Raw genomic sequence first — 285,043 nt, forward strand, 5'->3', positions numbered from 1 at the left:
GATGCCTGACAAAGGGATACTCAAGAAATAATGGCTGAAATGTACCAGGCACTCCTCAACTATCTGTTTGATGTCAAGCACATAAGGCTTCTCTATCTATGGAGCAAAGCTATGAGGGAGGCTGAGGAGCAGGCAGGCTTGGAGATGTATATTGTGACACCTGGGATGATATAACTTCAACATGAGTTTGTGGGATCAGAGCAGAACCTGAGGCCCAGCAAGAATGAGTGACTGGGGACAAGATCCTGACTGAGGCTGAGTCCCCAGAGGAACCGGGGGGATCCAAAGGGAGTAGGGAATTCAGACAGGGTTTAGAAAAGTAGAGGTAGCTGGAGCAAGGAAGAGATGCAGTCCGGCTGGTGGATCATGGCGGCAGGAGCCCAGGGGCCAGGCCAGACCTGCTGCACTGGCAGCTCCTCACTTTCTAGAAAAGAGGAACCACGGGGGGATGCAGTGCTGGGAAGCAGGATGGGCATTGTTTTAAGTGTGTCAAACACCTGTCTGGCATGTATCTGGCTTTATGTTTAGATGTTTATTTTGGGGTGACTTTAGGGGATGTTGATGAGATTAAGATCATGCTGCTTCCTCCTCACCCAAGTGACTCCTCCCTGTTGACCAACAGACATCAGTTTCAGAATTCCAGGTAATTGTCTGCCCTCTCTGGGGCCAGCTGGTGGCTTGGATATGGTAAAAAGATTCTTTTTTTTTTTTTTTCTGAGAGTGAGTTTTGCTCTTGTTTTGCCCAGGCTGGAGTGCAGTGGCATGATCTCGGCTCACTACAACCTCCGCCTCCCGGGTTCAAGCGATTCTCCTGCCTCAGCCTCCCGAGTAGCTGGGATTACAGGTGCGTGCCACCATGCTCAGCTAATTTTTTGTATTTTTAGTAGAGATGGTGTTTCGCCATGTTGGCCAGGCTGGTCTCAAACTTCTGATTCAGGTGATCCACCCGCCCTGGCCTCCCAAAGTGCTGGGATTACAGGCGTGAGCCACCATGCCTGGCCAGATTCTTTTTTCTGAGTGAAGGAGCTCATTAGAGCTAAGCTCCACATGCATTGACCCCAGCCTTCCCCTCCAACCTCCTCCCTTTCCATAACCTTATTTCTATGGAAACTTCAGCCATACAGCTTCTTGCAATCCTTCCAGTCACTCAGGCTTTGCATGTGCGCTGTCTTCACCTTGGCACGCCCCACCCTTCCCCACCCTTCCCCATATGCTGAATTGCTTCTTAGACTTTAAGATTTAAGTCAGAGGCCGGGCACAATGACTCACATTTGTATTTCCAGCAGTTGGGATGCCGAGGTGGGTGGATCACTTGAGCTCAGGAGTTCGAGACAAGCCTGGGTAACATGGTGAAACCCCCTCTCTACATAAAAGACAAAAAGTAGCCGGGCATGGTGGTGTGTGCTTGTGGTTCCAGCTATTTGGGAGGCTGAGGTGGGAGGATCACTTGCGCCCGGGAGGCAGAGGTTGCAGTGAGCAGAGACTGTGCACTCCAGCCTGGGTGAAAGTAAGACCCTGTCTCCAAAAAAGAAAAAAGAAAAAAAAAGATATAAGTCAGAGACTAGGCGTGGTGGCTCATGCCTGTAATCCTAGCACTTTGGGAGGCCGAGGACAGTGAATTACTTGAGCTCAAGAGTTCAGAATCAGCCCGGGCAACATGCCAAAACCCTGTCTCTACAAAAAGTACAAAATTTAGCTGAGTGTGCTGGTGCACGCCAGTAGTCCCAGCTACTTGGGAGGCTGAGATGGGAGGATCTCTTGAGCCTTGGAGTTTGAGGCTGCAGTGAACTGTGATTGTGCCACTGCACTCCAGTCCGGATGACAGAGCAAAACCCTGTCTCTAAAAAGATTTAAGTCAGAGTCAAGGTTTTCTGAGAAATGTTCCCCAACCAAGCCCCTCCTCGCACAATTAGCAGTTTTTCAGTGAGTCCAAAAGACTGTGTCAATTCCCCTATGGAAACACTTGACATCACGAAGGGAGTGAAGTTTTCCCTGTGCCTAGCACAGTGCCTGACACATATTAGGTGCTCAAAAAAATGTCTGTGGAATGGAAGGGCATCATGATCTCAGCCAAACAGGCTGAACTTGAGAAGTGGGTGCTTGGAAGCATCTCAGGCAGTGAAAGGAATTCCAGGCTCCACAAAATAATGTGGCTGAGGACACTGACACACATCCTGAGACGGAGGGTGCAGGTAGGAGGTCTCAGCAGCTAGGCAGGGGTGGACAGTGTGTGTGTGAGTTGCGGGGGCACTCCGTGGAGCAGTGGCTTCATCAGAAATGGGGACTGTTTCCCTTCAACCATCATGGACCCTTCCCTGTTTCCTCTTGTCAGCCAGAGGAGGGAAGCTGCTGACAGCTCATCTCCAATATGCCCCCCAGGACCCTCGAGCCACCCCTCTCCACCAGCGACTTTGGCACTTGCACTCACCATCAGAGATGTTCCCAAGCCCCGAGGCCCTGCCCTGACATGCATCGTGACTCTCGGCTTCCCTGGGCCAGATGGCCAGATAGCTCCCAGTTTCTTGCAGCGGCTGAAAGAGTTGAAAGGCCTGGGAGTCAGGAGGCCCTGGTTCAAGTGCGGGCCAATAACCAGTCATGTGACCTTGGGCCAGCATCTCTCCCTCTTTGGGCCTCAGTTTCCCCAGCTATAAGTTGAAGAAATGGGATGGCTGGTCTTGGGGAGTCCCCTCCGCATGCTCATTCTGTGGACCCTGCAGTTCCTTGGATCCACATGCTCTCCTTATCTGTCTGTTCCTCAAATCAAAATCTTAGTGTTGACAGGGAATTTGTAAAAATCTTCTTCATATAGATGAGGAATCTGAGGCCCAGGGAGGGGAAGGGGTGTGATCAGGAAGATGTACTAAGGGCAGATGCAGAATTCCAGCCGGAGTCTGTGCTCCCAGACATGATCTGACTTTGGTTTTAACGACTGCTTTGAATGGAAGAATTATTTGCGTCAAAGCTGCCCATGTGCCTAGCATAGGTTCACATAGGGTATGGCTGGTGCCTCTTCAGCCTTCTGTGGGCAATCAGTTCAGGGTCCATACCTTTCCATCCTGTAGCAGGAGCCAACCTAGACCAAGTCCTGGTGGGGAGACCTGAGCTCTGGCCTTCTCTGTGTAACTGACTAGCTGTGTGACCCTGGGCAAGTCACTCCACCTCTCTGGCTTTATTGCTTTGTGGTTATATGAGCTCCATTGGGCTCTAAGCTCTAGGGAACATGGACTTGCCTGTTCTATTTTAATCCCGGGACTTGGCTTTCGAAGTAAAGCTTCTTAGTTGAAATTTCAGAGAGAATCTCATTTGTGCAGCAGCCAATGATGTCTGTATTTAATCAGCCCGCAGAAGTCTTAGGTCACTGACTGGCCAGTGAAAGGGCTGCCCGTGGGCCAGGTGCTCATCTTTGGTTCAGTCCATTGTGGCCTGGAGTGTTATGTCACTGATAAGTACAGTTGCTTTTTCTAGGCATTGTTTAGAAAGGTATCTATTGGATCTCTGTTTTCTTGGTGAGGAAACTGGCTCAATGAGTCACTTAGCCCAGGCCACAAAACTGGTAAATGATGGTGCTGAGGTTAGAACCACAAAGCTCCGTGTTCTTCCCACTACTCTAGGACCCATAGCTATGGACTAGTCATGCAGAGCACAGGGCAGTACATTGAGGGCTATGGGGATTTGGTGGAAGCAGCAAACTTTCCAGATGGAGGGAGGTGCCCAGGAAGTCTTCATGGAAGAGGCGGCCTTTAAAATGGGAGTTTAAACAAACAGGCAGGGCTGGTGAAGAACATTCCAGATCAAGGAAATAATGTTAGCCAAGGTGTTTGGGTGAGGGGATGGGTGAGAGGAAACTGGGCGGGATTCTGAGAGGGTGAGACTGTGTGGAGCGTCAGCATACATGGCTGGGAGGGTTATGAGACAAGCTTGTGTATCAAACCCAATAAGAAGTTTGGGATTGATTTGTGAAGTAGTGGAGATCCATTGAAGGTTGTTGAGCAGGTGAGTGACTTGATCAGAATTGGGCTGCCAGAAAGTGTATGGTTAGTTCCCTGTAAATCTTTTCCACCTGGGAGGCACAGGCTGTTTCACCTTTGCTGTTGTCTTCAGTCAGAGATGGGGAGGAACGGAGCAGAGCTGAGGAGATACTGCTGGCACCACCACCGTTAGGTGGAGGACCAGAGTGGGAGTAAGAAGAGAGTGGGCAGGGCCAGGCCTTCACAGCAGGTCGTGGTGGGTGAAGAGGAGGAGGAGGAGCTGGAGACGACTTTCCTTCCTCCCTTGGCCATCAGCCTCCTCTGGCCTGAGGTCTGGTCTGGTGAGGCAGAGTACAGAGCATGCCTGCGCTGTCTGTGTGAGTTCCTGAGGAGTGAGATCTTTAATTTTTGTCTGCTGAGCCCCGATGGGCGAGAGGCCAGCCTGTGTTACAACCTCCTGGGGGCCCCTGGGCCAAGGCACTCAGTCCACAGTGGACGGAAACAAGGAATGAGTCATTCAGACTAGGACTAGCCGGGGCCCACTGGGATCTGCCGCACCTCGCCTGCCCTTCAGCCTGGTGTCTGTGCCCTTTCCTGGGGATTTGCCAGGTCCGGGTCTGTTCCTGAGGGACTGGGGCCCTAGAGAGGGTATTGGGGGCACCAGGGCAAACCTCATGGAGCCCCCACTCTCCACGGATGATCCAGGGAAAATCGACTCAGGGGATGATGGCAGAAGGCATCGTCTTCCTCTCTTTGCCTTGACGATGGAGAGTGAGAGGGAGCTGGCTTGCAGGCCTCCCTGGGGAGAGCTTGTTTTAGGAAAGACCCTACTGGAGACTTTCCTCTCTGCCCCTGCAACTCTCATCCCTCAGGGTGTGAGGACTGTTACTATGACCCAGCTCAAAGCCAAGGTGGGCACAGATTGGAAGACCCCAGCGACAGCCAAGGGAAGCTGCTTCTTGTCCTTTTTTGTCCTCCAATACCTGCACAGCCATTCTAGAAGCCTAGATAGGCCTGCACAATCCCCCAGCCCACAGGATTTTCTTCCTGGGAATTTGGAAAGAATAATCCAGGTACATGAGCTCTGCCCATCTGGGTAACTCTCTCCACCTCCAGCAGAGTATATGAAGTCCCCTTGGTCTCACTGGGAGGAATTACAGGGAGGAGGTCTTCCAGCTGCTCATGCTGTTGTCCTGCTCAGGTCTTCAGAGACTCTGCTTGAGGAGAAGTTATGCTTCAGGCCCCCCCGGGGGTTTAGAAGATTCCTCCACCTTTCCACCCCCAGCCTGGGACTGAAGGAATTTATGCAGGTAAATAGGAAATGATGTCTCGGCTTACAGTGAAAGGCACGGAGCTTTCAGATCAGCTCACCCGTGCACTAGAGACTGGAAAGGAAGGGAAGCGAAGTGAACTAAATGATATGGAAGAGCTGCCCATTTCCCATCATTGCAGGACACCCTTGCGTGACTGGAGTGTGCTGCAGGGGAAACTGCATGGACTTTGAAATTGTTCTGACTTTTTAGTTGAATCCTGGCTCAACTCCTAGCTGTGTGACCTTGAGCAAGCAACTTTACCCCTCTGGGCTTATGAAATGGGAATGGCAACACCTCTACCACACAGCGTAGACTTTATATGTATGTCATTTTTCTTTCCCAAAGAGAAAAGCTACGAGTTGAGATGAGCTCTATTCAGCAATTGCAGACTACTTGATGGAGGTCGGGTGAGCGTGGCTGTGACTTCCTTCCTTCTCCTTTGTGGGTGCGAGTCAGATTCACCGCCCTGACTCAGAGGGGACCCCTAGCTGGTAAACAGGCCTGAGGAGAATGGGGGATGCTTAGTGGGGGCTGACCTGTGACCGCAGTCCCATGCAGCCATTATCACCCCCACCACACCACAAACAGCTGTGCATGCTTCCAGCTCTGAGAAAAATGCAGCTGTAGGTGGTCTCCCCTCCCCTGGAACCTGGCATTGGTTTAGCATCTGGGACCAGACAAACCAGGAGTGAATCCCAGCACACCCACCTACTTGCTTGTGACTGTGGATGAGTCATTCACCTCCCCGAGCCTTCATTTCCTCATCTGCTATGTGGAGAAATAATAGCACTTCTTCATCAATAGCGCTTCTCATTAAATGACAAAGTGACTATAAGATGACTTCGCACAGTGCCTGGTACCTTTTGAGTGATCAAGAAATATCCAGGCTGGACATGGTGGCTGTTGCCTGTAATCCCAGCACTTTAGGAGGCCGAGATGGGCAGATCACTTGAGTCCAGGAGTTCAAGACCAGCCTGGGCAACATGGCGAAACCCCGTCTCTACAAAAAGTACAAATTAGCCAGGCGTGGTGGCGTGCACCTGTAGTCCCAGCTACTTGGCGGGCTGAAGCTGGAAGATTGCTTGAACCCAGGAGGTGGAGCCGAGATTGTGCCACTGTACTCCAGCCTGCGTGACAGAGTGAGACCCTGTCTCAAACAAACAAGCAAACAAACAAGCAAACAATGAAATATCAGTTGGTAAATGGAGTAGTAGTAATTGACACCTGCCCCTGGCCCCATGACAGGGTAAATAGGGCTGGCTAGCTAGTTTGTCCTGAAGAGGAAATGGCAAGACAAGAGCATCATTATCTCAACTTTCAGATAAGAAAGTAGAAGCCAAGTGAAGCTCAGTACTGTGCTCCATTCACAGAAGACAGAAATGTTCCCACATGGTTGTGGGAGGCCCTTTCCAGCATACTGTGAAATACAGGCCAGCTCACCTTACCTTTGCAGGAGCATCCATACCATGGCCACCACCACCAGCCAGCATGTCATGCCCACTCGGAGGAGACAGGCACCGGCAGACCAGGGCAGGGTGGTTTTGAATTCTTGAAGGGATGCCAGGTCATGGCATATAAGGTGGAATGGTTCTGGCAGCCTTTGCAGGCCTTAACAACCTCACACAGGAGGGAGTCGGCGCCTCTCTGTACGGCCTCCACCTTCCAAACTGGAGGCCGAGGCTGCATAGTGCAGAGGTCCCAGCTGCCCAGTGTCTGCAGCAGAACATCCAAGCCCATGAGCGGCTCCCATCTGGAAGGCTGGGGGCCCAATCAAACCTTCCTTCAGTGATTCTTCCCTCTGATTAACCAGGAAATGTGTTATTTGTTCTGAGCAGGGGAACGAGCTCTCCTAGGGAGAGGAATTCAGGGCTGGAGGTCCAGTTACTTCCAAGGAAGAAAAATCCCTGGAATTCTGTCAGGAGTCTGGGTCTCAGCAACGGAGGCCGAAATGCGGCCCTTATTTACCAAATTAGTTCAGGTTCTGATAGACCTCTGGCTGCCAACATTATTCCAGTGAGACATGGAAAAGCAGTGAGTTTGCCCTGGGAGTCCAGGAGACTGCTGTCCCTTGCATGGGGTATGTGTCTGGGCAAACCTTCTCCCTGCTGGAGTCTTTTTATCAACCCTTTACACTCCCTCTGCAGAGTTTTCCAGAGATGATTTTCCTCCCCAGACCCAAGAGATGGGTGAGTAGGCTTAGCAGCATTCTCATGAGGGAAAAAGCTTTGATCAGGGGGTGGGAAAGTGACACACGGCGAGTCGGGGCCGTGCTGAAAACAGCTTCCCTTCTTTCACTGGGCCAAGAGGATTGAGGGGGGCAGAAAGTTCTGATAACCCCACATCTCCAGGGAATTACACAGTGGGCTGGCAGGCAGGGAAGAGGGCATTTGGGGATATGCCCTAGAGCTCCTTTGGTGGTGATAGTGGTGGGGTGGTTGGAAAGGTCATGATTCAATTGTGAAGAGGGCTCCAGGCATACAAGCCCGGGGTGGAGGCAAGGCAGTGTAACCTTAAAAGCTTGGGCATGGGTGGAACATGATCCAGGTTTGAATCCTGCCTCTGCTGTTTATCAGCTGTGCCATCTTGGGCAAACCAGTAGCCATTGTCAGCCTCAGTTTCCTCCTTTGTATGTGTGGAAATCATAATGCCTCCTTTGGTGGTGTTTGGGCTACAGTAGGCTCTATCAGTTCTGGCAGGTTAAAAAAAAAAAAAAAAAAGCCAAACTCAAGTGTTTGTGGGATTGGAGATTCTGAAGAGCTGCAACCAGTCCCGGCAATTAGAGGGTAAGGGAGATTTGGGCAGTAAGTAGGTGGCTGGACAGAGTGTGGCGCTGGGATGGGGTAGAAGATGCCAGTCTTTGGAGTAGATGAACCGGGTTGTGGTCCCTCCGGCGAACAGGGTGGGAATGTCCAAGGACCACTTGTACTTACTGAGGAGTGGAAGGGACGCCTGATGGTGAGAGAATGTGTCTGCATGAGGGTTTTGGCGGAGGCGAAGGGTGAGGGATGAATGGGCGGCAGACTTCCAGAAATGCAGACGGAGGAGATGGAGCAGTAATAATGACTTGGACACACAGGAGGAAAAAATAGCTCAGGGACGAAGATGACGCCAAGGTTTCTGGCTTTGGGAGGCCCACGGGGAACTGAGGTGGGTCTTGAGGGATCTAGAGGGGAGTTCCTGAAGGAACTGGGTGGGTTCGGGGGAGAGGAAGGGAGCCCAGAACTACAGAGGTGGGTGGATATCTGGGCAAGGAGAGGTAAGTGTGGACCTGGGGCTTCCACAGCTGTGAAGGAGCAGCGTCCCAGGAACAGAACTCAGTATTCTGGGAACTAAGGGGCATTCATGGTCAAATGCAAGGGGTAGGGTTCCAGGAGACCTTTAGAGCCAGCCCCAAAGGCAGCAAGCACATGAACCTGGATCAGAAGCTGCCACCCAGAACTCAGTTCCACTCTCTCTTAAAATGGGTCTAATGATACCAGCCCTCCCCATTTGATGGGATTACTGTGTCCTTCAGTTAGCCATCCATTTCACACATGTTTCTTGGCTGTTCTAGGTTCTGTAGAAACAGTGGTGAGCAATGCAGACAAGATATCTATTGCTTTAGAGCTATCATTGTGGTTTGGGAAGTCAGACAAGAAATGATTTTATAGGTTGTTGAACAGGACTTTTCCTCTGCTCTTGGAATATCTGCTGAAGCCACAAAGAACAATGAGGGCTAAATATTCTTGCATTCTGAAGAGAAGTACTAGGCACCTTACTAAAGGCAGAACAGGTTCAACAACAATCAAACCACATCCCTCAATTCCAGTCTACAAATGAAAGGGATGAAGAAAGTCACTGAAGCATAACACTGTTGCATTTGTGGGCAGGGCTGAGATTTCCCCTGAGGGCACTCCCCAACGCAAACCAAATGAAGGGAGATCCCAGAGAGAACCAGTCATCTGCAAGAAGAGGAGGCTGTGTCCCTATAACTGTCCCCCAACTGATGCTGACTATGTTGCTGGATGTTGCAGGCAACTTGGTGCATTAAACTACAGCAAGATAGTTCATGGGAGAACCCAACATATGTCTTTAGGAATTGAGGACATACATAAATGAAGAGACTTGTGTGCATTTCCTGTCTGGAGAATTCTGATCTTGGAGCCTGGCTGGAGTGGCCTGTGTGGCAAGGTAAGAAGGGGGCAGGGTGAGGAGCAGCCAACCAACCCACCATTGTTTTGCCTGGCATAGGTGGGACAGTCCTATGAGAGACAGAGGATGCAAGGGTCTGCGAGAGGTTGACCAGAGAGTGCTTTGCTATGGCAACTCAGGGTGGAGGTCCTGTAGAGAATCTCCCAAGAACCCACATATGTACCCATGAAAAAGCCAGTGCTTGGCACCTGCCAACCAAGGGTACCTGTCACATAAGGCTTTGCTACTTTTCCTCTAACACCTCTCCCCAAACCTTGACAAAGAGGAGCCATAGCAGAAAAGGAAGGTCAGGAAAACAGACCACACCCCACTCTTGCCACTGCAGGATCTCTAGCAAAGGGACAGGGGAGAGGAGGACTATTAAATGGGATGCGATATTGATTAACTTGGATGAGGTTTTGATCTAGACAGGAGCAGACATTTTGTGCCTGAAAATGGGTCTTAATTATAGAAATAGAACAGTTCTCATGTCTGGTAGGGATGACCTCTCAAGCCAAGGACTCTGCCTGAGATGTCATTAAGGGTGGGAAAGGGAAATTTACCATAATATGGTTGGAGGTAGTAGTGGAATAGTTTCCAGTTAGTCCTCTTTAGGTTCAGCCCATTAAAAAACTCAGTTACATGAGCAAACAAATCAATAACAAGATGATGTCAACTGTTTTATGAAGATGAAACAGGGTAGTGTGTTAGAGAGTGATGACTGGGCTGCTCTAGATGGGGGTCAGGGATGGCTACTCCAGGAGCCGATATTTAATCTGAGAGGAGCAGTGATGAGGAACTATCCTCTAACATCTTGGAGAGGAACCTTCCAGTAGAGGGAAGGGGGCATTCACTTGGCTTGTTCAAGGAGAGAGAGAGGGCCAAGGTGGTGGAGTGTGGTGGGTAAGGGAGAGCAAGAGGTCAGATGAGATCAGAGCGGGGGCAGCCAGTTAGGGCTTTGTAGGCCAATATCAGGGGTCGAGGTTTTATTCCAACAGTAGGTATTACCTGGGCCCGTCCTTTGTGTGGTGTGGGAGGTTGTGAACTGGTGCCTGCCTGCCAGCTCCTTCACTCTGCCTCTCTGGGAAATAGGCTGTACAAATGTGCCAGGGGCAGCCCTGTTGATCCAAGCCTTTAGGCTATAGGGAGGGGGCATGAGTGAGAATGGTGTGCTGATTACTGGGGACACGCAAACGGTGGCGATCAGCATTTCCACACCCCTGCCCACCTCACTGCCAACACAAGAAGATGTGAGTGCACATACAGGGATCACCGAATTCCCCTCTGAGTAATTTCTGAGTGAGGGGCTGGGGTGGGATTCCAGGAACGGACTCAACCAGAGGCGGGAGGCCTGGATTCCACTCCCCTCTTTCACACGCGCTGTCTCCTTGAGTGGCTTACTCAAGAGGCTCCTTGTCTTTGCCTCTGTGAAAAAGAGGACCCCTTGGCCGGGCGAAGTGACTCATGCCTGTAATCCCAGCACTTTGGGAGGCCGAGGCGGGCGGATCACCTGAGGTTGATCGGGAGTTCGAGACCCACCTGACCAAGATGGGGAAACTCCGTCTGTACTTAAAAAATAATAATAATACAAAATTAGTCGGGCTTGGTGGCGCATGCCTGTAATCCCAGCTACTTGGGAGGCTGAGGCAGGAGAATTGCTTGAATCCGGGAGGCAGAGGTTGTGGGGAGCCGCGATCGCACCATTGCACTCCAGCCTGGGCAACAAGAGCGAAACTCCATCTCAAAAAAAAAGAAAGAAAGAAAAGAAAAAGAAAAAGAAAAAGAAAAAGAGGACCCCTCTTCTAGCGGCAGCCATCACCACGCCAGGCCTAGGCGTGACCCTCGTGCCACTGGAGGGGATTGAGATCCAGAGCGAAGGCGGCGGCAGCGCCAGGGCTCTGCAGCCACAGAGCGCCGGGACCGCCAGCTCCGCCAGGGGGCGCGCCCGGGACCTCCCTGCGCCCCGAGCGCCGCGCCCCGCGCCACCCCCGCTCTGTCCGGCCCTGCGGAGGGCGCCCCCAGCGGCCAGGGCGCAAGCGGAGGGGCCGGCGGCCCTGTTCCATTACGCGGACCTCGGCGCCCCTCCCGGCCTCCTTCAGATCTGCGAGGCTGCAGCCTGGGTCACCCGATCCAAAGACGGTCCCTGAGGCGAGGCGCGGGAGAACGATTCGGGGCAGATCGGCAGTTCGAACTTGCCCAGGGCTGAAGAAAGGCGGCCCGGTGTCCCGGTCGTGGCAGGCGCCATCTGCCCGACCAGCGCCCGGGTCAGCCCCGCGCCGCCCCCTGCTCCGCACGGGTTAATCCCCCTCGCCGCCCGCTCGCCGCCCGCTCGCTTCCCGGTGCCAAAGTGGGTGTTGCTGGAATTCCTCGCTCCCTCTCCCGTAATGAGGGGGCTGAGCTGTCCCTCCGAGGAGGGGGCCTGGTGTGGATAAAAGAGACGAAAAAGCCGGGGGAGGTTTCCAAAAATAAAACCGTCCGGGTCCCCTTCAGACGGCTGCAGGCACGGGGAGGAGGCGCGAAGGTGCGGCAGCAGTGAGAGCCCAGCTGGAGAAGGAGCGCTGACTCGAGGCTTGGGGCGCGCAGCCCTCGCTCCGCGGAGAACCGGGCCCCCAGTCGGCCGCTTCAGGGCCCCCTAGACTCAGAGAAGCCGGCCGCCGGGCGGGGCCCGGAGAACAGCCCACGGGCGTCCAGCGCGCCGACCACAAAGCTCTTCGTGGTGCCCGCGCGCTCCACTCTCCAGCCGCCCCCGCGCCATGAGGCCGCGGACCAAAGCCCGCAGCCCGGGACGCGCCCCGTGGAACCCCTGGAGAGGCTTCTTGCCGCTCACCCTGGCTTTCTTCGTGGGCGCGGGTCATGCCCAAAGGGACCCCGTAGGGAGATACGAGCCGGCTGGCGGAGACGCGAATCGACTGCGGCGTCCTGGGGGCAGCTACCCGGCAGCGGCTGCAGCCAAAGTGTACAGTCTGTTCCGGGAGCAGGACGCGTCTGTCGCGGACTTGCCGCCGGTGGAGCGGGCCCAGCTGGGCTGGGGAATCCCCAGGCGGCCCACCGAGACTGAGGCCAGGAGGCCGTCCCGCGCGCAGCAGTCGCGGCGTGTCCAACCACCTGCGCAGACCCGGAGAAGCACTCCCCTGGGCCAGCAGCAGCCGGCACCCCGGGCCCGGGCCGCGCCGGCTCTCCCACGCCTGGGGATCCCACGGCGATCCGGGGCTGCGCCCCCAACCCCGCCGCGAGGGCGGCTCACGGGGTGAGCACGGGAAAGGGAAGTTTGGAGGGTGCAGAGGGGAGCCAGGGCTCATTTGTGGAGGGGCGTGCAGGCGAGAGGAGAGGGCGCCGGACTCATGCCCTCGTCCCTCTGTCTTTACTACTTCGGGAAACAGCCCCGAGGTTCCAAAGTCGGGACTGGAAGATTTGATCCGCTTTCCAAGAGTTTAAGGCAAAGATAGATCCTCATCCTAATCCTTTCTTAGCAACTCGCTCGGAGCCCCGACGTTAAATCCTTTCGCAAGGCGCCTCTCCACTCGCCCGCGCTCCTCCTGCCTGCAACTAACGAGCTCTTCTAGACGCTTGCAGCGCTGCCGGGATCCGAGAGGCAGCGGGGAGAGGGCAGTGGGGTGGGCGCTCCAGGCTCTTGAGGCCCAGGGAGGTTGAGCCGGCTCAGGGCGCGGGTGGGCGGAGGTGTCGGGGGCCCCATGGCGAGAAGGTAGATGCATCTCCGGGAAGGGAGCTGGCAGCGAAGCTGGTGCGTCGGGACAAGTGTGTGGATTGGGGCGTGGGTCGGCCTGCGCAGGCTGAGGGCTGGATGCGGGCGTGGGCGTGAGCTCTGGGCACTGGGCGCATGGAGAATTGGATCAGTGTGCTCTCGTGCCTCTAGGTGTAAGCACAATTTGCGCGCGTTGCAGGGCTGAGCCACCCCACAACACTGCAATTTACTTTTTTGCTCCCCCTGGGCTGGGCACCACCCCCGGCCCGCTGCGGGCGCCGTCGCAGAGTGAGAAGATGCCCCAGCAATCCCCATCCCCAATCGGATTATCATGGCTGCGGGCGCTCTCCACCTTGCTGGGGGTATGACAGGTGCCTCTGGAATGGAGGGCACTGAGCCCTGGACAGTGAGGGGCTGGGCGGGGCCACCATCGAGAAGTATGGGAAGGGCTTTGGCAGCCTCTCTTTGCCTGGGCCCGATTTGCCAGTTGGGTTTAGCCCTGGGGAACAGCATGAAAGATGCTTGTACCCCGAGTCCTATTCCAAGGACCTTGGGCTTCACACCCTTGGCGCTGTTTTCCTTGGCTGGAGCGCTCTTCTCATATTTCAGCAGGATCCATGCTCTGTCTCTTTCAGATTTATGCTCAGAGTGGCCTTTGGCCACGCTTGCCCCATCCTCTTTCTTCCTTCACCCTGCTGTATGTTTTTTCATAGTACTTATTCTATCTGATATATTCTATTCCTATTTATGTGTTTATGGCCTGGCCTCCTAGCCCACACTAATGCAAGCTCTATGCAAACAGGGACTCCATTGTGTCCATTTCTGTGTCTCTTGTGCCCAGAATAGTGCCTGCACTAGTTGGTATTCTCTAGGTATCTGTTGAATGAGTGGATGAACTCCCTGCCGCCCGTGGAAGGCCCAGCTTCAAGCAGGCGGAGAGTAGATCCATGCACTGCCAAGTCGCTTACACATAGGATCATTCAACAAGTATTAGTGGAAAGCACCTGCTGTGTTTCAGCGTTTTCCTTTCCTGATCTGTGCAAGTGAATGCATGCTTCTAAGGATCCTGCATGTAGAGCATGGGAAAGGGGATGGAGGTCCAGAGTCCAAGGCATTGTTCCTGCTGAGAGAGCAACCCAATTACTTAATATCACGTTGAAGAAATGAACAGATGCTTTCTAGTACTGGAAGGTTCCTGTTAAGTGCAAAGGAGTGGGGCAGCTGTAGCTGAAGAACTGAGTAGATGGGACCTGTGACCTGAGGTCCCTGGGACTCTGTGGGCAGCATGTGGGGAAGCAGAGGGGAGGTGGCAGGAGGGAGGCCTGAAGGTGAGGGTGGCATGCAGGTGTAGCACTGCCCAAGGACAAGGGCTTTTTACTGTTGGCACTGGCCCAGGGGTAGCACTGCAGCTCTGGTGTACGGGAACCCAGAGACATAGCTTGGGCTGGAGCAGGGAGGAGCTTGTACTGCAGGCATTCAGGTGCAGGTGAGGTGCGGGGGAAGGTGGGGAAGTGGAGCGTGGGGACTGGAGGGTGCACTATTAGAAGTCATGAAATGATGTGGTGATGAGCAAAGCAAATTGTCACCACAACAAGCCTGGTGCATGTGAACAGGCATGTGAAGACGTGGGCTGGGTGCCACCTGCTGTACACAGGTGCACACATCACATGACACACTGATCAGGCTCCTCCCCCAGATTGTCTTCTTCAGCTTTAATAGAGAGTGGGTTCCCTGACACTCCAGTCAGCCACTCCATGTCAGCTGGGGAGGACCTGAGTGGTCATCTTGTTTATTCTCTTCCTCCACCCTGGTCCATTCTGGTTAACGGCTTCTAGTCAGGCTGATCAGGCTGGCCATTCATTGCCGTGTGAGCTGCAGACAGCCAGGGACCAAGTGCCACCTGCTGGTAAATCTTGGAACTGCACAACTACTACTGGAGCTTCTTCATTTATTCAACAAATATTTTGGAAGGCCATCTATACCCAGGCCCTATACTGGATCCTGAGGATATAGCAGTGACCAAGACAGGCAGACTCTGTCCTCATGGAACTTTCAATGTAGTGAGGATTTATTGCACATAATAAAGATTTATTAAGTTTGTGCCAGGCTTGATGCTAGGTATCTAGGATACAGCAGTGACCAGAGTGGACACCATCCCTACACTAATGAAATTTACAGTCTACAGGGTTTCTTTTTCTTTTCTTTTCTTTCTTTTTTTTTTTTTTTTTTTTGAGATGGAGTCTCTTGCCCTGTCACCCAGGCTGGAGTGCAATGGCATGATTTTGGTTCACTGCAACCTCCATGCCCGAGGCTCAAGTGATTCTCGTGCCTCACCTTCCCGAGTAACTGGGATTATGGGCATGTGCCACCACACCTGGCTAATTTTTTTGTATTTTTAGTAGAGATGGGGTTTCGCCATGTTGGCCAGGCTAGTCTCAAACTCCTGACCTTAAGCACTACATCCACCTTGGCCTCCCAAAGTGCTGGGATTACAGGTGTGAGCCACCACCCTGGCCTCTACAGGGTTTCTTGAACCAACCTCACAGTATACCACCTGTATAATATTTTTCTCTACCTTTCCCTCTTGTTCTGTTATTATTTTTCTTTAACTTTATATTCTGTTAAATGACAGGATTTTGTGTTTTATCTATTTTAAAGTATATTATGAAGTTTTACAAATGCACTAAAAGGTATTGAAAATAATATAACTTATAGTCTAGTTTTATCAAACCTTAATATTTTGGCATATTTTGATTCCAGTTTTTTAGTTGAAATTTCCTCTATAAATTTGCCTCCTTCCCTCCCCAGAGTTAACCACTACCCTGAATTTAATTAATTCCAATAGATGTTTCTACAATATTACTATAGATACATGTATCCACAAAATATACAATGTTGGCCGGGCGCGGTGGCTCAAGCCTGTAATCCCAGCACTCTGGGAGGCCGAGACAGGTGGATCACGAGGTCAGGAGATCAAGACCATCCTGGCTAACATGGTGAAACCCCGTCTCTACTAAAAAATAACAAAAAACTAGCCGGGCGATGTGGCGGACGCCTGTAGTCCCAGCTACTCGGGAGGCTGAGGCAGGAGAATGGCGTGAACCCGGGAGGCGGAGCTTGCAGTGAGCTGAGATCCGGCCACTGCACTCCAGCCTGGGCAACAAAGCAAGACTCCGTCTCAAAAAAAAAAAAAAAAAAGAAGAAGAAAAAAAATATATACAATGTTGTTTTGCATATTTTAAACTTAGATAAGTGATACCATATTTCATTATTCTTCTGCAATTTGTTTTCCCCTCCTCATTAGATTTTTGAGATGTAACCATATTAATATAATTAGCCCAAGTTTATTCATTTTTACTGCTGTATATTATTCCTTTGTCTGAATATTACCACAGTTTATTCATCCTCCTGTTTTTGGACATTTAGTTGAATTACATTTTTTTGCTATTACAGACAGTGCTTGACTCATTTTTCTCCGTAAATAAATTCATAACTGAAAGGAAACTTTGTATCATTATCATAAGTTGAAAGCAGTACCACTTGTTATAAAGAGAAGGTAATTGTAGGAAAATTGAAATGAAAACAAAATGTTCTTAAGTTCTAGTCAGACATCATTCATTATCTTAGGAAGCTCAACTCTGTGGCAAGTTCTCTCTGTTGGAAAGGGGGACTAGCATGTGTTGAGGGGAGGACCTGGCCTTTTTCACTGACATAATTAGGTTAGAAGGATCACTGAAAAGAGAATCACTTTCTCACCATGTAACTCATTGTCGAATGTTGTGATCTGTAAACCTAAAATGCCTTTCCTACCCTCAGTGTGGCTCATCCCACTTTTTGTAAAACTCCAGATTAAATGAAGCAAAGAAGTATCAATTGTATACCACGTGTTGGGTACCGTGTTAGACTCTAGAGGCACTAGGAGAAATAAGAAAGAAACCTCGGCCAGGCGCGGTGGCTCAAGCCTGTAATCCCAGCACTTTGGGAGGCCGAGATGGGCGGATCACGAGGTCAGGAGATGGAGACCATCCTGGCTAACACAGTGAAACCTCGTCTCTGCTAAAAAAATAAAAAAACCTAGCTGGGCAAGGTGGCAGGCGCCTGTAGTCCCAGCTACTCGGGAGGCTGAGGCAGGAGAATGGCGTAAACCCGGGAGGCGGAGCTTGCAGTGAGCTGAGATCCGGCCACTGCACTCCAGCCTGGGTGACAGAGCGAGACTCTGTCTCAAAAAAAAAAAAAAAAAAAGAAAGAAACCTTGAGATACCCAAGACGGAGATACAACCAATGACCTGAAACAGGCAGTACTAAATGATCCTAGCAGATGCAGATGGAGAATGAGGGAAGGCTGGGTACATGATGTCAGAGGAGGTGGGTTTTTTTGTTTGTTTGTTTGTTTTGTGAGTTTTTTGAGACAGAGTCTTGCTCTGTGGCCAAACTGTAGTGCAGTGGCACAATCTCAGCTCACTGCAACCTCCTCCTCCTGGGTTCAAGCGATTCTTCTGCCTCAGCCTCCTGAGTAGCTGGGACTACAGGTGTGCGCCATCGCACCCAGCTAATTTTTGGTAGACACAGGGTTTCACCATGTTGGCCAGGATGGTCTCGATTTCCTGACCTCATGGTCCACCTGCCTCAGACTCCTAAAGTGCTGGGATTACAGGTGTGAGCCACCTTGCCTGGCCCAGGGGAGGTTTTATACAAAGAAGGTAGTATCTGATCTGGAAGTCTTGGAGTATGCAAAGGATTTCCATCAGTAGATCAGAGAGGGAAGGCATTCTAGGCAGAGAGAGCAGCCCAGGCAAAGGCGTGAAAGTGAAATCCGTCAGGCAACTGGGGAGCAACAAACCTTGCATCCTTGGAAGAGCAAAGCCTTGGCTGTGGATGGTTGTGGATACAAGGTGGGGGTGATGGGGGCAATTAGACTGCACAGGCAAGTAGGCACATGGGTGCCAGGTGACCTTGTAGAGGCTGGTGGAGAGCTGTGGGAGGTTTTTAACAAAGGGCTAGTGTGATCAGATTTGGCCCAGGTGGAATAGCAGCTCTCCCAGACTGCTAGCCAGATGTGTCCTCTACAGTGATGCTGGATACTGGACTAATGTGTGCTGAGTGGTGTCAACTGGAAGACTGAACTCAGATGATCTCTGAGAGGTACCTTCTAGGGAGCCAGAGTGATTGAATTGTATATCCCAGCTGTTCAGGCTCATTTGCTCTCTCTGCTAGCCAGAGCCCACTGAACTGACAATTCCCAGCTGGTCACCTCCCTGGGCCTGCACCCAAGACTTTAATATTGGCCTGTAGGGATCCTCAGAGTCTCTCCTTGGGGACCTGAATCTCTCCTGAGTGCCCTTCCAGCCCCAGCCTGGCTTCTCTGCCTGGCAGCCTTTGATTCTGGCCAATCCTCCCTGTGGCCGTATATCCCTTAGAGCCTACTCTGCAGGCAAAGCAGGGCTGGCCCCTGCACTCCCACAGTCAGCTGCAAAGCCATCCTGAGGGCAGCTGGGGTGACGGCTGGCTCAGCGGGCCTCCTTGGGCTGGGCTCCATGCCATGACCTCCCAGCCAGGCAGGCTCCTGCGTCCGTGCTGTCTGGGTTCCCACAGGCCCTAGTTCTTAGAAAATTCCCAGAGCACAGTATCTGTTTCCTCTCAGAGCCCTCCTAGCCCCACGAGAGGTCTTGTCACCACCACAAGGGGTAGTGACATACAAGTGGGTATGTAGCTTCCCCTTCCACTGGGGCACACCCCCAGAAGCTCTGGGTCTGACAAGCAGCCCTTTCTCTGATCCCAGTGACATAGGCCCTGATGCAGCCAGGAAGCTGCTAAAGGTGGTCGCCCAGAGAGGATTTGAGGTGGCCCGAGTGGCACAACTCTTGGCTGGCGGGACATTCTGGGAGCTCCCTGGGAGGGAGGCAGTGCCCCACAACTTTGGGCCAAAGGGCCGGGAATGGGCCTCTGCTTTTTCAAGCTGCAGGAATTTATTTTGAATTCTTCATAAGACTCCAAAAACCACATAAGCTTTGGGGTCCACTCAAATGTCAAACAAACTCCTAAGTGGGACCAGATGTCGCCATGCTGGCCGCAGAGATCACAGGAGCGGCCGCCCTGCTCCGTCCTTCGCCTGTCCAGCCTCTGTACTTCTCCCTCCCCTCTCACCCTCCAGTTCCAGCGCCCAGTGACAATTTCTGGTGATAAGGATGGAAGCCAGAGCCAGGCCCAGCCTGCCAAGGAGTCGCTCCCTAGAAGGGCTTCAGGAGAAGCCCTTCTAGGGAGTCGCCCTGGTCTAGGCATGTGGGTCTTTAGCTGCAGAGTCAGGGCCGGGTGGAAACTGCTGGTGCTGCTGGAGTGCACCAAACACCTGGAAGCAAAGTTTGGGGAACTGAGTGAGTGCCCCAGCACTGTACATCAGTGTCTCATGCGGGTCCCTCAGAGCCAACATCAAGGAGTAGCTGAAGGGCTGGGCACAGTAACTCACACCTATAATCCCAGCACTTTGGGAGGCTGAGGTGGGTGGATCACCTGAGGTCAGGAGTTTGAGACCACCCTGGCCGACATGGTGAAACTCTGTCTCTATTAAACGTAATTTTAAAATTAGCATGGTGGCAGGACCAAGGTTGCCATGAACCGAGATTGTGACATTGCACTCCAGCCTGGGCCATATAGAGAGACTCAAAAAAAAAAAAAAAAAAAAAAAAAGGAGTAGCTAAGGGAAGAACTCTATTTCCCTATAGAGTAATTCCTGTTTGCCTCTGAAATAAAAATTGTGCAGAGGCAGCTTAACCCACATCCCCAGCCCCATCCTCCTACCAGCTTCCCACCTCGTAAGCCCCTCTTAAGCAGGAATCCTAGAGCCCCTTCCTTCAGTGTCCACTCAGGGCTCAGCCTTCCCATGCACCAGACTGCTGGGGGCTGAGACTCCTCAGTGTGCATTTGTTGGCAGGTGACACCTCATATGACCTTAAGACTGCTTTATGTGTGTCTTCCAGCTTCCCTTGGATTGTCAGCATTTGTAGGGCAAGGACCTTGGTGTTTTGTTTGTTTGTTTGTTTTGTGAGAGGCAATGTAGAGTTGGAGCGTGGCTTAGAGTTGGGCCAACCCAGGTTTGAATCAGGCTCGGGCACTTACCTGCTGTGTGGAATTGGCAAGTCACTGAACCTCTCTAAACTGGCTTGTTTATTAGCTTTAGGATCACTGTCATTGTTGCCCCAGTGGACTGCCTTCTTTCTGTCAGATGTTAAACATTCTCACCTCATTTAACCATCGTAAAAACCCAATTAAGCAGCTATTGTTATCTCCATTGTACAGATGGAGAGAGTGAGGTTTCCCAGGGACATGCAGAGAATGGCAGAGTCAGGATTCAATCTTAGATTTGCACGTAGAATGGGGACAGCCTTCCCAGCCTCTCCGTGTTCCCCCAGGCCTTTCCTGTAGAAGGTGGAACTGTGGGAAGGGCTGTGAATAGTCCCCAGCTCTGAGCATCCTTTTGTTGACTCTGTTTTGGTGACCCCACAGGAGGAACGTCTGCGGGGGACAGTGCTGCCCAGGATGGACAACAGCAAACAGCACCAACCACTGTATCAAACGTGAGTGCCTCCACCAGTAGCAGACACTCCGCTGTATCAGACATGGAGTGCCATTCCCCATGCTACTCCCGGGGCAGGTCAAGCTTAGGGACTCCAGAACCTGGAGCAGAAGCGTCTTTCCTAGTCTGCGTCCTGGAGATGCAGCCCCTCTTTAAAGTGGAGGCAATATCCAGTGGAAGGGAGGAGGTTTAAAAATGCCTCCAGCTGGGCTGGGAGTGGTGGCTCACGCCTGTAATCCCAGTGTGGGAGGCCGAGGTGGGTGGATCACTTGAGGTTGAGAGTTGAAGACCAGCCTGGTCAAGATGGTGAAACCCTGTCTCTTCTGAAAATACAAAATTAGCCGTGCGTGGTGTTGGGCGCCTGTAATCCCAACTACTTGGGAGGCTGATGCAGGAGAATCGCTTGAACCTGGGAGGCAGAGGTTGTGGTGAGCCAAGATCATGCCACTGCACTCCAGTCTGGGTGACACAGTGAGTCTCCTTTCCAAAAAAAAAAAAAAAAAAAAAATGCCTCCAGCTGGACACAGCTTCTCAAATGAAATCACTTATATTTTCAAAGCTTCCTGCATTCCCTCCTGCTGCCCTACTGTGTTGGCCCCACTCACACTGCCGGCAGGGTCTCAGGAGCCCGTCCACACCTGTGTTCTGCAGAACATGGTTGGCCCAGAGTGTCTGCATCCCACATTTCCAAGGGCACCATTTCCAAGGGCAGGGATGAGAATCCACCTCTGCCCTGGCCCCTGGCCCGATGACCCTGGCTCTGATCAGTACTCTCAGGACGGTCAGATGACACTCTCTGACCCATGCCTGGAGCCGTCTCCCCTTGGACTGCTCTGATGTCTGGCAGTCTGGCTCGAAGCAGAGAAAAGCCATCTTATTTTGTAGAAACGGAGGAGTGAGTTGGGAAGAGCCAGAGCCTCCATGCCCGAGCCTCTTCCACTGATGGTATCAAGGGCATTAACAACAACAGGAGCCAGTACCTTCACAGCACTCACTTGGTGCAGGGTGCACTTTAAACATCCTCTGTGGCGGGTGGATGAGGAACGCGAAGCACAGTTGGGTAACTTGTCCAAGGTCACGTGGTCAGGAAGTGCAGAGCTAGGATTTGAATCCAGACAACCTGACTCCAGGGTCCTTCTTCTTAATACCTGTACCCTGCTGCCAGGTATCTCACCTTCATTTCTGGGCCTCACTTTCTGCATCTGTGAACTAGAGGTGATGGTACTATTGCTGTCACTGCTACTGCTACTGCTACTATTAGCTAACAACTGAGTACGTACTACTGCCCAACACTGCGCTAAGCTCTTCACATGCATTATCTTAGTTTGACCTGTCAGTCATCTTACGAAGTAGGTGTATGCTTATCATCGTGGCTTACAGATGAGGAAGCTGAGGCTCGGGTTGCTTGGGAAAGACGGCCAAGCTCCGCTGCTGCAAGTGCTGAGCTCGGGCTGGGCCTTGGCAGACTGACTCCAGAACTCCGGGCTCCGATCTCCTGGGCTTCATTCCCTCCCAACACCAGAGGGGGCTGGGCATTCCAGAGTGTGGAATCCCCACAGACCATAGCAGATATGGGAGTTTGAGGGATCGCCTTGGATCTTTCTCCTTCCTCCCACAGGCCCCTCTTGGGTCCACATCAGCTCCCCAGGAACTCTGCCTGACTGTCCTTCAGGTGGCTGCCCCTGCCTCTGCCGGTCCCAAGCCTGGCTGCAAAGCCTCAGTCTCAACAGCTCCCTTCCTTCAAGGACCAGCCCCAGGCCCTTCTCAGTAGGAGGGCTTCACAGTTAATAGTCCAGGTGTGTGACAAAACATATGATGTTCCCAGCACGATGGATGCCCTCGTCTGGGAACGTCATATTTGGTTCTATGACAACGTAGGATAACGTGGTTATCCTGACACCCTACTTGACGGGATGCAGGATGCAATGGGGTTGCTCCCATTTCCACGAGGCTGGACATGCGGGTTTACCAAGCTCTTGGCTTCTGCCTCAGGCCTCATGGCCCTGACCCTCTCTGCTTGTCTGAAGATGCAGCTCAGGCAGAATCTTCGGTCCCTTCTAGGACCTCCAGATAACAGAACCAGAGCCAAAAACTCAAAAACAAACAACAAAGCAGATCTGCTTGAACACCCTTTCCTTTTCCAGGAACCTGGACGCGTGGGGGCTCTCAGAGGTCAGGCCCTCTGTGGCCAGGGGCACCGGTGGGGGAGAAACCCTTGTCCCTCACCATTTTATTTTTACTTTTAAATTTTTAAATTTATTTTTTGAAACAGAGTCTCACTCTGTTGCCCAGGCTGGAGTGGAGTGGCACAATCTCGGCTCACTGCAACCTCCGCCTCCCAGGTTCAAGTGATTCTCCTGCCTCAGCCTCCTAAGTAGCTCGTATTACAGGCACCTACCACCATGCCTGGCTAATTTTTGTGGGTTTTGTTTTTTGTTTTGTTTTGTTTGTAAAGACAAGGTTTTACCACGTTGGCTATGCTGGTCTCAGATTCCTGGCCTCAAGTGATCCTCCCACCTCAGCCTCCCAAAGTGCTGGGCTTACAGGTGTGAGCCACCACGCCCAGCCCCTCATAATTTTAAAGAAGAAGAAAGTGAGCCTCAGAGAGGTGGTGACTTGCTCAAGGCCACACAGCTCATTGGAAAAGAACCTGAGACTCAAAATCAGCTCTGAGCAACTCCTCTGGGTAGGGAAGCCAGGGATGTGGGTGGCCAGGTGGCTTTATGCTGAGCAGAAGCGCTGGGACTGGGGTCTGGCACTGTTATTTTTTAAACAGCATCCCAGGTGATTCTAGGTGTGGCTAAAAATCACTGAGGAGAGTTGGGGGTCAGTCATAGGGAGATCTGCCTTGGGGGCCCTCCTCAAACTTGAATGTTCCCCCAGTCCTCTGGGAATCACATCAAAGAGAAGATTCTGGTTCAGCAGATCTGGGTGGGGGGCAGACATTCTGTGTTTCTAACCAGCTCCCAGGAACGCTGATGCTGCTGGCCCAGGGACCACACTTTGAGTAGCAGGGCCTTTCAGGACTCAGGAGGCCTGGGCAGGAGAGATTGGGACTTGGAAGTGGGGAAGAGGGTTGGTATGTTCGAGAGAGCGTAGCCTTTGCTGGGAGGCAGCACTGGCTGATGGAGAGTGTTGCTGAGGTTTGAGCTGAAGCTGCAGCGGGTGGCTTCATAGGGGGTGGGCTTCTCCCCAGCTGCCTGAGGGGTCTGGGCATAGGTCTCACTTAGGCCCTCCAACCCTGGAAGTTCTCGTTTCCTAACTTGCTAGTGATGTTCCAGCGTTATTCTCTGCCAAACTGGAGTTTCAACCCTAGAAACTCAAGGTTGAGTGAGTTTGCATACTGTTACAGTACCAGCGCATGTGTGTGGGGGTATCCTTGTGCCCCAGCGGGTGCTGCGCCAGGATGCTGAGGCAGGATGCTGCCAGTACCTTCTCCCCTGGTATTTCTCTCCCTGTCCCTCTCACCCTGCTGCCCCCTGGTCACCCACCCCGACCCAGGCACAGAGGCCAGCAGCTCTCCTGGAGGGGGTTGCCAGTGGGTAACAGCTTCTCCTGCTTGAAGTTGGCTCACCCGCAGCAGGGCTGTGTGCTCATTAACTGGTCCCTGTGCTGTTTGCTTGTTGCTATTTGGCTGCTAATAAGCCTAATGAGAACCACGCAGGCGGGCGGTGGGATGTTGGCACTGGATGGCTTCGTCCAGAGCTCCGCAGAAGGGGGAGCTCTTGGCTCCACACCCCGTCAGCTGGCTCTCCCCCACCCCTGTGGCTCTGCACCTCCCTCTCCTCTCCCAACAGCTGCCCTCCTGGCTGGGGCAGAGACTGCCAATGTCGGGGAATGTTCATGATTCTGTTCTAGCAGTTTCACACATGAAGGGATGCTTTCCTGGGCCGGTGAGAGATGGGGGCCGACATCCGCCACTGCCAAGGGTAAAGTCTAGTGCCAGAACCACGGGGAGACTCAGTCTCTCCCGGATATCTGCGGGCCCAACCCACTGCCCATGCACAGGGAGTGCTGGCTCCTGCTCAGTTGCCCTCTCTTCCCTCTAGCAGAATCCATCCCAGGTCACTGTCACACACTAGTCCGTCTCCCAGGCCTGCCCTCCTTCTGCCCTGTTCTGCAGGTGCCCATTGCTGGAAGCCCAGCCCATCCTTCCACCTTGGCGGGGGCTAAAGCTGGGCCGCCGAATCCTCCTCCAGTCTTGGTATCTGCCTTTCCTTCTGTGGCTTTGCCAGCTCTCTCTCTTGGGATTTATGTGTTTATGTATTTGTGGAGGCAGCTGACTGCGGCCTGCCGGGCCCTGCCCAGCAGAGGGGAAGAACTGGAGGGTGTGGAGTGACAGCGTCCTGTTTATAGTTGCAGCTTTTGGAAGACTGTCCATTCTTCCCAGACTGGCTCCTGCCCAACCCCACCCCAACTGGGGAAGGGGATTTGAATACTCCCTAGACTTCTCATTTTATCTCAGCCTGGACGCACAGGGGCTGGGGCTGCTTTGGGGAGGACAGAAGAGAATCCCTGCAGCTGTCGAGGAGAGGGCAGGCAAGTTACTCTCTCACGCCTGCCCCCAGCAGCAAGGCTCGATATTAAGAGCATGTACTTTGGATTCTGGCACCAGATCCCTGGAGACATGTTTGAGTCCCAGCTCTGTGTCCTGGGGCAAGTGACTGGCCCTTTTCTAGCCACAGGGCCTCATCCATAAAATGGGTATAACAATCTATATAGAATTGGTTTTGGGGATGAATGATATGAACTCGATAGCTCTTACTGTGCGCCAGGTATGATTCTAAGTACTTCATATTGTTAATTTTTAATCCTCACAACAACCCTATAAGCTACTTTGGATTTTTATCCCCATTTATAAATGAGGTTGGCTTTCTGTCCGAGTTATGCTACTGAGACTCAGCAGAGCCCAGACATGAATCCAGGTAGCCTGGCTCCAGAGCGCAAGGGCTTAGCTCTGTGCTTTCTGATAAATGAGTAAATGTGTGTAGACAGCCTGGCGCAAGCTAAGTTTAGCTGGTATTTTAATGCTAGATCAGGAGACCATGCTGGACTGCCTGGATTTAAATGTCAGCTCTCGGCTCCACCACGTGGCTGAGGGGCTATGGGCAGGCTGCTTAAAGTCTTTGTGTCTTGGTTTCCTCTTCCGTAAACCGGGATCAACACTGGGCCCTGTCTCCCAGAGTTGTAAGGAACAAATGAGGTCACTTAGGTCAGATGTTTAGTTCAAGGCCCGGCATGTGTGATGCACTGTATACATGTTTGGCCTTGATTTTGAGGGCAGGGACTGCATCTCACCACCCCCAGCAGGCAGTATGCTGGGTACAAGGTGAAGGGTCCATAAGTGTATACTGAATAATACATGGCCTCCCCCAGCCCTGTGCTGAGATAGCCCTTTCTGCTGCCCAAGTTCTATCGACCTTTCCAGAAACTCCCCACAGTGTTCAGGGGATCCTGGGGATGGAGACGCTGGAGTGGGTCTGAGGATTTTTCTGCGTGTATCACATGGGCAATGGAATGGCATTTCCCCAAGTCCCCATCTCAGTCCTACAAGAACCCTGTCTCTCCTGATCTGAGCTCCTCCTTGGCTTCCCTGAGAGAGCCTGTTTGCCCCGTTCATGCCAACCACATCCCAAAGTGGAAGACTGTGGCAAGGTGGCTAAGAGCCCCAGCTTCAGAGTCAGACTCCCTGAGTTCAAACCCTTGCTCCATAACTTACTAGCACGGTGATCTTGGGCAAGTTGTTGATGGTTCTGCCTCAGTTTCGCCATATGTCAGATGGGGACAAGAGTAGTACCTAGTGTAGTTATAAGAATGAGATGTTTACGTGAGGTAATAATACGTGTAAAGCGGTGAGCCCAGCACCTTGCTATGGGAAATGCTTAACAAGCCTTAGGAAAAGGGGTCAGGGCAAAGGAGGGATTTTCATCTTCACTAACTGGTTAGCACCTTCCAGAAGCCAGGAAAGTCTCATCTCCAGATGAACCATCCAGTGGGGACTCCGAAGTTGGCAGGGAGTGGTGGAGAGGAAGGTGGGAGATGGCGAAGGGGAATAATTATATGACCTCAGTGGAACCCAGCTGATATGTAGGGTGCAGTCTCATCAAGAGACCCTGTCCATTTCTTACGCCTGCATGGGGGTACCCTTCTTGGGGAGATCTTCCTGGGGAGCAGGTTACCCTGAGGCTCTTTGTCCAACGAGGTGATTAGGAGATGTCCTTGACTGGGAGCTTCCTGAAGCCAGGTGCTGTGTCCTGCTGACACTAGTGGAGTGCCTGGCCCTCTCTCCACACCTGTGTCCTTTGTACGTGCTTGGGGCCTGTTTATCAAAGAGCCGAGTGGGCAAATGATGGCATGGGTGACTGGCAGCTTCCTCCCTCCATCCCCAGCTGCCTCTTCTCAGTCTCCTTTGCTGGCTTCTCCCTCTCTACCTGACGTCTTAATGTTGGGCTTCCCCAGGACTTTCCCCAGACCTTCCAAGTCCCTCACCCCAAAGAGGGGGGCCATAGGAGCCAAGCGGAGCATGAACCGCCCCTGGGTATTGAGTGCCGGCAGGCACTGTGCCTGACAATTGACATGCAATACTTACAGTAATGCCCGGGGCTCACTCTGCCTGGATGTGCCAAACGCTGCCATCTTCCTTCAAACCCTCATGGTGTTCTCTGTCCTGGTCCCCTCCTGTGTCCCTGGCTGCTGCTTCTCCTCTGCTCACTACTAAACTGTGGGTTTCCCAGGACTTAGTCTGGGGTCTTCTTCTTTTCTTTGTCTTTGCATTGCTCCCGGAACGATCTGCTGCCTCCTCAGGGATGTAAACATCGTCTCTGGGCCGATGACGCCCAGATTCACATGAATCCTCTGCCAGGCCTCTCGTCTGACCAGTCTTCCGCGTCTGCTGCCTGCTCAACATCTGCGCTTGATGCCTCCCAGACATCCTCATCCCAACTTGTCTAAAATGAACTCGTGACTTCCCTTCCTCTGAGCTAACTCCCCCGTGCAGGTCTTACCCACTCTGTTAACTGGCACCCCCATCGACCTGACTGCTCGAGCGAGACACCCAGGGGCTACTGGGACACCTTCCTCTCACTCAGGCTTTGACATCAACCCATTATCAAGCCCTGTTTGTTTTACTTCCTCAGTCCCTCATGGACCTGCCTGCTTCCCTGCTGCCTCTCTGGGCCAGGGCCCTGTCACAGCTCTCCTGGATGACACTGCAGCCTGCTGCCCGCTCTCCCTGCCGTCCTCAACACATCCCACCTGAACCTTCCTGCTGCGGTGTCTCTGCACTCACCCAGCTCCCCGAGTGCAGCCCGGGCCACTGGTCTCTAGGCCGGTGGACACGCTGCTGCCTCTGTTTCTGCTCCCCCTCATCTCTCTGTGCGGCTGGCCCTTGTCATCTACCCCGTCTCTGTTTTGAGGTGTCCCCCTCAGAAGGGCTGCCCTGGCCACTCTGGCTTGAGTGGCCCCCACTGGCCTTGTTCTTCTGGATCTTGGGCCCTCGACTGTCTCTTCCATCCCTCACATACCAAGTTCTGCTCCACTTCTTTGTTTTTATTTTTATTTATTTATTTATTTTTGAAACAGAGTCCGGCTCTGTTAACCCAGGCTGGAGTGCAATGGCATCATCTCGGCTCACTGTAACCTCCACCTCCCAGCTTCAAGCAGTTCTCCCTCAGCCTCTCAAGTAGCTGGGATTACAGGTGTGTGCTATCACGCCTAACTAATTTTTTTATTTTTGTAGAGATGTTTCGACTAATGTTTGTATTTTTGTAGAGAGGTGTCATCATGTTGGCCAGACTGGTCTTGAACTCCTGACCTCAGGTGATCCACCCGCATCGGCCTCCCAAAGTGCCGGGATTACAGGCATGAGCCATCACGTCCATCCTGCTCCACTTCTTTGTTTACCTATTGAGTGACAGTCCCTCTGACTAAATTGGAAGCCCCTAAAGGACAGTCTCTCTTGTTTACCATCCTGGCAAGTCATGCATTTGAATGCCTTACTATTTTCCAGAGAAGAACACTGAGGCCCACAGAGGTGAGGAAACTGGCCCCAGGTGAGGTCCCGCAGTCAGAACTCAAACACGGGTCTCTGACTGCAGGGCCACACTGTCCTTCATGCCCCTGCCCTGGCCTCTCTGAGTTGTCAGTATTTGGAGTGGTGTGCTCATCCTTCCCGACCATCCCGGGCCTGGGTGTGGGGCTGGTGCTGCCGTGGGAGGGTGGCTGGATCCACTCCAGCCTAGAACTGTCTCCCCTGGAAGCTGCTTCTCTAGAAAAGACTCATCCCCAGGGACCCCTCCCAGCCCGTCCTGGGGCCCCTCTGGCACTGAGGCTTCCTCCCAGACAAGCCTTGGGACTGTGGGGATGGTTAGGCAACTCTTCTCTGCTTTGGGGCAGCAGCTGGAGAGGAGCCTAGGCCTCTCAGCCCTGAACTGGGCCCAGAGTCTTCCTCCTCATGCCTGCTGGAGCCAGTGGGATTGGGGCTGCTCTCTGCCCCAGCCCCTGGCCCCGCGGCTCCCCGGCCCCCACCTGGCCCAGCCTTGCAGCATTTGTTAATGCAATTAACAGGGCGGTCCATGCTGAAGGGCTGGGGGCCAAGGTCTGACTCACACCTCCCCTTCCTCCCCTCCAGCCGCCAAACGGTAGAGGCCCGCTTGGCCTGCCAGACAGCGTCTGCAGAGAGCAAGTGAGGGGCCAAGAACGGCATCTTTCTCTCATTAGGAGCTTTTATGTGAACACAACTGCTATTTTGGAGCTGGGCACTTGGCCGGCCCCGGAGCCCCAGTGCGGTTTCCAGCCGTCCTGAGCCGTGGCCCCGGCACAGCTGTATGGGAGCTGGGTAGCCCCTGAGGCCCTGACTTCTCCCACAGCCTAGGGGCTTGGGCCCTCAGTCAGGGCCTGGGAGACACAGCCCCTGGGCAGAGCTTGAGAGTGGAGAGAGCGATTCTGAGGTGGATTCCGAGGGTGGATTCCGAGGGTGCGTGTGAGCCAGACAGGGATTCCCTGGGCTAGGGGATCTCTGACATCAGGGTCCCTCCCCTGGAAACCAAAAGTCAAGGTTGTGGAGAAACAGCTCAGGGCCACAGGTGGACCCCCCAGTAAGCAGATTCCAGGAGCAAACTGAGGTCTCCAGGTGGGGGTCCAAGTCGGGTGCCCAGGGAGGTCTGAGGTAAATCCTATGGATGAGGTGCAAACTGTTCCATCTGCGAAGGCCTCTAGCTGTGAAAGGGGGCAGGGCGCCGACCTGAGGAGGGCATTGAGTGGCTCAGTGGATAGGGTCTTAGCATCCCACTGGCACAGATTTTAGGGAAAATGGAGGTTTAACCTGGGAAGCAGCTGAGCTTCAGGAGTGGAAGAGCTGGGCCCAGAGTCTGGAGTTGAAGTTCCTCCCCCAGACCAGAGTGGGTGGCACTGGAAGCCACTGAAGAGGGAGAGGCTGGAGGGGCCCACCCTGAAGTCTCTGCCTCCTCTATCTAACGGTCATAGATGAGAAGGTGTCTCTGGGGCCCAGGAAAGAGAGCTGATGACAAACGCCTTGCCTGGGGGTAGGGTGGGGGTGGGGAGGGGCCTGGCTATATTTGACACCTGGAAAGCAGTCCCCACCCAGCCCCACAGCCCTTGGTTGTTCATCTCTGTAACCAGGGCCTGATCCCTGGAGACGTGTTTGAGTCTCAGCTCTGTGTCCTGGGGCAAGTGACTGGACCTTTTCTAGCCACAGGGCCTCGTCCATAAAATGGGTATAACAATCTATATAGAGTTGGTTTTGGGGATGAATGATATGAACTCGGTAGCTCTTACTGTGTGCCAGGTACGATTCTAAGCACTTCATATTGTTAATTTTTAATCCTCACAACAACCCTATAAACTAGATTAGATTTTTATCCTAAGGGCCTGAGTTGACATTGCCCTTTCCTGGGGAAAGGGTCATAGCTGAGAAGCTCAGAGGCCCTCTTGCTTCTGGGGGAGTGATTTGTTTTGCTGTTGTTTTAAGCTTTGCTGTGGTGGCCAGTGGAACTTCCTGTGATGATGGAAATGTTCTGTATCTTGCTGTCCATTGTGGTAGCCGTGAGCCACATGTGGGTGTCAAGCACTTGAAATATGGCTTGTGAGACTGAAAGAACTGAATTTTAAATTTTATTTAATCTGTATCCATTTAAATTTAAATAACCACATACAGTTCCTGGCTACAGTGTGAGACTCTCTTGAACAGCACAGCTTTAGAGAGAACAAAGTACGCCCACGTCCAGGTGCTCAGCTGAGACTCACAACAGCTCTTTGAAGCAGGAATTATCAGCCCCATATCGTGGACGAGGCCACTGACACACTGGTGGAGACATCTCAGCGAGATGACATGTGTCCAGGGTCATGCAGCTGAGATGTAGCAGAGCTGGGGTCAAACCAAACCAATCCTCCTGCCCCCCACCCCGTGTTCTTGCTACTACCCAGTAGCTAATCAGCAGGGGCTCCGAGCAAATGGTAGGAGCAGCCTGCATGGGGTGGTCGGGAGGGCTGTTTCTAGAATCTCTCCCAGGCCTGCCCATTCTGAGTTTGGTCCCTTGCCAAAAGTAGGGGTTTTGTGTGGAAAATCTGAGCAAACCTTTGTTGACTGTTCTGGGGTAGAGTGAGGGGAGAAGGGGCTCAACTAGGAACATGGGGGGATTAGGGGAACAATGCCTTTTATTTCTTGCTTTTAAAGCAATTTCAGGAGTTTTCTTTTATTCCCCTCGCCTTTTGGCGTCCTGCTGCCTCCACAGAGCCGAACACCCAAAGCTGGGACTTTCCACCCCTCTAATGCTCAGTGAAGAGCGGGCGAGGGGGTACGGAAAAGAAAGGATCCCGGAGGAGCCCAAATTATGAATGGCTAAAGACCGACATTGGCAAGCGAGCGTGAGGAGGCTACGTGACAGTGTAGTCTTCCGGTTGTCTGAGGGTACTGTCCCAGGGGCGGGGGGGTATTCCGTCTTCTGCAGATCAACTCCCGGAGGCTAAATGTGGACATCACGGTATCATGCTCGATAAATGGACCAATAATCAAGTGGAGATTCATTAGAGCCACATAACCCATACTGGGTTGATTTCTCAAGTATAAGGCATGATCTTTACTCATTTAAATTTTCACTTATTTATATATATTTTTAGAGACAGGGTCTTGCTCTGTTGCCCAGGCTGGAGTGCACTGGCGCCATCATGGCTCACTACAGCCTCAAACTCCTGAGTCCAAGTGATTCCTCCCACCTTAGCCTCACAAGTAGCTAAGACTAGAGGTGGGCACCATCATACCCAGCTAACTTTTAAGATTTTTTTCTGTAGAGATGGGATCCCACTATGTTGCCCAGGCTGGGCAACTCTTGGACTGAGGCAGTCCTCCAGCCTCAGCCTCCTAAAGTGCTGGGATTACAGGCATGAGCCATTGCACCCACCTCTAGGATCTCTACTGTTGAGGAAAAATTGGAGGCATGAAACTCGCTGGCCCACCATGGATGGAGGTTTTCTCTCTTAAAATTCCCACAGCACTGCATGGAACTGCCTCTTCTGGGACCTCAGCATTTCCTTTTTTTGTTTTAAGCAATAGCCTCTGCCACTGGAGGTTCTGAGACGGCTGATTTCCTTTTGGATATTTAAGTTTTGAAATCGTGCTCATTTGGAATAGGAATGTTTCACTTCAGCCTCCTTTAAACAAAAGGACACATGACCACGATTGCCCCTCCCTCCCAAAGGGTCACTGGACTTCATGCACCAGTAATGTTTCCAAAAATATCTTAAGTACCAACCTACAGTGGCCAGCTTTTCATTTTTCCAAGTGAAGCCATTAGGAAAAAAACAAGAAACAAAGCTAATTACCACTTGCCATCACCTTTAATTAAAAAGAACATTTTAACTCCAAAAATATAGAAAAGACATCATCGCAAAAGACACTCTTTAGATGGGAAAAATACAGCCTATGAAAAAGAAACAACCCAGGAAAGGGTTTCTTTTCCTGACTTTATGGCAGACCAGTAAAAACTGTCAGAACAGTCCCATTCATAGACAGGCACTGGAAGCCACCATCATGGACCATTTAGGGGTGACTTTCGGGGGAGTGGAGAGAGAGGACAGGAGTCTACATACTCCAGTTCCGTAACGCAAACACTCAGCTCAAAACACAATGCTTACATTTCCGTGAGGAAGCCCGGTCGGCATCTTGCTGAGACTTGTGAAAACAAGAGGGGATGCGAGTGTGAGTGAAGCCAGCGAGAGCTGGTTCTAAACCTCCAAAAACCTGAAACTTGTTGGAGGCTGTGCCTCAGCAGATCGGGCCTCTGCACAGCATCCTACATGGTTGATTCAGAAGGGTTACCTTCCTGAGGGGGTTTTTCCCACCAACACGTCTGGCTGGTTTGGAAGCCTTTTAGAACTTGATTTACTAGGCTATTGTATATTAAATGCCATTTCCGCAGTTACCCCCTAACCACTCATTTCCCATGAGCTGTTTGTTCATTGTACCAACCAAAGTTTGCCAGCCCTAACCCTCACTGAGGACCTAATTCCCTGCTTGGAAAATGGATTCTAGGAGTGTGGGAACCCCCACTAGCCAGGGCTTCCCCCTATGCAGGGCTCAGTCTTGTTCACCTTTCTGCCTTCGGCACCCAGTCTGATCAAAATCAGGTGCTCACTAAATGTTTTCGGAATGCATTATTAGCAAGTGAGGCAGAACCAGAGCTAAGTGAGTCATGGCGAGCCACAGGGGCTTGGCTCACAGGGTTTGGGATCTTGGATTTCTAGACAGTGAAAGGTATTTTTTATATATATATGTGTGTGTGTGTGTATATATATATATGTTTCAATAGCTTTTGGAGAACAAATGGTTTTTGGTTACATGGATAAATTGTTTAGTGGTGAAGTCTAAGATTTTAGTGCACCCATCACCTGAGTAGTGTACATTTTACCCAATATGTAGTTTTTAATTCCACACCCCTTCCCACTCTTTCCCTTCTGAGTCTCCAAAGTCCATTATATCACTCTGTATGCCTTTTCATACCCATAGCTTAGCTCCCACTTGTAAATGATGACATGTATTTGGTTTTCCATTCCTGAGCTACTTCACTTAGAATAATGGCCTCCAGCTCCAACCAAGTTGCGGCAAAAAGTCATTATTTCATTCTTTTCAATAGCTGAGTAATATTCCATGGTGAATATATATCACATTTTCTTTTATTTATGTATGTATGTATTTATTTATTTATTTATTTATTTTGAGGTGGAGTCTCACTCTGTCGCCCAGGCTGGAGTGCAGTAGCACAATCTTGGCTCACTCCTGGGTTCAGGTGATTCTCTGCCTCAGTCTCCTGAGTAGCTGGGATTACAGGCGCCCACCACCACACCTGGTTAATTTTTTGCATTTTCAGTAGAGACAGGGTTTCACCACATTTTCTTTATTCACTCATTGGTTGATGGGCACTTTAGTTGGTACCATATCTTTGCAATCGTGAATTGTGCTGCAATAAACATACACCCGCAGGTGTCTTTTTGATAGTATGATTTCTTCACCTTTACTCAGTAGTGAGATTGCTGGATTGAATAGTTGACCTATTTGGTTCTTTGAGAAATCTCCATACTGTTTTCCATAGGGGCGGCACTAATTTACATTCCCACCAGCAGTGTATAAGTGTTCCCTTTTCCCCATGTCTGTGCCAACATCAATTGTTTTGTGACTTTTTAGTAATGAGCATTCTGGCTGGGATAAGATGGTATCTCACTGTGGTTTTAATTTGCATTTCCCTGATGATGAGTAATGTTGAACATTTTTTCGTATATTTGTTGGCCATTTGTATGAAGGATCTTATTGTTAATGTGAAGGATGGGCTGTTCTCAGGGCTCAGGAGGGGAAGGATGGAAGCTAGACTGTTTTCCAAAGGCCATCCTCGGGGCAAGGACCACACACTCAGAGGTGGAAGCTGCATGACCTTCCTCTCACCCATGCCAGCCTTTGGGTCTCTGTGGCAGAGAGGTGTGGGTCTATGTGGGAAATCACTCAGGCCTTCCCATTCTATTCCCTCCCTAAAAAATCCCCAAGGCCGAGACCTGCCCTGGGCACATCTGCTTCCTCCACGTTCACTAGCACTGACGTGGCTGCTGGGCTGGCCCCAGCTAACCATGTTTCCTGTGGTGGTGGTGACAGGGGCCTGGCAGGTGGTCAGGTGAGGACAAAGTGTGCTTGGGCAGATAGAGGGGTGGCCAGGCCAAAATCCTGCCATGGTGGCAGTTTGTGTTTGGGGAAGTGCTCTGGGTTGCAATTCTGACATGGTTCTACCTAGAGGCCTGGAGCCTGCCTGGAAGTGGTGCCTGGGCACGAGGAAAAATGCTCTGGCCTCCCAGCCCAACTTGTGGTTGGAATGCTATTAAAACCTGTTATTTCCCACACTCTCTGCTGATAGACTGGTCTTGAGTGCCCTTGGTGCACAATGTCCAATTTTTCATCCTTTGTGTCTCTGGTCAGCATCACCTCCTCCAAGAAGCCTTCCCTGACTTTCCCTACTGCCTGCCTCAGCCTGGGTTAGAGGGTCCAGCTGGCGTAGCACTTGTCCTATAACCTGTGTGTTCTACTTTCCATGTCAGACAGTGTACTAGAGACAGTATCACAAGCTTCACACCCAGTGAGTGCTCTACGAATGCTCACTGGGTAAACCCATGAGCTGACATACATCCTCCATCATTATTTAAAAATTCTGTGTGGGCTTTGGAAGGGTGTGGGGTCCTGGGGTCTCCACTGTCAGGGCCAATTGGGATGTGCAGTTTCTCAAGGCAGAATTCCCAAGGGTGCATTTGGTGGCTGACTTGAAGCCAACAGATCCCCTTTGTTTCCTTATCAGCTCTGGGCCAAGGCTCAGAGATAGTAGAGAGGAAGAGGAAGAACCATGCCCACCCTTCAGGGAGTCAGTGGGGTGGAAAGAGCCTGGGCTTCTCAGTCACACAGAACTGGATTTGAATCCTGGCTCCACTATTAACTAGCTGGGTGACCTCAGGCAAGTCTCTTAACCTCTCTGAGCTTCAGCAGCATTATCTGTAAAATGGGAATCATAGTCACACCTGCTGCATAGGATTGTTGAGAAGCTTCAGTGAGAGCGTGTATGCAGAGCATGGTGCCAGGGCTATTGTCAGCACTCATCAGAGAGTAGCCGCCATAATAAAAATAATAATAATGGTGTTATTGTTAGGCATATGTTAGGAGCTAAAGATACAACGAGGTGTAAGAGATAGTCACTACACTTCAAGGAGCTGACTGTATGAGTCAGGAAATTGAGACATGTGCATAAAAAAAGCTAATGGCAGTGGCCTCGCGCGGTGGCTCATGCCTGTAATCCCAGCACTTTGGGAGGCCAAGGCAGGCAGATCACCTGAGGTTGGGAGTTTGAGACCAGCCTGACCAACATGGAGAAACCCCATCTCTACTAAAAATACAAAATTAGTGGGGTGTGGTGGCGCATGCCTGTAATCCCAGCTACTCGGGAGACTGAGACAGGAGAATCATCCTGAACCCGGGAGGCGGAGGTTGCAGTGAGCTGAGATGGCGCCATTGCACGCCAGCATGGGCAACAAGAGTGAAACTCCGTCTCAAAAACAAAAACCAAAAAACAAAAACCAAACAACAAAAACAATAACAACAACAAAAACTAATGGCACTATGCGGGACATGCCCAGTGAATGGCGAACACAAGTATTTTTCCTGTTAATCAGAGGAGGCAGCAGCTGCTGAGAGGCAGGTGTCCAGCATGGGGAAGTTGGTCTTGAGGGAACAGTAGGAGCCAGGTAAATGGAGAGCAAGTGGGAAACAAGAGAGGACATAGCACATGCAAAGACAGAGAGAAGACAGAGCAGAGGCTACCTGGGGCCACAGCCAGCAGGCCAGCTCGACTGGAGCAGGTTGGCTTAGAGGAATGTTAGAGTGGATGAGACCAGGACGGTCTTCAGTGCTCGTCTATGGACTTGAATACTGAAGACACCAGGGAACCACTGAAGGTCTCTGTGACATGGGCCAGGTGGAAGTTTGGAGATGTTTATCCTGGCCAGCCCTCGGTTTGGATTCTGGTGCTCTTCTCGGAAAGGAGAGTTCAGCTCACAAAACCCAGGCATCTGGTCTGGGTAGCCATGCCTGCTAGTTTCACAGTTGCACTTAGGATTCCTGAGATGACAAGGTCTGTGTATCTGCCTCCTCTTCCTCACTGACCTTGCCTACGCCCCCTCCGCCAGCAGACCCTCGTTTCCCTGGGTCTCTGGCGACTCCTCGAGTACACCACATTCCTTCCAGCCTCCAGAGCCCGGTCTTTGCCTTGCCCTCTGCCTGGGAGACTGCCCGGGTCTTTGGGGGTTCACTTCCTTTGCACGCTCCCATCTCTCTCTTCAGAGAGGTGCCCTGGCCGCCCCATCTGAGTCTCCTGGTTGGGCCTGAACCCCTGCATCACCCGGGTTAATTGTCTTCACAGCCCTTGAAACTGCCTGAGGCCACATCATGCTATTGTTTTCTTGCTTCCTGTTAGTGTCCTTTACTCTACCACAAGCCCCAGGCAGACAAGAACTTTGTCCCAGTGCCTGGCACTCACTAGGGCTCAGCAGCTATTTGTTGAATGAATGAATGAATGAATGAATGAATGAGGCGTTGGGTTTCGAGGGTGCAGTGTGAGCCAGACATGCTTCCCGGGCTCACACATGTTCCCCAGTGGAAGTCCTGGTGGGGGAGGGGCAGGACTCCGTATCCCAGTGTGTGCCTCTGCATGGGATGTTCCCTTGGCCAGTAATCACTGGATGTGACTCTGGAATTTGCAAGGGGATGAAGGATAGTGAAGAGAGGAGTCAGCCTGGGGAGCTGGTGGCTAATGCTGCACGGGGCTAACCGGGAGAAAGGCCTGGTTTCAGCTCCACCTTGCCCCTGGCTGGACCCACAGCCCAGGAGGCAGAATCCAGAGACAGCCTGAGCCCTGAACGGAGGCCCCACAGAGGAGAGGACTTACCTGGCCGGCAGTGGCTGTGATGCCGGCAGCTGTGTTCTGGCCACCGTGCTTTCTCTGGCGCAGTCGGGAGTTCTGCCTTGCTAAGGAGATGGAGAACAACGGGAAGGAGAGGAGAGACTGTCAAGCTGAATATGCCTTTGAAGGACGCATAGGGTCCTCTAACCTCCTTAGTTCACCCCTCCTGTGATTTAGGAGCAAACAGAGGCTCAGTGAATTCAAGACCACACAGTTCATGAGTTCATGAGTGACAGGAAAATCCCAGCAACTCAAACCGCTTGAATTTCAGGCCAGTGTTGGGCCCTTTCCCACCAAAGAGACTCATTCATTCATTCATTTGCTCCATATTTACTGAGAATCTACTCTGTGGCAGTCCCTATTCTAAGTTCCAGGGCCACTGTCTGTCCTCAGGGGACTTCCAGTCTGGTGGGAGTGAACATTTTAGTATAGACACAGTGTCAGGCAGTGCACTTCCTCTTCAGGGTGCTCTGTGGGACGTGGTGGTGTGAGCCACTCTGCAGCTGGCCACGCAGTCTTTGGTTGTCCAAAGATCAGAGGTGAATGCGTCCTGGGGGTCTGTGGATAGAGGTGGGAGAAGCATGGGTTAGGGAGCCCTCTGAGGCCAGGAGAGTGGCTTCCTGCTTGAGCGATGGGGTTGGCAGCACTCAGGAGGGTACTTCTGACAGGACGGAGTGGGCAGCTGTGGTCTCAGCGCCCCATGGCCACTGCTGTCACCTCTCTCCCTGTGTCCTCAGCCGTGTGCCAGCCGCCGTGCCAGAACCGGGGCTCCTGCAGCCGCCCTCAGCTCTGCGTCTGCCGCTCCGGTTTCCGTGGAGCCCGCTGCGAGGAGGTCATTCCCGATGAGGAGTTTGACCCCCAGAACTCCAGGGTGGCACCTCGACGCTGGGCCGAGCGTTCACCCAACCTGCGCAGGAGCAGTGCGGCCGGAGACGGCACCTTGGCCAGAGCACAACCGCCAGCACCACAGTTGCCGTCCGCACCACAATCGCCGCCCGTACCACAGTCGCCGCCAGCTGGGTAAGACCCCTTCTCCATGGGGCTCGGGATCTGGGGCTCAGTCTCTTTCTGGAGGGGCTTCTTCCTTCGGACCATTTGGTGAAGGCTGGTGGAGAAGACCACAGTCTTCCCTTCCCTCCTCCCCACCCTCCTTGGCTTTCCCTGGCACGGCCAGAGATATGAGCAGGAGAGTAGGTGTTGGGGCTGACTTGGGCTTTGCCAGGCTGGGGTGGAAAGAGGAGGGAAGTGAAGTCTTTGCCCTCAGGTGCCTGAAATAAAGCTGAGGAGGGCATGTACCTGGGACCACGGCCTCCTGGTTCACAGTCTGGCTTTGCCATTTCCCAGGTGGGCAACCCCAGGTAAGTCACTTACCTCTCTGTGCCTCGGATTCTGTATCAGTAAGGTGGGACAATGATAATACCTGTGTTATGAATTGTCATAAAGATTAAATTAGTCAACATGAGGGAAGTGCTTAGAACAGTGACTGGCACACATGGAAGTTCTTTATACACGTTCTCCCACACCCCATCCCGACCTCCTCCTCCTCTGCCTGTGGTCCCTGTGTCCCTCCAGTTTCCTCAGCACCCAGCTTCAGCCACTCTCCTTAGAGGGGAGAAGAAGAAGCATGTGGGAGAAGGGAGTAGAAAGGAAAGTGAACAAGGAGAGTGTTCATGGGCAGGATTCCCTGGCCTGCTTGCCAGCCAATCTGGCTAGACTTTTTCTAGCTCAGGACAGGAAATCTGAACTTTATAAATGAGTCCATTTCTAGGGGACTGTGTTTTCCTTTTAGTTTTTCAGGTTAGTTTTTCCATTCGCTTCCTACTTAAGAAGTTCTTTCTGAAATGTTGCAACCCTGCCTTGCTGAACTAAAGGGAAAGAGGATTTGCCCTTTCAGAGCCCAGGAGAACCAGGCAGAGGAGGCTGACCTTGAGGTTAGGTTCCAGCAGGAAAGGTCTGGAGAGAGTGGCTGAGTTGCAGGAGGAGCAAAGAAAGGAGGTTAAGGGTGTCCAGGGACTCTGAGAGCAGGTGAGGTCAGGCAGACCAGGCTCTTGGTGAGCTGGGTTCCGGGGCCCTGGGCACCCAAGTAGATGTTTTCCAAGGGCAGCTAGGAGGAGGAAGAAAGAAAGGATGGACTCAGGTCAAGGGCCTAGGGAACTCCAAGGTCAAGAGCAGAAGAGCCAAACCCTGCAGCCAAGGCCCAAAGGTCCTGCGGCAGAAACAAGGAGCAGAGCTAAGGGGCCCCAGGTAGATAACAATGAGGGCCTGGGATTGGCAGTGAGCAGGTGGGCAGTGCGGGTACCTTGTTCTGATCGGTCCCAGCTGAGGGTCCCAGGTGGTAAGCCTGGTGTAAGGCACCTGGAGGAATACTAGAGGTGCCAACTCAAGGGCCAACCAGGGCCAGGGTGGGCACGAAGTCCTTCCAGCGGAGCTTCGCCCATCTCTGTTGGCTTGTGGGATTCATTTATTTATGATGCACTGATCCCATGAGGGTGTGTGCTGGGAGCGGGGGTTGCTGGGCAGGGTGTGTCCTGGGAGCGGGGATTGCTGGGCAGGGTGTGTGCTGGGAGCAGGGGTTGCTGGGCACGTCACTCTGTCTCTCACACTCTTGAGTCGGAGTCATTTGAAGTCCCCCGTCACATCTTGCTGCCCATCTGACTCCTCCCCATTCTTCAAGGTGAATCACATTCACTAGGCTCTCTGGCCCCCGCAGCACTTACTCTCTGGCACACATCCTGTGCATCTGTGCCCTGCACCTGCAGCCGCTTGTCGACCCAGTGGCCTGTGCTTTGGATTTCTCTACAGCTCCCCCAACAGTGCCTGGCCCATCAAAACTGCTCAGTCCATATTTGCTCTGACACTGGGTCCAAAATACAGAGTTAGCCTAACAAAAGGGCCCACTTGGCACTGGACCCTCAGCCCGTACCTGCAGCCAAGGGCACCACCCCATGTGTTGCTCAGAGGGCAGGAGGAGGTGAGGCCCCTGCCAGTTCCCACAGTGGGTGCTCCATCTTTCCCTAGCGCAGCACTTTTCACCCTGCCTTTAGATGGTCTGTCCATTTGCTCACTGGACCGGGAGCTACCTGGGAACTCACAGGGACTGTGTCCTGCTCATTCACCAATGTGTCCCTGGTACCTAACACCATGCCTGGTACACTTCTGTGCTCAATCAGTGTAAGTTAAATGGATAAATGAATCAGGCTAGGTGATGGGGAGAAGGGAGGCTGCGAGGCCAGGAGGATGGGCAATGTGAGCCTTCCATCCCCCAGTGAAGGTTTCCTGTGTGTGACGGGCAGTGGAGGGCAGAGGTCCTGGGTGACGTCTCTGGCCCACAGCAGGGCTGTCCTCTTTGATTTTCACAGGCTCCCTGGCCAGGGGCTACTGTGATGTTCTTAATGAGCTGCAGCCTCCAAGCCAGCCTAGTCTCTCTGTGCCCTGGGGCCTCAATGCCATGAAATCTGGGAGCGCCCTGCTATTGGCCCAGCTGCTGGCCCAGCTGTGTTTTGCTTTAGGAGGCCAAATCCTGCTTGCCTGGTGGTGTCAGACATTTCCTGTGACCTTGGCCAGGTTTCCCAAGCAGTTGCTGGCCTGTCTCCTGATAGCAACTTGGACAGGCCCTGTGTGTCCAGATAGAGGTGGTGACATGATGCAGGGGGCATTCTAGGAGTTGGGGAGGCAAATGTCTGGGGAGGGGAACACTGCAGGAATTGGTGATGGCCAGAGGCCCCCTTTAGGAGGGCAGGCAGAGACCGAGAGACTTGTGTCCCGGAGGAAGACCAGAGGGAGAAGCCAGGAGTGTCTCAGGCAGCAGGCAGGGTGCCCTACAGAGGGCCAGACGTGGACTGATGCTGTCCAGCTGTTGTCTGGGCTGGCTGGAGGGGTCTGGAGACTCCCTTGAGCCTCATGTCCTGGCTTCTTTCCCAAGGCTGGGCAGAGTGCCTGCCTTACCTGGAGAGCAAAAGCCAGGCGCTGGGAAGGGCCTTGAGAGATGGGGAGAGGGCTGGTTACCAGAATCTAAAACCAGCAGGCTTTGGAAAGCAGTGGTTTAGACTAGCGCTTCTCAAAATGAAACCAGTAGGTGAGTCACCTGGGAACTTGTCAACATGCAGGTTCTGATTCGGCAGGTCTGGGATAAGCAACTCTAATGTGGTCCCACAGGATGCTGATGCTACTGGACCATATTTTGAGTAATGAGGGTTAGAGCCCAGGCTTTGGTGTGTTCTAATTCTGGATTTACCACTCACCAGCTGTGTGTCAATAGGCACTCACCCTAACCTCTCTGAGCCAATAGTGTCCACCTGATAGGATGACAGGAAAGATTAAATGAGACCATGTGAGTAGAACGCTTAGCGTGGTACCTGATATGAGTTAGTGTTCAATACATGATTCCTGTCACTGGGCAGGATCTCTTTGCTGTGAGGACTTGGTTGGATGGGAGGAGATGGCAAAGAGCAGAGGAAACTGGAGTGTGTGTGTGTGTGCGTGTGCGTGTGTGTGTGTATGCAATGTACACAGAACAGGTGTAGACCTGTTATGGGAAGAAATCAGAGTCCAGACTCAGCCTCAGGGGTCAGCAGGTCCAGTAGTGGCTTTGGCTGGCTTGGGATACAGTCATTCCACCAGGACCATTGTCACCAGCCCTAGGGGAGAGGAGGTTAAGGGGAGGTGTCAAGAATGGGAGGGACCTCCGCTGGGTTTGCTCCTTGTGCAGACCTGAGGACCTAGAGGCTGAGCCCTGGAGACATCCTACACAGGCTCGAGGAGAATCACTTGAACCTCGGAGGTGGAGGTTGCAGTGAGCTGAGATCGCACCATTGCACTCCAGCCAGGGTGACAAGAGTGAAACTCTGTCTCAAAAAAAAAAAAAAAAAAAAGCCTAAGCAGGCTTGGTCACAACATGGGCAACAAGGGGCCTGAAGGGCAGTGCTGAGCCCTGAGTAGGGTGGCTGGGGTGTGTCTGGGGGGCTGTGACCCCGTGATGGTGGCTCCCAGCAGGCTGCTCCTGCCTGGTCGCTCCCTCTCCTCTGGATCGCCTTCTCTCTGCACACCCCACCTCTTTATCCACTGTGTTCATTTTCTATGGCTGCCATGACGCACAATCACAAAATTAGCAGGTTCAAACGACACACATTTATTTCTCTACAGCTGTAGAGGTCACACATCTGAAACGGGTCTCACCAGGCTGAAATCAAGGTGTCAGCAGGCTCCTGGGGCTCTAAGGGGGCTCGGTTTTCTTGCTCATTCAGGTTATCTGCAGAATTCAGTCCCTTGCAGTTGTAGGACTGAGGCCCCATTTCCTTGCTGGCTGTCACTCGAGGGCCGTATCAGGAGCTGCCCTCATTCCTTGGCTTGAGGCCACCTTCCTCCATCTTCAAAGCCAGCAGCAGCAGGTGGACTCTGTGTTTGGGTCTCCCCTCTGCCTGCCTCTTTGGCTGTCTCTCTCCATGACTCACTCCCTTGCCTCCCTCTTCTACTTTTAGGGGCCCATGTCATGACCCTGGGCCCACCAGGTAATCCAGTACCATCTCTCTATTTTAAGGTCAACTGATTGGCAACCTTAATTCCATCGGAAACCCTAATTTCCTTTTGCCATTTAACATAACATATTCAAAGGTATAACCCCAGGGACGGAGATCATGGGGGCCAACCACACCCACTCACTACAGCACATTCCAGCTGGGACCCTTGTCCAAAGTGGAAAAGCTCCCTCTTTATCAAGGGCTTGCCACAAGGGTGGCCCTACATGATCTGGCCCCACAGTCTTTCTGACATCCCCACTGTCCACCCTCACCACTCACAGCCCATGTTCATCCTGCTTCTGCTCTGCCAGCTGACTGTATCTTCCTCAAACATGCTGGAGATGCTCCCACCTCAGGGCCTTGGCACTTGCTATCCCCCTCCCTGGAGCCCTGGAATTTTTTTTTTTTTTTTTTTGAGACAGGGTCTCATGCTGTCACCCAGGCTGGAGTGTAATGTCACAGCTCACTGCAACCTCGACCTCCTGGGCTCAAGCGATCCTCCCATCTCAGCCTCCCAAATAGCTGAGACTACAGGTGTGCACCGCCACACCCGGCTAATTTTTGTGTTTTTTTATAGATGTGGTTTCACCATGTTGCCCAGGCTGGTCTCTAACTCCTGGGTTCAAGCAATCCTCCTGGCTTGGCCTAAGTGCTGGGATTACAGGCATGAGGCACTGCACCTGGCCCCTGTGTTAGTTTTCTAAGGCTTCCATAACAAACTGAGTGGTTTAAAACAGCAGAAATTTATGCTCTTACAGCTCAGGAGCTGGAAATCCAAAAATCAAGGTGGCAGGATTGGTTCCCTCTGAGAATCTGAGGGAGAAGGTTCTATGCCTCTCTGCTAGCATATCTGGTGCAATCCTTGGCCTTCCTTGGCTTGTAGCTGCATGACCTTGACCCCGCCTCAGTCATCACATGGCCTTCTTCCTTGTGTGTATCTGTGTGTCCTGTGTTGTCTTCTTCTCATAAGAGTGCAGTCATTGGATTTAGGGTCCTCCCTAATCCAGTGTGACCTCATCTAAACCTAACTAATTACATCTACAAAGACTCTATTTCCAAATAAGGTCACATTCATAGGTCCGGGGTTAGGACTCATGTCTTTCCGCGGGGACACAATTCAACCCGCATCAAAACACTCTTCCCCCTACACTCCTGCGGCTGCTTCTCTCCCCTTTCCTTTGTGGTGGAGCCCTCTCTGTCCACCACATCTAAAACCACACCCTCCACACCCTCCCCACCTCCCACCTGGCTATTTTTCTCGGCAACACTAATGTCTTTGGTATTTTACCTATTTATTTTAATTATTCTTCTTCTTACCCCAAGAAAGTGTCAGATGTGGGAGGACAGGGATTTTTCTCTCTTTTCTTGGTTGATCTCTCTCCAGCACCTGGAGCATGACTCAGCCCATTGTAGCATTGAGTAAATACATGCCCAGAGTAGGGTTGAGTCAATTAGCTGTCTACACCCATTTGGTTTTACGTCTACAATTGACTGTCTACACCTATTTTGCTTTACGTCTACAATTGGCTATCTACACCCATTTTACTTAACGTCTACAATTGGCTGTCTACACTCATTTTGTTTTACATCTCACAACTCCCTGCAACAGGTGGCCAGTGTTGCCATTCTGTTGGTGAGGAGAGGCTCATAGAGGGGAGGGAGGCTGTCCCTACCCTTTCCCCGCCTGGTATCTCCAGCACCTGTCCTCTGCCTGCACTAATCTCTCTGAGTTTTTGTCTGTCGGGAGACAGGGAAGGGCCAGAGCACCAGGGCAGTTCTCGTTGGAGGTCCAACCTCAGGTGGTGAGTGCCAGGACTGCTGGGCACGTGTGGCAGCATGTGCCTGCATGTGGGTTGGTCACCCAGGCAGAGGCTCCCTACCTCAGAGCAGAACCCCGCCTTGCCTCGGCCTCCACGACTCCACAGGGTCCCTGTTGGCACTTTTTGGCATGATCTTTAACCTATTACTGCTGAGAGTGAGCCCGCAGGTTTACCGTGGCAGTGCTGCCCGCCTCCACCCAAGACCTTGACTAACTTTCCTGTTGGGAGCACAGGGACTCTGCTTCCAAGTGGGTGGTCTCTCTAAGTCTGAGGGAATGGAGGGAACTATCAAAAGATTGCTGCCCCAGAGCCACTTCCGGGGAGACCCACGCATCCCTTCCTGGGGGCAAAGGTGTGGGGAAGGTAGCACCCCCTGTTGACAGAATGGCAAGGGGTTTTCTCTGGGACGAGGCAGACTCAGAAACTAGGTGCTGGGGCCGGGTGCAGTGGCTCATGCCTGTAATCCCAGCACTTTGGGAGGCAGAGGTGGGTGGATCACCTGAGATCAGGAGTTCAAGACCAGCCTGGCCAACATGGTGAAACCCCGTCTCTACTAAAAATACAAAAAATTAGCCAGGCGTGGTGGCGGGCGCCTGTAATCCCAGCTACTTGGGAGGCTGAGGCAGGAGAATCGTTTGAACCTGGGAGGCGGAGGTTGCAGCGAGCTAAGATCACGACGTTGCACTCCAGCCTGGGCAACAAGAACAAAACTCTGTCTCAAAACACACACACACACACACACAAAACCTAGGTGCTGGGAACAGGACGGCTGGGAACAGACACCCAGCATGGGGACCTCAGTGTGGCAGCTTGTAAATTGTGTCTCCTTCCCCCAGTGGCAGCAGCAAAGGGCTGGGGGTCAGGGAGGACACAGGACAAGGCTCCCTGCAGGGCTGCTGTGGATGGACCTCCTGATGACCCATCTCATGAACTAGGGTCTCATGAACTTAGAGGCGAGTTCAGGCTTGGCTGGCAGGAAGGAGGCTGTGTGGTACTGTGATGGGGGAGTGCAGAGTGGTTCCTGGCTGGGGCAGCGCTGGGTGCCCTGAGGATTAGAGTCTGGTGGCTGGAGGAGGGGACATGAGGAGGGTGCCTGGTGGCCCAGTGTGTGTGTCAGGGGAGCCCGGGGCAAGGGGGTTAAATTTGATGTTAGGCAGAATGTAAATCCTGATGCCCTCACAAACTTTGCAAGCTCCTTTACTTCCCTGAAACTCAATTCCTTTGACCTTGATGTGGGAAAATGAATGCCCATCTCCTAGGATGGTTGGGAGAATTTACTGAAATAATGTAGCATGATTCGCGGGGTGTCTGCCACACAGTCAGTCCAATAAACCTGAAATCTCTTGGCCTACCTGCCTACTCCATGTGCTTATGAAAAATCAGTGTGGAACACCTCATTTGCCAGGATGAGTTTTTCTGCACCCCACTGTCTGGGCTTATAGCTGGGGAAACTGAGGGAGGATGCAGGTTGGCCACTAGGTTGTGGGCCGGCCTGAAGGCCTGCCCTGGCCTTCTGAGCCTGCCTCCTGCTCCAGCCCCTCCCACTGCTGCCACCCTCCCCTCTGGGCTTCTGTGTGCTGTGGTGGGCCTTCTGCTTGTTCCTTTGGGCTACGTGGCCCTGTTTGTCTTTTTTCCTTCTCATTCAAGAGCCTTGGACCCAAGGTGGTTCTCTGATTCAGCTGGGACGTGCCAGGAGACCAACGGGTGCTCGGAGACCTTGGGAAAATCCTCTGCCCTTCCTGGGCTTGTTCCCGCATTTGTAAATCAGAGGGCTAGCGTGGATCTCCTCTAAGCTCAAGAGCTAATGGTCGGCCGGGCGTGGTGGCTCATGCCTGGAATCCCAGCACTTTGGGAGGCTGAGGCAGGCGGATCACTGGAGGTCAGGAGTGCAAGACCAGCCTGACCAACATGGAAACCCCGTTTCTACTAAAGATACAAAAATTAGCTGGGCTTGGTGGTGCGCATCTGTAATCCCAGCTACTTGGGAGGCTGAGGCAGGAGAATGACTTGAACCTAGGAGGTAGAGGTTGCAGTGAGCTGAGATCACGCCACTGTACTCCAGCATGGGCAACAGAGTGAGACTCTGTTTCAAGAAAAAAAAAAAAAACAAAAAAACTAATGGTCTAGAATTCCAGCCAGCCTGGCCATTTTCCATCCCTGATGGTGAAATGTGCTCATTCTCCCCTTTGCCTGTTTCCAAGGTTGTGACAAGAACATGTGAGCCTCTCACCAGGGCAGACCTTTGCTGTCCCTGACACCTTGGCAAGCTTGCAGAGGGCTGAGCAGCCTGCATCTTCTGTGCTGTGTCACCCACTTCCTCATGGCCACTGAGTGCTGTTTCTCTGCGGGGTTAACTCAACCCTACAAATTTTTGGTGGCCTCTGAGGGTTGAGCCCTTCTCTCTCTTTCTTTCTTTTTTTCTTTCTTTTTTTTTTTTTTTAGCCTTTTCTCTTTCTTTTCCCTGACCTGTTTGTATAACTCTGATTCCCAAAATTGCTCCTTGGGTTTTTCTGGAATTCCCCCAATACTTAGGACCTTGAAAACTATTTTGAATAGACTCGGAATCAGTAAACCCAGTTTTGGTCTCTTAGTTACTAACTGGCCTTGTGACCTTGAACAAGCCACTTAGCATCACTAGGCATTAATGTCCCTATATCTGTAAAGCGAGAGGGTTAATTCTCCCCTCACTGGGATGTTGAGAAAATTAACTAAGGCATGTGGGAAAGATTGCTTTGTGGGTTCTAACGTGCCTCACAAATGCTTGTTATTACTTCTTAGCTGTCCTGACACTGGGCTGGGCCTTCGCTCATGCCCGGTTACATGTACAGAAGCCACTTTTAGGAAGAAGCTCCTCAATGAGGCCCTTGAGGAAATATTTTAAAGGAAATCTTTTAATTTTAAGCTTAGGGAAGTACATCCCCTGTTGTGTCCAGCTTAACACAACAACAGGGAATGTCCTTCCATCCTATCATACTCTCTGTGACAAGTACCCCAAGAGTTGTACAGTGTACAGCCTGTGCAGCTGCATGTGGTGACCCCAGACCTGGCTTCTTCCCAAGAGGGAGATGTCTCCCATTTTTCCAACATTTAATATTTCCAGCCCTCAACTTGAGAGTCCTTTCATCTGGCTCATTTTATTTCCACAGTACTTTCTATTTTCCACTTTCTAACATAGCATATAATTTACTTATTTAGTACATTTGTATATAATCCATTTTTCCCAGTTATCCTGTTCCTCAAGAGCAGAGATCTTTGTTTTGTTCACTGATACATCTCAAGCTCCTAGAATGGTGCCCAGCATATAGCAGGCCCTCACTAACTAAATATCCACTGAATGGACATCCCTGTCCTAATGTGTCTTCTATTGCTTCCTAGAGCAAAGAGATGGTCTCAGGGCCATTTCCTTCTGATCTGATGCTCAGGCCATCCCCTAGCATGTCACAGACATGGAGGGGCTCTCCTAGCCCTCCCAACGGGTGGTGCTTCCTCACCCTGTGCCCCTTGGCCCTGGGAGTCTGAAGCCAGGCAAACTGAGGGCAATGCCTCTCCCCCAAGGGCAGCGAGAGTGGGCTTGACAGACCCTCAGGAGTGCTGAGAGTCTGGACAGGGGGTTGTGGGCAGCTGTAAAGGAGTCTTCTCCTGGTTTCTTCCATCTCTTGGGCCTTAGAAGAGCCCCCAGGACTCCCCTTCCCTGGGACTGTGGGTTTGGAAGAAGGAGGGCTCGGAGGGGCTAGGAAGAAAGGAATGCTCACTGTAGGCCTCCAGCCAGATCCAATGGAAGAGATTTTATTTTCCCAAGTCTGAGGGTGCGGAAGCCCTGCTTGTGCTTTTTGAGGAGAATGGGAAGAGACCTTTGTCTCAGCCAAGAACTTCCTTCACCACCCACGCCCCGTCTCCCTGCTGTTGCAGAGGGTAAGTTCTAGAAATGTGGATGGGCCACACTAAGGTTTGTGGAGGGTCCCTTGGTACTTAACCTCTGCCAGCCCCAGTGCATCCCTGCCCAGCAGAGACTACTTGGAGTGGCCAGATGGGTCTGAAGCACTGTGTTCCAGCCAGGCAGAGGAGGGAGGCCTGCTGTTCTGCATTGGACCTTTCAGCTGTTGGACACAACACCAAGGGTTGTCCTTCACATTACAGTCTCTGTGACAGGTAACCCAAGAGTTGTGCAGTGCACAGCCTGTGCAGCTATATGTGGTGATACTAGACCTGGCTTCTTTCTGGGAAGGAGAGAGATGTCTCCTATTTCCCTTACACAGCGTGTTGCTTCAAGGCAGTCCTTTCCAGCTGGGTTTGGCTGTTGAGGTCCCTTCTAGGTTCCCCTGAAAGGGAGATGGATCTCTGGGGCTTTGTAGTGTTAACATGCATCTCTCCAACCCACACAAATACCTGAGACCCATGGAGGTCAGGCCCTGAGCAGGCCATGGCTGGCCACATTTCTATTTCATGATAAAAAGACTCTGGTTCTGGGCAGATGTAGCCCAGGGCACATGGTCTTGCTATGCTTTGATCCAGAGCCTAGAAGTCCCAGGAGAGGTTGTGAGGAAGGTGGGGACCAGTGTGCCTTCCTTATTCTGAGTGGTAAAGCCAGTAACCTCTTCCTTTTCTCATGCTGGGCATAGAGCAGACATCTCTTGGTTGTTGAGGATGCCCAGCTCAGGCCTCTGAGTGCTCAGGGGAGGAGGCCCCTCCCGCTCCCTTCATGGGGCACTGGGTAGATTCAAGGGAAATGGTGTCTGCTTTCTACACACTTCCTCCTACCTTCCCCCTTCTCCCATTTGAGCCTGAAGGCAGACATCTGGCCCAAGAAAGCTCAAACTCTCTGATGACAACCTAATGACTCCCTTTTTTAGTATTCTCCCAGAGCTGAGGAATATATGGACTGCATCCTGGGTTTGGTTTCAGGAGAGGACTCCTCCCAGCCCAGCCCCAGGTCCAGCCCTTAACAAATCTCTGAGATATGAGCTATTCACCTTCTGTCCTCCCAGAGCCTGCAGCTCGGTGATGGGAAAAGCTGCCTCTTCCAGTTCATCATCATCATCTTCATCATCACCATCTTCATCATCTGTAGGATTTAGTGCACCCTGTTACGTTTCAGGCATTGTGCTAGATTCCTACCCTTTTCTTTTCCTCCTTGCTGTCCCCACTTTAGAGTCACCAGCTCAGTGACATGCAGGACATGGATGTTGCACAAATGTCTTTTGGTCAATTGTGTTGTGTCCAAATAGTGGAGTATAAATGGCATAGCACAGGGACCAGCACCCAGGAGCAGAGGGGCGCAGAGGGTCCCCAGAGCTCATCATGGCCTTAGTGGTGTGCTTAGAATTATGGTTACCATGGTGGAAGTTTGGGTTAAGATTGACTAGCACTAAGGTTGTGGTTAGGGTGACATTCTATTTAACAGTACGGTGGTGGTTAGGGTAAGATTAGAGGAATAACTTTAGTAGTGCAGCATTAGGGTGCGGTTTTAATCTTAGGGTTGTGGTCAGGATTGGGTTAGGGTTATGCTAGAGTAACATTTAGGACTGTGGGTGTTTTCGATTGTATGTGTGGTTATTGTTCTAACCCACCATTGATGGAGCCTTATTGAATAAGCTGGCAGTTTGCAGGCACCACCTAATTTAATACTGGGGACAGCTCGGCACAGTGGCTAAGAGCATGGGCCATGAGTCAGACAGACCCCGGTTCCACTTGACTCGGTTACTCCCCAGCCGTGCTATCAAATGTGTTCTTTCACTTCCCGGAGTCTCAGTGTGAAAGGCTGATGATACCAACACTGGCTACGCAAGGCTGTGGTCAGAATAACACAAGGGAAAGTGGATAAAGTGCCGGGTCAGTAGGTAAGAACTCAGTACTCGATAGCAAATACTTTGTCTTGTCTGGGTCAGTTAGAGTTCCAGCAGGAAAGAGATGGCACACTCGATGTATTTACAAAAGCATCGGCAGGGTCGAGAGAAAACAAGGAAGAGTGGTGGAGTATCCCAGGGTAGCTACGTAGGCAAGCCCTTACCCTCCAGGCCTAAAGGGGCAAGGGACCAGCAGTCATAAGAACCCAGGGTAGCTCAGGCTATAGGAGAGGGCCGTGGACAGGGCTGTGGCCTTTGGTGTAGGAATGTAGCCACTGCTCACCTGCAGTACCTGTCACGAGGGAGTTGGGAGGATCTGCACCTCCACTCACCCTTCTCCTGCCCTCTGACCTCCTGCCAGAGTTCCCCACTGACTGAATTGGACCAGAAGGCAGAGGGCAAAGGAACCTCCCAGGACCCAGAGTGGGATAGAGAGGGATCCAGGGGCGAGTGGAAGATCTTCAGCACATTTGCCAGTCCTTGCCATGACCCTGTGAGGAGGGTATTCCCATGACTCCCACTTTGCAACGAGGACACCGAGGATAAGGGCGATTCCAGCCTAGCTCTGCTCGACTTTAGAACTTGTGATTATAGTCACTGTGTGAACCAGTCTCCAGGGCATGTGAGCATAGGCAAGTGCGGTAACATCCAGCTTGGCTTGGAAACTTCAGAGTACTGGGTTAGGCAAGGTATCCAGTGTCTTTTCAGAAAACTACAGAAGTCGGTGAGAGCCTGGAGCAGCATTCAGCCTCATTAAAATGCTAATGTATGCAGTTTCCAACCCCGACTTAAAAAAGTAGTGAGAATAACATTTCAAGCTTGTAGCTATGCTCATAGCATCTAGCCGTCTTAAATCCTGTAGGATTTTTGTTTGAAAGGAAGAGGCTGGGAGCAATGAAGCAAGAAAAGAGAGGAAAGACTGGCAAAGCTGTTTTTCAGATGGTCCAGGGAAGGTTCGCCCCATCCAGCTGCTTTTTACAGAACTGGCCGCTCGCTCAGGGAGGGTCACCTTCTGGGTGTGTGTGTGTGTATATGTGTGTGTGTGGCGGGGCGTGGGTGGAAGCTGTGGAGAGAACATGCCTCAAAAGTCATAATGGAGATATTTTCAGGCTCCGTGAATTCTCCTTTTGAGCTCAAGATTTTCAAATATGTATCAGGTTTCTCCTCTTGTCCAGGATATAAAGGAAGTTTCTGATTTATGGGTCCAGTAGTTTTTCCAGTTACTCCATCTTTAAATCTGCCATCAGTTAATTAATTTGCCATTGTCAGAAAAGGCACTGTGAGCTTCCCAGGTGAAAATAACTTTAGCAAAGTATGATCACAGTTCAAAAAAGGGAGGGACTCTGAAACATACACTTGTTTCCACTTGTGAAATTAACTGAATCAGTGTCTCCACACTCCTTCTCCCTCTGTCATGGCGCATGCACACTCACACACTCTCATGCACACTCACACAAACACACACTCTCACACTCTTACACACACACACCCCACCTCTGCAGAAGAGCTGAAGGGGAAGATTTAAACCTGGCAGGATAATTTCCCAGAAAAGGATTAGAAGGGGAAAATGGATTCACTGCAAAGTCATCTGATGACTGTGTTGTACAAGGCTGCTTGGGACCCAGAGGGGTGTGTCCGTCTGTCTGTGTCTATCTGTCTGCAGATGACACAGGGAAGATTGCTAAATGATTCCCAATAATGAAATGTGAAAACACATAGTTCCTTTGCTAGCCACATAGCTGTGGTTTTGTGTCTGTGATTCATGGTGGAAGTGAGTAGCTGCGACGGGCATTCTGTGGGTTTTTTTTTCTCCTTATTTCTCCTAAAAAAATATTTGTGAAAGGTCTAAAAGGAAGTGGAGTACTTTTTGAAGAGAAAAAAAATCCCCATTTCTTGCAAAACAAAGATTACAGATGAAAACTTCTGGAGCTACCACATTTCTGCTTCCAGATGTCGCCTACGCTGCATTTTCCTTCTGGAGCCTCAGCCCTGCCCACGATGTGACATGTCCACCCGCGAGTGCCCGCAGCAGAGGCCGCGTCAGGGAGTCTGCATCTGCAGGGGGCTGGCGGTATCCTCCCAAGACCCCAGCCAGGCCACGCCCTTCCAGGGGAGAACATTAATTCCACATTTCTTTCCTTTTTAATGTTTTTGGGGCAAGGTCAGAGGCTCCGCAAAATGCAGTAGCGCATGAGGGCAGAATTGTGAGATAATTTATGTCTTAAATAAACCTGGGTTTGAATCTCAGCTCCACCACTTAGCTGTGCAGCCTAGAGCGAGTGATTTAATCTTGTGAGCCTCAGTGTTCTCATCTGTAGGCTGGGGATTATCATCACCACCTTATGGAATTGTCAGAAGGATTGACTAATCCACATAAGTGCATCTGGCACCTTTTTGGTCCTCTGTAAATGACACCGCTCTTTTGGCAGGGAGGGGGATGGAGTCTCGCTCTGTCATCCAGGTTGGAGTGCCGTGGCATGACCTCGGCTCACTGCAACCTCTGCCTCCCAGGTTCAAACAATTCTCCCGCCTCAGCCTCCCAAGTAACTGGAATTACAAGTGCGTACCACGATGCCCAGCTAATTTTTGTATTTTTAGTAGAGACGAGGTTTCGCCATGTTGGCCAGGCTGGTATTGAACTCCTGACCTCAAGTGGTCCGCCCACCTCGGCCTCCCAAAGTGCTGGGATTACAGGCATGAGCCACTGTGCCCAGTCGACACCTACTCTTACTTGTCCCCTGCCTCGGGGGTTATCTGAGCCTTTCGGAAACGCAGCAGTGGTCATCAGAAACTTTGAGAGTTTGCCCAGAGCACTTGAAGGTGTTTCCAGACCTGGCGAGGTTTCTGGTCACAGCCAAGGGTGAGCAGCAGGGTGGGGAAGGGAATCTCATCCCCCAGAGGCAGACGGAGCTCAGCCTGCATACCCTGGCCCAGCGCTTCCCTGCTGGGGATGACCCCGGGCAGGTTACCAGGCTCCCTGTGCTTCAGTTTTCTCTTCTGTAAAATGGGGACACTGGTTCCTGCATCGTAGGGTTGCTGTACTAATCAAGTAAATAAAAAAATAAAATGCCTTAGCAGAGGTCTGGCACATCATAGGTTGACAGGTTTGGGCTGCTAGATTGCTGAAGGAAAGCTTCCCAGGTTGGGGCCCTAGTTCCCATAGAAATCTCCTTTTGTTTATGGCCTCGGGGTAAATTTCCAGCCCCATGAGAGCGGAAAGGGCAGGCTGGGACTTCGGCCAGCTCCTGAAAGTGTATATTTGACCCAGGTCCCCAGCTGCCTTAGTCTACAATGGGCTTGTGGGGGCAGGCCCACGAGTGGGGTAAACACATCTGGAGTCAGGCCTGTGTTTGCTGTTTAATAAGCCAGACCTGCTAAGCTTGTGCATGTGCATGTGTGGGGGTGCATCATGGAGGGTGGAAGGGTCCCAAAGGCCATGAGCTGGGAACTCAAGGGTTTGGGAGGTGAGCATCTCATAGCCAAGTTAGTGGTGGCGAGATGTCTGTATACCAGGTTTGCTGTGGCTTTGGGAAAGGGTCCTAGCTCAATCCCCTCAGTCTAGATGTCTCTCCTCCCCTTCCTCCAGCCCCTCCTCCAGTCTCCTGTAGCACTTGCCAGGTCCTTAGGCCCTGCCTTGCATTTTCATTCCCTTTTCACGGCGGCAGCTCTCCAGCCACTTCTGGTTTTCATACACTTCTTTGTAGATCATGCAGTATCACCATGGCAGCTTGTGGAGGGAGTTTGGCTGCAGTGATGGGAGGGGTGAGATGAGCTTTAGAACCTGGCAGTCCTGAGCTTTAGGATTGTGGGTTTTGCCATTCATGAGATACATGAGATTGGGCCAGCTACCTTCCTCCTCCATGCCGCAAATTTCTCATAGGTAATAATAGGGCAGAGACACCTATGTCTTAGGTTCTCATTAGGGGACCTTTATAAGGTCATGTGTGTTTGGTGCCTAGTGCTCAGACCGTGTTTAGTAAGTATAGCAATTATTTCATCAAGGCAGATTGTGTGGGGAGGACTCTGACCCCCAGCAGATACCCAAAGGAGGAGACACCAGTGGACAAATCTCATTACAGTCTGATCTCTGCCCCTCAGCACAGCTGGCTTCTGTCGTTGGACCTGGGAGGAGTAACCCCCTTTTGGCACGAGCAGATGCCCTGTTCTAATAGCCAGGGGAGACCCAGGCCTTGATCTGGACTCCAGCAGTACGTCTGTACAAAACTTCAGTCTTTTGGTTCAACATTCCCGGTGTCTGCCCACCCAAGGAACCTGTGCTAAGAGGGGGTCTCCTGCAATTAGATCCCATAACACATTCCAAGTAGTAAGTCAGGAATAAATAACCTTCTCCTGTGTGAATCTCATACTCCCTATTAATTGTTCTTCCATTCATTCTATGTGTCCTGGATGGATTTTTCAGGCCAGTTGGAAGAAAGGATGCTCAAGAGAGGGATATTCTCTGAGTCAAGCAACTGACAAGGATTTTGTTCAGACTCAGCTGGCCTTCCTTCCTTCTCTCCTTCTCTCCTTCTCTCTTTCCCTCTATCTCTATCTTCATTCCAAGCACAAGGAGTACTAGATGACTTGGACCCGTGCCTTGCCTCTAAGAGCTCACATCCAGCAGTTTGACATGCTCAAGCAGCTAAAGCACACCCAGCCCCTGGGAAGGCTTTTGCTAGTGCTCTAGGAGACAGGGAGGGGAGCATCCCTGGGCAGTGTAGGTAATAGGGGTAGGTAGGGGGCCTCCAGGGGGAGTTTTTGATGACCATTTTTAACCTTGTTACTTTCTGGTGAAAACATTTTTTTCAAGGCTTCCTTTTCATGCGTGAGGTTCATAGGATGAGGCCCAGACTGTTGGACTTCTATACTCAGTCCCAAAGTACAGTACTCAAGCAGCGATATGGTGCAGAGGTTTGTGGTATAGGCTCTGGAACTAGAATATCTGCAGAATGCCTGTGTTTGATTCCTAGTCATTGACTATGTGACCTTAGGTAAGTTACCTAGCTTCTTTATGCTTCATCTGGAAAAAGGGGATAATAATAATACCTACTTCCTAATTGTAATGGTGGTTAACTGAATTAATAGATATAAAGTGCTTAGCACAGTGCCTGGCATGTGATTAGCACTATGTAACTTTGGCTATTATTCTTCTCACCCTTGACTCTTCCTATTTCTCTTTAATCAGACAGGCCTGGTTATCCCCAAACACCATGCCAGCACATTCCTGAATATGTCCCTTTATGCTTGTGGCTCTCTCTGCGCTCCCCACCCCTTCCTCTGGCTCATGTCTCCCGCCCTCTGGAAAGCCTTCCCCAGTATGCCAGCCCCACGGCCGTGCTAGAACATGCTGGCTGGACAGCTTACCTGGCCATAAGACTCGTGGCTCCTGCCCATCTCCTCCTTCTCTGCTCTTGGATTGTTATGAAATGATCACGTGTAGGGGCTTGGCCCGGGGCTACTGCATATAGTGTGCCTGCTGTGTCCTGCACAAGGGTGCCAGCCAGGAGATGAACCCTGCTGCCAAAATCTAGCCTGTGTTCTGCTCACCCAGCACCGGGACCATGCAACATCAGCCTGAAGGAAGTAGGGCAACTTCTGTAAACTGGCTGCCCAGAGAGGCCTCTTGTGATTTGTACGAAGGCACCAGGTATGCTAGGCCTCTCCCTACCCCCTGCCTCCCAGTCTGGGTGATAAGCTCTTGGTGGGCAGGATGCCCTTTGCATAGTGCCTGATGGGACTGTGCACCTTGGCAGTGGTTGAACGACGAATTCATGAAATCCAGGTTCACTGTGTGCTGACAAGCCTTCCCGAGGGAACTCGGAGCCAGAGGCCTCAGACTGCCTGCTGGCCCTGGCTGGCTGAGGAATGGGGCCCAGCTAGGGCTGGGGAGATGGTTCCAGTGAGGCAGGAGGACTGGGAGAAGCCATGGAGAAGTCTGAAGTTGAGTGTGACAAATATTTTCAGGGCAGCAGCTGTGTGCCCAGAGCTGTGACTCCATGGAAGATATGAAGAGGGTAAGGCCCAGTCCCTTCCCTCCTGGGGGTCTGTGTCCCCCGCCGAGCTGCAACCCTTTGGGTGGTCCAGCTGGGCCCAGAAGGAGGCAGGGAAGCACTTAGAGGGGCTCTTTTTCCTGGTGGGAAAAAGATGGCTATTGCCCCAGCAGCTGGACGCATGGGCAAGCTAGAGACAAAATGAGGGGCATTTCCTGGAGCTCTGAGAACCCCTTGGGGCCACCCACACCCCACCTCTGCCCCTGAGGTGGCCCGGGTGTGAGCCCATTGCCCAGGCAGCCTGCTCTGGCTCTCTTGCCCGGCTCCCTTACCCTGCCAGGAGGGAACAAAGGCCACACAGGATCTCGAGGGGCCAGGGCCTGGCAGCCTAAAGGCTGGCTGCTCCATGGACAAGGGTTCACAGCGGGACCAACACATGAGGGGCTGGAGGGTGGAGGGTGGGGTGTGGCTCTAGGAGTCTCTGGACCCTTTAGAAACTGAGGTGGCACCTACTTCAGGGCTGCCCTTGATGGGGGGACAGGCCGCAGGCAAGGGCTGGGTGCCCCTCCCTGACATTCCGCCGGACACGCAGAGCTCACACCTCCCTCCGTCTCCCTACCTGAAACAGGAATGCTGTGTTCCCTTGAGCTGGCTGGGAAGCAGGGCAAGGTGCAGTCTGGGCAGGAGAGACTGCCCCAGGGCTCTACCTCCTCTCCATCCACAGCCTGGCAGGGGCATCCCCTGGAGTCTATGTGCTGGGGGATCCAGTCCTTTCAGACCTAGGTGTGGCTGTAGGAAGAGCTAGAGGCCCAGAGCCTCAGAGCAGTGGGGATGTGACTCATGGCAGCCAGGTGGGGTGAGTGGGGTGCCTGAAGCTGACTGGTGAGGGCAAAGAGGTTGGGTGGGTGGGCCCAGCAGACACAGCAGCAGGAGTGATCTTGAGACACCTCAGGGACACCGGGGAAAGGGCTGGCTCTCGACCCTTTAGAATAGGCACCAGGGAATGTTGACGATGTTCTATCAGCGTGCCAGGCAACAGGAAGGTACAGATTCCCATCTAGGCACTGGGCCTGTTGAACGTGCTGTCCCTACTTGTCTCTCTATCTTAGGTCCCTGGGGGTTCGGCAGCCAAGGGCCTGCCTGGCCAGCCAGGAGGAGAAAGGAGCAGAGCTCTGCAAGGTCTTTCCCCTGCCTTGCCAGCACCCAAATCCTCAGGGGAGACCGAGCCACCAGGGAAACACAGCACATGTTAAGCTGCAGTGAGCTGCACCTGCAGCCGCAGGAAGGAGCAGCCTCTGTGCTTTGGCTGGCAGCAGAAAGAGTTCTGGGAACGCCTTCCTCTCTTGGAGATTTCTCCTCCATCCTTCCTCTTCCTCTGGCTGCTCCAGATGCCTTCAGAGCCTCTCCCTCCATCTGCCCCTAAAGCGTTGGTGTTCCCTAGGTTCCCTCTGCCCTTCTTTGTTCTCTCTTTCCTCTTACATTTCTCAAACTGTTTAGGTGTCAGAACACCTGGAAGTCATAAGGAATACCACGAAATATCAATACACTTAATTCCATGATTAGAGCTGGGAACAGTTTTATTAGCAGAAACTATGACGATCGTCTATGTATGGAAAAAAAAAAAAACAAAACCCCGCTATAGGCACACACATGTGTCCGTGAAAAGAGCAAACTGTGGGATGAAGTATGATAAGCTGTTGCCACATTTTTCCGTTAATATTAATTTACGGCTTGTTCGTTTGTTTAATCGTTTGCTAGCAGACAAGTGGTAGCAGGCGCCAGAGGTTGGAGAAGAATTTATGGGAGCAAGACTTAGAACTGAGACCATTCTGTTCACGAATACATTTTTCCCTTTTAAATTGGAAAACGTTGGCAGAGCTAACGCCCCAGTCAGGCAGTGGCACTCTGAAGCATGGTTTGTTCTGCCTGCTTTCCTCGAATATCATCCTTCCCTCTTAACTCTACAGCCACCACCTCTACTCTTACAACCGCCTCCCAGCCCCAACTGTGTCTACAGCCCCAGAACTCTCTCCCAAGTTCTGCTTCCTGGGTGTTTCCATCTCGAGATCCATCTCGAGGTACCAAGCACTCATTATATCCAAAACGGAGGCCATCATTCACTTCTTGGATTTCTCATGTTGAGAGCTTGGCTCTTGGAACTCCCTCCACCCATTTGTCCAAGCCATAGGTGGGAATTATCTGTCTCTATATCTGAAATAGCCCTTGCATCCATGCCTTCTTCTTGGTTCTTTCCTCGGCCACTGATAGTCTAGACCACAGCCAAAGCCTTCCAGCTGGCCTCCAGCCCTCCTCTCTTTAGTCCATTCTCTACCGGGTGGTCTTTCACCGCAATAACCATCATTTAAAAATGCCCATCTCAACATGTCCTAGGCCTGCTTGAAGACCATGAGTGACTTGAGGCTAACATGTGGCTTCTCCTGTGCCCCCTCACTTTTGCTAGGGTGCTAAAGACTTCACCCAAGGTTGGAGTCTTTGCCATCCCTGGGGTCAGTGCATGGCCTGTAACAGGCACTCAGTACTTGCCCTTTGAGTGAGTGAAAAAGTGTAGCTGTTCTTTGGACCAGGTCATTTCCCTGCTTCAAAATCTCAGGGCACTCCCCTTCACCCACTCAGTGCAGCCCAGACACCTCCCCCAATATTTCAAGACCTCCACCATAAGGGCACAGACCTATTCTTTAATCCCTCAAAGCCTCAATGTCCTCATTTGTAAAATGGCGATAAAGAAACGATTAATGGTGGGTGGATTTAGGGTGAAGTTACTTGGTTTGGTAACCTGGCCTCAGCACTTAGGAGTTCAGCCACTTTCTGCAAGGCATAGAACCCCCATAGCTTCTGTTTTCTTGACGATAAAATGGGGATAATGAGTATCTAACTCTTGGGTTATGGAGAGGCCTATGTGAGAGGGTGCACGTGATGGGCATTATTGCCACGTTCTGTGCCAATTATTGGCAGAGAAAGTGTCATTAAATTATAGCACCAGTTGGCCGGGCCTGGTGGCTCACACCTGTAATCTCAGCACTTTGGGAGGCCGAGGTGGGCGGATCACGAGGTCAGGAGTTCGAGACCAGCCTGGCCAATATGGTGAAACCCTTCTCTACTAAAAATACCAAAAAAAAAAAAAAATTAGCCGGGCATGGTATTGAGTGCCTGTAGTCCCAGCTACTCAGGAGGCTGAGGCAGAAGAATTGCTTGAACCTGGGAGGCGGAGGTTGCAGTGAGCTGAGACTGCATCACTGCACTCCAGCCTGGGCAACAGAGTGAGACAACTCCAGATGGGTAACTCCAGCCTGGGCAACCGTCTCAAAAAATATATATATATATATATGTATATATATAGCACCAGTTTATTCCCTACCCACCCACTTCCCACTCCCTGCTCTCCACCCTGCCACATACATAGGTAACCACTGTTATTAATATTCCAGGATATCCTTCCAATGTTGCTTTATGAATATGCAAATAACTGCAACATATATCCTTATTTTCTGTATGTTACACAGAAGTTCACATGCCCTACACCAGGAGCCAGTACACTTCCATAAATGGCCAGACAGTAAATATTTTAGATTTTCTATGACATATGGTTTCTGCAACTACTCAGCGGTGCCACTGGAGAGCAAAACCAGTCACAGACAAGGAGGGCAGCTGTGTTCCAGTAAAACTTTACAGATGCTTAAATTTGAATTTCATATCGTTTTCTCATGTCTTGAGGTATTATTCTTCTTTTGATTTTTTTCAGCCATTGAAACATGTGAAAACCATTGTTAGGTCATAGTCTGTCATAGTCTGTACAAAAACAGTTGGTGGTGGGATTGGGCTGTTGTGTTTTAACTTTTCAGTATACCTTGGAAAGCTTAACTTATTGATGTAAAGGAGTTGCCGCTGTGTTTCCAGGGCCTATTACCCCATTCTGCCGGCAGATCCTTGTTTGTTTAACCAGTCTCCTACTGAAGGACACTTAAGTTGTTTTGATTCTGTACAAACTATTTTGCTATTACAAAATAGTGCTTCTATAAATAGTCTTGTTCATATATCATTTTGGGCATTTACAAGTGTCTTAGGTCGGGTCCCCTAGAGGTGGGATTCGGGTGTGTGTGATTTTGTCGGGTGGGGGAGGGAGGGAGATGAGAAAGGAGAGAAGAAAGCAGTGTGGGAAAGGGGAGAGAGCCAAGTAAAGATGTGGTCCCAGGTAAATCAAGCTTTGGCCTGATTGAGGATAGAGCTTACAAAGTTGTTTCTCCTTAAGGCCTGGTGGCCCAGGCTTTTGAACTTCCCTTTCAGGCAGTCATTGGCTGTGTGGTCCTGGTGGTGGGAGGAGCTTCTCAGGTGGTTCCCATCAGCCAAGAGCATGACTCAGAAGAAATCACAGGTGTAAGCCTTTAGCCACTACACTTGCAGATACACGAGCCAGAAAGGGGACCTGGGCAGGGCAGCAACACCTACCACAGAAAGTTTATCTGCCTGATAGTCTTGGAGGTGGAGTGGCAGGGTCAAAGCGCGGATGCAATGGGATGTGGATAGACATTGCCAAATTGCTTTCCAGAAGGGTCCTATCAATTTACATTCCTGCCAGCAGCATCTGAGAGTGTCTGTTTCTGCATAGTCTCACAAATGAGTATGTTATTAAACTTTTGGGTTTTTTTTCTAATTTGATGGATTAAAAAATGCTACCTCAGCATAGTTTTCATTTGCACATCCCTTACAAGGAGAAAGGTTAAGCATATTTTTCTGGGTTCAAGAAATGTTTGTATTCTTTTTTTTCTGTGATCTGTTCATATTCTTTGCTGATTTTTCTTTTAAGACTGTTGGTCTCTGTCATTTCTGTTTCTAGTTTCTAGGTATGGAGATTCGTCTTTTCTCTATGATACGAGTTGCACATATTTTTCCCACCATGTCATTTGTCGTTTTACTGTAAGGTGGTTTTGGCCAAGCAGGGGTTTTTGATCATAGAATTGTTTGGACAAGCAAATGATATATTAGCTAAAACACTTAGCATGATACCTGCCACCTGATAGGCATTGAATGGAAATGATTTCCCGTCCCCGCTCTCCCCTGTAATCTGTGCTTTATCCAAATGGTGCTCCTTATTCTTCAAACATGGCTTGTGCTTCCCACCTCCATGCATTTCTTACGTTATTTTTCTTTCTTTTTTTTTTTTGAAATGGAGTCTCACTCTTGTCGCCCAGGCTGGAGTGCAGTGGTGCGATCTTGGTTCACTGCAACTTCCACCTCCCAGGTTCAAGTAATTCTCCTGCCTCAGCCTCCCAAATAGCTGGGATTACAGGTGCCCGCCATCGTGCCCAGCTAATTTTTGTATTTTTAGTAGAGACAGCGTTTCAGCATGTTGGCCAGGCTGGTCTCAAACTCCTGACCTCAGGTGATCCACCCGCCTCGGCCTCCCAAAGTGCTGAGATTACAGGCATGAGCCACCGCAACTGGCTCTTTGTTGTTTTTCTAATCTGGAATGTCTGCCTCCTCATTTTGGGGCTGTTAAAATCCTACCTATCCCTGAAGTTCCCTGGATCCTTCTAGATATGGTCTGTATTCTGTCTGAACTCCTGTACCTCTGCTCGCTAACACAGTCCATCGTGGCTCCTAGTTATGTGGACACGTTTACCATGCTTTTTCTGAGCCTCAGTTTCCTTATCTATAAAATGATGTTGTGGGAAGAATAGAGATTTATTTTGATTACAAAACAAATACATATTTATTCCATGTGATGCATATTTATTGTAAAAATTTCAAAAATATAGAAATTATAAAGTTTAAAATGGGAGGTACACACAGACACTCTCATTCCTTTTTTTTTTTTCAGAGTTGGAAATTAACATTTACTTTGTGTCTATTTTGTGCCAGACTTTACACATCGAAGATTTACATTATTTCAGGTTATGATCACAACAGGAACAGCAGTTTTATTCCTCCATCATTTGATAAATAATAATTCAGACTTGAAAGGTATCTTTCTCATTGATTCCCAAATAATAAATGGTAAAGCCAGGATTAAATTTAGATCTATTTGATTCCAAAGTTCATGGTTTTTTGCAAACTTTAGGAAAAACTGATTATGTGTGTTTTTTAATGCATAAAAAGTAAAGAAAGCTGTTGATGTCGGATATCAACCCCAGAATTTGCAAGCAAATTTTTTCCTTTTTTTTTTTTTTAATTATACTTTATGTTCTAGGATACATGTGCACAACGTGCAGGTTTGTTACATAAGTATACATGTGCCATGTTGGTGTGCTGCACCCATTAACTCGTCATTTACATTAGGTATATCTCCTAATGCTATCCCTCCCCCCTCCCCCCAACACTCTCATTCTTAAAGAGTAGCCACTATTTACAGATCTTCTGGTCCTTTCCTATGCTTACATAAACATCTGTAGGGGAAGAGAGAGGGAAAAGTTTCTTAAAACACAAAACTGAAGCATACTATCTGTATATTCTGCAACTTAGTTTTTTTATTCACTAAAATAACGTAGATAAAATGATGTATATAAAATACCTGGCTTCATGTTCATAATGATAATTACAACTATTCTATGTATCTTTTTTTTTTTTTTTTTTTTTTTTTTGTGAGGGGGTCTTGCTCTGTCGCCCAGGCTGGAGTACAATGGCAAGATCTCGGCTCACTGCAACCTCCGCTTCCCAGGTTCAAGTGATTCTTCTGCCTTACCCTCCCGGGTAGCTGAGACTACAGGTGCCCACCAACACGCCTGGCTAATTTTTGTATTTTTAGTAGAGATGGGGTTTCACCATGTTGGCCAGACTGATCTCGAACTCCTGACCTCAAGTGATCTGCCTGTCTCAGCATCCTAAAGTACTGGGATTACAGGCATATTCTCTGCATCTTTAGCAACACTCTTAAACTTTCTTTTAGCAGCAAGACCCTTTCCAAACAATAATACAGTCATCCCTCAGTATCCACAGGGGATTTGTTCCAGGACCCCCGTGAATACCAAAATTCATGGATGTTAAAGTCCCTGATATAAAATGACATAATGTTTGCATATAACCTACACACATGCTCCCATGTACTTTAAATCATCTCTAGATTACTTATAATACCTAATACAATGCAAATGCTAAGTAAATAGTTGTCATATCATTTTTATTTGTATTATTTTTCATTGTTGATTGCTATTTTTGGGGTTTTTATCCTCCAAATATTTTCCATTCACAGTTGGTTGAATCTGCAGATGCAGAACCCATGGATATGAAGGGCCAACTATTTTTGGAAGCCCAGTTTATGAAGTAAATAGAGGAGAGCTGCCAGGCTAGGGTGAGGGTGAATGGGGTGGAGGGCACAGAGCTCCTCGCCCACTTGTCTTCCCATCGCTATTTGGAAACCTTAGTGTGTCGGGCAGGGTGTGGGCATACCTTGCACATTTAAGTAAGTGGCATCATTATGGGCACAAACTGCCCAGGCAGCTTTCATGTGGGCCTGAAAACCCCACCCACTGGGATGATAATTTTTCCTAATCTTGGTTGAAAAGCCCAGAGTCCACAGGTGAGAGCAGACTGTGGTGGATCTGGTGGCTGTCTCTTGGCTCTGTGCTGGCCTGTGATGGGGATTTCATGGTCCACAAAGAAATGAAGAAAATAAAGTCATTTGGTGAGATTTCCATGAAGTTAGGCTTATTCAAACATTTCTCTTTTGGCTCTGAAATGTCTTTTCTTTCATGAAATTATGGTGGTAATGATTGACAATTTTGTGTGTGTGTGTCTGAAAGTCTTAGAAACCTAAATAAAAAGTTAGCAACTTTATGTTGTTCCCCCAAATTTGTTCCAAAATTTTACGGATTCATGAAATCCTGAAGTCTAGAGATGACTATTTTGGTCCATTGTGGAGGCTTGGCCAGGACTTCCCTGGAACAATCCCAGAAAGATAGCAAGTTCCATTCTTGTGCTGGTGAGTTTGGAAACCTCTGTCCTTTGATGAAATTGCAGCGGTTCTTCCAAGGCTGTTAGTAGATGGAGCCTCTCCTGGGGGCTGTGGTCACCTTCTCATTGAGACTCTTGCGATGTTCTGTTATCAAATCTCTACTGTCCTTAACTGGGGGAATACTGCTTCTTTGGACCAGCCTGGGGCAAACATGGCACCACACCATTCTCTTGATGGCCTACAACCTGAGACTAGGAAGGAACTTACAAACAGGATTTGGCTAAAGGCTTGCAATTTGCTTAAAGGAAATGAGTGCAAAGATAATATAAGGCTAGACAGTGGGGTTTACAAACTCCGCAGCTCACGGTCTCCACTCCATCCTAGCTGCCTGTGCCCTTCTACGTGGCAATGGCAGTGACAACCAGCTGGAGACCACCAGGGAGCCAGAGCTGAGCCAAGAACCTGCAGCCCTCCACACAGTGACAGCCTCTCTCGCTTCTCACCTCTGAGGATTAGGCTGGGACTTATAAAGGGAGATATCAACCTCCTTATATGGATGCTTTAGGAATAAGAGGCAGGACCTATTAAAAAAAAAAAAAAAACAACTGGGAGCATCCTCCTTTACTCCACTATGAGCCTCACAGAATGCAGGACTTTTTGATTTCTGTCATTTAACCCCCAATCCCCATTAACAGCAGTAGGTGACAATGAATTGGGCTCACAGGACTCCGATTGTTAAAAATGTGTTGACACCAGGTTAGACACTTGGCCCTGTTTATATATAGGGACACTTGGACAGCAATCACATTTTTTTCTGGAGTCTATTTCCCTTAAAGAAGAATTTTAAGTGGTGCAGTCACATTTTCTTATTTGCTTGGGGAGATGTGTTTAGTCCAAACTGTAGCTAACTCCTTTTTTCTTCCTTGTTCCTGCAATTTAAAAATTCTGGCATATGTTCCTACTTTGACCATTCACTTGTATTTGTGAAATAATTGCACAGTCTCACTTCTCTTCATCTTCACACCAACGCTATGAGGTGAGTATTGCTATTCTGTTTCAGTGATGAGGATTCTGAGGCTCAGGGGAACTAAGTGACTTGCTCAAGGCCGTGCTGCTAGTAAGAGGCAGAACTGACATCTGTCTGGCCCAGTCCCAACCCCTCTCCTCTGTACAGCCAGGTCCTGTCTGTGATTAGGGAATGCATGGTTTGTTTATTTGGTTTTCTTCTCTGCAAAACTACCCCACTGGCCCTTACGGGATTTGAACCCTGGGATCTTGGTGCCATGAGCTATGAGCACCAATTAGAGAAAAAAACTGACAGCAGCAATAACAACAATGATAACAAACCACCAAGAAAGAACACTTGGAGTGTCCATCCTGACCAGACTGGAGAGCTCTTTGTCAGGGTCAAGTTCAGAAAAGTGGCAGTGGTCTGGGTAGAACATGAGCTACTCTTTTCACCTCTCTGGGATGCTCTGTGGCACTGCCACTAACCTGAGCATGGCACCAGCCTGGTACCCAGGACAAGGCTCCCAGTGAGCCAGCAGCTCAGCCACCTCTCTCTCCCTGGCGCTTTCTTGGAAGCCCTTGGAGGGAGTTTGCTTTCTTTTTTGTTTTTTGTTTTTTTGTTTTTTTGTTTTTTTGAGATTGAGTCTCACTCTATCGCCCAGGCTGGAGTACAGTGGGGTGATCTTGGCTCACTGCAACCTCCACCTCCCGGGTTCAAGCGATTCTCGTGCCTCAGCCTCCCCAGTAGCTGGGACTACAGGCATGTGCCACCAAGCCCGGCTAATTTTTATATTTTTTGATGGGGTTTTTCTCTGTTGGTCAGGCCGGTCTCAAACTCCTGACCTCAGGTAATCCACCTGTCTCAGCCTCCCAAAGTGCTGGGATTATAGATGTGAACCACTGCGCCAGGCCAGTCCTAGTTTGCCTTCTGCCAGGAAAGCATAAGGAGTTTGCTCATGGCCTGGGCACTGAGGGCTGACAGAACTGGAGTGGAGATGGGGGAGGGAGAGAATCCCAGGGCCTTATCCCACTTGGGCAAGGAAACCCGTGGGGAGGCTTGGCATGGGACCTACTGGGGGAAGGGATGCCCCCGAGGCCTGAGCAGAGGCTTCCAGGTTGAGCTCCCACTGGAGTCTGGGCTGGTTGTCGGGTGGCACAGGACACAGGCTGTGGATCAGGCCCTGGGTTGGCATCCTGGTGTCCCGATTTAGCTCTTGTATAACCTTGGGCAAGGACTGAGCCTCTCTCAGCTTTGAAGTCTGCAATATACTTACACCCACCACAGTCCAGACACTGTCGTATACACAGTGGTTCATAGACATTGTGACAATGACAGAGTATTTACAACAGAGGCTGCCTTTTAGAACAGCCTGCCCAATAATAAACATCAAGAGAATGTGTCCAAATGTATGAGACAATTCAAGCAGTTAAGATGTCAAAGGACGTGAGCGGAGGATTTTCACAAGTGGTAAATAAATACCTGAAATATTTCAACCTCAAAAATAATTTTTTAAAAGAGGGGGGAGGTGAAAAGAACGTTGAAGTACCACTTTGTGCGTATTCAAAGCTAGCAAAGTATTAAAAATTAATAATATGCTGTGCTGGCAAGGTTGTGCTCTAAGTGGTTCATTTATATATTTGGATGCAACCCTTTCAGAAAGCAATACACCACTGTGTGCCTACAGACATAAATGTTTGTAACCTTTGATACAGTCATTCTAGCCCCAGGAATTCATCCTAAAGTTTTCGTTTTGTTTTGTTTTGCTTTTTCGAGACAGAGTCTCACTCTGTTGCCCAGGCTGGAGTGCGATGGCACGATCTTGGCTCACTGCATCCTCCACTTCCTAGGTTCAAACGATTCTTAGCCTCAGCCTCCCAAGTACCTGGGACTGCAGGCATGCACTACCACACCCAGCTAATTTTTGTATTTTTAGTAGAGATGGTGTTTCACCGTGTTGGCCAGGCTGATCTCGAACTCCTGGCCTCAAGTGATCCACCTGCCTCGACCTCCCGAAGTGCTGGGATTACAGGCGTGAGCCACCATGCCCAGCCTCATCCTAAAGTTTTAATCCTTCAAAATGTTTCCTATAACATTTTTTCAAACATACAAAATAGAACAGTACAACAAATCCCCCTGTACTAAAGGAATATTTTAACAGAAGACAAAGTCATATAGGTAAGGATGTACATATTTAAAACTTAAAAACAGGCCAAATGAAGTGGCTCACGCCTGTAATCCCAACACTTTGGGAGGCCAAGGTGGGTGGATCACCTGAGGCCAGGAGTTCGAGACGAGCCTGGCCAACATGGCAAAACCTTGTCTCTACTAAAAATACAAAAAATTAACCGGGAGTGGTGGCGGGCTCCTGTAATCCCAGCTACTGGCGAGGCTGAGGCAGGAGAATTGCTTGAACCCAGGAGGCAGAGGCTGCAGTGAGCTGAGATCGCGCCATTGCACTCTAGCCTGGGCAACGAGAGCAAAACTCGGTCTCAAAAACAAAAACAAACAAACAAAAAACTTTTTAAAAAATCTAAATATGTAACAGGTAAATGTCTGAATAAGTTGTGATTCATCTTTAGCTGGACTATCATGTAGCGATGAACGTGACAAATATGACAAATTGAATTGTGTAAACTGTGATCTAATGTTAAGTGAAAAACGGAATTTAAAATTGTATCTCTAGGTTATGACAATAGTGTAAAATCATATATGTGAGCGAAGGTTGAAAGAAAATATGCAAAAGTATTTGCTGGGTCAGGATGGGAGATGATGAATTCGTGTTTTTCTCTTTGAATATTGTTGTTATATTATTCTTACAATAAAAATAAATGAGAGGGAGATTCTAGGCTCTGCTCTGAATCAATCTGTGAAGGTGTGTTTGTTGGGCACCTCTTCTACAGGTAATTCATATTAAGGGATATATTAAGAAGTGGTAGGGAGTATGTACAGGACTTGGTTTCAGGGCAGGGGCTGGTCCGTAGTGGGTTCTCAAAGACCCCCGGAATGTCAGAGCTCCATGAGGACATCTAACACCCCCATTTTGCAGTTAAGGGTCCTGGGGCCCAGAGGGGCTGAGTGATTTGCCTGGAATAACCCACCAAAAGCCTGGTGATTGCACATAGGGGTTGGTATTTCTACAAAACTAGCCGGCAGGCCTTTGGATCAGTCCTTCTGCCTCGGGGCACGTTCATGTCCGGGAGTCAGCCATACATGGGTGAGAAGGCAGCCAGAGAGCATTGTTCTTGTGCAAAGGCAGGGAGTGGGTGGCTGGATGAGGAGTGGCACAGACACACTGTTCCCAGGGTGCAAACCCCCATGCCGCGGTTGTCTCCACAGGACCCTGAGTGACCTCAGCCAGACCCACCCTTCCCAGCAGCACGTGGGGTTGTCCCGCACCGTCCGACTTCACCCGACTGCCACGGTCAGTAGCCAGCTCTCTTCCAACGCCCTGCCCCCGGGACCAGGCCTTGAGCAGAGAGATGGCACCCAGCAGGCGGTACCTCTGGAGCACCCCTCATCCCCCTGGGGTAAGGATGCCCTGTCTTGGGTCCTAGAAGAGCAGGACCTCTAGAACTCTCTTCTCCCACCTCAGCTTTCCCCCTCTGCTCTCACAGAGGGGCTGAGTTGTCACCTTGTCCTCATTCTTTCAGCCAACCAACGAACGCTTCTTGATCTCCTGCTTTGTGCCGGGCTCCAGGGGTCCCAAACCAGTGGACCTGGACTTCACCCCTGTTGCAACCCTTAGACCTAGACTGCTCTATTTCTGCCCAATCTATCATCCCCTCCTGCCTTTGCTTCCCTCGTATCCCACTGTGATCCTCAACTCCCTGGTCCCGGTCCTTCCACCTTATCCCTCCTGCAAACCCCAACCCTCCTGGATCAACCCAACCAGTTGTTTCCTCAGCACCTACAGCTGCGCCTCTGCTTCCCACAGGAGGAAACAGAATCCCTGTGGATTCACGCCATGGCACACTCTTTTTGTTGCCTGATGACCCCTCCCTGTGTGCCTGGACATTTTCTCCCTCCATTTCTCAGAGCAGCTACTCCAGGCCTCCCCTCCCCTCCCCTCCTTTCCCAGGGCCCCATCTGTCAGCCCACGGACATGCCCCCACCTCCCAGAGAGCTCCTCAACTTCCTGCCCGTCACACACACCACTCCTGTGTCTACATCTGTGCCTGAGCTCACCTCCTTCCTTTATTTCCATTTTAAAAATCGAAGTGGAATTCACATAACATAAAATTAACCTTTTTTTTTTTTTTTTTTTTGAGACGGAGTCTCGCTCTGTCGCCCAGGCTAGAGTGCAGTGGCCGGATCTCAGCTCACTGCAAGCTCCGCCTCCCGGGTTTACGCCATTCTCCTGCCTCAGCCTCCCGAGTAGCTGGGACTACAGGCGCCCGCCACCTCGCCCAGCTAGTTTTTTTGTATTTTTTAGTAGAGACGGGGTTTCACCGCATTAGCCAGGATGGTCTCGATCTCCTGACCTCGTGATCCGCCCATCTCGGCCTCCCAAAGTGCTGGGATTACAGGCTTGAGCCACCGCGCCCGGCCCAAAATTAACCATTTTAAAGGCTACACTTCAGTGGCTTTTAGTATATTTATAATTGTGTGCAACCATCACCACTATTTCATTCCACAACATTTTTATTACTCCAAATAGAAACCTTGTACCCATTAAGCAGCAGTCACTCTTTATCTCCCCTCCTGTCCCTGGCAACCACTCACCTACTTCCCATCTCTATAGATTTGCATACCCTCGACATTTCACATGAATGGAGTCATACAATGTGCCATGTTTTGTGTCTGGCTTCTTTCACTTAGCATTACATTTTCTTTTCTTTTCTTTTTCTTTTTTAAGAGACAGAGTCTTGCTTTGTTGCCCAGTCTCGAGTGTGGTGACATGATCACAACTCACTATAAGCTGGAACTCCTGAGCTCAAGTGATCCTCCCACCTCAGCCTCCAGAGTAGCTGGGATTACAGGCATGCACCGCCATGCCTGGCTAATTTTTAAATGTTTTGTAGAGATGGGGTCTTGCCATGTTGCCCAGGCTGGTCTCGAACTCCTGGCCTCAAGTGATCCTCCTGCCTTGGCTTCCCAAAGTACTGGGATTGCAGGCGGGAGTTCCCGTGCCTGGCTTAGCATAACGTTTCTGAGGTTTATCCATGTGGCAGCGTGTATCAGTGCTTCATTCCTTTTCATGGTTGATGATTCCTTTCATGCCATCTTGAGAGGGAGGTGTCCCTCTTATCGAAGGCACACTCTGGCACCCTTTCTCATTTCCTCTGGAATGCTGACATCACTTGTCCCCCGACTTCCGTATCTTCACCCTGTCCCTCCCTCTCAGCCCTTTCCCCTCAGCATGTACAATTGCTTACAGCTCTCTCATTCACAGACACACACACACACACACACACACACACACTTGTTTCTCCGCTTCCTTCCTATCTCTTCCCTTCACAGTCAAGCTTCTCAAACCCATGATCAACACATATTTTTTCAACTTCCTCCCCTCCCATTTCTCCCTCAACCTTCTGCCTCTGGCTTCTGTCCCCAGGCTGCCCATACTGAATTAATACCCCAATTCCATTGCCACCACTCTTGGTAAATGAAGCAACCTCAGCTTGCACTGCTGCCATGACTTCCCCAGTGCTCGCCCCGCCTCCGGAGCCCCCTGCACATCACAGCCAGCATGGTGTCTTGCTTAAAAGTCTTTGGCGGCTTCCCCCACCACCCACCAAATAAAGTACCTGATCCTTGTTCTGGTAATCAGGTCCCCTCCAAAACCTGACTCTAATCCTTTCAGGCTTCATCTTCTTCTCTTCTCTTAGAAAACTCTCCTTTCTGGCAAGCCTGAGCCGCATTTTGTTCCCTGCCCTTGGGTTCAAAGCCCAGCTGCATCACTTGCTAGCTGCGTCACCTGGGCACCCAAACTTCTCTGGGCCTCAGTTTTCTTAGCTGTAAAATGGACATAGTAGGTTGGATGTATGAAAAATACCAACACTCAGCTATTAGGAACCTACAAAAATGGCAATTTCTAATAGTTCAACCTAACATACTACCCACTCAAGAGGGTTGATGTGCGTGAAGTGTGAGCTTGGTGGCTGGCACATCTGCGAGCTTCTCAAAGGTATCACCCTGCCCCTACGATGGGACCCTGCATCCAGTAGGTACTCAGCAAATGCCCTTGAGATGAATGCAGCCCTAGTCCCATGGGGCTTTCTAACCAGACTCTGGAGGTCACAGCTGTGCCTCTCAGCCCTGCCCCCTGGACCCAAGCCCTCTCTCTGCAGGGCTGAACCTCACGGAGAAAATCAAGAAGATCAAGATCGTCTTCACTCCCACCATCTGCAAGCAGACCTGTGCCCGTGGACACTGTGCCAACAGCTGTGAGAGGGGCGACACCACCACCCTGTACAGCCAGGGCGGCCATGGGCACGATCCCAAGTCTGGCTTCCGCATCTGTGAGTCCCTTTCCCGTTCAGATGGTTCCCAGCTGGCCCCGGAGGGTGAATAGCCAGAGAGCCAGGTCTGCCTTGGACGGGAGCCCGCTGCTCCCAAACTGTGGCTCCACAAGTGTCCCAAATCACATGGGGAGCTGAGTCCTCACTTGGCAGCCTAGCTGTGTGACTCTAGGAGTCACATAACCTCTCTGAGTCCAAGTTTCCTCAACAGAGAAGAGACAGTTCATGATAATGCCACCTCCCAGGTTATTGTGGGGTACAGGGAAAGGCCTAAACGGGCTTTTTAGGAAGGCAGGGACTGGTTATTATCCACCCTTCTTCACTCTACATGAATGCAGTGGAAAGTCCCTACATTTCAGGGGGCTCCAGGCTACAGGAGCCATCTAGGGTCAGGGTTCTGCCGCCCGTTTCTCTGTGGTGGTCACCAGCCACAGAACAGGTGCTACTGTTCTTCCACCGCTGCTTACCTTGACGGTTGATGTTGCAGATTTCTGCCAGATCCCCTGCCTGAACGGAGGCCGCTGCATCGGCAGGGACGAGTGCTGGTGCCCCGCCAACTCCACCGGGAAGTTCTGCCACCTGCCTATCCCGCAGCCGGACAGGGAGCCTCCAGGGAGGGGGTCCCGCTCCAGAGCCCTGCTGGAAGCCCCCCTGAGGCAGTCCACTTTCACACTGCCACTCTCCAACCAGCTGGGTGAGTGCCAGCACAGCTGGGCCAGCGGGACCTTGGGAGGAGTACCAGTTAGGTGGAGGCTGTCACCATTGCTGTGACAGGGACAGGGAAGCTGCCTATAGTCCTTCCTTTTTTTGAGACGAGTTCCCGGGCCTCTGTCACTTCAGGCTGGAGTGCAGTGCTTACAGATCTCAGCTCACTGCAAGCTCTGCCTCCTGGGTTCATGCCATTCTCCTGCCTCAGCCTCCCCGAAGGCTGGGACTACAGGCTCAAGCACCTCACCGGGCTAGTTTTTGTATGTTTTAGTAGAGACGGGTTTCAAACTGTTAGCCTGTGATGGTCTCGATCTCCCGGGATTCCCTCGCGGATAGCCTGCCTCAGCGCCTCCCAAAGTGCTGGGATTACAGGCTTAAGCCACTGCGCCCGGCCTAGTCCTTCCTTTACCATCAAACCTCCCTCTTTCTCCTGGCCCTCAGTGCTGAGTTTCATTCCCTCAACTTCTCAGCCCCCTCCCATCGGAATTCATCCACTTGTTTTTGCCCTTTCCCTGTGTTGGGTACCTTGGGGAAGACAAAACAGTGTAAGGGCAGGGTGCTGCCCTCAAGGAACCCATGGACCTGCGTAATAGAGGGAGAATGGATGGGAAATAGAATATCAGCATAAAACATTTCATTTTCCCTGCCTTCCATTATTAGGTACCAAAAAAATGCAGAATGCTTTAGGGGATCAGGGGATGGAGAGGCGCCTAAGCCCAGAGTGCTCTGGCACAGCTGCATGGAGGGGATGGACTGCAGTTAGGCCTGAAACAATGGGTAGCATCTGGTTAAGCAGAGGGACTGGCATGAGCAAAGGCACAGAGGTGGAGCCATGCAGGAGCCAGGGGGCTGGAGCTCCAGGGTTGGCCAGGGTCATGGGGGAGGTGGAATCAGGAAGGTAGCTTAGAACATGATAATGAGGCTCCTTCAGTGACAGAGTTTGCACTTCATCCCGTCCCAAGGGATCATTCTGGGATTCTAACTTGGGAGCAAGGAAATGGAAGGAGAGTTTTAGGGTGACACATAGCCAGTGGCCTGCCTGGCCCAGGGGTGGTGGATACCCTTCAGAGGGTTGAAAATGAGGGTGGGGCCCTGCTTCCCTGGCTCTGACCCCAGCCCCTGTGCCCAGCCTCTGTGAACCCCTCCTTGGTGAAGGTGCACATTCACCACCCGCCCGAGGCCTCAGTGCAGATCCACCAGGTGGCCCGGGTGCGGGGTGGGGTGGAGGAGGCCCTAGAGGAGAACAGCGTGGAGACCAGACCCCCGCCCTGGCTGCCTGCCAGCCCTGGCCACAGCCTCTGGGACAGCAACAACATCCCGGCTCGGTCTGGAGAGCCCCCTCGGCCACTGCCCCCAGCAGCACCCAGGCCTCGAGGACTGCTGGGCCGGTGTTACCTGAACACTGTGAACGGACAGGTGAGAACACAGCTCTAGCCTCAGCCCTGGATGCTTCCAGGACAGCAATTGTCCCCAGTCTGCCCTTCTCCTCCTCTCTGTCCTCTTTGTTCTTATGGAATGTGAGTGTCTGCAGAGTCTCCCATTTCCCAGATGGGAAAACCCAAGGCATGAAATTGCCCATGTATGGAGAGGCTGGGCCTCCTTCCTGGGCTCTACTTGGTGCTTGTCAATACCAGGCACACAGAAGAGGACCCAAGGAAGTTCCCCTCTGGAGGAGCTGTCACCAGCATCCTCAGGTGAAGGCAGCCTCGAGTTGCTGATCCTATGACCCCTGGCACATGGACCAGTGGGGCTGTTAGCATCTGGCCAGGAGTTTTGTATCTAGTTGAGGCTACAGTTCGGGTCACAGAGGTGTGAAATTAACAAATGGAGGTTAACCCAAAAACCCTGGTGGTACAAAGATGAGAGATACCCTATTGCCCCCTGGGGCCATCCTCAGCTCATAATGGGAAATCAGGGAAGCTTTTCTGACGCCAGGCACCCAAGAATAGGGGTTAGACCAGGCCCAGTATGGTTTTTCTTGGGGTTGCCAGGAAACTGCTTAGTTTCCAGAAACTAAGGTATTTCCAGAAACCCCATTTGAGGTTAGGGAACTGGAGGAAGTGGGACAGCCAAGGGGTAAACACCCTGAATTTCCAGATAGTCCCTGGCCTCTCAGCTTGGGGTATTCCTGAACCTGGGGCAGTGCTCACAAGGAAGGCCCACACTGTGGGCGACCCTGCGGCTCCCTGGAGGTAGGCAGAGGAAGCTCTTCCTTTAGGACCCTTTGTCTGTGGCTAGGGCCATGGAGGGTGGTGGTTTGCAGCCCCGCACAGGGCAGATCTTATGTCTGCAGTGTCCCATCCACACACAAGGTTAGGGGCTGGAAGAGTGCACGGCAGGTTTCTCTGCTGCCTTCTGGGATATGCGCTGACTTGTTTCTCCCCTTCTTTGGCTGGGGACCTCCTCTGGCAGAATGTGGGAGTGAGCTCTGTGTCCTAGGCTTTCCCGGGACATCTCTGTGCACAGCCTGGGAGGGAAGAGGGGTGGTCACAGGTGTCCATGACCTCTCTTCCAGTGTGCCAACCCTCTGCTGGAGCTGACCACCCAAGAGGACTGCTGTGGCAGTGTGGGAGCCTTCTGGGGGGTGACTTTGTGTGCCCCATGCCCACCCAGACCCGGTGAGTGCTGGAGTCCAAGGTTAAGAGTGGCGGGGGAAGCCCTCCCCGTGCCTGCCCTCTCCTGCCAGGGTTTCTCCTCCAGGGTGTCAGAGGCCAGGCAGGTAGAACAGGCTGGTAAACTGCAGACTTCCCAGACCTGCTTTGAAGGTGTTTCTGGCCAGCACTGAGGCTCCTGGCAGCCCTCTGCTGGTACAGTCTGGCCTGCCTGCTCCATTTTGTTGCCTGCAAGGGCCTGCTCCCTCTTGCAGAGATTCTTGATCAGATTTTAGGGATTTTATTCAGTGCTCCCCTGTACACCCCTGTCTAGATGCCAGGGGTCCAGGGGTCTTGATTTGATTCAGTGTTTTCTTTATTCTCTCCCTGGTGGGTCTCCCAGGCCTCCTCTTTTATCTCCTTACCTCCTGTTCCAGCCTCCCTGACTTTTAATTAGGGTTGAATGTCTGTCCTAGATGTCCTCATCCTTGGGGTATGGGAACCCTAATTCCTTGCCTTCTTTTGGAGGATAGGAAAAACCTAACAAGTGTTCATTCATTCATTCAGCAAATACTCACTGGGTGTCTTGTATGTGCCACGGACCGCGATTTCAGGAGTGAGCAAGATGCCTGTTCACGATGCTCTCCCCAGTCTTAGTTGCACAGTTGGGAGGAGGGTGACCAGATGCCTGTCCCTGAGTGTGGCTTCTGCCCACTTGGTCTGTCTTCTCCCTTCAGGCCTCCTTCCTGGGCCTGGGTGTGAGCCTGGTGTGTATTTCCTTTGCCTGTCAGCAGTCAGCTTGGTCAATCAGCTTTGTCAGGAGTCTGGACAGGAGCCCAAAGGTGGGAGGGGCAGGGCCGTTCCTCACATCAGACTCAGCTGTGGAGCAGTGACTATATTTTCCAAACTTAAAATAAGTGTAGACAGTTTTACAATGTGATAGAATTTTTGGCAAAGTAGCAAAAGGTAGTATTCAGCTCCCAGGCTTAAACGTCTAACACATGCTAGGTACCAGTCCCAGCTCCTCCTGATCACCTCTCTCTGCGTCAGTCTCCTGATCTGTAAAATGGAGAGAGTAATAGTGCCAGCCTCATGGGCTGCTGTAGAGATTAAATGAAATGATGCACCTGCTTAGTATTAGGTCAATAAACCTGGCTGTTATTGTCATTATCATTATTGTTATTAGAAAGTATCCCTCAAGAAAGCGAGAAAGGAATGGACCCACTACCCTACTAGGAAATGTACCTCAAACTGCCCAGGTCTCCCCTGTAGGCCAGAGATGTTTTTGCCACTTTTCTTCTTTCCTTGTTTTCTTTTCTCTTTCGCATCAGGCGTTGAACCCTTGAAACTTCGATATCCCACATTCTAATCAGTTGACAAATATTTACATTGACCAAACCACTATTTGAAAAGGCCATAGTGTGCAGGCCCTGGACAGAGAGTAGAGAAGGTGGTAAAAACCGCGCCTTCCTCTCCAAGCTCACAATTTAGCAGGGAGTCGTAGGTGGCTGGTGGGCATCAGAAATGAAGAGGTTTGAGCAGTGTCTGGTCAAGTGCTGAGGCAGTGGAACCCAGGCCCCTCATAGGTCCAGTAGCACCTTTGTGCAAATTAGAAAAACCTGCCCTTCCATTTGTTCAGGATCATCTTCATAAATATGCCAATCTAGAATGCCAATGATTCCCTTAGAGATGGTGTTTTTGTGCAGCACACAACCTGCACATCTGTAAACTACGGGATGGGGGCCCTACAGGCTAAAGCCAGTGGATCAAGGGAAGCTTCTCAGAGGAGATGACTTCCAGGATGAGATTTGAAGAATAACTAGGGTAGAACAGTTAAAGAGTGGGGAAGAGTTTAATAACCCAAGGAAATTGCATATGCGAATAAGACCAAGAGAGTTAGCAACATTTTCTGGAGCACAGTGTGTCTCTTGCTGAGCCCTGCTCAGCCCTGGCTCTCCTGTAGAAAGGCAGGCATGTCAGAAGGGTTAGGTGGGGCCAGGGCTCCGATGTCCCTGCTCTGGGCAGGTTCTGGTTCCCAAGAGCTGGCTCATTCAGACAAGTGGGTGGGAGTCTCTCCCCATTTACCCCATCAGCCCTCTGAGGGGCGTGCAGTACCTGCTGCGCTGACCAAGGTGCTGACCTACCTTGGGACCTCCTGACCCAGTAGGGCTGTCCTAAGAGGGAGCTGGCTTTTCTAGGTGGTGGGAACAGTGAGATTTCATCCAAGTGGCAATTCAGGGGCAGACTTAGAAGTTTCCCTTCCTTGTCTCAGGGCTCATGAGCTGTCACACTGTTGCCTCTAGAGTCTGAGAAATAATGAAGGGGAAGAGTGGGCTCAGCTGCCAGCAGCATGGGTATAAAGGAGTGGAGTGGTGCAGCTGAGAAACAGGCTTCCAGAAGGGCCTTCCCCAGAATCCCGCTTCACTGCTGGGATTCTCCTCCCAGCTGAGGTCTGTGCCCTTCATGGAACCTTCCACTGGGCAAGTCTTCAGGCCTTAAGGTGTGCTTGATTTGGGTACCAAGCATAATCCTGAGCTCTTGAGATGCAGCCCTCTGGGTGGGGTGTCAGCAGTCAGGACCCCACAGGGTCCTTGGGTCAGTATCTCCTCTCTAATTCACTAAGCCAATCTGACAGTCATGTTAATAGCCACATATCAGGTGACATTAGTGAAAATGAAAATAGAGCCACTCTGGATTCTTCACTTATATGTCACATCTGCCACTTGTAGGATTGGAGCGGAGGGTGGGAGCACAGGACCTGCCTGTCCCAAGCTCTGGAGCCCATCAGGGATGCAGAGAGGCAGGCTGTGAGGTCCATGCCAGGGCTGGCTGCTGCCAATGGAGGATTCTAGGCCTGTTCCCCTCAACCAGGGCTGACAGGCACAGTGACCACATCCTCAGATCTTGAAAGCACTTCTGAGAGTGGGGGAGCCCTCCACTGGAAGGGTGGGGAGCAGGAGAAAAAGGCCAGAGTTCATACTGAAGTGGCTACCTGCTCGGCCACTTGCTCCACTCCTGGTTCCACCTGTGTGCCAGCCTTGAGAGCTCAGCCCACCTGATGCCCAAGAACCCTGCTCCAAATACAGCTGGTGAGCTCGGTTCAGGCAGGGCTGGAGCCCAGTGGCGGTGGGCGTGGGAGCAGAGCTCTGTGGATCAGGTGCATGCAGAACACCAATTGTACCCCTCTGCCAGCACACCCAATGCTCAGCCCTTTCCCTCACTCCGCCCCATCCCAGACGGTGGCCTCCCCCACTGTGTCCAGCACATCTCAGCATGCTGGGCACCAGGGTACAGACCCTGGAATGTCAAGCATCCCAGCACACTGAGCAAGAAATAACAAAGACCAGGGCAACATAAACATCAAAAACACATGAAAGTGCAGCTGGGCATTGTATAGAGAAGGGGCAAGATGTTGGGGAGCCTTGTTTGTGTTGACAGAGTGCCAGGCACCTCACTTCATGCCTGAGCCTGGGGCTGGGGTGGGCACATTTCTTTAAGTGGGGATGACAAGGAAGCTTCTGTACAAGAAGCAGAGGAAGAAAAGGCAAGCTGTCAGGGCAGGTTTGGGGAAGGTTGGCAAGACAGACAAGACTTCTGGATTCCAGATCGTCCCTGGCCCTGGTGGCTTTGCCTCTCTGAGCCCCTATTTCTCCTCTGATAAAATAGGGTTATGCTTCTTTGGGCGAAGCCTTTGTCATCCCCAGTGAGGTGTTCTAGCAAATCAGGTGGCAGTGGGAGTGATAGGGCAAGCAGCCTGGGAGTGGCTTCACGGCTTCCCTTCAGTCACATTTTGGCTTTGAGGCTCTGTGCTGGACTGTTGAAGAAGGTCCCACCAGAATGCCACTATTCCTGACATGGAAAAGGACTGCCTTGAAGTCTTAATTACATGGCATAGGTGAATCCCTTTTTTTCCGGAATGCCACAGAACTTGCGTGGAGAGCTGGCCCGGGAGTCAGTCTAGACCAGCCCACAGTTCGCCTCTGCTCCCTTCACTCTGAGTGGTAGAGGTAATGTGTACTCAGCTGAACTCCCAGGACCTAGCCTGAGCCGGGTCTTCCTGACCCCTTGAGATTTATCAAAGGATCCCGACTCATAGGCCTCTTCAATCCTCCTGTCAGAGTCTGGAGAACACACGGCTCTCAAAAGCCACTTTGATTGAGGCCACATTTTTGAGTTTTCATCTGAGAAAGACAGACATCTGGGCTGACTGGAAAGTTGGCCACTGCCCCATCTGGCTTGGCACTGGCTGTGTCAACCCCAAGGCCCCTTTGCTGGGACAGGCAGGGCTGGCACATGGCTCGGGGCCTGCAGTGGTGGGCTCCAGCTGTTTGCCATGAGATCGTCTTGCCATTTGCCTGGGGTGGGTTGAGTTCACCTCTGAACCCAGGGCCCCCTGTATCTCCAGGGAGAACAGATTTTCTTGCTCTGCCCTTTCAAGGAACTCTGCACCTTTCTCTCTTAGACCAAGGCTAGCTGCCGGTTCCTGAACTTTCACATTATGCCGAGCCCTTCACCTGTTTTGTCTCACTGAATTTGTACAGCCACCTGCAAGCCCAGGATTTTTAACCCCATGTGATGGATGAGGAAAATAGAGCTCCGAGAAGGCTGAGGAACTTGTCCGAGGTCACACGTCTAGGGCAGGTAGAGCCAGGATTCCAACCACAGTATGTCTGACTCTCAGCTGAGCAAGATCTCCCTAATCATTCTGGGGAGACCTGAGCCTCCCTGAAGCAAACAAAGATCAGGATGCTAGACTGGAATGCTGCAGCCAAGAGGATGCGCATCAAGATCGGGTTTTGTGAGTTCCTTGTGCTATATCCGTCAAGAAGATTCAGGTTGGATAGACAGGCAGGTTATCAACATGTAGCCCCGGCCTGCGTCAAGAGAAATAATTGCCCTAGGGAGAAGGGTGTAGGCTTTCCCCACGCGGTTCTAGAGAGAACTATCCGATGTGTGGTGTTTCTGGTAACCAGAGCTCGACTTGAAACTGATCGCAAAGGACAACTTATTAAAAACTGCAGGTGCCCAGCAATAAACTAAAAGTAGTGGGCTCCAGATCACCGGGAGAATGCCTACCAAGAACAGGTTTTTCAGAGGAGATGACAAAGAAAATTGATTTTTGAGGAAATGGGGGTTTTTAGAAATGTTTGAAAATGTATTTGAAACCCCCAACAGAAAGAAGGCTTTGCTTTGGTCCTGACCCTTGCCCCTGACGAGAGTTATACGTGTAGCTCTGTGATGCCAGCCCCTGGGGAGGGTGGGTATGTGAGGGTGCTGGGAGCATGAGGGGCAGAGAGCCTTAGGGCAGGCCACAGCAGCAACACCATTATTATCACCCTCGTCGTCATTCGCAACCATTTATTCAGAGCACTTGTAAGTGCCAGGCACGGTGCTAAGTGCTTTCTTATTTTCTTGCATCCTAACAATATTTCTAGATGCTGGGTGCTATTATCCCCATTTTACAGAAGAGAAAATTGAGCCTGACACCCCAGGCCTATCTGACTCCAGACACCTGCTTCCAGCCACTCTGTAAGTGGCCCCTCTGCGCCACTTCTTGTACCGGGCACAAGCGTTTACTGAACTAGAGGACCCTGGCTTGGGGAACAGCTGTGCTGGGGTGGGGCTTCTGTTCTCTGGGATTCTGGATGAGATGCCCAGTCCTTTACTCGAAGGAAATGGGATTTTCAGAATTCCAGTTGTCAGCTGAAAAGGCAGTGTCTCTTTGGCTCAGAGATGTTCGAGAGCTTCTTCTAAGGGACTTGAAGCCTGCTGGGAAAGAATTGTGCCTCAGGCTTAAGTGAGCACCCTCCCTACCCAGCAGGGTGGGTGTCACTGACATGTGGCACCTCTAGCCTGGAGAGCGGAGGAAGGGCTGGGGCGGGGGTGGCTAGGTGGCACCTGCCTGAGCCAGGGGTCTGACCAGACTCTTTTTTCGATTTCTCCCTTTGTGGTGACTGGTTCTATCTTGCTCTGAGGAGGCAGTCAGAGGCCATCTTTGGGCAGAATGTCCACAATCACTGGGGGACCCCACTGGTCTTTCACCAAGGAGGGAAATCTGAATAATGGACATTATAAGAATTCCTAAAATGGGACAAGTATTGTGCTCAGAGTTGTACATGCTTATTTCGTGTTCATAATAACCCCATGAAGAGGGAGTTGTCATCTCCTGTTTACTGATAAGAAAACTCAGGCTCAGAGAGGTTGTGTAACCTGCCCAAATTCACCCAGATAGTGAGGGACAGTGGGCCAGCATGCCAACTTTGAGACTGTGTGGAAGGAAGGAAGGAAGGGAGGAAGGGAGGAAAGGAGGAAGGGGAGCGGAGGGGAGGGGAGGGGAGGAAGGAAGGAAAGAAAAAGGGAAGGTGGGAAGGCAGGAAGGCAAGGAAGGCAAGGAAAGCAGGAAGGAAGGCAGGCAGGCAGGCAGGAAGGAAAAAGGGAAAGCAGGAAGAAAGGAAGGAAGGAAAGAAGGAAGGAAGGAAGGAAAGAAGGAAGGAAGGAAGGAAGGAAGGAAGGAAGGAAGGAAGGAAGGAAGGAAGGAAGGCTGGCTCTATAGGGATTGTGCCATGCATCTGTGAGGTTCAGTCTGATATTCATTGTTTCAGCAAAGCTAATCCTCACAATGACTCCACAAGCTGAATTTTTGTCCCCACTTTTTTTTTTTTTTTTTTTTTTGAGATGGAATCTCGCTCTGTCGCCCAGGCTGGAGTGCAGTGGTGTGATCTCGGCTCACTGCAAGCTCCGCCTCCCAGGTTCATGACATTCTCCTGCCTCAACCTCCCAAGTAGCTGGGACTACAGGCACCCGCCACCACACCCGGCTAATTTTTTGTATTTTTAGGAGAGATGGAGTTTCACCGTGTTAGCCAGGATGGTCTCGATCTCCTGACCTCGTGATCTGCCCGCCTTAGCCTCCCAAAGTGCTGGGATTACAGACGTGAGCCACTGCACCCAGCCCAGTCCCCACTTCTACGGATGAAAAAATTCAACCACGCGCGGTGGCTCACACCTGCAATCCCAGCACTTTGGGAGACCAAGATGGGCAGATCACGAGGTCAGGAGTTTGAGACTGTCCTGGCCAACATGGTGAAACCCTGTCTCTACTGAAAATACCAAAATTAGCTGGGTGTGGCAGCGCATGCCTGTAATCCTGTTTACTTGGGAGGCTGAGGCAGGAGAATTGCTTGAACCCAGGAGGCAGAGGTTGCAGTGAGCCGAGATTGCGCCCCTGCACTCCAGCCTGGCGACAGAGCTAGACTCAGTCTCAAAAAAATAAAATAAAATAAAACAAACAAACAAAAAAATTCAGTCTGAGAGGTTAAGAAATGTGCCCCAGGTCACATAGCTAGTCATAGTGGAGCTGGGGGTTAGATGTGGGTCTGGCTGCCCCAGTGCCTGCACTCCTTCTACTAGGGGAGTAGAATTTTCTCTCCAGCTTGCCCATCTGAGGTTTGCAAATCAAAGGGCAAAGCGCCAGCCGGCTCACACATCCCTGAGGCACTGAGCTTGGCCTCACCAGGTGTGCATGTCTGTCCCTGGGCAGAGGGGCTGTGTGGTGGGGACCTTTCACATCTCCCTGCTGCAGGCACCTGTCATCACAGTCTGAGATTGGCACAGCCTGTAAACAGCCCTGTGGCCAGATACGTCTTCACCTTCTCATCCACAACTCTACTCATGCAGTCAATGCCAAAACTGTCTTGAGAAATTAGTTTGCCTTTACTGAGGCCTCCCTGGGAGTCCCAGCGGCTGAGGGGGAGAGTTAGGAGGGCAGGGGCAGGCTGCAGCCAGGGACCCCTCTGCTTCTTTCTTCAGTTTGTGAGCAACTGAGACACAGCAGAGGGTGGACAGGGCCGAGGCCAGGGAGTCAGAAGACCATATGTCCCGATGTCCTTACCAAGAAGGTTCCCCACATCCACCCTGCATGCTTCAGAGGCATTTGTGATGTGAACGCTTTGGAGTTCAGGTCAGTCTCCACTGACCCTGGGCAGCTGCTTTGGCTTTCGCAAGTCTAAGAGTCCCAAAGGCAAGCACACTGCAGCCCTGCAAGGCCTCCTTGAGGCATCCGTGAAAGTCACAGCTTAGCCACTCTCTCTCCCCAGGTCTCACAGATTCTCTTCTTTCTACTCTCTGACCCCTTACCCCTTGTGATAACCTTGATCTGGCTGAGGAGCCACAAGGGGTAGGACGGGTTCTACGCCATTTCCTTTGTCAGTTCTGCCTGGCACTTTGGTTATGCACATCGTGGAGCCCTTATCAGGCATCTGATCAGTTCTTCTGACCTCCTTCTGAGTATCCCTACTTTTTTTTTTCTTCTTCTTCTTATTCTCTCTCCTGATCACTCATTTAAAAACAGGGTAGAGGTTTCCTAGGAAGGGTGCTAGGTTTTCTACTGGGCAGGTGCCTCCATTGCACCCTAGGGTTGTCTGCCTAGGCACCCCTAAGGCTTTTTACGAATCTATTTATTTATTTGGAGGCAGTGGGGAGAATGGTTCAGAATTTCTCCTCTGGAGCTAGACTGCCTGAGTTCATAATCCCAGTTCTGTCCAACAGGGCGACCTTTGGTTTGTTTCATAACCTCATCCATTTTATGGATGAACCTCAGTTTGCTCATCCATAAAATGGGAATAATGTTAGTAAGACTCTCCAAGGCCTCTTATGAGCATTAACTAAGTTAATTAGTGTGAAGCCTTTATAATAGGGCCTGGCCCATAGTAAATGCCATTTGAGTGTTTGCTCTTCTTATTTGTTCCTATTTTGACTGAGTGCCCACACAGCTCTAGGTGTCATGCTTGGGACATGGCACTGGAGACATAACAGTGATGAAGAAGACAAGATCCTTGTCCTCACGTAGCTTATACTTTGTGGAAGGATGGAAGAGTGAGCAGGCAGCCACGGCACACCAAGAACTGAGTTTTTCAGCTCAAAAGCTAGTGCTGTGATTTGGGAAGTCTATATGTGTGGGGAGCATGCAAGAGGGACACCTGGTGTGGGTGGCAGGGACAGTGACAGGTGTCACCTGCCTTCACCTGTCACAAAGCTCACTGGCTGCCGAATTCTCACCCTGAGCCACCTGGCCACCTAAACTTCCACTTTCTCCCAAGGAGATTTAACCTGAATTATTCATATGTATGTGTGTGTGTGTGTGTGTGTGTGTGTGTGTGTGTGTGTGTGTATGTGTATGTATATATACACACATACATTGTTTTTGTTTTTGTTTTTTGTGAGACGGAGTCTCACTCTGTCACCCAGGCTGGAGTGCAATGGCACAATCTCTGCTCACTGCAAGCTCCACCTCCCAGGTTCACGCCATTATCCTGCCTCAGCCTCCCAAGTAGCTGGGACTACAGGCACCTGCCACCACGCCCGGCTAATTTTTTGTATTTTTAGTAGAGACAGGGTTTCACCGTGTTAGCCAGGATGGTCTTAATCTCCTGACCTCATGATCATCCCGCCTCAGCCTCCCAAAGTGCTGGGATTACAGGCATGAGCCACCACGCCCGGCCTTATTTATTTATTTTTAAGACATAGTCTCACTCTGTTGCTCAGCATGGAGTACAGAGGCATGATTTTGACTCACTGCAACCTCTACCTCCCAGGCTCAAAGAATTCTCCCACCTCAACCTCCTGAGTAGCAAGGACCACAGGCTCATGCCACCACACCCGCTGACTTTTTGTATTTTTGGTAGAGACAGGGTTTTGCCATGTTGCCCAGGCTGGTCTTGAGTTCCAGAGCTCAGGTGATTCACTTGCCTCAGCCTCTGAAAGTGCCAGGATTACAGGCATGAGCCACCGTGCCTGGCCTTAACCTGATCTTTCAGATTCCATGCTGTACTTGGTCTTACAGAAGCTAGGAACTAGCCCCTTATAGACTGCCTCTGGGAGGTGCGAGGAGGGGCGCTGAGGGCCCTGGTTTCAGGGTGGAGGTTGTTGGCAAAAATGGGAGTTTCCCCAGAGACAGTGGCTTGGCATTTATTTCCCTCTAGAAGCCTGCCTTCACAAAGAATTGCCCACGACACACACTCCCTTCAGGCCAGCGGCAGGGGGGGCAGGTTCCCCATATTAAGGAGGAGACCACTTTATATAAAAAGCACATACATGTATCCAGACTAATGGGTGGACCTAGCTCCTCTCAGCTTCACCCATTCCTTGGGTTCTCACAGTTTTCCACAGGTGCCAGCAGCTGTTTCCACTCTTGCTTCCTGCTCTAATCCAAGCTCTCTGCTGCTCCCCTTCTGATCACTAAAGAAGCAGGGGCCTCTGTTTCCTCCCTCTCCCGCTCCCTCTCCCTCTCCGTCTCTGTCTCCATCTCCGTCTGTTGCCCAGGCTGGAGTGTAGTAGCATTATCACAGCTCACTGCAGCCTTGACCTGCCAGGCTCAAGTGATCTTCCTGCCTCAACTGGGACCACAGGCGCGAACCACCATGCCCAGTTTATCTTTGTATTTTTTTTGTAGAGACGAGGTTTCTCCATGTTGCCCAGGCTGGTCTTGAATTCCTGGGCTCAAGTGATGCTCCTGCCTTGGCCTCCCAAAATGTTGGGATTACAGGTGTGAGCCACCATGCCCAGCATCATTTCTCCCTCTTGACATCTAGAGAGTTGATATCATCCTGGCCTGCTGGCTCCCCAGCTCTTCCTGATCTCTCTCTCTCTTAGAGAAGCACAGTAGAAGGTAGGAGAAAGGATGTGGCCTTCACAGCTAGAGGCCCGATTTCAACCCTGCCTCTGCTCCAGCAACTTTGTTACCTGGGTCAGTTACTTACCCCTCACTGAGCCTTGCTTTCCTAATCTGTAAATTGGGGATGATGGTCCCTGCCTTAGGGTATAATTGTTGTGAGAAACAGACAGGACCATGTCCACCCATGGCCTTGCAACTCTGAAGCACTGGACAAATGTGCACTTGGTCTCTTTCCTCGGCCCTCTGGCAGCAGCCTTGCATCATTCTTTCCTACCTTCTGCTCCTCATAGTGTTCACGGGCTGCATCTAATCAGCCTGCCTTCTGAGTTTCTCCAAATGACTTCTCTTTCTTCCCTCCTCTCTGTCCTCAGTTTATACCACCAGGCCCCGAGCCAGGGACATGCATATTTCCCAGCCTCACTCCCATCTTTCCATCTCCTTCTCAGCGTTTCAGAATCCCTGTGTGTCTCCACAAGAGCGGCCTTCTAGGCTGGACCCTGGTCCCTACATGGAACGTGCAAACCCGGAGCGGGCCAGTCCTGGCAGGAAAACATTTTTGAACTTCAGTTTACATTTTTTAATCTTAAAAAAGTTAAGTGTTACTAATTTATGTCCTCACTTGGTCTGTCCCTATGTCAGGCTGTCACATGTCATGCTTGGCACACAGTGTGTCCTCAGGGAAGAGTGGGGCTTCCAAGAAAATGTGGCACCTCCTTCTATTTGTCTTTGGCATATTACAACGCAGTGCAGTTCACAGTGCTGTGATTACTGGATTTTTTAGTTATGTGTTCTGGTGTTAACTAAACTAACCCACACCAAATGGAGAGGTGGCTCTGAAAAGCTCCTGCAAAGAAACCGTGGATGCAAAATAATACTAGTCCCATAATCATAAGCAATCATTAAAAAATGCAATGCTGACCCTTCTCAGGGGGTCTTATACCATGTCATCAGCCATATTACAATGTAAAAATCGTGACAACCTATCAGATGTGACCCCCAAGTACCCCAGGATCCAAATGATCAAGAAGACCATATGAAATACAGATTGATATAGGCCATTACTAATAACAAACCTTGCACTAAGTGTGTAAGTGCCCAGAGACAGCAGCTAATGGTGAAATAAAAGCTATCTTGATTAGAAAAACATTTTAAACCACAAAGACACTCAACTTTGCTGTACAATTGGACAAAAGTATAGATATCTCTAACGTGCCTCTTGGTATTTGCAATAATTCATTTCAACAATAAAAATACATGAAAGGCTGGGTGCGGTGGTTCATGCCTATAATCCCAGCACTTTGGGAGGCCGAGGCAGGCGGATCACCTGAGGTCAGGAGTTTGAAACCAACCTGGCCAACATGGCAAAACCCTGTCTCTACTAAACATACAAAAGTTAGCCGGGCATGGTGGTGCATGCCTGTAATCCCAGCTACTCAGGAGGCTGGAGCAGGAGAATAGCTAGAATCCAGGAGGTGGAGGTTGCAGTGAGCCGAGATCACACCACTGCATTCCAGCCTGTGTGACAGAGCAAGACTCCATCTTAAAAAAGAAGAAGAAGAAGAAGAAGAAAAATATATATATATATATGTGTGAAGACCTCTCTTTTTGTAAATCACTAAAGGATGAACCAGTGAACATATATTCTCAACAGTAAATGACTTCCTGGATGACAAGAAGCTTTAGCAAACAACTCTGAAAGTGTAGCTGCTGATGTTATGACTGGGAGAAAAAGGAATTGGGATAAGGTGACAGAGATGGAGGGTGCAGCATTCAGAGACAAGCTATTGCCACAAAGGAGTCAAAGCTAGAAGAAGGCAAATTGCTACAGGAAGCCACCATGCAGCTAGCTTTATAGAGCAAGACCTTTGAAACATCATAGTGTCTTTCTGGAAATTTGTATGGAATAAGGTCTGTGGCAATTGCTCGCGCCTGCTTAGAATTGCTGGCTAGCTATAGGCAAAAGAATTGTCAAACTTATAGCTGAGTTCTCTTTTTGTTCCACAAAATATAGTATTCCCTGCCTTTTCCTGTGAAGACAGGTGGTGATCAGAAGTATGCCCCCTGCTAGAGCTTTTCAAGAGGGTTGGCACACTAGTCTGTTCCCCCAAAGTAATGGAGATTTTTTCCCCCTGTTTTTATTTAATGTCAATTGTTTGAGGTTTTTTTTTTTTTCTCTGTAAAGTAAGGGGGAATGTTGTGATATCAAGGCAGGATGTGTATCAGCATAAAAATACTGAGAATCATTTCCTTGTTGGTCAATCTGCAATCAGACATCTGTGTATCTTTAGTATTTCAAAATAAAAAGCAAAAAGTTATAACAATAAAACCCATGTTATATATATGACATGCACATAGTATAGTATATACTATATGTAATGTTATAACTATATATGTGAAGTATATAATACAATTTTTAGGATTAAAAATTTAATTGACAAATAAAAATTGTATATATTTGTGATGCACAACTGTTTTGTTTGATTTGAGATGGAGTCTCGCTCTGTCACCCAGGCTGGAGGGCAGTGGTACAACCTTGGCTCACTGCAACCTCCCCCTCCTGGTTTCAAGCGAGTCTCCTGCCTCAGCCTCCTGAGTAGCTGGGACTATAGGCATGTGCTGCCACGCCCAGCTAATTTTCATATTTTTCATAGAGATGGGGTTTCACCATGTTACCCAGGCTGGTCTCGAACCCCTGACCTGAGGTGATCCACCTGCCTTGGCCTCCCAAAGCACTGGGATTATATGTGTGAGCCACTGTGCCTGGACGGTGCACAACTGTTGTTCTGAAATAGGTATACATTGTAAGGTGGCTAAATTGCACCCATTAATATGTGTATTACCTCACATATTTATTTTTTGTGGTGAGAACACTTAAAATCTACTCTCTTAGCAATTTTCAAGAATACGAGACACTGTTATTAACCATAGTCACTATGTTGTACAACAGATCTTTTGAACTTACTCCTCCTGTATCTGACTGAAATGTTGTACCCTTTGATCACTGTCTCCCCTCTCCCCAGGCCCTGGTAACCACCATTCTACTCTGCTTCTGTGGGTTTGTTTTTCTTAGGTCCCATATATCAGTGAGATCTGTGATATTTGTCTTTCTGTGCCTGGCTTATTTCACTTAGTACTGCTTTTAATAAAAGCAAGGTAGGCCGAGAGGAGTCTGGTGAGAACCAGGAAGCACAGCTGCCCAGGACGATGGCTTCAGGGGCTGGGGCTCACTGCTGCTGGGTGGGCTGGACATCCAGACTGCACCCCTTCCCAGCATGGGTGACAGAGGAGCCTAGGGGCCCTCCAGTGAGACCTGTTTGTATCTCCACTCTTCAGCCTCCCCGGTGATTGAGAATGGCCAGCTGGAGTGTCCTCAGGGATACAAGAGACTGAACCTCACTCACTGCCAAGGTAGGACCCCTAGGGCCAGGGCTGGGCTCAGGGATGCCGGGACACACTCCCAGCACCAGACAGGAGGAGTGTCTGTCATTGGTCGAGTGGTCTCCACTGAGTCCCTCTAAGCCCCAGCTTAGGGGAGTGGTGGGAGGCTGCTGATTCCAGGGTCCTAAGGAAATCCAGGGACTTGCTTGAGAGTGACAGAGGAAGCCAAGGGGGCCGACACCTGCCCTCCTCCCCATCTCCACCCACCCCCACCTGGAACACAGGCTAGGGTCTCTAGGCTGTGCGGGGCTGTGTCCGAAGGGGCCGCCGCAGTCCCTGCACTTCTGCTTTCCTCCTGAGCTGGTCTCCCTGGAATGGGAAGAATTTCAGCTCCAGGGTGGGAAATCAAGTCAGCCTGAGTTGTTGGGGCCTCTGTGGGCTTTTCCCAACTGAAAACCCTTAGCTATTCAGGCCTCCCTCCCACTTGCTTCAACCCACAGCCAGGAAGGGGGGCGGGGAGCCTGGGGGCTTCCTGCCAGGGACAGGCTCCTGGGGCTGGCAGAGGCCAGTGGGGAACAAGGTGGCCTCCCTGTGAGGAGCTTGGACAACTGGACAAATAGTTGTCTGTGTGGTTTGCTTTGGATGGAGCTGGGTCAGAGACAGGGGATTGACCCAGGTGGCCTCCACGGTACCCTCCCTCTGGAGGTTGCTTCTGAGAGAGGAGTCTGGGGAAGCTCTGCGTGACTGGGCTGTCTCCCTCGGGGGTGCCAGGCTGCAGAAGTGATCCCTAGCCTGTGGATAAGCAAAGGTGCTGGGGCCGAGCAAAGGGGCAGACCTCTGGCCCAGCCTAGTCCAGGGTCAGACTCCCTCAGGAGCCAGTGGTTTGAGGGCCAAGCAGACAGTGGCTCTAGGGAGAAATACGTATTTTTGCCCTTGGAGGGAAATCGGGGCTGTTCATATCTAAACGGTCGCCAGTTGCTTTTCCTCCTGGTGGGTTTCCCAGTCTGAAGCTTTAAGGTTATTCTCAGGATCTCAAATGGGTTCTCTGCCCTCCCTCCACTGAGCCCCAAGATTCAGGACACCAAAGGACCTTCCCTCAGGAGGCCCTGCCCCTGAAACCTCCCTTTCCCACGTATGTGGCTGTGGTCTCCGTGTCTGCGAAGGGACCTGCTCACCTCTGCACCTGCACACGTCATCTCTCCTCTCTCTCTCCATCCTTCCCTCCTACTTCCACAAACTATTGGAGGGGAGATTACTATGGGCTACATACACTGTGCTAGGTGTTGAGTACACAGTGATGGAGAAGACACAGTCCTGCCCCAGGTGCAGATAGACCCCTGAACAATCACATCTAATGAGCAGAGTGTTCTTGAGAGAAAGCAGCGGTCACTGAGTGCTACAGGATCCCATGGTGGGGGCCCCTTCCCAGACTGGGAGGATCAGGGAAGGCTTCCTGGAAGAGGTGATACCCAAGCCAAGACTTTAACAATGAGTACAAGTTGGCCAACTAAGAGGATGCAAGCTCTCCAGGCAACGTGAACACCATCAGCAAAAGAACATTTTGGGCTGTCTGGAGTGTCCCAGAAAGTACTATGTACGTGGCCTGTGTACACACGGGAGATGCCACAGGTCTGCCAGTGTCTCATCAGAGCCACCTGTTTACCCACAGGCTTTAGGGACACGGTGGAGGACCTTGGATACCATGTTAGGGTTTAGGGCCTCCCTCTAAGAAGTGATGGGAAACCCAGAAGCTTCTTAAGCAGAGGGAAGCAAGTCAGACTTGGGTTTGGAGGTCTACATCCCACTGTGGCCACAGTCTGGATGCATATGGATCACTGCCCTTTCCCATTTCTCAGTAGCACCTTCCCAGCTCTTACTGGCACCCTGTCACAATGGCGCATCCTATCAAGGAGTAGTGCCCCTTGGTGCTCAGGCTGGGTCACCTTTCAGTCCCTCGTTCCTGTGCCTAGTGCCAATTTCCCCAAACCAGTGGGTGACCTGGTTATTCCTGGGACCTCAGTTTCTTCTCCGGTAAAATGAGGACATGTGGGCCTATTTGATAAAATGGTTTGTGAGAATTAAATGGGGTATTGTATGTTAATACCCAGCAGAGTATGTAGCATGTAATAGGTGCTCAATAAATACTAGTGCTTGAGGCCTGATGAGGTGGCTCATGCTTATAATCCCAGTACTTTGGGAGACCAAGGCAGTTGGACTGCTTGAGGCCAGGAGTTTGAGACCAGCCATGGGCGACATGGTGAAAACACATCTCTACAACAAATACAAAACAAAAATTAGCTGGATGTGGTGGTACGCGCCTGTCGTTCCAGCTACTCGGGAGGCTGGGGCATGAGAATTGCTTAAACCTGGGAGGCGGAGGCTGCAGTGAGCTGCAATCACACCCCTGCACTCCAGCCTGGGTGACAGAGTGAGACTGTCTCTCAAAAACAAACAAACAAACAAACAAACAAACATTAGCTCTTAATATTATGATCATTGTTACATGCCAGTTACTGAACTAAGTGGTTTGCAGTTTGATCTTATTTTATCCATCTAACACCGTCTGGTTGTTACTATCATTATCCTCATTTTACAAGTGAGGAAACTGAGGCCCAGGTAGAGGAATCCCACTGAATACATAGCAGCCCTTTTGTTGTTGTTTTGTCTGGAGAGGGTATTTGAGGATCTCCACCCCGCCCCTCCCCTCCATCAGGCCCCCTGTGGGCTGTGTCTGTCCAGAGCCAACTCCAGGGCAGGGGCATGAGCTGGTCATCTCCTCCAACTCTGCAGATATTAATGAGTGCTTGACCCTGGGCCTGTGCAAGGATGCGGAGTGTGTGAACACCAGGGGCAGCTACCTGTGCACATGCAGACCTGGCCTCATGCTGGATCCATCGCGGAGCCGCTGTGTGTGTGAGTGCTGGTAGGGACGGGGTTGGGGAGGACACTGGGAGGCAAGATGGGACCCTTCAGGTCCACAGGCCAGCCCAGGGCAGTAATTTTCCCAAGATCTGATCATGCCATGCTCAGGGCCTGTGTCTGCTACTCAACCTGGAGTTGGGCCCAGTGTGAAAACCAGATCAGCCCATCCTGCTGGAACAGAGATGGTTACTACTTCCCTTTTTACACTAGGCATTTCTTCCAGGCCTTTGCAGTTTAGAATTCATCTTTTCTATTTCTCTTTTTTTTTTCTTTCTAATCATTTCTGTTCCATGCGTAGCCTCGTTTTCTTTGGCGGCGGGGGTGGTGGGGGTGGCCTCTGCTGTGATGTCTGGCTGAGCCTTGGCTGCTGAGTGACCTTTCCAGAAGGATTATCCATAGCATTCATGGAGCTACTGCCCGACCTGAGGGCCTTTCCGCAATCCTGTGGCCCCTGTGGTTCTGAAGTTTCTCCTCATCCATGAACACATAGTGGGCATTAGCATTGTGTCCAGGTATGTGCATGCATATATGCCAGGCAGCCCTGTTCCAGAGACCTCTGTGGTTTCCAGGGGGAGTGGCCCAGGCTATCAGTAACCCCCAGTGGCAGAACTGACACCACAGCCCAGATGGGGCTTTCCCTGGGCCGGAAGGCCGGACCAGAGCTAAATAAAACCAGTCCCAACTGGCCTCTGGGAGGCAGCAGCCCAGGTTGGATGGGCCGCTGTCAGCTCAGCAGAGCTCCCTGCAATCGGCCAAGCCCTCAGTCTGCAAACTTTCTGGTACTGGGTTTGGGAGGGCCATGGGGTTGAACAAGACTCCGGTGCCACCCAGAGACTGAACCCAGTGGCTCTAGGGAGATAAGACAGCAAGAGCTATAGGAAGGGGGTGCCCAGAGAGTGAGGGGTCCAGCGTGGGGAGAACATGTCAGGCCGCTCTCAAGAAACTTCCATGGTGGCAGTGGCAGGTGATCAAGGCCTTGAGAGGCTTACAACCCTGCCTTCTACTCCACATCACTTAAGATCCCTTTACCAGACAGCTGTGTTTGACATCCAGGGTGACTTATTTATGAGTACCAGAAAGAGATCCTTAATACAGGGAAGCAGAGATGTCTCTCTAGTGTCCTTTTCCCCTCTGTCTCTGGTGTTACTCCCCCAAGCCTCCCACGGCGATTCACCTCCCCGCAAGTGGGATGGGCAGTGCGAAGTTTCTCTTCCCTTTGTGTCTGGGTTCTGCCTCCCTCCCTCCCTGCCACCTGACCAGGTCCAGTGGAGCAGTCGGCAGGGCTGCCCCAGCCTCCTGATATTCCCACCTGGGTCATCTCCACCCTGGGGTTCAAAGGGACGGAGCCCTTCCTTACAGTGTCCCAAGGGAAGTGGCTGCTAGAAGCAGAAATTGCACCTGGAGATCCAGGGCTCACAGACGGGCTGGTGATTTACCTGTGGCGAGCACATGACCTTTGGCAAGCTGCTCTCACACACCTCACTCTATTTAATCTCCATGGCGAAGTTTATGAATCAGGAGTCCTTGGATTGCAAGTGACAGAAACCAAACTCAAACTGCCTTAAGCAAAAAAGAATTTGCTGGGGCCGGGCACAGCGGCTCACACCTGTAATGCAAGCACTTTGGGAGGCTGAAGCAGGCGGATCACTTGAGCTCAGGAGTTCAAAACCAGCCTAGGCAACATGGTGAGACCCTGTCTTTACAAAAAATTAAAAATTAGCCAGGCATGGTGGTGCACACCTGTAGTTCCAGCTACTTGGGAGGCTGAAGCGGAAGGATGGCTTGAGCCCCAGAGGCAAAGGTTGCAGTGAGCTGAGATCGTGCCACTGCACTGCAGCCTGGGCAACAGAGCGAGACTCTTCTAAAAAAAAAAAAAAAAAAAAAAAAGCATTGGTTCACACAACTAGGAAGTGCAGGCGTGGTGTGGCCTCAGGCTGGCTGATCAGTCAGCCACAGTGTCTGCAGGGGGGGTCCTGCTCTTTCCTCTGTGTCAGTTTCATGGTTCCTTCGAAGGTGGTCACCAGATGTTCTCGGCCTACACCCTCTCAGCCTTGCAAACTCAATAAAAAATGAGCCCCTTTTCTCCCATCACCCAGGAATAGTCTTGAAGCTGATTATCACTGGGCCTCCTTGGTGAAGTGCCCATCCCTGACCCAGTCACTGGAACCAGGGGTATGGACCACAAGCCTTCAGCCAGAAAGGCGCCAGCCTCCACTCCAGTCACATGGACCAAGGGTGGGAAAGGGGTGGTTCCCGTAGGAGAAACAGGGTGATTATACCGGAATATGGCACATAGACTCTGGGCAGGCAGAAATACAGGTGTCCCCTGCCATGGAATGATCATTCTCATCTTCATTTTACATGTGAAGAAGCTAAGGCCCAAGGAGGTCCTGTACTTCATGGTGGAGCAGGGATTCGAACTTGGTCTGCTGCGTCCTGGGCCTGACCAGGACTTCCCCAGAATCATTCATTCCTAAACTTTGATTGATGTCCTCTTCACCCCACCTCTCCTCCTCTTAGAATCCAGTCAGCCCTCTACGGATTCCAGACTCTTCCAACCTGGCATGGCCTCCTTGTCTTCCATTGAGATAATATACAGAAACTATTCTTTAATATTTATTATCAAAGTACAAGAAAGGAGATAAGGGTGGTGGCATTGCTATGACCTAAGCCCAGTGTAGCTCAAACGCACAGTGACCCTCAGTATTTTGATTGGCTGGTTGATTCCATGTTTGATTGGCTCATTGACCTAGCCATCCATGCATAGATTCAACAAGCATTACTAAGCATTTGCATGCACCAGACACTATGGAAGGTGCCTGGGTGATAGAGATGACCCAATATAGGGTCCCTGTCCTCTAAGCTCCCCGTCGGGCCTTAGCTTGCCTCATCGTCCCACAGAGGCCGTGGTCCTCAGGACATACTGCTCCCTGCTCAACCCTAGGGACACATGGGGCCTTCAGTAAACACTTCTAAACTCAGCACTGGAGACAAGGAGCTGCATCCTCAGTTCCTGCTCTCAGGTTCTCCACATGCAGGTGGGGAGTCACGGGTCTCATCAGGCACATGACATGGGGAGGTGCTGAAACATTCCACTACGCCTCTTCCTTCTAAAGTTCTTGTGAGCAAGTGCAGGGCTCCAAATTTCCCAACTGAGATATGGGCCAGGCCAGTCTGAGTGCATGTGGCCAGCCACACCTCCATCCACTGCCCTCCCAGCTGTGTGTTCCCCTCCCATTGGCCACCTGCCCACCTCCACATGCTGTGTCTGTTGCAGCGGACAAGGCCATCTCCATGCTGCAGGGACTGTGCTACCGGTCGCTCGGGCCTGATACCTGCACCCTGCCTTTGGCCCAGCGAATCACCAAGCAGATATGCTGCTGCAGCCGTGTGGGCAAAGCATGGGGCAGCGAGTGTGAGAAATGCCCTCTGCCTGGCACAGGTAACCCCCTGTCCCCATCCCAGCTTTCACTGCCCAGGGGCTTCCTCAAGGCTAGTGACCATGTTGCCGGGCCTGGGTAGACCTCCCTCAATCTGGAAGACTAAAGTAGTCTTCCCTGCCTGTTCACGTGTTTATCCCAACCTGGGGCTCCCTCCCTCCTTGCTGCCATAATTGCTGTGTCTCCCAAAGGGAGGGAAAGGAGGGCCCCGGTTTCCTGCAGGAACAGCACCTCTCAGCTTGTCCTCCGGCTGTTGGCTTTGCAGAGGCCTTCAGAGAGATCTGCCCTGCCGGCCACGGCTACACCTATGCCAGCTCCGACATTCGCCTGTCCATGAGGAAAGCCGAGGAGGAGGAACTGGCAAGGCCTCCAAGAGAGCAAGGGCAGAGGAGCAGCGGGGCACTGCCTGGGCCAGCAGACAGACAGCCACTCCGGGTCATCACAGACACCTGGCTCGAGGCCGGGACCGTCCCTGACAAGGGTATCTGAGCTGGGGGAGACGCCTGAGGGATTCCCCTTTCCCCTAAGTTTCCAGCACCTCAGAGAAGTGTGGGTGTCCATCCTGGGTGCCTGGGCATCCCATCTCTGTGGCATTAGAAAAGGGAGCTTGGAGCCGCAACACCCAACCCTGGCAGCCTTCTCTCGTGGCCTGTTACAACAGCAAGGCCCCACCCACTTCCTCTTCCATATGGGGTCAAGAGGTGCCCACGCCCTAGGGAGTTTCCTGTGGAGGTGGGAAAGGTCAGCCGCAGCCCCCACCCCAGCGATCAGGCCTCTCCATCTCCTGCCCTCTGGCCATGCAGCTTCTGGGGCCAGTGCTTGCTGCAAGCTTGAATAGCTGGCAGGTGGGTCCTGACCTGCATGCCAGACCCCTGGCCCGGCCTTAGAGTCAGAGTGCTAACTCCAGCCTTGGACCCCAGAGGGACGGAGATGGAGGGCGGCTGGGTACGAGGCTCTCCTTGCAAGTGCCCTGAAAACCACGGAGAAGTCATGCCCAGGTGACTGGTAACACTGAGTGCAGGAGGCCTGGAACATCATAGGGCCAACAAGCTATGTGATTGGTCAGGTTGCTCCAGGAATCTGGAAGAGACAGGGAAGTGAGGACAGAGCCCCAGTTGTTGTGGACACAGGACACTGGCCAAGCCTGGAGCAACTCCACTCCTTCCTCAAACTGTTCCCCTGGCCCAAAGCCCAGGGCAGGGGGCTGTGTGACCCAGCCTGGCTGGGAGGCGTGGGAGGGAGGAGGTAGCAGTGCAAGGAGGTGGCTCCAGGATGGATGGAGTGGACAGGCCCAGGAGCCGGTGGGACTCCTGTCACCCGAGGCCTTACAGGAAAGCAGGGGCTTCCACTTACCAAGAGAGAGGCTGCACTGAGCTATCTTCAGGCTCTCTAGACTTGGGGTCCTTGAATTGTGTGGTGGCCAGTCCCTACAGGGGTGAAGGGGCAGAGGCAGGTAAGAAAAGTCCAAGCTTTCTGTGCTGCCGGCCCTGCTGGGGACGTGGTCTGGGGCGCAGACTGTGAAGGCGCCCAGGTGGTGGTGAGGGAAGAAGGCAGCCGGACCCTCCTCCCTGAGCTCACGCTGTCACCTTTCCCTTCCAGGTGACTCTCAGGCTGGCCAGGTGAGTGCGTCCTCCCACTAGGGGGCCGGGCAAGCATGGCAGAGAGCAGGACCTGGTAGCAGCTCAGGCCCCAGGGCAGTGTCTCATGATGGAGGAGAGGGAGAAAGATGGAGCGTCTGTTGGATTTTACTTGAAGAGATGACCAAGTGCGAGGATTGATCCAAAGACCGTTTTACCCTAAAGGAAGTGATAACAACAGCTCCTGTTTACGGAGCAGCCGTTGTGCAAGCATTTTCCCATTTGGGGTGGGCCGGGGCCCCTTCAGAAAGGAAGTAGGAACATGTCCTGTTAGGCCCGGCTGTCACTCAAGCTTTAAGCACTGCAGATGAGGTGTGGAGCTGCTTCCAGTTCATTCTGGGTCTGGCACTTTCTGCGCCAGTTTAGTTGAACCTCCAGGTATCCTCTGGGAGTGGTGTACGGGGAAGTGCGGGCACAGCTGTGAACAGGCTCAAACCACCTCACTGAGAAAGGCGCATCCAACTCCCTTCCCTGTGCCCAAGATTCCCCTGGGAAAAACTGGGTGTCCTCCCAGGAAAACATTCCAGAAGAGGGGATCTGCTTCTTCCCTCATCAGCCTCTCAGTCCCTACTCTATCCCCTGCCCCTCCACCCTGCATACCTGACTGTCCCCAAATACAGTTTCTTCGAGGGGGCTTGTTCTCTCCCTGGGCTACTATATGACATCCTCCCAGGCCAAAGCTCTAACTCCAGTCCCCACAGACACAGCCAGCCTCCAGGGCCTTTTCCACCCTCTGCCTGCTCTTCTGTTATGTCCCCCCTCTCAGCAACCTCTGTCCACTGGCTGTGTTGAGGGACACCAGGTGTAACCTGCAGTCTGGCTTTCCCACACTGGCCCTGTGGCTCCAGGCACTCTAGTGAGCCTCCAGAGCTTCGGTTACTGTGTTGAGATGCGAGGGTTATAGCTGACACCAAACTTGCTGATTTTCTACTATGTACCTGACACCAAGCTGGCATAGTGTGTACATCAGCTCATTTAATCATGTCAATCTCCCATCATAAGATAGTTGAGAAAGTTAATGAAGTGAGTGGGTATAAAGTGTCTGGCAGAATGCCCAGCGTAGAGTAAGAACTCATCAATACCTGGAATGAATGAAAACGTGAATGAGCTAGCTGGTAGGAAGCCCGGAGATGGGGGTGAGTGTGATGGAAGGTGGCACATCACAGGGACGACAGAGGAGCCAAAAGTGACCTTCTCCTGTTTCTGTGCAGGTCACGACCAGTGTCACCCATACACCTGCCTGGGTCACAGGTGAGTCCCTCTTCCTGGCGGCTCCCAGGCAAAAGAGAAGGGAAGGAAAGAGGCCTTAATCAGGAGTGGAGTTACTATGTGTGAGCTGGTCCATGCTCACACACATCAGAGGAGGGTGAGAAGGACGTGGCCTGTGAGTGCTGTTTCTGGGAGCTCTCTATACACCTAAGGTGCTGTGAGCTCAGCAAGAGACCCCATGACACTTCACAGATAGTTTTCTAGCCACAGAACTCTTTGCAAAGTTCATGGCACCACTTGGCACATAAATCAGAACAAAGAGACAGCACTAGCTGAAATAGGTGGTTGGTTGGGTCGCTAGACTCTTTCCCCCAGGAGGCCTTGTCCTGAAACCACTAATTGCCTGTCACTGGTGTTGGGTTCAGACATTGGAAGGCTGAGCTCATGCTTCTTATAAAATGGTAGAAGACACTGAAGCCTGTCTTGTGGCTTCTCAAGGCAAATAAGATGTTGGTATTTGTGGCAGAGCTCTGTCAGCTGTGAAATACTTTGTAAGCAGAAGGGAAAGAATGTTGAAGTGGGAATTAGGAAACCCAGGTGTCAGCTGTGCCTCCAACAAGCTGGCTGGCCTTGGACAAGTGGCCATTTCTACAAGCCTCAGTCTCCTGGCCCTGAAATAAAAGAGCATTAGACTGGATGTGCTCCAACGCCTGTTAGAGCTCTCAGATTCTCTAGGTGGGGCCAGATCAACTTTCAGGAGACTGGAAGGCATGGGACTGACCCACCCCAGGCTTCACCCTTCGTTCTTGGAAGTCTGAGCACCAGGGAAAAGGGAGCGGCCACGGCCGGCCAAGGGACTGTGACCCCACCTCTTCCCCTCTCTCCTCCGCAGGGAATGCCACAACCCCACCAATGCCTGAACAGGGGATTCCAGAGATACAGGAAGAACAAGTGACCCCCTCCACCGATGTGCTGGTGACCCTGAGCACCCCAGGTAGCTGCAGCCAGACCTTTGGGGCTCCTTGCACCCTGCCCTGTGAGCTGTGTCTGTTCAGAGCCAACTCCAGGGCAGGGGCATGAGTGGAATGCCCCCTCGCATTTCCAATTAGGTAAAGTCTCCAGCAGGCTCCCAGCTGGGCTCTGCACCCCTGGCCTCATCTTACAAAGAGCACAGGGTCCCTCTTGTGAAAATAAGAGCCCAGTCTGGAGCACTGCCCAAGCCCAGAATGGGGAAGAGAAGGGACACCATGGGAGAGGGAAGCCAGGGGTCTTCCAGGAGAATCTGGGGGTCCCTCTCAAGGAAGGGGAGCATGGGGAGTGAGGGCCGCTGGGGTCCTGGTTCTTCTAGGCCGCTCCCCTGAGTCAGCAGAGTGCCCTGGCAGCAAGCAACTGCCTGCCCACGGGGAGGGCTGATTTTCGGGAAGGAACATGGTTCTATTTCTCAAGGTTGTTTAACCAAGTCTGCATTCCTCTCCCTCTGGTCAGCTACAGTGATGGGGGCGAGGGGCAGGCGTGGGGGTGATCCTGGCAAATCCACCTTGCTCTGGAATGTGCCCTCCTTAAAGGCTCATTGTCTGGGGACTTGGTGCAGGAGAAGCAAGGCGGGTGTTGTAGCCGCTGCCCACTGTACACGTGTGTGCCCGCTCCCCGGGCTCCTGCTCTCTTAACCTCACGACTGGGTCCAGAGACCCAGTCACCTTGTGTTGGGGGTGAGGGCGATGGTGGGATTCTGGATTTCCTCCAGCAAAGAGAAAGTCCCTGCAGCCTGGTGGAACAGCCCAGAGAGTGGGGAGAGGGGGTCCAGCCTTCCCAGGTGCACCCCACTGACCTCTCCCGGGACCTGTCTCTTCTGGCTGAAAGCGCTGCGCCAGGGAGCGTCCCCTCTGGCCTCTGCTCCGCAGGCAGAGTGTGCAGAGGAGTGCTGAATTTCTGATGAGGAAAGTGAGCCTGGAGGAAGGGATGGGAAGCAGGGGGCAGGGGGCAGGCCAAGCTCAGCAGTAGCTCTTGGCATGTGCATGAGTGTCCCCACTGCCACCACCAGCCTCGGCCTTTTGCCCTATCCCCTTTCTCTGCCATTTCTGTAACCTCACCCCTCTGGGCAGACATTTAGGACCCAGCTGAGGGCCCCCACAACCCCCAGGGGTTGGAGCCAGGCCCAGGGAGAGGGTAGCCTTGGGTGTACATTCTTGGACACAAACTTGGAGCCAGGCCCAGGGAGAGGGTAGCCTTGGGTGTACATTCAATTCAGTACAATCTGGCAGACTGTATACCCACATACAGACCACTTCCCAACCCATTCTCTTGGGTCTTCAGCTTCTCCTGAGCTATGGGGGCAGGGCAGGGACCCCTGAGCATGTGGGCTCCAGGCAAAGACTTCAGGCTGGACACAACGGCAAAAGCGTCATTTGTTCATTCATTTGGCATGTTCTAAGTGCCCGGTACTTTTCTAGTATTGGGGATACCATTCAGACAGCTACAGTCTCTGCTGTCTACACAGCCTCAGCCCTGAGTCCCAGTGAGTCTGCCTCCAAACTGTTTCTCAGTTCTGCAGCTGTCTCCCCACTTTTCACCCCATCACCACCACCCACGGCAGACTCTCATTTACATTATTTCAACAGGTTTTAAGGACCCACCATACCTCCCATACCAGTTCATCCATCATCTCGTTGCCCGAGTGGCCTTTCCAGGACTGCTCTGACCCACCCCCACCTTTCACAAACTCCCTGTTACAGGCCAGTCTCAATGTGGCTTTCAAGGCTCTGCTCAGTTGACCCCAGCTCACCTCTCTCATTTTCCCCTGGCAGTTTTCCCCAAGTACCTTACTCACCAGGTCTCTCAGGGAAAACTGGACAGGAGTTGCAGGGAGGGATGGCACTGGGCACTGGGTAGGAGTCGGGCTCATTTTCAGGGTGGGGTTAGGATGGAGGAGTTTTGCTGCAAATTTGCTGGAAATATGGGTGACCTATTAGATCTTGGTGGGGGGGATGCCCTACTGTGACCTCCATCCTGGGTAGGGCTCGGGGTGCTGGGCAGAGGTCCCCTAGGGTCTTATGCAAGGCCAAGCTGTGCATGGGTATGGGAGGGAGGGCCTGGCTAAGGTTGGTCTTCTGAGGCCCCTAGACCCTGACCACTCATTGTCCCCACCCTGCTCCACTGCCTTTGTCCAGCACCCCCCCTGCCATAACCTCTGCTTTGCTCTGGCTCCCACAGGCATTGATAGATGTGCTGCTGAAGCCACCAACGTCTGTGGCCCTGGAACCTGTGTGAACCTCCCAGATGGATACAGATGTGTCTGTAGCCCCGGCTACCAGCTGCACCCCAGCCAGGCCTACTGCACGGGTATTCACTTGGGTGCCCTGGGCTTACTTGGTGGCTGGGGTAGATGGGAGCAGGGGCTAGGAGGCCGAGTTGAGAGTCCAGGAAGAAGCAGAAGGTCCAAGCAGTGCTAGGTGGTTGATGAGTTTAGGAGGAGCGCAGTCCCTGTGGACAAAGCTAACTTTAACCCTCAGGGGAAGACTAGTCTCGGTGAGTCCCATCCGATGAGTCTCCAGGACTCCAGGAGCATGGAAGCCAGCCCACTGCATGCATCCTGACCTGTGCCTGGCAGCCCTCTGCTCTGAGATCAGCCCACCCATCAAACTGACCATTTTGTTGCCTGGAGGTGGACCAAGGTCTGCCCCAGTTGCAAATGTCTCCAGCAGGGTCATCCCTGGGGGGAGGTCTGAGGCTAAGATAAATCACCAAGTGTGGACCTCATTCCTCCTCCCCCCAGTATTTTCAAATAAGGGAGAAATATCCACTGTGGTTTCAAAGGAGAAAGGAATGATGAGGCTACTGGGGGAAGGAGTCGAGTGGCAGAGAGGAGGGGCTGGCAGTCACCCCAGGCTTTTGGTGCCTGAGTGGGCCCGCTGGGCTGACTTTATGGCTTCCAGCCTTAGAGATTTTCATCTTCGCAGCCTCCTCCACTCCCTCACCCCTTCCTTGCCACAGAGCACCATCCCCTGCCCAGCCCCTAGTGTGGGCAGGTTGCTGGTAGTTGCCCAAAGAACAGCACTGCTGGCCTCCCTGACCTCCCTCCCTGCCTCCTTCTGGTCAGATGACAATGAGTGTCTGAGGGACCCCTGCAGGGGAAAAGGGCGCTGCATCAACCGTGTGGGGTCCTACTCCTGCTTCTGCTACCCTGGCTACACGCTGGCCACCTCGGAGGCCACACAGGAGTGTCAAGGTAAGCCAAGTCCACCCTTGCCCTTGGCCAGGCCCCACAGTCTCAAGGGGGTGGAAGAGGAACCAGGGGTTCACACCCCCATACACCGTGCTGCAGAATGGGGAGTGAGCAGCTGAGGGAGGAGAGACTAAAACTCTGGCCTGGATCTGGGAGGAGGCTGACCCTATGCCGATGGCAAGGAGGGGTAGAAATCCAAAAGCCAGCAATCTCTGCAAAGGCCCTAAGGAATTGTGGGTGGAACCAAGAGTGTCACAGGGTCAGGAGACATGGCTGGAGATGAGGACTACATACCAGGCCCCCAAACTCCGAGCGACAAGGAGCTGGTTTCATTTTAGGGAAGGAGGGAGACCCATGAGGACGCCAGGCTGGGACTATTGGCAGACCAGGGAGTAGTGTGCCTTTGAACGAGGAGCACGGGTTCCCAGCAGCTTGGAGACACTTGTAGGGCTTTGAACTTCCCTGGGAAGATGTGGCCCACTGCCAGGGGACCCTTGATAAATACGCTTCCAACTCAAACCCTTTAATGATGCAAAACACCCCACATACATTTTTTTCCACATACATTTTTATGATTAAGTTCACAAATAATATAAGGAGCACTTTCTAAGCAGCACCTTAAGATTCATAATCCAGTTGTAAATCCTTCACCTCAAGAGGGGCCCTGCCTGTGCTTGGGGCTCACATGGCTGGTTCTGGCCAGACCCCCAAGGAGGCCAGGGAAGCTGTGTATCCTCCTGCTGCCAGGATCCCCTCGGGTTCTAATCCTCCAAGGGTCCAGTCTACAGAAACCAAAGCCATCCAGGTCCAATCACTTGATTATGGAGGGAAGGGAAGTAGAAGGGGCAGACCTCCTAACTTAACGGAGGAGCAGGAGAATCACGGGCGGTGTTCACTGCGCTCTCATGCGTTGGCACCACCGATGTGCCAGGCAGTGTGCCAAGCTCTGACGATGCTGAGATGAGTGAGGTGTGAATGGTGACACTGTAGGGTTCAGATGAGGAAGCAAGTTCTGTATGAGATTATTTGGGTGCTGGAGCTGGAGCAGATAAAAATAACTACCATCTATTTACTTAGTTACTTACTAACTAACTTACTTATTTATTTATGACAGAGTCTTGCTCTGTCGCCCAGGCTGGAGTGCAGCGGCACAATGTTGGCTCACTGTAACCTCTGCCTCCTGGGTTCACGCCATTCTCCTGCCTCAGCCTCCTGAGTAGCTGGGACTATGGGTGCCCGCCACCACACCAGGCTAATTTTTGTATTTTTAGTAGAGATGGGGTTTTACCATATTGGCCAGGCTGGTCTCGAACTCCTGACCTTGTGATCCACCTGCCTCGGCCTCCCAAAGTGCTGGGATTACAGGTGTGAGCTGCCGCACCTGACCAAGAATAGCTACCATTTAATGAGCACTTACTATATGCTGGCACTGTCCCACGCATTTTGTTATATGAAGCTCATCATCCCAAATCCATGTTGTGGAAATCCTTAGCCCCATTTAATAGGTTAGCAAACTGAGGCTCAGAGGTGAATTGAAATACCCAGGGGCCTCATACCTAGTGGTGACAGAGCTAGAAACAGAATCAAATCACTCTAGCTCCAAAGCATGGTTTGCTTCCAAAGACACACTCCCCTTACACACAGGGTGTTGGACACCACCATGGAGCATGAATAGGAATGGAGGGAGCAGAGAGTACTCCAGGTAGAGGGAAGCGTCTTTGCAGAGACTTAAATAGTGAACATTGCCTGGCATGCTCTGGGAATAATGATGAATGCAGTGTGACTGGAGCAGGGCTACCTGGAGGAAGAGGCCAGTGTGGGAAATGTCTCGAGTGCCAGGCTGAAGCATTTGGACACTGTCTCACAGGCAGGGGCTGCCAGTAGAAGTCTGTGAGCAGAACGGTGGTGACTGGGTCAGCTGCCTTCCGGGGAGCTGACTCAAGGGGCAGGGCTCAGAACAGGCTGGGGGAGTCAGGAGAGAGGCTAAGGGAAGGGGGCTTCTCTGGGCTCCAGTGGTCTAGGTGGGTGTTGTGGGCCAGAGGCACTGCTCTTTGCAGACCCAGCCTGGGGAGCTGGCCTGGGATAAGCAGCAGCTGCTGCAGGGAATGGTGTCACCAGGACTGGTGCAGACACGGGTTTCTGCTACGTGCCAGCCCGGATGTCCAAGATGTCTCTGCCAGCCCCAACAGCTGGGAGACGGGAGTTGGGGCTCAAGGCTGGCTCTAAGTGCTTCTCCTGGTGGGGCTTGGCTGCCACTGGAAGAGGCCTTGTCCAGAATAACACCCACCTTCTGAAGTTTCCCAGTCTCATAAAGTAATATCTCATTACTTCAATGATTTGATACTTATACTGATTTATGGATTATTTAAATAATGTATATAATTAATATGTCATTATAATTTATATTATCAATAAGATAAATTGTTTACATATTAAATATCTAAGTAAATGTTTACCAAAAAATGTAAGGCTCTCTTCATACATTAAGCCTGTGGGTTTCCTCATCTGTAAACTGCTGGCTCCCATTTTTGCTCAGTTTTCCAATAGTGGTTGCTGCTTTTTCCTGGGGCTCTTTAGGAGTCCATTATATATTCTAGATTCTCGGCTGGGTTTAGAAATTGCAACGCTCCCATTTTGTCCTCTATCCTTTAAGCTTATCCGCATTTCTTGGAACAGAAATCCTTAATTTTGATGTACTGAAATTCACCATTTTGCCTTATTTGTGTGTGTTTTGGGGGCTTTGTTTAAGAAATCCTTCCATATCCTGAAGTCACAAAGATATTCTCCTGTACCTTAATTGAGTTCTAGTTCTCCCTTTTATGGTATGCTTTGATTCATCTGGAGTCCATCTTTGTATGACTGTTAAGAACCTGGTCTTTCTCTATTCACGTCTCCATTTTTCTCCATGGAGCGAGGGCGTTTTCCAGCACCATGTATCAGACGGTCGTCCTGGCCTTAGGGGATAATGGTTCCCACACATGACTCTGTCTATAAGTTCCCTTCTCTCTTTCATTGGGATTAGGGCTTCTCACAGTGAACACCACTTATTCCAGAATTGCCTGAAGAGTTATAACAACGTTAGTTCCTGGGCCCACCAGTAGAGTAGGATCAGAATCTCTGGCTGTGGACCTAGGAGTGTGCATTTCCCACCTTCTGGCGGAGACTTTGCTGTGCACTGGAGTTTTATGAAGTATTGCTCAAATGAAGACACTGTCCTTGAACAAATGATTATTATTCGATTCCTTCAGTAAGCACTTACTGGGGTTCTGTGCTGGGCACTGGAGATGCTGAGATAGTAAGGCATGTTCCCATTAGGGAAGAAGCAAGTAAATGAACAGGTACACTGAGAGCTGGGCCCTCAGGGGACGCTGGGTTGGAGATGACTGGGAGGCAGTCACGCTGGTGTGTAGGAAGCTGTTCCAGGCAAGGGGACAGTGCGGGCAGAGGCTCAGGAACAGGTCCTGAGGTTAGGCAAGGGTAGGAGAGGTGTGGGCAGCAGGAAACAGATGAGAAGCAGGCTGGGGCCGGTCATGCAAGATCTCACATGCCAGGCTGAGGAGCTGGGATTTTATGGGGTTTAACATTAGGATAATAATAGCTAACATTTCTGCAGTGCTTACCTTATGCCAGGCGGGCGCAGTGCTTAACCCTTCACCTGGATTATTGTATTTAATCTGCACAAGGACTCTGTAAAGTGTTTGTGTCAGTCCCAGTTTAAGGGGGAGAGTGGGAAGGTGAGGCCTTGATTAATTTGACTGTGGGGACAGGGGATGGGAACCCAGAGGACCAAGAGGTGATGCTTTAAACCAGTCCTTGAAATGGGGGCAGGGATTTGCTGGCCATCGTGAGGAAAGAGACTCCAGGTGGAAGCATTTGTGTGAACAAAGGCTTGGAGGTTGGACCACTGAAATCCGCAATAGCTGAGGCTATACCAAGGGACTTGTGTGAATTAGCAAATACAGCAGAGCTGGGCCAGGTGGCAAAGGCCTTGTGAGCCAGGCTGCAAGCAGAACTGGAGGTAGCAGGGGTCTCTGGTAGGAGTTTAAGCAGGGGAGGGGTGTAAGCTGGGTTGGGCTTTAGAGCCATAGTGGGACACCAACATACTTTGGAAAAATGACAGAAACCACACCCTACAGATCCATGGTTACCTAAAATGCAATCCCTCACTGGCTGCTTGGTTCCTAACCTTTAAGAAGGTCCTTAGGAAGGACTCTAGGAGTCCAGGCACAGTGGTTCATGCCTATAATCCCAGCACTTTGGGACGCTGAGGAGGGTGGATCACTTGAGGTCAGGAGTTCAAGACCAGCCTGGTCAACATAGTGAAACCTCATCTCTACTAAAAATACAAAAAATTAGCTGAGTGTGGTGGCAGGCACTTGTAATCCCAGCTACTCAGGAGGCTGAGGCAGGAGAATAGCTTGAACCAGTGAGGTGGAGGTTGCAGTGAGCCAGAGGTTGCAGAGAGTCAAGATTGCGCCATTGCACTCCAGCCTGGGCAACAAGAGCGAAACTCTGTCTCAATCAATCAATCAATAGATGAAGGAAGGAAGGACGGACTCCAGGAGCATACCCAAAGGGGATATAGTGGGGCCAGGAGCAGGGTGGGAGTCCTTTTGGCCTCCGAAGGTATACCATATGGACTGCTACCCCACCTCCAGACCAGCCCTTGCATGAGGGTGAGGAAACAGCTGTAAGGATCCCCATGGGTCCCCAGAGTAGCCTCCCCTGAGAGAAAGGAACTCAGGGTTATCAGGGGCCTGAGCTAGTTAATTTCAGACTGGGCCCAGGAGCCCCTCCAGCCAATTGTGGCTGCAGCAAGCATGCCTTCCCTGCCCAGGCCTCAGCATGGCATCCTTTGTCCTTGGCCTCTAGAAGGAATGCTCCAGGACCCCGCCCCCTCCACCATCCTCCAGGGCTGGCTGTGACTCAGGGCTTTTCTATGTGTTCACAGATATCAATGAGTGTGAGCAGCCAGGGGTGTGCAGCGGGGGGCAGTGCACCAACACCGAGGGCTCATACCACTGCGAGTGTGATCAGGGCTACATCATGGTCAGGAAAGGACACTGCCAAGGTAAGGAACGGGAAGGAGGGAGGCGCCCTGCCACCCCACTACCCACCTCTCCCTCCCCAAACACTGCCCACCACCAACGCGCCTTCTAGCTTGTCCCTGCCCCAGCCCCTTGATGCTGAGCCCACGCCTATGGACAGAGACACGTATGGGAATTTCTGAGCCCTTCCATCCCCTCAGTGCTATTCTGGCATCCTGTCTGCCAGCTGCAGCAGGGGAGCATGAGCAGCTTTATCCACATGACACCTTAGGAACATCTCTGTAACCTCTGCCCTCTTGCCTTGAAAAATGTGCTCTCCTCATGGGGCAGAGGAAGAGTCGGTGTGTCTGGGAGTGTCAGCCTTCTTGTTAAGCTTGTTAGATTGTGAGCTCCTGAGGGCTGGGCCATATCTTTAGATGGCCCATGCATGGACACCTGATAAGTACCCAACAAATGCTAGAGGGAGGAAGGAAGGAAGAAAGGGAGGAAAGGAGGGAGGGAGGAAGGGACCCCAGATCCTTCTCTTTCCCAGACCCAGCCAAAAGGTGCTGTGACACTGCTAACTGGACTCCTCACAGACCCGCGCCTATCTCATGCCAGCTCTGAAGACCCCTGGCAGCTCTGCTGCCACCACGTCCCTGTCAGGCTGGGGTGTCACAGGCTTGTAGGAGGCCCAGGGTATATGCTCTCGAGACTGGCTGGGACAGGAAGAAATGAGGGTAAATCCATCCAGGCACAGTCCAAGAAGAACACGGCCCTGGGTCCAAGCTCAGGCTGAGACTCCTCCCAGCCTCTAGGTTTCCCTGGTTGGGACTTGCCTGCTTTCAGAAGGGCCTGGAAGTCAGAGTAAGAGCTTGTGTACTTTGTGAAAGGGCAGCCTCCCTTCCCAATGCCACTACCATGGAAGCAAAGTCCAGAGAAGCAAAGGAGAGAGGTGGCAGCAGGTGTAGGACAGACAGCTCTGCCTTCAGCCCCAGTGTGTCACCTCCCAATGACTCCTTCTTGGTCTTCCCCCTTTAAAACTCAGGCCTACCCATGACCAAAGCCAGAACCCACCTGCCTTGTCCTCCTTAGCACGATGGAGATAAGACAGCCTGGCATCTTCAGGAGAACAGAAAGTGATGGCACCCACCACTGACAGGTGCCTCCTGTGTCCCAGGTGGCTGGGTTAGGTCCTCGATAGATTACCTCATTTAAGCATCACAATGACGCTGTGAATTTGACATTAGACTTTATCAAAAAGAAAAGTAAAATGAGAGGAAATGAACCAAGAGAATACCAGAACATTAAAAACATCAGGTTTAGGCTGGGTGTGGTGGCTCACACCTGTAATTAATCCCAGCACTTTGGGAGGCCGAGGCAGGTGGGTCACTGGAGGTCAGGAGTTCAAGACCAGCCTGGCCAACATGGTGAAACCCCGTCTCTACTAAAAATACAAAAATTAGCCAGGCGTGATGGCACATGCCTGTAATCCTACCTACTTGGGAGGCTGAGGCAGGAGAATCACTTGAACCCAGGATGTGGAGGTTGTAGTGAGCCGAGATCGCACCACTGCACTCCAACCTGGGCAATAGAGTGAGACTCTGTCTCAAAAAAACAAACAAACAAACAAAAAAAATCAGATTTATATTAACCAGTCTGTGTTAAGGGCACAGGCTCTGGTGCAGACAGGCTTGGGTTTGGCTTTTGACGCATGTCTGGAAATGGAACTGTAATGCCCATCTCAGAGATGTTTGTGAGCGCTGGATAAGCTAATGTATACAAAGTGCTAGGCACTGTCTGGCACATACAGACCCTGAGTAAGTAGGGGAAACGTTACCGTCAGAGGGTAGTTCTTTTTCATGTCCAGGCTCCCCCATACCCCAGCCCTCTCCTTCCCTTCCCAAGGAAAGGTTCTAGACACACACCTCATCTGGGAGGTCAGGCAGAGTTCCTGGCCCAGGGCAGACACTCTGAGTCTGTTGAAAGAAAGAATGATGTAGCTCGCACACTTCTCCAGGTTTCCATCCGTAACCACAAACCCGGCCCATCACCCTAGGAGCCCAGTCAATTTCCTCTCCCACTTTCTTCTTTCTCCAACTCAGAAACCACTCTCTCCACTGAAACTGAAAGTCTCTGGTGAAAGACTGAGTGGTCTGGACAGAGGCCCGTCCAGCAGTCTCAATGGCATTTCCGTCGTACCGGGACTCCAGGTTCCCACGGACAGGGGATAGACTTCCCTGCAGACCGCCAGGGCCTTTCATGTCGCCCAGCCATAACCAAGGTCACCTGAGCTTCTGGCCCCTGCCTGAGTGCCTTCCCCACCCCCACCCCATGCTCTCACAAGCAGCAGAGGTGAATGTCTGTACATTTCCTCATCCAAAGGCTGATCTGTGGTTAGAGAAGCTCCAGGATTCTCCCAGCAAACCGACAGCAGCTTGGCAAGCTGGTCTCTGGAGTGATTGTTTCCATGGGCCCTTTGGGGTCTCTTCAGCAGCCTTATACCAAAAAGACGAAGGGTGAGGTCTGAGGCGTACTCTCCCACTCTTTGGTCAGCAAACGTTTGTTGAGCACCAGCTGTGTCGGCCTTGGGCTGGGAACACAGGAAGAAGACAGATGGCTCCAGGCTTCAAAGACAGAGTATTAAAACCCTCCAAAACAAACCGTAATCTCAGATTAACATTCACACCCTAGGCCAGGCAGAAAAACTGGAATATTTCTGCATCCAGTGACTGGTTCCAGTCCAGGCACCAAGATGCTGGTGGGACAGCCTCAGGGTAGCTGGTGATAGAAGCTGCTTCATTCAGAATCTTCCTCTGGCTCCTTTGAATTAGCTTGGCTAATGGTTCAGTGATATTCGCTTCCACCCAGGAGAGCCCTTCCCTGTCTCAGGTAGAGTCTGAGGGGCTGCTTTCATCTTCTGCCCTCCCCTTCCCGTTCACATGTGATCATCACTGGCTGGGGCTCTGATCTGAGGAAGGGAACCAGCAGTGCCCTGCCAAGATAGACAAGGTTATGCTGCCTTAACAAACAGCACCTATCTTATTGACATAGCAGCCAAGTTTGTTTGTTTGTTTGTTTGTTTGTTTTTGTTTGTTTGTTTTGAGACAGAGTCTCTTGGCTCACTGCAGCCTCCTCCCCGATTGGGTTTAAGCAATTCTCCTGCCTCAGCCTCCCGAGTAGCTGGGACTACAGGTGCACACCACCATACCCGGCTAATTTTTGTATTTTTAGTAGAGATGGGGTTTCACCGTTTTGGCCAGGCTGGTCTTGAACGCCTGACCTCAGGTGATCCGCCCATCTTGGCCTGCCAAAGTGCTGGGATTACAGGCATGAGCCACCACACCCGGCAGCAGCCAAGCTTCTATCTCATCAGTGCCACATGTCCATTAGGGTCAGCTGGAGGCTCTGCCCCATGTTTCCTCATTGGAGATGTAGGCTAAAGGAATAGCCAGTCTCTGTGGAAGAATAAAAGAGCACTCTGGAGCGTTGCACAAATTAAATGGTTTGGTCCATAAAATATCCATATCATACCCACTCACAGTTCATTGGCCCTCACTAGTCTCATGGCCCCACCCAACCACAAGGGACTAGGAGGCACCAGCTTACCATGGTGCAGAAAGTGGAGAGCTGGAATGCCACATGCATCCTAAATGCCCAGCATTAAGACACTACACACACCACCTCCCAGAGATGTGCCCAGCCTGTTTGGGGCAGGACAGACTTCAGGGCCCTTTGTTCCTGGCAAACCTTGTCTCCTTCCCACGTTGCCTGATCCCTGCAGGAAAGGTCTGAAGACTTCATTTTTCCTGGCATGGATTTAGGAGGAGCTTTGCCTCAATCTCGTTCTCTTCATCCTGGAAGAGGTCATCCAGCATCCCTGAAACAGGGATTGCTGCTTATTCTCAGTGGCTTTGTCCATCCTCCTTCAAGTACCTCGGCCAAGGCCAACAGGTCATGGCACTGGCCTCTTGTCTCCTGGGTGGCCAAAGTTACTCATCTTAGATCCTTTATTTTCTCCATCTCTGTCTTTACAGAAGCCCTTAGAATAGTTAAGATGATATCACCACAACTCAAATAGGGGCTGGGGCACCTACTTGTGGCTGCCCTCTTGCCAGAGATGAGCCTTATCTCAGTGTCCCCAAGATTATATGGGAATTGTGGGACTCTCAATGCAGAGACCCACCTGAAAAACTACCTGCTCTGTGGCGATGTCCCTGTCTTCTGGACCCTCAGGCAGAAACTTTAGGCTTGAGAGGGTCCCAGTCCTCTGGGACAGAGGGCTTTGATGTGTCCTGACTTCTGGAAACCAAACAACCTCGGCGAGTACTCACTTTCACCCTCCCCTTTAGGGTCCATGTCCTCTCCTGCAGTGACAGCTGCTGGCTTTAGTCCCTCTGCAGAAAGCCTATTTTCGGACCCTAGGCCTGCCTCCCACACTTCCTCCATGGGTGCTGAGTAGGTCTTCCTCTCGGGCAGTAGGACCTCTAAATCTGCATAAGCTGGTATGCTTCCTCTAGGAGAATGACAATTACCCATTCAGGAAGAAGAACCCCTCCTCTTTTCTTGGCCAATGGACCTGTTGTGAAGAGTGAGCCAGAGCCTTGATACCGGGCCAGAGGGGCATAATGTCCTCCGGCAGTGCTGACTCAGAGTTCAGTCCCTGTGACAGGACCTCCCTCACTCAGTCCAGGTCCCCTGGGTGCCTTGATGATGAAGCCCATGATATGCCAGGTTACATGGGGAAGAGCCCTCTCCACGGCTCCGGGGAGAACTAGCTCCCTCCTCTTCCTGTTGCCACTCTCCCTTCCTGGGTCCCCTCATCCCCTGGGTGTCCAGTTGGTGTCCAGGCTTACCCCTTCTGGCTGACTTTCCTGGATCTCACCAGAGTGGGTGCCAGGATCCCTACGTGATTCCTGGCTGGAAGAAATGTCTGACAACTCTGCAGCAGAGAAGCTTTGCCAGCTCTACCCTGCAGTCTGCACTCAGCCTCAGGGCTGGTCTTGGCCATATCCAAGATTGGGGCTTCCTCCATGGTCCTCGTTTCCTGGTGCAAGGAAGCCCAAGTTGCCTTCGCTGCCCCTCTGATGATCTATTCTGGAACCTCTGGCAATCCAGTGAGCTGCTGTGCCAAGCACGTCCCAGTAATGGTCACTGCTTCTAAAGGATTAGGAATTCGCCAGGGGATAGATGAAAGCCCATCCCAAACAGTGGATCCTCTGACCCTCCCACAGCTGGTGGTAACCACAGCCTACTGCACCCACCCAGGGAGTCTCCCTTTTTAATTTTTAAGTTATTCCATCTCCCTCTTTTGTCCCGGACAGTGGGTGAGAGGTGGAGTTGGGAACACAGGGCAGCTGTCATTCTTTCCTAGTTTTTGTCTGTCCATCCCTCTCCCCAACCAAGGGCAGGGACAAGGATTTGCTGTGTCACAGACCTACCCATGTGCTATGTTCCCAGGGATGACCAAGGGAGGGGCTGCTGTTTTGCAGATATCAACGAATGCCGTCACCCCGGTACCTGCCCTGATGGGAGATGCGTCAATTCCCCCGGCTCCTACACTTGTCTGGCCTGTGAGGAGGGCTACCGGGGCCAGAGTGGGAGCTGTGTAGGTGAGGGCTGCTGGCCAAGGCACTGAGCAGGCCATTCGGCCTTGGGACCTCTGGTTGAGCCCACACACGGAGAGGGAAAGAGGTGGGCAGAGGGAGGTGGCTTGGAGGCTGTTGTCCTCCATGATCTAGCTGGGTTCCCAGATGACGCTGGGCACAAGTCACCAGGGCTCTGCCCTCTGAATCAGCTAGGGTGGGGCCCTTTTCTGCTCATTGGCCGTATTCATTCTGGAGTGACTGCCCAAAGTCCCAGCAGCTTCAGTAGCTGGATGCTGTGGTGGAGCGAGGAGCCTAAGGGTCTTAGAATGGGGCCCCTCTGCAGTTTCCAGGGAGGAGGGGTCTCCTGCTCTTCTGCACCTCTAAAGCAGCGTCTAAACAGCCCGCCCACCGCACAGCGGGGTGCTCCTCCCTCAGAAGGGCAGCAGGTCTGCAGTAGGAGGCCTGTGCTCTTTTCCTGCAGCCCCCTCAGGAAGAAAGGCTCGGGTTCAGAATGCTGGGAGGGACGGAGTGTTGAATAGACGCTTTGAGGCTCTGGAGAGGGCAGACGTTTCCCAGGCCCTTGAGGCTGCCACTCAGCCACCTCGGCATGACTGGCCTCTCTCCACACTGCCCGCCCACCCTCTGAAGCTGCTTGTTGGGTTGGGATCGTGGGTTGTTGGGTTGGCAGGTAGGAGGTCATGTAGGGTTCCTGGCACACACGGTGAGGGGAGTCAAGGGTCTTGGACACATCCTTCCAAGTATCCTCAGATGAGCCAAACCAGCCCCAGGGCTGGGGGACCTGGCCCCCTGCGTGGGTACATGCAGAGTGCTCTGAGTTACTAGATAGGGCTGAAGTGAGCCCGGGGGATAGGACACCCTGCCCTGCCTAGGTGGGAGGAGGGAACATGGCCTCATGGCCTCCCCCGGGTGGCCTGCGGCCCCTCTGAAGGCTGGTTTCCCGGCCTCATAACTGAGATGCTTGGAGCTTGCCAGCGGGGGCTGCAGCACGGGGAGGAGCCCAGCCCACCATCTAGGACCTCTCTCCCACAGATGTGAATGAGTGTCTGACCCCCGGGGTCTGTGCCCATGGAAAGTGCACCAACCTAGAAGGCTCCTTCAGATGCTCTTGTGAGCAGGGCTATGAGGTCACCTCAGATGAGAAGGGCTGCCAAGGTACAGAGATGCTGAAGTACCCCTTCTCCACAGGCCAATCCAGCTTGTGGCTCCCTCCCCTCTGCACACCACGCTTGGCGCCCTGAATCCACCTCTGGCCTTGCATCCCTATCCACACTGACCTAACACATCCCTGCCCAGACCTGTCCTTCCCCCACCCCTGCCTACCCACCAGTCTCTGGCTGTCCTGGCCTGTCTGTCCTGCAGAGTCCCACACAGAATGCAATGCCCTGTTTCAGATGTGGACGAGTGTGCCAACCGGGCCTCATGCCCCACAGGCCTCTGCCTCAACACAGAGGGCTCCTTCACCTGCTCTGCCTGCGAGAGTGGGTACTGGGTGAATGAAGACGGCACTGCCTGTGAAGGTAACCCTGGGGAGGCAGTGGTGGAAGGGGACAGAATATAGGCAGTCTTACCTCCCGAAGAACACTTCATTTGTCCCCAGTTTGGGGCTGATGTCGAGGGGCTCCAGGCTAGGCTAGAGGACCCCATACATGGATTTGGCCCCAGCAAGAGCTTATATTATCATAATCCCCAAGTTCAGAGTGAGGACAGGAGGAAAATCCAGTCACAGAGACAAGAGAGAAGCTGAGGGCAGGGCTGTCCCGGGAGTGTTCTAGGGAGGGGGTTTTAGGAAAGCCCCCAGGGCCTCAGAAAGGGAGGCCACGGTGAGGTTCCTGCATCGCCCGGGGAGTGGGAGCCCTCCTAGGTCCCTGGGTGAGCACTGTCTGTCTGCAGACCTAGATGAGTGTGCCTTCCCGGAAGTCTGCCCCTCGGGAGTCTGCACCAACACGGCTGGCTCCTTCTCCTGCAAGGACTGTGATGGGGGCTACCGGCCCAGCCCCCTGGGTGACTCCTGTGAAGGTATGAGCCTCCATGTGGGAAAGGACACAAATGGGATGCCCCTCTGTCAGGGCCATGGTGAAGCCCAGCAGGTGGGGGGCTGCTGGGGCTGGAGGAGCTGCCATCATCCTGCTCCCCAAGAGTCGCTCATGAGCTTCTCCCAGCTGTGCTGCCTCACGAGGGGATGGTGCCCCTGTGGGTCCAGCTCTGCAGGCAGGTGACAGGTCCTCTGGAAACCTCCCCCTTGGCTCCTGTCCTTGGGAGGTGCTGCCATCGGCTGTCTTCCTCCCCTGTGTGGCCCTGCAGATGTGGATGAGTGTGAAGACCCCCAGAGCAGCTGCCGGGGAGGGGAATGCAAGAACACCGCAGGCTCCTACCAGTGCCTCTGTCCCCAGGGCTTCCAGCTGGCCAATGGCACCCTGTGTGAGGGTGAGTGACCCAGGTCACCCTACTGGGGTTGGGGGGCATGAGTGTGTAGGGAGGCAGGCACATCCCCAGCAGACACCCACTCCCCATCTTTTCCCTGCAGATGTGAACGAATGCATGGGGGAGGAGCACTGTGCACCCCACGGCGAGTGCCTCAACAGCCACGGGTCTTTCTTCTGTCTGTGCGCACCCGGCTTCGTCAGCGCAGAGGGGGGCACCAGCTGCCTGGGTGAGAAGCCAGCACAGCTACCTCTACCGGCCAGGAGCATGGGCGCTAGAGGCTAAGACTAGAGTAGTGTCCCTTTTAATACCAGTACGGAAAGCAAGTGCTCACGGCCCTGCCCAGGGAGGAGAAGATGGGAGCGAGGAGTGATGTGAGGAAGCCCGGTGCTCAGCGAGGGAGGGACTCAGTCTCTCACCAGGGCCTCCTCACGACGTTGACAGCAGGCAACTCCAAACTCCGAGTGTCACTTCTCCCCTTTACAGAGCTTCAGTTCCAGGAGCCCCCCCTCACCCCGGCACCCACCTCCCACAGCCTGGCCTCTGGCTTCCAGCCCCTTCCTACATAAGCCACTCCCTGCCTCTCCTATGGGCTCCTCAGGGCCCAGAGGAAGGTACACAGGACCCTAACAGGGAAGGGACCCATGGCTGGGTCTGCTGACAGCCATCTCTACTGTAGATGTGGACGAGTGTGCCGCCACAGACCTGTGTCTGGGAGGGCACTGTGTCAACACCGAGGGCTCCTTCAACTGTCTGTGTGAGACTGGCTTCCAGCCCTCCCCGGAGAGTGGAGAGTGTGTGGGTAAGGGCTCTAGGGGGAGGGGACAGGGCTCTGCCCATGTCTGCCCGGCTCTACCCTGCCTGGTCCTCGGCTCCCGTGGAGCAGAGCACTTTCCACAGATGCAGTGTCCAACAAATAGTGCATGTATTGAGACTCAGGGCTCAGGGGCTGTCCAAGGATGACAAAATGAAGACAACCAGCATCTTCGTGCCGGCACACAATCTAGTTTTAAAGGCCAAATTGATTCAATAGACATTAAACACCTGCTATGCTCAATGTCTTTTGCTAGGACAAATAGACAGTTAAGGACGATCTTGAAATTGAGCAAGGGAGACAGATATGAAGACAGCTCTCTGTAATACACTATGCTGAAGGCTTCGTGTAAAGAGAAGTACAGTGCTGTGCTGGTAGGGATAGGAGACAGATGGGGCGGCGGAGGAAAGGGAGTGTCACAGAAGGCTAGGAGCTCACTGCTTCCTAAATAGCATACGGTTCTCTTCCCAGATGCTCAGCCCTGCAGGGGCAGGGGAAATTGTCCTGACCTTGATGTGCTGGGGTTGGGATGAGCACAGTCATTTGGAACAGATCAAGAACCCTGGAGGTTGTGGGGCTTGACCCTGTGGCACCAGAGCAATGACCTGGCCATCTCTGTCCTCTCTCATGGCATGGCTCTGGGGATAGATATCGACGAGTGTGAGGACTACGGAGACCCGGTGTGTGGCGCCTGGAAGTGTGAAAACAGCCCTGGCTCCTACCGCTGTGTTCTGGGCTGCCAGCCTGGCTTCCACATGGCCCCGAACGGAGACTGCATTGGTGAGTAGGGAGGGAGGAGAGAGAACAGAGAGGGCTGAGAAAACCTATTTTTCATATATTGAGCGAGACATGATTTTCTCCTGAGGACACGATTTTTTTGCAGCTGATTGTAGTTTGTATATTTTCCATCCAGCAGAGCTTACGAAAAATGCCACAGGACTGTAAATGTTAGGGTTTTCTTATCCCTAACAGGGTTGAGAGGCTGCTTTTCACAGGTCTTGGTGCCAATAAGTCGAATAAGTATTTTCAGCAGAGAACGAGAGAGTGTGCGTGTGTGTGAGAGAGTGCACACACACACGCACACGCACACACCCTCTACTGTGGTTCCCACTGTCCCGCAGACATAGACGAGTGCACCAACGACACCATGTGTGGCAGCCACGGCTTCTGTGACAACACTGATGGCTCCTTCCGCTGCCTCTGTGACCAGGGCTTCGAGATCTCTCCCTCAGGCTGGGACTGTGTAGGTGAGGAGCCTGTGGGCTACCCACGGTCTGGGCCAGGGAAAGGAAGGCCCTGGGGTCCTCCTCCTGAACTGGTCCTGGTCACGTGGCTCCATCATGGGTCCTCAGAGCATGGGCAAGGGAGGCTTCAAAGAAGAGAGAGACTTCAACTCCCCGCCCAGGGGCATGTGGGCCGGGTGGGTAAGGGGAAGCACAGCTGCACTCTGCCAGCAGGACAGCAGGTGTCCTCAAGCCTCAGGGCCTCAGGAGGCAGGAGGTTTGGAGAATGTGCACTGAGGGGTAACCCTTCCTCTTTGCGCACTTCTGTGACCGTTTGCTGCCACTCCTCTCCTTCTGTCTTCCTTCCCATGCCCTCTGTCCATCGGTTCCTCCTCCCCGCAAATCTATACTCACTCTTGCTTCTTCCCCAAGGCCTAGCCTGCTTCTTTTGGGGGCAGTGGGCCGGAGTCGGGGGCAAGGGGCACGGGCTGCCTCTTTTCTGCCCATGAGCCTGTTCTCACACCTGGCAGACGTGAACGAGTGTGAGCTTATGCTGGCGGTGTGTGGGGCCGCACTCTGTGAGAATGTGGAGGGCTCCTTCCTGTGCCTCTGCGCCAGTGACCTGGAGGAGTACGATGCCCAGGAGGGGCACTGCCGCCCACGGGGGGCTGGAGGTGAGGCCTGGGAGATGCATTATCCATGGCGACTCGGAGGTTTAGAGAGAATGTGTCCCTCTGCATCCCTCTTCTAGCCTCTAGCCACTGAGAGGGACACTGGGCCAGGGCCTGGGGCAGCACAGGGAGGTACAGGTGGGGCCTGGTGCATGGAGGGGTGAGGAGGCTGAGGGCCACATGCAGTGAAACCAGGACGACCCTAGAGGAGGCTCAGGAAACCCTGAGGATGACCCCAGGGACCACAGATTGAGCCTTGGAGGGACCCTGAATCCATCTAATCCCTGGGAACCTTCTGGATGAGAGAGGACTTGAAGCTGAGCTAAACTGGGCTCTCCCTTTCCCACTTCCCACCCCACCCGAGAGCTACTGGGTTCAGCCTCTCACGCCAGGCTGGACTAGGACTCAGCCGGCTTTTACTGCCTTGGGGGAAAGTGAGGGAGACAAGGAAGGGTGAGGGGGCTGGGGTACCTGTGAAGCAGAATGGACCACAGGGCTGCCCATATGGCATGCCAGGGACTGGGGGCAGCCCATCACAGGAGACAGGCGGGGTGGTGTACCGCAAAGAGCAGGGGCTTCGGTGAGGAGGAACTGGGGTCAGATCCCTGCCGCACTGCTTAATAGTTTAATCACGCAGTGGTGGTGAGGCCCCAAGCCTCTCTAAGCCTCAATTTCTTGAGATGATAATTAGGCCACTTCTTAGGGTTGTCGAGAGCATCGGTGAGGTAATACAGGTAACAGCATTTTTTTCCACTGTAAAGTGCTACACAAATGTTAAATTTAAGAAATAAAGCGAAGGACTATTGACCCCTCAGAGGGTCATGAACAGACAGTAATGAGCATCTGTCACGCACAGGTCAGAGTATCCCTGAGGCCCCAACGGGGGACCATGCCCCGGCCCCCACCCGCATGGACTGCTACTCTGGGCAGAATGGCCATGCGCCCTGCTCCAGCGTCCTGGGCCAGAACACCACGCAGGCTGAATGCTGCTGCACCCAGGGCGCTAGCTGGGGAGAAGCCTGTGACCTCTGCCCGTCTGAGGACTCAGGTAAGGCCCCAAGGGTTCCAGATCCTCGAAGGGTCAGTTCTGCAAGGTGACACGGAAAGAAGGGCAGAGAGGAAGGGGGCAAGGCCCTCCCCGCTCTGAGCTGAAGCACCTCTCTACATAGCTGAATTCAGCGAGATCTGCCCGAGTGGAAAAGGCTACATTCCTGTGGAAGGAGCCTGGACGTTTGGACAGACCATGTACACAGGTAACCTCCTGCTCCATCCTCTGCCCCAAACTCCATTCACCTGAATGGGCCCTAGCCTGCTCCTCCACAGGGTTCCTGGGGAAGTTCTGCATCCAACCCTGGCCTCCCAGGTTGCCTCCACCTTTTCTGTCCCAGGGCTGACTCCCTGTAGAATGTTAGCTGGAAGTTCTGACCCAAGCTGCTCTTGGAGTGTCCACATGAGCCTCACCTCAGTTTCCCTACTCTCCCAAGGCTGCACCTCCAGAAACAAACTATGATGCCTTGACTAACTGTCACCCCCAGCCACATGTGGGCACAGGGACAGAGTGGAGAGCACTGCCCTGGAGGCCAGAGGCTGCGCTCATCTCCCTGGCCGCACTGATGAGGCCGGACACTCTGGGGAACCCACACTCACAGTAGGATGGTCCAGGTACTGCGCCCCTCAGCATCCTAGTCCTGAAGCTAGTCCTGAGAAGGAAATGATGGAGACAGAGATCGCTCTCCTTGGGTGCTGGCTACGCGCTGTGCACTTTTTTGAGCACCTCACACATATTAACACCTTTTCATCCTTATTACAACTCTAAGAGGTTAAGGAGCATGTAGGAACCAGAGGCATGGCAAACTTAAGCAACTTGCCCAAAGCCACCCAGCTAGTAAGTGGCAGAGCTGGGATTCAAACCCAGCCTGGCTTTGGATTCCCTGCTCTAGGTACCCCTCATACTGCCTCTCACCTTCCTCTCACCTCAGCTCTGCCCTTCCACAGATGCGGATGAGTGTGTGATATTCGGGCCTGGCCTCTGCCCGAACGGCCGGTGCCTCAACACCGTGCCTGGCTATGTCTGCCTGTGCAATCCCGGCTTCCACTACGATGCTTCCCACAGGAAGTGTGAGGGTGAGGACACACATGATCCCTGCCCCACCCCAGGCCCACAGCTGAATAATGGCCCACCCAGCCCCTGCCAGCCAGTCCCATTATTGCTGAGAGTCTCCCTTCCTAGGGAGGCCACCCACTGCAGCAGGCTGGTCCCAGGTGAAGGAGCTCTGGGCTGTCAGAGATTGTCCCCAGGGAGGGGCCTTCCAGGCTGGGCTGGGTTGAGGGGAGGGAGGCAGGGCACTAACTCTTCATTATCAGTGATAGGAAAACCCTCTTCCCTGAGGGTGGCCGGTGGACAGGTGACTTTGGCATCGCCCCACCCTTTCCTGCCTCCCAATAGATCATGATGAGTGCCAGGACCTGGCCTGTGAGAATGGCGAGTGCGTCAACACGGAGGGCTCCTTCCACTGCTTCTGCAGCCCCCCGCTCACCCTGGACCTCAGCCAGCAGCGCTGCATGAACAGCACCAGCAGCACGGGTGAGTGGGCCTGAGCGTGGGGCAGCAGGAGAAGGGGACCTGGGCTGGGGGGCTCATGTGCCTCCGTGCCCTGTGCCACCAGAGGACCTCCCTGATCACGACATCCACATGGACGTCTGCTGGAAAAAAGTCACCAATGATGTATGCAGTGAACCCCTGCGTGGGCACCGCACCACCTACACGGAATGCTGCTGCCAGGATGGCGAGGCCTGGAGCCAGCAGTGTGCTCTGTGTCCCCCCAGGAGCTCTGGTGAGGGGGAGCAAAGGGGAGACCCTGCAGGGCTGGGCCAGGCCCCAGGGAGGGGGATACCCTCACCTTGGAAGGGGGATCTAGAAAGAAGTAGCAGAGCAATCAGGCCCTGTCTTCCATCCCTGCTGTTTGGGGACAAAGTAGGGCAGTGGAGAGGTGGGGAGAGGATTGCTGCCAGGATCTCCCAGAGGGTACCAGTCCTTGCATGCTCCCAGAGACAAAGCCAACCAGGCTTTAGCTGGCAGGAGCTGGAACCCGGCTCCCTCTCTCCCTCCTCCCTGACAGAGGTCTATGCTCAGCTGTGCAACGTGGCTCGCATTGAGGCAGAGCGGGAGGCCGGGGTCCACTTCCGGCCAGGCTATGAGTATGGCCCCGGGCCTGATGACCTGCACTACAGCATCTATGGCCCAGACGGGGCCCCCTTCTACAACTACCTGGGCCCTGAAGACACCGTGCCTGAGCCTGCCTTCTCCAACACAGCCGGCCACCCAGGGGACCGCACACCCATCCTTGAGTCTCCTTTGCAGCCCTCAGAACTCCAGCCCCACTACGTGGCCAGCCATCCAGGTCTGTGTTGCTGCAAAAATGGGGAAGAGGTGGGCGCCAAAGCTGTTTCACTTCCATCTCCTCCACCTGCTAGTCATATTGCCAGCAGGGTGAGGAACTGGGAAGGGGAAAGACATACCAAGCCAGAGGTCCCCGTTCACAGCTCGCTCAAGACAAGTACATACGCCCAGGTCCGACCCTAACAACTCTGTCATAAACTATCACAGGGACACAAAAAGGTACAGGACGCTGCCCCTATCCCAACCAACCTACAAGCTTCCTGTGGGGACTGACAGCGAGAAAGCTGTTCGCTGCAGTCTTTTTCTCCCTCCACGCCACCTACAGGCTGCAGAAGAACCTGCTCTAAGGACACCCAGCATTCACACTTCTGACCTGAAATGTGGATTAAGGTTTTCTAAGGACTTTAAAGGCCTACTGTGATGACTCGGTTTGTGAATGGTGCGATCCAAACACTCAAGCCTTGGAGTCTAATGAGGAAGTCAGGCCTAGCACTGTGCAATGCACACAGTATCCACCACAGGCAAAGCTATCACATCAAACTAAGACCATACCGCTGGGCAGGGTGGGGCGTTTTCCATGGGGTGAAGGGGTGCTTAGAGAGTGAAGAGGGTTAGGGAGATCTGGTCGACTTTTTGCTTTGTGTTGAGCGAGACCCCTCTGCTACCAATTGTTCCCCACTCCCCAAAACACAATGTGAAGATTTAAACAAAACACCTCACCCCATCCCACGTCCAAACCCAAAAACTATGTAACAACACACTCCCCCACCCACCGAATCCCAGCAGGAGCCGGACACTGTGGAAGCAGCAAGTCTCAGCCTCCCTGGAGCCCTCATTTAAAGCCCAGAGCACCTCTCCCCATCTAAAATGACACACACTTTTTTTTCCCCAAGAGTACTGCCTTTTGTTCTAGCATCTTTCCATGAGATTTTATTATCCTTTCTGCCCCCACCCCCAAAGTTCCACAGGGGCATCCTTTGTCCAGGAGGGCGAGGGTCCCAGCATTAGGGAGAGTCTGGACACAGGCCTCAGCCTCCTTCTCTCTCTGATTCCCTCCTCCCAGAGGCCCCAGCCGGCTTCGAAGGGCTTCAGGCAGAGGAGTGCGGCATCCTGAACGGCTGTGAGAATGGCCGCTGTGTGCGCGTGCGGGAGGGCTACACCTGCGACTGTTTTGAGGGCTTCCAGCTGGATGCGGCCCACATGGCCTGCGTAGGTGAGTAGAATTCTGATGGAGGAGTCAGGCTGGCCCACTGCCCACAGAGACGCCTGAACTCAGGAAGGCTGCAAGAGCCACTGCTGCCTCCTAGTGGGGCTTTCTGCATCAGGCTGGGAGGGAAGAAAGCGCCAAAGGAAGGTCTAATTGTGTGCTTTAGAAAGCCGCTTCTGTGCAGGTTCCCAGACAAAAGGCAAAGACAAGAGAGCACGGTCTTGGGCATGGTATGAGCTTGCTGCCCCCTGCTTTGTCCTTGAGTTGCTTGGTTTTGGGAAGTGACTTCAGCCTCTGGCTGTCACACTTAGGGTTTCATTCCAGGACAGGGGCCAGGGCTTAGTAACCAGAGGGGTGGAGGCAGCCAGCAGAGGCACTTGGGCTCCCTACAGCTCTCTCCTTTGTTTCCTCTTAGATGTGAATGAGTGTGATGACTTGAACGGGCCTGCTGTGCTCTGTGTCCACGGTTACTGCGAGAACACAGAGGGCTCCTACCGCTGCCACTGCTCCCCGGGATATGTGGCCGAGGCAGGCCCCCCCCACTGCACTGCCAAGGAGTAGCAGTCAGTGGTCAGTGTGGCAACTACTTGGAAATGGCCTCCAGTCACAGGCAGGGGCCTTGAGGATGATTTCCTAGCTGGGAAGACACTGCGACATCAGGCCAGAGGTTCCCAATCAGCCTTGCCTGCTTTCATCTCTCCCAGCTTAGCCTCTGGCTGTAAGCTTCGGTCACTGCCTCCATGCCCTTGCTTGGCTCAAGCACCACCAATCACTTTAATGCTTCAGCCACCGCATGAGGCCTTGTCCACCACCTTTCCTGGCCTTGCTATTGGATGCTTAACAAAGGATGGCCCTCATCCACCCTCCCAAGCTGTGCAAGCATGCAAGGCCCTGTGGCCTCACACTGCAGACACCCCTTTCCAGCCACAATCCACCATCATCCTGATGATCCCACAACTGGGACAGAGGCTACAACTGCCCTAGGGAGGTCCTTCAAAATCTGTGGAGCAAGAAAGGATTTGGGGAAGCTTGGGGACTGACTCCAGCGCCTCCCAAGAACCATCACCACCACTCAGCCAATCTGTTCTGGGCCCTGATTTTGCCACACCTCCAACCTGTAGCCCATTCTCTGACCCCAAGGAGTGGCAGAAGATCCCTTCACTCAGAGAAGCAAGACTGATATTAGCTTGTTGAGTGTAAGAGACACAAATGAAGAACAAAGACCTGGGGAAAGCAGCAAGAGGACATTATGAAAAATATGTGGAGTTGATAAGAAAGGGGAGCCAAGGCTTTATATGTCTAAAGAAATTATTCAGTAGCTGTAAACATTCAAAATCCACCCAGTGATAGCCCTTGTGCACCAGCAGCAAGGGCTGCCACGGGACAGAGGACCCATCTACAAAGACCTCTGTTACATAAACACTGCTTCTTACAGGAAACAAACCTCTTCTGGGCTCTCCTTTTGTGAAAACCAGTTTGATGTGCTAAAAGTAAAAAGTCTATTTTCTAGTGTGGTCTTGTTCAGAAGAAGTCAGATTTCCAATATTGTTTTTCCCCTCTACTCAGAAGCCCCTGCCCCTTCCCTTCAGAAAATGATGGCAGGCATTCCTCTGAGTTTACAAGCAGAGACTCACACCAACCCAAACTAGCTGGGAGTTCAGAACCATGGTGGAATAAAGAAATGTACATCTGGTCTCTTCTGTTCTTGTTTTTATTTCATATCAAATCAAATTTCTTTACCATGTTGGCTAAGTCTAAATATTAGAGACGAAGCTGTGCCTACTCCCTGGCCAGCTCTGCTGATAGCCTATGATAGATTCCAATGGGAAATTACTCTTTACTACTAAGACAAGGAAAGCTCTGACTTTGCACTTCTCTGATGAGTGGCAATGTAAATGAACAAGGCTCCATGTGACTGGAGCATGGAAGTGAATGCTACTTTCTTAATTTAATCTGCCCTAGCCTACCTGCTCCTCTGATTATTAGCTATCACATAACTTATTGAATGCTTGCCATGTGCCAGGCACTGTGCTGAGTGCTATACATACATTTCATTTAATTATCCAATAATCCTACTTACTATTGTTTATTCTCAATTTACAGGTGAGGAAACTGAGACACAGAAAGCGTAAATAATTTGCTCTATGTCCCTATACTAATTGAGATGTTTTCAGCAGACAAAACTAAATCACTCTTACGCATGTAAAAATATTCTTTCACTCATAATAAAAGAAATGCAACTTAAAATCATACTGAGATCCTTTTTAAAACTGTCAGATTGGCAAATATCAAAAAGCTTGTTAAGACTCCTAGCTGGCAAGCATGTGGGAAATAGGCACTCTCATAATAGCTGCCAGAAGTACATATTGAAGAGGACAATATGGCAATGCCCTTCAAAATTATAAAAGCACTAATTCTTTGATCCAGTAATTTCCACTTCTAGGAACTTAACCTTCAGATATATTTTCACCAGATATAAAATGACATGTAAGAAGTTATTACTGCATCATTTGTAATAGCAAAAGATTAGAAACAATTAATTGCTATGGAACCCTTAAAAAAGGTGGCTGTAAATTCCTTAAGAAAGATATCCAAAACAAATTAAGGGAAAAAGGGGGTTGCATAACAGCGTGTAACATAACACTGTCTGTCTAAAGAATGGGAAAAGAGAAGCGGTTGTCTGTTCACCTCATCCTTGCCACTTCGCCTTATACCTCACCATTCAGAGAACTTCTTACCATCCCCCAGATATATCCTGCTGGCACTACACCTTCATAACTGCTGTTCCCACTGCCCCCACAACACTCCAATCTTCGCCTTCCTGCCCAACCTTGAGATATTGCATGCATATGTACATATTTCCTTTGTTTAAAACACAAATAGCATACTATGCATGCTGTTCTGCACTTGGCTTTTTTTTTTTTTTTTTTGCTTTATACTTGCAAGTAGAGCTGCCTCATTTCATTTTATAGCTGTATACTATTCCATTGAATGGATAAACCATTAATTTATTTAATCAGTCCCTTACTGACAGACATTTCCATTGTTTTCTTTTGCTATAAATAATGCTGTAATGAATATTCTTGTGCATATTTCACATTAATTTATGGGATTATATCTGCAGGATAAATTCTTAGAAACAATGGTGGTTTGTGGGAAGGATGACAGGGTGGATAGGTACAGGATTGGGAGACTTTTCACTGTATCTCCTTTTGTATTCTTTTGAATTTTGTACCATATGTATCACCTATTCAAAAAAAATAAAATATTTTTAAATACAGTTGCTGGCCACAGATTGCTTAAATGCTCCCTCTCTTTATATATTTATCTGACTATAATTTACAACTAAAGCCAGGTGCTAATTATGTCAAAATTCCATAACACAAATTTCTGTTAGGCAGCCCTGTGGCATTTTTATGAAGAATGGCAGATATGGATTTTAAAAGAGCAATCATAAACATCAGTGCTAGATATGAAGAAAAATAGAAGAGATTCCTTCCTTTCAGACAAACATGCAGTGAACAGTGTTAGGCCCTGCCCAAAGCCGGCTGCACAACATTAGCTTCTGTACCATCATGATCAGCGCTGCCCACTTCCCTATACCAGGTTGATCCTGCCAAATGCCACCCCTGCACTCTAATGCTTTATAACAAACAACAAAAGAACAGAGCTCGATTCTCAGAAGTTATAGAAAGAAGAGTCTTCCTGAACACCTACTTTAGTAGTCCTTCCTAATCTTTTACTTCCCAACTTCTTTTCTCCTACTCATTATAATCAGTCAACATTCTCATACCAAGAAACTATGGGTGGGCCAGGCAGGGTGGCTTGCACCTGCAATACTGGCACTTTGGGAGGCTGAGGCAGGAGGATTGCTTGAGCCCAGGAGTTCGAGACTCCTGTGCAACATGGTGAAACCCCATCTCTACAAAAAATTCAAAAAGTAGCTGGGCTTGGTGGTGTGGCCTGTAGTCCTAGCTACTTGCAGGGGCTGAGGTGGGAGGACTGTTTGAGCCTGGGAGGTAGAGGCTGCACCTCTGCACTCCAGCCTAGGAGACAGATTGAGACCCTACCTCAAAAAAAAAAAAAAAGAAACAAAACTAAGAGTGGATGGGACACATAATTTACATACCGTTGGTCACTGTCATCACATAACTGAAGTATGGTACCACAATAAGATCTGGGCATTGACCAAGAGACCTTCTCTTTGAAAAACAACATTAAGTTCATTCACAATATAAAGCAGATTTAGAGCTCCCTTGACTTTGGTTCTTACCTGATGCCCCAGCACTGGCTTGCATAAAAAGTTAATGCCAATTCTGCAACAAATAGGCCTTGACAACTCCCCTCCAAAGAATGGGAAGGCATAAGATCTTCCAACTGAACCTGGAAGAGTACAAAGTTTTCCTAAATGAATGTGCAGTGAGCAAAATTTGTGAAAATGACTTTTACGGGCCACCAAGAAGACACATCTGGTCAGAAAGGGCCTGCAGCAGATCCTAAACCCATTTTACCATGTATACTGTTTATTCTCAACAAACTGCCCAGTGGCCCCGATGCTATCATTCCCCCATGCTCTGTGTTCTTAAGTCACCACCCTCCAATGGAGATTTATTGCTGCCACTTCTGGTTTCCCCATGAAGCTTTCTCAGTGTGAAGTAACATGATTTTTCCCAAATCCGCCTTTTTTGTTTGTTTGAGATGGAGTCTCACTCTGCCATCTAGGCTGGAGTCCAGTGGTGCAATCTTGGCTCACTGCAACCTCTGCCTCCCGGGTTCAAGTGATTCTCCTGCCTCAGTCTCCCGAGTAGCTGGGATTACAGGTGTCCGCCACCCAGTTAAATTTTGTATCTTTAGTAGAGATGGGGTTTCACCATGTTGCCCAGGCTGGTCTCAAACTCCTGACCTCAGATGATCCGCCTGCCTTGGCCTCCCAAAGTGCTGGGATTACAGGCGTGAGCCACCATGCCCAGCCCCAAATCTGCCTTTTTCTAAACATAAAATTCCAATTCTCCCATTAACAGTAGATGCTCACATATAAGCTTCTGCATTCTAAGGGACTCTGTTTCTGCCTAGTGGACCACTGTAATTTAATCGATTGGTTTAGCAACAAAAGCTATTCTGCTTGTGCTCAAGAATTTTAAAAACCACCAAATCAATAAATAACCCACAAAAATATTCTTAAAGAATAGATTCTAATGTTTAAAATGTAGCAAAATCTTTTTAAGGAGGATGAAAGGACAGGTAGTCCGAACTGAAACCCTATCAGACGCAGGTACTGGCAGCACTGTCTTGGTCATGTGTGCACACAGATGCTCCCATGGTATGCTGCTTTCTGCCTCCTTCCATCGGCTCTAAGAAATGTACTCAGGCTTCTGAGTGTCCCCGTCTCTCCTCTAACTGCATGATAGGTTTGTTTTCTCTAACTCCTAGGTTTTGCCATGCTGGAAATGTATCTAAGTTTCTGTCTCAGATCTTTTTTAAACTCTATTTCCATTTTTTTAAACAGGAAATTCTTACTAAATGACCTTAATTCCAATCCAGTGCAGAAATGCAAGTCTTTGCTGTAACAAACTTCTAGGCTCCCAAGCAAAAGATGGATTTAACCAGTAGCTCTTCCAGAATCAACTTGGTTGTAGTTTCTCCAACATCAGTATTAATAAATCATTCGGTGCGGTGATGGTGATGAATTGTTTTTCTTTCACTGTCTGTCCACACAGCTCCGCAGCACTGGAATAGGATTATTTCAAGCTCCAAATCCTATTTAAGTGCCACACCTACACAAGTACTTTAATTCACCAGAATTTGTGATTTTAAAAGCTGTTTGGTGACCCTAGAGTTGCCAAGATCAGCAAATAAAAATATAGGATGCCTAATTTTGAATTTCAAATAGTAATTTTTTAGTATATGCAATATTTGAGACATAGGCATACTAAAAAATTAATTACCTGAAATTCAAATTTAACTGGGCATCCTACATTTCATCTGGCAATCCAATCTAAAAAAAGGTTCCTAAGAATCTATTACCTATAACGATAAAGAGATCACTTCCTGCTGTGCATGAGACCAGAGCCATTTTACAACAGAAGGCAGGTGAAGCAACATATCCTAAAAAGATTCAGTCATTAAATTGTCACAGAATCTTAAAATGTCTCTATGAGTAGGGAGGCTATTTTTGAAACAATTCAGTATCAGTGAGGGTTTGGTCCAAGTTTTCTGGGCAATGGGCTCTTGGTTTTATGACTCCTAGCAGATCCACAAGTATGAGAGTAAAATGTATCTGTCCCATCAAATAGGAAGTGGCGAATGGGCTGCATAGACAATAAAGAAAAGTGGCACATACTGGCAGGGTGAAATGAAAAAGAGAACATTTCATTTACTTTTCTTATCCTCTAATAATGGTGTCCAAGCTACCCGACCTGTGATCCTGATCCACAACACAATAAGAACTTTCTTTAAAATGAAGCTTTTATACATAGCTATCCACATATATACAAGCAGCTCTTAAGGCCAGATAATTTAATTCCAAATTTTAGAGCCATGGAAGCTCTACAGATTATACGGAGTTTCAACCAGTGATTAAATCTGAGGTAACAGCATCTGGAGGCTCAGCCTTAGCACTGAGGGGAGTTGGAGGGAAAAATTAAGCCAAAATCTTCACGTTCTGAAAATAATAGTGGCAAAACACAACACTCCTGGACTGTGGGAAATAAAATTGAGAGGGACATGATTAGAAGGAAACCTCTAGAATTCTACTAATTCCAGGTTCTTCAAATTGGTACAACTGGTGACAGTCTCAGAGTCACCAGTCATCGCATCAAAGTTTGATAGAGAAGGAAGACCCACAGGAGCAGCCTTGCTGTGCTTGAGGATTGTTCAACACTTGAAATGAGCTTCGGATCAGTTCTTGGCTGAAGTCCACCTGGGCCCCTTTCACGAAGGCCAAGCTATCAGAGTCAACCACCACTCTTGCCCCACCCTGTTCAAATACCCTGAAAAGACAGGAGGAAAGCATTAAGAGTATCACAAACACAAAAAAGACACTCCCTGAGCCCAGAGGTGCACACCGTCTGTTTTCTAAAGTACAGCGGGAGCTTCCCGATTACCTTTAACACGTGCTGATTTTCTTTTAGGCAAAAGTGATTCAATGGAATAAATACTGCGAAAAGTTTAGGGACTTAAGCCTGGAATCTAATCCGGCCTGACTTTCTACCGACTACCCAATGGACCTGGGCAGGCCAATTTTGCTCCTATAACTTAGCACCTTAAACTATACACACTTTTATCCCTCCTGTACCTCCTTTGGGAACCCATCCCTTCCTCCTTGCCTGTCGTCCGGGTTGATAACTGTATCCAGTGAAAATTTGTATTGGAATCCGGAGCATCCACCTCCCTCTACCTGCAGCCTGAGGAACTCTGACCCCTCGGTGATTTCCAGAAGCCTCTGAAATGCAGGAAGGGGGATCAGGAATAGCGGGCAACGGGAGTTAAAGGGCTGAGTGAAGAGCAGTTCCCGCTGCTCCCGCCAATCGCCTGGGTACCGCCGCCCCGCGTCCGGCCTTCTACCTGGACGCAGCTGTCCGTGAGGCGGATCTGCCCTTCGCCGGCCTCGGGGCTGGAGGACGACGCTTCCCGACGCGCCTGGAGTCCCAGGGAGGCCGCGAGGAGCCTGCGCGCAAGGGAGGGTAAGCCCGGGGGCAGAAGGGGCACCTGACAACCCTTGACCTGGAGCGCCTCACGCTAAACCTGGTGACCCCCACCTGGACGGCCTCCCACCAAACCCTCACCTCCCCCACAGGCCTTGGTTTCCCATTTGTTCTAGAGGCGCAGAACCAAACACCCTTTCCAGGTGCCTTTCTAGTCTTGATACCTGCCCCTCGGCCAGGGAGTGACCGCTCTCTGCGTCGCGGCCGTTAGGGACAACCCCCGGGCGGCAGCCATCTTCCTCCACAAGCTCCGCCCCGCGCGTCTCCCCCGTTTCTCACCCGGAGCCTCTGGAGGCGGGGAGAACGAACAGGAGGCCGGGCCCTCACGGAGGCCCCGCCCCCAACATACCTATTGGGTAGTGAGGGAGGAGAAGGTGCCTGATTGGCTAGAAATGCTCCTGACGGCAGCCGCGGGGGCGCACCCATGAAGCCGGGGAGGTGCTCTAAAGGGAAGGAACGGGGCGAGGAGGAGTAAGGTGGGGCGGGGCGGAGGTGGGTCTGGGCGGGTCAGGCCTCTGAGGGGACGGCATGGGCGGAGACTGCAGGCTTCTGGGCCCGAGAGGGCTGGAGTTGGCTCCCGGAGCCGAGGGCGGGGCGCGGGCGGGCCTCGGCCGTGGTTACTGGTGACAGGTCGCCTGACTGGGCTCCTCCCCGGGCCCGCCCCCACAGGTTTGTCTTGTGACCGCGGGCGGCCGCCGCTTCTTTCCAGAGCTTGGAACTTCGTTATCCACGATGCGTTTCCTGGCTGCTACATTCCTGCTCCTGGCGCTCAGCACCGCCGCCCAGGCCGAACCCGTGCAGTTCAAGGACTGCGGTGAGCCCGAGGCCCGCCCAAGGTTCCCGCGCCCTCTGCGGAAGCCCCCGCCGGATCCCCGCGCTGAGACCCCTGGGGCTGGGCTGGGCGGATCCCTCGGGCGGCCAGGCTGAGCCTTGGACCCTAACTGGAGTGGGCTGGGTCGGGGAGAAGGCGCCGGCCTCCAGGAAACCCGATCGCACACAACTTTGTCTTTTTCTTAGAACGCATGTTTTGGGGTTCCTGGGAACTCCAGGAGGTGGGCCTTTTGCTGAAGTTTCCTAAAGTTTGTAGGGCTGACAACAGAAGGGCTGTATCCAGCGCTGGTGGAGGGGTGGAGCACAGAACTTCTTTTTATTTATGCTTTATCTTGGAATCCCGCCCTCCCCCTTCCACCTCCCTTTGCTTTACTTTTAATTTACTTTTTGCTGACAAGTCAAAAGTCAATTCCCCTTTTTCATCATTTATTGTTACAAATAGGACTTCCTTTGGGCTTTGGTATCTTGTGATTCTTAATCAGTTTTTTCTTGTATAAATCTCATTGTGTCTCTAACCACAGCTTGTGACACATAACTCCCTCTCGCCGCTGTGGTTGCAATCTTTGTTGGAAAATACAACAGGTGGTGGAAATTCTGAGTGCCTTCATTGAGTCGAGTCTATAGAATTGTCGGAACAGAACTCGAGCAAATTTGTTCAGAGGTGGAGGTAGAGGGATACAACTGTCAATGAAAGAGGCATGAAACTGATTTTGTAAGATCTGTGAGTGGAAAGGAAGCACGGAGATCGTATAATCAATCATTGAATTCCAGGGATGTTGGGTAGCCTACCTAAAGTCACGCAGCAGAATAGGGAACTAGAGTTAAGTGTAACCGCCCAATGGGTTCACCTTGCCCACTGCCTAGACAGAGCGGATTTATCAAGATGGGATTTGCAATGGCGAAAAGAGTATTTCACGCAGAGCTGGCTGTGCGGGAGACCGGGGTTTTATTGTTACTCAAATCAGTCTCCCAGCATTCAGATCTGGGTTTTATTGTTACTCAAATCAGTTTCCAGCACTCGGGGATCAGAGTTTTTAAGGATAATTTGGCTGGTATGGGCTCGGAAAGTGGGGAGTGCTGATTGGTCAGATTGAAGATAAAATCATAGGGGGTCGAAGTGAGTTCTTGCTGACCTCTGGGTGGTGTCATTTGCTGCATCGGAATGCAGGATCTGCAGAATATCTCAAGCTACTGACCTTAGGTTTTACAATAGTGATACTATTACCATGAGCAATTTGGGGAGGTTCAGACTCTTGCAGCCAGAGGCTGCGTGGCCCCTAAACTGTGATATCTAAACTCGTAGCTGATTTGTTAGTCCTACAAAGGCAGACTGCTCCCCAGGCAAGAAGGGGTTTTTCAGGAAAGGGCTATTATCCATTTCGTTTCAGAGTTTAAATTATAAATTCCTCTCCAAGACTAGTTCAGCCTACACCCAGGAATGAACAGTTTAGAGGTTAGAAGGAAGATGGGATAGGTGAGTTCTCATCTCTTTCACTGACATAATTGCCTAAGGATTTTTGCAAGGGTGGTTTCATAAGTGTGCTGCTTTACATCCAGTGCCCAGGTAATAGTAACTGCTCAATGAAATGTGTTGAAAACATAGATGGAATACTTTTTCCCCTATGTCATAAAAATTCATGTTGACAAAAGCAAAGTTGAGGATTAGGGGACAGGATTGATTAAGGATTAGACTGCTGGCTGATTAACACTTAAATGCTATTCCATTGATTTAGGAGACTGGCACTTGAAAGCTATTATTGCTTCAAATTACTGCCTTTCCCTCCATTAAACTTAGTAGCCTGCGTTTGGATGAAGACACTATTAATTTTAATAATTCATTCCAGCCAGGCATGGTGGCTCACGCCTGTAATCCCAACACTTTGGGAGGCCGAGGCGGACGGATCATGAGGTCAAGAGATCGAGAGCATCCTGGCCAACATGGTGAAACCCCATCTCTACTAAAAATACAAAAATTAGCTGGGTGTGGTAGCGTGCACCTGTAGTCCCAGCTACTCCAGAGGCTGAGGCAGGAGAATCGCTTGAACCCGGGAGGTGGAGGTTCCAGTGAGCCAAGATGATGCCACTGCACTCCAGCCTGGCGACAGAGCGAGACTCTGTCTCAATAAAATAAAATAAAATAACTCATTCCATCCTCACAAGCTGTCTTACAGATGAGGAAAGTTAAGCACATAGAGTAACTTGCCCAAAATCTCACACTCAGTAAGTGGTAGGAAACAGTGGGTCTTTGTGAGCCACTTTGGGTTTCCAAAAAAAGAAGGGAAATAAATCCAGAAATTATTCTACTCATTTGAAAAAGCAGGAGTATGTGGGGAAAAGAAAGACATCAGACCGTTACTGTGTCTATATAGAAAGAAGTAGACATAAGAGACTCCATCTTGTTCTGTATTTGAGATGCTGTTAATCTGTGACCCTACCCCCAACCTTGTCCTTGCAAGAGACATGTGCTGTGGTGACTCAAGGTTTAAAGAATTTTGGGCTGTGCAGGGTGTGGTTTGTTAAAAAGGTGCCTGAAGGCAGCTTGCTGGTTAAAAGTCGTCACCATTCTCTTAATCTCAAGTACCCAGGGACACGTACACTGCCAAAGGGACCTCTGCCTAGGAAAGCTAGGTATTGTCCAAGGTTTCTCCTCATGTGATAGTCTGAAATATGACCTCATGGGAAGGGAAAGACCTGATCGTCCCCTAGCCTGACACCCGTGAAGGGTCTGTGCTGAGGAGCACTAGTATAAGAGGAAAGAAGGCCTCTTGGCAGTTGAGATAGAGAAAAGCATCTGTCTCCTGCCCGTCCCTGGGCAATGGAACATCTCGGGGTAAAATCCACGTTCTGTTTAGTGAGAAAGGAGAAAACCGCCTTAAGGCGAAAGGTGGGACTTGCTAGCGCAATGCTGCTCTTTATGCACTAAAAAGGTTTATGGAGATGTTTACATATGCATATCAAGGCACAGCACTTTTCCTTAAACTTATGTCACAGAGATCTTTATTCACATGTCTTACTGCTGACCTTCTCCGTGTCTCATTTCTTTTCTCAAGTCTCTTTCCACCTAACAAGAAACGCCCACAGGTGTAGAGTGGCAGGCCACCCCTTCAGGAGTACACCTATGGGAAGAAGTTTTTAAAGGGAAGAAGGGTTTCAGTTACAGATTTTTAATTTACTTTTGAATTGGGAAATATGATATAAAGACTTCAGTGCCCACATCAAAAGGTTTGTGTTCCACTCTACACCCACCTTGCCTGGCGTGGAATTTCCTCAAGTGAGAAAGGGGGCCAAGCAAACTAGTTTTGTAATGTTTGCTGGTTAGAACTGAGGAGTTTCTTCTATTGATACTGGAAGTCTGAGAACCTCTTGTCATCAGAAAACTGGATGAAAGAGCTATAAGTACTACCCTTTACTTACTTCCTACTAGATTATGTGACTCAGCCTTGAAAGAAGCAGGTGGAAGCTGGACATTGAAAATCGTAACATTAACATTGATTTTCAATAGAGTGTTGATTGAAGTTCAGGATTTTTTTTTCCCCCTATTCACCGAAAATGGGTTGGAGTGGAAGAGAGTGCTTCTCCAACTGCTTCGGATGCTTAATAATGTGTGCAGTTTGAGAACTTTGCTATGATGGAGAAGCAAGCTGAGGGGTAAAGGACTGCAAGGTACTATTTACCAACCTAACTGGAGCAGTGTTGGTCAATGTGATGATAGCGTTAAAGAGACTGTTCCACCCAAGGGCAGGTACAGGCAGCAAAGAACATCTACTTAGATTTCTCAGTTCATATCATACTTTTATAGTATTGAGCTAATCTGGTGACTGACTGCATAGCAGATAATGTACTCTCAACCTGCAGTTTGCCTCTGTCTTCATGCATTCTACTTTTGAGACAGAAAGAGTCCATCCTATTGTCTAGAAACATAATTTCTATCCATGAAGTATATTTGAGGTGAGAGGCCCAGCTTTTCTGTCAGAAGGGAACTTGCTAACCTACCCAGGAGCAGCTATTCTAGATTAAACTCATGAACTAAATCCAGATATGATAATAATAGTAAATATATGTATCACTATGTTCCAAACACTTACCTAAGATCTATACTTGTGTTAGCTTAGCTACTCTATTATCCCTAGAGAGGTTAAGTATCTTGCCTTGAGGCTATACAGTGAGTAGCAGAGATAGTGAGATTTCAAACCCAGGCATCAGAGTCTGCCTCTCAGCAATGATGGCTGAATGGCAGAACTTAACTTACCCTGTTACAGGCACCATTACCAGGCAGTTCACTTGCATGCCCTCCCATTCAACTGCCAAGTCTCTGGGGCAGGAGGAAATGCAATTTTTAAAGACTATTTAAACCTTTTTTGGTCAAGCATTTATTGTATACAAGTACTTTTGTCCTTGGTTAGACTGAGATTAAAACACACACACACACACACACACACACTCTCTCTCTCTTATTTTAAGAACACAGGTTCCCAAAATCGAGTATACATCTGTAGATTGCAGATGTGTGCTTAAAATCAGTTTTTGAAACTACTTAGAAACAACATGGGCAAGTCAGATGAATCCTATTTCTTTTTTTAAACTTTTTAATTTTGAAAAACTTCTATTTGTTTTGAGGATTTCCAGGGATAAATCCTATATCTGACTCTTTCTAGTACCTTCTTACGTCTCACCCTTATGTTTTCAACATATGCAGTATTTGCAAGTATATCATTCCCAGCAGCTATATAGACCTAGGCCAAGTTAATATTTCAGAGGAAATGAAACCCAGACTCAGGTAGCAGTATTCTTCTTTAATGCAGCTGGCACTTCTGCCATCTTGGCTGTGTGAGTCAGTGCTATTTGGAGTTAAGTTTAACTTGTGCCTAAGCTTGTATTGAAACTATAAAGACCTTAACCTCTGTACTCCTCTTCATCCCCTTGATTCTTGGAAAAAATCCAGATCTTAACAACCTTAGTCAAGATTTAAGGTACTTCATGTTGTTTTTGGAGCCAAAATATTTCATGACTCATAAGTGGGCCTTAAAGAACAGGACTAAATCATTGAAGAAACTGCAGAAGTGCAGTGAAAATGGTACAGTTCCCAATTCAGAAGTGGGAGGTGGTTCCTCTCTTAAGGGTCATTCCTAGTTCAGAGATGGTAGGTGGCTCTTCTGTTTAGGGTCACTCCTCTGTTCAGTGTTAAGTAGTAGTTCCTCTTAAATTCCATAGTCCGCTTACTTGGAAGTGAGTAGGCTTCTGGAATCAGTCTTATTTTATTTTATTTTTTGAGATGGAGTCTTGCTCTGTCACCCAGGCTGGAGTGCAGTGGCACAATCTCGACTCACTGCAACCTCCGCCTCCCAGGTTCAAGCGATTCTCCTGCCTCAGCCTCCTGAGTAGCTGGGACTACAGGGGCACACCACCACACCTGGTTAATTTTTGTATTTTTATTAGAGACGAGGTTTCACTGTTGGTCAGGCTGGTCTCGAACTCCTAACCTTGTGATCCTCCTGCCTCAGCCTCCCAAAGTGCTGGGATTACAGGCATGAGCCACCATGCCCAGCCTTGAATTAGCCTAATTTTAAAAGTCAAGACTGATATTCTGATACTTTTTATTGTTTTACCTATACCTTTAATAGTACTGCTTGTTTCTCTAGGAAGTCAAGTTGGGGTGAAAGAATGAAGGGATTCCAAGAAGACAAAATACTGGGCAAAGGATTTACCAGGAGTTTAGGAGAAAGGGTACAAAATGTGGATAGAAGGTACTTCATCACTGAAAATCACATAGAATATAGGGGTTGAACCTCTACGATAGAAAGAGAATCATGGTGAGGGGCAAAAAGGTGATGCTGAATTAAGAAACCTGAAAAGTTGAGTTTGAGCTGGACCTTCATCCAGAGTCCTCAAGTAGTTATCAGATGCGAATTTCCTTGGGGTGTCCTTCCATTCGTCACCATGGCTACATATTTAAAGCTTCCTTCAGGTTCAGGTGACAAGGGCTTCCAAGTCACGTCCACCCATTGAGTCTTGAATCTGCCCCTTCCAGGCAATGTGACCTTGGACAAGTCTCAGTAATCTTTGCTCTTCTGGTTTCTAACCCCTAAAACAAGGATGATAAATCCCATTGTTGTGAGATGTTTTCTTTAGATGCCTCTGCTTTCCTTCATCCTTGCTACTCAAGGTACAATTTCCATAGGGTCCAAAAATGAATGATTCAGGAACTAAAAACTCTTTAAACCAGATTCAAGAAAGGTTCAGTCTGTTCTGGGATCTGGCAGACTTTCCAAGCAATAATAACAGACTTCCTCAATCAGTGTTTGTTCATGTAGAACTTGGGGTAGAAAGATGGTGTAATTCATTTTCTGATCTTCCTCCTTGGAGTTTCAGGCTCTACATTTGCTTTCTAGCTGTTTCTGCATAAAGTACCATTTTGGCTGTGTGCGGTGGCTCATGCCTGTAATCCCAGGACTTTGGGAGGCCAAAGTGGGCAAATTGCTTGAGCCCAGGAGTTTGAGACCAGCCTGGGCAACATGGTGAAACCCTGTCTCTACAAAACACAAAAATTAGCCGGGTGTGGTGGTGCATGCCTATTGTTCCAGCTGCTCAGGAGGATGAGGTAGGAGGATCACTTGAGCCTGGGAAGGTTGAGGCTGCAGTGAGCTGAGATCATGCCATTGCATCCAGCCTGGGTGACAGAGTGAGACCCTGTCTCAAAAAAAAGAACAAAAAAACAAACCAAACCAAAAAAAAAAAAAAAAAAATAGGCAGAGCACGGTGGCTCACACCTGTAATCCCAGCACTTTGGGAGGCCAAGGCAGGCTTATCACGAGGTCAGGAGATCAAGACCATCCTGGCCAACATGGTGAAACCCCCGTCTCTACTAAAATACAAAAAATTATCCAGGCCTGGTGGCACATGCCTGTAGTCCCAGCTGCTCAGGAGGCTGAGGCAGGGAATGGTTTGAACCCGGGGGGCAGAGGGTACAGTGAGCTGAGATTGTGCCACTGCATTCCAGTCTGGTGACAGAGCAAGACTCCATCTCAAAAAAAAGAAAAAAAATGCAGTTTTTCCTGTAGTGAACAACTTTCATCAAATGTACTTGCTAATCTATATGCTAGAAAAAGAAAGGGAAAATAAGAATATTTTAATCCAAAGGAAGGGTGAAGCAAACATCTTCAAGGTTTAAGTTTAAACTGTGACCTTTACCATTGAGAATGCAAGACAAGACTCTAGGAAAGTTTGGAATTTCGCTGATTGAAGTTTAATCCCTTTGCTATGATCATTTATGGATATGGTCTTGATATTATTTAGTTTGACAAATATTAACTTTCTCTTGGTCAAAAAACCAACTAGTTTCTTATCATCTGAATTAGAGGCTATGATTTTATCTGCAAGGTGAATCAAGATTCTGACTTCTAACTGGGCATTATTCTTAAAGATTCCATCCTGGGAAACAGTCCGAGGAGAATGAGTTGACCCTAAATGGGAGAGCAGAGCACCTTCCCATTAGGTGGTGGGCAGCCTAACTGGCTTATTTCTCGTCTTCTCCTATTCCAATTCATTTTTCTTTTGCAGGTTCTGTGGATGGAGTTATAAAGGAAGTGAATGTGAGCCCGTGCCCCACCCAGCCCTGCCAACTGAGCAAAGGACAGTCTTACAGCGTCAATGTCACCTTTACCAGCAGTGCGTAAAAGTGGCTCTTACCTCAAATTTATGTTAAAGCATAACATAAATATCAGGTGTTGGAATGAGCATGGGAATGGAGGGGAGGGAATTGGCAGTCATGAATTTTATGACTCTTTTTGCACCTTGTGCGAAGCTAGGGTTCACTGTGCCCTTTGACACCCTTCTCATGCAAGGTCCATGGCTCCTAGACTCCCTTTAAGCAAACAGGGAGATGTCCATGTGTTCACAGGTTAGAGAAGACAGCTTGACTTTTCTTGTCCTGTCTTGGCCCTTATTGCATCGCAGGCTTTGATGGGAATGTCAGCTGTGTTTAGCTACAGACTGCAGAGTATTAGTATGGACCCCAATTCTTCAAGCTTTGGAACTCCTCCAAAGTGTTATTTTAAGCAGTAATGCCTTTCAGCTATTAAGTCTACATCCCACCTGAAAATAAAGGTGCAACTAATACTTAACAGCCTCCTTAAGATTTAGGAAACCCACTGGGAACCCAAGAAACAGCCAAGAAATCTGAGCTTTCTTCTCCAATAATATTCAAGAAATGTCATTGGAACTTGTTGCTTTCTTGTACCACATCACATTGAGATTTTTAAGAATCTAGACAAATTAAAATCTTTTATTGCTAAGCAGGGCATGTTCCTTGAATTCCTTCCTCATTTTCTATCCTGTGAAGCTAGACTAGACAGTCTAATAAGTAACCTCAAAGTTCCTGTCATCTTTTGTTCATAAGCCTAAAGACAGCTCTAAGTACTAGCTCCCTGTCTCCTCTCTGGACTATACCCTGGCCTCTCTATTGCTCCAAACCTAAAAAAAAAAAAAGCCTTCTGAACAAGTCATCCCCAACCCAGACAGAAAGAAACAGAACCAATTTTCTGGGTCTCCAAAATACCGTAATAACTCATAAGTCTGATTGCCCTAATTTTGTAATAACTTTATTCCTCCTGGCTAGCTTGTGATGTGGAGGGTAAAGTTTATCAAGAAATGCATGTCTTTCTAATCTTACCCAATTTCTTTCCCTTTTTTTTTTTTCAGACAGAGTCTTGCTCTGTCACCCAGGCTGGAGTGCAGTGGTGCGATCTTGGCGCACTGCAACCTCCGCCTCCTGGGCTCAAGTGATTCTCCTGCCTCAGCCTCCTGAGTAGCTGGGATGACAGGTGTGCGCCACCACGCCCGGCTAATTTTTGTATTTTTAGTAGAGACAGGGTTTCTCCATGTTGGCCAGGCTGGTCTCAAACTCCTGACCTCAGATGATCCACCTGCCTCAGCCTCCCAAAGTGCTGGGATTACAGGTGTGAGCTACCGTGATCCAGCCTAATCTTACCCCACTAAAGGGTTACCTCTTTCACTGTTGTTACAGACCATGACATTTAAGACACACAATATACTTGGACAGAAGCTGATATAAATAGCAAACAGAAAGTTTACTGCCAAAAATCAGTTGCCTCGTTAGATAAGGTTATTTATCTAGGTATCTCTGATTCTCCTAAGAAACTATGAAGGGCCATGAAGAGCGAGGTTAAGAGCAAAGAAAACTTCTGCTGGTTGCTTTTGTTTTGCATAATTATGTTTGGAGTGAATGCTTGCACTGTGCTAGTACCAAGCACCATTGCCAAGAGAAATAGACCCTAGGAATGCTGTTACTTGGGATTATTTCTGAATTTTTGATTTAGAGTTTGAAAATAGGTTGTTTTCTTCGCCATCTGATTCTCTTTTTTCCTCTTAGATATTCAGTCTAAAAGCAGCAAGGCCGTGGTGCATGGCATCCTGATGGGCGTCCCAGTTCCCTTTCCCATTCCTGAGCCTGATGGTTGTAAAAGTGGAATTAACTGTCCCATCCAAAAAGACAAGACCTATAGCTACCTGAATAAACTACCAGTGAAAAGCGAATATCCCTCTGTAAGTTATACCATTATTGAGGGCATGGGAGGCCTTGAGACTGGATTAGAGTTCTGAGGGCAGCGGGCAAGAAGCAGAGATGCGGGTAAAGGGCCCTTTATCTCTTTGATGAAGAAGCAGAAGCCCGAGGGAAAGGAGATAGGTGGGAGTGTTAGGTGTCAGGAGGTAGGGCAAATCTTTTTCTCTGTGTCTCTTCATTCTTTCACTATGACCTGATGGTTAGTCTGGACCTAATGATGCCATTTGTTTTTTAATGTACTAAAATTTAATCATACATAAAAGCTGTAATTTAATCTGACAGTAAAACACAAGAAGCAATATTAAAGTTGGTTTAGTATATTGTATATTTTAGCTTTGAAAGCCATAGAAATCAGTTATCCCAGTGTTTTTCCTATAAAAGACCCATTTTTTTCCAAAGCATTATGTACAATTTTAATTAGAATATAATGACAGAGGATATTCCATAATTTTTAAAATACAAAATGAAGTCAATGACTCAAAAAGTTATCTACTGCAATGAGGTAAAAGGGACATTTCATAATCAATATCATTACAAAGTATGATGGTTCAACTTTTTAGTGCTTCATAGGGAGGAATCATGATAAAAAGGTCAATATGAAATCATTTGATTATAGTAGCAATATCTAACATTTGAAATGCATCCATGGTCTTTTGTATAATCATATTGGAGTCAAGTATATTTTCACATCTGTTATGTCTTATTTTCCAAGAGATATACACAGAGCAATTTTTTTCTCCAGGGAACTTGTGCAAACCAATATAAGATCTAAATTCTTCACATAATGTATAAAACCGGAGAAGCCTCTTCGGATTTATTTTTTGAAGTCTGGAATGCTGGCACTTTCCAATTAGGCAATAGTTCTTCATTCTTGTAACCTAGCTAAGAGCTGCTGCTGACTATGGGCCTAGAGCAGCAGGCATGATTTCTTTTTAGGCCTTTTCTTTTCCAATGGTGTTTTTCTATTTATCTGTCTGACCAGGTCATAAAGTATTTCATTAACATTGACCTTTGACTTTGCAGAATATTCTAAAATGGCACAGTTCCATCACTGTCATGCTCAATTCTGTCCCTGTTCTTTGCCAACTACTCACTCATCTTCCAGATCACATTTATTGCCAACCAAAATCATTGGAACATCTTCTGTGTCCTTAACCAGTAAAATCTGTTCCCTCAGGTCCTGTAAGTCAAACGTGGACTGAATATACTAGTGCAAAACCTTGGCCATTCTTCATATACAAATCCCTCATTGCTGTAAATTGCCCTATCCCTGCAGTATCTAGGATTTTAAGCATACACTGTTGGCAATCAACTTCAACTTGCTTTCTGTAGGAATCTTCTATCATTGGGTCATATTTTTCAACAAAAATTCCCTGAACAAACTGAACCATCAGAGCAGACTTCCCAACACCTCCTGAACCAAGGACCACTAACTTGTACTCACCCATGATGTGATCTGTTTAAATACTGACGACTCCCCTGGTCCAGCACCTCGTCCTCCCTCCTCCCTCCTCCCTCCTCCCTCCTCCCAGCTGTGGCTCCTGCTTCAGCTCCACATGGCAGTGGCTGATGCCATTTTTATATACAATATTTCACTTGGTTCTCATGACCATCCTATGTAGAGGTGATCTTATCTCTATTTAGCTGAAGAAATTTGAGCCTCTGAAGTTATGCAATATGAACAGAGTTCACTCCACTAAGAAGTAGTACAGCCCAGGTTTCTAGCTGGGTCTTATAACTCCAAAGCCTGTGCAATATTAAAAGATTTTAGCCAGGTACCAAATAGTTAAAGATCCAAGTTGTCTTAACATTGTCATGAGAAAATCCTGCTTTATCCATTAATCTCTTAACAAAAGAAGAGAGTAGTAGTTTGTTAGCTTCATAGCAGAGAGGTAGCTTTTTCCACTCTCCTTTCTCCCCTCCAATCCCCCCCTTCACCTCCGACCCATCCCTGCTGCACCTACCTCTTTTTCTACCAAGCACTCGTAAGGTAGATCCTGCTGCAGTGGACCTGCATTAAAGATCTGTATCTTGATAAGAATGGAGGAAATGGAGGGATGGCCTTTTTCCATGAAGAAAAAGAGCCGCATTTCTTGAAAGGAAATCAAGTAGAACTCAGGAGCAATATCTGGCCATTTATTTTCTAGGAAAGGTAAGTAATTAAAGAACATTCTAAAGAGACTCAAATATAGGGTGTCTGTGCTTAAGGGCTATTGGAGACCCTAGAGGTCAGGGACAGATTAGTAGATGAATTTGCAGAGTATCCATATAACCATGGGCATGTTTGAACCTCAGTTACGTATGCAGTGACTAGTCAGAGCCTGATACATAGTAGGTACTTAATATATGGTAGTTATTGTCTGTTAAATGAGTTACATTTAATTTGAAAAATAGCTCAAACTGTTTAAGCACTAAATGAAGCAGTAGTTAATGTATACTAGTCTGGAAAAACTCACAAAGCAAGTTTCAAGAACCTAAATATCATTTCCACTCACATGTTCCATTGCAAAGAAACATTACAGTACAAAAGAGAGGTAGTAACAAGTGACAAGTAAGCCAATGTCCATATAAGAAAGGACCTGCAAAGTGTGAGTGAGTTATTAAGAATTGGAAGGGACTGCTCACATGATATGAGTGTAACAAGTCAAGGCAGGGATTTCTGATGAAGTACATTATTAGAAAGCAGATTAAGGGCGTTAACTGAAAGTATATTGCTACAAAAGGTTGTCATCCTTGAAATTATTCATACAGCTACAGACTTCTCTGGGCCATCCTTTGCACTTTGACATTTCCATTTCTAGCTAACAAGAATGTTTCCTTATACTTAAGAATCTAAATTTTTTTTTCTCTCTGCTCTTCATGGTTACATTGAGAAAAAGCTGGATCAGATTGCCAAATACATGAGAAATTGCTTAAATGTGAAATTATTCATGTAAGCCTTCATGTGTTAGTCCATTTGTATTGTTATAAAGGAATACCTAAGACTGGGTAACTTGAAAAGAGGCTTGATCAGCTCACGGTTCGGCAAGCTGTACATGAAGCATAGTGCCAGCACCTGCTTCTGATGAGGCTTCAGGAAGCTTACTGTTATGACAGAAGGCAAAGGGGAGCCAGCGTGTCACATGGCCAGCACAGGAGCAAGAAAGAGAAGGGGGAGGTCCCAGACTCTTTTAAACAGCCAGATCTCGTGTGAAATCAGTGAGAACTCACTCATCACCAAGGGGATGGTGCTAAGCCATTCATGAGGGATCTTCCTCCATGATCTAATACCTCCACTAGGCCCACCTCCAACATTGGAGGTCACATTTCAACATGAAATTTCAAAGGGACAAATAACCAAACCATATCACTTCATTTATGTGCCATTAATCTAAGAGAGAAAAGAATGCTTTAGAAATTACATTTGATAAATTAACCAAGTTAGTATGTGGTGCTGCTAGCATCAAATCACAAGTATAACTTAGTTCACTCTCTTAAGGCCATAAACTGTGCCCACATGCTAAGCAGCCCTCGTGATTTAAGAAAAAAAGTAAAAAAGGATGAGTTCGAGTCCTTTGTAGGGACATGGATGCAGCTGGAAACCATCATTCTCAGCAAACTATCGCAAGAACAGGAAACCAAATACCGCATGTTCTCACTCATAGGTGGGAATTGAACAATGAGAACACTTGGACACAAGAAGGGGAGCATCACACACTGGCTCCTATTGTGGGGAGGGGGTGGGGGGAGGGACAGCATTAGAGATATACCTAATGTAAATGACGAGTTAATGGGTGCAGCACACCAACATGGCACATGTATACATATGTAACAAACCTGCACGTTGTGCACATGTACCCTAGAACTTAAAGTATAATAAAAGAAGAAAAAAAAGAAAAAAGTATGAGGAGTTAGGAAGTTTGCTACTGTACCTCCAGGATTCATAGTTAAGCCAATTATGGATAGAGGTCAGGTCCTATTTCATTTTTCTCAGTTATTTTTCTCTTTCTCCAGATAAAATTGGTGGTGGAGTGGCAACTTCAAGATGACAAAAACCAAAGTCTCTTCTGCTGGGAAATCCCAGTACAGATCGTAAGTCTATTTGGGGGTGAGAGGGCATGGGTGGAGGGAAGAAAGAAGTGGAGGAGAAATCAGACTGAAACTAAATCAGTGCCATAAGATAAAAGGAATTTCAAGACTGCTGTTTTATGCCTCTCAACCTCTAAAAGTATCTAAGGACCTATTTCCTGAGAACTCAGAACTGTTGCCTTTGTAATATCCTTTGTAAAAAAAAGGTCAAAGGAAAGAAGAGAGAGTGAGACTGTAGGGACTGATTTAACTATCTTCATTGGTTTTTTTTTTTCTGTTGGAATAAGGAAGGTCCAGCCAGACAGGACCTGAAGGAGGTTGCTTGGGAATGTCTGATAACTTGCCCTAGGGTTATTGCCCTCACAGTGGACGAAAGGTTCCAAACCACTTCCACTGAGCTGGGACATTACATCCACAGGTTTCTCATCTCTAAGTGCCTCATTGAGTTCGGTGCATCTGGCCAACGAGTCTGCTGACTCTTGACAGCGCCTCCAGCTCTGCTGCTTCAACAACAGTGACTTGCTCTCCAATGGTATCCAGTGATTCGTTGAAGAGGAGGTGCTCTGTGGCAGAAACTCAGCTCCGGGTGGCTGGTTCTCAGTGGTTGTCTCATGTCTCTTTTTCTGTCTTAGGTGGTTTTCATTAAATGCAGACTTGGTTAGCAGATGTTTAAATTTTTTTTAGCAATATTAACTTGTGGCCTCTTTCTACACCTGGAAATGTACCCTTGAATAAATAAAAACTCGTTTGTCTTGTCTTCTGCATGTGGGCTGTGGTCTCCTCCTGCTCCTTTCAGAGTACGTTCTGCTAAAACCAAGGCAGGCAGACCCCCAGTTCCATGGTCCCAGAGTGCGCTGAAGACATGACTTTTTCAGAAACTCTTTTTCCTCCTTTTTGTCCAGTAAGACCATTTCTATTTTATATAAAATGCCTTTGTTTTGCTTTGTTTGACACAATCTTATACCACCAAGCATGCTTGAAAGAAGCAGTGAAAGTAGAAATCACCTAGTTGAATAATAATGCCTGAAAGGTTGAAGGAACTGAATTTGGTGGGGAGGGCAGGTAGGGGTTAGGGATTACAGGTTAGGATGAGGCGTGGTGATCTTTTGGGAACCCTCTGCCGTGAAGAAAGCCTAGAAACTTAAAAATGAAATGTGAAGTTGTAGCAAGTAGTGGCGAAATTAATTAAATCTTGGAGTTTCCTACTCTTAAAGTACAAGTATAATCATGGGCATATATTTTGCCACCTGCCACCTATTTTGAGTCAGTATACTAGCAGTCAGCTCTTAGGTGGCACAGGGATTACAACCCCATTCACAATTGAGTTGAGTAACATGGACCTCAGGTCATCCATTGTTAGGGCAAAAGGAGGGAACATTCATACCAAGTGCTTGTGGGCAAGTAATTGATTTGATCCAGTTCTTTTCATCCCACTAATTTCACTAGACCCTTGGATTTCTTTGGCCTGTGAGTTTCCCAGGAAAACCACCAGGGGACAGTGATGGATCAGGAATACAGTTATCAACAGCCAAGCTTTCCTAGTTAATGCCAGGAGCCTGTCAACCAGTGTACTTTTTACCTAAGATCTTTTGTGTATCCTGTCACATTGAGTCTAGAGCAACAGTCCACCCTGTCTCCCATACCAGACTCTAGATGTATCAGAATTGTGTGAATTCCTGAGGCCATTAACTGTTGTGCGGGTCTCTGGCTTCAGACTGCCTATGGTTGAATCCTGGTACCACCAATTAACAGGACTACCAGTGTGATCTTGAAATCACTTCATCACTCTGTGTGTCAGTTTCCTTATCTGTTAAATAGGACTAATAATAACAGGGCTGTGAAGACTAAATGAGATGAGGCATGTAAAACACTTAGAGTGACCCTGGCTATAGTATATACTCTGTAAATGTTAACTGTCACTCTAGGAAACAGACATTGTTCTTTGTCTAGAAATAGCAGGAGAATCAGGTTCAGTCTGAGATGTGATGATGTCTCCTCAGAAGGATGAGGCAAAGCTCAATTCTCATGTGTCCACTGTCTCCCTATTCCCGGAAGATTTCTCATGCCATTTAGCTCCTTTGAAGCTAACAACTACCTGCCCTGCATACTCCTCTGCCCTTGTGTTAAAAGAAGACAGGACTCACAATAGCGTGCAAAATGAGTACTTGCCTCTAGCTAGGAACAGTGCCTACTTCAGGGAGAATTGATTTTGATACAGCTGACTAGTTGAGTGTTAAACTATTTTGGAAATAATTTACATATCTAAGTCCTAAAATATTTTTTTCTTTCCTCCACTTATTCTTCAAATTTGAAACAACGTTTTAATACTGTATATCTTTTAATACTGTTTATACCTTGCATTCTTTGTGAAAATTTGTTCTTAGGGACAAAAAAAAATCTTATTCTTTTTATGTGTAAAGCAGGAATAGAGAGATAAGACATAAACAGATACATATTATATCTGTGGTATTAAAATTTGATGAGGTGTTCAATTAGGATTAAAAGGTCCACTAAAGCTCCTGTAAGGAGTGATAATGAAAAGGGTGGGGAAGCACTAAAGACAAAGAGTATAAGTAGATATTTCGGAAATCAAAATTAAAAAGTATTTTGGCTAGTTTATACCCTTCCATCAGAGCAAAAGGGGAACACAACAGCTTGTGACTGTTTGCCAGCCATCGCAAGGCTACATGAAGCCTGCAGCCGTGAGCTAGGTAAGGCTCCCGTGGGGGGATTAGTTTGAAAGGTCGTCTTCTACAGACAGTTCACAGACGCCCCCCTGAGTCATTAAAACATTGAGAAGCACTGAATCTGCGGTATATCAAAAAGGTCATCCTCTTTCCAATGACAGTTTCATGCTTTTCTAGTCCACGGAGCAGGCCTTGGAGGCTCAGACCCAGCTCTTACATGAATTCCAGGACAGATAAATCCCAGATTCTAATTGTTAAAATAATAATGAGGGGCACCCCTGCTTATAGAATAAAGGGAACCCAACACCTCATATCTCCAGTTTGGAAGAAGGTTAAATGTGAAGACTGGTATTCAAATCTTCATACTAATAAAAAGCAACAAGCATGGAGTAATTTTAAATCCTGCATGTTTGGTTTTTAAATCTTAGTTGACTTTTTTTAAAAGGAACAGAGTGATTTTTTTTTTTTAACACAAAATCTTTCAGAAAAGAAACAGAGTGATCTTGATTATGCTTTGGAAAGGTTGATAAAAACAGCTTGTTCTCTGAGAACACCCTCCAGACATAGGAAGAGTGGCTTGAAATAGGTGAGGTCAACTAAGAGAAAATGATCTGCGATCAGCCATTCACTTCAGATAATCCAAAAAGCAATGGTTAAATAGGTTGGTACAAGGACAGGGTCACAGTACATAAGAAAAGCATTAGCACAGAAAAAGGAGTTGTGTAAGAAAGTGGCCAAGGTGAGAGTCACATTAAACAAGTGTTTTTCCCAAGGAAGAGACAGAACAGGAAACAGAGGTTGGAGTATGCCTTATTTAAAGGCCTGGGACACTCAGGCGAGGGTGTGTGTGTGTTGGGAATGGGGTTGTGGGGAGACAGGGTTGAGTGACCCAAAGTAGAAAGTGGCTGTGGATCTCCACAGATGTTGCCTGAAAGTCTTTGAGGGATTTGAGTCATTTTGGGTGGTTGTGTCTTTTTCTCTGAAGAGAATTCCTCAGCCTATCCCTAGATTCTAAACTGAATCCGATTCACTTACAGCTGTCAGTTGACTAGCAACTAAATGGTCTGGGTGTTGGTTGCCGTGGAAACAGCTAAAAGGCCCATTGCTATGGGAACCTACCAGGCTCTCCAAACCAGGGGTTTGGTTCCTAAAAAGGAGTGGAGGGGAGAGTGGAGCCCAGGAGATGGCCTGCATAGGTGGCTCGAGGGTCCTGGAAGAGGGTGGCAATATGGGTGGTGGATCCGGCCAGCTCCTCTCGACTGGGGCAGAAGAACAGTGACCTCTTCTACTTTCTGCAGGTGTTCCCTTGCCTGTTCTCTGCTCGCTGCCCAATGCTAGCCACAGAGCACAGGTGTTTGCAGTTCCAAATGGAGACTAAGAGCCTGAGATTCTGGAGCAGACGTGGCATGTCAGTGCGAGTCCCCTCACCTGCAGGGGCTTGGAGAAGGACAGCTCCCTTCTGACAGGCCCTCCTCCACAAATCATATGTCCCAGATAAGCAGCCAGCAGGCAGAAAGATCAGCTTAACTCTGACTGCCAGTGGGTAAGGCCAAGAAGGAGCCTGGCAGACAAATGGATGGCTGCTGGCCTTGAACATGGCAGAGCCGCTGGGTGTGCCAGATCAAAAAGCAGAGAGCAGGCCAGCAGCAGCAGACTGTTCTCAGTGCTGGAGAAATGCATTGCTCTGCTCACTACACCCTCAACCACCCATATGCCTCTGCCACAAAGAGGGGTACTGCAAATGGATCAACATAGGAAAGATGAGGTTTGATGGAGATTCTCAGTGTACACACACAATGGTTGTAAGATTCTTTTCTGTTTTGCAATCAAAGTAACTCTCACATTAGTGGTAAGATGATTTTTTTACTAAAACAAAGAGAAAGCATCCCAGAAGCTCTTCCATTAACCACTGTTAATGTGTAATGTACAAATTGAAGGGATTGGACTAATCGCTAAAGCCTCTGTCATGGCTAACAGCTTATGATGCATTGAGACACTGAAAGGAAGTTAAAGAACGACTGGCAAATGGACACAGACTAATCGCTTTCTAGTTACTCATATTGTGAGGGCGGGGAAGGTCTCTGAACTCCAGAGGGTCTTAGGATGGAGACTAAGGCCAAGACTTTTACTTTAGAGACCATTTCAGATATGTTTGGCCCAGGAGACTTTCACTTGGTTCTCCAGAAATCTGAGATGTGTGATGCTGATTTTGTGTTTTTCTCCTAATCTTGCCCTTTGCCTGCCTGGAATTGTTAGTCTCAGACACTCCCAGGAACCTCAGAGTCTAAGAGCCTGGCACCAGAGAAAGAGAGAGAGAGAGAAAGATGCCACCAGAGCTTGGACTGCTCCACAGGACAACTGGGCACTTCCCCAGAATCTGTGGGGAGGTTTTCACTTTTGGAAGCAGTAGTTGTTTATAGATTTCTATAACATTTCAAATTTTAAATACAAGCTGAGTTTATATCTCACCTCCAACTTTTTCCAGCTGCTTGACTTTGGATGAGTTCCTTAACCTCTTAGGGCCTTAATTTCCTCAGCTGTAAAATAGCATGATAAGAATATACCCACCTCGGGTGGTTCTAATGATGACATGAGGTGGGGGATGCAAAGTGCTCAGTGCGGTACTTGATGCATAATAAGTACCTGAGAAAGGTCGTTAGTATTATTATTATCATCCTAGATAAAAAAAGGAAGGTTGCAGCCATGGAAACTGCTCAGTGGCCTAGAATCATAGGCATTTGCCATGCATTTGTCTTCCAAATTTAATTCCAGGTGCCTTTCAAGACTGATGGCCTCTCTGATGCCACCCTCTGGTTTGCCTTCATTAAGCCAGATTCTAACCCTCTCTTTTTAAGACACTTAACCACATTCTTTTTCATGTATGATTTTTGTGTGTCCCCTTACCTTCCTACTAGACTGTAAACATCTTGAGAATAGAGACTACCCTTTCATCTTTCAATAAATGCCTAGAACTCAGCAATTGTTTAATGAATTTTTTTTAATAGGGAAGAATGTCTTTTTACTGTAGGTTTTGGATCAGGCCATTTAACCCTATAGCAGCCTTGTCTCCAAAGCGGAGAAAAGAGTAACAGTGGGCTAGGCTTCATTCTCCTGAAGAATGGAACGGCATTGCCCCATCCTGAGTGGGCAGCTCCAGAGCAGGGCCAGGGCTCACATCTTCTAGAAGCCAGCTGTCATCTGTCTCTAGGACTCATTGACACCAGCTTGTCTCCAGCCTGAAGGCTCCCTGGCCCTGGGCTCAGGCGGAAATGGCTCCTCCTCCCCTCCTGGCCGCTGTCTGTCTTCAGTTCAGCCTGCCTCTCCCTCCTGATTGCTCTGGCCGAAGCAAGAAGCCATGAAGATGGCTCTGTAGCTGCAAGTTGCATCAGGTTGCCTCTGGGAGAAAGAGAGAAAGCAGACCCGGCTTATGCAACTCTCTCTCCCCTACACTGAATCTCTGCAGTCCCTGGCCGACCCCCTCAGCTTCCCACCAGAGCGTGCCAAGGCCTGGCTCGGCAGGAACAAGCCCAAAGAGCCACACAGAGCATCTCCCAGACCGTGGCCTCTGAGAACCATCTCCTTTCAAGGTGGGTAACACAAAGTTCTGGGGTAGGGAGTAAGGCAGGGGAATGTAGGAGAAAAAGCCTCCAGGTCTGATTGACTTGCCATGGAACCATGGATCAACCATTTAACCTCTTTCAGCTAAATACCTCGTAGAGGTGTTATATAGACAAAAGGAAACAATGGATGTGCATGTGTAGCTTGGAAATACAAAGGCTATTCATACTGGGAGTATTAACATCATAGGCTAGTGCAAAGGACTAGCAGTTAATCCATTGGATTTTCCTACTTAGATCCCATTGGCTTGATGAGCTGTCTGGGCACACCCACAGAAAACCTCACAAGGAAAGCAAGGTCCCTGATTTGGTCACCAGAAGAACAAGGTTGAGACTGACCTAGTGAATGCCTTTCTTTGACTACAAAACAGGCCTGTAATGCAGTTGGCTCTCCTGAAATGTTGGCTGCTAGTTCTGAGGGTATAGGAGGCCTAGGCAGCTGAACACTTGTATCATCCTGATCATCATGAAGTCTAGTGGAATTTATACAGACAGGACAGTATGCATTCCTTCAACCAATACTTACTGAGCACCTATTATGTGCCAGGCACTGTGCTGGGCACTGAGAATGAAAAAAATGAGTAAGCCATGGTCCTTGCCTTCAAGGAGCTTAGAGTCTAATGAGAGAAGCTAGCAGCAAACCATCACTGCAATCCAGTGGGACAAAGCCATGATAGTCACATGTACAGAAATGTGCCATGGCAACAAAAAGGGAGAGTACTGAGGTGATTTGCTCTGGAAGAGGCAGAGACAGGTCAGGCTTCTACTTAGGAAGGTGGCTGGAAATGGAGACACATAATCATGTACTAGGTCTTTATTTATCCATCATTCCTTCAGCCAACATATCTTCTGAGATTTTTTGGAGAATTTATTTATTTGTTTATTTATTTTTGAGACGGAGTCTCACTCTGTCGCCCAGGCTAGAGTGCAGTGGCATGATCTCAGCTCACTGCAACCTCCACCTTCCGAGTTCAAGTGATTCTCCTGCCTTAGCCTTACTAGTAGCTAGGATTACAGGCGCCTACCACCATGCCCAGCTAATTTTTGCATTTCAGTAGAGACGGGGTATCACTATATTGGCCAGGCTAGTCTCCAACTCCTGACCTCAAGTGATCCACCCATTTTGGGTTCCCAAAGTGCTGAGATTACAAGCATGAGCCACCACGCCCAGCCTGGAGTATTTTTTATGGTGAATTTACCTCCTCCTGAATTACTGGTCTTGGTTAATTTGGTTTTATTTAAAGTTCCTCCTACTTAATTTACTCTGGAATTGAGTAAGCATACTTGGTGATGTCCTGACCCTAGTGTATAGCCAGCTATCATGTTCTATTTGGATTTTAGAATTCCGCCCCCCTCCTCTGACTCTCCAACCCACGTTACAGCACTTCTTTCTCTGTCTGTGCTCTAGCCACGTCAGTCTCCTTTCAATTCCTCAAATTGACTGTACTTCCTTCCTCCAGCCACAGGACTCTTACGCATGCTGCTCCGCTGCCTGAAATGCTGCCCCATAACCCCTTTTCATTTAGTTAACTCCTACTCATCCTCATTTCTCCTGCAATGTCTCTTCCTCCAGGAAGCCTTCCCTGACCACCTCCCCCAGATCAGATCAAACACTTTGCTATACATTTTCATAGCACTCTGTTCTTTCTCTTCATGGCACAATTCAACACTATATACTGGTATAATTATTTGATCAATGTCTGGCTTTCCCAGTCCCTTGAAGGCCTCATTGGGACAGACAACATTTCTATTTTGCTCATCACTGTACTCCCACCGTCCAGCACAGCTATTAGTCCAAGGAGCAGATGACCTATATGTGGTTTGTGAGAATTAATTAATGGAATGATTAATTATCTTTTTTGGGTCACCATTTGCCTTGGGCCTAAATGGTTCTGTGTTCAAACTAAAACAATGCCAAATGCAAAAACAAGGACCAGAACCAAACAGGGAGCCCCTCTGAGAAACGTGCAGAAAGAGTCAGGCGCGGTGGCTCATGCCTGTAATCCCAGCACTTTGGGAGACCAAGGTGGGCGGATCATGAGGTCAGGAGATCGAGACCATCCTGGCCAACACGGTGAAACCCCGTCTCTACTAAAAATACAAAAAGTTAGCCTGATATGGTGGCGGGCGCCTGTAGTCCCAGCTACTTGGGAGACTGAGGCAGGAGAATGACATGAACCCAGGAGGTGGAGCTTGCAGTGAGCCAAGATTGCGCCACTGCACTCCAGCCTGGGTGACAGAGCGAGACTCCGTCTCAAAAAAAAAAAAAAAAGAAATGTGGAGACAGAAGGTAAGCCAGGGGTGGGGTGTCCCAGACAAGAAGGCTTAAAGGAGCAGAGGGTAAAGGTAGGAAATATGAAGAGGGAGAGAGGGAGAATTCCAGCGCCCTGGTGTCTTACACCTCTCTGGGTTTTGAAATCAATAAATAGGTATTGAGTATCTATAACTCTGATTCTCAGGGGTACTTGTGTGCCTTGGGTATAAGATAGTATGCCAGGGATACAAGAGATGGGATACAATTAGTCCATTTTCCTGCTGCTTCAGTGTTATGAGTAGAACTTGAGGAGTATGAGGTTGGGGAAAACGAGGATCATTTTATATCAAAACCAATACCAATATAGAGTAGATAATAAATTTCATATGATTACAAAAATCCATCTGAGATTTTAAAGATGTTAATGCTATGACTTCAGTGGTAGTTCAGGAAGAGAGTCAGAGAACCATGAGTACCTCCAAAGGATCCTGTATGAATTAAAGTTCTGGAAATCAAATAATATTGGAAATGCATGGAGGACACACTCTTTAGAGACAGAACTTCTCTTGCTCATTTTTGTGCAACCCACCACTCCTGCTAAGACTTAGCACAATGCTCTGGGTGCACCATAGTTGCACATTAAATGTTAAATTGAATCTATAGCAAACAACTCATGCTTAGTTTGGTCTGTAAATTGTGAGGGTTGTTTTGTTTTGTTTTTGTTTTCGTGAGATAGGGTCTCACGTTGTCACTCAGGCTGGAGTGCAGTGGTGCGAACACAGCTCACTGCAGCCTCAACCTCCCAGGCTCAAGCGATCCTCCAGCCTCAGTCCCCCAAGTAGCTGAGACTTCAGGCGTGCACCACCACACCTGGCTAATTTTTGTATTTTTTTGTAGAAACTGAGTTTTGCTATGTTGCTCAGGCTGACCTCGCACTCCTGGGCTCAAGTGATCCACCCACTTCAGCCTCCCAAAGTGTTGGATTACAGGTATGAGCCACCATGCCTGGCCTGTTAATTAGACTTTATTATCAAGATTCCTCTGCCAGCCACTCCTCCAGAGAGAGCTGGAGTTACTTCCGTGTCTCTCTGTAGAGGATCAAGAAGATCAAGCTCTGCAGGGTGTTGTGTCTAAACTACTCCAGGATGGAATCGTGAGGGAGGCGATGGGGAGGTACCAAGAGTAAGATGAAAGCAGAAGGTACAAGAACATTTAGCTTCCAGCGATTGCGTAAAGGAAATTATTATCTAGTTTCTCTGCAGGTTTCCATTGTTATCTGTGTTTATCTTGACTCCAGGAGCAACTGTGAGCTCCTTGAAGATGGGGCTGTGTATGTTTTTAACACTAGGCACCTTGAAACCATGCACAACAAATACTTGCTCACTGTCCAGCCCAGGGAACCCCTGAGATCAGAGCAGATAAAGTCTTGGGAAAGATAAGTATCCAAATTGCAAAGCCCTAAACAGTGAAGTTCTCAGAGGCAGGCAGTAGAAGCAGGATGTTGGAAAAGCAGGCGTCTGAGGAAGACTAGTGGGTCCTTTCTCTTCTCTCCTAATCTACCTAACAAGCTATTGCACTGAGCCTTGAAGAGCAGCAGTGGTGATAGGAGTAGTGATTACAAGGATTGATTTTCAGCAGGGGCTGAGATGGAGGAGACAATGTTCTCAGACTTAATCACTGCTTTTAACTCCCCCAACATAATCTCTAATGGTCCCTGACTGGTGCCACTCAGAGCCTCCACCCCCAAACCTGTGCCACTCTTCCTACCTGAGCAAATCCTTCCAGCTTCTCAGCAAGTCTGTGTCTCAGCTCTATGCCTACCCCCTTCATTTCCAATGCATCGTGTCCCTATTCATTCAGCATCCAGGGAAGGAGAAGGAGTGAGGCTGCTTCTGCAGTTTGGATGTTGTTTCTAGAGTGTATCCAGTCAACCACCCCAGAAGCAGCTCTTAGATGAAGGGACCAGACCCACAGGCAAAATGTAGCAAGCCAAGGGTTCTGGGTGACAAATGCTTTTGAGATGCCATCAGGCAGGGATGTGGCTTAGAAGCAGGGGCCAGGCTGCACCCATGTCAGGAAAGGGCTGGAAATAAGTCAAACAGAACAGGGTGAAAAAACAAGAATCATTGGCAATTAAAGAAAAAAAAAAAACAGGGAACGTAGAAGGCCAAGGGCACAGAAACTTGTTGCCAGAGAAGTTACAGATGAGTGCAAGAACTCCTAGACAATGCCTTTCTCCACTTCCTCCTGACTGCGTTTTCTCCTTTTCTCATAACCTTCTCGATAAATCACCTGCAGGTTGTAACCATGTTGGCTGCACCCACTTGAAATTGCAATCTGGCAGCCCTAAGATTGGCATTCCGGGACTGTCTTTGTCACGAAAAGCAGAAATCCTGTTTATTTCTGTAAATTAATTGCTGGCAGAGAGGGTTTTCATTTTCCACCCAGAACAATAAGCAAAGAAATTCCAGGGTTGGAAAGCACCTAAAGGTTACTGTGGGTTAAATTGCCAGACTTAGCAGCAAAAACACAGTGTTCTTGGCATCTCTGAATTTGAAGCCACGAAATAGGTCAGGACTGTGTGCTGAGCCCAGTCTGACAGCATAAGTAGCCCCTGAGCCTTTATCCCTTAGCAATGAGCAGGGAACACAAACAATCCAAACCACCCTTCGGGCGACAGGTGACGATGTCTGTACCTCATCTACAATTTCAGGTGATGCGTGCTGCAGTCTAGGGTTAGAGGAGAAAGCCATGTGGCCACATTTTCTTTTTTTTTTATATTATTATTATACTTTGAGTTCTAGGGTACATGTGCACAATGTGCACGTTTGTTACATATGTATACATGTGCCATGTTGGTGTGCTGCACCCATTAACTCGTCATTTACATTAGGTATATCTCCTAATGCTATCCCTCCCCGCTCCTCCTACCCCACGACAGGCCCCGGTGTGTGATGTTCCCCGTCCTGTGTCCAAGTGATCTCATTGTTCAGTTCCCACCTATGAGTGAGAACATGTGGTGTTTGGTTTTCTGTCCTTGCAATAGTTTGCTTAGAATTATGGTTTCCAGCTTCATCTATGTCCCTACAAAGGACATGAAAAGGCTCTGGGACGTGTCACTGTCATAAAGGTTACTACAGCCTCTGCACTGGGGACTGTCCTGCCATCTTCTAGACACCAAACCTGACCTGGTCCTCTTCCTACACATGAGGCTGCAGTCGGTCTGCAGCCCATATAGCCTCACCATGGGGAGCCAGTGGGTATGGCCCCTTTGGAAAGGATGACCCCCAAGGGCCTTGACAGGATGCACAGACACACACTTCACACTGTAGAGATACCAATCCTGTCATAGGCTAGAAGGTGTCCAAGTGAAGGGAAGACAAGATACAGTGAGGTTATTTGGGGAAGGTTTCCTGGAGGGCAGGAGATAGACAATTTCTCAAAGGCTATTTACTTGATTTAGCAGAGATAAAGGGTAGGACATTGAGGGTGGTGGGAGAGGCAATGGTTTGGAAGCAGGAGGAGGTAGAAAGCTGACTATCTACAGAAAGGCATGTCCTATAAGGCTGGTGCGTGGGGTGGTTGGGTCAGTGGGAGGTGAGTGGGCCCACGCAAGTCCTCGATGAGTGACTCAGGCACGATGTGGGACGCACACCTGAGCACACAGCAGCAGGTTTCCAAGCAGGGGGATCGTGATCCCACTGCAGTGTGTGTAGGGGAAGAGCTGGGCCTGAGAAGATGGAGCACAGGGTTCACGCAGGAACATATGCCTTATTGGGGGTTCATTGCCAGAGGGTGGCTGGGATAAAGATTGAGGAAAAAAAGGAATGGGAGGAGAATGTCCCTGAGATAGAAGGTAGGAAGGTAAAGGGAAGGTCAAATGAGGGAGAGACAGAGGCCCTGGCCTTCCCAGGTGCAAATCCATAAGAGCAGGAAGAAGAGAGCCCAAAAGTAGCAGAGAGCTGGCCACTAGACCCTAGCCTTCTGGCCACGAGTAATGCCTGTGAAGCAGTTCTATTTCAAAAGAAAGACCTTCACGTCTATCATCAGATTGGATTAGAACATCTTTGTGTTGGAGGCAAAGTCAAGGGTTGGCTCTTTGTGATGGAGGCAGAGTCTCCATCTAACAAGGGAGGAAATGGAGGCACAGGGGGCTAAAGTAACTTGCCCAAGGTCCAGTCACACCCCATTCCTTTCACAGGTCAGGCCAAGAGAAAGAACGAGGAGTTTGGTGGGCCCAGCTTCCCTCTCCACAGGGTGCCTTCCTGCCTTGCCAATGGCCTCTTTCCCTGGGCTCCATGGATCTGCACTCTAAGCTGCATCCAGATCTGCAGGATGCTAGGCCACTAGATCCCCCTCGACCTTGGAACCTCAAAGGCCTGCTGTGCTGTGGGGTCTTGCCACCTTAGGATGGACAGGGGATGGATGAATCTGACTCCACTTCCCTCTCCTGGCACCTTTCTCTGAACTGTGTCTGCCTGGAGTCTCCTCTCCAGCTCAACGTCAGTTCCACTCACTTCTCCCCCGGGCCAGGCTGGGCGTTTGGGTCACACCCCCCATCAGCTCCTTTCAATCCATGCTCCTAGTGCCCTGCCAGGGCTTCCTCCCAGTCCCTCCTCATCCTTTCTTGGGCACTTCACTTTCTCTTCTTGGAAAAATTATTTGGCTGGATGGGAGTTTGCCAGTGTTTTATTGTTCAGATAAGGGATTTTGGTATCAGTCCTGATGAGAAGCAATTGATGGACTAGTCTTGCCACCTCCTGCAAAAGGCAATTTCATTTGACCAAGTCTGAATGCACTTGGGAAACTGAGCTGCTCTGGGGGTGGAGGGGAATTAACAACTTCATAATCTGAGCCCCCTGGCCCCTCTCCTGGGGCTGAAAAGGTACTGAGCTTCTGCCTAAGGTAGGTGGGAGCACAGCTGACTTGGACATTGCCCCTTCTCAGCCCTCGTTTGAGGACCTGACTCCTCACTCCACCGCCAACCAGGACCCTTATACTAGAGAGGACAGGGTGGGCGACACTCAAGCTTCTGAAAGGAAATAACAGGCTGGGCGCAGTGGCTCACACCTGTAATCCCAGCACTTTGGGAGGCCAAGGTAGGAGGATCACTTGAGCCAAGGAGTTTAAGACCAGCCTGGGCAATATGACAAGACCCCGTCTCTATTAAAAATTTAAATTAAAAAAAAAATTTTAAAGGAAGGAACAGGGTGACCCATTAATGAGAAAAGTGTGAGAAAACTGTATTTACACAGAATTCCACCTCTCCACCCAAAGCCAGTAACCTGGAAACATTCTGCAGTCAACATGGCCCCAGGAATTCCCCCTTATGAAGCGTGAGGGATTTCTGAGGGAAAGGAAAGAGGGGTAAAATCCGGGGGTCTTCATTATTCCTGTCTCCAGGAAAACTTGTGTTAATTCTGGTGTCCCCCTGGAGCCATCCATAGCAACCCAAACATTTCCAATGTGTGATTGAGCAATGGCTTCCAAGGGGCTCCAGACGTCAGAAGAAACCTTTAAGGTTGTTTAACCCAGTGATTATCACACTCTTTAGCCACCGGCCCTTTTGTCTAACAGAATTTTTTCCAGGAAGCTCAGTGTTCAGGATTGATACCAACGAGCAGCCATGTTGGAAGTGGGAGGAGAGCCCTGTGGAGCCATCACTTCCCGTCCTCCCAGCTCAAGCCCAGCAGCAGCCCCTTGTTCATGAAGGGGGAGGGTGGGGAGGAGATGTGGTGGTGGAGGCAGTGGTGATGGCCCATGGAGGCAGCCTGAAAACCACTTCTCTCGTCCCCTCTTACAAATGAACAAACTGAGGCCAAGAGGGGAAGTCATTTGCCTAATATCATGCAGAGTTCCTTCAGGGTCCATGCCTTGGTCAATGGACCAATTGGCCCCGTTCTCATCCTTTCCCTGGGGCCTCTGCTCCATCTATGCATGGCTGCATCCATTTATCCATCCATCCATCCACCCACCCAACCAGTATCCGTGGAGTTCTGTGCTTTCCATTGCACTGACCACAGATGATTCTGTGATTATGACATGGGCCCTGCTCCTTGCAATAAATGCCACCTTCTCAGCAAACCTGGTAGCTGCAAATTGTTCCCACCCCCAGCACAAGCCCCCACCCTGCCTGTCACTCAGGCTCCCAGCAGCCAGAGCTAAAGATAGAATTGAGGGCAGCGTTTTAAGTCAGCAGCGCACGGACCTGGCTGGCCAAATGGGAAGCGGGAGCTAAGACGAGTTAGGAGACTTCCTCAAAGCAGTCAGGCTGTGTTTCTCTGATAATGGACCATTCCTATGAAACTGGCAGTAGCTGCTGCTGGCCTTCCTCCTGTGGAGAGATCCTTGGACCGGGCTGGTGGAGCTTTGGTCTGACACCTCACTCCAGGCTCCAGCCTTCCCTGACCTGCAGATAGATTCTGCTGGCTTTTTAAGATTCTGCTGGCTTTTTCCCCTCTGTACCCACTGCTCTGCTGACCCTAGGGCTTTGATTATTCCCAAAGCCAGTGAAGACCCCACTTCTACGAATCTGTTCGGCCCTCATGCTGATGTTCACAGGTTAGGGTGAAGGCCAGGGGGAACTGAAAGATGAGGCCCAGGGTTGGGGAGGTCAGGCCCTCCACTGGGAGTCCTGGGGCTTATACCCTGGGGGATTCTGCTGGCTGTCGGAACCTGGATGTTGCATCCAGGGCTTTATGGAAGATGGGGTCACCCATCACCCACCCACCTATCTGATTTTCTCCTCCTTTCTCTGGGATACTTCTATCCCTCTGCTGCTCCCTGGGGTGTGCCAACTGATGTTCACAAGCATCACACTCGCATGGCAAGGAAGTGAGAGGTGTTGGGGAGGAGAAACACCTGGATCTGTTCCTACTCCTGCCCCACGCTCTCCACTCTCCAGGCAATGGTGAGGTCATTGGAAGAAAAGAGGGAGGAGAGGTAGGATGAGCTGACTTGAGCTGCTTACTCAGAAATGCGCAATAGGCATTAAAGCTGCTTCCTTTTGTGCCTGGGCCTAAGTGAACTCCGAATCAAGTGGGTCTGAAGAAGGTGGATCAGAGGTCGCCAGGAAGACAGCTTGCCCCAGGATTTAACCCAAGTGATGAGACTTGTCCTGACCACTCTAGGGGCTCCCCTCAGCACCTCACCAGCACCACTACTCCACCAAATGAAGTGACAGAGACAGACACCACCCGAAGCCCTCCAGATGGGTGGTGGGCCAGAGTCAGCCATGCTTCCTGAATCACAGGGTTTGGGGAGAGTGCCCAGGGAGGAGCAGGCTAGAGAGCAGGTCTGCCCGGCATTCACCCTCTTCCCCATGTGGGGACGATCCCTCCAAGAACCTGCTTTCCAGGTACAGAAATAGTATAGAAGGGTGAGGTGCGGGGGCTGGGGCTGCCACATGCTGCTTTGCCATGGGCATTCTGGGTAAGAATAATAATGAGGCTATTAATAACTCCTTACCTCTGTATAAGTCTTAAAGACCTTTTTCAAGATGTTTTCACTGCCTGCACACCCATGATCTCATTCCATTTTCAAGACAACCCTGTGAATCTGTGGGACCATGGCCCCCATTTGGTAGGGGAGGAAACCAAGGCACAGGGAGGGGATTGTTACGTGCTAACCAGGCCATACTGCTAATAAGTGGCTGAGTAGGGACCGGAGCCCAGATTTCCGGGGGTCATCTCTTCGGTTGTCCCATTAAAATGTGTGGTTCCAGAGAGCCGGCGCTTTCTGCTGGGTTATTCTGAAGCTGCCTCTGGGGACAATGTAGTACAGTCTCGCAGGGCAATGCAGCAATGCATTTGTTCCCTAGGTCAATTAGTTAAGACCCATTTACCCAGCACTTCCACAACCTATACCCTGTGCCATCAACGAAACATAGTTCTTGCCATCAAAGAGCTCACGGTTTGGTGAGGAGAGACTGAAATCCTTAGATTATCTCAATACCATAGGATTCCTTTAGGAACCAAGGTAGCACAGGGGTGTGGGAGCACAGAGGAGGGGCCCTAAGCCAGCATGGGCACATCAGGGAGGGCTTCCTGAAGGAGGTGATGTACCAACCAGCTCCTGAGCCAAGGTTATTCCCCCTGATTGTGCCACTCTTCTAAATACCAACCTACACCCTTTTTCATTCCCTACCCACAACCCTACCCTCTGGCCTCTTTCAGGGCAGGTATAACCAAGCAGGAGTAGCTAGACTGCTTTGACCCTACAGACCAGAACAAACCCATTCTGCAGCCCAAGGGTTGCCACGGTCAGACCCCACTGCTGGAAATGGACAAGGAATTGGTCTCTGAGCCCAGCTCTACCTCAAACTTGCTGCTTATGCAGCAGTGTACATCCCGAGGCTTGGTGAGTTGCCCAGTTCACCAGCCTACCCTTAGTTCAGTCTACCCAGCAATCATCTCAGATGTGCAGAAACCTAGCCTACTTTTTAAAGCAGGCTGATCAGATTGCACGTTGCTCTAGCTAATTCCTGGCATTTAATGCTTCTCTTCCCTAACCTGGATCTGTCATTTCTGTCATGACTAAAACTTAACCTTTTTCTATTTTGTCTTTAAAGGAGACAGATTAATATTTCTTAAGGCAAAGGGCCCCCTTAGGCTTGAAAAACATAATCAAATCGCCCCTTAGCCTTCTCCATCTGAGGTTGATGGATCTCAGTTGCTCTCTTCATTAATTACAGCTGTATCCTTACTTCCTCTTAAGGCCCCTCCCCTCGTCTTTTAGCTGAGGAATCCAAGACTGGACAAAGAGTAGCCTCAAAGTGCCGATCTGAACTGATGATAGTGGGAAGAGGGCAGGAACCATGGGACAGTCTATGGGGTTGGCATGGAGAGTTTGGTGTGCAGGAGTGGCAGAAGACAAGGTTAACAGAGGCCAGATCATGCCAGCTTCATCCACCATGGGCAAAGAAGGGACACTCTGCAGAATCTTGAGCTGCTCCAACCCTTCAGGGATGGACAGATAGTAAAGAGAAGCTTGTGACTACAGCCGTGGAGGGGCAAAAGGCAAAGGAACTCCGGAGCCTGTGAGGGCACACGAGCCAAGGAAGAAGTGTTTAGCTAAGGAGGAAGTGCCCAATGTGGAGTGTTGCAGGGAAGCCACATACAATAAGGACTGAGAAGTGGCCACTGGATTTCAAAACAAGGAAGTTATTGGAGACCCAGAAAGAGTAGTCTGAATGAAGAGAGCAAAATGTGGAGGCAGGCAACGTGCACGACTCTCTCAGGAAGTCTGGCTTTGAAGAAAAGCGTAGTTGCCAGCCTCCAAATGCCCCCTGTGATCCGACATCTTGGTATCCTCAGCCTTGTTAATTCCCTCCCACGTTGTATTGGAGTTGGTCTGCGTACCCAACAGAAAACAGCAGAAGGGATGGACTGTCACTTCCAAGATTCAAGTACTGTTGCTCCTTGACTCATGAGGGAGTTACATTCCAATAAACCCATCATAAGTGGAAAATATCATAAGTCAAAAATGCATTTAGGCTAGGAATAATGGCTCATACCTGTAATCCCAGCACTTTGGGAGGCTGAGGTGGGAGGACTGCTTGAGTTCAGGAGTTTGAGACCAGTCTGGGCAACATAGTAAAACCCTGTCTCTATAAAAAATACAAAAATTAGCCAGGCATGGTGGCACACACCTATAGTCCCATCTACTTGGGAAGCTGAGGCAGGAAGATCACTGGAACCCAGGAGTTCAGGGCTGCAGTGAGCCATGATCATGCCACTGCACTCCAGCCTGGGCATTTAATACACCTAACCTACTAAACTCATAGCTTAGCCTAGCCTATTTTTTTTTTTTCTCTTTTGAGATGGAGTCTCATTCTGTGATTCAGGCTGGAGTGCAGTGGTGTGATCACAACTCACTGCAAACTTCACCTCCCGGGTTCAAGTGATTCTCCTGCCTCAGCCTCCCAAGTAGCTGGGACTACAGGCGTGCACCACCATGCCTGGCTAATTTTTGTATTTTTAGTAGAGACAGCATTTCACTATGTTGGCTAGGCTGGTCTCAAACTCCTGACCTCAGGTGATCTGCCCACCTCAGCCTCCCAAAGTGCCGGGATTACAGGAGTGAGCCATCACGCCTGGCCAACCTAGCCTACATTAAGCGTGCTCAGAACACTTATGTTAACCTACAATTAGGCAAAGTCATCCTGCAACACAGCACACCACAGAATATTGATTGTTTTTTGTTTTGTTTTGTTTTTGAGACACAGTCTCATTCTGTCACCCAGACTGGAATACAGCAGTATGAACTCGGCTTACTGCAACCTCTGCCTCCCCAGGTTCAAGCAATTCTAGTACCTCAGCCACCCAAGTAGCTGGGATTACAGGCATGTGCCACCGTGCCTGGCTGCTTTTTGTATTTTTAGTAGAGACAGGGTTCTCCATGCTGCTCAGGCTGTTCTCGAACTTCTGGCCTCAAGTGATCCACCCGCCTCGGCCTCCCAAAGTTCAGGGATTACAGGTGTGAGCCACTGCGTCTGGTCAAGTATTGGCTGTTTACCCTTGATTGCATGGCTGACTGGGACCTAGCACTTACTACCACTATCCAGCATCACAAAAGAGTATCACACTGAATACTGCCAGCCTAGGAAAAGATCAAAATTCAAAATTCGAAGTATGGTTTCTACTTAATGTATATTATTTTTCCACCATTGTAAAGTTGAAAATCTTAAGTGGAACCATTGTAAGTCAGGGATCATCTGTATAAAATACATTGTAGCTTCCATTTCAGCCTCTTTCTGTCTGATCAGTCCCCCTGCAGGAAGCTTGCTGCATGTGATAAGGCCCACACGGCGAGGAATTGAGGCTTCTTGCCAATAGCCACATGAGTGAACCATGTTGGAAACAGATCTTCCAGCCCCAGTCAAACCTTCAGGACACTGCAGCTCCCTCTCGACTGCAGCCTCATTAAAGAGACCTGAGCCACCTTGCCTAGCTACTTCCTGATGCCTGACCCTCAGAATTTTTTTTTTTCTTTTGAGACATGGTCTCACTCTGTCACCCAGGTTGGAGTGCAGTGGTGTGACCATGGCTCACTGCAGCCTTGATCTTCCAGGCTCAAGCAATCCTCCTGCCTCAGTCTTCAAAGTAGCTAGGACTACAGGCTTGTGCCACCAAGACCAGCTAAATTTGTTTGTATTTTTTGTTGAGATAAGGTTTCGACATGTTGCCCAGGCTGGCCTCGAACTCCTGACCTCAAGCAATCTTGCCCACTTCAGCCTCCCAAAGTGCTGGGATTACAGACATGAGCCACTGCACCCGGCCTTGTTTATTGTTTTATGTTTGTTGTTTTAAGCTGCTAAATTTTGGGGTAATACATTACACAAGCAAAGAGAATGAAGGCAGGGGGACTGAGATGAGGATATGAGGACAAGGGAAAGGATTTTTGTTTTGTTTTTAAAGAGTGAATCTCAAACATGTTTAAATGCTAATGAGAAGAAGCCAGTAGACAGGGGAAAGTGGAAAATTAGAGAGAAGGGCATGGAAAATCAATTGAATGAGGTTTTCGGGCAGGTGGAAAGAGAGAGGGCCTAATGTATTTGAAGGCGTTAGCCTAAGTTTCTAGGAAGGACACCTGGATCCTCTCCCATTGTGACCAGAGATCAAAGGAGGAAAGGACAAAATCTGTTTGGCGGCAGGATATTGATGGAATTTCTGCCCAATGTCTTATTTTTTCGTGATGTTATCCACTGAGAATATGGAGGAAGATGTTGGGGAAGGTGCTGTATTGAAAAAAGTGGAGAAGTCTGAAAGAGCTAATGGTGAGCTCTAGAGAGAGAGCTAAGGAAAGAGAAAATTCTGGGCCATGGTGAAAACTTAGTGTGGGCCGGGCGCGGTGGTCATGCCTGTAATCCCAGCACTTAGGGAGGCCGAGGCAGGTGGATCACAAGGTCAGGAGATCGAGACCATCCTGGCTAACACGGTGAAACCCTGTCTCTACTAAAAATACAAAAAGTTAGCCGGGCATGGTGGCAGGCGCCTGTAGTCCCAGCTACTCAGGCTGAGGCAGGAGAATGGCGTGAACCTGGGAGGCGGAGCTTGTAGTGAGCCGAGATCACGCCACTGCACTCCAGCCTGGGCGACAGAGCGAGACTCCGTCTCAAAAAAAAAAAAAAAGAAAAGAAAAGAAAACTTGGTGTGATAGAGACCATAATTGTCTAGTCCCCTCGGTCTCTGCAGCTGTGTGATCTCTCTCCAGTGGTGCCCAGAATGCTAGATATGGGTGCAGAAAAGGCAAATAATTCAATTACCTTTATGCCAAAGGGGAGTCATGAAAAGACAAGGGGGCCACGGAGATGAAGCTGTTCGTATAAGAGCGATTAAAAGAGGTCAGTCACAGTGGCTCACTCCTGTAATCCCAGCACTTTGGGACACCGAGGCGGGCAGATCACTTTGATCTCAGGAGTTCAAGACCAGCCTGGCCAACATGGTAAAACCCCATCTCTAATAAAAATACAAAAATTAGCTGGGCATTGTTGGCTGGCACCTGTAATCCCAGCTATAGCTATTAATACACGGGAGGCTGAGGTGGGAGAATCACTTGAACCCAGGAGGCGGAGGTTGCAGTGAGCCAAGACCACACCACTGCACTCCAGCCTGGGCGACAAAGCAAGAGTGATTAGAAGAAATGGAACACAGACTCAGGCTGACCCAGGATGGAAGGGAAAACAGGAAGGGCCAATACGAAGAGAAAAGAAAAAGCCAATGGTTTCTCAGTGGACCAGCGCTGTCACAAGGCAGTTGTAGTTTGAAAGGCTGGGGAGAGCAGGAAGCGCGTGGGGTTGTAGCCTGCCCGCAGGAAATTTGGATCTAACATTCCAGAGGTGGGACAGCTCGAAATGAGCAGGTTCAGGGGGTGGCTGTGGAATAAGGGCCTACAATAGAGCGTGCAATCAAGCTATTGGGAGGGTGGGGTCCCTGGGGATGTGACATCATCCCAGATGATGATGACATTTATGTTTGCAGCTGTTAAAAGGGAGAGCGAGGTCTTCTGTGAACAAGACGGATCCGTGGCAGCACCGAGAAGAACAGAGTGTAGAGTAGGTGGCAGGAGCCCCACTGGAACAGGGCTGAGACAGTGAGACAGGGCAGGGCTTAATGGCTTGCTGATCCGGAGGCTGCCATCTGCTTCCTGAGCTTAAAGCCTGAGAGGAAAGGGCAGCTTCCACTTGAGAAGGCACAAAGGGAAGCCATGTCCTTGGGGGAAAGCCAGGCCATCAGACCACAGAGATGAGGGGGAAGAAGAGCTGGGGGTCCCCGGAGGTCCAGGGGCAATTTTGAATGGACGGGGAGCCATGGAAGGAGGGAAGGAATCCTAGAAGCGTCTGGGAGGAGAACAGAAGCCTGGCTAGCAGAAGGGACTATTTCCTGGGGACAGTACATTTGGCTGGCTGCAATTTTTAAACAAATCCATCTCGGCTGTGAGTTATTGGGGCCTCTCTGAAGGAGTCAGCAATAGCCCTGGACCACGTGCACAGGCTGGTGCCATGACTCAGCCTGGGTTGGAATTAGCAGTGGCCTCTGGTGGCTGGTGGCTGTAATGGGGGACTTTGGCCAACTGATGTAGAGGTAGCCAGGGCCTGGATGTTACAGCCCTGGAAGGGGCTGCATATTCCCCCCACAGGCTCCTGGACCAGAGTCTGGCCCTGTGTCCTGAAGATGCAGGGTACCAAGCATGGTTTGGAAAGTGATCTGTTTGGCCTGAGCTTAGCAGCAAGTAAGAACAAGTCCTCAGAACCTCAGTCACATGATTCCCGAGACCTGTTCTGTTTTGTTTTGAGACAGGGTCTCACACTGTCACCCAGGCTGGAGTGCAGTGGCATAATCTGGGCTCACTGCAACCCCCGCCTCCCAATCTCAAGGGATCCTCCCACCTCAGACTCCCGAGTAGCTGGGACTGCAGGCTTGCACCACCACGTTCAGCTAGTATCTTGTATTTTTTATAGAGACGGGATTTTGCCACTTTACTCGAAGTCCTGGGCCCAAGCAATCCACCCACCTCGGCCTCCCAGAGTGCTGGGATTACAGGTGTGAGCCACCACGCCCAGCCACCTGTTGTTATGCATCCCCGTTTCCTGCTGGTTTTTGAGGCACAGCCAGCTTGCCAACACAATGACCCGTGGACTTTCCCCACCATGCCCTCTCTCCTCCAGAGACAGAGACAGTGCTGCTTGCTCCCCCTGGCCTGCTGGGTGCATGCTGCTCCTCTAGAGCTCCAAGCTGCCTGCTCTAGATAACTTCTCCATGCGGCGTCTCATCCCAACCTCCAAAATGCTGCACGGGTCCACAGGCTCTCATACACATTGCCCACGCCCCCAACACCATCACATGAAACGGCACACTTCCCTGTCCACTGCAGACGGTGGATGGCAGGGAGTTCCAGAGGGTGCAGGGAAAAGTGGAGACAGCAGACAGAGTTCTGCAGACCTAGGGCTTGGTCTCCTTCCCCACAGAATGGGGTTAATCACATCTGCCTGACTCCTTCACAGCAGTCCTGTCAAGGTGTGTATAAAATGTTTGCTGACAAAACTGTTCAAAAGTGCCCATTTAATTATTTTCTAGGTACAAAAAAATATTTTCTGGGCGATGCTATAATAGCTCTCTGGACTTTTCTGTAATAACTAGCATTTGCACAGCACTTTTTTTTTTTTTTTTTTTTTTTTTTTTTTTTGAGATGGAGTCTCGCTCTGTCGCCCAGGCTGGAGTGCAGTGGTGTGAGCTCACTGCAAGCTCTGCCTCCTGGGTTCAAGTGATTCTCCTGCCTCAGCCTCCCGAGTAGCTGGGATTACAGGCACCTGCCACCACGCCTGGCTAATTTTTGTATTTTTGCAGTAGAGACAGGGTTTCCACCATGTTGGCCAGGCTGGTTTTGAACTCCTGAGCTCAGGTGATCTACCCGCCTCGGCCTCCCAGAGTGCTGAGATTGCAGGCCAAAGTGCTGGGATTATAGGTGTGAGCCACAGCGCCTGCCCTGCACAGCACTTTCTAACCTGCAAAGCACATTCACAAACTTGCTTAGGGGCAATCATATTTGAAAGGGCCTAGCATAGAGCCTGACGTACCCACTACACTCAGTAAATGAGTTATTATTTTCTCACTCAGTCCTCACAGCTCCATTTTATAAATGAAAAAACTGAGGTTTAAAAGGGTTAATAGACTTACCCAAGTTTCTCTCAGAAATTGTTCCAAGCCGGGAGCAGTGGCTCTTCTGTAATCCCAGCACTTTGGGAGGTTGAGGCGGGAGGATCACTTGAGCCCAGGAGTTCGAGAGCAACCTGGGCAACATAGTGAGACTTCATCTCTACAAAAAAAAATTAAAAAAATAAAAAATTAGCTAGGCATGGTGGCGTATGGCTGTAGTCCCAGCTACTCAGGAGGCTGGGGTGGGAGGATCACTTGAGCTCAGAAGATTGAGGCTGCAGTGAGTTGTGACTGCACCACTGCAGCTCCAAAACTGAAGGCTTCTAATTCCAAATCTCAAGCCCTTTAAATTGCATCACCTGCCTCTGTGGGAAACAGGGACCCCTTTTCAATGATCCTAATAAGCTTTGGAGAGAGGCAAGAGTCCCCTGGGAAGGGGAAATGGAGCGTATGGCTTCGGGCCTCTTTGCTGCCGCCCTTCTGTAGGACAATCCTGAGAAGCAACCTACAGAAATCTTGCATGCAGGAACAAGTGGAGAAAAAGGGAGTAGGAAGCAGAGAGAGGAAGAAAATAAACAACCAAGCTGAAGACAGCCAGAGAAAGTAAATGTGACCAGCGAGGCAGAGAGCTGATGGATGGCAGCATCTCTGGAGGCGGAAACGTGGCCCCAGAGGATGGAGGGAGGGTGCGGGAGGCCCAGGGAAGTGGGGCGGGAGAGTGGTTCTTGGTGAATCAGTCGTGCAAGAGGCTGTTGTTTCTTCTCGGTGCAGGATATTGATGACTTATTGACCCAAAGCATGGGAGAGGGCAGCTGCTAGGGGAGAAGGAGCTCAGCCCACGGCTGGCTGGGGGATTGGGGAGGCAGGGGCTGTGGGAAAGGAGGCCTGGGAGCAAGGACCAATGTGAGGGAGGAAGAGGGATAGAGGAAGCAGGTGGGGTGATTCTTTGTGGAGCAGGAGAGGTTGTCGACACAGAACCTGACCTGGTTTTCTGAGGTCACCTGGGGTCCCTTAAGTGCTAGAAACCACTAGCTACTTTGCCCAGCCTTCCCGGCTGTCAAATCTCTTGGAAGGCCTTGGGCATGCTGGCCGCAGATGCTTAGCATGCATCGGATAACACTCAGACGGTTGCGACAAAATTAGCCAATTTCCAAAACCCATTAAATACGCCTCCTGATAGCATCTCTCTCAGGGCCATTTGCAAAAGCATGAACTGCCTGGGAAGGCTTCACCATGACTAGTTCTAGGCTGCCTTCTCCTCCCATGTGGCCTGACTCTGTGAACTGAGTGACTTCCCTCCGTGGCTCCTGCAGGGATACAGCTGTTGCTCCTAGAATCCTGCCACCGAGACCCAAGGTGGCCCTACTAGGAAGTCCCATTGCATACGTCCAGCCCCGACTGATGGACAACATACCAGGCTCCTGGACTGTGGTTTCCAGCTCCAGCTTGGCAGGAAATAGTCTGCATAACCCCCACCCCCAGCTCCAGTGACCCCTCTTTTATAAGATGGAAGCAAAATGCTTTTATACCTCATTGGGAAAAGGAAATGGAAATTTAAAAGTCAGAGAATTGAAAATGATCTTTTATTTTATTTTATTATTTTATTTTGTGGGTTTTTGTTTTGTTTTGAGATGGAATTTTGTTCTTGTTGCCCAGGCTGGAGTGCAATGGCGCAATCTCAGCCCACCGCAACCTCCCCCTCCCAGGTTCAAGCAATTCTCCTTCCTCAGCCTCCTGAATAGCTGGGATTACAGGCATGCGCCACCAGGCCCGGCTAATTTTTTCTATTTAGTAGAGACGGGGTTTCACCATGTTAGTCAGGCTGGTCTCAAACTCCTGACCTCAGGTGATCCACCTGCCTCGGCCTCCCGAAGTGCTGGGATTACAGGCATGAGCTGAGCCACTGCGCCCAGCAAAGGATCTTTAATATGACCTACCTACCTCCTTCACTTTATATGTAAGAAAACCACCCAGAGAGGGGATGAGACCATCTAGTGACACACAGCTGCTGGCAGCAAGGGCAGGACAAGAAGCCAGGCCCTCATTCTTCCCTTGGCTCAATCTGGTGAAGACAGCTGAGTGATATAACCATCAGACTCCTACAGAAATCACTGGATTTGGAGTCTAAAGACCTGGGTTCAAATCCTGACTTTGTCCCTTAATACCTGAATAACCTTAGGCAAGTTATTTCACCTTGTTTGCTTCAGTTTCCACATCTATCTAATGGGGACAACAGTGCCTCTCATATGAGGTGTTGTGATCCAATTAGAAGATGGTATCTAGCCCAGTACATAATAGGTATTAGTAATAGTAGGGGCCAGGCACAGTGGCTCATGCCTGTAATCCCAATACTTTGGGAAGCTGGGGCAGGTGGATCACTTGAGGCCAGGAGCTCAAGACCAGCATGGCCAACATAGCGAAACTCCATCTCTACAAAAAGTGCAAGAATTACCCAGGCATGACGGTGGCGCACCCCTGTAGTCCCAGCTACTGGGGAGCCTGAGGCACAAGAATCACTTGAACCCAGGAAGCAGAGGTTGCCAGTAAGCCAAGATCACACCACTGCACTCCAGCCTAGGCAACAGAGCAGCAATACTCCATCTCAAAAAAAAAAGAAAAAAAAAAAAACTGGGATTATTTTTCCTACTCTACTTTTGCCCTCCTGCCTCCTCAGTTTTGTAAGAAATTCAGCATTTTATTTGATTAGACATTCCTTGGGGTAAAGAACTATACTTTATTTGCCTTTGTAATTCCAGTGTCTTGCACATAGCAGGGCCTCAAGAGAAGATTTTGAGATACTGGGAGAGCAACACAGACCAGTCCTTTATCCCCATAGCAATTACCACAGTTTTCTCATAAGGGATTTTCTTTTTTTTTTTTTTTTTGGAGACGGAGTCTCGCTCTGTCGCCCAGGCTAGAGTGCAGTGGCCGGATCTCAGCTCACTGCAAGCTCCGCCTCCCGGGTTTACGCCATTCTCCTGCCTCAGCCTCCCGAGTAGCTGGGACTACAGGCGCCCGCCACCTCGCCCGGCTAGTTTTTTTTTTTTTGTATTTTTTAGTAGAGACAGGGTTTCGCCGTGTTAGCCAGGATGGTCTCGATCTCCTGACCTCGTGATCCGCCCGTCTCGGCCTCCCAAAGTGCTGGGATTACAGGCTTGAGCCACCGCGCCCGGCCCATAAGGGATTTTCTCAGGTGGTGCAGAGGGAAGAGAAGAGGGGACCCAGCCTGTATTGTACGGTGTGAGGCTGTCCCCTGGCGTCAATGGCCTCAGTCCCCTCTCTTCTGGCAGGCTAAAGTCCTTGACACCCACAGTGATAAACAGAGCCCAGATCCTAGCAAGAGATGGACATCTGGAGAGCAAGCGTGGGGCTGGGGGCATCCAGGGGGTCCACTGAAAGGAGTCTCATCTCTCTCCCGAGAAAGAGGAACACCATTCAGCCACCAACCCTGGAGGGAGAACAGCACAGTTAGAGGGAGGAACACCCAGAAGCAGGGTCAGAACCTCAGGTAAAGAAGGCTTTGGGAGTCTGGAAGGGAGAGGATGGGAGGCTGAAGAGTGAGCAGGAAGGCTTAGAAGCCAGGTCAGATCAGGTGAGAAGCTGGGCATGGTGGCTCACACCTGTAATCCCAGCCTTTAGGAGGCCGAGGGAGGCAGATCACCTGAGGTCAGGAGTCTGAGAGCACCCTGGCCAACATGGCAAAATCCTGTCTCTACTAAAAATACAAAAATTAGCCAGGCATAATGGCAGGCACCTGTAATCCCAGCTACTCAGGAGACTGAGGCAGGAGAATCACTTGAACTGGGGAGGCAAGAATCGCTTGAACTTGGGAGGAGGAGGTTGCAGTGAGCCAAGATTATGTCACTGCACTCCAGCCTGGGCAACAGGGCAAGACTCTGTCTCAAAAAAAAAAAAAAAAAAAAAAAAAAAAAGATTGGGGAAGAAGGAAGGGTACTGGCATCTTCTGCTCCAGCCAGGCGCAGCTCCAGACGAGAGTGGAGCCAGGTGAGGCATGCAGGACTCCAGGGTGGTGCAGGGACATAATGGTGTTCTCGGCCAGGCTGGCCTCCTCTGGTTCTTTCAGCCCCTTCTAGGCAGAACACAAGGAATAATGAGAATGGAAAGAGATTTATTTCAAGGAATTGGTTCAGGCAGTTGTGAAGGCTGCAAGTCTGAAATCTCCAGGACAGGCCTGCAGGCTGGAAACTCTCAGTCAGGAGCTGACACTGCAGTCTTGAGGCAGAATTTCTTCTTTCTCAGGGGAACCTCAGTTTTGCTTTGAAGGCCTTCCAGTTGATTGGATGAGGCTCACCAACATTATCAAGAATAATCTCCTTCACTGAAAGGCAACTGTAGACTTACAGTCACAGACAACTGCTAACCACATCTATAAAATACCTTCATGGCAACACCTCAATTAGTGTTTGATTGAGTAACTATAACCTAGCCAGGTTGACACATACAATTAATTAACCCTCACAATGGGTGAATTTGTTTTCTGTGGGGGATTGATCAGAATGGTGGGAAAAACTATAGGCAAAGGATGTAAGCCTTCTGAAAGGTTGGAAGGTTCTGCAGAGCCGTGGGGGAGAATAGCTGAAGGCAGCTGTTCTATAACCCTGAGGCAGAGGGCAAGGAGTAGGTACAGGGGAGCATGGGAGAATTTATCTTAAACAGGCTTGTTTACTTATGTTGACCAGGAACTGACCCACATTCCCTGAAAGGGGAACAATAAATGTTAATTACCTACAGGTTGTGTTGGCTCCAGGTTTTCGGCATTGTGCCTACACTGAATAAAAGGCAGCAGCTTCAGTTTCTCAGGGCTGCTCTCTGGCTACTAGAGCCAGGCAGTCACCTAGCTGCTCTTACACTGCATACCTGTGTCTGAGTACTCATTTCATCTGTTAGCCAGGGTCTGTGGGACAGACCTGGCAGTTTTCCTTTGAATTGATATGTACTTATTTCCAAATGTGTGTTAGGAACATTCTAACTGCTTATCAAAACCTTGATTTCACAGCTGTTATTGCCTAAGATGAGGTTAAGTTTTAAAAGTGAGCTAATTTAAATAAAGATATTAAGTAAACAATAGTAGGTAGCACTTGAGAAGACAAAAATCATGAAGGTGATAATACCTCACAACTGAAATTTGGAAAACGGTGAGGATGTTTAACTTCTGTAAAGAACATAGGCTTTGGAGTCAGAAAAATCTGAATTTGGGCCAGTTTTGCCATTCTCCAACTGTGTGACTTTGGACAATCTACTTAATTTGTTTCATTAACTTCTGCTCTCTTGATCTTTCTTATTTCCTTATTTCTTTGTATTTTTATTCAGTTTTGGGTTTTCTTGTGGTTTTTTTTGTGTTTTTTTGTTTTTTTTTTTCTTTTTTGAGACAGAATCTAATTCTGTTCTCCAGGCTGGAGTGCAGTAGCACAATCTCGGCTCACGGCAACCTCCACCTCCCCAGGTTCAAGCAATTCTCCTCCTCAGCCTCCCAAGTAACTGGGATTACAGGTGTGCACCACCACGCCTGGCTAATTTTTGTTTTGTTTTGTTTTTTGTAGAGACGGGGTTTCACCCTGTTAGCCAGGCTGGTCTCGAACTCCTGACCTCAAGTGATCTGCCCACCTTGGCTTCCCAAAGTTTTAGGATTACAGGTGTGAGCCACCATGCCTGGCCTGTGTTTATATTCAGGCCTTTTTTTTCTAACTTCTTTTTTAAAAAACAGCTTTATTGAGGTATCATTGACATACAATAAGTGTCATATATTTAAGGTGTATGATGTGCTAAGTTTTGACTTATGTATGTATATACCCCACTCATCATTCCCCAAAATTTCCTCATGCTCCTTTGTAAAAACTCCTTCCTATTCCCCTGTTCCTCACATTACTCCTCCTCTCCCTGCCCAAACAACAACTGATCTTCTTTTTTTTTTTGAGATGGAGTCTCACTCTGTTGCCCAGGCTGGAGTGCAATGGTGTGATCTTGGCTTACTGCAACTTCTGCCTCCTGGGTTCAAGTGATTCTCCTACCTCAGCCTCCCAAGTAGCTGGGATTACAGGCAGGCGCCACCACGCCTGGCTAAGTTTTGTATTTTCAGTAGAGATGGGATTTCTCCATGTTGGTCAGGCTGGTCTTGAACTCCTGACCTTAGGTGATCCAGCTGCCTCGGCCTCCCAAAGTGCTGGGATTACAGGCATGAGCCACTGCACCTGGCCAACAATGGATCTTCTTTGTGTCACTATAGATTAGTTGCATTCTCTAGAATTTTACAGAAACGGAGTAATACTGTATGTACACTTTTCTGGTCTGGCTCGTGAACTCTGTGTAATTATTCTGAAATTCATCCATGTTATGTGTATCAATACTTCATTCTATTTTGTTTCTGAGTAGTATTCCATTCTATGGATATATCATATTTTATTCACCCATCCATCAGTTGATGAATATTTGGGTTGTTTCTAGTTTTTGGCTATGAGAAATAGAGCTGCTTTGAACATTCATGTACAAGTCTTTGTACAGACTTATGCTTTCTTCTCCCATGGGTAAATACTTAAGAATGTAATGGCTAGATTATGTAGCGAGTTTATATTTAACTTTTGAGAAATGGACAAACTGTTTTCTAAAGTGTTTGTCCCACTGTATTAGTCTGTTTTCATGCTGCAGATAAAGACATACCCGAGACTGGGCAATTTACAAAAGAAAGAGGTTTAATGGACTTACAGTTCCACATGGCTGGGGAGGCCTCACAATCATGGTGGAAGGCAAGAAGGAGCAATTCACATCTTACATGGATGTCAGCAAAGAGAGAGAACTTGTGCAGGGGAACTCCTCTTTATAAAACCATCAGATCTCATGAGAACTCATATACTATCACGTAGGAAAGACTCACCCCCATAATTCAATCATCTTCCACCAGGTTCCTCCCATGACATGTGGAAACTGTGGGAGTTACAATTCAAGATGAGATTTGGGTGGGGACACAGCCAAACCATATCAGCCACTTTATAGTCCCACCAATAGTGTATGAGGTTTCAGTTCATCCATGTTGTTGTCAATACTTGGTATGATCAATCTTTATAATTTTAATCATTTTAGGAGGAACATAGTGGTATCTCATTGTAGTTTCAATTTGTGCTTCCCTAATGACTAATGATGTTAAATATCTTTTCATGTGTTTACTTGCCATTTCTATATCTTCTTTGGTAAAGTGTTAAATGTCTTTTGCCCATTTAAAAAATATGAGTTGTTTGTTTTCTTATTATTTGGTTACAGGGTTTCTTTTTTTTTTTTTTTTTTGAGACAAAGTCTCTCTCTGTCACCCAGGCTGGAGTACAATAGTGCAGTCTTAGCTCACCACAGCCTCCACCTCCTGGGTTCAAGTGATTCTCCCACTTCAACCTCCCAAGTAGCTGAGACTACAAACACGTGCCACCACACCCGGCTAATTTTTGTATTTTTAGTAGAGACAGGGTTTTGCTGTGTTGGCCAGGCTGGTCTCGAACTCCTGACCTCGTGATCCACCCACCTCAGCCTCCCAAAGTGCTGGGATTAGAGGCGTGAGCCACCGTGCCTGGACTACAGAAGTTCTTTATATTGCATATAGAAGTACTTTATCAGATGTGATTTGACAATATTTTCTCCCAAACAATGGCTTGTATTTTTGTTCTCTTTAAAATGTCTTTCAAAGAGCAAAAGGTTTACTTTTGATGAAGTAAATTTATCCATTTTTCTTCTATGGATTGTGTTTTGGTGTTTTCAAAGAGCAAAAGGTTTACTTTTGATGAAGTAAATTTATCCATTTTTCTTCTATGGATTGTGTTTTGGTGTTCTATCTGATAAATCTTTGCCTAGCACAAATTACAAAGACGTTTTTCTAATGTCATCTTCTACAAGTTTTACAGTTTCGGGTTTTATAAATTAGCTCCATGATCAACTTTGAATTAATTTTTGTATAAAGTATAAGGTATGGATTGAACATTTGTATGTCTTTAGTTTCCAAATGGACATCCAATTGTTTCAGCACTGTTTCTTGAAAAGGCTATTCTTGCTCCACTTAATTGCTTTTGCACCTTTGTCAAAAACCAGCTGTTCATATATGTTATTTATTAACTCTGAATTCTGGTTAACTGACCATTTTTCTATCTTGATGCCAACACCTCACTGTCTTGATTATTGTAGCTTTTTAAGTTTTGAAACAGGTAGTGTCAGCCATCTAAATTTGTTCCTTTTTTTTTAAAGTTGTTTTGGCTATTCTATGCCTTTTGTATTTTCGTATGAATTTTAGAAATTTGTCCACGTCTTTCAAAAAAGCCTGCTGGAGTTTTCATTGGAATTACAATGAATCCATAGATCAATCTGGGGGAAACTGACATACAAACAATGAGTTCCCTGACCCATGAACAAGGTATAGCTTTCCACTCTTTAATTTCTTTCAGTAACATTTGATAGTTTTCTATTACAAGTTTGCTGGGAATATGTTTTCATGTGTTTACTTGTCATTTCTATACCTTATTTGGCAAAGTGTTACAAATATTTTGCCGATTTAAATAATATGAGTTGTTTGTTTTCTTGTTATTGAATTACAAGAGTTCTTTATATTGCATGTACAAGTACTTTATCAGATATATGATTTGAAAATATTTTCTCTCGGGCCGGGCGTGGTGGCTCAAGCCTGTAATCCCAGCACTTTGGGAGGCCGAGACGGGCAGATCACGAGGTCAGGAGATCGAGACCAGCCTGGCTAACACGGTGAAACCCCGTCTCTACTAAAAAATACAAAAAACTAGCCGAGCGAGGTGGCGGGCGCCTGTAGTCCCAACTACTCGAGAGGCTGAGGCAGGAGAATGGCGTAGACTTGGGAAGCGGAGCTTGCAGTGAGCTGAGATCTGGCCACTGCACTCCAGCCTGGGCGACAGAGTGAGACTCCGTCTCAAAAAAAAAAAAAAGAAAATATTTTCTCCCAAACAATGGCTTGTCTTTTCATTGTCTTTACAATGAATGTCTGGAATTGTTATGTTCTCTTGAGATCTTTAGCTCCCTCTCCCCCTTGTCTCCTTTTCAGGTTCATTCTTCTCAACCAGCAATTAAATGTTGTATTTCTGGGAGGTTGAGACTCAAGCCCTGCCCCTTCTTTACACTATGCTTAATTCCTGGGGCATCTCATGCATATGTATAGTGTTGATTCTGTCTGTGCTAATTTTCCCCAAATTTGTATTTCCAGTTTCTAACCCACAATCTAGCTGCCTGTCGTACAACTCAGCTTGAATGTCTCAGAGGCACCATAAGCCAACAGGTCCAAAGTCACTCAGGCTCATTCCCCCATACCTGCTGCCCCTCTGGGAGTCCCTCTTTTAGCAAACGGTGCCATCAGCCATTCAATTACTCAAACCAGAAACCCAGGCATCATTCAAGACAAATTCCTCTCTTACTATCTCCCACTCCAACCCATCTAATCTCTTACAAAGTGCTGTCAGTTTTATCTGCTAATCTGTCCACTTCTAACTTCCTCCATTCCTAACCCATTCTAGGCTACCATATTATTTCACTTGAACCATAGTAGTGGCCGCCTAGCCATTGTGCCTAAACTCATTTTACCACCCTCCCCAAAATCTATTGTTAGCTAGAGATCTCTTCTAAAAGCAAATCTGATAATATCAGCCTCCTGCTTAAACCCTCAGTGGCCGCCTGCTGATTTTAGAATAAAAACAAAACATGGCCTAGACCTTGTTTATCTCTCCACCCTTGCTTTGTGACATGTTTTATTTTATTCTCTTCCCACCTCACTGGCCTTCTTTCTTATCTTTCACTACAGAACTTTTGTACATCCTGTTTCTCCTTTTATCTAGTTAGTTATCCTCATTCTTCAGTGCTCAGTGCAAGTATCACCTTCCCAGGAAAACCTTAGCACATCAGGTCCCTCCAAAATAGTTTCTCATAAGGCCATATTGCCATTGGTGGTAGCACTTGTCACAGTTACCATCTTAATTTTGTTGATATTATTATTCAGGTATTGTTTGTGTTCTGTGCTAGGCTGCTAAGTTTCATTTGTTTTTCTCATAATTGTATGACAATGTCTAGCACAGTGCCTGGCTCACGATGAACATTCAACAAATATTTGTAGAATGAATGGATCCAAAAAAAAGTACTATTTTAAAGAAAGGTACTATTATTAACCCCATGTTACATCATGAAGAAATTAAGGTTCAGAGAGGTTGTCATGTACCCAGCTTAGAAGTGGCTGAGTCAAAATCTGAACCTGCTTTTCTGATTCTAGACCCTGCAATGCTTAAGCAACATTCTGCTTTTCCAAGTGGACCAAACACCAAAACCAGACCTACCTGCAGCTTTCTAAGGACACCAGTTCCCTGCAGCTACATCTGCATCGTCTTGGAATTTTTTTTTTTTTTTTTTTTTAAGCAGAATCTTGAAAATCAGAACAAAACCCTAGAATCAGCCAGGTACAGTGGCGCAAGCCTGTAATCACAGCACTTTGGGAGGCCGAGGTGGGAGGATTACTTAAGGCCAGCAGTTCAAGACCAGTCTGAGAAATATACTGAGACTCTGTCTCTACAAAAAAATAAAAAGTTTAAAAAATAATTAGCCGAGCATGGTGGCACTCACCTGTAGTCCTAGGTACTTGGGAGCCTGAGGTGGGAGGATCACTTGAGCCCAGGAATTTGAGGCTACAGTGAGCTAAAAAGGTGCCACTGCACTGCAGCCTGGGCAACAGAGCAAAGCCCTGCCTCTAATATATATATAAAAACAAAATTTAATTTTAAAAGTCTAGAATACTGAATCTATCCAAGTCACCCAGCAAGGTGGTAACAGATTTAGGGTTAGAACTTCTAGCTCCAAACTCAATGCTTTGCACCCTGAGTTCTATATACCCACCCTACCTCTACTCCCAGGGCAGGAGCTCAGTGTCCGAGGTACAAAGTTCAATCTGCCAAGAGCAGTGCTTCCAAACTTGTTTGAGTGTAGTTAATTTGTAATTGGTGAAGTAGGGTGGGTAGGAGAGCAAGAGATCCCTGGATCCACCTATTCCAACTTTCCAGGATTAAAAACAAAACAAAACAAAACTCAGTGTTATCAACTAAGGGCTAACCTAAAGCAAATTTAGGAGGACTCTTATATATCTGTTCTAGCAGTAGGAGCATGGCTGCTTCCTATTTGAACCATAATAACTTGCTTTGTGCCGGGCAGGCGGCAGGCATGGTACTAAACCCATTCACTGCCTTATCTTTTCTTGTGTATATAGTTCCATGATTAGTCCCACTTTACAGATAAAAAAAAAAAAAAACTGAGGTTCAGAGAGACTTAAGATTTACCCAAAATTACAAGGTCCATAAGGGACAGACTGGGGACTTATCTCCAAATGCTCTATGCTCTTAACCACTGTGTTGTGCTTCCTCAAAAACAAACAGCTATATCTACCTGCCTTAAAGCCTAGTAATTAGAAATGTATCCCTTTCACTGCTGTTTGCCTGGTACATTTATCATGTCTTTTAAAAAATTAATATAATAAAAACAAACATGAGATATTCTGTATGTTTAGATATGGAGAGATACTTTTTTTTTTTTTGAGATGGAGTCTTGCTCTGTCCCCAAGGCTGGAGTTCAGAGGCACCATCGCAGCTCACTGCAAGCTCCGCCTCCCGGGTTCACGGCCATTCTCCTGCCTCAGCCTCCCGAGTAGCTGGGACTGCAGGTGCCCGCCACCGTGCCTGGCTAACTTTTTGTATTTTTAGTAGAGATGAGATTTCACTATGTTAGCCAGGATGGTATCAATCTCCTGACCTTGTGATCCGCCCACCTCGGTCTTCCAAAGTGCTGGGATTACAGGCGTGAGCCACCGCGCCCGGCCGAGATACATTATTAAGGCCAAAAATAATGCCATGGTGGATTATGTATAATCTCCTATTGTACTGAAAAGTACACATGAACTTCTGGAAGGATATACAATGCATAGTTGATCAGTTGGAAGTGGGCTTGGGGAGGCCATAGGCAGGGAGCACCCTTATACCGTTGACTTCTCCACTTCATAAGCAATTATTACTTGTATGTGTGTGTGTGTGTGTGTATATATATATATATATATATATATATATATATATTTTTTTTTTTTTTTTTTTGAGATGGAGTTTCGCTCTTGTTGCCCAGGCTAGAGTGTAATGGCGCGATCTTTGCTCACTGCAACCTCTGCCTCCCGAGTTCAAGCGATTCTACTGCATCAGCCTCCCTACTTGCTGAGAGTACAGGCATGCACCACCATGCCCAGCTAATTTTGTGTTTTTAGTAGAGACAGGGTTTCTCCAGTTGGTCAGGCTGGTCTCGAACTCCCGACTTCATGTGATTTGCCCCGCCTCAGCCTCCCAAAGTGCTGGGATTACAGGTATGAGCCACCATGCCTGGCCTACTTGTATAATTTTTTTTAAGTTGAACAATATATTGTAAATGTAAATATACATCATTTCACAGCATAGTTAACTAAAAACCCACCACAGAGTACACTGATCCAAGACTAGCAGCAATTTAATTCCCTGTTCACACTCAAGCCAAGACCCATGGCAGTGAGACTGTGAAGGCAAGAGAGAAGCAGTGCAGGCATTGAAGTCAGACTGATCAGGATTCAAATCCCCATTTCCACCATTTACTGGCTTTATGAGTTAAGGTGTATTGTTTAACCTCTGAACCTCAGTTTCCTAACCTGCAAAATGGGAGGATAACACTGCCTTACAACTGTGTTAAGGCAGTGATAAGGATAAGAGAGCTAATGCGTGTCAAGCAGTTTGTACAGAATGTGGCAGGTAGCGAGCAGTCACTAGGGCTAGTAGCCATTTTTAGGCACTGATAACAGAACATTCTTCCCCCATTACAGGAATTCCAACTATGCTCATGGTTGGGTGTTAGGAAATGTAAGATTACCCAGGGTCAAGGGACAATCAGTCTTCTGAGTAGTAAAAAAGTGCTAATGGCTTTTAATTTTTCAGTCTGTGTGTCACCCATGGGGCTTCCAGGATCTGTAGCTATTCCTCAGTAATTATTTGCTATTTGACTTGAGGAGAAAGTTCTATGCCTGTGAACCTTTGAGGGTGCGGTGAGTTTGAGAAATAGATGGTCCAAGCTTTAGTTTCATTCCCACCCATCCCCTGCCTCCAACTCCCTGCCAGGACATTTAGAAGCTTAGAAAGTGTGATCAATTGCAGGAATTTTTACAGGTCAGTTTACCTGAAGTGGAGTTGGAACTGCTGTGAGCTCACAATTCCTTAACCCAAATTCTGAAATCCAAAACACTCTGAAACCAAAAGTTTTTTTGTAAGCCTAAAGAGAACTCATTCGGAGGAAGACCCTGACCTGAACCACCATAAGATTATTCAACATCTTTATTGATCACCCTCAGGATGACTAGTCATACATTTTACTGAAGAGATATTGATGTGGTTGGTTATGTGGTGCTGCCTCAGACCTCACTAAGGATTTTGTATAACATACGGTAGGTGCACCATCTTTCCTTGTTAAAATCTGAAAAAAATCTGAATTCTGGAAAACATCTGGCACCAAGGGTTTCAGAAAATAGTCTGACTGTGAACCTATATTTCTAGATAGGACTTCAGGTTTGCCTCGTCCACATCCCAGCGTCTTTCTATCATTCATCACAGGGTCGTCTGCGGCGGCAGAAGAACCTGGTTAAAGACCCAGAGGTTTGGGGGCCCTATAGGGCTGTCAGCACCATGGATAGCAAAACAGCCCCTGAGCAGCTGCCAAACAAATTTGCTGACATCTTGGACTCAGTTTTTCCTGCTTAAGAGAGATTGACACAATGAAGCTTGCCTGAGAAATGCGACCAATTGTCTTCTAATAGTAAAACACAAGGTGTAGGGGTGGGAGTAGGGGGATAGTCGATGTGGTCCAGGCAGAGGAAATAAATGTGTTTCTTATCTTTTTCCTCCAGCTGGTTCCAGGCTCTTCTCCTCTGACATTATTAAAAGCCTGGCAGGTACTTTGAATGTTTGTTTCCATCAAGTTTCCTTGCCATTCTAATCTGCAAATACTCTTAGCTAGTTTCCTTTCTTGCATATTCTGTGTTGTCTAGTCACTGAATTTTCCCAGCCTCACCTGCCTGGCAACCAGGTACATGAGTAAGACCTTGTTAGAAGTGGACAGCAAGTTTCTGCTGGACTTCTTCCAGCCCTGGTCAGTCTAACAAAAGAGATGTGAAATAAGCCACAAGTCCCCACTGTTGTTCATGATCGATTTATCATTAGGTACTTGAGGAGGAACACAGGGGCTACATTTAGGTGGTTTCCTTTACTACTAAGTGAAGTCATGCCTTGCCTCAATGAATTGAGTCCTCTGTCACTGAAATCCATGCTTCAAACAGCAAGAATGAGGTCCCAAGACATCAGAGCTGCAAGGGGCTTAGAGCTTGTATACTGGAGGCAGTAGAGGCAGAATGGTTGCTTTTCTTTATTCAGCAAACATCTATTACATGTTTACTTACGTCAGGCATAAGCTAGGTACAAGGGATAGAAATACAGGCCCAACCTCCTCCCGGAAACTCAGAGTCAAGTGAAGGAGAGACAAGTAAGATGTAAAAGTACAATGCTCTGAGTGCTATGGGAGGGAAAATACGAGCTATTACAGGAAACCAGAAAGGGGGCATCCAGCCCAGGTGGAGGAGTCTGGGAGAAGACACCAAGGAGGAAGCCCCTGAGCTGAGCTTTTTTTTTTCCAGAGTATGGCTCTTGTTTCCCAAGCTGAAATGCAATGGTGCGATCTCGGCTCTGCAACCTCCGCCTCCCTGATTCAAGCAATTTTCCTGCCTCAGCCTACCAAGTAGCTGGGATTACAGGTGTGCGCCACCACGCCCGACTAATTTTTTGTATTTTTAGTAGAAACAGGGTTTCACTGTGTTGGCCAGGCTGGTCTTGAATGCCTGACCTCAGATGATCCGCCTGCCTCAGCCTCCTAAATTGCTGGGATTACAGGTGTGAGCAACTGTGTCTGGCCGAGCTGAGCTTTTAATGATGGGTGGGTTGGCTAGATGTGATGGCTTACATCTGTAATCCCAGCACTTTGGGAGGCTGAGGCAGGAGGATCACTTGAAGCCAGGAGTTCGAGACCAGCCTGGGAAACAAAAATGAGACCCTGTCCCTACAAAAAATAAATGATAAATAAATAAATTAGCCAGGTATGGTGGCACGCGCCTATAATTTCAGCACTTTGGGAGGCTAAGGCAGGAGGATTGCTTGAGCCCAAGAGGTAAAGATTGCAGTGAGTTATGATCACGCCTCTGCACTCCAGCCTGGGTAACAGAACAAGACACCATCTCTATTTTTATTTTATTTTATTTTATTTTATTTTATTTTATTTATTTATTTATTTTTTTTGAGACGGAGTCTCGCTCTGTCACCCAGGCTGGAGTACAGTGGCCGGATCTCAGCTCACTGCAAGCTCCGCCTCCCGGGTTTACGCCATTCTCCTGCCTCAGCCTCCCGAGTAGCTGGGACTACAGGCGCCCGCCACCACGCCCGGCTAATTTTTTGTATTTTTAGTAGAGACGGGGTTTCACCGTGTTAGCCCGGATGGTCTTGATCTCCTGACCTCGTGATCCGCCCATCTCGGCCTCCCAAAGTGCTGGGATTACAGGCTTGAGCCACCGCGCCCGGCCACCATCTCTATTTTTAAAAAAAAAAGAGAGTGCGCTAAGGGATTTCAAAAAAGCAGTATGGTACATGCAAAGGGAGTACACTGTGGAGAACCCAGACTTGTTATCTCTTTGTACATGTAGGTATGTGTCCTTATTCCACAGCTAAAATCATCCTGTCTTTGCTAACCAGAGCAATATCTCATATCTCTTTGTATCCCCAGAACCTACCCTGTTTTCTATATATAGTAAATGCTTTCTCAATGGTTCTCAGTGATCATGGGTTTGAGGCCTCACACTATCAAAACTGTAGCCAAGTAGAGGATTTTAAAGCAGAAACCAGAAAATTATGATAAAAACTTGGACACACTCACTATATGCCTCTAACACTTGCTGTGCTGCACCAAGAAGAAACTTTGACCCGAAGGCTCCAGCAAACTGCAGAAATCAAAACTGCTCCTCACTTTCCATGACTGAAAGTTCCTCTGGAGAGTGGTGTGTGGCCTCGCAAAAAGCCCCCCATACATGTTCCCAAGAAGATTTAGTGTGAGCCCCAGTTCCAGCAGTTGTCAGCTCAGTGATGCTGGGAGAATATTCCATGAGCTGTCTGAGCTGCTGATTTTCTACCTACAAAAATGGAACTTATTACTGGGTTACCTACCCCAATGCATATTATGAAGGTAAAAAGAGTAGTCAGATTCACACCAAGCACTTTGAAAACACAAAACATCACTCCTATCAGAAGCTATCATTCTACTGGGTAAGGAATCACAAAGCCCAACCAGCTGTTGGCCCTGGCCAACTCTTCTCTGTGGGCCTCATTTCTTTCTCTGTGGTTGAATTCTACAGATGATTCTTGAAGATCTTACATTGTTCCATGATTTGGTTGGCAAACTGGAAGCTTTAAGCAGCCTTTGTACACTGTGCTCTGAAACAGCTGAGCTTTAATCCTGTGTTTATGTCCTAATGCTTGTCCATTGGTACCAAAACTCCCAGTATTGGCTGATTGGATTGAAGCAGGGATAGGCCTGGTTGTCCCTCGAACACTGTAATGGCTACAGTCCAAAGAGGTACTCTTGGCTGGAGCCTTGAGGATGGTGGGGAAGGCCAGGCAGGGAGAGAGATTCAAGTTGCAAACCCAGGAAAAGGCTTCCCCTAGATTTTCAGCATTTAACTGAAGAAAATGGTTTCTGTAACATTGGAGAAAAACGTTGCAGCTTAGCAGAGTGCAATGAATTATATCCCTTACCAGTTTGCTGTGTAGACTCTCTCCCTCTCTCTCTCTCTCTCTCTGTCTCTCTCTCTCTCTCTCTCTCATCTGCCCTCTCTTTATCATGCCTCATCACTCATTCACTTTCCCCTCCCGGTTTCCTGACCCTTCTGGATGTTCCAGGTTTCCTTGATCTCTTCCCCTTTCCTCCCCAAGTCATCTCCTCTGCCACCTCTTTCTCCCCTGCCATTGTGTTTCCCACTCCCTGCATCCTCCCTGCTGCTTTTTATTTGCCTTCCTTTTTTCTGTGAGGATCACTAGGGCTGTAAGGAGAACATAATCCTTTAGAAATGTGACCTCATTTACTATTATTCTTCCACCGAGGCAGGCCGGGGTAGAGGTCACTCCCCAATCCCACCACTGTTCCTGCTGGGAATAAAGATTTTGAGAGAGGGGATGAGTCTTCAAAGGGTATCCAATGCAGCAATCATTCACTCAGTGGATATTTATTTTTATTTAAGCTTTAAAATAATTTTAAGGTAGTGCATGTATATTGCAGACAGTTAGAAAATACAAAAGCAGAATAAAGTGGAATGTTTAAATGAACCATAGTTATCTCCATCAAGGGACAACCCTTAATAGCATTTTGTTTTAATTCCTCCTAAGATTTTTATGGGCTCTTTGGCATACTTGCGGTTATATTATATGTGCAATTTTGTAACCTGCTTTTTTCCACTTCATTTTATAACATAAGCATTTCTCCCATGATATTGCAAACTCTTAAAATATCATTTAAATTTGTTTACCCATTGCCCTATTTTTTGGACATTTATATATGTTCCAATTTTTCTGTAATGAAAATTAATACTGTGATGGCTAGTTTTGTGTGCAAAGCTTGCACAGTTAGTATGGTATTAAGGTTAAGAGTGAGGCCTTGAAGCCAGACTGCCTGAGTTGGAATCTGGGCTCTGTCCTTACAAGCCATTGGGTAAATTATATGTCCCAGTTTTCACATCTGCATAATAGAGATGATAATAATACCTACCTTGTGGGGTTCTTAGAATTAAATCAGATTGCCAGGCATGGTGGCTCACGCCTGTAATCACAGCATTTTGAGAGGCCAAGGTGGGCAGATCACCTGAGTTCAGGAGTTCAAGACCGCCCTGGGCAACATGGTGAAACCCCGTCTCTACTAAAATACAAAAATTAGCCAGGCATGGTGGGTGCGTGCCTATAATCTCAGCTACTTGAGAGGCTGAGGCATGAGAATCACTTGAGCCCGGGAGACGGAGGTTGCAGCGGGCCAAGATTGCACAAGTGCACTCCAGCCTGGGTGACAGAGCAACTCTGTCTCAAAAAAAAAAAAAAAAGGAATTAAATCAGATTATTTATCTAAACCAGTGCCTGGCATGTAGTAGTTACTCAAAAATTGTTACCTATTAATATTGCCTTAGGATGGTTTCCCAGTAGTGAACTTACTCTGTCCCTTGATACATGGTACCAAATTGCCTTCCAAAAAAGAGCAAACATGTACTGACAAACCTACCATGATGTGAACCTAGGTGTGCCTGATGAAAAGAATCCTGCTCATTCCACCAGCCTGCCACAGCATCTCCTCAGGCAGGGGTTAGAGATCACTGCAATGATTGTTCTCCTAGCACCAAAGAAATGAAGTATTGTTAAGACAAAATGAAACAGTGTATATAGCATCCGCACAAGACCTGGCATCTGTTACATTATTTAAGAATCAGTACAAATTAAATGTTTACATCATAGATTTAATAGATAATTCATTGAGATAGTACATTTTTTAAAACTCCTAACACAGTTCCTGGCACATGGCAGGAGCTCAAAAAAGTCTACCATCCATCCATCTCTCCTTCTGTCTGTTTTTGTTTTGTTTTGTTTTTTTGTTTTTTTAGACAGAATCTCCCTCTGTCACCCAGGCTGGAGTGCAGTGGTGTAATCTTGACTCACTGCAACCTCCACCTCCTGGCTTCAAGCAATTCTCCTGCCTCAACCTCCTGAGTAGCTGGGACTACAGGCATGCCACCAAGACCAGCTAACTTATGTATTTTTAGTAGAATCAGGATTTCACCATGTTGGCCAGGCTGGTCTTGAACTCCTGACCTCAAGCAATCCACCTGCCTTGGCCTCCCAAAGTGCTGGGATTACAGGCATGAGCCACCTCACCGAGCCTTCTCCTTCTATCTCCACTGTACCTCTCTCTCAATAGCTCTCCAGTGCCCAACCTGGCTCAGTGTGCCTTCGCTACTCTAGTTAACATTCTCATTGACATGGCAGAGCCCTGCCATCACAGTATAGTTAGGGCCCACAGCTTGTGCTGGAATAACAGGCTTGGGAGCCAGAGGGAGAGGATTATATACCAGGGTGTGGAGGAGAGATGGAATGAAGGCTTCAGTGAAACCAAGTATGTGCTTGCTGTAATGTATAGCCTTACATGCGTGCCCCAAGCACTGCTTGCTGCTGGGATCATGGGCGACCAGGGATCAAGAAGCTGATATCAAGAAGCTGATAACTGCAAGTAGCATGGCCTCACTGGCTTATCCCTTCTTCTCCCTCCCTCTCTCTCTCTCTCTCTCACACACACATACACACACACACACACATCTGCCAAAGCACAAGAAGAGGAGAGTCCTTGGGAGTGGGTGTTCTGGCAAAAGGGAAACGGTAGCCTGAGTGTCTCCCCTTCTCCCTGGACATTTTTTCACTTTCCCCTCTGCTTGCAGACCCTGCTAGCCCCCAGGGTGGTGCTCCCAGTGCTCCTCCCTCCCTCACCTATTCACTCTTGGGTTCCCTTAACCCAGTTGAATTAGGCTGCAATCTTCAAAAGGAACATCAGAAAAATTAAGATAAAACAAAAGAGAAATGAACAGAGCATAACGAAAGGCTCAGCCTTTGAGTTCAGCAAGTCCACGTTCCTGATCTAGCAGAGAATTTGGGGCCTTGCATCATCACATTCCACCTGAGCAGGGGTGCATGTCCAGAGACTCTCTGTACATTTTGAAGTTATTTCCTCTTGTTTCTCTTTCTGCTCCCTCATTAAATGTCACAATTCCTTGGACAATGATGCAGATGAGTAAGGTTGCTAGGGCAGAGAGTGGGGGAAAAAAATCAGCTTTGGCATCACACAGACCTGGCTTCAAATCTTGCCCAGTCATTTGCTGAGTGTATGAATCTAGTATATTAATTTAACTTCCATGAGCCTTGATTAAAAACAACCTTACTGAATTATTTTGAGGATTAAAAGATAAAACTGTCTAATACAGAGTAGGAACTCAAAACGGACTCTCATGTCCTAGACCGAAGAGTATAACAAGTTCTCCAACTTCTCCAGGGATGTTTTCTTAGTACCAATAACCTTTTGCCTTCCAGTGCCCTGCCTCCCCAGGCCCTCAGGAAGGAACAAGGAAAGTTCTTTCCTTTACACAGAGGGAAAAAGGCTCACTTTCCTAGCTCAGAAAGCCATTCTTGGGGCAAACACACCCTACCTTACATAAACACACACACACACACACACACACACACAAATACACACATGCACAAAGATGGGAGCAGTCCTGGGTCCTGGTCTCAGCTCTTTAAAGGGCTCCAGTCGAGGATTTATAGGAGCCTGGGTCCACTCTGCATTGTCCCAGTTCAGGGTGAAGGCAAAGAAGGCCTCCTTCTGCAGCTCCCCCAGGCCCATCACACTGACTCTGGCTTCAAGGGCGGGAAGAAGGCAGGATTACGCATCAGTTTCATTTTTTCTTTTGGCTTGTTATTGATCCCTGACTATTTTTTCCAAGTTGGAAGTTACTTAGCTTCTCTGGTTACTTAGCTTCTAGTTTTCCTCATCTGTAAACTGGGAATTATACATGTTTATAAGAATGAAATGAGATAATGGCAAAGCAGATGCCTCAAAAATTGTTGTGTGTTGAGCCATGATTGCAACACTGCACTCCAGCCTGGGTGACATAGTAAGACCCTGTCTCAAAAAAAAAATTGTAGTGTGCAAGCAAATATAAAGAATGCTAGGCCGGGCACAGTGGCTTATGCCTGCAATCCCAACACTTTGGGAGGCCAAGGTGGGTGGATCACCTGAGGTCAGGAGTTCAAGGCCAGCCTGGCCAACACGGTGAACCCCATCTCTACTAAAAATACAAAGGTAGCTGGGTGTATGGTAGCACATACCTGTAATCCCAGCCACTTGGGAGGCCCCCTGAGGCAGGAGAATTGCTTGAACCTGGGAGAGCGGAGGGTTATGTGCAGCCAGATCAACGACACACCCCTAGCCTGGGTGACTCTGTCTCAAAAAAAAAAAAAAAAAAAAAAAAGGTGTATTCTTCCGCTCATTTTCATTTTGTCACCATATCAGGTGAAAGAACCCTGCCATCTGCTTTGCCACTGTTGATAAGCCCCACCCTGGCAGCCCGAACCTCTCACACATATACGCTCACTCATCCTTGCTCCAGCAAAGTGGGAAGGTACAAGTACAAGAGTGCAGGTTTCTCTGCCAGGGTGCAAATGCTCACATGCCCCGAGCAGCCTCTGGATGCCAGAGTTAGCGCTGGAGTTTAGGCTGTGTGCAGTCTCTGCTGGCTAGGTTCCTTCCATTTTGTCTCCAGTTCTGCCTCTCAAATTTGCAGTAACTCACCCACTCTGCTCCCCAGGCCTGAGTGAGTGTGTGCCTGGCAGGAAGCTTGAGAATGGTGGGACCTGGTGCTAAGAACTCTCCTCATGTACCCGCAGGCATGAATCAGTGTGTTTCTAGAGAAATGGCTTCATCTTCAGTTTTGCAGTCTCCTATGGAGAGAAAGAGTGAATTAGCTGTATTGTCTTCCAAAGCCCCCCAAATGAGAAGTTTAAAAGACAGACGACTCTAGACTTCATTGTTGGGGGTCTGCCTCGAACCAAAGGGTCTGACTCAGAAGTAATGAGGGGCTCCAGGGTTCTCTGTTGCATTGAGTCAAAAATTTGTTCCCGGCCAGGCGCGGTGGCTCAAGCCTGTAATCCCAGCACTTTGGGGAGGCCAAGATGAAGCGGATCACGAGGTCAGGAGATGAGAGACCATCCCTATGGCTAACACGGTGAAACCCGTCTCTACTAAAAATACAAAAATAGTGAGTGAGGTGGTGCCTGTAGTCCCAGCTACTCGGGAGGCTGAGGTGAGGAGGGAGAATGGCACGCATAAGCCGGAGGCGGGCTTGCAGTGAGCTGAGATCCATTACTGCACTCCAGCCTGGGCAACAAGCGAGACTCAAGTCTCAAAAAAAAAAAGCAGGCCTTGGTGGCTCAACCAATCCCTGCACTTTGGGAGGTAAGAGGCGAGGCGGATCACGAGTCAGGAGATCGAGACCATCCTGGCTAACACAGTTGAAACCAGTCTCTACTAAAAAAATACAAAAACTAGCAGGTAGCCCGGTGTGAGGAAAGCCTGTAGTCCAACTACTCGGGAACTGAGGCAGGAGAATGGGCAGCATGAACCAGGAGGGAGGCTTGCAGTGAGCGAGAGATGGTCCTGCCACTGCACTCAGCCTGGGCGACAAAGTGAAGACTCCGTCTCAAAAAAAAAAAAAAAAAAATTTGTTCCCACTATTTGCTTACAGCCACATATGCACCCTTCCTTGGAACTGTGTCATTCTGGAGCCATATCCATGAGTGCAGGATTTGGCTGATAGGCAGTCCAAAGGCCCACCTGTCCCTATGCTCTGTCAGACAATCCCTCCTTTAGCCAGGGCTTTGTGGGTCACAGCCATATGGCCTTGGCCGTGAGCTCAACTCCGAGGTAGAGGGCTCACTAGGCCAGGGGTGGGGTTCGTCTGTCCTCTTAAGGGAAGCATCTCTTCCAATGTGTGGCCTATTGAAGTAGTAGTGGGACAGATCTCTCTATGCTTGGTGCTGATTTACATTCCCTAGGGAACACTTGTAAGGCAATCAACCACTTGTAAAAAGAAGTAAGAGTTTATGCATGAAAAAGCTTACCAAGGGAAGTCCCCAGGTGGGACGAGATTAGCAGCTGGAGCTGACTCCAACTAAAACAGAACCCTCTAGGGCTGGATTTCACTTAAGGAATGTCAGAGAGGTGGGAGGGGAAGAGGACAAGAGGGCGCCCCCTCCCAGGTTTTCAGCCAGTGCCTACTCTGTCCCTTACCTGTGGGCCTCACCCTGGTCCCAGCGAGGATGCCTGCTGCCTCCAGGTGAGCTTCCAGGGCTGCTCTGCCCCAGGCAGCTCACCTGGCCCGAGCCTAGGCCTTTCCCTTTTCCATTCAGATAATTAAGATAAGATGGGAGGAGCCTTTTTGGCTTAAGAAAATTTTCTAGGAACCAAAGGGGAAATAAAATTAAAAGAAAAAAAAGAGAGAGTGCCTAGAAACTGAGGGGCTATGGCACTCAGCAGCATTACCCAGGGTAAGCAGTTTGCTCCCCTCCTGATGCCCTCTAGTAAATAACATTAGCTTCCCAGCAACAGGAGCCCCCAGCGTTATCCTTGAGGCCTTGCTCCCTTCCCCACAACCAATCTCTCCTCTTTGTTTTCACCTAGAAGTGTCTTAAATCCCTTCCCTGCTCCCATCCTGTTGACTCTGCCTTGCTCAAGTTCTCACCACCTCTTTCCTGGGCTCGGTGGAGCTGCCTCATCAGTCCTTCAGGCTCATCTGTTCACTCCGGCCTTCCTACCAACAATCCCCTCCTCCCATGGCCTGCCTGGTGACTGTCTCATCCTTTAATAAAACTCAGACCTTCTCCAGGAAGCCTCCTGGGACTTCACCAGGCAGAGTGAGTTGTTTTCTTCTCTGGCACTCTTCACTTACTCCGTGACAGCATTTATCACAATGTGTTGGAATTGCTGGTCAACATGTCTATCGACCGCATCCCCTTCTCTGCAGCTCCTTCAAAGGCCTGGACAATGGTTTATACTTTCCATTCTTGGTTTCTAACAGAGGGGTTGATTTTCATTACATGGCAGGAAATGCTTGATGGAAAAAGGAAGGGAGGGATAAAGAGAGGGAATGGAAAAAGAATGGAAACTTTGCATGGTTATAGATTCTTCAGTCCCTAAGCCACCCTCATACCTTGTGAGAGGTAAAGGTTAGTTTCCCGAGAAGAAATTCTTATCACTGCATTACCCACTATTCTCTGTCACAAGCATCATACATTGCTGATTGCAATTATAGTTTCTTCAAAGCTACTGAATTATAAGAATGCAAAGGCCCAGGAAGATTAGGCGACTGCCTAAGGTCGCACAGCCAATTAATGACAAAGGCAAGACTAGAACCTGGGTCTCCTGGCACCAGGCCAGGGCCCTTGATACAACACCAACAGCCTCTCTTTGAGTTTTCCCTCCAGGCAGCAGCATATAATTATCAACATTAGTATTTAGAATTTATATGCGGCTTTTGCTTCACTGGCTTTTTTATTATCCTTTCAATTAGTATTTCAGTATGCAGCCAAGGCATGGAGCAAAGCCAGGGTAGAGAGGGGAGTAGCACAGGGAGGCCAAGGCCAAGTAGGGGGCCATGAGCCCCTGTGAGAGGAAGGCCAGAGAAAGCAAAGGTGCAGGAGGGTGACCTGACATCAGAGACAATGTCTTGTGTGTGTGTGTGTCTGTGTGTGTCTATGAGTGTCTGTGTTGTGTGTGTGTCTGTATGTCTGTGTTTTAAGGAGGAGGGTGTCTGTGAAGACGATGTATGGGCCTCAGATGAGTGATCCAAAAGCCTCGATAGCCTCAGGGGGCTTATCACTGCATTATCCACTAATAGGGCAGAGACAGGAAGAACAATAATATATTTAGCACCCAACAAGTTAAACACCAATACCAGCCCTGAGACAGACCCCAGGATATGGGAGTTCTCTGTCCTGCCTTAAAGGGAAGAAGACCCAAGCCCCATGATGTGGACTTGCTCCTGGCTCCTACTGTGCACTCTAGGAGCTACGCTGAACTGTGCCAGATGCCCATATCCTGTGGGAGTGAGGGAGTCCTGGAGCCCACCATGCCATGTGCTATAGCATCCTCAGCTGGATGCTAGGAGACTGTGGATGCTAGTGGAATCCCACTGCCAGACCCTGGTTCCTTGTGTCTTCCAGCCCCAGCTGCAGCCTGCTCTGGGGTTTACTTTGCAAACCTACACTTACCATCAGAAAATGAGAATACTCTCTCCTCCTGACCTCCTCGGACTTTGGTGAGACTCAAGACCTTGTGAAGGCACTCGAAGAATAGGTTCATCCACTAGTAACACTCAAGATAGGGCATCCCCATGCAAAAAAAAAAAAAAAAAGGAAACTGAGGCGGAGGTGGATAAAGAACAGCACAGGGTGGAGACAAAGCAGCCAAAGGCCTGCATTCGGATCTCAGGGCTCTTGCTGGGAAAAGTCAGGGGGACGCTCACTCACTGCGGGCCTATTGAGTGCCAATGTGTCACACATGTCATTGTCGTCATATGACCCCTCACTTTGTCCATGAGAAACCTGAGGCTTTAAGAGGTTAGGTAACTTGCTCCAGGTTATACAGCAAGTGGGACCCTAGGACCAAAACTTAGGTCCATGAGCTTTAAAACCTGTGCCCTTCCCAGCACAGCACTGAATGTCCCAATCATGCGATTTCATCCCTGTGAGCCCAGAGTCCTCGTCTGCAAAATTGGGGGGGGGGGGGGGGAGGGGAAGGGGGAGGGGACTATATTGCCTCATAGAGTTGTTAAGAAAATTAAACGAGCTTATGTTGATTAAATACATTATCGGGCTTGGTGTCTGGTATATAGTAGGTGCTCAATAAATGCTTTCTGTTTGTTTTTCTTTTTAGGGCAGATCAATGTTAAAAACTCAGGGCTGGCTTGGGAGCCCAGGAGCTCCAAAATGCTTCAAGAAGCCCAAGGGCCTCCCATCGCTCTGGGGTGCGCGGGAGGAGGGGAGAGAAGGGCTGGGAAAGAGGGCTCGGCTCCAGGAAGCGGGTACGCGGGTTCCAGCAGCGCGCCCCTCGCTTCGCCGCCTCCTTTAGGCTCTCCGACTTCCCGCCCCGCCCCGCCCCGGAGCCGGGTCCGGAGTGCCTGGTGGGCTGATTCCGGAGCGTGGAAGGGAGCACGGAGCACGGAATCGACAGGGAGGCGGCGGCGGCGGCGGCGGGAGGCGGGGAGGAGGGGGACCCTCCTCGCTGCTCTCCCAAGTCGGCGCGGAGCCGCCTCGGGCCGGGCCGAGGGCTGCGCGGCGGCGGCGGCGGCGGGGCCCGGCCAGGATGCGGGGCTCCCGGGACCGCGCGGGGAGGGGCGGGCGGCGGCGGCGGGCGGCGGGCGGGAGCTGTCCGCGGTGCTGAAGCGGCGGCGGCTCAGGGACGCGGGGCCGGGAGCAGGGGAGCCCTCCTGGGAGTTCCACCGCGACCGCGAGGCGGGGGAGCCGTCGTTCACCGGCCCATGCCGAGCCCCCGAGCCCCGCGGAGGAGGCGGGACCGTCCGCGGCGGGACAGGTAAGGGGCGGTCTGGGGGCGCCGCGGGAGCGCAGAGCTAGGCGCGGAGTCGGGAGTGAGCTTGGGAGGGCACGGGAGCCCTCTCGGGGCTGGGGGCTCTGACTCCCTGCTTGGCCGCACCTTGCGCTCCTCCAAGGCTTGCACTTCGTCCCTCCCTACCCCTCACCCTGCAGGCTGGGGGTGCTGGAGGGGGCTCAGGAACTGGGGTCAAGACACCACAACCTCGCAACACGAGGCCTTGACCCTGACCTCAGGCAGCTCCTAGACATCCTGCCTACTGACGGCAAGAAATACTGATTAGAGCCTCAGACTCCCTGATACCCCAATCCCTACCAACGTTTTGCGACACTAGCAAAATCTGAGCAGGCTTCACTAAGCTCCCCTCTTCTCGCACCTAAACCTGTTCACAGGGGTGACGGAGGTGGCTGTGGTACTCCCTGCTCTGAGATTTCTCTGCCCTGGAAATGGCTCTTGGGCCAAGGGATAGGCTCTTGGGCCGAGGCCCCTTAGGATGTGCATTAACCCATTTCTTCAGGGAAGGAAGGAGGTCCTGGAAGATACCTCTTTTTTTTTTTTTTTTTTTTCCTATGACACTCTTGATGCTCACAGAAGCAGGCAGGATTTGCGTCACATCTCTTGGCGCATGAGGGCAAAGAGTCAGGGAACCTGGGTCCTGTTTTCTCTTATGTGCTGGTGACCCTAGACAGAGCCTCCATTTGGAATTCTCTCTCTTTCTGGCAAGAGTGCGCTGAATGAGCTCATTCGGGCCTGCAAAGTGCTTCTAGTTCTTCAGAGCAGAGTTCTCTATGACTGGCAGAATGTAGCGATCAAAATAAAACTGCGTGGACGAAGACTTGGCCTATCCTTGTGGCTGACCGCTTCTTTCTACTGCTTTATCCCCACCCTCCAACCCAACCCAACTTCCCCACTCCCAGAGGTAGAAAGAGCACTAGAGTAGGAGTTCCTGGCTGGGTGCTGGCATTTACTGGCTTTAGCTAGTTCCCTAAGCTCTCTCAACCTCATCCTCCTCACCCCTAGAGTGGGGATAAGGTCAATGCTCTGCTCACCTCAGGGAACTGCCTTGGGATCCAATGAAAAACAATGCACCTGATTGGAGGCTTGCCACCTGTACATCTCCATACCAGTGTGAGCTGCTGTCACTGTTCCTAACCCCTAATCAGGCCTGCTGGCAGTGACCTGATTATTATCACCCCTACTCCCTCTTCTCCCAGCGTGGCCATATCTCTCCCTTTGTCCTTGGCCACCCTGGGGTCTCAGAATCAGTGAAGCCAAACTTATAAATCTTAAGGAGAAAAAAGTGTGTCCTCTCTTCTTCTCCTCTTCCATCATCACCTATAGGAGATAATATAAGGTGAGAGTCTGACTCACAGGTTTTTATATTTTCTCCCTAAGAACCACAGATCTAAGGAAACAGCTCCCTGAAGGCAGGAATTGTGTTGTTTTCATCTCTTTGCCTCCCTTCATGATCCCCTCCCCAACAGCACCTGGAAGATAGTAAGGACTCGGTAATCGTAATCGGGTGTAAAATGAGGGAATGAAAAGTTAAAATGTATCAGAATAAAAGCATTTAACCGGGAGTCAGAAGCCCTGTGTTCTGGTCACAGATCTGCCACTGTCTCAGGCAGGTCCATTCCCCTCTGGGGGTTCATTTTTCTCATCTGTAAAAGAAGAGAGTTGGGCTAGATGAGTTAAGATTTCAAGCCCTGATATTCTGTAGGGCTTTCTTGAGGCCCATAAACCCCTCAGTTCTGCTTGAATACAGGATGCCAGCTTTATCAACCTGGTTTGACAACTAAGTTAATGACCTTTTAGTAATGAACTGGATTTTATGAATGGAGTGAAAGTGAGCAATAGGAACCAGAAAAAGCCATTTATATTTCTGATGTTTTCTTAAGAACCCCCTCTCTTTCTTATTTCTCTGGGAAAGCCATGAGTATGACTCAGAGTGACTGAACTGAGAGGGGCTCCTGCCTCCAAGCCCAAAGGCCAGGAACCACCACCCCATCATCCCTGCCACCACCACCACCACCATCTCTTGTGAGTAACAAAGGGCCAGGGACCCCACCCTTGGCCATCTCCTACCAGGGACCCTGCCTGGCTGTGATCTCCCTCCTAGGAAGACCAGAGGAGGGGACAGGCAGGAAAGATCCATCCCTACAGAGAATTTATATGTGTGAGATATATATATATATACACACACACACACACACACACACACACACACACACAAAGTGAGTTTCTCTGATAATAATTTCCCTCAACTGTGGCAGACCCAGCCAATGCTCAGAAAAACCTTAGCTAATTGACATTTCGGTAGAGCTGAGTAAGCCATGCCAGTGACCTCCCCGAATTACACTGTGAGTGCCCAGCCAGGGTGGGGGACCAGTCTCCCCCTCCTCACATCATTGCTTTCTGGCTCCCAGCTGTTGGTGCAGCACTGGCAAAAATCAGCTCTCTGGAGTTAATGGACAGTCACTAACCCTCATAACAAAGTGGTGGCGGCAGCAGCAGCAGCAGCAACAGCAAGCTAGCGAGGTGCTTTCTTTTCTGCAAGGCTGGTCTGCAGGGGAGCTGGCCTGCTACTGGGGTGAGGACAATACACCAGCCTTCCTTCTGCAGCTGTTTGGGTGGACACCCCACTCCCAGAGCTGTCAGGGTGCAGGGCATCTCTGGTCACCCAGGCAGATGACATCTGGCTCCTCTCCTGACCAGGGAAAACTACCCATTGGCTGCTTCCTGTGTTCCCTTCTTGTTCCCTCCTTGCTGAGGCTTTTATTCTGGGCCCTTCTACAAGGCCTCAAAGGGAAGAAAGGAGTCAACCCTGGCACATCGCTCATGATTGGGTGATCTTAGGGGCAGGGATTGGGGGGAGCTGAGAAAGAGGAAGAATAAATGCAACATGGTCATTAAGAAATTGTGTGACCAGGAGCAGTGGCTCACATCTGTAATCCTAGCACTTTAGGAGGCCAAGGCGGGCAGATCACTTGAGGTCAGGAGTTCGAGACCAGCCTGGCCAACATGGCGAAACCCCATGTCTACTAAAAATACAAAAAGTAGCCAGGCATGTAATTCCAGCTACTTGGGAGGCTGAAGCACGAATTGCTTCAGCCTGGGAGGTGGAGGCTGCAGTGAGCTGAGATCGTGCCATTGCACTCCAGCCTGGGCGACAGAGGGAGACCCTGTCTTAAAAAAGAAAGAAAGGAAAAAAAAGAGAGAGAGAAATTGTGTGTGTGTGTGTGTGTGTGTGTGTGTGTGTGTGTGTGTGTGAAGAGAGAGATTAAAACATTGAAATACACACATGCAGGTCCCTTCCCCTGCGTGATGCACACAAAATGGCAGAGGCAGAGAATATCCAGAGATATCTGCATATCATTGGTTACCTTCAAGTCCAAAAGCCAGTTCATCTGTGAATCCTAGAGGGGCTTTCAGCTCCAAAGTACACCGGGGAGACAGAAGCAGGAGGAACAGCCTTCAGCCTGGGAGAAGGAACATCCCAGTTCTCTAAACCTTCTGCGTTTTCCAACCCCTTTCCCTTCTCCGGGACTCAGCTGGCATCCCGTATGGGGCAAGGTCCCCTCTGCTGCAAGCCAGGGGACGCTAAAGACTGATCTTCACCCCCGCCCTTTATATCAAGCCCTCATTTCTCTTACCTCTTCTCTTATTCTGTCTTCTTCCTCCCTGCAGCTGCTCCCACCCCCATCACCCAGCAAGCAAACCAAGCAGGGAGTGGGGCCGGATGCTGAAACTCTCCATTAGGTGTGTTATCTTCCGCCATTAGATGTGCTGTTTGCTTCTAAGTGGTTGGGAATGAGCTGCTTCAGCAGAGAGACAGGTTGTTTCAATAAGAAAAAAGATTTGATTTCCACCTGAAAATGGACTGATTTGAGTAGCGGAGCCACCATCCCAATCCTGTCAGCAATTTTCACCCTTGTCAGCCACAAGCCCATCTCCCAGGCAGGTGGATTATGCTTTAAAGGAGAGGCCAGTCTGGCCCATAGGAGCCCAGGGTGGCAGGGGGTGGAAAGGGGGCAATTGATTCTCTCTGGAAGACAGTGACTAAGAAACCTCCTGTGGGAGCCAAGAAGTATTCTACCTGTATAATCTGTCTTTCCTGAGTTCCCCCATGAGCTTTCTCCTCTCCTTTTCTGTTCTCTCTTCTGCCCTTCTCTTCTCTCTCTCCAAAGGTCCTTCGATGATTCTCAAATCTCATTCTGGCCCTGAACACTACCTAGGGCTTTGACTCCATACATCCAGCTGCCAGGCAGAGTTTCTACTCTTTAACACACTTTAAAACAAAACTCGTCCACTTCTCCCCATCCTGCTCTTCTGTGTGTGTGTTTGTGTGCCTCATTTTTCCAGCTTGGTACTTAGTGGGCCTTTTAATCTAAATATTCTTTTTTTTTTTTTTTTTTTGAGTTCAGGAAACACTTGATGCTTCTGCTTCTTTAATTATTATTTTCCTCCTCTACTTCTGTTGTGTCTTTCTGAAACTCCTATTAGATTGATGTTGGACCTCCTGGGACTCTCCTGCATGTCCCTTACCTTTCTTTTACCTTTTCCATCTTTCTGTCTTTTTGCTCTATGTCTTAGATAATTTTATTAACTTTTTTTTTTTACATTGAAAGGTCTTCTAACTTTATCTATGCCTATTCTATTATCCAGTCTTTTCATTGAATTTTTGAAAATTTCAGCGATTATTTTTAATTTCCAAAATGCTCATGTTCTTGAATTGCTCCTTTTTCATAGTAACCTGTTATTCTTTCATAGATGCAGTGTTCTCTTACATCTGCCTGAGGATATGAATTCAAAAAATTTTTTTTCAAAGTTTTTTTCTGTAACTTGAATGATTTGGGATCTTATTGGGTCATTTGTTGTATTTGTTTATTTAATCCTTCTCTTTTATTTTCCTGTAGTTGTTTTTTATTATCTTTTGTTGTCCATTTATACTTAGGAATGAAGGACGGCATTGACTAGAACAGGCAGCTAATGTGAATTTCCTCTGAAGTTGGCTAAGTTTGTTTCCACAGCTGGCCTCTCTTCTGAACGGCAGTTGTTCTTACCTCCAGTGTTTGGGCCTACAAGATTCTCTACACTGATTTCCTCACCAAGGAATCTCATCTGCTCTTTATCTCCAGGAATTTCTGGCCCACTGATATAATTCTTTTTTGTTTTCCACATTTATTATGATTTTATTCTTGTAAAAGATATACATCCTGTCATTTTCATAGAAACTTAAGAAGGAAAAGAGGTGGTGGTTTGTGCTTAGGCTACCCTCTTGAACCGGCAGCCTCCCCCTAGGCTTTCTGTCTCAAGTGGTTGCATGGCCTTCTATTTGGTTGACAAAGCCAGAAACCTGGGAGTCACTTTTGTCATCTTCCTCTTCCTCACTTCTAGTGACCCACAGATTCCTGTTCATTTAGGTTTCTGAGTGCTCCTTAGATCTGACTCTTCCTCTTTTTCAATTCTGCCACAGATCAGTTTCAGGTCCTCATCCTCTTTTGCTTGCTTTTTTTTTTTTTTTTTTTTAACGGAGTCTCACTCTGTCACACAGGCTGGAGTGCAGTGGCATGATTTTGGCTCACTGCAACCTTCGCCTCCTGGGTTCAAGCGATTCTCCTCCCTCAGCCTCGCGAGTAGCTGGGATTACAGGTGCGCACCACCACACCTGGTTAATTTTGTATTTTTACTAGAGATGGGGTTTCACCATGTTGGCCAGGCTGGTCTCAAACTCCTAACCTCAAGTGATCCACCTGCCTTGACCTCCCAAAGTGCTGGGATTGCAGGCATGAGCCACTGCTCCGGGCCTTCTGCCTGCATTCCTACAGTAGTTTCTTAACAGGACTCCTAGCCTCCATTCTCACCCACCTTAAATCCTTTCTATCCCCTGCTGCCCATCAGAGTGCTCTGTCTAAAACATAGGCATGACTATAGAACTTCCCTGCTACACCCATCACTGGCTCCCCAAGGCTCCTCTGCATGGCATGGGAGGCCTTCCCACCTCTCCTGCCTCATTCCATCACTACCAAACACCCTGACTTCCCCTCCATACCACTACCCAATGCCTTTTTGCTATAACTTCTGCTGGAAATGCCCTTCTCTCATTTGCTCACCTAGATGATTCCTATTACTTTTTCCTTCAAGACTGAGTTCAGAAGTCACCAGCTCTGAGAAGCCTCTTCCTAGCTCTCACCATCACCTTTGCTGCCATCTCACGATAGGGGTCCCTTATCAATGCACCCATAGCATTCTGTGTGCTGCTAACACAACTTACTCCATCTGTTGAAACTTTGTATTTGCTAGTCTGTGTTTCCTACCCTTCCTCACAGCAGGTGCCACTTCTGGTTTATTTTTGCAACCCAATAACTGGCCTGAAGTAATTGTTCAAGAAATGTTTATTGTGCAGAACCAAATGTGCCTCAGCCAGATGTGTTCCATCCACCCCAAATCCTGGAAAGTGCTTTCTTCCCAGAGAATCTCAGTATACCTAGCTCACCCATTCACTAATTAACTCATCCATTCATGAGATGCACTGTCTATTGAGTGCCTAGTATACGCCACCCAAGGGGATGCAGGGAGGAGCAAGACAGACCGTTATCACCCGCTGGAGCTCACAGTCTGGTGAAGGAGAAAGACACTAATGAATGAATCACACATATATAAATAGAGACTGTGATAAGCACTTTGAGGCAAGGAGCATGGAGCCTCGAAGAGCAGATAACCAGGGAGGCGAAATCTAGACTGAGGAATTAGGGATGGCCTCTCTAAGGAAGTGACCTTTGAGCTGAGAGCTAGAGCATCCCAATGTGAGTGGAACTTCTGACAAACAAGGATGGGAAGTGAAGAGAGGGGGACAGGAGCTGAAAGGGGGAATGGCACTGGGGAATTATGTGCCAGTAATCTGTTGCTGCCTAACTACCCCAAAACCTAGTGGCTTAAAACAACAGACATTTTGTTACATTTCACGACTTCGGAGGGTCAGAAATGCTGGCAGGGTTTAGCTATGTGATCATTCCACTCTGTATGGCATTAACAGAGGTCACTTGGTGACAGATAGACTGGTTGGAAGAACCCAAAATGGCTTCACTCACAATGTCTGGCATCTTGGGGATGATGAGGAGGCTGGGCTCAGCAGTTTCCATCGATGGGAGCATCTATACACACATGTCCAGCATGGTGGCCTCAGAATCATCCAACTACTTACAGAATGGCTCAAGATTCCAAGAGCGAGTGTTCCAACGAGCAAGGTGAAAGATGGCTTTTTATGGCTTGGCCTCAGAAGTCACATAGCATCACTTTTGCTGTGCTCTGTGGTTGAAGCAGTTGTAAGCCCACTCAGATTAGGGAGGAAGGGCATAGACTCCCTAAATCTTCCTAGAAAGAGTGTCAAATTATTTGCAGCCAGATTTTACAATCATCACAATGATTTTATTTTTTAAGTGAGGGAGACTACGATATGTTTAAGTGCCATTAGGAAGGATCAGGAATTAGGAACAGTTGGAGACAGATGGAGAGAAAGGATAATCAATTGTGTTAGGCTTGCTGAGAAGGCAAACTGAAACAAAGAAAGCTCAGTTCCCCATTTTCTTTGACTCTGCCAACCTCGCCCCCCTTGCCACCCCTGGCTCTTTCTCCCTTTATTCTCAAATGCAGCAAGCTGCAGCTAATGACTCCAAGCTGGCTTGGTGGCCCTCTCGCTTATCACCAGCCAGAAATCTTCAAACCCAGCGCCAAGCCATCAACAAACAGCCACTAGAGTCACAACACTTCACAGTTTACAGAACAGTTTATACATGATCTGATTAGAGGATGGTCTAGCGCCTGTTCTTAAAGATTTCACCTTTTCCCTGGATTTTAATCATTTACATTTAATCTTCTGCCCGATTAGGAAGTTCTGGTTTTTATCTCTCAGTTTAAAAGCAATCTCTCTTGTTGCACTGAGAGATAGTGGTCAGTATCTCAACTTCTTCACAAAGCCTCGGTATTTATTTGAATCCAGACCTTGGGGTTATCTATGCAGCCACCCCTGGGCTGCTAAATCACCCTAAATCTCTTAATCTTTTTTTAATGCTCCCATTTCTCATTCCTGTCACTGAGGACTCTGGTTTTAACCCATTCAAAACCAACTCCTCACCATTCTCACCCCTACCACTTATCACAACCCTCCACATACAGGTATGCCCTGCTAAATCACCCTAAATCTCTTAATCTTCTTTTAACACTCCAATTTCTCATTCCTGGCACTTAGGACTCTAGTTTTAACTCATTGAAGATCAACTCCTCACCACTCTCACCCCTACCACATATCACAACCCTCCATATCCACTTATCGCATAGCTCCATATAGTTATGCCCTGAAAGGAGTGGGAAGTCAGAGCCCAGGCTTTGGACTAAATCAAACCTGGGTCAAATCCAGTCTGTCACTATTTAATCTTGGGCAAGTTCAGAGCCTTGGTTTCCTCATCTAAACAATGGGGAATAATAATAACCGGCTTCATTTGTTGTTGTAAAGTTTTGAGATAAAGCACATGGAACACTTCATGGGAGGATGCAATAAATAGCAGCTGTTACCATTTTACAGGGTTCTGATAAAGGCTGACCCCATCCCAGGGTGTGAGCCAACTCCTGGTCACACACATCACACTGTCCTTTTGGCCTCTCTTTAACAGTGTTCATGATGCCTCCTCCCATTCAGGTCAGAGCCCACCAGGCAGTGCACACAGCAACCCTCCTCAAGGCGTCAGCCCTACAGCAAATCCTGGAGAACATGGTCCTGTTCAGGCCAGCCCTTTTATCTCATTTGCCAGGACCTCTGTTCTCCCATCCCTCCATCTGTTTAGTGGCTAAAAGCATGCACTCTGGTCAGACAGACTTGGGTCAAATAGAGCTCTGCCACTCTCTAGCTGTGTGATCTCAGAAAATCAATTTAATTTCTCTAAGCCCCAGTTTCCCCACACATTAAAGAGAATGGATTAAATGAGATAACCCATTTGAAGCACTTGGCATGGCATTCAGAACAAAACAAGCACTCAATAATGGTAGCTGATACATAGTGGCATTTGGGTACCATGACTCTGACGTCAGACTTCCAAGGTTCATGTACAGCTCCCCACTCACCAGCTGTGTGCTGTGGGCACCTACAATTTCCTTATGCCTCAGTGTCTTTTGCTGTAAAATGGAGATGATGATGACATAGACTTGACAGGGCTAGTGTAAGGATTAAATGAGATGATATATAGCATTTAGAACAGTGTTTGGAACACAGTAAGAACTTAGTAAGCACGGGGTGTCATTATTATTCCATCCTTTTACTCTTAACCTTTTTGGAGTTTCACATTTAAGTTTCATTGCTTAGTTGCAGCATATTTTTTTAAGTTCAATCTATCTTTTTTGTTTGTTTGTTTGGTTGGTTGGTTGGTTTCGTTTTTGAGACAAAGTCTTGCTCTGTTGCCCAGGCTGGAGTGCAGTGGCGCAATCATGGCTCACTGCAGCCTTGACCTCCTGGCCTCAAGCAATCCTCCCACCTCAGCCTCCCAAGTAGCTGAGACTACAGGTGTGCACCACCACACCTGACTGATTTTTTTATTTTTTGTAGAGATGGGGTTTCATTATATTGTCAAGGTTTATCTTGAACTCCTAGGCTCAAGTGATCCACCCACCTCAGCCTCCCAAAATGCTAGGATTACAGATGTGAGCTACCATGCCTAGCCTCTTTGTCCTTCTTAAGTCATCTTTGAGGTATAATACACATGACAAAATTCATTAATTTTAAGTGTATGATTCAATTTGTTTTGTGAAATATATGCAGTCCTATAATCACGACCACGACCAAGTGATGGAATATTAGAACATGTGGAAAAAGGAAATATAAAGGAAACAATAAATTTAAAATTATAAAACAAAACAAAAAGAAACATTTTAAAAAGAGAGAGAGAATAGTTCTGACATTCCTTAAAGTCCTCAGGCCCCTTTCCAATCAATTCCCTCTTCTCCCCCCAGCCCTGAGCAACTACCCATCTGCTTTCTGTCACTGTGGTTTTGCCTCTCCTAGACTTTCATATAAGTGGAATAAAACACTATATGACTATCTTTGTCTTTTTATGGGCAATTTTATTCCATTTACATTCATTGTCATTACTGATATAGTTGGTTATAGGCCTAACATCTTAACTATTTACTTTCTATTTGTCTCACCTATTCTATATTCCTTTTTCTATTTTTTCTTGCCTCCTTTTGGATAGTACTTTGGGAGGCCAAGGTGGGAGGGTCACTTGAGCCCAGGAGTTTGAGAACAGCCTGGGAAACATGGCAAAACCCTGTCTCTACAAAAAATACAAAAAATTAGCTGGGCATGGTGGTACATGCCTATAGTCCCAGCTACCTGGTAGGTTGAGATAGGAGAATCACTTGAGCCCAGGCAGTCGAGGCTGCAGTGAGCGGGAATCAGGCCACTGCACTCCAGTCTGGGACACAGAGCAAGACCCTGTATCAAAAAAAAAAAAAGAAAGTATTTTTATTAGTTCATATTCCCCATAGCGGTTATACATTTTTTTACTCTTTTTTCAATGACTATCAGAGCAGTGGTTCTTAAAGTGTGGTCCCTCGACCAGCAGCATCAACACTACCTGGGAACTTGTTAGAAATGCAAATTCCCAAGCTCCACCCCAAGAATCATAAACTGTAAAGGTAAAATCCGGCAATCCAGGTTTAACAGATCCTCCCTGTGATGTTGATGCATGCTGAAGTTTGAGAACCCCTGCCCTGAGACAACTTTCGCTTCTGGCAGGCAGCTGGGCTGTGTGCATATCGCCTTCATCCTACAAGGGGTGGAGCTGATTCAAAGCCTGGTTTCAGTGCTGTGAGGGCTGGTTTGTTTCTGGGTTGCTCCTACTTCCAGCATGTAGCCCTAAAGTGGTCCCAATTGAAAACCAGGGTGTTTACTGAGGGCCCTCCTCCTTAACAGGCCCTGACCTCCAATTTTTCACCCCAGCCCTGAGGCTTCTGGAAAAGCAGCCTCTAAGCTGCCCCTTAGGAATCAGGAAAGACCTCAAAGGAAAATGCAGTGCCAAGTGTCAGGCTCGCCTCTGTGTTTCTCTTTCCTCTGGGATCTTGGCATTCTGACCCTCCAGTTCTTGATCCCTTGAAGCCTTCATATTTCCCACCCACCACACACCACTTTTCTAGCTGTTATTGGCGGTTTGGCGTGACATGACTTAGTCTGACCCGGCTGAAAAAGGAAGCCCTCTATCCTGTTGTTATTCTCCCACTGGGAATCTAGAGTCAAAGTGAGCGTTTAGAACAGTTCCCGGCACATGGTCAAAAACTCAGTAAGTGTAAGTTATTCTTCTTCTCCCAATAAAATCCTAGAGTCCTATTGAGCTGCAGTGTTAAAAATCAACTCCTCCTAAATCTCTCATACTTTTGACAGATAAGCAAACCAATGTCACACTGTATGATTGAACTCCAGTGCAATTGGACTCAGCAGGAGGCTGTAATTGGACTCCAGCGGATTCCTGAATGGTTTCCTGCCCCTGGTCTAGAAGGTGGCAGTGTGCTCTCCATCCCTAAATCAGGGAGTGGGAAACCTCGGGCCCAGCTAAGTTCTCAGCTCAGAAAAAGACAACCTGGGTGCTGTGGCCTCAGAACCACCTTCTCTCCCTCTCCCATTGTGGGACGCAGACCCACAGCCCTAGCTGCACAATTTGGAGTAATATTAGCTTCAGAATTCCAGATCCTCTCATATCTTTCCTCTGAAGCAGAGTACACACACGCATGTGTACACACACACACACACACGCACTCATGCATAAACACGCGCGCGCGTGGGAACACTCACCCACAGGTCCTCAGGTCACCACACAGGATCTGGAAGGCACACACTGTCCAGGGAAGACAAAGCCACAATGGTGGTGATGATAATTGTTCTGCTCTGAATGCTGGTCCCTTACTCCAGTGAACAGGGACAGGCAGACCCAAGGAATGGGCTGAAATGCCAGGCCAAGCCTAGAGCAGGAAGACTGTGTCTGGGGACCTGCCACCCTCTCCTTCTGGTCAGGACTCTGTGCTGGGTCTCCAGGATCAGGTCCGCGAACTCCCCATGTGGCCCTAGTAAGATATGGGGTGAGTATGAGCTGTATAGAGAACCATGACCCTTGGCTGGACTGTGAGCAGATGCAGCTGCTCCTAACTCGGATTGCTTCATGGAAGCAGAGGTGTGTGTGGGTGTGAGTGTGTGTGTCTGTGTGTGTGCATGTGTGTATGTAGGGGCAGGCTTTAATGCTGTGCTCAGCTGCCAAACCTAGAAAGAACCCCTCAGCCTAAGGAGGTTTTAAACTGATTTTAGATAATTTGGCTCAGAAGAAATCTATGCACTTAATTTTTTTCTGGTTTAAAAGTAGTACATGTTCATTGTAAAAAATAATAATAATAATAATAAATATGGAAAACGGAAAAACCAGAGTGTGAAAAAGAAAATGAAAAGCACCTGTGCTCCCACCTCTGGAGATAATCACTCTTGACATTTTGGTGGAGTTGAGATTACATGCACTTACCATTTTCTTTTCTTCTTTCTCACTGAATCTGCAATGAGTATTTTCTCACCTCATTACTCCCTGTAAACCTGTTTGAAGGCCTCGTACCACCGTATTGTGCACAGTAATTTATTTAACTTGTTCCCAATTGCTGGACATTTAGGTGGCTTCCAGTTTTTCATATTGTGTAAAGCCAGGACCATATGTCTTTGTGCTGAGCCCTGCTTAAAGGCACCATCAGAGTGCAAGGCAGGAGGAAAGCCGGGAAAGGCTAAGTGTGGCTGGGATTGCAGAGGCTCAGCTGGGTGTACTTTGACCAAGAAAGTCTGACAGGAGCAGTGATGGGGGAATAAGGGGATGAACTGGGATTCAGCTGCCCCTGCCTGCTTTGAACAAGCAATCTTCAAATACCCCTATGGTCTTCAGGAATCTTTCCATCCCTCCTGGAGAGATCAGACAGGAGGGCAGTCCTCCTGGTGCGGCAGAGTGTAGGACAGGGTGAGTCAAATGCAATAATCTGCTCTGTGGGCCCTGGGGCTGCCCACTCCCACCCCAAGGCCCCTGCATACCTCAGCCCCCATGGATGGTGACAGCACAGTGTACCTGACTCGAGGCTGCAGGTTGAAGGGACATACATTATGGTCAGCTGGGGGAGAGGCTGAGGACTTTTTGGGGCCATGTCCTCCATTCCCAGAGGGTGGGCAAGATGGGCAGGGGTGGAGGGGCAGGGCTGCGACTGGGGCAGTACAGGGGCAGTCAGGAAGCTGGAGGTGAATCCATGGCTCTGTTGCCCATCTGGAAAACTGATGCCTTGCTTTCCTTTGCCTTCCTCAACCTGATCAAGGGGCTATGGTAGGGAAGGGGATGACTGTGCCCCTCACTAGGCTCTGCATGTGTTTGCCTACCACCGACCCTCAAAAGGGGGCAGAGAACAAGAAGACTTCACTTCTGTGGGGCTCCTCAGGGGCACAGGATCATGGAATGTTAGTGCTACAGTTGATTGACATCAGTGGCCATTTCATGCAATCACTCATTGGGGAAACTGAGGGGCCACATCAAAAAGCTAATAAGGGGTGAACCAGACATGGAATCCCAGTGTACCTGACTCCCAACTCCATACAGCTTACAGTGCTCACATGCCCTCAACCCCACACCTGTGGTCACATCTGCTGGGAGAAGGGAGACCATGGCAGGGGCTCCAAAGCTGCCCTTGGAGGGCAGAAGAGATCAGTCCTCCTGGAAACCTGCCCAGAGGAGCCCAGCCACAAGCCCAGCCCAGCAAGGCCTCTGCTTTGGGCACTCCGTGCTCCCCACCTGCTGGAACATGCCCTCCACATCACTATAATCCAAGGGCTTCCCGGTATTTTTGACCCCCAGAGAGGAAGGAGGAGGCCCTGCGTTTGTGAGCACTGAAGAGCTATGATGCAAGCCTGCATGACCTGCCCAAGCCTGTGTGCCCCATCTCTGCCTGTGGAGAGGCGTCTGCCACAGCTGCGTGACACCCTATATGGAACTCACCTCTTGTTAATGTACCAGCAGGGCCCTGAGGCCCATGGCAGCCCAGCATCTCCAGACCATCTATGCCCTCCCTGGCGGAGGAGCTGGTGCTTGGGCCACATCCCCTTCTCTGAGTCCCCCCGTGATTGTTTGTTAGATGTTCTTGGAGCCCAGCTTAGAGGCAGCCACTCTTGGGTTCACAGCTGAGAGCCATGGGCAGTGTCTTCTTGCCCCTTTGCCCTCATACGGCCAACAACCCCCACCCCACTTCCTAGGAAGTCAGCCAGAGGATCCTGACCCCTCATGGACACACCCTCAGTGTCTTCGCCCAGACCTGCCTGGCCCCACTCCTCCCTTGCTCTGTCCCAATACCTGGGCATTGTTCCTGGAGCCACGCTCTGTCTTCGGGTTTCTCAGGAGCCAGCTTCCTAGCATCCAGGCATTTCTCTTGGGGCAGAAGCAGAAACTGCTCTTTTCCAGGATTTGGCTGTGGATTCTCATGGGGCCTGGGACTGGAAAGGAGACTAGATAATGGCAGCCCTGGGAGCAGCAGGGTCTCCCTGCACTTTGCCCTTCACCCTTAGCAGAGTCCTGCTAGAAGGCCAGACATGGCCCCAGGTGGGTGACGCCAAGGTCTGAAGCCCAGAAGTCAGGGCGGCAGCAACCCCCTCTCTCAAAATCTACCACACATTCTCATCCCAGCCATCTCTTTGGCTCCACAAAACAACTTTGTGGGGATGTATGGATGGTAATCCCTATTACCATCCACACCTTACAGATAAGAAAACAGAGGGCACGAAGATCTGCCCAAAGCCTCAAGACCAGGACTGAATCCCCGATCTTCAGATTAGAAATCCAGGGCAAGACACAGCCCCATCACCCTCCAGCTTTGCGATGGGCCAAGGAGGGAGACAGCAGGAGGTCCCCGGAGCCCCTAGACTGCCCCTCCCCTCTCTGCATACCCCACTTGCACCTGCCACACCCCAGTGTGTGTGGGGTGGGGGGTTGTGGCTTCCCAGGTGTCAGTAGGTGCTCAGAGCAGCTGAAGGAGGAAAGGAAGCCCTGGGTGTCTCCATACTTCCAGCTGGGATATGCAGGTCCAGACCTCAGCACCCAGGAGGCCCCACCTTAGATCCTGCAGGAACTTCTGAAAGTCTCAATTTGCCTTAGGGAGGAAGTTACTAAGGTGTATCCCTCTAAGACCATTGCTAGGGGCAAGCATCCTCACTCAGTAAGAGCTGACAGCTGTGAGCACACACCATGTGCCAAGCTCTGGGCTCAGCGCACTCCCATTCGACCCTAGAATGAATTCTCTCTCAACCCCAAATCCCACCTGCCACCGAGTCCTGTCAGTATCTCCCAGGATCAGTTCCCTTTCCTCCATCTGTACCACCACTGAACCCCAGTTATCTTCACTTGCCTGCAGCCATAGCAAAGGGCCCCTAATGGGGTCAGTCAGTCCAGCCCTCTCCAGTCCACTGCCTACACACAGCCGTGGGGAAGGCTTCAGGACCCAGATCCCACCCTAGCACCTACTCTTAGACTCCAGCAGGGCTGCACAGTCTGGCTCCCACACCCCATCTCACACCTCCATCTGTGCCCTGCACCACACCTGCCTTCTCCTGTATCCAGCCACGGGGCCTTTCCACACATTCTTCCTTCTGCATGAAACGTGTTCCCCATCCTCTTCACCTCGTTGACCCGCACACACTCTTCCTTCAGATCTCAGCTTTACAGCCTTCCCTGGGTCTCTGTGTCAGCTCTGCCCATTGTGTGTGCTTACATGCACCTGCTGTACTTCTTCGGGACAGAGATGTGATTTTACACTTGTCTTCTCCATCAGACTGGAAGTTTTGTGAAGACAAAGCATGCATCTGCTCCCTCTCCCTACTTCTCATCTTTCTCACCGTGGTACCCCAAGCATCCGGTACAATGCCTGGCGTATAGCTGATGCTCAATAAATATGTGTTGAATGGACAAATGACTAAGCCAACTCTGTGGGGTAAGCACTACTGCCAGCCCCAATCCACAGACAAAGGAACGGAGGCCCTGAGAAGTGAAGTAGCCAGTTCCAGGTCCCGCATCTTGCAAAGGGCAAAGGCAGGGTTTGAGCCAAGTCAGACTGCAGAACCCATGCTCTTCACCACTTTGCGTCCTGCCTCCAGTACCTTGGCCTCAGTGCTTGTCTGTCTTGCTCTTCTGACAGGCTCTGAGGACTGCTCGGCTGGCCCAGGCTCCCCTCCCCAGCAGCTGCCCCAAGAACCATGGAAAGTCTGAGTGAACTACAGAACCCGCTGCTGCCCAGGAGCCCCTCCCACCTCCACAGCCCCTATCCCTACCCTGAGGCCCCACCCAGCTGGTCCTACCAGGAAAAGCTCTACTCCTACCTCCTAGGCAGCGCTGGGCCTGCTGGAGCTCACCAGCTCCTGGACCCAGGGTCCCTGCAGCTGGCCGTAGAGGCCTGGTACCGGCCCAGCTGCCTCCTGGGGAGAGACAAGGTCAAGGAGCCCAGGGCAGGCAGCTGTGAGACCAGCTTCACAGAGGACAGGGAGCCCCAGGAGGGGCCCCCAGAGCAGCCCACAGGACCTGGCCAAGCTGCAGAGAATGTCACCATCCAGACTGTGTCCTACGGGGTACAAGAGGAGCTGCGGGACCAGGAGGACGACCAGGAGGAAGAGGAGGTGAGTGCATGAGGTTTAAATGCAGATTCCACACTGAGCAACACAAGGAGACCCTGACTCTACAGAAAAGTTAAAAATTAGCCTGGCATGGTGGCGTGTGCCTGTGGTCCCAGCTACTCAGGAGGCTGAAGAGGGAGGATTGCTTGAGCCCAGGAGGTTGAGGCTGCAGTGAGCTGTGATTGCGCCACTGCACTCCAGCTTGGGTGATAGAGCAAGACCCTGACTCAAAAAAATGTAAATAAATAAATAAGTAAATAAATAAAATGCAAGTTCCCAGAGCCCCATCACCAGATATTGAGATCTAATAGGCCTGGATTTGGGCCCAGGGATCTGTATACTACCAAAGAAAAGGGACTTGGGACACAGGTACAGCCCATGCTTTCAGAAACACGAGCTTTGAGGTGCCTATTTCATTGTTCAGTAGCACTTGTTCTTGTTTTCTTAATTATATAAATAATTTAAACTCCGCGCACTCAAAGATAACATTTTGGTGGATGATTGTGTAAGTCTCTTATTCACATTTTCCCCCAGCCCACTCCCCAGAAGAAATCCTGCTGTTCATAGTTTTATAATCTGATTGTATTTCTCTAAGCAACATATTTGAGTATTGCGCCACGTAATTTAATGTAGTCCTGAGAGGTGATTGTTAATGGTTACACGGTCTTCCATTGCAAGTTCTTCCATCATTTATTAACACAGTCTCCTGGTCACTGGTCATTGAGATTGTTTCTTTCTTTTTTCTTTTCTTTTTTTTTTTTTTTGAGACAGAGTCTCACTCTGTTACCCAGGCTGGAGTGCAATGGCACGATCTCGGCTCACTGCAAGCTCCGCCTCCCGGGTTCAGGCGATTCTCCTGCCTCAGCCTCCCAAGTAGCTGGGATTATAGGCACCTGCCACCACACCCAGCTATTTTTGTATTTTTAGTAGAGAGGGAGTTTCATCATGTTGGCCAGGCTGGCCTCAAACTCCTGACCTCAGGTGATCCACCCACCTCAGCCTCCCAAAGTGCTATAATTACAGGTGTAAGCCGCTGTGACCAGCCCATTGAGAGCGTTTCTCTTCTTTCACAATTGCTATCCTATGATGAACAACCCTCATGTAGGTATTTGCCTTCTTTCCTCATGATAAATTCCTAAAAGTGGAATCATTGTGCCATTGTTAAGGCTTTGGTAGAAAGTGCCAAGGCCAGCCTACACCCCCACCTGCGGCAGAAGAGACTGCCTGTCACTGGCCACTGGGCATTGCCTTTTTAAAAACCTCTTCCAGCCTGCTGGGGCGGGGCTGATCCTGGGCCTGGTCACTAAACCCCACTGTTTTGCAGAGCGATGCCACTTCAACGGAGAGCGAAAGTGAAGACAACTTCCTCACGCTGCCTCCCAGGGACCACCTGGGCCTTACTCTCTTCTCCATGCTCTGCTGCTTCTGGCCACTGGGCATTGCTGCCTTCTACTTCTCCCAGGGGGTAAGAGCACCTGGGGCCCAGGGGGTCTTCCCTGGCCCATCCCTCTACTTGAGGGCTTGGCATCGCGTCTGCAGGATGGGGTCAGGGGCCTGGCAGGCTGGGCTGTTTTGCTGGGTGTGGGGACACTCCTGTTCATCAGCGTGTTTCTCTCCCTAGACCAGCAAGGCCATCTCCAAAGGGGACTTCCGCCTGGCCAGCACCACCTCCCGCCGGGCCCTCTTCCTAGCCACACTCGCCATCGCCGTGGGGGCCGGTCTCTACGTGGCCGTGGTGGTAGCTCTGGCAGCTTACATGTCCCAGAATGGCCATGGCTAGCAGCCAGTAGGGCCTGCATCCTGACTCCCCTGCCCACCTGAGGAAGCAATGGGGTTTGGGGTTGCAGACGCTATGGAAAGGCCCAGCCCCTGAAGATGATCCCGGGAGAGTGGCTTGCTGAGGGGGAGACCCCCATTCCGCAGCCTGCAGAGCTCAGCCTTCACTTCTGCTTGCCCGCTGCTCCCAGCCCCAGAGCAGGGCCCGGGGCCCCACTCTCTAACCCAGGCTACAGACGGGAAGCAGAAGGCAGGGCTGCCCACCAGGCCATCCCAGCGGGGCCTAGCTCAGTCCATTCTGCCCATTCTCTAGAAGATCTCCTGCCCTACAGCTAGCCCACCACCTACCCTGCCAATCTCCCCACAGAGAAAGAGCAGGAGGTTACGGGGAGGAAAGGGGGTGCCCAGGGCACAAGGAGACCTGTCCCAATCCTTTCAGCCCACAGGGATCTTCACCTGGGGACAGCCTGAGCTTCCCCCAACTCCACTCTCTGGCCCCATCATGCCCAGACCTCAGCAGGCCAAGAAGGAAATATGTGGAGACAAGGGGGCCTCTTGCTGTCTCTGATTCTACAGGGTGCTTATCTCCCCATGGGCTCGTGAGGCACTGTAGATTCTAGATAGTGAAGAGGAACCTCAGTATGTAAATTCTGAACCAAGGGCAGGTTCTTGGAGCTTCTTTATGTGGGTGCAAAAGGCAGTTGCAATGACAGAGAGTCCTGAAATATTGCTGGACTACATGAGTCTTCCTACTGTCCCCCCACTCCCCGTCCCCATCATCCTTTTCTGGGCTTTGCCTGGGAGTCCATGAGCTGGTGCCATCACAAATAGACTAGACCCAGAGAGTGCCCTCAGCTCACCAGCCACTGAGTGCAGGGCCCTAGGTCCAGCCCTGCAGAAAATGCAACAAGGAGAGACCCTAGGGAGTAGTATAGATGAGGGAAGGGACTCAGGGAAGGAATGGCCTGCTGAGTAGTCAGCAGTGCTTAGGAAGGCTTCCTGGAGGAGGTGTCCCTTGAGCAAGGCCTAGGATGAATAGAATTCATCTAAGGGATTTGGTCACATAATTCTTTGTATTTGTAGGCTGGGGTGTAGCAGGAGCCTTCCACAGGAAACTTCCAGGCTGTTTGGATTCTGCCTGGAACATCCGGGCTGGAGTCAAACTACAGCCATTCCTAAAGGTTCCACCAACTCAAGGAGGAACGTCAGACCTGTCTCTCAAAGACCAATGATGTTTTCCCTTCTCTGAATGCTAGGGGGTCAGTGGTGGGTACCTGGTTACCCCTGGGACATCTTCACTGATACCTCTGCTCAGGGCCGCTCTCAACACCCTCAGCTAGGGCACATCCAGAATTTTAGAGACATCCAGGTAGGCAAGGGGGGAGCACCAATGTGAGCAGGCCTGTCTGGACTCAAGCTACAGGCCCCTGCTGTGCATGATGTGGGAACCTGGTCATTCCCATGCCCCATATAGAACCCAGGGCTGTGGCTCCCCCACTGAGCATCCCTTGTCCCACTGTCCTCCCCTGCCTTGGGCACTGCCCAGCCCTCCACTCCTGCATCACAGCAGTTTTAAGATCCCATTATTGTACTGATTTATCCTTGTAATAAACGTTTCTGTAACACCTGGTGCCCTCTAGGTCTCTTGCTGTGCCACCTACCCCGCCTTTGCCTGAATCCCATTCTATTGCTATGTCTGCTGCTCTGACCCCTAGCAGCCTCCGGAGAGGACAAGCCCATGATGTATGGGCCTTAGGAGGAGCTGTGGCCAGAATGTCTGCACCATCTCAGGACTTATCTGCTTGGAGTAGTCTGGCTGTAGGGTGATGGCCTGCATTTGGGTTGCTCTAGGCAAGCCAAAGCAAGATCCATGCCTGAAATAAAAGCCCTTCTAGGCTCAAGAGCCTTGGAGGACAGGAAGGAAGGGATGTGAGCCAGGGTGACCGAGGCTCCACGGAGCTGCCTAGGGCTACCAAGGTTGGATACAGGGTGTGAGGGGTCCAAGGAGTCCATGCCCCTGCCTCCTGCTCTCGGGTTCACCATCTCTTCCATCCCAGGAGCTGCTCCTGGGCAATGTGGAGAGGAAGGCATCTCTGCCTGCCTCAGGCCCCAGCTCAGCACCAAATCTCCAATATCCTCTCAGACCTGAGCCCCCAGGAGCCTGCCTGGGCCAGCACAGGGACTGGCCTGGCCTCTAGGTCACTTGGATGGAGGGCCCTGGGGAGGCAGGTTATGCACATCCCATATCCATGTGTGCACCTACTTGTAAGACACAGCTATGCATGTATGCACACACACATGCTGCATGGATTGCAAACCCCAGAAACAGAGATTAGCCTGTGGGGTGGATATGAGGGGCTGCTGTTGGGATAACATTTGTAGAAGCGTGGAGAAGGAGGCAGATCTGGGCAGACGGAGAGGTCAGGCTGCAATGCAGTCCTGAATGACAGGCTGGACCAACCCACAGAGGAGCCAGAGTTGACCCAAATTGGGGTGAAGAGCCAGATCTTTCTACTCCCTCTTGACCAGTCATTAGATGTGGGCCACCCAGAAAGAGGGTGTGACCTCAGGCAAGGCAATGGTCTTCAGCTGTGACAACTGGAAAAGATTTGCCCTGAAGACTGTTTGCTACCAGGACCTGCAGCAGCTGGAAAGCTGTCAATCCTTCCTGAAGGGGCCCTAAGTGGCATATCACCACATTCACCACACCCACCCACCCAGCAGCAGACGCGCTGGTGCCCACCTAGATCCCCTCTGCATTCACCTCTTCACACCGAAGGCTGCTTCGGTCGTGTTCTACACAGGTTCCCTGGGCTCCCCGGTGGGACTGAGCTCAGTTGCCTGCAGCAGCATTCTGCTTGACACATGCCCTTCACTGGCTGACTGCCTCTCCCTGCCTCCTTCCCTACTCCCCAGCTGTGCTTCCTGGGATCATCTCCCAATAAACCGCCTACAGTTGAACCCTTGTCTCAGGATTGGCTTCTGGGAGAAGCCAAACCCTGGCACAGAGCATGCACGTTCACACGCACATGCTCCACATATATGCACACACTTGCATATACATGTACCCACACACATGCATACACATACACATAGGCACAGCCATGCACCACGCAAACCTTTATGCACACACATGCACATGTACACAGGCACAGCCCACACATGCACAAAAGCTGTATGCACACACATGCACCCATACATGCACCACGTGCACATATAAGAGGTGAAGAAGGAGGCTCGCACCTGTAATCCCAGCACTTTGGGAGGCTGAGACAGGAGGATTGCTTGAGCCCAGGAGTTTAAGACCTGCCTGGGCAACATAGTGAGACCCCATCTCCACAAAAACATTTGAAAACTAGCTGGTCGTGATGGATGATGGTGCATGCCTGTGGTCCCGCTACTATATAGGAGGCTGAGGCAGGAGGATCATTTGAACCTGGGAGGTTGAGGCTGCAGTGAGCCATGACCACACTACTGCACTCCTGCCTAGGCAACAGAGTGAGACCCTGTCAAAAAAAAAAAAAAGAGAGAGACAGAGAGATTATTTTTTAAAAAGGAAGAAGAGAAGGGGGCATGAGGAGTGGCTGAGGAGTCTCACCTGGCCCTGCCTGCGCTGTGGTCCCACCCATCACCAGCCTGGCTGGGGCCCCGGAAAGGGCACACGGCAGCATGTACCCTGGTCCAGGCCTTGCTTGGACTGGGCAGGCAGTCTCACAGTCCACAATTCCCACCTCCTTTCCAGCCCTCTGAAATGCTATTCCAGGCTTTGAGAGGCGGAAAGAGAAGCCAAACAATTATCTACCTTCTTTTTTTTTTTTTTTAGGTGGAGTTTCACTCTTGTCGCCCAGGCTGGAGTGCAATGGTGCAATCTCAGCTCACTGCAACCTCTGCCTCCCAGGTTCATGCGATTCTCCTGCCTCAGCCTCCCGAGTAGCTGGGATTACAGGCATGCGGCACCATGCCCCGCTAATTTCATGTTTTTAGTAGAGATGGGATTTCAGTTGGTCAGGCTGGCCTGGAACTCCTGACCTCAGGTGATCCACCCACCTCAGCCTCCTAAAGTGCTGGGATTACAGGTGTGAGCCACAGCGCCTGGCCACAATTTTCTATTTTCAACCTTGGACCTGCCCCTCTCCTTTTCACCCCATCCCTACCCTCAGCTGCAAATTCAGGCTCTGTAGAAGAAAATGGAATCAGAAACAAAGCCCTGGGGACCTCCCTCATGCAGCCCCTAGAAAGGACCCATCTGTGGATCCCAGCGTTGTCCTGATCAGACGCCCACCCACCCTCTTCCCCTGGCATGCCTGGGGCACTTGAGGCTCCTGCTTCCCAGCTCCGCCTGCGTCTGGCTGCCTGAGGCCCCTGGGAGGCATAGGGGCTTCAGCTACTCCCGTTCAGGCTGGCTCCTCAGGCTGGCAGAGACAGGCTGGGGGCAGGGAGGGTCCCCTGGGTAAAGGTGCCCGTGACAAGCTGCAATGCCAGCACATCTGTGCAAATATTACCAATTATTTTCCTCACTATAAACACCCAGCAGGAAGGCAGAGAAGCAACCAACCCAAACTGTTCAAAATAGAAACTGAAATTGCTGCACAGGGAAGTTGGGGCAGCCGGCAGAGTGGGGGCCCTGCACCAAGAACCCATCCCCTGTCCCCGCATGTTGGACCTGATGTTGGACCTGCTCTGGCTGCCCCCACCCTTCAACCCCATCTCAACTTTCTCCCCTACAGGCCAGGCTGGAATGGGATGGAAAAGGGCCTCACCTAGGGGACGTGGGATATAAGGGAGGGTGGCCAAATGGGCCCTGTGTGGGGCTGGTCTGATGGCAGAGGGGGCAGCCACACAGGAGCCAGGAACTGAGGCTATCTGGCCTGTGGTCCAGGGCAGCTGCTGGGCAAGTGGAGCCACGGGGACTGTGGGCAAAGGAGTGGAAAGAGAGCCTCCCTTCACTGTTCCCCAGTCCCAGGGAAAAAGGGGTGTCCTAAGGGTGGCAGGCCAGGAACCCTGGGGGATGGACCAAGGGGCAACAGTGACCTGGCCCCACTCTGAGTGACAGGAATTTTTCTGATGGTGGGAAGGACTAGAAACCCACTCCCAGAACCCCGGCAGCCTTCTCCATCTCTCCCTCTCCATGAACAGGGCTGATAGACAGCAGGTCCGTGGACACAGCTGCAGGGATTGTCAGAATAGTGAAATACTTCCACAGTAGTTGATAAACAGGCCAAGCCCTAAATCCTCCCAGGGTTCCCTCTCCTGCCTCCCTGGCCCCTCCCCAGAACTCCAGACCTCTCTGCTCCAGGAACTTAAGTGTTAACAGCTGACACAGTGGGCCCCTCCCCCAAACGCACCTGTCCATGCCTGACTGCCCTGGTGATTAAACGGCCCTGATGTTGCCCCTGGGCACCTGCACCACTCATCAGTGTGCCCCTGCGCCCTGCTGCTTCCCAGAGACATGCTCAGCACAGTCCCTGAGCCCTAGGCCTGAGCCCCACTCAGAAGGTGGGGCAGGGGTCAGTGGCCAAAGGTGTGAGTCCCGGAACGCTGCAGGAGGAAGGAACCCGGGAGGTGATCTAGTCACCATCCCTCGTGCTACGGATGAGACAACAGAGACCCAGAGAGGGTTTCCGGTTGCCCAATGTCACCCAGCAAGTCACGAGCCAAGCCCAGGCCTTGCCTCACAGGCCCTGGAGTTGCTGAGCTAGGCTGGTGATGTCTGCTTGCCTTGGAAACAGAAAACCCAGGGACAACTGCTGCTGCCGCCCATTGAATATTAACAAACTTGCTTCTCTCAGCCTTCCTTCCCCGACTGTTTCCAGCTTCAAAGGCTTCCCCAACTGGCCCCTCCCTGGGACTGACATCTTGGCCCTTCTATTTTTGGTGGCTTGGTAGGGGTGGGACAGGAGAGCGACAGCCTTGCTTTTGCCTGCCCTGAGCTCATGGCAGCCCCCGGGTGCTCTCTCACCCTCTCTGCCTTTCGGGGAGGCACTACTCTGGGCGGGGGAGTCCCCACGGGGAGACTCAGATGTTCTGAACAAAAATAAAAGGTGCTCGTACGGCCCATCTGCATTTCCAAATACTTCCAACCCACATCCCTTGAACTGCTTTTACCTCTCTCCCACTAAAGAGCCAGGCAGGTTTCAAAGCGGGTTCTAGCTCCTCCAGGAAATGACAGAGAAAGAAATTCCCAGGGGGCAGGATCCCTCAGAGGCAGCCAGAAGGGGACAAAGGGGACAATGAGTGTGCTTGCACCAGTAGGCAGGGCTGGGGTGAGGCAGCTGGGCCAGGCTACATTGACAGAGCACCCTGGGTGCACAAAAGACCTTCACACCACTCTCTCTACCACTGAGGCAGGTGTTCTTGTCCCCATTTCACAGACAGGAAGACGGAGGACCGCGAGGCCTTTCCCAGTTCCACAGATCGGTGAATGGTGCCTCAGCCTCTGGGAGCCTGCCGTGGCTCCACCCTCACCCACTGCCTCCCTCCCTGAAGCCAACTCCTGGCCATTTTCTCTTCTTAACCTCCTCCAGCCCTGGCCCTAACACTTGCACTCAGAGCTGGCCAGCCCAGAGCACAGCCCAGTGGTTAAGAGCAGAGAAGATCAGCCAGGCACGGTGGCTCATGCCTGTAATCCCAGCACTTTGGTAGGCCGAGGCGGGTGGATCACGAGGTCAGGAGATCGAGACCATCCCGGCTAACACGGTGAAACCCTGTATCTACTAAAAATACAAAAAATTAGCTGGGCATGGTGGCGGGTGCCTGTAGTCCCAGCTACTCGCAAGGCTGAGGCAGGAGAATGGCGTGAACCCAGGAGGTGGAGGTTGCAGTGAGCCAAGACCACGCCACTGTACTCCAGCCTGGGTGACAAAGTGAGACTCCATCTCAAAAAAAAAAGAGCAGAGAAGAGGGGAGCCCACCACCCAGTTCAAATCCCATCCCCAGCCTGTGTGCAACTTTGGGTAAGATGTTGCTTGGTGTTTTAGCATCTGGAAAACAGGGATCCAACCAAACCAAGTCCTGTGACTCTACCACCCCCCAACCTCCCTGTTATTTCCTGCCATCTCCATCTCCAAGCCCTAGTCCAAGCCCCCATCAGCTCTTACTCAGACTCCTGCAGAACCTCCTAAATGACCTGTCACATGATGCAACATGGATGAACTCTGAGGACATCATGCTAAGTGAAATAAGCCAGTCCCCAAAGAACAAATACTGGATGATACCATTTATGTGAGGTACCTTGAGTAGTCACATTCCTAGAAAGAGAAAGAAGAATGGTGATTGCCAGGAGCTGGGGGAGGGGAAAACTGGGATTTGTTTAATGGGCATAGAGTTTGTTTTACAAATTGAAAAAGTTCTGGAGATCTGTTGCAAAACAACATACATGTACTTAATTGTACTGAACCGTACACTTAAAATGGGTAAGATGGTAAATTTTATGCTACGTGTTTTGTTTTGTTTTGAGACATAATCGTGCTCTGTCTCTCAGGCTGGAGTATAGTGGCACAATCTCCGCTCACTGCAACCTCTGCCTCCCAGGTTCAAGTGACTCTCATGCCTCAGCCTCCCAAGCAGCTAGGACTAAAGGTACCTGCCACCACACTCAACTAATTTTTGTATATTTTCAGTAGAGACGGGGTTTCACCATGTTGGTTAGGCTGGTCTCGAATTCCTAACCTCAAGTGATCCGCCCACCTTGGCCTCCCAAAGTCCTGACGTGCTGGAATTACAGGCGTGAGCCACCGCACCTGGCAAGACATTTTAAAAACAGTTTATCTGTTTCCTTGTAAGTACCTTAGAGCAAGCTTGTCCAACCTGTAGCCTGTGCAGCCCAGGACGGTTGAATGCTGCCTGACACAAATTCATAAACTTTCTTGAAACATTATGAAGTGTGTGCGTGTGTGTGTGTGTGTGTGTGTGTGTGTGTGTGTGTGTGTGTGTGTGTTTAACTCATCAGCTATAGTTATTATTAGTGTATTTCATGTGTGGCCCAAGGCAATTCTTCTTCTAGCATGGCCCAGGGAAGTCAAAACATTGGACACCCCTGCCTTAGAGTAGGGGAGCACCGTAATCGACACATCTCTTATTTGAGAAGTAGTGTCTGTTGCCCTCATCAGGTTTAATTACAAAATTTGATCATGATCATATTGTAGCCTCTCAAAGTGCTCTAGAAATTGTCCATGGTATACATGAAGCAGCCGTGGTGTCTGGAGCACTCTGAAACGCTATCCAAGTTGTATGTATTTTCAAACATTTTTAAAATGAAGAGGCACTCTTGTGTTCTCATTCTGTGCACTTTGCTGTTGGAGTGACAAGGCATTTAAAGATGTTTCTGGCTTTTTTTTTTTTTTAATAAGATGGTGTTAATTATCTGGTTATTGACCAGAAATCCTGAGTTATCGATTGCATATATGTGTGGTTTGTAAAAAGAATAAAACAACCGAGGCAGACTCTTGACAGCTCCTTGCTTGGCATTGAGGCTGTGGGGGAAGACGCCTTTTGGAGGGGCTGTAGCTCAGGGCATGCACTGTGAGGCTGGACCTGTTGACTCTGCAGAGCATCCATTTAGCTTCAGGTTGTCTTGTTTCTGCATATAATGACAGAGCATTCTGCTGCATTCTTAGTTGTGGACAAAGAGAGGTCAGCCAGCATGAGAAGTGTTTGGGGGAGGGTTGTTTGTTTGTTTTAGTTAAGTGTGGTCATTTTTTTTTTTTTTTGAGACAGAGTCTCGCTCTGTCGCCCAGGCTGGAGTGCAGTGGCCAGATCTCAGCTCACTGCAAGCTCCGCCTCCCGGGTTCCCACCATTCTCCTGCCTCAGCCTCCCGAGTAGCTGGGACTACAGGTGCCCGCCACCTCGCCCGGCTAGATTTTTTGTATTTTTTAGTAGAGACAGGGTTTCACCGTGTTAGCCAGGATGGTCTCGATCTCCTGACCTCGTGATCCGCCCGTCTCGGCCTCCCAAAGTGCTGGGATTACAGGCTTGAGCCACAGCGCCCGGCCAAGTGTGGTCATTTTTAAACTTTTTTTTTTTTTGAGACAGGGTCTCACTCTGTCGCCCAGACTGGAGTGCAGTGGCATGACCTCGGCTCACTGCAGCCTCAACCCCCTGGTCTCAGGTGATCCTTCCACCTCAGCCTCCTGAGTAGCTGGGACTACAGGCACCTGCACCATGCCAGGCTAATTTTTGTATTTTTTTAATAGAGACAGCGTTTCATCATGTTGCCCAGGCTGGTCTCAAACTCCTGGACTCAAGCGATCCGCCCACTGTGCCCACTTCAGCCTCTCAGAGTGCTAGGATTACAGGCATGAGCCACCACGCCCAGCAGAAAACTGTTTTTAAACAAACTGTAGAAGTCTTCATTATCAGCAAAGCAAGAGACATCACATCGATGAAAATTCAAGAACTGTCTGTATTTAAACACGATTTGTAATGTTCTGTTATTTTCTGTATGTTGAGAATGCTGAAATGTGTTTGAAGTTAAAAAAAGTATTACATTTTTTAAATATTCCAATACTATTGTAAATCTGTCCAGTCTCTTTTCAAAGATGATTTTAATGCAGGGAGAAAAAAAAAGCAAGCCTCTGAAATGTCCTCCCTGGCCTCTTTTTAGCTAAATTGAACTTTCCTGAAGGCGAATTTGGTCGAGTCATCCTCCTTTAGTTAAAGCTTTCAAAGGACATCTATTTCTCTTAGATAAAAAACCAAACTCTTTAACCTGCTTATGAGCCCATGTCACTTCACACCACACCCCAATCTCTCTGCACCCCACCATGTCTGCCTTCCTCAGCCCTTCACACTTGCAGGGTCTTTGTATACGCAACTTCTTCTGCCTGAAATACTTTTCCTTTCCTTCTTGTACTAATTAGCCCCTATTCATCCTTCCTGCCTTGGTTCTAAATCCACTTCCTCTGGGAAGCCCTCTTCTCCCCAGCCTGGCCAGGTCTATTCTGACAATTGAGCATCTCTGAGTCCCATGTTCTCCTTCTTCAAAGCCCAGGTTCCAGCTGCAGTTGTGTGTTTATTTCTCTGAGTATCAGATTAATGACAGATGCTAGGCAGTTTTGCTGGACTTCTTTGGGTTGCAGGGAGCATCTGGGAAGCCAGCCCATGGATGGTGACAACCAGGAATAGGCTTTGGTCTTCTACCGAGTGACCGCTGATTGCCGAAGAGGACAGACCCATAGGAACCCACAGCCCATAGGGACCCAGAACAGACACCTAGAGAGGGAGCAGGAATCCTGGGAAATAGGACCACCAGGACCTGGGGAGGGGGTTGGTCACTGCATTGGGGATGACAGCCAGTATGCAGCCAGAGACGTGGGAAGCCTGTGTCAGTGGCATGAGTGCAGGTCCTGGCTGCTGTACCCTTCCCACTGTGCAGTCCCATGCCCAAGAGACAGGCCACCTGCCACCCTGTCCATGCAGGGGACCTGTGTGTTGCTCAGGGTAGCTGGGAGGGATGTGCTGGGGCCAGAGATTCCCCATGGATAGCTGCCTGCTTATGTCAGGTAAACCACGAGCAGGCAATGAAAGGAGACTTTGGAGTTTTAGACTTGGATTCTAAAGTGCCACCATATGCCAGCTACTGTGCTTATTCTTTTTTGAATTAGCCCACATTTTATAGACCATAAAACTGAGGCTCGGAGAGGTAAGTTAAATTGCCCGACTAGCAAGGAAGTGGGGAGCCTTAGAATTCATTGCGAGGCCTTCAATCTCCAGATTAACCCTCTGCTCCTCAAACCCCATCTTCCAGCAAGGAAGAGTCTGAAAGTGGGGGGAGAAACTCAGGTGCAGGGATCAGCTTGCACTCCTACCTGAAATAATTCTTCACTTTCTTCTTTACCTCAACCTGGGCAAGTGCTGTGTCTGGTTATGTGAGCAGGGAAACATCTCATTACTCACCAGCCCTCTGCCCAACACAGCTGGCCCCTTTAACTCAAACCCCTCCAGTCCTCCTACCAGCTCCAAATCCCCTCTTTTCACACTCCCGCAGCCTGCAGGTAGAGGGGTGATGAGCAGCCTTCTCCAGCTGCACCATCTCCCAGGGGCGGGATGTGGAGGATTCCACACTCCAAGAAGCCAATTAAGGATCCTCATCCTGGCAGAGCTGCTGGACCTGGTGCTGCTTGAACACTCCCTGCCCGCCTCGCCCCTGCTCCCAGGAGTCTACCTGGGATGCCTCAGAGCTCCCCAGCCCAGGCCCAGTAGGACGGGGAGCTGCCCTCTCCCCTTCCACCAGCCAGCTCCAGTCCCTGCCCAGGCTCTGCCCAGATTCCCAACTTCATTCCATGTTTAAGCATCAATTAAATATTGACTGAGCATCTGGTAAGCATAAAACAGTCTACTATGTTCTCCGCAGCAGAAAGCGTCTCTTTTCTGCAGAAGTGAGGCCAGTGGGGGCGGCCTCCGTGCCGGTCCTTGTGCACAGCAAGCATGCCCCTGCCTGGGCTTTTCCGCTGGCCGGTCCTGGTCCTTCCTCCAGAAACAGGCTTCTCTCAGTGTCTGCCATATCTGCATTGCTCACTCCAACATCACCTCTTCCAGGCCATCCCAGACAGGCCTGTCTTAAGTAACCGCCCTGCTCCTATCCCCTGACCTGCTTCATTTTTCTTCATAGCTCCCTACCTTCTTGACATTTGCTTACGGGTCTGTTGGTCAGCCTTCCCCTGTTTGGAATGCAAACTCCACGAGAAAGAGACTCCTAGGTCTTATTCATGACCGACTTGTTGGGGCCTAGAACAGGGATGGGCCCATGGGTTCCCAGTAAAGATCTCTTCAATGAATGAGACCCAGCTGGAACCAGCTCTGTGACCCCCTGCAGAGCCCCTCCATCCTCCTCCCAGGGCTTTGGTCTCCCACTCATAATGTGAAAGGATTGGTGTTTTCTAACTGGGGTCTTAATCGGGATCCCTAAGGGTGATCAAAAGGAGAATGGGGGCAGGGGGGTCCATGAACTATGTTTTTTTATTGAAGTAAAATTCTCATAACATAAAATGAATAATTCCGTGACGTTTAGTTCATGCACAGTACAGTGCAACCACCACCTCCATCTAGTTTCAAAACACTGTCATTACCCCAAAAGGAAACCTGCACTCAGCAAGCAGGTGCTCCCCATTCCCACGCATGCCCAAGCCCTTGGAAACCACCAATCTGAGTCCTGTCTCTATGGATTTACCTATTATGAATATTTCATATAATGAAAAAATACAATACATGGCCTTTTATGTCTGGCTTCTTTCCCTTTGCATAATGTTTCTGAGGTTCGTCCACATTATAGCATGCATCAGCACTTCATTCCTTTTTATGGCTGAACAATATTCCATTGGCTGGATAGACCACTCTTGTTTATCCATTCATCCATAAATGCTGTGAGCTATTTTTACAAGCGTTTCCCAAATCTGTGATAAGACCATAACATTTATTTTGGCTAAACAAATTTGAAAAATTTGCTTTGACTATGCCCTATGTTTTCATCTAAAATCTGACTACATTTTGTTTGGCTAAGATGTGTTTCGTGCCAGGCACGGTGGCTCACGCCTGTAATCCCAGCACTTTGGGAGGCTGAGGCGGGCAGATCACGAGGTCAGGGGTTCGAGACCAGCCTGAACAACATGGTGAAACCCTGTCTTTACTAATACAAAAATTAGCCAGGCATGGTGGGCACACCTGTAATTCCAGCTATTCAGGAGGCTGAGGCAGGAGAATGGCTTGAACCCGGGAGGCAGAGGTTCCAGTGAGCCGAGATTGCACCACTGCACTCCAGCCTGGGTGACACAGCAAGACTCCATCTCAAAAAAAAAAAAAATGTGTTTGGTAGAGAAGAGCTTATAAAATAGGGATAATAGAAGCAGAGAAGTGCTTGTAGGTCTCAGGACTTGATACTATGGCTCTGTGTGAAGTAACGTGGCCACAGCCCCACCAGCACAGCCTCCTCTGTGGGCGGGTCAGAGTGGGCCACCATTCTCAGCCTTGTGTACACTTTGTCTTTCCTCCTCACCCTCAGGCTCTCTGAAACAGGGACTGTCATGACCATTCTGTAGATGTGGCAGCTGCTCGAGGTCACACAGTGAATAGTGGTGGATTTGGCAATTGAGCCCAGACTGGGATTCAGAGGACAAACCCATAACCACCCGGTGCTCAGCTGGTGTCTTGGTCACACTTTGTCAAGCAGCCCTGATGAGCAGGGGCCAGGTGAGCGGAGCAGACGAAAGCCCTGAGGAGAGGCAGTAGAGCTCAGTGGTTGGCGAAGGCGGGGTATGCACTGATTCAGGTGATAATCTGAATTCACGGGGTTGTTGGGGCACTTAAATGAGACCAGGTGAAAATGCAAATTTCAGTGCCTGTGACATCACCATAACTACTGTATACTGACTGCAGGAGAAAGGGAGCTCAGGCTTACGAAGGATGTAAAACAGATAGGATAGAACCTAACTTTCAGAAAGTCTAGCTGGGCGTAGTCACTCACACCTGTAATCCCAGCATTTTGGGAAGCTGAGGCAGGAAGATCGCTTGAGCCTAGGAGTTCAGGACCAGCCTGGACAATGTGGTGAAATCTTGTCTCTACAAAAAATTTTAAAACAGCCAGTTGTGGTGGCATGTGCCTGGAGTTCCAGCTACTTGGGAGGCTGAGGTGGGAGGATCCCTTGAGATGAGGAGGTTGAGGCTGCAGTATGTTGTGACTGTGCCACTGCACTCCAGCCTGGTGAAAGAGCAAGACCGTCTCAAAAAAAAAAAAAAAAAAAGCCTAAAAGTTGATATTCTAAAGGGGGAGAGAGCCACACTAGTGATCACACAGTAGTCACATTGGCATATGGGCTTTGGTTTCATTGTCTATAAAATGTCCCTACTATGCTTCACATATACCCTCATTAAAGTACCTACTGATTTCAATCATTTGTTTGCATGCCTGTCTCCTTATTCCACCGTGAGCTCCTCGAAGGCAGAATCCCATCTGTTCACCCATGAACCCCTGTGCCTAGCATATGCCCATGGGAGTTTAGACAATATTTGAGAAATAAACAACTGTGAACTCTGAGGACCTTTCCAGCTCAGAACTTCTCCAAGTCTGAGTTCTTAGTTTAACAAATAATCCGTGGTGCACTGGCCTGGGCACTGCAGGCTTGGAATAAGCCTTCGACAGTATTCCAAGAACAGGTATTTGTGATGAATCAATTTTTAGGAAGTCATACTACAAATACCCTTGTCCACCTGCCCAAAGATGTAGGCTCAAGGATTCTCACTGAAGCCTTTTGTTACGGTAGCATTAAAAGATTGGAAACAGGCCTGGCGAGATGGTGCATGTCTGTAATCCCAGCATTTTAGGAGGCCAAGGGGGAAGGATCACTTGAACTTAGGAGTTCAAGACCAGCCTGGGCAACACAGCGAGACCCCATCTCTACAACAAATACAAAAATCAGCCGGGCATGGCGGCATGTGCCTGTAGTCCCAGCTACTCAGGAGGATGAAATGGGAGGATCACGTGAGCCCGGGAGGTCAAGGTTGCAGTGAACCAAGATCACACTACTGCACTCCAGCCTGGGTGACAGAGCCAGACCCTGTTTCAAAAAAAAAAAAAAAAAAAAGATTGGAAACAACCTAAATGCCCATCAGTAGAGGGCTGGCTACATAAATGCTGGTATAGTCATCTAATGGAATGCTTCATTAAAAAGAATGAAGCAGGCTTAAATATGCAAAACACGATGCAATCTCTGAGACGGATGATTGAGTGCAAAAAGAAATTTACACGAGTCTGTGTACTATCCTATTTGTGTGGTTTTTGCCCAAGGAATACATACATACATACATAAACAAATGCAAAGACTAGCTCTAGAACAGTGATGTCCAATAAAATCATAATGTAAGCCATGTATGTAATTATGTAATTTTAAAATGCAAGCCATGTATGTAATTATGTAATTTTAAAATTTCCAGTATTCTCATTAAAGGATAAAACAAAATAGGAGAAATTAATATTAATATATTTTACTTAACTCAATATAGCCAAAATATTATTGTTTGAACATTTAATCAATATTTTTAAATTACTAATATTGTATCTATATTTTGTACCAACTATTTGAAATCTGTATACACTTATGACACATCTCAATTCAAACTGCCACATTTCAAGTGCTCCATAGTCACATGCCACCATATTGGACAGGACAGTTCTGGAAGGACTTCGGAGGATGGTAACAACAGTGGCCCACCCCTGGGCAGAGATTTCAGGGAATTGAAAATCAGGAAAGGGGCTGGGGGCAGTGGCTCATGCCTGTAATCCCAGCGCTCTGGGAGGCCGAGCAGGGTAGATCACCTGAGGTCAGAAGTTCGAGACCAGCCTGGCCAACGTGGCAAAACCCCATCTCTACTAAAAATAGAAAAATTAGCTGGGTGTGGTGGCACACGTCTATAATTCCAGCCACTCAGGAGGCTGAGGCAGGAGAATCGCTTGAACCCGGGAGGCGGAGATTGCAGTGAGCCAAGATCACACTACTGCACTCCAGCCTGGGTGACAGAGCAAGATTCCATCTCAAAAAAAAAAAAAAAAAGAAAAAGAAAAAGAAAGAAAGAAAGGAAGAAAATCAGGAAAGGAAGAAGAAGTAGCTTTCAGTAGATGCTCTTTTCAGATGCTTTTTTGTTTTGTTTGACCTTTTTTTCCCCATGTGCATGCATTACCTATTTTTTAAAACTCACCATTTTAAAGGAAAGGAAAAGCACAGAAAAGCCAGAAAGAGAAACAGAAAAGCAGGGATGTTGGTCGGAGATTCCAGATATGCAGGTGCAATGTCATGGGGGTCAAGAGAGGAGAGCTTTTCAGAAAATGAGGAGGAGGTAGAGGAGGTACCCTGAAGTGACTTCAGATTTGGCACCTGGGACATTGTTCATCACTCATCAGTGACATCTGATCACTGCTTCAGGAGAAGGGAGGGGTGGAATAAGACTGCAGCCAGTTAGGAGAGGGAGGCCATCCTTGTGGTCCTCCATGGAGAGGAGAACCACAGAATCTCACAAGGGAGCTAAACAACCCATGACCGATGCAGAGTGGCCCAGGTGGTAAGGGCTGCGGGGCGGCTCCTGGAAGCCCTGGGCAGGGAGCATAGGATAAAGGCAGGTGGAGAACAGGTGGCTCAGGGAGCAAACGTGACCTGGAACCAGCACAATGCTGAGGAGCAGAGCTGAGTCTCCCTGGAACTGAGTGGTGAAGAGGAGGGGAACCCAGGGCGCCAGGACAGAGCAGCAATAACCAGCTCGGCTAACCACGGACCTCTTACCCTCTTGGGGCCCCGGATCCCTTTGAGAATTTGACAGCAGCTGAGGACCCTCCCTGAGGAAAATGCACCCCTGCACACACAATTTTATACACAACTTCGGGACTGGTCAGAATCCCTGAGGGCCACCCCAGGTTACACCTACCACACTGTTGACTGTGGCCTACAGGATGTGGCCGAAATTCCTCGCCTGCCTTCACAGTCAGGCCCCACCACCCGCTCTGGCCTCATCCTCTGCCCGCTCACCCCTGTTTCCCAAGAGCCAGTTCTCTCCTTCCCTTTGTTCTGGGCGTTTTTGACTCTAAGCTGGCCTTTCCCTCTCAGGAATTCTTCCTCCTCGTCTTCATCATTCAGAAGCTGCCTCCCTCCTCCAGGCACTGTTAATTATGCCTTCCACTTAGTACAGACATCCAAGTCAAACGTTGCATATTATTATAGTTTGTTTGTGTTTCAGTTGTTCCCATCTCCTCTCCCACCAAGATTTCACTTAACCTGAGAGCCAGGACCTTATCTGTTGCATAGGAGGTATCTAATAAATAAATGAGGAGCCCAGGCTCAGTGGTTCATGCCTGTAACCCTAGCATTTTGAGAGGCTGAGACAGGAGAATTGCTTGAGCCCAGGAGTCGGAGACCAGCCTGGGCAACATAGCGAGACCCCCACTCTATAAAAATTTAAAAATTAGCCAGACATGGTGCCACGTGCCTGTAGTCTCAGCTACTCAGGAGGCTGAGGTAGGAGAACTGCTTAAGCCCGGGAGGTCGAGGCCGCAGTGAGCCATGCTTGTGCCACTGCACTCCAGCCTGGGTGACAGAGCAAGAGCCTGTCTCAAAATAAATAAATAAATAAAATATCATCGAATTAGGGAAGAGACTCTGGGTGGTCCTGTTTCCAGCAGTCCCTGAGGACCCAGAGAAGGGCTGGTAGGCACTGTAGTTGAATGTTTGGCCATGCTCCCACCTAACAGGAATGTTATCTTTTGCTTAGGAAGTGAGCATGGGCTCTTACTCTGTAGTTCCAAGGTAGAAGTCCCAGATTGTGGACTGGGGAGAATGAAGCCTAGGGCTGGGGAGGAGCCCTGTGGGTGTGGCTGCCAGATGGTTTGTTTGTTTGTTTGTTTTGAGACAAAGTCTCGCTCTGTCACCCAGGCTGGAGTGCAGTGGCACAATCTCAGCTCACTGCAGCCACAACCTCCCGGGTTCAAGTGATTCTCCTCCCTCAGCCTCCCAAGTAGCTGGGATTACAGGTGCCTGCCACCACACCCAGCTAATTTTTGTATTTTTAGTAGAGACGTGATTTCACCATGTTGGCCAGGCTGGTCTCGAACTCCTGACCTAGTGATCCGCCCACCTTGGCCTCCCAAAGTGCTGGGATTACAGGCATGAGCCACCGCACCCAGCCTAGCCAGATGTATTTTTTAATTGAGGTGGAATTCACATAACATACAATTGACCATTTTAATTCAGTGGTATTTTGTGCATTCAGAGTGTTGTGCAATCACTGCCTCTTCTTAGTTCCAAAACTTTTTCATCACCCTAAAACACCCCAGTCATTAAGCAATCGCTCCCCATTTCCCCCTCTTCTCCTTCCTCAGCAATGATCAAAGTTGCTGAGTTGCAAGAGTCCTTAGTCTGAATATTAAACTCCTTTACTTTGCAAATCTTTTCTCCCTTTTGTAGATATCTAAGGACGACCTTAGATGTGCAAAACTTTTTAATTTTTATGAAGTCCAGTGAACCTATTTTTGTTATTGCTGCTCATGCTTCTGGTGTCAAATCTAAGACTTCTTTGCCAAATCTAAAGTCATAAAGATGCACCGCTATGTTTTCTGCTTATAGTTTCAGCATTTATATTTAGATTGTTGATCCATTTTCAGTTACTTTGTACATGTGGAGTAAGGTAGGGGTCCACTCCATTCTTTGGCATGTGGTTATCCAGTTGTACCAACATCATTTGTCAAAGAGTTTATTCCTTCCCCTTTGAATGGTCTTGCAACCCTTGTCAAAAATCAACTGGCCATAGACATTCTAGGTCTATTTCTGGAATCTCAGTTCTATTTCATCGGTCTATATGTCACATTTATCCCAGTACCACATCATTTTGATCACTGTAGTTTTGAAGTAAATTTTGAAATTGGGGAGTGTGAGTTATCTAGTGTTGTTTTTCCTTGTCAATATTGTGACTCTTCAGGGTCCCTTGCACTTCCATATGAATTTGAGGATAAGCTTTTCCATTTCTCACAAAAAGAAAAAAAAAAAAGCTACTTGGATTTTGATGGGGATTGCATTGAATTTGTAGCTCACTTTAGGGAGTATTGTCATCTTAACTACACTAAGTCTTCCAATCAATAACATGGAATGTCCTTCCATTTATTTAAGTCTTCTTTAATTTATTTCAGCAACGTTTTGTAGTTTTCAATGTGCAAGCCTTTCACTCCTTGGTTAAATTTATTTATAGGTATTTTATCTTTTGGATGCTACTGTAAACGGAATTGTTTTCTTAATTTCCTTTTCAGATTGTTCATTGCTGGTATATGCAAACACAACTGATTTTTGTGTATTGATCTTGTACCCTATAACTTTGCTGAATTTGTTTATTAGCTCTAGTGGGGTTTTTAGGGGGAGATTCTTTGGCATTTTCTAGATACAGAATCATGTGATCTACAAATACAGATAGTTTTATCCTCCCTTTCCAATTTGGATGCCTTTGTTTCTTTTTCTTGCCTAATTACCCTAGTTAGGACTTCCAGTACATTCTCAAATAGCAATAATAAGGTTGCCAAATTTAGCAAACAAAAATACAGGACACACATTTGGACAGGACAGGATTTGGGACACACTTACACTAAAAATGTTACTGTTGTTATTCTGAAATTTAAATTATCTGGATTTAAATTTATCTGTATTTTATCTGGAAGATCCCAGGAAATGGCCCCACAAGTGCCACGCTGCCAACCAATCCTTCTTTACCCTCCCCATGATTCCTCTCAGGCTCTTGCCATTCTGGCCCTGCCCTTCTGGAAACTTGGACGCCAGAAACAGCTTTGTCTAAGCCTCAACTCTGTGATCCCCACTATGCCAGACACTAAGAAAGTGGCTCAAAATAATTGCTTCCTTTCCTCTCCTGCTCTCAACAAGCAGAGGTGAGGGTCAGGTTTGGGGAGAAGCTAAAAAGACAAAGCCTATGCCACCATCACCCTGTAGCTAGATGCTGAGGCCCTGCAGAGAAAGGGGTTTAACCAAGGTCCAGAAGTTTAGGTTGGGGCGGGAAGGGTTTTGAGGACAGGGTGAATGCCTAGGACTTCCCACCTCCGTAAAGACGTTTCCACAAGTTTTTCTATTTGATCTTCTCAGCAATCCCTAAGGAAAGCCTGGCAGTTATGACCGCCCCTAGTTCATGAGTGGTGGAAGTCAGCACCAGAGAGCTGAAATAACCACCCAAAGCCATGCAGCTGACAAATCCTCTACAGAGTAGGGTCTACACCCGGCTCTCTGAGTTCCACCAAGCTCAGTGCTGTCCAGAATGGAAGGCCAGTGGGACTTTGACTCCTCATCCAAGCATAATGACCACAGGACTTCAGGAAGACCAGTCCCTCAACTCACTCTAGACTATTTCAACCCTTTTCTCATCACCAGGCTTGTTAGGTCTTCCTGTGGCACCCCATCCACCTCTCCACCCTCAGCCCTAGGGATTCTAGGGAGACAGAATAGAGCCCACTTGCATCTAACCAAAAAATGAGACTTACTGCCTCTCATGTCCCCACCTTTAATCCTGTTAATCTGCCTTTCACCCCAATACCTCTCTTCTTGCCTCCTTCCCCATCCCAAAACTTAGTTGAACACTAGTGATACCTATTTTATTGTTTTTAATTGTTATATTGTTAGCATCATTATTATTCATGGCCAAAATTCATACATTTATATTCACCCACTCCTTGGACTGTTCAACTATCCATTTAATTCATATTTGCTATATTTTTTGAGCACCTAATATGTGCCACAGACTATGTTGGGCCCTGCAACTAAGCCAAAAACTTGGCAGCGGTTCTCAACCCTTGAGGAAACACTAAACGTGGAAAGGAACAACTGGTACCAGCCACTTCAAAAACATCCCAAATTGTGAAGACCATTGATGCTAGGAAGAAACTGCATCAACTAATGAGCAAAATAACCAGCTAACATCATAATGACAGGATCAAATTCACACATAACTATTAACCTTAAATGTAAATGGGCTAAATGCTCCCATTAAAAGACACAGACTGGCAAATTGGATAAAGAGTCAAGACCCATCAGTGTGCTGTATTCAGGAGACCCATCTCACATGCAGAGACACACATAGGCTCAAAATAAAGGGATGGGGGAAGAGCTACCAAGCAAATGGAAAACAAAAAAAAGGAGGGGTTGCAATCCTAGTCTCTGATAAAACAGACTTTAAACCAACAAAGATCAGAAGAGACAAAGAAGGCCATTACATAATGCTAAAGGGATCAATTCAACAAGAAGAGCTAACTATCCTAAATATATATGCACCCAACACAGGAGCACCCAGATTCATAAAGCAAGTCCTTAGAGACCTACTAAGAGACTTAGACTCCCACACAATAATAACAGGAGACTTTAGCACCCCACCATCAACATTAGACAGATCCACGAGTCAGAAAGTTAACAAGGATATCCAGGAATTGAACTCAGCTCTGCACCAAGCAGACCTAATAGACATCTACAGAACTCTCCACCCCAAATCAACAGAATATACATTCTTCTCAGCACCACGTTGCACTTATTCCAAAATTGACCACATAGTTGGAAGTAAAGCACTCCTCAGCAAATGTAAAACAACAGAAATTATAACAAACTGTCTCTCAGACCACAGTGCAATCAAACTAGAACTCCGGATTAAGAAACTCACTCAAAACCGCACAACTACATGGAAACTGAACAATCTGCTCCTGAATGACTACTGGGTACATAACAAAATGAAGTCAGAAATAAAGATGTTCTTTGAAACCAATGAGAACAAAAACATAACAAACCAGAATCTCTGGGATACATTTAAAGCAGTGTGTAGAGGGAAATTTATAGCACTAAATGCCCACAAGAGAAAGCAGGAAAGATCTAAAATTGACACCCTAACATCACAATTAAAAGAACTAGAGAAGCAAGAGCAAACACATTCAAAAGCTAGCAGAAGGCAAGAAATAACTAAGATCAGAGCAGAGCTGAAGGAGATAGAGACACAAAAAATGCTTCAAACAATCAATGAATCCAGGAGGTGATTTTTTGAAAAGATCAACAAAATTGATAGACCGCTAGCAAGACTAATAAAGAAGAAAAAAGAGAAGAATAAAATAGACACAATAAAAAATGATAAAGGGGATATCATCACTGATCCCACAGAGATACAAACTACCATCAGACAATACTATAAACACCTCTATGCAAATAAAATAGAAAATCTAAAAGAAATGGATAAATTCCTGGACACATACACCTTCCCAAGACTAAACCAGGAAGAAGTTGAATCCCTGAAAACACCACAAACAGGCTCTGAAACTGAGGCAGTAATTAAGAGCCTACCAACCAAAAAAAGTTTAGGACCAGATGGATTCATAGCCGAATTCTACCAGAGGTACAAAGAGGAGCTGGTACCATTCCTTCTGAAACTATTCCAATCAATAGAAAAAGAGGGAATCCTCTCTAACTCACTTTATGAGGCCAGCATCATCCTGATACCAAAGCCTGGCAGAGACACAACAAAAAAAGAGAATTTTAGACCAATATCTCTGATGAACATCAATGCAAAAATCCTCAATAAAATACTGGCAAACCAAATCCAGCAGCACATCAAAAAGCTTATCCACCATGATCAAGTGGGCTTCATCCCTGAGATGCAAGGCTGGTTCAACACACACAAATCAATAAACATAATCCATCATATAAACAGAACCAAAGACAAAAACCACATGATTATCTCAATAGATGCAGAAAAGGCCTTTGACAAAATTCAACAGCCCTTCCTGCTAAAAACTCTCAATAAATTAGGTATTGATGGGACGTATCTCAAAATAATAAGAGCTATTTATGACAAACCCACAGTCAATATCATACTGAATGGGCAAAAACTGGAAGCATTCCCTTTGAAAACTGGCACAAGACAGGGATGCCCTCTCTCACCACTCCTATTCAACATAGTGTTGGAAGTCCTGGCCAGGGTTATCAGGCAGGAGAAAGAAATAAAGGGTATTCAATTAGGAAAACAGGAAGTCAAATTGTCCCTGTTTGCAGATGACATGATCGTATATTTAGAAAACCCCAACGTCTCAGCCCAAAATCTCCTTAAGCTGATAAGCAACTTCAGCAAAGTCTCAGGATACAAAGTCAATGTGCAAAAATCACAAGCATTCCTATGCACCAATAACAGACAAACAGAAAGCCAAATCATGAGGGAACTCCCATTCACAATTGCTTCAAAGAGAATAAAATACCTAGGAATCCAACTTACAAGGGATGTGAAGGACCTCTTCAAGGAGAATTACAAACCACTGCTCAATGAAATAAAAGAGGACACAAACAAATGGAAGAACATTCCATGCTCATAGATAGGAAGAATCAATATCGTGAAAATGGCCATATTGCCCAAGGTAATTTATAGATTCAGCGCCATCCCCATAAGCTACCAATGACTTTCTTCACAGAATTGGAAAAAACTACTTTAAAGTTCATATGGAACTAAAAAAGAGCCCGCATTGCCAGACAATCCTAAGCCAAAAGAACAAAGCTGGAGGCATCATGCTACCTGACTTCAAACTATACTACAAGGCTGCAGTAACCAAAACAGCATGATACTTGTACCAAAACAGAGATATAGACCAATGGAACAGAACAGAGCCCTCAGAAATAATACCACACATCTACAGCCATCTGATCTTTGACAAACCTGATAAAAACCAGAAATGGGGAAAGGATTCCCTATTTAATAAATGGTGCTGGGAAAACTGGCTAGCCATATGTAGAAAGCTGAAACTGGATCCCTTCCTTACGCCTTATACAAAAATTAATTCAAGATGGACTAAAGACAAATGTCAGACCTAAAACCATAAAAACCCTAGAAGAAAACCTAAGCAATACCATTCAGGACATAGGCATGGGCAAAGACTTCATGTCTAAAACACCAAAAGCAATGGCAACAAAGGCCAAAATTGAGAAATGGGATCTAATTAGACTAAAGAGCTTCTGCACAGCAAAAGAAACTACTGCCAAAGTGAACAGGCAACCTACAGAATGGAAGAAAATTTTTGCAATCTATCCATCTGACAAAGGGCTAATATCCAGAATCTACAAAGAACTTAAACAAATTTACAAGAAAAAATCAAACAACCCCATCAAAAAGTGGGCAAAGGATATGAACAGACACTTCTCAAATGAAGACATTTATGCAGCCAACACACACATGAGAAAATGCTCATCATCACTGGCCATCAGAGAAATGCAAATCAAAACCACAATGAGATATCATCTCACACCAGTTAGAATGGCGATCATTAAAAAGTCAGGAAACAACAGGTGCTAGAGAGGATGTGGAGAAATAAGAACACTTTTACACTGTTGGTGGGACTGTAAACTAGTTCAACCATTGTGGAAGACGGTGTGGCAATTCCTCAAGGATCTAGAACTAGAAATACCATTTGACCCAGCCATCCCATTACTGGGTATATACCCAAAGGATTATAAATCATGCTGCTATAAAGACACATGCATACGTATGTTTATTGCGGCACTATTCACAACAGCAAAGACTTGGAACCAACCCAAATGTCCATTAATGACAGACTGGATTAAGAAAATATGGCACATATACACCATGGAATACAATGCAGCCATAAAAAAGGATGAGTCTGAGTCCTTTGTAGGGACATGGATGCAGCTGGAAACCATCATTCTCAGCAAACTATCGCAAGAACAGAAAACCAAACACCACATGTTCTCACTCATAGATGGGAACTGAACAATGAGAACACCACACACCAGAGCGGTGGGAGGAGGGGGGAGGGATAGCATTAGGAGATATACCTAATGTAAATAACAAGTTAATGGGTGCAGCACACCAACATGGCACATGTACACATATGTAACAAACCTGCATGTTGCACACGTGTACCCTAGAATTTAAGTATAATTTAAAAAAAAAAAAAAAAGACTGCCTAGGGAAGTTTAAAAATTCCCAGACACACTCTAGATCAATGATCAAAATTTTGGGGGTAAGACTTAGGTACTGATTTTTTTTAATTGGCTGATCTATTTTATGTCACTTATTTCCTATTTATTAAGTATAGACTATGACATCTTTAGCTGGCAGGGTTAGATAGGACAGACTGATAATCTCCTTTGATATTTAAACATCATCTTTGACATTAAATGTTTAAAAGTGGCATATTTTAAGCAAGACTTAATACTTCTTGGGAGGGACTTCATTAAAACACTCATTTTTCTCTACATTTTATAATAAAAATAACTTTAAGCATGCAGCAAAGGTGAAATAATTTTGTAATGAACACCTACCTAGATTATCTCAGTGACATTATTGCTCTATCCATCTATCATCTTTCCTCCATCTATCATTCCATCCTCATTTTTAAAATGTATTTCAAAGTAAATGACAGACATCTATCCACTCTCCCTAAATATTTCATCATGCGTATTACCAACTAGAGTTCAATATTTGGTTATAGTTTTGTTTTCTTTTTTTTTTTTCCTTTGAGATACAGTCTCTCTGTTGCCCAGGATGGAGTGCAGTGGTGCAATCACAGCTTTCTGCAACCTCCACCTCCCAGGTTCAAGTGATTCTCCAGCCTCAGCCTCCCAAATAGCTGGGAGCTGGGATTACAGGCGCCTGCCAAGACGCCCGGCTAATTTTTTTGTATTTTTAGTAGAGACAGAGTTTCATCATGTTGGCCAGGCTGGTCCCAAACTCCTGACCTCAGGTGATCCGCCCACCTTGGTCTCCCAAAGTGCTGGGATTACAGGCCTGAGCCACCGCGCCCAGCCTGTTTTCCTTTCAATATAAAATTTACGTTATAATGAATTGTAAAATGTACATTTGCTTAAGTGTACATTTGCTGAGTTTTGACAATTGCATACACCTGTGGAAATCAAATCCCTATCAAAATATGAAACATCACCGTAACTCCAGAAGGTTCTCTTTTGCTCATTTCCTGTCAATCTCTTCCTTATTCCTTCAAGAGGCAATCACTTTTTCTGGTTTTTATTTTCTACCATAGATTAGATTTGCCTATTCCAGATCTTTATAGAAATGGAATTATGTAGTACAAACCGCTTCATGTTAGGCTTCTTTCGCTCAGTGTAGTGTTTTATTCATGTTACATGTATCAGTAGTTTACTTCTTTTTATTAATGAATAGTGTCCTTCATATAGATAAAAATAGTTAGTGTTTTAGCATTTTCTTACTGATAAACATTTGAGTTGTTTCCAGTTTGGAGTTATTAGGAATAAAACTTCCATGGGCCGGGTGCAGTGGCTCACACCTGTAATCCCAGCACTTTGGGATGCCAAGGTGGTGGATCACTTGAGCAGAGTTTGAAACCAGCCCAGCCAACGTGGTGAAACCCCATCTACTAAAAATACAAAAATTAGCCAGGAGTGGTGGTGCATGCCTGTAATCCCAGCTACTCCAAAGGGTGAGGCAGAAGAATCATTTGAACCCCGAAGGGGAAGGTTGCAGTGAGCCAAGATCATGCCAGCCTGGGCAACAAGAATAAAAAACTCTGTCTTAGAGAAAGAAAAAAAAAAAAGCTTCTGTGAACATTCTTATACAAATCTTTTTTGTGGACATATATTTTCTTTTCTCTCTCAGGTAAATACCTAGAGGTGAAAATGGTGAGTCAGATGGTAAGCATATATTTAGTTTTTTTAAGAAACTCCCAAGCCTTTCCCATCAACAATGTATGAGAGTTCCAGTTGCTCCATATCATCACCAATATTTAGTGTTACCAGTCTTTCTTAAGTTTAGCTGTGGGCCAGGCGTGGTGGTTCATGCCTGTAATCCCAGCACTTCAGGAGGCTGAGGTGAGAGGACTGCCTCGAACCAAGGAGCTCAAGACCAGCCTGGACAATATAGTGAGACCTTATCTCTACAAAAAATTAGTCCCAGTTACTTGGGGGACTGAGGTGGGAGACTCACTTGAGCCCAGGAGGTTGAGGCTGCAGTGACCCATGATTGTGTCACTGCACTTCAGTCTGGGTGACAGAGCAAGACACTGTCCCCAAAAAAAAAAGTTTAGCCAGCCATGGGTGGGTAGTACTATCTCATTGTGGGTTTTTTGTTTGTTTGTTTTTGTAGAGGCGGGGGGGTCTCACTGTTTTGCCCAGGCTGGTGTCAAACTCCTGGCCTCCAGTGATCCTCCCACCTCAGACTCCCAAAGTGAGGGGATTACAGATGTGGGCCACCGCTCCTGGCCCTCATTGTGATTTTAATTTTCATTTCTCTTGTGTCTTACAATTTTGAGCACAATTTCATGTACTTATTGACCACATGTATATCTTTTTTGGTGAAGTGTCTGTTCATGTTTCTTGTCAATTTTGCTGTAATTGAGTCATTTGTCTTTATTAAGTTGCAGAAATTCTCTTATATCCGCCAGGCATGGTGGCTCACCCCTGTAATCCCAGCACTTTGGGAGGCCAAGGTGGACGGATCACAAGGTCAGGAGATCGAGACCATCCTGGCTAACACGGTGAAACCCCATCTCTACTAAAATACAAAAAATTAGCCAGGCGTGGTGGCGGGCACCTGTAGTCCCGCCACTTGGGAGGCTGAGGCAGGAGAATGGTGTGAACCCAGGAGGCAGAGCTTGCAATGAGCCGAGATCGTGCTACTGTACTCCAGTCTGGGTGACAGAGCGAGACTCCATCTTAAAAAAAAACAAAAAACTAGCCGGGCGAGGTGGCGGGTGCCTGTAGTCCCAGCTACTCGGGAGGCTGAGGCAGGAGAATGGCGTAAACCCGGGAGGCGGAGCTTGCAGTGAGCTGAGATCTGGCCACTGCACTCCAGCCTGGGCGACAGAGTGAGACTCCATCTCAAAAAAAAAAAAAAAAAGAAATTACCTTATATCCTGTCTACCAGTTCTTTGTCAGATATGTTTTAGGAATAATTTTTCCCAATTTGTAGCTTGCCTATTTTTTTTCTTAATGGCATTTCTCAACCCAGGAATCTGGGTTTGTTTGTTTTGTTAACTTTTTATTGAAATATACATAAAATACACAAACACAAGTATACAGCTTGGCAAATTCTCACAAACTGAACACACCTATGTACTATAATTTGGTTTAAGAAGCAGCATGCCTGTTTGCTGTTTCTTAAACCAAATAATAGTACACGCCTATAATCCCAGTTACTTGGGAGGCTGACGGGAGGATCACTTGAGCCCCAGGAGTTCAGGGCTCCAGTGAGCTCTGACAGAGTGAGATCTGTCTCTTAAAAAAAAATACAGAGCATGGCCAGCCGCGGTGGCTCACGCCTGTAATCCCAGCACTTTGGGAGGCTGAGGTGGGAGGATCACCTAAGGTCAGGAGTTTGAAACCAGCCTGGCCAACATAGTGAAACCCCATCTCTACTAAAAATACAAAAATTATCCAGGCATAGTGGCGTGCTCCTGTAATCCCAGCTACTCGAGAGGCTGAGGCAGGAGAATCGCTTGAACCCGGGAGGTGGAGACTGCAGTGAGCCAAGATCGTGCCATTGCATTCCAACCTGGGCGACAGAGCAAGACTCTGTCTCAAAAAAAAAAAACAAAAAACAGTGCATTTCCAACACCCCGTAAGTGGCCCCTCATACTTCCTTCCAGAGAGGACTGCTTAAGCCTGGGAACTTGAGGCTACAGTGAGCCTTGATCACGCCACTGTACTCCAGCCTGGTTAACAGAGTGAGATCTTGTCTCAAATAACTTTATTTATCTTAAAAAGGTACAGTAAAACCATGATATAAAAGATTTTTTTTTAATTATACATCTGTATAGGGCACTTACTATGAAGGGAGCTTGCAGGACTGGAAGTTGCTCTGGTTGAGTGAGTGAGTGAGTGGTGAGTGACTATAAAGGCCTAGGGCATGACTGTGCTCTACTCCAGATAGTATAAACGCTGTATATTTAGGCTACACTAAATTTTCTTCCTGTTTAAAATTATTTTTGGGGCTGGGCACAGTGGCTCACCCATGTAATCCCAGCACTTTGGGAGGCCGAGGCAGGTTGATCACTTGAGGCCAGGAGTTCGAGACCAACCTGGCCAACACAGTAAAACCCCATCTCTACTAAAAATACAAAAATTAGCTGGGCCTGTAGTCCCAGCTACTCGGGAGGCTGAGGCAGGAGAATGGCGTGAACCCGGGAGGTGGAGCTTGCAGTGAGCCGAGATCACGCCATTGCACTCTAGCCAGGGCAACAGAGAGAGACTCCATCTCAAAAATAAATAAATAAATAAACAAACATTTTATATTTTAAACTTTTTTTGTTAAAAACAGACACATACCTTCTTCTCTGAGAAAACACCAAATGTCGGATGACGCCGGTGCAGCAGGGGAGCCCGGAGGCCCCGGGGGCCCTGGGAGCCCTGGGATGGGGGACTGCGGTGGCTTCCACGGAGGCTTCGGCAGTGGCATCGGGGGCCGGGGTCGCGGCAGTGGACGGGGCCGGGGCCGAGGCCGCGGAGCTCGCAGAGGCAAGGCGGAGGATAAGGAGTGGATGTCCGTCACCAAGCTGGGCCGCTTGGTCAAGGACATGAAGTCCCTGGAGGAGATCTATGTATTCTCCCTGCCCATTAAGGAATCTGAGATCATTGACTTTTTCCTAGGGGCCTCTCTCAAGGACGAGGTTTTGAAGATTATACCCGTCCAGAAGCAGACCCATGCCGGCCAGCGCACCAGGTTCAAGGCATTTGTTGCCATCGGGGACTACAATGGACACGGCGGTCTGGGTGTTAAGTGCTCCAAGGAGGTGGCCACTGCCATCCGCGGGGCCATCATCCTGGCCAAGCTCTCCATCGTCCCCATGTGCAGAGGCTGCTGGGGGAACAAGATTGGCAAGTCCCACACCGTCCCTTGCAAGGTGACAGGCCACTGCGGCTCCGTGCTGGTGCACCTCATCTCTGCACCCACGGACACTGGCATCGTCTCGGCGCTTGTGCTCAAGAAGCTGCTCATGATGGCTGGTATAGATGACTGCTACACCTCAGCCAGGGGCTGCACTGCCACCCTGGGCAACTTTGCCAAGGCCACCTTTGATGCCATCTCTAAGACCTACAGCTACCTGACCCCCGACCTCTGGAAGGAGACTGTGTTCACTAAGTCTCCCTATCAGGAATTCACTGACCACCTCGTCAAGACCCACACCAGAGTCTCGCTGCAGCCAACCCAGACTCCAGCTGTGGCTACAACATAGGGTTTTTATACAAGAAAAATAAAGTGAATTAAGCCTGAAAAAAAAAAAAAGACACAAATATACACATTAGTCTAGGCCTACACGGGGTCAAGATCATCAATATCACTGTTTCCCACCTTCCACCATCACATCTCATCCCACTGGAAGGTCTCTAGGGGCAGTAACACATCTGGGGCTGTCATCTCCTGTAATAACAATGCCTTATTCTGGAATGCTTCCTAAAGGACCTGCCTGAGGCTCTTCTTGAGGAGGTATCACTCTGATGAAATACATGGTGGTTTGCTTGGTTTGTTTCTTTTTCCTTTTCTTTTTTTCTTTTTTCTTTTCTTTTCTTTTTCTTTTTTTTTTGGACACAGATTCTCAGTCTGTCACCCAGGCTGGAGTGCAGTGGCACAATCACAGCTCACTGCAGCCTCAACCTCCTGGGCTCAAGTGATCCTCCCATCTCAACCTCCCAAGTAGCTGAAGCTACAGGCATGTGCCACCTTGTTGTAGAGATAGGGTCTCACTCTGTTGTCCAGGTTCTTGAACTCCTGGGCTCAAGCAATCCTCCTGCCTCGGCCTCCCAAAGTGCTGAGATCACAGGTCTGAGCCACTGCACCTGGACCTGTTTCTTTTTTCATCATAGATTTTCTTGTCAGAAAATACTGCACCATAAACATTCCTCTCTGTTAAGGAAAACCTTTCATTGTCGGGGGGGTCCATGTTTCCAAGCTTTTTAAGGAGCTGGTTGAGGTCTGTAAAAGCTTCTACTAAGCCCTTCACTGTGAATTTTCTTGGAAGTTCTTTTTCTTCTGCAGTTTCCTTTTCTCTTGCCTGTTCTTCAGCTATGTGTTCCTGTTCCAGTTCCAAGAATCCCTCATTCATCGGTTCCTTAGGAACCACCTCTAGGACCTCCTCAATGGCATCCTCATCCACACCGAGGTTAAACTTGTTTGCCAATTCCAACCACAGCTATGTTGATTTTTGCAACCTTCTTATCCTTGGCAAATCCTTTGAAGTCATGAACAAACCTATTCAGTTTCTTCTTCCAGATGCCATGCAGACATGCCTTGATAACATTGCCCCAGTCTCAAGCAAGGTCCTTGATGCAGTCATAAACATTGTAATCCTTCTAGAATTACACCAGCGTCTTCTTAGTGTCTCTCTCAGTTGCAGTAATAGCCTGGGTAAAGGTCTTCCTTGGGTAGTGGATATGGTTTGGCTGTGTCTCCACCCAAATCTCATCTTGAATTGTAGCTCCCATAATTCCCATGTGTTGTGGGAGGAACCCGGTGGGAGATAATTGAATCATGGGGACAGTTTCCCCCATACTGTTCTCACAATAGTGAATAAATCTCACAAAATCTGATGGGGCCGAGCACGGTGGCTCATGCCTGTAATTCCAGTCTTGCTTGAGAGCAATGTGGCAGGTTACAAACTGAAACCCTTTGTGATCTGGAACAGGGAAAACTCCAGAGCCTTCCAGCTGATCAATAAATACATGTTGAAGCCTGGCATGGTGGTCCACACCTGTAATCCCAGTACTTTGGGAGGCCGAGGCAGGAGGATCTCTTGAGCCCAGGTGTTCAAGGCTGTAGTGAGCAATGATCATACCACTGCATTCCAGCCTGGATGACAGAGTGAGATCCTGTCTTTTAAAAAACAAACAACAAAAAACAAGCATATGCTGCCAGTGTACTTCAGGAGCAATGAAACGTCATGAATGACCCAGCTCCGCTTCCAAGGTGCACTCCTGAATTGCTATGCCAGTACAGGGAGAAGTATTGTTTGGGGAAGAACATACCTTCCAAGATTTTGCTTATTGTTGATAATGCTCCCACACGTCTGCCTTTTACTGGTGATCTTCATCCCGGTATCAGAGTGGTGATTCTGCCTTCAAAAACCACCTCTTTGATCCAACCAATGGATCAAGGAGCTGTAGCAGCTTTTAAGCTACTACTACTTTCTACTACTGTATTAGTCCGTTTTCGTGCTGCTGATAATGATATACCCCAGGCTGGGTAATTTATAAAGAAAGAGAGGTTTAATGGACTGACAGTTCCACGTGGCTGGGGAGGCCTCACAATCATGGTGGAAGATGCAAGTCGTATTTTACATGGCGGGAGACAAGAGAGAATGAGAACCAGGTGAAAGGGCTTTCCTCCTATAAAACCATCAGATCTTTTTTTTCTTTTTGAGACCAAGTCTCGCTCTGTTGTCCAGGCTGGAGTGCAGTGGTGTGATCTCGGCTCACTGCAACCCCCACCTCCTGGGTTCAAGCAATTCTCCTGCCTCAGCCTCCCTAGTAGCTGAGACTACATGTGTCCACCACCACACCCAGTTAAGTTTTGTATTTTTAGTAGAGATTGGGTTTCACCACGTTGGTCAGGCTGGTCTCAAATTCCTGACCTCACGTGATCTGCCTCCCAAAGTGCTGAGATTACAGGTGTGGGCCACCATGCCAGGCCTCAACATGCATTTATTGATAAGCTGGAAGACCCTGGAGCTCTCCCTGTTCCAGATCACAAAGGATTTCAGTTTGTAACCTGCCACATTGCTCTCAAGCAAGACTGTCCTTAAAAGCCGTGAAACCTGGCATTAACTTGGCCTCTTTATAAATGAAAGTATTTTCAGACATCCATTTTCAGAAGAGGAGGTTTCATCCATATTAAAGATTTGCTCCTGCAAGTAATTTTCCTCACAATCAGCTTATCTAGAGTTTCCAAAAATTCTTCAGCTGCCTTCACATCAGCACTTACAGACTCACCACTCACTTTCATATTATGTAACGAATAACGATTCTTGAATAGTTTCAGCCACCCAGAGCTAGCAGTAAATTCCACACTGTAGCTGGATCCAGTCTTGCCTTTCAACATCACAAACAAACTTTGCTTTGTCAGTGATTGTCATGTGGCTGAGAGAGATATGCTTCTGTGTCTGGTCTTCAATCCAGGTCATTAGAAATGTATCCAGATCAGATTTAGGCCCTTCTCTCATTTTTGTTCATTTCATTGCCTTCAATGAAGCAGATCCTTTAACAGCTTCCATCATTTTGTTCTTGTTCTTCAAAATCATAGCTATGGTGGAATGGACCTGCCTGCCTGGTGAGCAATAACCATTGCGGATTTGCCACCTTTGTAGTCCTTAATCACTTTTAATTTTGCTTCCAGGTCAACCACTCGATGTGGCCTCTCCCTGGTGACATTAGCCATGAATTTTTTATGTGTAGGGGCCATAAAACAAAATGACCCAAGATGAAATCAAACACAGAAAAAGTGGTGCAGTCAAGAGATGCAGTAAATGCAAGATGTATGTAGGAGTGTACTCTAAAATAACAGGAAGGCTGAGGCAGGAGGACCACTTGAGCACAGGAGTTCGAGGCTGCAGCGAGCTATGATTGCACCACTGTGCTCCAGCCTGGGAGACAAAGCAAGACCTTGTCTCTAAAAATAAAAATCAGGCCGGGCGCAGTGGCTCACGCCTGTAACCCCAACACTTTGGGAGACCGAGACAGGCGGATTGCTTTCACTCAGGAGTTCGAGACCAGCCTGGGCAAAATGGTGAAACCCCATCTCTACCAAAAATACAAAAATTAGGTAGGTGTGGTGCCTGTAATCCCACCTACTCGGGAGCGGGAGGCTGAGGCAGGAGAACCACTTGAACCTGGGAGGTGGAGGCTGCAGTGAGACGAGATTGCACCACTGCACTCCACCCTGGGCAACAAAGTGAGACTGTCTCAAAAAAAAAAAAAATAGATAAAAAATAAAAACGAATTAATTAAAAACATGCATTTTTCTAAAACAAATAAAATAACAATTTAAAAGTGCAGCATAGGCCAGGTGCAGTGGCTCATACCTATAATCCCAGCACTTTGGGAGGCCAAGGTAGGATGATTGCTTGAAGCCTGGAGTACAAAACCAGCCTGGCAACAAAGTGAGACCCTTGTCTCTACAAAATAAAATAAAAATTCAAAGTAAGTACAGTAAATACATAACCCAGTAATATAGTTGTTAATTATCAAGTATTACGTACTACACATAATTGTGTGTGCTATATACTTTTATATGACTGGCAGCACAGATTTGTTTATACCAGCATTACCACAAACATATGAGTAATGCATTGCACTACAATGACTTTATTTTTCTTTTTTTTTTTTTTAAATTATTTATTTATTTATTTATTTATTTATTTATTTATTTTGAGGCAAAGTCTCTCTCTGTTGCCCAGGCTGGAGTGCAATGGCATGATCTCAGCTCACTGCAAGCTCCACCTCCCGGGTTCATGCCATTCTCCTGCCTCAGCCTCCTGAGTAGCTGGGACTACAGGCACCCACCACCACACTCGGCTAATTTTTTTGTATTTTTAGTAGAGACGGGGTTTCACCATGTTAGCCAGGCTGGTCTGGATCTCCTGACCTCGTGATCCACCTGCCTCGGCCTCCCAAAGTGTTGGGATTACAGGCATGAGCCACCGCACCAGCTTCTTTTTTTTTGAGACGGAGTTTCACTCTTGTTGCCTAGGCTGGAATGCAATGGCACAATTTTGGCTTACTGCAACCTCTGCCTCCTGAGTTCAAGTGATTCTCCTGCCTCAGCCTTCCAAATACTTGGGATTACAGGCACCCACCACCATGCCTGGCTATTTTTTTTTTTTTTAAAGAGAGACAGGGTTTTGCCATGTTGGTCAGGCTGGTCTTGAACTCCTGACCTCCAGTGACCCACCCACCTCGGCCTCCCAAAGTGCTGGGATTACAGGTGTGAGCCAATTGACATTAAAGTCAATGACTTTAAGACTTCTACCACGTCACCAGAAGATAGGAATTTTCAGCTCAATTATGTTATGAGACCGCTGTTTGTAAGTGAACTGTCATTGACAGAAACAACATTATGTGGCACGTAACTGTATTTAGGAGTAGAATTCCTAGGTCATAGAGGATGTATATATTCATCTACTAAACTATCTTTAATAGATATTGCCAGACAATTTTCCAACGTGGGGGTACCAATTCACCCTCCCATCTGAGGCACCAGAGGTTTTTAACATCCTGCAGGTGATTCTAATATTCAGCCAAGGCTAAGAACCACTGCCTTACAGTGTTGATGATAACTTCAGGGAGGGCTCTGATGGAGAGCTATGAGAACCTGTAATGACGAGGCTTGATCCAGGAAGGTAAGAAGGAAGAGGTCCCAGGAGGGATGCTTGGTCGATCTCTGAGGGTTCACTCTAAGAGGCCAGACGGTAAGGAAGGCTAGCACAGCTGCAGCACAGGGGGAGTGGTTGCAGACTGTGGGGCAGAGAGGCAGGCAGGGGCTAGAAAAGGCCAGGCCTACAAGGCCATGTCAAAGATTATCTTTTTATCTTTTTATTTGGAAATAAGGCTGGGTATGGTGGCTTACGCCTGTAATCCCAGCACTTAGGGAGGCTGAGGCGGGTGGATCACTTGAGGTCAGGAGTTAGAGACCAGCCTGATCAATATGGGGAAACCCCATCTCTATTAAAAATATAAAAAAAAAAAAAAAAGGCCAGGCACGGTGGCTCACACCTGTAATCCCAGCACGCTGGGAGTCCGAGGCAGTGGATCACCTGAGGTCAGGAGTTCGAGACCAGCCTGGCCAACATGGTGAAACCCTGTCACTACTAAAAATACAAAAAAATTAGTTGGGCATGGTGGCACACGCCTGTAATCCCAGTTGCTCAGGAGGCTGAAGCAGGAGAATCACTGGAATCTGGTAGGCTGAGGTTATAGCTAACTGAGATCACATGACTACATTCCAGCCTGGGCAACAGAGCAAGACTCCATCTCAAAAAATAAATAAATAAAATAAAATCATTTTGAAATAATTTTAAGCCAATAGAAAAGTTGTAAAAATAATAGAGAAGTCCCATGTATCCTTTACACAACTTCCCCTTATGTTAAAACTCACATAAGTATCATAAAATGATCAGAACCAGGAAAATAGCAGTACAATATTACTAACCAAACTATAGTGCTTAATCACATTTCACCAGTTTTCCCCCAGTGTCTTTTTCCTGTTTCAGGATCCAATCTAGGGTCCACGTTGCATTTAGTTGCTGTCTCCCTCGTCTCCTCCAACATATGTCATTTCCTCAGGTTTGCCTCATAACCTTGACATATTTTAAGAGTACTGGTCAGTTAGGATGTAGAGTGTCTTGCAATTTTGGCTTGTCTGACATTTTCTCAGGATTAGATCAAGGTTATAAATTTCTGGCAAGAATTCCACAGAAGTTATCTTAGTACTGGCACTGTTAACCTCAATCACTTCGTTTCCTTGGCGTCTTCCAGGTTTTCCCTTTGCAAAGTGACTGTTTTGACATTTTTACTGAGAAAAAAGGGATGGCATTGAAGGATTTGAAGCAAGGGAAGTAACTTTAGATTTATGTTTTAAAAATCCCGTGCCAGTTGCAACATGAAGAACAGATTAGAAGGGGCTAGAATGTATGTGGAGAAGATTGGTTGGGAGTATACTGCAGTCTAATAGGTGATGGTGGAAGTGGAGAGAAGTAGGTAGATTCTAGAGATGTTTAGAAGTATGCTGGCCGTGTGTGGTGGCTTATGCCTGTAATCCCAGCACTTTGGGAGGCTGGGAAGCAGGAGGATTACTTGAGTCCAAGAGTTCAAGACCATGTTGGGCAACATATTGAGAGTCTATAAAAAAAATTTTTTTTAATTAGCTGGGCATGGCTGGGCACAGTGGCTCACCCTTCTAATCCCAGCACTTTGGGAGGCTGAAGCGGGTAGATCACCTGAGGTCAGGAATTCAAGATCAGCCTGGCCAACATGGTGAAACCCTGTCTCTACTGAAAATACAAAAAATCAGCTGGGCGTGGTGGTGGGCACTTGTAATCCCAGCTACTCAGGAGGCTGAGGCAGGAGAATCGCTTGAACCCAGGAGGCAGGGGTTGCAGTGAGCCAAGATCACAACATTGCACTCCAGCCTATGTAACAACAGCAAAACTGTCTCTCAAAAAAAAAAAAAAAAAAAAATTACCTGGGTGTGGTGGTGCACACCTGTGGTCCCAGCTACTCAGGAGGCTGAGGTGGGAGGATCACTTCAGCCCAGGAGGTTGAGGCTGCTCCAGCCAGGGAGACAGAGTGAGACTCTGTCTCATAAAAAAGAGTATCTAGAAATATTTAAAACCAGAGGGTAGGCCGGGCGCGGTGGCTCACGTCTGTAATCCCAGCACTTTGGGAGGCCGAGGCGGGTGGATCACGAGGTCAGGAGATCGAGACCATCCTGGCTAACACTGTGAAACCTCGTCTCTACTAAAAAATACAAAACAAAATTAGCCGGGCGTGGTAGCGGGTGCCTGTAGTCCCAGCTACTCGGGAGGCTGAGGCAGGAGAATGGCATGAACCTGGGAGGCGGAGCTTGTAGTAATCATGCCATTGCACTCCAACCTGGGTGACAGAGCAAGACTTCGTCTCAAAAATAAATAAATAAATAAATAAATAAATAAATAAAAATAAAAACCAAAGTCTTGCCAGGCACAATGACTCATGCCTGTAATCCCAGCACTTTGGGAGGCCAAGGTGGGCAGATCACCTGAGGTCAGGAAATCGAGACCATCCTAACACGGTGAAACCCGTCTTTGCTAAAAACACAAATAATTAGCCAGGTGTGGTGACACACACCTGTAATCCCAACTTCTCAGGAGGCTGAGACAGGAGAATCACTTGAACCCGGGAGGCGGTGGTTGCAGTGAGCCAAGATCACGCCATTGCACTCCAGCCTGGGCAACAACAGCAAAACTCTGTATCAAAAAAAAGAAAAAAAAAAACCAAAGTCTTATTGCATATGTGTCTTTCAATGGCAAAGTGTCATTGTAAAAGGGTTCTGTCTTTATCTCCAATAAAGTGAAATATGATTGTCACCTAAAATTCTGAATGAGGACATAAAATTACAAACTGGCCGGGCGCGGTGGCTCACGCCTGTAATCCCAGCACTTTGGGAGGCCGAGGCGGGCGGATCACAAGGTCAGGAGATCGAGACCACAGTGAAACCCCGTCTCTACTAAAAATACAAAAAATTAGCCGGGCACGGTGGTGGGCGCCTGTAGTCCCAGCTACTCAGGAGGCTGAGGCAGGAGAATGGCGTGAACCCGGGAGGCGGAGCTTGCAGTGAGCCGAGATCGCGCCACTGCACTCCAGCCTGGGCCACAGCGCGAGACTCCGTCTCAAAAAAAAAAAAAAAAAAAAAAATTACAAACTACACTTACTGGACCCTGAGAATCCTTGAACTTAGAATTAAGAACCAGTTATGTAGTCAAATGTTTATAAACAATTCCAGGGGGCCTAGGTCTTACCAAGCTTTGTAACCTTCCTCTCCCTCACCCTCAGACCTCAACAAATGTGGATGGAATGAATGAAATACCAAACATGTCAAAGAGTCCGGGCATGGTGGCTCATGCCTGTAATTTCAGCACTTTGGGAGGCTGAGGCGGAAGGATTGCTTGGGCCCAAGGGTTTGAGATGAGCATGGACAACATAGTGAGGCTGCCTTCCTATCTCTGCCCTCCCCTGCCAGCTCTCTCTGCATGACTCTATTTAAAAAAACAAACAGGCTGGGCATGGTGGCTCACGCCTGTAATCCCAGCACTTTGGGAGGCCAAGGCAGACAGATCACGAGGTCAAGAGATCGAGACCATCCTGGCTAACATGGTGAAACCCCATCTCTACTAAAAATACAAAACCTTAGCCAGGCGTGGTGGTGTGCACCTGTAGTCCCAGCTACTTGGGAGGCTGAGGCAGGAGAATTGTTTGAACCCAGGAGGTGGAGGTTGCACTGAGCTGAGATTGTGCCACTGCACTCCAGCCTGGGTGACAGTGTCTCAGAGACTCTGTCTCAAAAAGAAGCAAAACAAAGAAAACACAAGTCAAAGACACTTGGTTCCCTCCTATTTCCATGAAGATGAGCTCTGAGGATCAGTGGACGTTGCGGCCATCAGTCTTTGTCCTGGATACTGCCATGCAACCCAGTTATGCCCTCCTTGTTGTGCACCAATTCTATTTTTTGTCTTTTTTCGGGGGTGTGTGTGTGTGTGTGTGTTTTGTTTGGTATTAGATTCGAGTTTTTTTTTTTTTTTTTTTTTTAGACAGAGTCTCACTCTGTCACCAGGCTGGGGTGCAGTGGCACAATCTCAGCTCTCTGCAACCTCCGCCTCCCAGGTTCAAGCGATTCTTCTGCCTCAGCCTCCCGAGTAGCTGGGATTACAGGCATGCGCCACCATGCCCAGCTAATTTTTGTATTTTTAGTAGAGACGGGGTTTTACCATATTGGCCAGTCTGGTCTCAAACTCCTGACCTCGTGCTCTGCCTGCCTCGGCCTCCCAAAGTGCTGGGATTATAGGCATGAGCCACTGTGCCTGGCTTTTTTTTTTTTTAGACAGGGTCTCACTCTCCCAGACTGGAGAGCAGTGGTACAATCTCGGCTCACAGCAACCTCTGCCTCCTGGGTTCAAGCGATTCTCATGCCTCAGCCTCCCAAGTAGCTGGGATTACAGGCATGCACCACCATGCCTGGCTCATTTTTTTGTATTTTTAGTAGAGACTGGGTTTCACCATGTTGGCCAAGCTGGTCTCAAACTCCTGACCTCAAATGATCCACCACTTCAGCCTCCCAAAGTGCTGGGATTACAGGTGTGAGCCACCACGCCTGGCCTTTTTTTTCTCTTATTTTTAGACACAAGATCTCACTCTGTAACTCCGGCTAGAGTGCAGTGGCTCAATCATAGCTCACTGCAGCCTTGAACTCCTGGCCTCAAGTGATCTTCCGGCCTCAGCCTCCCAAAGCACTAAGATTACAAGCATGCACCACTGTGCCCCAATTTTGTTTTTGGTTTTTGTTGTTGTTGTTGTTTTGAGATGGAGTCTCACTCTGTTACCCAGGCTGGAGTACAGTGGTGCGATCTCAGCTCACTGCAACCTCCACCTCTCAGGTTCAAGCGATTCTCCTGACTCAGCCTCCCAAGTAGCTAGGATTTCAGGCACCTGCCACCACACCCAGCTAAGTTGTGTATTTTTAGTAGAGACAGGCTGGTCTCAAACTCCTGACCTCAGGTGATCTGCCTGCCTCAGACTCCTAGCGTGTTGGGATTACAGGTGTGAGCCACCGTGCCCGGCCCACCCTCCCAATTCTAACTTAAGTGACAACAGATAACTCTGCCCAGTTAAGGCACCCAGAAACTGATCTCAACTGTCAATACCTGCAGGCTGCCACACTGCAGAGGCCCCTGTCTGAGCCAGGATGGGCTGCGGGGGGGCAGGGAGGCAGGTGAAGGAAAGGGAACCAAAAGCCACTCAGCCTGGATGCTCTCCAAATACCTCCCTGATCCCACAGCCTGCACTTCTCCTCCTCCTGGCCCTGGGGGCTGCAGTATGGAGTGGGGTGAGGCATTGGCGAGGACCCGCTGTGGTCTTCCTGCCTTCTGCCAACCCAGTGGTCTCTGCAGGCAAAGGGTGATACGCGAGCAGCTGCTTGCAAGTCTCCTGCTGGCTGCCCTCCTATCTCTGTTCCCCCAGCTCTCTCTGCCTGGCACAGAAGACCTCCTAGAGTTAAGTGGATTTCATGCTATTTTCAAAGTCATTTTTCATGGATTTTTTTTTTTTTTTTTTTTGACAGAGTCTCGCTCTGTCACCCAGGCTGGAGTACAGTGGTGCGATCTCGGCTCACTGCAACCTCCGCCTCCTGGGTTCAAGCGATTCTCCTGCCTCAGTCTCCCGAGTAGCTGGGATTACAGGTGCCTACTTCCATACCTGGCTAATTTTTGTATTTTCAGTAGAGATGGGGTTTCGCCATATTGGCCAGGCTGGTCTCAAACTCTTGACCTTGCGATCCACCCGCCGCAGCTTCCCAAAGTGCTGGGATTACAGGGGAGAGCCACCGCACCTGGCCACATGGAAAAATTTTTATACCATTAAACCTACTTTCTGCTGCTTCTCATCTAAAACCTTCCCTCCTCCTCTTCCATGAGATAAACTAGCAATGGGAACACTTAGGAACCCACTAGTGACACCCTACAGGTAACCTGGGTGTCACTGGCTGGGGCTGGGGAGAAGCAATAACACTAGGAGAAGGTTCTGGTGAGATATCAGGCCAGTGAAAGTGGACAGCCACTGGGCGGGAGCAGGCTCCCCTGCACACACTCTCCGGGCTTTGCTTCTCAGCCTTCCAGCCTCATCCTGACAACTGCCTTGTAGCAAGAGCCCTGTCCCCTAGCTTCCCATCCTCCTGTGACAGCCACCAAACTGGAATGAGTCTTTTACAACCAGTGACTAGGGTCACCTGAGGGGCAATTGAGGCATTTCCCAGAGACTCCCAGGCAGCCAACACTCAAAGAGCTGGCTCATTCTCTGAAAATAGGCCACAAGGTACCAGACACAGATCAGCCAGCATAGCCTTCCTGTGAGCCTGCTGCACCTTTTGCCCATTCCATATGGAAGCCTCTATCACACTGTGTCACACCACAGCTGCTGCAAACTGAGGCCTTTGTGAGGACAAGAGTTGAATACAAACGGCTCTGTCTCCTCAGCTCACAGCACAGAACTCAGCCTCTCAGAGGCTGCTAGATAGGAACCTATTACATCTGCCAGATCCCTCATGAGCAGGGCCGACACAGCCCTTGGCCAAGACTTGGGCTGTCTAGTAGCCTCAGGTGTGACCTGTTATGAAAGCTGTGCTCAGGGGAAAGGATGGGACAGGGATAGGCTAGACCAGTGGAATTCTCTTCCTTGTGATTACCCAGCAGTGTGCAACCTTGTGAAACCTGACTTTGAAAATAGCGTGAAATCCACTCAACTCTCCCTAGGGTCCTGCTGGGATGGAGGTATGGGAACGAGAATGTTCTAGGACGACTCTCAGCTTTCTGGCCAGTTCAACTAAGAACCTGATGCTGCAGAAACCAGGATGAAAAATACTCAGAGAAGTGTGTCTGAGGGGGAATGGGGGGATGAGCCCAGATTGGCAGGCAGTGAGATTGAGGCAATGGTGGGACATCCAGGAGCAGCAGTTGGGATATGAGGTGGCTGCTCAGGACCCAGAAGCCACCAGCAATGCCCTGGGGCTTGAGTGCTGGACTTCAGAGAAACATTTGGGGAGCAGTTTATGTTGACCTCTTCCTCCAGAGGATAAAATTTTTTTTTTAATTTTTTTTTAATTATTCAGTGTTTCACTGGATTTTTTAGGGGGGTGAAGCTTTATATTTAAGATTGTTAAATCTTAACATCATCTGAGTTCAGGAGTTCAAGACCAGCCTGACCAACATGGTGAAAACCTGTCTGTACTAAAAATACAAAATCAGCCAGGCATGGTGGCACACACCTGTAATTCCAGCTACTCAGGAGGCTGAAGCAGGAGAATTGCTTGAACCCAGGTTGCAGTGAGCCAAGATCGTGCCACTGCACTCCAGCCCGGGCAACAAGAGTAAAACTCTGTCTCAAAAAAAAAAAAAAAAATCGTTAGAAGCACTTGTTACATTACAACTGCACAGAATGTTAGAAGAAGATGCAAAGTTAACCTCACACTTTTTTCCTCCTTTATTCACACACTGTTCATTTCACTGGACTTTCTTTCTACACTGCATCAGAGACAGAAAATGGTGAAGAAAAATACAAATAAGTTCAACAGATGTTGATTTCAAAAATCAGCATGAAGTATTCTTAGCAAATACAGTCAGCACTTGGTATCCCTGCCTTTCTAAGCATATTAGAAAGAAAACAGCTTTTCTACATAATAATAATGTATCCATACTTATGAAATCTTTTCCAAATCAATCAATACTGATATACCATTTTTTATCTTAATTTCTATCAACAGAAGCTAACATTTCTGCCTGTGAGTTCAGGGCTCAGTGCTAGTCTCTGGAAAAAAACACCTTTCAGTCCTGGGACAGGAGTGTCTTTAACCTGGAGGGTAACCTTGAGCAAGAGTATCCATGGGTATTGACTTCCTCCTAGAAAACAGGAGTCAGACTCCCAGGGGTTCTCAAACTGGGCTCACCTAGCACTGTGTGCGGGGTATTATCCTATAGGCATTACTGTAATCCCATCTTACAGATGGGAAAAGTGAGGCACAGCAAAGTTATGTAAGTCATCCGTGTGCATATACTGCCTCTCCAATGTCTAAGGTTGGAGTCAGCAGGTGTGAATGGGGCCCTGGAAACTCCTAATAAGCTCCCGCGGAGACTGCAATCTAGGTAGTTTTTAGACCCCACTGTGAGATACCACTCCAGGCATCAGAGGATTTGCTCTGGTTTGAGAGTGCAGGCAAAAGAGGAAACAGGAGAATCCAGAACCCCAATAAGGGTAGTTCTCAGGAAGTTGCTACCACCCTCTGATGGCCAAAGCAGTAAGGCAGGTACACAGCTGGTTGGGAAATCAGAGCCGGGTGCCTATTGGGAACCCAGACAGAGATTTTGTCTGTTGCTGCACCCGATTGCCATCTGCTGGCTATACATGGCTATTGCAGGCCAGATGGGCACATCCCCAGTCCAACCCGTCCATCAAATGTTAAATGGTTACATGGTGGTGGGGATTCAGTGAAGACTCCAGGGCTCAGTCCAGAGTCTCAACAATGCCATTTGTGGGAGGGAGAAAAGCATGCAGGGGAAAAGGTCAGTCTGAATGAGGGGCTGGTGGGGAGAAATAAGCCGGAGAGGAAAGTAGGGGCCAGAATCAATTGGGCCTCAATACAGAGTTAGGATTTTGTGCTGAGGGCTATGGGAAATCCAGCAGTGAGTCAGACTTTCAGTAGGATCATCCTGGCCTGTCAGGAAGAACTAGGATAGTTTGAGTGGAGGCAGAGTCAGTTTGAAAACTGTTCCAGTATCAAAGATGAGAAACAGATGCTGGTATAGATTAGGGGGTAGCTGTGGGGATGCAGAAAAAATGGTCCATAAGAAATATGGAGGAATTGGGGTTGATTAGGTCTGATAAAACCAAATCCCAAAGGAAAACAGCAGGAAAGGGATAGAGACCCCATTTCACTTATTCCTTCTTTCAACACATTTTAGTACCTATGATGCCAGGAACAAATCTACTTGCTGGGAACACAGTGGTGTGAGCAAGTCAGGGAAAAACCCAGATTTTCATGGAGCTTGTGTTCTGCTGGGGAGGTGGGCAATAATCAAATAAGCAAATAAACAAGAGAAACATCAGATGGGAGTAAACAGCCTGAGAATGAAAAGGGTGGTGCGATGGTGACCCTCAGAGATCTGAACGGTGAGAAGTCTGCCATGTAAATATGACAGGGAAAAGCATTCTAGACCATAGGAGCAAATGCAAGGGCCTTTAGAGCAGAAACAACTGTTCAAGACCAGAGGCAGCTGGTTTGGCTGTAGCGTGGTAGGTTACGGCCAGCATGGAGCAAGGAGCAGAGAGTCGGGGCAGATTGTCTGGGCTTTGTAAAGCAGCACAAGGAATTCTAGGAGCAAAGGGAAGCCACAAACACATTTTAGGCAGGAAAGTGATAAATCCGATTTCTCTGGCTGCTCTATGGAGAATGGGTTGAATAGGGGCCAGGCATGGCGGCTCATGTCTATAATCCCAGCACTTTGAGAGGCTGAGGCAGGCAGATCTCTTGAGGTCAGGAGTTTGAGACCAGCCTGACCAACATAGTGAAACCCCGTCTCTACTACAAAGACTAAAATTAGCCAGGCATGGTTGCACATGCCTGTAATCCCACCTACGTGGGTGGCTGAGGCATGAGAATTGCTTGAACTCAGGAGGTGGAGGATGCAGTGAGCTGAGATTGTGCCACTGCATTCCAGCCTAGGTGACAGAGCGAGACTCTGACTCAAAAAAAAATAAAAATAATGGTGGCTGGGCGCGGTGGCTCACGCCTGTAATCCCAGCACTTTGGGAGGCCGAGGCGGGCGGATCACAAGGTCAGGAGATCGAGACCACGGTGAAACCCCATCTCTACTAAAAATACAAAAAAATTAGCTGGACGCGGTGGCGGGCGCCTGTAGTCCCAGCTACTCAGGAGGCTGAGGCAGGAGAATGGTGTGAACCTGGGAGGCAGAGTTTGCAGTGAGCCGAGATCGCGCCACTGCACTCCAGCCTGGGGAACAGAGCGAGACTCCATCTCAAAAATAAAAATAAAAATAAAAATAAAAATAATGGGTTGCAGCACTTTGGGAGGCCGAGGTGGGTGAATCACAAGATCAGGAGTCCAAGACCAGCCTGGCCAAGGTGGTGAAACCTCATCTCTACCAAAAATACAAAAATTAGCCGGGCATAATGGTAGGTGCCTATAGTCCCAGCTACTCGGGAGGATGAGGCAGAGAACTGCTTGAACCCAGGAGGTGGAGGTTGTAGTGAGCCAAGATCACGCCACTGCACTACAGCCTGGGCAACAGAGACTGTCTCAAAAAACAATAAAAATAATGGGTTGTATAGGGGTATAGGGGCAAGAGTGGAAGCAGGGAAGCAGGGAGATGGGGTAGGAAGCTCCGATGTGCGCCAGCAGAGACAATGGCAGCAGAGTGGAGAGAGGGTTCTGGGTATCATTTGGAGTCAGCATCAATAGGACTTGCTGATGGATTGGATGTGGTGTGAATAAAAAGCAGAGGCGAGAATGACTCCCCAGGAGTACAAGGATGCCAACCACTGCAGGAAACCTAGACAGGAGAAGGGCCTAAGGGAACTTCTTCCCTAATGATTCCTCCCTCACCAAATGGGCAAAGGCCTGGGCTTAACGCTCCCATTACATCCCTGCTGCTGCTCGTTACAGGAGGCTGCCTTCACCCTTGTCCCACCAGGCAGAGGAAGCATGCAAATTAGCCACTGCAAGGCTGTGTCCTTATCTGTGACTGGGCCTACCTGCCTGAGAACATTGCAAGGACTAAATAGAATGCCTGGCACAGATTTGACTCCAGGTGCTGGCCTGGCCTCCATGGCCCAGGGCCAGCCTCACAGTGGGCCCCTTTCAAGCCAACCTGTGGTGGCAGCAGCCCCTTCCCCACTGGGAATGCCAGGTTTCTCCCATGGGAGGGAGGGCATTTCCAGGTAGCCAGAGCCCCACCCTTCAGCTGGAAAAGCACCCAAGGTCACTTCTAGATCCAATTCAGAGTCCCCAGAATAACTCTTTTCATCCCCCAAGCCCTAGACCTGAGTGTGTCCCATCAAGAGACAGAGGTCACTCTTGTCCCCTTAAACCAAAGGGGAGCAAGGGAATGGGCAATCACATCCTGGCAAAACAAATACCAGAGACCAAGCACTGTGGGCACCACATCACTTTATTTCTTTGGTTTTCAAACTTTACTCTCGGACAAGGCAAACTCGGTCTCCCACCTGCCTGGCGGCTTTGTGATCCCTCACTGAAGATGGGCCTCCAGCTCCAAGGAGACGCTCAGCAGAAAGATGGACTCCCCAACAACCAGCCAGGCTGGCAGAGGACTGCAGGGTCCCAGCAGGTGGATCAAGCACCCACAAGCAGAGACTCTGGGCTATAACCCCCAGAGCCTGCATCTCCTCCCAGCCTTGCCCCACCTGGTACCACACTCCTTGCAGGGGACAGGCCAGCCCCTCAGTGATCTCTGGCGCCTCAATGCCGTTCCTTAAAGGCCAGCTGTGGTTCTTCCTATACATCCCTGCTGCTACTCATGCTGAACCTGGCACCTTCTCCCTTGGGGATGCCAGGCACAAGCTGCTGATCAGCTCCACGTTTGCTTTTTTTTTTTTTTTTTTTTTTTCCCTCCAAGAGATGGGGTCTCACTACATTGCCGAGGCTGGTCTCTAACTCCTGGCCTCAAGTGATCCTCCTGCCTTGGCCTCCCAAAGTGCTAGGATTACAGGCATAAGCCACCACATCTGGCCCCCATATTTGAGCCTAATGTTCGGGAAACAACTGAGTAAAGAGGATGCCAACCCCCAAAAGAAACTGAAGATCTACGTTCTGCCCAGTGGGACTGATAACCATGCTATGATGCTCCTTTTGTCCCCAGGAAAAGCTGAAAGCAGCTCTAGCTAAGCAACCCCCCTCTAAACCCCCTGACATACATACAGTTTCCAACTCCAGCAAGGGGGCCAGCCAACCCACTCAAATCAAAACCAAAAACTAAATCATAACAGTAAAAATGTGACCAGCAAACAACCAAAGAGAACATCTCTGGTCCCACAGCTTCCTACAGGAGACCAGATGGCTGATTTCTGGCACTCTGTCTGTCCTGGAGCCAGAAAATAACACAAATATACCCTTGGACTTAGGGTAGACACTGTGGGACCCAGAGCAAAGGACATCCTGGCCAAGCCTGGGGTCAGCTCCGGTCCCTGACCTTCTCCAAACTGGTCCCCCTTCCTCCCAGCCCCTTTTGTACCTCCCTGTCAGCCATCTACCAGGGTGAGGCCATCATAGAGGGCTCGCTTCCACATGTAGTATGTGGAGCGGGCAGTGAGGGGGAAGAGGGCACTGAACTCCTTGTAGGAGGGGAAGCTCTTGGACTGGAAGCGCTTCTGCAAGAACAGCTTGGCCTGGGCCTTAAACTTCGTGGTAGCGATCATGTCCATTACCAGCAGCCGGCCATCCCTCCCACCCGCTGCTGCCACCACAGGTTGGCTCAGCAGGGGCCCACTGTGGGGCTGGCCCTGGGCTGTGGCCCCCTCTTGCAGGGCCCCCTCTCTGGAAGGCCCTCCCTCTGCATCTTCTGAAGAAGCCCCCACAGGTGGGGCCATCACAGTTGTCACATCCCTGCCAGCCTCCTCCTCCTGCTTCTCCTCAGCCTCCTGACCTCCTTTGCCCAAGGTGGGGGCTGGCACCTGGAGTTTGGACAGGCCTCTGGGCCAACCCCGAGCAAGACTCTTCCAGACCCAAAAGGCAGAAGGTGACAGGCTGGGGTAGCGGAGGCGGAAGCGGCAAAAAGGGAGATGCCCACTCAACACCTGCCTGCGGGCAGCCCTGCGCAGACGCCTCTGCCAACGGGACAGGGGCATCCTTAGTGGCAGGAGCTCCTGGGGGGTGGGAGGCTCCTCATCCGTGGCCTTCCCTGCCCCCTCTTCTGCTTCACTCTTCCAAGGAATTACAGCCCCTTCCCCAACAGATGCTGGTTGGGGAGTCCCAGGAGCAGAGAGGGCTGGTGCTGGCTTGAAGCTGGGGTTCCTCCGGAGGGCCTTTCGCCGCCAATTGTAATAGGTGGACCGTGAGATGCCAGGGAACCTACGTTTGAAGCAGCGATAGGGTACCAGTGTGTTCAGGGAAATGCAATGCTCCAGGTACAACTTGGCCCGCTGCATTAAGACCATTCCAGGGCTTGACACCGCCAGTGCTGAGCACTCCAGCTCCTCCTCAGCCACCTGCTCCTCTGGCAGCTTCTCTAGCTCCTCCATGCCCAGCACCTCCTTGGGGGGCAGGGCCGGGCAGGTGCCAGAGCCCAGCAGCTCATGCTTCCAGGCGTAGTAGGTTGAGCGGGAGATCTCGGGGAACCGCTGGAGGAACTGCTGAAGCGGCACGACGCCCCCCCGGTGGAAGCTATCCTGCAGGAAGTGCTTGGCGGAGAAGCGGGCAGCCACCCTCTGCCGGTGCTCCTGGGACTGCCGCCGCCAGCGGTAGAAGGTGCTCTTGGTGACGCTGTAGCGCTCACACAGGTGAGAGTAGCTGAGGCCAGGTTCGCGGTTGAGCAGCTCCAGGGTCTTGGCTGGCGATGACAGTGGGGCCAGGGTTGGAAGAGCTGGGGCCATGCCAGGAGCACCTTCAGCCTCCACCTCTTCCAGCCCCACCACAGGGGCAAAGTACTGGTGGCGGAAGAAGTGGCTGGTGAGGGGCTGACCAGCCCACATGATGTGCAGCGTGGAGGGCATGTGGTCGCAGCGGCGGGGCCGGATGACACGGTTGAAATAGGGCCGGATCTTGAGGTTGCGCATGGGGTAGATGGAGTAGATGTTCCGCCGGAGCACAGAGGCGAGAGCATACAAGTGCCACACGTTGGAGAAGCTGCTGGGGAAGCAGGAGGCCTTGACGTCAGCATCGAAGATGGCCTCCAGCGTGGCGGGGGGCAAGCTGGTCATCTCAGGGGACTCCTCAGAGCACAGGGAGTAGCGCACGGCCTGCAGCATCACTTTGGAGTCGATCATGCCCTGGAGGTAGTAGTGTCTGTGCAGCAGCATTTCCACCACTGTGCGGGCCCGCAGCTCCAGGCTGAGGCCCGCGTCACCCCACAGCAGCATGCTGGCCGCCTCGAACAGCAGGCTGCCCTCGCCCTTGCACACCAGCGGCAGCATGTTCCGTGGAGCATCGTCGGGATACAGGCTCAGGGCCACCGAGTCCACTTCCAGCACCTGGAGGCCAGGGCCTCCCTCCCGGCAGGTGGGAAGAGTGAAGGAAGACAGGACCTGCTTGGCCTCTAGGGCAGCACCTACGAGACCCTCCAGGCCTTCGCACTCCACTGCCTCCTGCAGCTCCTGCAGCACCCGCTGCACCAACTGATTCCGAGAAGTCATCCTGCCAGGGCAAAAGATAGAGGGGCAGTGGTCAGGTCGAAGTGCCCAGATGATGACTAACAAAGGTGCCCTGTCCACTCCTGCACTTTCTGGTAAAAGGTAATGTCTATCTGCTCCTATCCTCCCAGAACAGACGGGATTGGTTCATCACTGAATGGTATTGAGGAAAAGTGTGGTCTCTGGAACGTGGCTTTGAATCCTGGCTCTGACGTAAGCTTGGTCACCTTGGGTCACTTAACCTGTCTATGCTTCTGTTCATTTTCTATAAAATGGGAATGGGGTTTTAAAATCTGCATTATAGGCCAGGCACGGTGGCTCACACCTGTAATCCTAGCACTTTGGGGAGGCCAAGGCAAGTGAATCACTTGAGGTCAGACGTTCGAGACCAGCCTGGCCAACATGGTGAAACTCCGTCTCTACTGAAAATACAGAAATTTGCCAGGCATGGTGACGGGAGCCTGTAATCCCAGCTACTCTGAAGGCTAGGGCAGGAGAATGACTTAAATCCAGGACGCAGAGGTTGCAGTGAGCTGAGATCAAGCCACTACACTCCAGCCTGCACGACAAAGTGAGACTGCCTCCAAAAGGGGGAAAAAAAATTAATAGAATGTGCTTGATTGAGTTGTTCCGGGCATAAATGAGACAATAAAGGGATGTTGGCTGGGCGTGGTGGCTCATGCCTGTAATCTCAGCACTTTGGGAGGCTGAGGTGGGTGGACTGCTTGAGTCCAGGAGTTCGAAACCAGCCTGAGCAACATGGCAAAATGCCATCTCTACAAAAAATACAAAAATTAGCCGGGCATGGTGGCATGTGCCTATAGTCCCAGCTACTTGGGAGGCTGAGGCAGGAAGATCATCTGAGCCTGGGAATCCCAGGCTGCAGTGAGCAATGCTCACACCACTGCACTCCAGCCTGGGTGACAGGAGTGAGACCTTGTCTCAAAAAAAAAAGAGAGGCCAGGTGCGGTGGCTCATGCACTTTGGGAGACTGAGGCAGGCGGATCACTGAAGGTCAAGAGTTCGAGACCAGCCTGGCCAACATGGTGAAACCCCATCGCTACTAAAAATACAAAAAAAAGAAAAAGTTAGCCAGGCATGGTGGCACGCGCCTGTAATCTCAGCTACTCAGGAGGCTGAGGCACGAGAATTACTTGAAGTTGGGAGGTGGAGGCCGCAGTGAGTAGGGATCGTGCCACTGTGCTCAAGCCTGGGTGACAGACCGAGACTCTGTCTCAAATAAATAAATATAAACGATGCTATTTTTTAAAAAAAGTAAAGAAAGAAAACCATGATCCTTAAGTACATGTCTTTTTCAATACTGGGTGTAATCAAATGGGTCATACTCATAACACGCTTGCTGCAACCCGAGGTACGATGAATGTCTCCACTGGATGATTGTTCTGCTTTTCTGATAAATTAGCTCCCTTTAGCATGATGTACAATTTTTACTTGAAAGAAAGTCTAATAAACACTGGTCATTCAGATTCAGATATATTTGGCAGATATTTTCTCAAAAATGAATGAAATGAACCTGTCATTTCAAGGGAAACAACTATTTGCTACCAATAAAAAATTATGAGCTTCCATTTGAAAATTCCAATTTTGGGAAACCTATATCCATTACAGTGATCTTAATAGCTTCCTAATATCCAAAGATTTTTTTAATGAGATCAGTGGTGACATAAACAAATGTTTTGTTTTGTTTTGTTTGTTTTTGAGACTGAGTCTCGTTCTGTCGCCCAGGCTGGAGTGCGGTGGTACAATCTCAACTGGCTGCAACCTCTACCTCCCGGGTTCAAGCAATTTGCTTGCCTCAGCTGCCCGAGTAGCTGGGATTACAGGTGCATGCCACCATGCCCAGCTAATTTTTGTATTTTTAGTAGAAGCAAGGTTTCACCATGTTGGCCAGGCTGGTCTCAAACTCCTGACCTCAAGTGATCTGCCCGCCTCAGCTTCCCAAAGTGCCTGGGATTACAGGCGTGAGCCATCATGCCAGCCCTAACAAATATAATTTTTTATGCTGTATAATGAATTGTCAATTGTTTCCACTAAAGATCTACATCACTCAGTGAATATTTCCCAAATAGCCAATGGGTGCTGTTACAAAGTCATGCACTTGTAGAAGAATCATTCAAAGTACAAAAGAAACCCATGGGGCTGGACGCAGTGGCTCATGCCTGTAATCCCAGCACTTCTGGCGGTCAAGGTGGGTGGATCACGAGGTCAGGAGATCGAGACCATGCTGGCCAACGTGGTGAAACCCCATCTCTACTAAAAATACAAAAATTAGCCGGGCATGGTGGCAGGTGCCTGTAGTCCCAGCTACTCAGGAGGCTGAGGCAGGAGAATTGCTTGAACCCAGGAGGCAGAGGCTGCAACGAGCCAAGATGGCACCACTGCACTCCAGCCTGGCGACAGAGTGAGACTCCATCTCAAAAAAAAAAAAAAAAATAGGTAGTTTTTTTTGCTCTGGAAATGTCACTTTTCATAAAAATGATTATTTGTTACTGTATAACAGGTTTTTTAAATTTATTTCTCAGTTTTGATTTTATATACAATATACATTGGTAGATATAAGCTACATAAACAAAAGGTTTTCAGGGTCTTCAGACTGTACAGGAGTCCTGAAACCAAAAAGTTTGAGAAGTGCTGCCCTAGAACAAAAACAGCCTTTTCAAAGGAACAGCAACAATCTATTCACTGCACCAAGATCTAATAACTATGATTCACCAAGCATTTACTATTTGCCATGCACTGTCCTAATCCTGACACTGATACTTTAAGTACTACCATTACCCTCAATTTACAGGTGAGGAAACTGAGGCAATTGAAGTTAACTTGATTTGCCCAAGGTCACAATACAAGCTAGTTGAAACCAAACGCTTTTTCTTTTTTTTTTTAATTATACTTTAAGTTCTAGGGTACATGTGCACAACCTGTTTTTTGTTTTTTTTGAGACAGAATCTCACTCTGTCACCCAGGTTGGGGTACAGTAGCGCAGTCTTCGCTCACTACAACCTCCGCCCCCAGGGTTCAAGCCATTCTCCTGCCTCAGCCTCCTGAGTAATTATTCCTCTGTGGTGGCAGGCACATGCCACCATGCCCAGCTTATTTTTGTATTTTTAGTAGAGATGGGGTTTCACCATGTCGGCCAGGGTGGTCTCACAGTCTCAAACTCCTGACCTCAGGTGATCCACCCACCTTGGCCTCCCAAAGTGCTGAGATTACAGATGTTGGCCACTATGCCTGGCCCCAAATGCTCTTTAGGGTCTGTTATTCATCTCCTGTTTAAACCATTAACCACCTTTCAACACAAAACTAATCATATCGATTACTGGTATGTTTTTATTGTTCAGTTGCAAAGCAGAGTGGTATTCCTTCATAGACATTGTTTTTAAATTAGAAGAGGGACCATTATCCTTTCTGGTTTCTCAGACCGTGTTCTCAGATTAAACTTGTTCTCAGAGTTCAATAAATTGTTCTAGGTGAATGAGCCTTAGGTTTAAAAACGGTGTTTGTGTATATACATTTTTCAGCTCATCAAACTGTATACTTAAGGCCAGGTGTGGTGGCACACGCCTATAATCCCAGCACTTTGGGAGGCTGAGGCAGGAAGATCACTTGAGCATAGTTTGAGATTGCAGCGAGCTATGATCATGCCACTGCACTTGAGCCTGAGCAATAGAGTAGACTGTCCCCAAAAAAGCAAAACAAAACAAAACAGCTACATTTGAAAGGAATGTATGAATGCAAATTGTAATTTAGTATAAAATTTTTTTTAAAAAATAAAAGTACTGAGGCCAGGCATGGTGGTGGCTCAACCCAGAACTTTGGGAGGCTGGGGCAGGCGGATCACAAGGTCAAGAGATCAAGACCACCCTGGCCAATATAGGAAACCCCGTGTCTACTAAAAATACAAAAAAAAAAAAAAAAAATTAGCTGGGCATGGTGGCCTGTGCCTGTAGTCCCAGCTACTTGGGAGGCTGAGGCAGGAGAATCGCTTGAACCCAAAAGACGGAGGTTGCAGTGAGCCGAGTTTGCACCACTGTACTCTAGCCTGGCGACAGAGCGAGACTCTGTCTCAAAAATAAAAATTAAAAAGTACTGAGGGAACACCCACCAGAATTTTACTTGATAATCAAAGAAGGAAAGTTGTTTAAAAATTGTTAATCAGCCCATGTGCAGTGGCTCACGCCAGTAATCCCACAACTTTGGGAGGCTGAAGTGGGCGGATAGCTTGAGCCCTAGAAGTTCGAGACCAGCCTGGGCAACATAACATAACCCCATTTCTATGAAAAAAAAAAAATTGCCTGGCACAGTAGCACGTGCCTGTAGTCTCAGCTACTCAGGAGGCTGAGGTGGATAACCTGAGCCTCAAGGGGCTAAGACTACACCACTGCACTCCAGCCCGGTGTTAGAGTGAGACTCTGTCTCAAAAAAAAAAAAAAAAAACCAACAACAACAGAAAAAACACAAAATAAAAATGAAAAAAACAAACATTGGTAATCAGAATCACCTTTGGATAAAATTTCTAGGCTGTAGATTTCTTTAAAATGTGTATAACAAATCTGGTATAACCTCTCACCTTATTCCTATTTGTACCATATGATTTAACTCTAGAAGCTGGTTTTTATTAATCTGTCAACTTTTATGCCTTTTATATTTACTTTAAAAAGAAAACTATTACTTTTCTTTGGACTCAGGAAATAAACCGTATCAGTCCTGAGTAAAGACAGCACTTACATTATACAATTTTTTAAAAATGAACCCTGAAGAACAAACCGTGTACACCTAGACAAGCTTTTTCATTTTGGCAGACAATCATGTCAACAAGCAAGATGGTGGGTTTTTGTTTTTCTTGCATGATGTCACTTGTTGAATGCTATTTTACAGCTGCATACAAATGAGTGTTCGGCTAGATACTTTGTAAACAAAATTAGGAAAATAGCCACCATTTACTGACTGCTTCCTATGTGCATTTAACTAGGTAATTCAACCAAAATCTCAGGAAAAACAAGATGGAACAATATATTGAAGCTGTGTGGATGATTTTTTATACCCTTACACGCAATTAGCCGATTTCCTGAGCAGAGCATGATGTTCCCCCAAGTGTTAACAAGTATCTGCCAGCTTTTCACCCTTAAGCATTTGGAGTTCAGGGTTTTCAGAGGTAATTTTGTTTTTATGTGGTTCTCACCTTCCTTCCATGCGAACTACAATCTATCACACCTACATTATCTACAGGATCCTTAGTCTGAGTTCACACCTGGAGTCTCCGAGTTTACATTAAGTAGCTTTCCCAAGACCACACAGCTTTTAAAAGCTACAAAGTCTAAGCAGCCTGACTCTCAAGCTCCCCTTCTAACCACTATAATTCCATCACCCAAAATTCTCCTCATGCAACGGATCCACAAACATACGGATTTTTAGGACTTTGAGACAAAGTTGGCCATTTTACAGATAAGGAAATTGAGGTCCAGAAAGGTAAAGTCGACTTGCCTGAATTCATGCAGCAGTGTCCAGATACCTTCCAACACAACGTCCAGATATGCCACACTTCCTCTTGCACAGTCCCCACCCTTCCCCACCCTACTCGTCCCACCCTATCTACTCTTTCCGGGCCCAGTTCCACCCGGCTCCACCCAATCTCATTCCTTCCTCTTCCCCAAAGAGGTACGAGGTACAAGTATGTGATACCCCACTTCTGGCTTCCTCAAAAGCTTAAGGAAAACCAGCTCCACACTCACCCCCAACCCACAGATGGATTGGCCCACCAGAGAATAGGGCCGTGTGGAAAGGGTAGGGGCTGCACGGGGAAGCCTATCACGCTTAAGTAGACAATTGATGATGGGGTTCAGGTGCAACAGTCTTTTTGGCAATGGCTCTCTTCCTAGAAGTGCAATGCAAAGCAGACAGGCCGGTTGCCAGGTGCATTCAGGGAAGGAGGTGCAAAAAGTGATAGCTAATCTATGGACTTTGCCCAGCTGGCCTGCCCTGGCCCCCACAACTCTTAGAAGTGATCTAAAAAGGTATGAAACCAAGGAGGCAAGGCGCCCTTGGATTGCACAGGCTCTCCCCTCCTCTTGCTTGAGATTAGAAGGGAGGGGGTAAAGGCAGGACATCCAGAGGCATCCAGCCAGGATCTTAGCACCAGTAAAGCCAAGGAATGAATGAATGGCCACAGGCTACTCTGCAGGGCACTCACAGCCTCGCCTTCACCAAGGTCAGCCTCCCGGCTCTCCCATTCTTTATTTCAAGCAGATGGGGTCTCAGAACCCAGGTCTGGCCTCTTGTCCCCTGCGTCTTAGCAGTGAGCCAGGGATCTGGGTGGGCCAAGGGATGGAGGGGCAAGAGATCTGCTGTTATGGGGCTGGCCTGGTCTTTAGAACAAACTCCTTCCCTACCAGCCTCATCCTGGGCTCTAGCTTACCATGGATCCCATGTTCTCAGCCCTCCCTTTTCTTCCTCTCCCTCCCAAAGCAGGCGCTGTGTTCTCTATCGTCAACCCGCACATGGCCCACACAGGTCTCAGTAAGGCTGTGGGTTTGATTCTCCCCTGGATGGCTGACTCCTCACCCAGCCTTGCTCCGTGCCTCTCTGCCCTGCCCTCCCTGGCCTGGCCACACTAGCCCGACTGCACAGGCTGCACCCTGCCAGGGCCTAAGGGAGCGCCAGCCATCTTGGCTCCCTCCCCGGTGGCCCTGGAGGCCCAGCCAGGCAAGAGCAGCTGCCAGGGTTGGCTGGTGGCAGCCAAGCCTTTGGGCTGCGACTTCCCAAGGAAATTCCCACCACCAAGGGTAGTGGCTGCACCTTGGGTCACAAGGGTGGGCCTGAGGCCACCAAGTCAATCCAGCCCAGTTCAGTTGCTCTACTGGACCACGTGTTTGGAAGGGAGGGAGAGTGCAGCCCACAAGGGGAAGGAGCACAGGATCCTGGTTGCCCCTTAAGGTGCCAGGAGGCAATGAGTGGCAAAAGAGGGAGCTGGCAGGTCTGGGGCTGCAGGGACAAGGGATCCAGCCTGAGAAGCTCCGGGAACCTGGGGAGGGACCGAGGCCAGACCATTGTGGAGGGTGGGGAAGGGAGATAGGCAGACGGGTGGGGGTGGGGACAGGGCTGGAGGTGGAGGTGGGGGTGGGGAGAAAGAGAACTTGAAACAATGCGTCCTCTCCCTCTACATACACACCCAGACACACACACACCACATAGCATCTTCACGTGGTCAGTCCTTGACCTGGGCCCAGTAGGGTCCTGAGATCATCCCTGACCCCGCTGGAGCCTCCAAACTGTACAGGGCACCCCCACCCTTCCTAGTTTTGAGGAAACTCGCTGGTTTACTGACCTGGAGGGTGACCCAGAGCCCTGGGGGCATCCACTTCTCGCTCCACCTTCCAGCCTGGAACATTTAAGTCACCCTGTGGGGAAAGGCCTTCTCAGACAGCGTTCCCAGTCGAGCTCGTCTCACTCCAGAACCAGTTTCATATCTGTAGAGGACCATTGAGCATGGACCGTCTACAGCCAACTGGCCGGTGGGGAAGCGGCTTAAGCCACTCCCCCCAGGAAATCGCCCACCCTCAAGTGCTCTGTACCAAGATGAAAGAAGTGCAAATTCGGGGGTCACTTCCAATGGTAAAGTGATAGCAGCTATTGTCATCCACTCTCCCCAGCTGGGGGTGTTAAAGCGCCCTGACCCAGCTCTGAAACAAACCCCAAACTGCCCAGAGAAAACTTGAAAGAAAGTTGAAAGATTTCCAAAGAGTTTGGGGGGAGGGGAGTGAAGGGGAGGAGAAGGTTCAGATCGAAAGACCTAGGGGAAGAAAGTCTGTGGCCAGGCTTGCAGGGGAGGTGGAAGAGAGCAAAGCTGGGGCCCAGAAACTAGCTATGGATGATTGCTTAAGAGAAATACCTTGAGGCTCTCTGAACCCTCAAAATGCATCTCTTTGTGAGGAAGCTCTCACCGACCCTGGTCCTGTAAGACAGGGAGAACCAGGCAGACTGAAGAGCTACTCACCGCCCCACCATGGTGCAGGCTCCTTTCCCATTCAGGAAGGCCCCACTTTCTCTAAAGGCTGCATCTCCACCATTCTCCATTATCTGAGCATCCCCCAGGCTTGAGGCTCAACACCTCTCATTCCCAAAGCAAGCCTGGGCCAGAGCTGCATCTGTCAGGAGCCAGGGGGCCTATCCTAGGGCACCTAACTTACTGAGCCCAACTGGAAGGTGGGGGCATGCAGTACCTGCAGCTTCGGTCCCTCCCCCATGGCTCACCTAGGGCCCAGGGGCCTCAAATAATCCCAGGAGGAACCAGTCCAGCCCCTGCTGATGGGGGAGGTGAAGGCCTCAGGATTGCAGCCTTGGTGGCAGCTTCCCCCCCACCCCCCAGGGGCTTTCCAGCCTGGCTTTAACCCTTTGGAGTACTGTAGCTAGCTGCTTCTTTCCAATTCCACCCATCACTCCTCCGTGCTGTCTTTCCCCTGGCAACCACTGTAAAATGCCCTCAAATATCCGTTATGCTCCAGCTCCACTATTATCATTTTCTCCTCTCTCAATCACAGCTCCACACTTATCACCAAAAGCAAAAAGTCCTTCACTAAACACCCTTTCCCAGGGGCACTGGAAGAAGGGCCGTCAGACTTGAACTCAAGTCCAGTTCCTGCAACATAATCACACCCGCCCCACCCACCATGATGGCAGTGGCCTGAGGCTGTGGCTTAGCGGATGTCTTGGACTTGGGTTTGAATGCCAATCCTACCCCTTACTAGAGTGTGGCTTTAGGCAAATTGTTCAACCCCTCCCAGCCTGACTTTGTGGTTAATGGGGTATAACATCTACCCCAGAGAGTCATTGGGTAAATTCCTGAGATGATAAATTTAAAACATTTAGAACTCTGCTTGGTACAAAGAAAGTGTATTCCAGTTCTCAGCCTTTCCAGTTAATTTGAAATTATTTTTAAACTCTTAATATAAATATGCTGTATTTTTAAAGTTTTAGAGAATAGTGGTTATCTCATAGAAGGAGATGGAATTACGAAATACCTTTTCTTTCCACACTGTGTTCTTTCTGTGCTGTTTGACAGTTTATAAAAACATCTACATTACTTGCTATCCTTTTAAAAAGCAATGAAGATAATTTAAAATTTTTTTAAAGGCTAATGGAATCTTTCGAAGTGTTTTTAAAAAAGAAAGTAGCAAAAAAACAAAAAGGTTTGTTGGCTTTTCCATTACAAAAGTAAGAGTGTTATTTATAGAATAATTGGGAAATTTTTTGAAAGTAAAGTAAAAGGTAGAAAAATTACCTATAATCCCATTATCTAAAGACAGCTATTGTTAACATCTCAGTATATTTTTTTCTAATCCAGTCCATTTTTCTTAGAATTACACAAGTTAAGCATTCTCTTTATGAAAGATTCAAATAATACAGAATAAAATGGCCAGGTGTGGTAGTGCATGCCTATAGTCCCAGCTACTCGGAAGGCTGGGGCCAGAAGATTGCTTGAGTCCAGAAGGTAGAAGCTGCAGTGAGCTATGATGGCACCGCTGCACCACTACACTCCAGCCTGGGTGAAAGAGTGAGATCCTGTCTCAAAAACAAAGAAAAAAAAAAAAGAGTAGGTAAGCAAGCCCTTTTTCCATACCCAACACATTCCCCCCACTATGCCCATCTGCCAGTCCTTTTGCTATGCATTTTCATCTTTTTTCTTTTCTTTTCTTTTCTTTTTTTGACACAGGGTTTCACTCTGTTGCTGCTGGGGTGAAGTGGTGAGATCATAGCTCATATGCAACCTCAAACTCCGAGCTCAAGTGATCCTGCCACCTCAGCCTCCCGAGGAGCTGGGACAACAGGCACACGCCACCACGCCCAGATAATATATATATATATATTTTAAATAGAAACAGGGTCTCCCTATGTTATCCAGACTGGTCTCGAACTCCTGGGCTCAAATCCTCCTGCCTTGACCTCCCAAATTGCTGGGATTACAGGTGCGAGCCACCATGCCCAACCCATTTTCATCTTTTTATGTGCATATATACGTGTTTATTTTTCTAGCTTCTCTTTTGTTTTTTCTTTGTTTTTTTCTCTTTTTTTTTAACTCTTTTTCTTTTTCTTTTCTTTTCCTTTTTCTTTTTTTTTTTTTTTTGGAGATGGAGTTTTGCTCTTGTTGCCCAGGTTGGAATGCAGTGGCACAATCTCGGCTCACTACAACCTCCAACTCCCAGGTTCAAGCGATTCTCCTGCCTCAGCCTCCACAGTAGTTGGGATTACAGGCCCCTGCCACCACGCCCAGCTAATTTTTGTATTTTTAGTACAGACAGGGTTTCGCCATGTTGGCCAGGGTGGTCTCGAACTCCTGATCTCAGGTGATCCACCCACTTCGGCCTCCCAAAGTGCTGGGATTACAGGTGTGAGCGACCGTGCCTGGCCAAGGATATTTTCATTTTATGTTAAACAATTTTAAAAACATTTTTGACTAAATAATAATAGGCAGGGTGCAGATTGGGTGTTTCACCAACATGGTGAAACCCTGTCTCTACTAAAAATATAAAAATTAGCCAGGCATAGTGGCAGGTGTCCATAATCCCAGCTACTCTGGAGGCTGAGGCAGGAGAATTGCTTGTACCTGGGAGGCGGAGGTTGCAGTGAGCTGAGATTGTGCCACTGCACTTCAACCTGGGAGACAGAGTGAAACTCCATCTCAAAAAAAAAAAAAAAAAAGGCAGGTACAGTGGCTCATGTCTGTAATCCCAGCGCTTTGGGAGGCCAAGGCAGAAGGATCGGTTGAGCCCACGAATTTGATACCAGCCTGGGCAAACACAAGAAGCTCCCATCTCTACAAAAATTTTAAAATTAGCCAGGTATGGTGGTATGCACCTGTGATCCTAGTTACTCAGAGGCTGAGGCAGGAGGATCGATTAAGCCCAGGAGGTGAAGGCTGCAGTGAGCCAAGATTGTGCCACTGCACTTCAGCTTGGGCAACAGGGCAACAGAGCAACAGCCTGTCTCAAAAAATAAATGAAAAATAAACAAGCCGGGTGCGGTGGCTCAAGCCTGTAATCCCAGCACTTTGGGAGGCCGAGATGGGCAGATCACGAGGTCAGGAAATCGAGACCATCCTGGCTAACATGGTGAAACCCGTCTCTACTAAAAAAATACAAAAAACTAGCCGGGCGAGGTGGCGGGGGCCTGTAGTCCCAGCTACTCGGGAGGCTGAGGCAGGAGAATGGCGTGAACCCGGGAGGCGGAGCTTGCAGTGAGCTGAGATCCGGCCACTGCACTCCAGCCTGGGCGACAGAGTGAGACTCCCTCTGAACAAAAAAAAAAAAAAAGAAAGAAAGAAAAATAAACAAAAATAAAAATTTTACAAAAGGATCAGGATTCAAATTTCAGCTGTGTTCTCCACCTACAGTTTCTGTCTCCAGAAGCAGCCAATATTGGCCGGGCGCGGTGGCTCAAGCCTGTAATCCCAGCACTTTGGGAGGCCGAGATGGGCGGATCACGAGGTCAGGATATCGAGACCATCCTGGCTAACACGTTGAAACCCCGTCTCTACTAAAAAAAATACAAAAAACTAGCCGGGCGACGCATGGCACCTGTGGTCCCAGCTACTCGGGATGGAGGCAGAACGGCTTAAAAACCCGGGAGGCAGGCCGGCTGCAGGTCTGCCCGTAATCCCAGCACTTTGGGAGGCCGCGACGCGATCAATGAGGTCAGGAGATCGACCATCCTGTCTAACCCGTGAACCCTGTCTCTACTAAAAATACAAAACTAGCCGGGTAACGGTGGTGGGCTTCGTAGTCCCAGCCACCGAGGCTGGAGGCAGGAGAATGGCGAAACCCAGGAGGCGGGCGGAGCTGCAGTGAGCTGAGATCCGCCACTGCACTCCAGCCTGACAGAGCGAGACTCCGTGTCAAAAAAAAAAAAAAACTCCGGAGGAAGCGGAGCCAGGTGAGCTGAGATCCGCCACTGCACTCCAGCCTGGGCGACAGAGCCAGACCCGCCTCAAAAAAAAAAAAAAAAAAAAAAAAAGAAGTAGCCAATATTGTTTCTAGTAAAATACCCAGAGAGAGGTTCTGTATAAACAAGCAAGTCTCAGAGAGCTTTTTTCCTTTCTTTAAAGCACAAAATGGTGGAAGCCCTACTAAACACTCTTATGAACGGTTTTTCACTTTATATTTTTATCCAGAACCATGACTGTCCAATGAAATTTAAAGAGGGTTACGCACATATTTTTACATTTTTCTTTTTTTTAGACAGTGTCTCCCTCTCTTGCCCAGGCTGGAGTGCAGTGCCACGATCTCAGCTCACTGCAACCTCTGCTTCCCAGGTTCAAGGGATTCTCCTGCCTCAGCCTCCTGAGTAGCTGAGGTTACAGGTGCCCACCACCATGCCCCCGGTAATTTTTTGTATTTTTAGTAGAGATGGGATTTTACCATGTTGGCCAGGCTGGTTTTGAACGCCTGACTTCAAGTGATCTACCCACCTCAGCCTCCCAAAGTGCTAGGATTACAGGTGTGAGCCACTGTGCCCAGCCACTCTTACATTTTCTAGTGAACACTTTTTTTTTTTTTTAAATATAGTCTTGCTCTGTCAAGGCTGCAGTGCAGTGGCATGATCATGGCTCACTGCAGCCTTGACCTTGATCAAGCAATCCTCCCATCTCAACTTCTCCAACTGGCTGGGACCACAGGTGGGCACCACCACACCTGGCTAATTTTTTTTTTATTTTTTGTAGAAACCAGAGTCTTGCTATGCTGTCCAGGCTAGTTTTGAACTCCTGGGTTCAAGTGATCCTCCTCCTTTGGCCTCCCCAAATGCTAGGATTCTAGGCATGAGCTACCATGCCCAGCCAGTAAACACATTTTTTAAAGTTAAAAGGAGGCCGGGTATGGTGGCTCACGCCTGCAATCCTAGCACTTTGGGAGGCTGAGGTGGGTGGATTGCTTGAGGTCAGGAGTTCAAGACCAGCCTGGCCAACATGTGAAACTCCGCATCTACAAAAATACAAAAAAAAAAAAAAGAAGCCAGGCGTGGTGGCACACACCTGTAATCCCAGCTACTGGGGAGGCTGAGACAGGAGAATCACTTGAACCCAGGAGGCAGAGGTTGCAGTGAGCCGAGATCGTGCCATTGCACCCCAGCCTGGGCAACAGAGCAAGACTTCATCTCAAAAAAAAAAAAAAGGTTAAAAGGAAAAGGTGAAGTTAGTGTGTCTTTGTTGTGAAGAGTGTCTTACTCTGTCATCCAGGCTGGAGTGCAGTGGCTTCAACACAGTTCCCTGCAGCCTCGACTTCTGGGGCTTAAGTTATCCTCCTTCCCCAGCTTCCTAGGTGGCTGGGACCACAAGGTGCACACCACCTTGCCTGGCTAATTTTTTTTTTTTTTTTTTTTTTGAGACGGAGTCTCGCTCTGTCGCCCAGGCTGGAGTGCAGTGGCCGGATCTCAGCTCACTGCAAGCTCTGCCTCCCGGGTTCACGCCATTCTCCGGCCTCAGCCTCCCGAGTAGCTGGGACTACAGGCGCCCGCCACCTCGCCCGGCTAGTTTTTTTTTTGTATTTCTTAATAGAGACGGGGTTTCACCGTGTTAGCCAGGATGGTCTCGATCTCCTGACCTCGTGATCCGCCCGTCTCGGCCTCCCAAAGTGCTGGGATTACAGGCTTGAGCCACCGCGCCCGGCCTTTTTCTTTTTTTTCTAGGGATGAGATCTTCCTATATTGCTGAGGCTAGTTTCAAACTCCTGGATTTACGTGATCCTCCCGCCTCAGCCTCCCAAAGTACTGGAATTACAAGCATGAGCCAAGGTATTGGCAATGAATTAACAATACATTTTCTTTTAAAACAATATACCATTTTGACAGGAACTCAATATCGAAATATCATTTTGCCAGGCGCAGTGGTTAACACCTGTAATCCTCACACTTTGGGAGGCTGAGGTGGTGGATCACTTCAGGTCAGGAGTTCAAGACCAGTCTGGCCAACATGGTGAAACCCCAACTCTACTAAAATTACAAAAATTAGCCAGGTGTGGTGGCGCATGCCTGTAATCCCAGCTACTCGGGAGGCTGAGGCAGGAGAATCACTTGAACCTAGGAGGCAGATGTTGCAGTGAGCCGAGGTCATGCCATCACACTCCAGCTTGGGCAATAAGAGTGAAACTCCATCTCAAAAAAAAAAAAAAAAATTGGCTGGATGCAGTGGCTCACGCCTGTAATCCCCACACTTTGGGAGACTGAGGCGGGTGGATCGCCTGAGGTTAGGAATTCGAGACCAGCCTGGCCAACATAGTGAAACCCTGTCTCTACTAAAAATACAAACTTAGCCAGGCATGGTGGCACGCACCAGTAATCCCAGCTACTCAGGAGGCTGAGGCAGGAGAATCACTTGAACCTGGGAGGCGGAGGTTGCAGTGAGCCAAGATCACGCCACTGTACTCCAACCTGGTGACAGAGTGAGACTCCATCTTTAAAACAAAAAAAAAAATTATTAATGAGATGTTTTACATTCCTTTTTTATACCAAGTCTTCAAAATCTGGCGTGCATTTTACACTTAAAGCACATCTCAACTGGGATTAGCCACATTTCAAATACTGCACAGCCACATGTGGTTGGTGGCTTCTATTTTAGCAGAGATAGCATGAACTCCATGTAATGCATGGGTGTGCTTTATGGATCCAGTCTTCTGATGAACATGAAGGTCATTTCCATCTTGTGCTGATTAAACCCCGCTACGATGGGTAAGCTTGTACATGCATAATTTTCCACATGTACAAGTATAGCTGTACCTTCAAATTGTATGTGTAATAGTAATTTGTATAGATCTTGCAAATTTCCCCACTTAGAAGTTATACCAGGCCAGCCAGGCACGGTGGTTCACACCTCTAATCCCAGTACTTTCAGAGGCTGAGGCGGATGGATCACCTGAGGTCAGGAGTTTGAGATCAGCCTGGCCAACATGGTGAAACTCTGTCTCTACAAAAATTACAAAAATTAGCTGGGTATGGTGGCATGTGCCTGTAATCCCAGCCACTCCGGCGATTGAGGCAGGGGAATCGCTTGAACCTGGAAGGTAGAGTTTGCAGTTAGCCAAGATCGCACCACTGCACTCCAGCATGACTCCAGAGCAAGATTCTGTCTCAAAAAAAAAAAAGTTATACCAAATTTCTTTCCCAAAAACAGTATGAGAGTACAATTTCCCCACCCTGTCAGTATAATGTGTTATCAAAGTGTTTTATAATCTTTGCCAATCTAATAAGTGAAAAATTATTCCCTCAGTATAGCTTTTTGTTGTTGTTGTTTTTCTCAGTATAGTTTTAATTTACATTTTTAAATTATGATAAAAGAGCATTTTTCATATATGTAAGAGCCTTTTAGACTGGTGTGGTGGCTCACACCTGTAATCCCAGAACTTTGGGATGTCAAGGCTGGAGGACTTGAGCCCAGGAGTTCAACACCAGCCTGAGCAAGACAGTGAGACCCTGTCTCCACAAAAGTAAAAAAGAAACAATTAGCCAGGTGTAGTGGCATGCGCCTGTGGTCCCAAATACTTGGGAGGCTGAGGAGTTCAAGGTTGTAGTGAGCTATGATTACACCACTGCAATCCAGTCTGCGTGACAGAGTGAGACCCTGTCTCAAGGAAAAAAAAAAAAGCCATTTCTGTTTTTTCTTTTGAATATCCTATGCCCATTTTGCTATTGGATTATAGCCCTTTTTCTTATTGATTTGTCAGAGCTTTGTACAGTGTGTATATATATGTACACATATATGCACACACATACACAAATACATTCACATGTGTATGCACATATACACATGTATACATATATACACATTTGTATATGTGTGTGTGTGTGCATATGTATGTATATATACATGTACATACACATACATACATAGTTTTATTTTGCACAAGCCCTCAGAAATTAGGATATATTAAGACAGTCCTTGGTTGATGACGGGAATTAGAAATATTTTTTCTGAATTTGTGGTTCCTAGTTGGACTTTGAACCACAGTCCAAACAGATATGGTACAAATCTGTCTTGTCTCTTTTTTTTTTTTTCCGAAGCAAGGTCTTGCTCTGTCACCCAGGCTGGAGTGCACTAGTGTAATCACAGCTCATTGCAGCCTCGAACTCCTGAGTCCAAGGGATTCTTCTGCCTCTGCCTCTGCCTCCTGAGGAGCAGGAGCATACCACACCCAGGCTGATCTCAAACTCCTAGACTGACATATCTGTCTTTTCTTTAATGGATTTTGGATTTGGTAAATTTTAATTTCCTTTTATTTAAACTGTCAAGATGAGATGTCACAAAATTAAGGGCCTGGTTATTAAGGTGTTCAAACACCAAAATCCCAGTTTCCCAGCAATAACTAAACCAGCTTCCACAAGTAGACATCTTTAGTTAATATGTACCTTGCTTTGACCAAATTCAGATTTCAGAAGCAGAGGAGTTGGGGGTAATCCTTCACTTATAGACATGCGGCCAGGTGTGGTGGCCATGTAATCCCAGCACTTTGGGAGGCCAAGACATGTGGATCACCTGAGGTCAGGAGTTCGAGACCAGCCTGGCCAACATGGTGAAAGCCCATCTCTACTAAAAATACAAAAACTAGCTGGGCATGGTGCTGGGCGCCTGTAATCCCAGCTAGCCTGGAGGCTGAGGCAGGAGAATCACTTGAACCCGGGAAGCGGAGGTTGCAGTGAACCAAGAAGGTGCCATTGTACTCCAGCCTGGGCAACAAAAGCAAAACTCTGTCTCAAAATAAATAAATAAATAAATAAATAAATAAATAAATAAAGAGATACGCAATAGAAAAGCTTCCTTTAAATAATAAGAGAAGTAATTAACCATGTTTATGTTTAAATGGACAGCTTTCCAGGGGTTGTGTAAGTGGTGGTTCACCTGAACTTGCATCAGCTATTAAAAGCAAGTCCTGTGTTGAGTAGGACATTGATTGGGTGGTGAAGAGTCTAAATTTTGGAGTATGACAGGGTCAGTATTCCAGCTCTGCCCCGTGCGACACGGGGCAAATTACCTGGCCTCCCCAGATCTAATTTCTCACTTAGAAAATGATGGTAACAACCCCAGAGAGGTTGCTGTGAGGATTAAATGGAAAAACTGTGAAATTCTTAGCACAGGTCTAATCATGAAATGCTCAGTAAACAGTGCTGCTATTCAGTTACTCTTTCCCTACTCACCTTCTTTCTACAGAGATTTAAAGAATTCATCCATCTGTAGGCCGGGCGTGGTGGCTCACGCCTGTAATCCCAGCACTTTGGGAGGCCGAGGTAGGCGGATCACCTGTCAGGAGTTCAAGACCAGCCTGACCAATATGGTGAAACCCTGTGTCTACTAAAAATACAAAAATCAGTTGGGTGTGGTGGCACACACCTGTATTCCCAGCTATCGGGAAGGCTGAGGCAAGAGAATTGCTTGGACCCAGGAGGCAGAGGTTGCAGTGAGCCAAGATTGTGCCACTGCACTCCAGCGTGGGCAACAGAGTGAGACTCCATCTCAAAAAAAAGAAAAGGCTTCTCATTCGTTCTGCAACCTATTGTATTCACTATACACAAAGGCCTTAAATCCAGTTGCTTCTAGTCTTACTTTCATGACATCATATTCTCCTAGCTTCTTTTATTTTCTTTTTTTTGAGACAGGGTCTTGCTCTGTTACCCAGGCTGGAATGCAGTAGTGCAATCATAGCTCACTGCAGCCTCAAAATCCTGGGCTCAATCGATCCTTCCACCTCAGCCTCCCAAGTAGCTGGGACTACAGGCATGTGCCACCATGCCCAGTGAATTTTTTTCTTATGTTTTGTAGAGATGGTGTCTCACTATTTTTCCCAGGCTGGTCTAGAACTCCTGGGCTCAAGCGATCCTCCCAACACCTTGGCCCCCAAAGTGTTGGGATTACAGACATGAGCCACCATGCCCACCCTGGTTTCTTTTTTTTTTTTTTTTTTGAGACGGAGTCTCGCTCTGTCGCCCAGGCTGGGGTGCAGTGGCCAGATCTCAGCTCACTGCAAGCTCCGCCTCCTGGGTTTACGCCATTCTCCTGCCTCAGCCTCCCAAGTAGCTGGGACTACAGGCGCCTGCCACCTCGCCCGGCTAGTTTTTTGTATTTTTTAGTAGAGATGGGGTTTCACCGTGTTAGCCAGGTTAGTCTCGATCTCCTGACCTCGTGATCCGCCCGTCTCGGCCTCCCAAAGTGCTAGGATTACAGGCTTGAGCCACCATGCCCGGCCCTGGTTTCTTTTTCTTTTGTTCTTTCTTTCTCCTTCCTTTTTTTCTCCCCCTCCTCCACCCTTCTCCTTTACCCTCTCTTTGCCTCTAACCAGGACTGAGACCTTTACTCCCCGACCAGAGTCCCTTGGTGATTACCAAGAGGTGGGTGACCACTCAGACTCTGGAGTCAGAGCAACCAGAATTGAATCTCAGCTCCCCTACTTCCTAGTTATGGAACTTTAAACAAGCCTGACCCTCAGTTCCCTCATCTGTGAAATGGGGCAAGTGATATCTACTTTACAGGGTCAATGAAATGATCTGATAAAACAGCCATATCACTACTTGTCCCTGAGGAAATAAAACCAGGGAAATATGATTGTCAATTCAAATTACAATTAGTGGTTCACACCTGTAATCCTAGCTGCTGAAGCTAGGAGGATCTGAAGCAAGAGGAACACTTGAGGCCCGGGGTTCAAAGTCAACCTGGGCACCCTAGTAAGACCCTGTCTCAAAAAAAAAGAAAAGAAAAGAAACAAATGGCTGGGCATGGTGGCTCACTCTTGTAATCCCAGCACTTTGGGAGTCCAAGTCAGGCAGATCACCTGAGGTCAGGAGTTCGAGAGCAACCTGGCCAACATGGTGAAACCTCATCTCTACTAAAAATCTAAAAATTAGCCGGGCATGGTGGCTCACACCTGTAGTCCCAGCTACTCAGGAGGCTGAAGCACAAGAATTGCTTGAACCCAGGAGGCGGAGGTTGCAGTGAGCTGACATCATGCCACTGCACTCCAGCCTGGGCAACAGAGTGAGACTCGATCTCAAAAATAAAAATAAATAAATAAAAATAATTAGCTGAATGTGATGGCATGCAACTATAGTCCGAGCTACTCAGGAGGCTGAAGCGGGAGGATCACTAGAGCCTAGGAGTTTGAGGCTTCAGTGAGCTGTGATTGTGCCACTCCACTCCAGCCTGGGCAACAGAGCAAGATTCTATCTCTAAAACAAAAAACAAATTACCATTTGTTAAACATCTACTCTGTGTAGGCATTATACTCAGCTCTGTGGAAGACACACAAAGAGTGAATGCAGTCTTCCAGTCAGCACAGAAAGGTGCATAGCAAGTTCTCAATGGTAAGAGCTCATAATGAGAGCTACCATGACTTGCTATTACTGTGGAAAGGAAGAAGTATTTCTTGAGCCCCTCACTCTTGGGTACTGGTGGTTCTCAGAGATCTGTGCTAAGAGGGCTGTCAGGCTGATGCTGGCTTCTCTGGTCATTTGCAACTCCAATCTAACATTATGCACGGCTGTAAGTCATTTCACTTAGGGGTAAGTGTGAGTATAGATTGGATATTAGAGTATAAGAAGCAATTAATGTGAAATTTGTTAGGAGTGGGTATAGATTGGATATTAGAGTATAAGAAGCAGTTAATGTTAAATTTGTTAAGAGTGAGAACAGTATGATGGTTACATATGAAAATGTTCTAACCATTTAGACATACATTTGAGAATTTAGGAATAAAACATCAGGGATTTGATTTTTTTTAATCAGGAAAAAAAAGAATATATATGGCACAATGTGATACTTTTTGGATCAGGAGTTCATTATACTGTTTATTCTGAGTGGTTCATTATACCATTTTTCATTTTGGGTGTGTTTAATAACTATTACAATAAAAAGATGAAATATTTTCTTTGAGGAGTGAAGTATCACTTTAAAGGAGCAAGGGGGAAGGACACTTACCTGCAAGCCAGGCTCCCACTTCGGGGAAAAGCAGGCAGCCCAGGTACCGGGGATGGGCAATGTCATCGGTCATCTGGATTACCATCTGCTTGTTTGCAGGGTCTTTGATAGGTGCCCTTGGGGCAATGGGCTTCACAGAGCAGCTGTCCTCAGGAAACTTACCTGGCGAGGGAAGAAGGTTTGTCAATAACTCAGCCCTTCTCCCACCCCAAGGAAACAGGCACAGGTACCCACTAGGGGAACAGCTGGCCCTGAAGCAGTTTCCAGGGCTTGTGGTCCTCCCCCTCCAAGTTTGTTGCATTTCTTCAGCCCTCTCTATTTCATCCATGAAGAGGAAACAAGACCACAAGGCCAAACTCAGGATCTCCCAATCACCCTGCTCTTCCTCTCAGGTCTGGTATCTTTGGGCTTAGTTTACTCCCAACTCCTTTCATCCCCCATTACCACACACAGGCAACCACCTTTATTAGTTTCCTTCCAGAGTTTCTTTTTTTTTTTTTTTCTTTTTTTTGAGACAGAGTCTCACTCTGTCACCCAGCTAGACTAAAGTGGCACGATCTCAGCTCATTACAACCTCCGCCTCCCTCCCAGGTTCAAGCAATTCTCCTGCCTCAGCCTCCCAAGTAGCTGGGACTACAGTCATGTGCCACCATGCCCAGCTAATTTTTGTATTTTTAGTAGAGACGGGGTCTCACCATGTTCACTGACTAGTCTCAAACTCCTGACCTCAAGTAATCCACCCACCTCAGTCTCTTAAAGTGCTGGGATGAGAGGCATCACACCTGGCCCAGAGTTTCTTTTCATCAGTACAAGCAAATACAAAAATACATGCTTCAAGGACAGTATGTTCTGAATAGGCATAAACCCAACTCAAAGTAAATTCAAAATACAGAAGATTACAAAATGTTCAGGTAAGAGTGAAATAAGTGTGGGAGTTGTTAACATCTAGATAAGATCTAAAGCCAAAGGGGTAAGAAGAGAGGAGAAAAAGAGGAGAGAAAGAAAAAGGACAATCCTCTAGAGTCACCTAGAGGAAAACAGTGAAAAGAATTACCAAGAGGAAACTTTTTTTTTTTTTGAGATGGAGTTTCGCTCTCGTTGCCCACATTGGAGTGCAATGGCGCGATCTCGGCTCACCGCAACCCCCGCCTCCCGGGTTCAAGTGATTCACCAGAAGGGAACATTTTAAGTCAATTATATTACTCACTACTGATGTGTGAATAGATCTATGGGAACTAACCCAGAAATATAGCCAAATTAAAGTGGGATTTCAGAGTTAAATAAATCTTATGAATCCACTTTTGCAAAAATCTATCTACTATATACGTGTGTGTGTGTGTGTGTATTTAGTGAGTAGAAAGAAGTCTGGAAGACTATAAATGGAGCAAACTAATGGAAAACCCTGGAGAGGAGGTTTGTGGAAAGAGGCTGTTTTTTTTTGTTTTGGAGACAGAGTTTCACTCTTGTTGCCCAGGCTGGAGTGCAATGGTGGAATCTCGACTAACCGCAACCTCTGCCTCCCAGGTTCAAGCAATTCTCCTGCCTCAGCCTCACGAGTAGCTGGGATTACAGGCATGCACCACCATGCCCAGCTAATTTTGTATTTTTAATAGAGACAGGGTTTCACCATGTTCACCAGACTGGTCTCAAACTCCCGACCTCAGGTGATCTGCCTGCCTCTGCCTCCCAAAGTGCTGGGATTACAGGTGTGAGCCACCGCACCTGGCCGGCTTTTTTACCTTGCACACTTCAGTTTTGTTTGCATTTTTGCCATAAGAATGCATTCTTTTTGTAAATAAAGAAGATCTGAGGCTGGGCGCAGTGGC

The 285,043-nt window shown here is 49.0% G+C and overlaps 5 protein-coding genes and 2 pseudogenes across 8 annotated transcripts; 4 read left to right on the forward strand and 3 right to left on the reverse strand.

Moving 5' to 3' along the window:
• Positions 1-11,617: 11,617 nt before the first annotated feature.
• LTBP2 (latent transforming growth factor beta binding protein 2) lies at positions 11,618-126,696 on the forward strand. Of its 2 annotated transcripts, XM_003902048.5 has the most exons (36): positions 11,618-12,698; positions 20,655-20,725; positions 38,459-38,741; positions 69,142-69,332; positions 72,096-72,266; positions 72,754-72,960; positions 74,104-74,390; positions 75,490-75,592; positions 89,570-89,644; positions 92,405-92,527; positions 95,814-95,978; positions 96,242-96,457; positions 97,576-97,595; positions 98,825-98,864; positions 99,715-99,816; positions 102,033-102,161; positions 102,919-103,047; positions 107,996-108,115; positions 113,564-113,683; positions 114,710-114,832; positions 115,072-115,197; positions 115,571-115,696; positions 115,982-116,104; positions 116,205-116,330; positions 116,781-116,903; positions 117,564-117,695; positions 118,037-118,162; positions 118,669-118,812; positions 119,666-119,857; positions 119,979-120,062; positions 120,805-120,933; positions 121,256-121,393; positions 121,476-121,643; positions 121,929-122,210; positions 123,273-123,422; positions 123,832-126,696. In XM_003902048.5, the coding sequence occupies exons 1-36, from the start codon at positions 12,205-12,207 to the stop codon at positions 123,975-123,977; spliced, it is 5,484 nt and encodes a 1,827-aa protein (XP_003902097.1). In that variant the 5' UTR covers positions 11,618-12,204; the 3' UTR covers positions 123,978-126,696. The 2 variants fall into 2 exon arrangements, with proteins under 2 accessions (XP_003902097.1, XP_009210223.1); XM_009211959.4 differs by lacking the exon at positions 102,919-103,047.
• A 3,068-nt stretch (positions 126,697-129,764) lies between these two features.
• On the reverse strand, positions 129,765-131,412 carry ISCA2 (iron-sulfur cluster assembly 2). The gene is made up of 4 exons (XM_003902053.5): positions 131,284-131,412; positions 130,980-131,082; positions 130,742-130,857; positions 129,765-130,405 (listed from the first exon to the last, which is right to left on the reverse strand). The coding sequence occupies exons 1-4, from the start codon at positions 131,352-131,354 to the stop codon at positions 130,231-130,233; spliced, it is 465 nt and encodes a 154-aa protein (XP_003902102.2). The 5' UTR covers positions 131,355-131,412; the 3' UTR covers positions 129,765-130,230.
• A 121-nt stretch (positions 131,413-131,533) lies between these two features.
• NPC2 (NPC intracellular cholesterol transporter 2) lies at positions 131,534-146,362 on the forward strand. 2 transcript variants are annotated; one of them, XM_017961368.3, is made up of 6 exons: positions 131,581-131,595; positions 131,789-131,933; positions 139,508-139,615; positions 141,339-141,511; positions 145,524-145,601; positions 146,017-146,362. In XM_017961368.3, the coding sequence occupies exons 2-6, from the start codon at positions 131,852-131,854 to the stop codon at positions 146,029-146,031; spliced, it is 456 nt and encodes a 151-aa protein (XP_017816857.1). In that variant the 5' UTR covers positions 131,581-131,595; positions 131,789-131,851; the 3' UTR covers positions 146,032-146,362. The 2 variants fall into 2 exon arrangements, with proteins under 2 accessions (XP_031523843.1, XP_017816857.1); XM_031667983.1 differs by lacking the exon at positions 146,017-146,362 and having other exon boundaries at positions 131,534-131,595; positions 145,524-145,703.
• On the reverse strand, positions 142,438-142,978 carry LOC116275701 (annotated as a pseudogene).
• Positions 146,363-195,322: 48,960 nt separating the features above from the next.
• Positions 195,323-215,751, forward strand: SYNDIG1L (synapse differentiation inducing 1 like). Its single transcript, XM_031667984.1, has 4 exons — positions 195,323-195,621; positions 211,873-212,347; positions 213,669-213,809; positions 213,966-215,751. Exons 2-4 carry the CDS (start codon positions 211,931-211,933, stop codon positions 214,122-214,124), a joined length of 717 nt encoding a protein of 238 aa, XP_031523844.1. The 5' UTR covers positions 195,323-195,621; positions 211,873-211,930; the 3' UTR covers positions 214,125-215,751.
• Positions 215,752-242,937: 27,186 nt separating this feature from the next.
• Positions 242,938-244,132, forward strand: LOC101012860 (annotated as a pseudogene). The gene has a single exon (XR_649913.4). The product of XR_649913.4 is annotated as a 40S ribosomal protein S2 pseudogene (transcript).
• A 15,914-nt stretch (positions 244,133-260,046) lies between these two features.
• On the reverse strand, positions 260,047-263,599 carry VRTN (vertebrae development associated). The gene has a single exon (XM_021941389.2). The coding sequence runs from the start codon at positions 263,258-263,260 to the stop codon at positions 261,152-261,154; it is 2,109 nt and encodes a 702-aa protein (XP_021797081.2). The 5' UTR covers positions 263,261-263,599; the 3' UTR covers positions 260,047-261,151.
• Between the last annotated feature and the right edge of the window lie 21,444 nt (positions 263,600-285,043).

Source organism: Papio anubis, chromosome 7, assembly GCF_008728515.1.
Source record: "Papio anubis isolate 15944 chromosome 7, Panubis1.0, whole genome shotgun sequence".
Taxonomy (NCBI): Eukaryota; Metazoa; Chordata; class Mammalia; order Primates; family Cercopithecidae; genus Papio; species Papio anubis.

What these genes read in the sequence shown, in the direction of transcription:
- LTBP2 (XM_003902048.5), top strand. Translation starts at nt 12,205, where the DNA reads ATGAGGCCGCGGACCAAAGCCCGCAGCCCGGGACGCGCCCCGTGGAAC. An exon ending in CTCAGGCTGGGACTGTGTAG is followed by an intron (nt 118,163 to 118,668) that starts GTGAGGAGCCTG and finishes CACACCTGGCAG; the next exon opens with ACGTGAACGAGTGTGAGCTT. An exon ending in CTACGTGGCCAGCCATCCAG is followed by an intron (nt 122,211 to 123,272) that starts GTCTGTGTTGCT and finishes CCCTCCTCCCAG; the next exon opens with AGGCCCCAGCCGGCTTCGAA.
- ISCA2 (XM_003902053.5), bottom strand. Translation starts at nt 131,354, where the DNA reads ATGGCTGCCGCCCGGGGGTTGTCCCTAACGGCCGCGACGCAGAGAGCG. An exon ending in TCACGGACAGCTGCGTCCAG is followed by an intron (nt 130,858 to 130,979) that starts GTAGAAGGCCGG and finishes CCTGCATTTCAG; the next exon opens with AGGCTTCTGGAAATCACCGA. An exon ending in GTTATCAACCCGGACGACAG is followed by an intron (nt 130,406 to 130,741) that starts GCAAGGAGGAAG and finishes CTGTCTTTTCAG; the next exon opens with GGTATTTGAACAGGGTGGGG.
- NPC2 (XM_031667983.1), top strand. Translation starts at nt 131,852, where the DNA reads ATGCGTTTCCTGGCTGCTACATTCCTGCTCCTGGCGCTCAGCACCGCC. An exon ending in CAATGTCACCTTTACCAGCA is followed by an intron (nt 139,616 to 141,338) that starts GTGCGTAAAAGT and finishes TTTTCCTCTTAG; the next exon opens with ATATTCAGTCTAAAAGCAGC. An exon ending in TGAAAAGCGAATATCCCTCT is followed by an intron (nt 141,512 to 145,523) that starts GTAAGTTATACC and finishes CTCTTTCTCCAG; the next exon opens with ATAAAATTGGTGGTGGAGTG.
- SYNDIG1L (XM_031667984.1), top strand. Translation starts at nt 211,931, where the DNA reads ATGGAAAGTCTGAGTGAACTACAGAACCCGCTGCTGCCCAGGAGCCCC. An exon ending in ACGACCAGGAGGAAGAGGAG is followed by an intron (nt 212,348 to 213,668) that starts GTGAGTGCATGA and finishes ACTGTTTTGCAG; the next exon opens with AGCGATGCCACTTCAACGGA. An exon ending in CCTTCTACTTCTCCCAGGGG is followed by an intron (nt 213,810 to 213,965) that starts GTAAGAGCACCT and finishes TTCTCTCCCTAG; the next exon opens with ACCAGCAAGGCCATCTCCAA.
- VRTN (XM_021941389.2), bottom strand. Translation starts at nt 263,260, where the DNA reads ATGACTTCTCGGAATCAGTTGGTGCAGCGGGTGCTGCAGGAGCTGCAG.